The 242,942-nt window shown below is 37.4% G+C and overlaps 14 protein-coding genes and 4 long non-coding RNA genes across 28 annotated transcripts; 11 read left to right on the top strand and 7 right to left on the bottom strand.

The window, feature by feature from the left end:
• Nucleotides 1-662: 662 nt before the first annotated feature.
• On the bottom strand, nt 663-29,726 carry c3a.5 (complement C3a, tandem duplicate 5). Its single transcript, XM_039647111.2, has 41 exons — nt 28,961-29,726; nt 28,674-28,875; nt 28,428-28,596; nt 27,274-27,347; nt 27,088-27,176; nt 26,903-26,985; nt 26,720-26,807; nt 26,531-26,633; nt 23,964-24,084; nt 23,716-23,831; nt 23,456-23,602; nt 22,886-23,089; nt 21,838-22,029; nt 21,597-21,749; nt 21,396-21,525; nt 20,619-20,690; nt 20,289-20,486; nt 19,178-19,292; nt 18,474-18,565; nt 18,249-18,388; nt 17,308-17,520; nt 15,861-15,924; nt 15,680-15,766; nt 12,491-12,694; nt 12,329-12,404; nt 11,939-12,098; nt 11,681-11,776; nt 10,021-10,177; nt 9,134-9,297; nt 6,843-6,998; nt 6,611-6,670; nt 6,441-6,531; nt 6,310-6,358; nt 4,244-4,334; nt 3,993-4,082; nt 3,734-3,839; nt 1,887-1,976; nt 1,696-1,776; nt 1,445-1,528; nt 1,163-1,298; nt 663-1,010 (listed from the first exon to the last, which is right to left on the bottom strand). Exons 1-41 carry the CDS (start codon nt 29,089-29,091, stop codon nt 869-871), a joined length of 5,016 nt encoding a protein of 1,671 aa, XP_039503045.2. The 5' UTR covers nt 29,092-29,726; the 3' UTR covers nt 663-868.
• Nucleotides 29,727-33,121: 3,395 nt separating this feature from the next.
• LOC120459623 (complement C3) lies at nt 33,122-58,489 on the bottom strand. Its single transcript, XM_039647112.2, has 41 exons — nt 58,335-58,489; nt 58,054-58,249; nt 57,731-57,899; nt 55,807-55,880; nt 55,585-55,673; nt 54,735-54,817; nt 54,552-54,639; nt 51,638-51,740; nt 51,385-51,505; nt 51,195-51,310; nt 50,926-51,072; nt 50,642-50,845; nt 50,332-50,523; nt 50,105-50,257; nt 49,894-50,023; nt 49,690-49,761; nt 49,310-49,507; nt 48,917-49,019; nt 48,480-48,568; nt 48,241-48,380; nt 47,822-48,034; nt 47,642-47,702; nt 47,305-47,388; nt 45,289-45,492; nt 45,122-45,197; nt 44,824-44,983; nt 42,729-42,824; nt 42,474-42,630; nt 42,145-42,308; nt 41,911-42,069; nt 40,828-40,887; nt 40,655-40,745; nt 40,495-40,543; nt 39,992-40,082; nt 36,773-36,862; nt 36,369-36,474; nt 36,050-36,139; nt 35,718-35,798; nt 35,354-35,437; nt 35,092-35,227; nt 33,122-33,397 (listed from the first exon to the last, which is right to left on the bottom strand). The coding sequence occupies exons 1-41, from the start codon at nt 58,403-58,405 to the stop codon at nt 33,256-33,258; spliced, it is 4,932 nt and encodes a 1,643-aa protein (XP_039503046.2). The 5' UTR covers nt 58,406-58,489; the 3' UTR covers nt 33,122-33,255.
• Nucleotides 58,490-62,573: 4,084 nt separating this feature from the next.
• Nucleotides 62,574-64,294, top strand: LOC148978459 (uncharacterized). Its single transcript, XR_016168992.1, has 3 exons — nt 62,574-63,064; nt 63,985-64,022; nt 64,153-64,294. It is a non-coding gene; the product is annotated as an uncharacterized LOC148978459 (long non-coding RNA).
• Nucleotides 64,295-68,309: 4,015 nt separating this feature from the next.
• On the bottom strand, nt 68,310-88,524 carry dennd1c (DENN domain containing 1C). 3 transcript variants are annotated; one of them, XM_039647152.2, is made up of 23 exons: nt 88,117-88,524; nt 87,401-87,465; nt 87,055-87,098; nt 85,660-85,709; nt 85,450-85,569; nt 84,534-84,603; nt 84,047-84,127; nt 83,890-83,964; nt 83,586-83,639; nt 83,380-83,490; nt 81,142-81,242; nt 79,987-80,032; nt 79,792-79,893; nt 79,589-79,714; nt 79,407-79,508; nt 76,855-76,945; nt 76,728-76,768; nt 76,479-76,529; nt 75,874-75,921; nt 75,661-75,780; nt 71,586-71,668; nt 70,792-70,996; nt 68,310-69,283 (listed from the first exon to the last, which is right to left on the bottom strand). In XM_039647152.2, exons 1-23 carry the CDS (start codon nt 88,131-88,133, stop codon nt 68,582-68,584), a joined length of 2,505 nt encoding a protein of 834 aa, XP_039503086.2. In that variant the 5' UTR covers nt 88,134-88,524; the 3' UTR covers nt 68,310-68,581. The 3 variants fall into 3 exon arrangements, with proteins under 3 accessions (XP_039503086.2, XP_039503076.2, XP_039503098.2); XM_039647142.2 differs by having other exon boundaries at nt 68,310-69,286; nt 88,117-88,522; XM_039647164.2 differs by lacking the exon at nt 83,890-83,964 and having other exon boundaries at nt 68,310-69,286; nt 88,117-88,521.
• LOC120460413 (uncharacterized) lies at nt 69,224-70,950 on the top strand. The gene is made up of 2 exons (XR_005617948.2): nt 69,224-69,305; nt 70,725-70,950. It is a non-coding gene; the product is annotated as an uncharacterized LOC120460413 (long non-coding RNA).
• Nucleotides 88,525-91,304: 2,780 nt separating the features above from the next.
• Nucleotides 91,305-96,530, bottom strand: LOC120459965 (tubulin beta-4B chain). Its single transcript, XM_039647522.2, has 4 exons — nt 96,346-96,530; nt 95,187-95,295; nt 94,896-95,006; nt 91,305-92,808 (listed from the first exon to the last, which is right to left on the bottom strand). The coding sequence occupies exons 1-4, from the start codon at nt 96,400-96,402 to the stop codon at nt 91,751-91,753; spliced, it is 1,335 nt and encodes a 444-aa protein (XP_039503456.1). The 5' UTR covers nt 96,403-96,530; the 3' UTR covers nt 91,305-91,750.
• Nucleotides 96,531-101,804: 5,274 nt separating this feature from the next.
• On the top strand, nt 101,805-130,426 carry LOC148978458 (complement C3-like). Its single transcript, XM_089132671.1, has 41 exons — nt 101,805-101,914; nt 102,000-102,195; nt 102,299-102,467; nt 102,674-102,747; nt 104,418-104,506; nt 104,665-104,747; nt 105,610-105,697; nt 106,862-106,964; nt 107,056-107,176; nt 107,261-107,376; nt 108,782-108,928; nt 109,072-109,275; nt 109,417-109,608; nt 109,683-109,835; nt 109,917-110,046; nt 112,956-113,027; nt 113,186-113,383; nt 114,548-114,644; nt 114,790-114,878; nt 114,978-115,120; nt 117,202-117,408; nt 117,576-117,636; nt 117,741-117,824; nt 118,925-119,128; nt 119,213-119,288; nt 119,430-119,589; nt 120,308-120,403; nt 120,577-120,733; nt 121,177-121,340; nt 122,759-122,917; nt 123,093-123,152; nt 123,236-123,326; nt 124,273-124,318; nt 124,716-124,806; nt 124,956-125,045; nt 125,346-125,451; nt 126,112-126,201; nt 126,395-126,475; nt 127,493-127,576; nt 127,714-127,849; nt 129,754-130,426. The coding sequence occupies exons 1-41, from the start codon at nt 101,844-101,846 to the stop codon at nt 129,893-129,895; spliced, it is 4,920 nt and encodes a 1,639-aa protein (XP_088988797.1). The 5' UTR covers nt 101,805-101,843; the 3' UTR covers nt 129,896-130,426.
• A 757-nt stretch (nt 130,427-131,183) lies between these two features.
• Nucleotides 131,184-159,789, top strand: LOC148978457 (complement C3-like). 3 transcript variants are annotated; one of them, XM_089132665.1, is made up of 44 exons: nt 131,184-131,340; nt 131,430-131,625; nt 131,719-131,887; nt 132,040-132,113; nt 132,553-132,641; nt 133,525-133,607; nt 133,703-133,790; nt 134,660-134,762; nt 134,891-135,011; nt 135,086-135,201; nt 135,634-135,780; nt 135,922-136,125; nt 136,258-136,449; nt 136,524-136,676; nt 136,758-136,887; nt 137,134-137,181; nt 137,572-137,686; nt 137,865-137,953; nt 138,053-138,195; nt 138,383-138,595; nt 138,705-138,765; nt 139,184-139,267; nt 140,530-140,733; nt 140,870-140,945; nt 141,293-141,452; nt 141,977-142,072; nt 144,000-144,156; nt 147,160-147,323; nt 147,399-147,557; nt 147,771-147,830; nt 148,406-148,496; nt 148,572-148,620; nt 149,671-149,761; nt 151,630-151,719; nt 153,312-153,417; nt 153,549-153,638; nt 153,874-153,948; nt 154,031-154,114; nt 154,224-154,362; nt 154,994-155,072; nt 157,033-157,084; nt 157,178-157,261; nt 157,391-157,526; nt 159,592-159,789. In XM_089132665.1, the coding sequence occupies exons 1-44, from the start codon at nt 131,276-131,278 to the stop codon at nt 159,746-159,748; spliced, it is 5,082 nt and encodes a 1,693-aa protein (XP_088988791.1). In that variant the 5' UTR covers nt 131,184-131,275; the 3' UTR covers nt 159,749-159,789. The 3 variants fall into 3 exon arrangements, with proteins under 3 accessions (XP_088988791.1, XP_088988792.1, XP_088988793.1); XM_089132666.1 differs by lacking the exons at nt 154,994-155,072; nt 157,033-157,084; nt 157,178-157,261; nt 157,391-157,526; nt 159,592-159,789 and adding an exon at nt 154,442-154,490; XM_089132667.1 differs by lacking the exons at nt 154,031-154,114; nt 154,224-154,362; nt 154,994-155,072; ... (2 more) ...; nt 157,391-157,526; nt 159,592-159,789 and having other exon boundaries at nt 153,894-153,934.
• Nucleotides 159,790-163,153: 3,364 nt separating this feature from the next.
• LOC148978456 (GTPase IMAP family member 8) lies at nt 163,154-169,909 on the bottom strand. Its single transcript, XM_089132707.1, is given in 4 exon segments — nt 163,154-165,539; nt 165,541-165,694; nt 166,929-167,825; nt 169,785-169,909. Coding segments are annotated over 4 exon segments (1,959 nt in total). The 5' UTR covers nt 169,804-169,909; the 3' UTR covers nt 163,154-164,650.
• Nucleotides 169,910-170,185: 276 nt separating this feature from the next.
• cldn31 (claudin 31) lies at nt 170,186-172,383 on the top strand. 3 transcript variants are annotated; one of them, XM_039647898.2, is made up of 3 exons: nt 170,186-170,333; nt 170,750-170,848; nt 171,393-172,383. In XM_039647898.2, exon 3 carries the CDS (start codon nt 171,412-171,414, stop codon nt 172,063-172,065), a length of 654 nt encoding a protein of 217 aa, XP_039503832.2. In that variant the 5' UTR covers nt 170,186-170,333; nt 170,750-170,848; nt 171,393-171,411; the 3' UTR covers nt 172,066-172,383. The 3 variants fall into 3 exon arrangements, with proteins under 3 accessions (XP_039503832.2, XP_039503822.2, XP_088988914.1); XM_039647888.2 differs by having other exon boundaries at nt 170,187-170,333; nt 171,377-172,383; XM_089132788.1 differs by lacking the exon at nt 170,186-170,333 and having other exon boundaries at nt 170,415-170,848; nt 171,377-172,383.
• A 3,022-nt stretch (nt 172,384-175,405) lies between these two features.
• slc25a10b (solute carrier family 25 member 10b) lies at nt 175,406-193,211 on the top strand. The gene is made up of 11 exons (XM_039647735.2): nt 175,406-175,855; nt 180,235-180,354; nt 181,745-181,859; nt 184,733-184,781; nt 184,858-184,899; nt 184,986-185,029; nt 185,111-185,181; nt 188,226-188,318; nt 189,038-189,115; nt 190,740-190,796; nt 190,932-193,211. The coding sequence occupies exons 1-11, from the start codon at nt 175,766-175,768 to the stop codon at nt 191,031-191,033; spliced, it is 861 nt and encodes a 286-aa protein (XP_039503669.1). The 5' UTR covers nt 175,406-175,765; the 3' UTR covers nt 191,034-193,211.
• Nucleotides 193,212-194,591: 1,380 nt separating this feature from the next.
• On the top strand, nt 194,592-209,446 carry LOC120459747 (B-cell receptor CD22). The gene is made up of 13 exons (XM_089132645.1): nt 194,592-194,631; nt 197,541-197,885; nt 197,984-198,232; nt 198,327-198,569; nt 198,653-198,729; nt 205,995-206,385; nt 206,484-206,732; nt 207,173-207,430; nt 207,526-207,768; nt 207,852-207,942; nt 208,039-208,084; nt 208,198-208,269; nt 208,357-209,446. The coding sequence occupies exons 1-13, from the start codon at nt 194,592-194,594 to the stop codon at nt 208,414-208,416; spliced, it is 2,364 nt and encodes a 787-aa protein (XP_088988771.1). The 3' UTR covers nt 208,417-209,446.
• Nucleotides 198,826-199,923, top strand: LOC148978455 (uncharacterized). The gene is made up of 3 exons (XR_016168996.1): nt 198,826-198,882; nt 198,992-199,063; nt 199,151-199,923. It is a non-coding gene; the product is annotated as an uncharacterized LOC148978455 (long non-coding RNA).
• A 1,194-nt stretch (nt 209,447-210,640) lies between the features above and the next one.
• On the top strand, nt 210,641-216,767 carry LOC148978454 (uncharacterized). Its single transcript, XR_016169001.1, has 3 exons — nt 210,641-211,630; nt 211,765-211,849; nt 216,406-216,767. It is a non-coding gene; the product is annotated as an uncharacterized LOC148978454 (long non-coding RNA).
• Nucleotides 216,768-217,710: 943 nt separating this feature from the next.
• Nucleotides 217,711-221,911, top strand: LOC148978453 (uncharacterized). 3 transcript variants are annotated; one of them, XM_089132759.1, is made up of 5 exons: nt 217,711-217,921; nt 218,209-218,901; nt 218,981-219,090; nt 219,282-219,394; nt 219,536-219,857. In XM_089132759.1, exons 1-5 carry the CDS (start codon nt 217,816-217,818, stop codon nt 219,540-219,542), a joined length of 1,029 nt encoding a protein of 342 aa, XP_088988885.1. In that variant the 5' UTR covers nt 217,711-217,815; the 3' UTR covers nt 219,543-219,857. The 3 variants fall into 3 exon arrangements, with proteins under 3 accessions (XP_088988885.1, XP_088988882.1, XP_088988883.1); XM_089132756.1 differs by lacking the exon at nt 219,536-219,857 and adding an exon at nt 221,431-221,911 and having other exon boundaries at nt 217,712-217,921; XM_089132757.1 differs by lacking the exon at nt 219,536-219,857 and adding an exon at nt 221,446-221,911 and having other exon boundaries at nt 217,718-217,921.
• Nucleotides 221,912-222,374: 463 nt separating this feature from the next.
• On the bottom strand, nt 222,375-228,284 carry LOC120459949 (B-cell receptor CD22). Its single transcript, XM_089132755.1, has 8 exons — nt 228,184-228,284; nt 227,411-227,462; nt 224,020-224,361; nt 223,673-223,921; nt 223,341-223,583; nt 223,171-223,273; nt 223,048-223,093; nt 222,375-222,878 (listed from the first exon to the last, which is right to left on the bottom strand). The coding sequence occupies exons 1-8, from the start codon at nt 228,280-228,282 to the stop codon at nt 222,798-222,800; spliced, it is 1,215 nt and encodes a 404-aa protein (XP_088988881.1). The 5' UTR covers nt 228,283-228,284; the 3' UTR covers nt 222,375-222,797.
• LOC148978452 (uncharacterized) lies at nt 225,352-227,332 on the bottom strand. Its single transcript, XM_089132623.1, has 2 exons — nt 225,478-227,332; nt 225,352-225,387 (listed from the first exon to the last, which is right to left on the bottom strand). Exons 1-2 carry the CDS (start codon nt 226,873-226,875, stop codon nt 225,352-225,354), a joined length of 1,434 nt encoding a protein of 477 aa, XP_088988749.1. The 5' UTR covers nt 226,876-227,332.
• A 1,186-nt stretch (nt 228,285-229,470) lies between the features above and the next one.
• On the top strand, nt 229,471-231,550 carry LOC120459915 (CD209 antigen-like protein C). 3 transcript variants are annotated; one of them, XM_089132762.1, is made up of 6 exons: nt 229,471-229,579; nt 229,902-230,070; nt 230,617-230,672; nt 230,752-230,861; nt 231,128-231,228; nt 231,360-231,550. In XM_089132762.1, the coding sequence occupies exons 1-6, from the start codon at nt 229,471-229,473 to the stop codon at nt 231,493-231,495; spliced, it is 681 nt and encodes a 226-aa protein (XP_088988888.1). In that variant the 3' UTR covers nt 231,496-231,550. The 3 variants fall into 3 exon arrangements, with proteins under 3 accessions (XP_088988888.1, XP_088988887.1, XP_088988886.1); XM_089132761.1 differs by lacking the exon at nt 230,617-230,672 and having other exon boundaries at nt 229,902-230,121; nt 230,747-230,861; nt 231,360-231,542; XM_089132760.1 differs by having other exon boundaries at nt 229,902-230,672; nt 231,360-231,542.
• Nucleotides 231,551-242,942: the final 11,392 nt, after the last annotated feature.

Below are 242,942 nucleotides of genomic sequence, written 5' to 3'. Positions count from 1 at the left end.
TTAAAAATTAGTTGTGCAAAACCAAAACAGATTATGATGGATAAACTCTCTGTAAAATTATCTAGCAACAATTTAAACAAATGTTCTTTTTTAGGACTATAAATCCGTCAAATGAATGAAGGCAACTCCTGAGGAAAATGCTTTCAGATTTCCAAGGTAGGTCTAACGTAAGACCTAACGATCGTCTAGATTCTAGAACAACAAATCTAAAGAGTCAACTGCGTTTTATATTATGGTTGGCACTTACAGTTCAGGGAAGTTCCACTTAAAAAGACTACAATTTCATATTATAAGGTTATGTGCTACAAATAATAGATACTTATTGGTAAGTTTGCTTGAATGAGCAGTACAATTTCCTTCATGTTCTCTTTTCAGACTTTACTGCCCAAATCATTCAGACTTTCCCCCCAAATCCTCACTCTTTTCATGTTTGTTTTCAAACTATGCTATAAAATGTTGCCAAATTGTCTTATATTTTCACTTCTAATCTATATAAGTGATTTCTGAACAGGTATACAATATTGTCTGTCAAAAATGATGAAAATGAAATATCAATCACACAATTTCTTCCTTATAAAATTGACTTCGAATCTTTAGCAAGTTAAAAATGTTATTTCGACATCATCCGATTGGAAGTCTCAAAAAATGAAAAATAAATTCGGTTGTATATTTGCACATTTTATTTGAGAAATGGCTAAAAATGATTACATTTTAGTTTGATAGACATCATGTTGAGCTAATTTAATTAAGCATACTGTATTAAAAAAAGAGAGAAAAAAAGGCTGTAAATGCTTGTTAATCTGGGAATATACTAGAATTAAAAGCTTGTTAAGTTGATTAGTAAATTAATTTAAGCTCATAAAAATGCTTATGTGGAGCATCCAAATCGGGTGAGCTTGTCGGCGAGCGAGGTCAAGCCGATAAACTTTTCTCTATGTTCTGCCTTCTGGCCTTCCTTGTTTGTCGGCCAGTATTCAATCCAGGTGTCTTCACCCAAGTGGTACCTCAACCTGAGATGATTGAGAAGAGTGAGATCATTTTCATTAGACATAAGCCATAATAATATTTCTATTCAAAATGCATACATCATCGTCAAACATTTTAAAATTGAAGTATCAATCTCCACATAAACCAAATCGACATCATCCTCCAAATGTCATACTTTCCGCCAATCTTTGGAAGGGTTTTGGTTTGGCCCATGACCAGGTACGTCTTGCCCTTTTCAAATTTCAGAAAGTCTCTACAGTAAGGATGGCCCAAGAAAGACCTCATATTCCCTTCCGCATCTGAATCAGTGCCTGAAAACACACACACACACACACCTTTGAGGATGAAGCCAGTGCGATGGAGACTGTCTGACCTTCCATGATCAGAAGTCATGAAACACAGCTGACATCAGTTTTTCACTGACACAATAAATCAGAAAGAAACTGGTAAATCGTACCTTCCTTCAGCACTTGTTCAACCGTCATGTTATAGATGTCTGCATGCAGTGAGAAGCTCATTTCCAACAACCTGGTTTTATAAACTACAAGACAAACATTTGTAACATCATCATCATCTACAAAACAGCTTAATTGACAAGAACTGTAGGTCGTACTGGGACTATCAAGGAGATAAAACTGTCCTGAGAAGGAACGCTATTGTACTAGACATAATCAAACATTCTCTATTGCTAGTTTTCTGGATGTTTACCGTATTCCACTTCAGATTCACAGGCCTTTTTTTCACGATTGTCCTCATCGATGTGTTCATTCTTTTGCAAACTGCAGTTCTCTGTCAGGATATTTCATATGTTTACTACATTACGCTCTTTCTTTCTCATGGAGACTTCATGAAGTTTGTTGGATGTTCATCTTGCGTTTAACGAATCAAAGTGTACGTACCTTCCGCACACTGGCACAGCTCATCACTGCAGAGTCTGTTCAGTGCGCCGTCTCTCTTTTGAGGATGGTAGAACTTCACACAACGCTTATCTGTTCAAATATTAAAGTGCATTAAAGTTATAATAGAGTGCAGCATATCGAAGCTGTCGAACGGAAACATTTTATGTCCAAAACCATTACTTTAGGAAATAGAGAAAACATTTTTTTTTAAAATAATAATTAACCGCCACTTTGTCAAAAGTGGATATTGTTGTTTTAAATGTGGTCTGACACTTGCGTTATATTCATAACTTTTTACCAAAATCAAATGAAGCTCAAATGAAGTTACAAGGTTTTTGTCAATTTAACGGCAGGTAGTCTGCTAATCTGAGGCAGTAAGTGCATCGCATTATACGTTTTCATCGATTTTTTAATGTGGGAACTCAGTTTTTTCTGTCATTTGGCCAAAATCTCATGTTCTAAAAAATTGAGTGGTTCGCACAGGCTTTTTGAGGCACTATTGGGTATGACTCTACAACAAATGCTAGACTAATAATACCGTCGCATGCTATAGGAATTATCATACTAGTTAAAAAGAAATTAACACGACAGAAGAAGTGGGAAGTAGAAAATTTCCGATAGCATGTCAAGGCAGTATTAGATACTCTCCTCCGCTCCTCAAATACATTAAAAATATTGCCTTTATAGTGTTTCTTGTGTGAAGAAAATGCTGTACTTATTTAAACAACCAGTTATTTATTTATCCTTGCATTGCAAACAAGCAGAGACGGTCCAAACTGTGTGTGTATATTTAATCATAGCTGTCAACATTGAACATTGAAAATAAGGGAGATTTCCCGGAATCCATCGCCAAAATAAGGGATTTTTTTTTACATCATTAAGAGCATAAGAAACTAAAAAAAAAAAAAAACAGATATTGTATTCCTATGTTATGCTATGACCTCTGTAGTGGACACCAGGACTCGATTGTTAAAAAAAAAAGACATGAAAATATACACTCTAAAAAATGCTGGGTTGTTTTAACCCAATTTTGGGTCAAATATGGACAAACCCGAAATGTTGGGTTAAAAATGTAATGTAAAAATTTAACCCAACAGCTGGGTTAGTCCATATTTGACCCAAAGTTGGGTTAAAACAACCCAGCATTTTTTAGAGTGTATATAGGCAAAAATAATGGAATTTTTTTGACATAATATAAACATCGTTTTTTTGGTTGTTTTTTTTGCGCTGCATCCGAGTATGAACGACTTCAAGCCGAATAGGTCCGAGCTTGTACGTCTCACACAATCAGAGCGTAAAAATACGGGATATTTTACGGGAAAATACTAAAACGGGAAGACAGCGGGAACAGAGATAAAATACGTGAGAAACCCGGAAAATACGGGAGGGTTGACAGTTATGTATTTAATTGAATTGCAGCTTTTGAGATTTTACAATATGATTTATTATGATTTTTAAATGGTCTTAATTAGGGATGCAAACGGTTAATCGATTATCGATTAATTGTCGACAAGAATACATTCAATACAATGGCAGAACGGCAGTGAAATGCAACACTTCCGGTATTTTGCAGATGTGTTGACAAAGAATGCCGCCTATGAATTTCACTTCAGTTCTACTTTCTGAGTATGAATCGTAACCGTAAGCAGCAAAAGACACAAACTCAACTTTGACATGGTGATATTGTGAGACAGCTTTTCACCTCCATGAGAAACATCGTCACGTTTTAATATTGCGAGATCTCTTAACACATGATCTCATCACACCCCTAGTTAGATGGTTTTCTTTTCTAGTCCTCTTGGCACCGATGTGTGTTGGTATGCTTCATGTGTGTGACTGTAATGTACCTGGAGCGTTGTACTCGTATACAGTGACACCGGCGGGCTGCAGCATTCCCACTTCATTGAGCTTATGAATTCTGAAAACAATCCTTTCCTTTTGTTTATGAGAAATCTAAAATGACATTAAGTAAAACACTAAAATTAGAGCATTCATATGCCATACAGCAATTTACCAAATTGCTTACAGCAAAGGAGAAATAAATCAGTTGCAATCATAAAAGAGAGAAATGAAACTAATATATAGGAATAGTGGCATTGATTTTACCTTATCTATGTAGATGATAAGAGATCCTCGCTCTGAAAGCTCCTTGTTCAACTCAAAACTCTGAATGTACTTATCCTTACCAGAAGATAACTGGTGAAAAAATCATGAGGGGGGAAAAACGGCTGTGATATCAATGTCCTGGCATTATATGAATTTAATGGCACTTGTATTACTATGGAAGAATTCAATATGTTGGACTCGTAAATATTCGGAGCTTACAATTTTACAAATCAACTTTCACAATCAATTACCTTTGAAAGATCACGTTCATCCACTTTAAACCCTGTCAGCAGGCCGATGTCCAAAATAGACATGGTTGAGCTTCTTAACGGGTCCTTGAAACTGCAATGGAGACATTGATGACATTGTCAGTGTCACTTCCTCAAAATGATCACGTTAATCATCATTTAACATTGCTTCGCCCCATTTGCTAAACGTATTACAAGGTTATACAGATGACACAACATTCTTGATATATATATAAATCATCTAGACGTCTTTCCATACATTTCAGAAAAGAATAAGTCAAATAAAATGGGACCTGTAAATCTTGTTTAAAGTTAGAATCTAACACTATATTTAAGGGTCCAAATCTTATTAACGAGTTGCTCATTAGCATGCATATTATTAGGATATTAGCTGTTTTTAGTACTTATAAAAGCACACATGCCTTATTATGCACAACCATATTCCACCCAATACTTACACTTAACAACTACCTTAAGCCTTGTTCACACTACATGATTTTAAAACGTCGGGCTGAACTGTGCGGTTCACACTACACGACTTGCTCTCAGTGAAATCAGGAGTGTTCAAGTTGTTTAGCTGTTCACACAACACAACGTGATTGATCCTCAACAGGAGGTAACTCACTACACGAGCGGACAACGCACTACATAGAGATACAACCACGATCGGATGATAAGAGCAAATCATTTGTGACTCAATGAGAGCTGTTTCAGTACTATGGTACGGTCTAAATCCTGAAAATAATCAAATAAATAACGAGTTGACAACAACTTTGTCACCCAACGATTCTATATTGTCTACAAACCACGTTTTGTCACGAAAAAACACGCAAATAAATGAATAAATAAATATTGAGCCAATACCCAGCGCGTGCGCCAGTGCCCCAGAAGAGAACACAACATGTGAATATGGACGTCAGACAGAAACTAGTGCTGCACACTGTTTGCGCGACGATCTGCTCTGAGGAAAAAAAAGAAAAAAAAAAAAAAAAAGATTTACCTGGTGTCCTCAACCCATGCGTTGCTATGATTGGCTGCACTCATGACATCACTGAGTTTGAATCGCGATGGCTCTGGATATCTAGCAGGCTAGATATATTTCTGGGCTCGGCGAGGCGTCTGCGAGCGTTTTCGCTGCGTTGTTGGCTCTTTCATACTAACAGATTGGCAGGCGATGACACCCTGACCTGTCGGCGAGCTCAACGATTTGCAAATCGGGCAAAAATCGGGCTTAAAATTAGGGTTGGGTATCGTTTGAATTTGAACGATTCTGATTCCGATTCCTTGTTTCGATTCCGGTTCCTAACGATTCTCGATTCCGATTCTTTTAAGAGGCAGGGTCAAAAAAGTTTAGCTAACCTTGCTAACCAACGGCCTTTCTGAAGGAAATACTCCTTCTGTAAAAATACTCCTTTTGTCACAAATTTTGCATTTTGCCGAGATTTCGTTATTTTTTTAGAAAAGTGAAGCCACACTTTGGATCGCCGACGTAAGGTACTCATGTTCGACTCGCGTGGTTATGCCAACACTTCTGGTAGACGCTTCTTCGTTGGTGTTGTTCAGCGGTTTCTTCTTCCGCTCGGCAGACTGTGAATATCGAAACTAGGAATCGAAATTTTAACTTTTGAACGATTCCGGGAAAAACGAAAAGTTAGTCTCGGTTCCAATCGATACTCGATACTCGATTCTCGATACCCAACCCTACAACCCATGCGTTGCTATGATTGGCTGTACTCATGACATCACTGAGTTTGAGTCGCGCGATGGCTCTGGATATCTAGCAGGCTAGATATATTTCTGGGCTCGGCGAGGCGTCTGCGAGCATTTTGGCTGCGTTGTTGGCTCTTTCATACTAACAGATTGGCAGGCGGTCATCGTCCGCTAATCCCCCGCGATAACACCCTGACCTGTCGGCGAGCTCAACGATTTGCAAATCGGTCAAAAATCGTGCTTAAAATCCTGTAGTGTTAACTTGGCTTTACAAACTATTAAAGTAGGAGTTTATTGAGGCAAAGTGAATATGTATTACCCATATTAAACTGTTACCGTTAGAATAGTTGTATACTCACATGTATTCAATGGTGAGTTGATAACTTTCAATGGCTCCATCATAAGACACTACGTATAGAAAGAAAACATCATGATCCAACTTCATTTTACAACACAGGAGTTCAAAGTACGTTCTCGCGATGAATCCTACCGTCAAGCTGTTTTTCCATCTGCACACTTAGATCAAACACTTTACAGTCGCCGTCTTTCTCTTCAGGCAGAGCATAATACACAGAAAAGACCTGTGAGGAAAGTACATGAGCTTGTAACGCAGAACAACATGCGCGAGAATATTTCATGAGTGCGTTCGTGAACACTCACCGAGAGCATGGCCACCCCAGTCCCTTGAGCGGTGATTTTGAAGCTCTTCGTAATGTCAAACTGTGAAATTCAGTCCATAAAGTAGACAAAGACAACACACTTTTAGGTGAGTCAGTTAACACAAACTTATGTATGCATTTAAATTCTGTTTCTCAACAATACTATTGAAATTTGCAAACTGAGTGCTGTTTTAAGACCACGAACTCTGGTTCATACAGGCATATTTCCAGACCTTGTCTGTGCGTGCAAGATTTATGTTGGACCCTCTTATAGCGATCTTCTTTGTTCCTGATCTCTCCTGCACGGCGAGCTCCAGGTCCAGATTAATGTCTGCCTTCTTAACCTGAATGCGATACTCAGCCACAGCCTGGAACACCATGATCGTTGCCTAAACAAACAGGGAATTAGACTAGAGTCATTGAATCATTCATTCAAACTTTTTAGAATTAATTCAAATTAATTCAACATTTTAAATAGACTACAGCAAGTAACACATTTTTAATAACCTCTAGTTAATTACAGGTTATTTTTCGAGCCCGACCGGATAAAGTATTTTGAAGGCCGAAACCGATACAAATATTTTTTGGTTTTAAATTCCGATATATCGGCCGATATTTTTTTTTTTTCCGGAAACGCGCAACAAAACATTAACAGATTTCCCTAACATTAGTTATTTGTAGTTAATTATGAGTTTTAACTAAAATAATATGATAATGCATTTTAAAAAGAAACTTGTTTCTTTTATTGTCACAACAGAACAGACCAGGCTTTGTGGTTAGCTAGTCTATGATGAGCCATAATTTAGCAATGGATAACGTCATACTGCAAATTGTAAAACATACATTTTCAATATAACAGGCCGAGGAGAGATGATGCGTCTCATTGCTATAACTGTCACGCGCTATTAAAGAAATACTTCGGTCACATCGTCAAAAGTTAAAAGGACAGTCAGTCAACTACACTGTAACAACGTAACGTAACTATTACTAGCTAATTCCGCTTCACTCTCGGCTTATTTAACAGCAGCAAAACTGAACATGATAGTCACAAATGTTGTCATGCTTATTTGAGTTAAGAGAAGTGATGGGGATGATCTTTTAATTGTTATTCAAGCAATGTATGTCTCGTGACCAACTCAACGAGTGTTGCCAACAGGGACGGTGTAGAGCGCCCTCTGGTGGACAAACTATACAACACTCATGACATGGTTCAAGCGTGTTTCATCCATTTTTATTTTATTTTTGAAATATTCATTTATCAGCCATTATAACTGCCGATACCGATAGTTTGGAAAATGCCTAATATCGGCCGATAATATCAGCCTGCCGATATATCGGTCTGGCTCTAGTTATTTTGTTTAGTTGTCTGTTCAGAATAGTGATCTCAGTTTGAAACAAATAAATTGTGATTCTCAATTTATACAGAATTGTGCAGCTCTATGTTGTAGTTTTCAACTCCCATTACTTTACCCTCGGCTAAACTTTTGAAAAATATGTCAACATTAGCTGTTAATGTGGACACTTTTTGTTTCATCGGAAGGAAATCATTCTGGGTTGCATTTCCCGAAAGCATTGTTAGCCACTATGGTCGTAAGTTCCGTCGTTACCAATAGAGTTCAATGGAAATTGCGACCAACATGCGACCATAGTTGGCTAACGATGCTTTCTAGAAGCGCACCCCTGATTGATGAATCCGACTACAGTGTTCGTTCATAGTGACCATTGGGTTGATGTGTGCATTTATATGTCGCTAGCTTCTGTGTGTCATATGTCATTATGCCACTTCTACAACATTGCACATGCACAGATCTTTCCAGTTTCGTTTTTTAATCTGGTCAAGTGTTTGCATGCACAACGAATAGAATAGGTTTAAACCACTCCTTGCGATCGGATTTGGCCAATTTGTTCCATTCGACACAAACGGATTATTAGGGTCCATTTAAACACACTGATTTACTAACATCATTTGAAACATACATTATTTTCTGACACAAAACCTTTTTTCCCCATAATATCCAAGCTGTTCTCTTCCTAACAATAAAACTAAAGTCTTGCAATTCACACTCAGACATTGAAGACTTCTGGAGGATTTGCCAGTCAAAGACAAAGTAAAGATGTCCTCACGTGTTTGTAGATATAAGCCACTAAAGTGACGTTTTTTTTTGGTATATCGATATAATTAAGTTAGTATGCACTATTCCTTTAACTTAAATAACTCCTACACTCTCTGAAAAAAAAGGTACAAAAGCTGTCACTGTGGTTCTACCTTTGAATACTGTATGTACATTTTAGGTGCTAATATGTACCATTAAGGTACCAATATGCAGGTACAAAAGTATATCTTTTGCAAGGGTACAGCCCCAGTGACAGCTTTTGTACCTTTTTTTTTCTAAGAGTGTAGGTATGAACAAATGTGAACCAATCCAGACACAAGGAACAAAATGAGAAGGACAATGTCAGTTGTAATCTATATAAATCAGTTAGTCCACAAGACCATTCATTCGTTTGTGATCTGATGAAATACCTGCGTGGAGCCATAACCTCCGTAATTTGATTGTTGCTTTCCCAGCCAACGCACTGCCCGTCCGGCTCGCTCAAAATCCTTTGCCATCGTCAGGGCAAGAACCGCATAACCCGTGGCCTCCAGAGAGTGATAGTGCTGCCCAGGAACTTGCCAAAATATGGCATCTAAACAAATTGTGATATCAGAGACAGTTGATTATTGATAATATGCATCACAATACACATTTTATACAAAAGTGATAAAAAAAGTTTAATTTGTTGAGAAAAAATTGACACATACAACTCATATTTGAACAATTGCAAATTGCAATAAAAGTAATATATCAAAATGAATTTAAAATACCGGTAGACATTTTGTGACTTTCATAACTGCAATTCTTTCTATTTCCTATTTTGGATATTGAATGAGATCTTACTAGCAACTATAAATGATTACCATTATGTAAATACATGTTTCAGGCATTACTCAAATTTACACACGAATGGCAAGAAATTTACATTTTAAAAAGTTAAGTTACTGTTTTTATTTAAGTATAATTTAGTTACGGTTATAGTTTTGTATTAATAGTTTGAATAACTTCCATTTACTTTTTCATTTTTGTTAAAGGTTTTGTTGATGTTTTTGACATTTTTATTTTTAATTTGTATTTTTTTTATGCATTTTCATTTCAGTTTTAGTTTAAGTATTTAAGTAAATCAAATAAAACGAGAAGTGCTTCATTGGCAACTACCTGAATAAAAAAAAAAGTATTATAAATACAAATATTTTACTTCAGTAGTTCAATGAACAAATGTTTTTGTTTTTTTTATGTTTTTAGTTTTAGTTAACTATAATGACCCCAAATTAGAAAGCTTTTGCCATGGACACAGGACTGTAATGTCACTAACCTTGGTTTTGGGTGGAATGACTCATCAGGATGTTTTTATCGAGTTTTCCAGCTTGGGCCAAAGCGTAAGAAGTCATAGCGACAGCATAACCGCTGGTCAGACTGTGCACTCTCAGCGTCAGGTAATTAACGGCTCTGTTTATACTGCCCTGAAGACTCTGGAGAGAGAGAGAGACTCAATGAGACTCAGGGTGCTTTCACACTTGATTCAAATACTTGGTCAAAACCAGAGTTTGATGGACTGTTCACATTACATAATTTGGGTCCGAACCACAGTGTGTTTGCATCAAATCAGCAGCTGTTTACCCCTGTTGCTTGATAACGAACAACGCAGGAGAAGTGTTTTCTCACGCATACTTTTTTTACGTCCTAAATCAGTGTTTCCCAACCCTGCTCCTGAAGGACCCCCAACAACTGCACGTTTCCCTAATCAAACACACCTGATTCAACTCATCAGATCATTATCACATATAACCACATGAGTTGCTGACTTGAATCTGGTGTGTTTGATTAGGGAGACAAAGAAAACGTGCACTGTTGAGGGTCCTTCGGGCCCTTCATTTTCCTTTGAAAACGTATATTTTTCTCTCTGGTTTGGCCTTCCGTCCACACTGAGACAGTGTTTTAAGTCAATGAAAACGTAGCTTTTGGAAAAAGCGGATAAATTGGAAAACAGTGTTTTCGAGCTGTGAAGCCGGAGGTATTTGAAAACGATGACGCAAGTTTAGTCATGTGATCCATGTTGTACCAATAGATATTCATAAACCAGTATTGTGCCTGTTATGTGCTATTCACTTTTACGCTGTTGCTAAAATATGTTACTTTACAGTTCTGCAAAGGTAACAGTTCATGAAAAAGATAAGAGAGCAGTTGCGTTCAATACGGTGACTTAGTGCGACCTGGACGCAACAGTGATGGTGAGATATTTTGGTAAATAAATAAAATTATCCTGTTTGAAGAATTGCGCGAAAACTTTAATTATCTATTTTTCCATCTGCATCATCTTGTGAGCTTTTGTGAGGTTTCACGCAAGCGCATTAAAGTGAATTTAGAAGTTTCTCATCCACACTGAAACGCCTGAAAACGCTAGCCTAGCGCTAGTGGACTCTAAAAGTGCTAGTGTGAAAACACCCTCAGTGAGACTCATGTGACATATTTAGGGTTGGGTATCGTTTGAATTTGAACGATTCTGATTCCGATTCCGATTCCTTGTTTCGATTCCGGTTCCTAACGATTCTCGATTGCGATTCTTTTAAGAGGCAGGGTCAAAAAAGTTTAGCTAACCTTGCTAACCAACGGCCTTTCTGAAGGAAATACTCCTTCTGTAAAAATACTCCTTTTGTCACAAATTTTGCATTTTGCCGAGATTTCGTTATTTTTAGAAAAGTGAAGCCACACTTTGGATCGTCGACGTAAGCTACTCATGTTCGACTCGCGCGGTTATGCAAACACTTCCGGTAGACGCTTCTTCGTTGGTGTTGTTCAGCGGTTTCTTCTTCCACTCGCCGGACTGTGAATATCGAAACTAGGAATCGAAATTTTTACTTTTGAACGATTCCGGGAAAAGCGAAAAGTTAGTCTCGGTTCCAATCGATACTCGATTCTCGATACCCAACCCTAGACATATTGTAACACTGTTTGTTTCTAGGAATCACACTTACTTGAACAGATTTAGCACAGATCTTGTGGCCTTCTTGCATGGCAATTAGGACAAATGCAGTTAGAGAGGCATCGGCATCATTCCCCTGTACGTTACCCTGGAATTAACATAATAATATGTTAATGATATAATACGAATGTTGGGATCCTTCCGACGTTAGTTCTTATGGACTGGTGTTTACATTTATGGTCTCCGACTGTTGATGTTTGAAGAGGAATTCTTTGAATAAATAAATAAATCAATCACACATTTAACTTACAACCATCTCGCTGTGATACACAGGTGCGTCTTCTTTAAACGTGCCGTCTGGCTGCTGTTTGTTCACGGCCAGCCACTTGAGGGCGCTGCAGATCACATTCTCCTCAATGAGGACTAGATCGCTGGCCATCGCAAACACTTTCGCCACATATGCCGTCAGCCTGTAAATGGACACAAGATTAAGTATCCAAGAAACGCAATCATGATCTCACTATTTTTTCATAATTTATATTGCAACTTTTACAGTTATTGAACTGAATTGAATCAACACTGAACTGAAGTGACATAAATAATAACACTATTGTCTTCTTAGAGCTGCTTCACAGCTGAAATAAGTAGAAGACATTTTCAACACTGTTATTTTCAAAGTAATTTAGTAGCATTTTTTCACCATGTGCTACCCGGGCTGCTTTTCCAGGCAGAATAGGACCCATCAGATTTACGGAAGGTCAACTCCAGCTTATAACCTTTACAAGAACAAAAAAATGCATGAGATGGTGGCATGTGCTCGGCATCTTAACTCAATTTAGGGCACATTAATGTCGAGGCTGACCTGTGCTGATATGATTAATGGCGTCATTACGGCGGTTTATGCCAACTGCTTCCCACTGCTTGGTGCTGTCCAGATAATGAGTGGCAATGAGAGGTAGAGTCATGAAGATCATGGTCTGCTCTCCACATCCGTGGGGCTGGACGATGAGCTGACCCATAAAATGTCCACTGATGGCCTGCTCGACTGTGCGCGTTATCTCCTCACCTGCAAACATGGAGGTTAATTGCTGTGATTGGCTTTTGATCGCATATTGGCATGCATGAACTGACAGATCTATTGTTCTGATTTGAGCAATACAGACAGAATCCAGTTTAGAAAATAGAATCCACTATATAATGCAAAACGTCATGGATCAGGCATGCTTTCCGTATGGCGACGTGGTGGGTATTAAAGGGATAGTTCACCCAAAAAATGAAGTCATTAATTACTCAGCCCCATGCTGTTCCAACCCCGTAAGACCTTCATTCGTCTTGGAACACAAATGAAGATATTTTTGATTAAATCTGAGAGGTGGATCACTCCTACATAGGCTTCCTAAGGGATTGAAACTTGACGGCCCAGAAAGTCAATGAAGAAAATTTTCAAATATTCCATGTGACTACAGTGGCTCAAGTATAAGTTTATCAAGCGGCGAGAATACTTTTTGTGCGAAAAAACAAACAAAAATAACGACTACTCCATTTCTTCCTTGTAGGCCTGAGTAGGGCCCTATAAAATCCGTTTTATTTTTTCCCAAATTCCGTTTTTTCCGTTTTAAGTTTTGGGAATTCAGGTTTTTTTTACCCTTTACTGTCATTTAAGTTGTAACAAGAGCTTTTAATGTTGCTTTTAATGTTAATTATTAAAATGTACACAAATAAAATAGGCATTTACTCTTAAAATAACAAATACTGCATGATGCAACATAAGTGATTCAAGTAACAACAAAATATGGTTATGAGCTTTAAACTGTCCTGTAAAATAAATTATATTAGTTTATATAAGTTAAAATAAATATCACACTCTAGCTGCGTCGTAATGTGCATACTATCCATCCTAAATAGTATGTGACATTAGTAACTGTCAATACTATTTCGGGCATATAATATGCACATTAGGACGCAGCTTCCGTCTCTCGCTCGCACTGTCGAGCGCTCTCTCGGACACACTCGGTCTCTCTCGCGCGCACTGTTGAGCGTGCTGTCTCGTAGTCTCTCTCGCGCACTCTCAACTCGGAGACACACACTTGGTCTGACACCTCATAGACAGACGTGCACGGAGGGGACTTTGAGTGTGTGTGCGACGAGTTTCTTAACTTTTTCGCCAACGAAAGCAGAGCCGTGGAGAGCCACTCCGCCATGCTTTCAGTGGAAACGCGGCTATTGTTTTGATACCGTCATACCGAGCTGAAATGACGGGAGGGGTTGTGTCGCCCAGATTTGCTTCCCCGTTTCTCTGCATTTTCCCCAGACATACGTTCTTCTCCCACACAAAAACCGAATTTCATTCCAAATATGTAAAATTCCGCGTTAACACTAGATTCCGCGTTAATTGGCCAATTCCACGATTCCGTCCGCGATTCTGTGATCGCAGAAATTATAGGGCCCTACCTGAGACGAGAGTTCAAGAGATTTCCACGAAGCACGCACGAGAACTGAACTGGAGTAGAAGAAGATTGTTGTTCTCGCGCATGCGTCGTGGAAATCTCTTGAACTCTCATCTCAGGCCTACAAGGAAGAAAAGGAGTAGTCGAATAAAGTTGTTATTTTTGTTAGTTTTTTCGCACAAAAAGTATTCTCGTCGCTTGATAAACTTATACTTGAGCCACTGTAGTCACATGGAATATTTAAACATTTTCTTCACTGACTTTCTGGGCCGTCAAGTTTCGATCCCTTAGGCCGTGTGTCCACCAAAGCGTTTTTAGCCAGCTGAAAACGCTAGACGCTCTGCTGAAGACGCCGTGCTTTGGGCGCTTGAGAGTGTTTTGGCAGCGTTTTTTCCGTTGAAACGTTTCGTTGCTATGATACAGAATATCCGCAGCAGTTTGAATGTTGACAGTTGGTCGTGTGGTATTAGCCCCGCCCCTCCTCCACTGTGATTGGACGGCTGGGTAAAAAGTGACAGTGATGAGCGCTGCGTTTTATCCAAAGTTGAACATTTTTCAACTCCCAGCGACCAGTAAAAACGCCGGGCGCTCTGCGCTTCAGCGTGAAAAAAAAAATGCCTCGGTACGCTCATGGTGTTTAAAAAACGCGGCGCTCCCATTGAAAACAATTGAAAACATACGCCAGGCGCTTTGGTGGACACATGGCCTTAGGCAGCCTATGTAGCAGTGATCCACTTCTCAAATTTAATAAAAAATTTCTTCATTTGTGTTCCAAGACGAATGAAGGTCTTACGGGGTTGGTACAGCATGGGTGTGAGTAGTTAATGACTTAATTTTCATTTTTGGGTGAACTAACCCTTTAATGTTCCCATAGCAGCACAACGTAATGACGCACCGCCGAGTTCCACATCGCTGACACATACCAGCTAGCTGTATTCGTTTTACCGTAACTCTTCAACCGTTTGCCCATCAAAACCATTCAAATTGCCCCTGACAGTAGACAACATGCATTTTTCGGTAATATATACGGCTTATTACTGTAATTTCCTGCTTTTCGGCAGCAATGACGAGAACTTAGTGCGGCAGGTTAGAGTGTTTTGGATTGCATAAAATAATAAAAGAAACGAACAAATACATGGCGAAAGAAGTGGTAGACAGCAGGTTGATTTATTCTCGTTTTTTTTGTTTTTTTTTTGTTTATTTTAATTCTATTTACAAACTCGCCACACACAATAATGGTGAATAACTAAGTTTTTGAAAGCTAATCTTTTTCTGAAAAATGAAGATAGCACATTGTTTTAGAAATTTACTGTCAAAAAATCAAAATGTGAGAAAAACACATTTAGTTATTTCTTCTGCTGGACAAAAAAAGATATTTTGAAGAATGTCAGTATCCAGACTGTTGACTTCCATAGTAGAAAAAAAAAAAATGAAAAAAACTATTGAAGTCAATGAGGTACATCAACTGTTTGGTGACCGACATTGTTCAAAATATTTATGTTCAGCAAATGAAAGAAATCCAGAATTTTTTTAAGGAAAAAATAAAATGGATTTCACAGGTCCCTATAAACCTCAGAAGAATGAAATTGCAATGAGATTTTCACCTATCACTGTGATCAGTGTGGAAGCAGGTGTGTTGGGAACCTTTCGGCGTGGGATGTCACTCCTCAACGACACGACCTGCACGCTGCCTGTTCCGATCAAGAGGGAATAGGGAATGTTTGAAGAGGATTTCAACCATTATATTCATTGCATATCCAGCATGAATTTCTAAAGAACCTGCACCTGGGTGCTCGGAGGGGTTGATCTCCACAACTCGCTCTTCGACTTCGGTTAGCACACCTTCAGACTGAAAGAAAATCGGACGCAAATGCAATTTGGTGGACACATTGGACATCTTCAAATATAGCAATAAAGTGATTCCTGCACACAGCAAAATCCCCAGTGTAGTTAATAAGGGATAGTTCACTTTGAAATTAATTTTTGGTATGTTTTAGTTTACCTCAAGGGCATCCAAGATGTAGGTGTCTTTGTTTCCACAGTAGTTTCAATTTTGATATTTTTCACTCAAACCGTTCTTGTCTGTCAGTCATATAATGGAGGTCACCACCTCAAAGAGCATACACAAAGTCTGCTGTTGATCTGCGTCACACACATGACCAGCATCGGCCAATAGTGAGCCTACATGTGACGTTTAACTGACTAGAGGCCCAAAGAGAAGGAAATGAATAGTTGAAATAAAGTCGTTATTTATGTTTGTTTTCTCGTCACTTGATAAAGTTAAGATTGAGCCACTGTAGTCACTTGGACTATTTTAACGGTGTCTTTAATAACTTTTCGAGGCTGGCAAGTTTCAATCCCTCAAGAAGCCTATGGACTAGTATGGAGGAGTGATCCAGCTCTCAGATTTCATCAGAAATATCTTGGGCCCTGTTTACACGAGAACGCTCGCGGGTGAAAACGTAAAAATATTTTATCGGATGTGCCTTTCGTTTACACGGCGACAGCGTTTTTGAGGCTCAAAAACGCAAAAAAGTAAAAACCACCCTCCAGAGTGGAAATCTTAAAAACGCTTCACCGTCGCGTTCCCGTGTAAACGGTAAAAACGCAAAAGTCTGCTTGACAGTGAAGGTTGTACGCAGGCGCGTGGACTTGGTGTTGTTGTAGTATGCACTCCTAGCCGCCTGAAGTGCATACTACATTGAATTTCACACACTTTTGCGTCTCCATTTGCACGCAGATTTCCCACACAAAACGCTCGTCTAAACGCAGAATAAAAAAAAAGATGACGCAACGGCACTTTTGCGTTTTCTCTTCAGAATCGTTTCCGTGTAAACATAGCCTAAATTCGTGTTCCGAAGATGAACGAATGTCTTACGGGGTTGGAACAACATGAGGGTGAGTAAATACTGACAGTATTTTTATTTATTTTTTTGGGTGAACTATCCAAGAGCCCATATAAAGCAAATACTGATCACCACAATGGTGACTTAAAAATTAAGCTTTTCTCCTTCAGTGATTCTGCTTGTTAACATCAGGTGTCTTCAAAAAGGCTCAATCATCACTCAATTATTCACTTAATTATCTCATTAACTTTAACACTGCTTCAGTGTTCATTTAACACTCAGCTCAGAGTTTAAATAATTCACACTCATTGTTAATTTAACACTGGGGATTTTGCTGTGCAGAAGCCACAAGATCATTCCTCTAAATGTTGACATGGCAGACTCACCACCACTTTCAGATTCTTTCTAATTGCATCATTGCGATTGGAGCTGTACGCTTCGGCTTCGATCCATTGGTCATGGAGGTCCATGGGGATGATGATGAGAGGAACAGCTACGGAGGACATGCTGCCAACGGCAACTATAATCCTGTCTTTTTTTGGCTGTTTTTTTCTGGCACTGCTGCAAATACCCTCCGACGTTTTGAATTTGATATGCACCTGCAGAAATGAAGACAAACAGCCGTACAATTTAACCTTTTAAAGCCTGACATATAAACAATAGTAAGACAAACACCTCCATTTTATTAAGACGCCCAAACTGAGCAAAAATATGCTATCTGTAGCAGATGCTAATATTTATTTAGATAAAAGTTCTGATTGTAATGTATTTACAACAACAGTACAGCAGACCACTTACATAAAATGCATACATATCCGTCATCACTATATCTGCCAATAATGGCTTAGTAAGATAACATTCAAATGCTTAGGTTTATGATCAAAGCTCTGTAGTTTTAAAACAGAGTATAATGCAGTACAACAATTGAGAGATACAACAAAAAAATGTTCCTCAAAAGCCTGATGATCATATTTGACACTTTAAAAATGGAAAATCGAGTAAACCTAACTTTCATCAGTCCAGTGATTATCTTGAACAATATTGAAGTTATTCTTACTTTTTTTTTATAAACTTGATAAGTTTAGATTTCACAGCAAAAAGACACATGAATCACGAGTGGACTTTTGTGCATTTATAAAAGGCCTTTTACTTGCTAAAAAAAAGTCTAAACTATTAATCAGACGACAGAAGGAATGTACTGTAGTAGATAATGTGCAACAGGATTTTCAGCAAATTTTGATCCTGTTGATCATTTGAAGTCCTTAGAAATTTGTGTATCAAATATTAAACAAATATGAAAACAATGTGATCAGTAAACTGCACATACTTTAAGCTTCTGATTGCCGTAATTGTGAACAATAGCCTTTATTTCCAGTTGTTCATTCCGCACTGCTGAAAAAGGCATCCTGAGGTCGATGAAAAAATCCTTCTTAACGGTGATCTCATAAGGATTTGCCACACATATTCCTGCATTGAAAATGAGGGCGTGTTAGATTAACAGAATAGAGTGTGATAAACAGAATGATAAATGAACTAGAGCTGTGCTTCTTACCGAGGGTCTTGGACAGGCTGATGGCTGTGATCTGCCAGGTTGTGATGGAGTCTTTCAGGTATATTTCATTTCTTGAGACAGACGTTTTATCACTAGGTACAAATGAAGATTGTCTCATGGCCAGATCTTTTTAACATCTATCATGAGAATGTTTGTTTCATTCTGTTCTGATGTGGTTCTTCCCTTTGCTTGTTAGTTTCCACCTATTTCTGTTCCAGTTAATTATTTTACCCAGTTTCCCTTGTTCAGCGTTTGGTCTCGTTTCAGTTTGCATTGTTGATATCTACAGTACACTCTAAAAAATGCTGGGCTGTTTTAACCCAATTTTTGGTAAATAAGGACAAACCCAGCCATTGGGTTAAAATGCAATTTAAAAATGTAACCCAATGGCTGGGTTTGTCCATATTTTACCCAAAATTGGGTTAAAACAACCCAGCATTTTTTAGAGTGTAGCCCAAGCATGTTCTTGGTTTCGATTCATTACAGCCGGCAATTTGTTACATAGCCAATTTCTTCAGGATTTTGCAAACTAATCTCCTGCACTATTTACCTTAAAAGTTATAGCATATCAATAAAATTAAATGTTTGAAGCTTATTTTTTAAGACAACACAAATGTGTCCGACATGTCCCGTTCCCTTTCGGTCGGTCACGTGTGCATTGCGGTTCTCACGAAATGTTTTATTTAACTTAATCTTTCACTCACCACGACTGATTTGGAGGACACGGAGGTAGATCGATCTCCTCCCAGAGCCAGGTTTCAGGGAACTGTGTACGTACCAACACGTCATCTGGTTCATCATCAATATCATCGTCCTCACCTGAGCAAATAAACTAGTGTACACTTCCATTCAAAGTTTTAGGGCCAGTAAGATTTTTCTTTCTTAAATATGTTTACTCAGCAAAAATACATTGATTTGAAATAGAAATCTTGTGTAGCACTGCGAATGTCTTTATTGTACATTTTTAATCAATTTAATGTTTTGTTTTTTCATCCAAAACCTCTAAAGAAAAAAAAAAAGGATCACAGCTTCCACAAAAACATGAAGCAGAAGAGACTATATTTTAAAGGGATACTCCACTTTTTTCGGAAATAGGCTCATTTTACAACTCCCCCAGAGTTAAACAGTCGAGTTTTACCGTTTTCGAATCCATTCAGACGATTTTTATTTTTTTTATATTTAGAAGAATATGAGTAAACAGACAGTTTCTGGTCTCATTGACTTCCATAGTAGGAAAAAATATACTATGGAAGTCAATGAGACCAGAAACTGTCTGGTTACTCATATTCTTCTAAATATCAAAAAATCGTCTGAATACATTTGAAAACGGTAAAACTCAACCGTTTAACTCTGGGGGAGTTGTAAAATGAGCCTATTTCCAAAAAAAGTGGAGTATCCCTTTAAAAGTTTAGGATCAGTAAGATTGTTTAATTTTAGTATAGCATTACTTCAACTTTAAACTACATTTAAAAAAAGTTTTTGATGCAAGTCTAATATTGGAGAAATATAACTATAAATGCAATTCATCTAAAAATCACACTAATGATAAGTTTATTCTGGTGGGTTGTAATAAAATGAGAATTTGTGATTACAATATTGTCATAATATTGTTTGTTGATTACAAGCTATAATTAATCCCACATGCACTCAAACTTTACAACTGTTTCTACATATTATAATATGCTTAAATTGAATTTAGGACATAAAGCAAGAAAGTAGCATGTAAGAGTTATGCAGGTGGATAATTCCCCGGCTGAAATTACAGAATGATCGAGAGCTGTGAGAATGCATGTGCAAATGAGGCAAAAATCTCACTGCGGGACAGATACATCTCCTCCTCGCCGGAGTACGTGCTCCTGTGGTCTTTGATCATTTTGCAGCAGTGCAGGAAGGCCTGGACACATTCCTCTCCATCTAAGATGTACGTGGCTCGCCGTTCACACGAGTAGCCGAGTTTAGTCTCTTGCATGCCGTCCACGCAGCACTTCTTTAGTTCGCCAGAGTATATACCAGCTGAGAAAAAAATGTTAGTGTAGAAGAGATGGAGAAATTGTAAAATTGCAATTCTATTATTTATGGCTTTCTTCATTTTCAAACGTTGAACCGCAGAACGTTTATTTTGACTGAAATAAAACATTTCTTTACCCAAAGTAGTGGTGACCTGCAGAAGACTCTCGGCTCTCCGTTTTCTCTTAGGTGGGGCAGGGCACTCGTTATCTACAAGAACATGAAAGATTTCGGTAACACTTTACAATACGGGTGCACTAATGTGCATTAATTCATCCTTAACTAATGCACAGATAATATAGTTTATTAACTATTAACTAAGAGTGTAAATTCATGTGTTAATTACCACAATTAGTCAAAGCTATGCACTTCAACTTCCAGTTGTCTGCTTTAATTAATCATTAGCTAATGATTTGCAAAGGTATCATTATGTTATGACTTTACTTGTTGGGGCACATCATTATTAACTAGTCATTTAGTAATTGTAGTAATTTGCACATGAATTTGCACTAACAATGAAGTAATTAATCATGTATTAATGCATATTAGTGTACCTGTCATATTATCTGGAAGTTGAAATACAAGGCTTTGGCTCATTCTGGTAATTAACATATTAATTATCACTCTTAGTTAAAAAAAATAGTTATTATGGGATTATTCCACAATTACATATTTAATTCATAACAATTCATGTATGAACTTACAGACTCTTAATTAGTTCCTAATGTGGTAATCATTAATGAATAGCTTAAATAATCATTAGTTACACATTCATTCAGTATTATCTGTGCATTATTGAAGCATGAATTAATGCTTATTAGTGCACACACATTGTAAAGTGTTACCAAGATTTCTTTAGAAAAGCAAAAGAGTAAACAAAACAGTTCAATTCCAATTAAAGGAATCAATCAATACTTGTTCTGGTGTTGGTTCCTTCTGCAGTGTTGGACTCAAACATCAGACCTGCATCAGTGAAAACCCCCATACTGTCCCTTCCACTTCCTGCCGTACAGCCGGTGTCATGCTTCTCTATGATGTCCCAGATCTAAAAAAGGAAAGAGACTAGGTAATTTTAAGTCTGAAACTACTGAGGTTATTGTACATGAGGTTAATTACCTTAGTCTGAGTGAGTCTGTTCTTGTCATTAAGGACATAAACACCCTTATCCACAGCGACCAGCCCAACTTTAGCCCCTGGGTCTCCGGTTATTATCAAGCTGAGCTTATCTCCTGGGCCAAATTGCGCGTGGTCCTTTACCTCAACTTTGAGCTGGGATTAAAAACAGTAAAGAGATACTTAGAAATTTTGATGGAAATGGGATAACTTTTTCTTGGTCATGGTTTACCAGTTGACCCACCGTTCCCATGCACGTGTCCTTCACGTCGACCCAGACTGAATCAGACACCACCTCAGACGAGCCCACGTGATAATAAGCCACAAAGCGGAAGGACGGCACCATGTCTTTGGTTACAGGTAGAGACAGAGTCACCAGAGCTTGTCCTCTCCTCTTGAACCTGTCTGCTTTAACAATCTGACCTTTACTCAAGATCTGTGGGAATGAAGATGCATACAGCCAGCATAAATTATATTAATATATTATCATAAACACAATTTATTTGAAAAAAATCAGTGGCATTTGCCAGGTACAAAGACAATTTGTGGCCACATTAAATATGGCTAAACTAAACTATGGCTTTACTTTAAAGTTCACTTTTAGTTAGTGCCTTTAACTTAATTTATAAATGATTAAAACTGATAAATGGTTTGAACACATCCACAAGAGGAAGTGTTATTCAACTAAATATTTATTCCAGAAAAAAAGTTGTGAATTTTATAAAGTAGTGCCACTGCTAAGTCGCTTAGACTCCAGCATGGATGTAGGTTTTAAAGCTACACTGTGTAACTCTTTGAGTTTATTCTTAGCTAAAAACACTTAGTTCTTTCAAAAATATATGTGCTCATTAATGTATATTTACTTCGTTCAAGTAATAAAAATACTCTCGTGAGTGTATAATATGCCATTGACACTCACGGTCGGTCGCCATGTTGCCCCTCCATCTTGAAAGTACATTAGCCAAAGAGGGACATACCCGTTAATTCAAGCTTCGCCTTTGGCGTTTACGTTTGAGTTAACACTCATGGACGAGGTCGAACTGGAATCCATGTTAATCTTGGACTACATCGGCCACCGTAGACGTTAAAACGAAACCGGAATTGAGAGGAACAGAAACTAATATTCATTGGATGGTCATATATCTTTTCACTGCTAGATGGGGGTAAAAATCACACAGTGTAGATTTAAAGAAAAAATAATTTGCATAATAACTCAAAATATTTAACTGATATCAAACATCTAAGACGTACAAAGTAGTGTATGAGCACCAATTGCATCATGTGATCCTCACCAAATAGGTGAAATCCTGGTTTGTCACTCCGGGGCTGTTTCCCAGATTCAAATTAACTTTAATTTGATCACCGATCTGAAGCTCTGCAGCATCAATGCCGATGTGCAGGTAGTTCATGGAGCCGCCTTTGGGAATGTAGGGCATAGCCGTCATCTTTCTTGTTGCCTGCTGGTCGTTTTTTAATTGTGGATCGTTGGTCTTTGCCTGGAAATAAACCATTATTTTACCAGTTTGCGAAATTTCAAAAGTCAATAAGACTTTGAGATTTTTCACTCAAGCTCAGATCTTACCTACGCTATCTCACGACTAATTCGTACGAATTCATACGAGTGATTAAAAAGTGGCTAATTCGTACTAATTCATACGACCTCACTCGTACGAATTCATACGATTTGTCTGTTTAGGGGCGGGGTCAGGGGTAGTTTTTTTGTACGAATTCATACGAATTGGCCAATTCGTAAAATATCTATGATTTAGCTAAAATCGTACGAGTGAGGTCGTACGAATTGTTACGAATTAGCCACCTCGTAAAATTCGTACGAATTCTCGTGAGTTCGAGTTGGATCTTACAGTGATCTGCAGTGTAGAAGGTCCTCCTGGAGTGTTGACGGTAACCTTCGCAATGCCATTGGCTTTAGTTTTGCCTCTGACCGGTCCAGGATTGACTTCCACTTCCACTTTTTCAGCAGGCGTCTGGTCAGGATTTGTTACATAAACCTTAATAAGACATAAAAAGAAAAATTAAATAATAGCTTAATGTATCTTAGATCAGCGGAGAGGAGTATGATCCCGTTCTTAAATTTTTAGTCAGTTTTTTCATAGTTTTATACCGAGACGTCAAAGGACATCCCAGGTTTGAAGAATTGAGGTGTTCTTTTGAAGTAGATGGTGTACGGTGACGTCACGATCTGAATGCCTCTCCTGTGAGCTTCCACCATTTCACTGCCTGAAACACACACAGAGTCATATTTCGAGGTTAACAAGGCCAAAGTCACCTGTGCTGCTAGGATATAAAGACCTTGTAGCAACTCTCAGACAAAAACCCAAAGGTTTCCGCATCTTAGTTAAATTTTCTCACCAGTTTCTGTTAAAACACTGGCTGAAATGTAGAGTGACTTCCCAATTAGCTGTCGGAGATCTGGGAAGGTTTCCTTGACCATTCGTCCTGTCAGCTCTGCCTCTCCTTCTCCATCAAATATCTACAGAGTGACAAATAGTGAAATCAAGTAGTCTTTTACAATTTCATTTTTTTTTATATAAAATTATATTTTTATATAAGGTTTTTTAAAACTATTTTGCTGTAAAACGGTGGTTGCAAACCCTATTGCAATGACATTAAAAGGTATACTATTTTATAAAATTCGATTTAATTCTGTCACAGTCAGTTGTGGTCAAGAAGAGTTGTTGAGGCAGGATCTAATTGCAACAGTCACTTTTATTAACAATAGCACGATAACGCAGGAATAACGCAACCAACTAAATATCAGCATATGAAGGCTATTTATACACATTAAAGAGAGGGATAAAACATAGAACAGGTGAGATTCATCAATAAACAAATTAGGGATGGCGAAAACTAAAAAATTTCTTGACTGACCACCGAGCCTCATTAAACGGTTGAAACCGGTTAACCGATTAGTTTCAAATATGCTACGCTATTTGAAATAACAGCCATTTTGAGCCGCGCCTGCAATTTCGCAACTCCGCCCTTCCACTCGCGTCACTTTTTTTAAATCAGCGCGAAACATGAGTCCGGCAAACGCGTATGTATGTAATCGGAGGACAAATGGCTCCTTAGTTTAGAAATGGTTTGGGTACAAGGTGATCGCGTTGAAAATAAAGGCGTTAGTCTAGCGTTAGAAGCTCATTTGAAACATTGCCGTGGCTCATTTAAGAAAATGACAGCTCCGAAGAGATGCAGCTTTAGTTTGAGGTAACGTTAGTGCTAACAATAATAAAGAAAGATGATGATCACCATCACCTTATCTGACACCCAGCAATTTACATCTGAAATGGTCCCACACACTATTAAAGGATTAGTTCACTTTTGAAAAAACTTTTGCTGATGATTTACTCACCCCCATGTCATCCAAGATGTCCATGTCTTTCTTTCCTCAGTCGAAAAGAAATTAAGGTTTTTGATGAAAACATTCCAGGATTTTTCTCCTTATAATGGACTTCCATGGGAACCAGGTCTAACCGAGGTCCAAACGACAGTTAATAACAGTTTCAGATGCAGCTTCAAATGTCTTTAAACCACACCAGACGATGAATAAGGGTCTTATCATGCGAAACGATCGGTTATTTCAAAGCTTATTCCAAAAATGTAACTTTTCTAAGGACAAATGCTAGCCTTGTCATATACTGTGAGGCGCGTTTGCAACGTCACATAATACGTAATTACGTTCAAAAGGTCACGGGCGACGTATAGCCAGAAGTACAGAGTCAGTGTTTACAAGTTGAACGCATAGGTTGAACGTGCAAACCAACTCAAACGCCGTTTACAAAAAAGGAATTAAAAGGTAAAACAACGATGTCGGACGATTTTGATTCTGTAATTCCGGCTACGTCGCCCGTGACCTTTTGAACGTAATTACGTATTACGTGACGTTGCAAACGCGCCTCACAGTATATGACAAGGCTAGCATTTGTTCTTAGAAAAGTTACATTTTTGGAATAAGCTTTGAAATAAGCGATCGTTTCGCATGATAAGACCCTTATTCATCGTCTGGTGTCGTTTAAAGACATTTGAAGCTGCATCTGAAACTGTTATTAACTGTCGTTTGGAACGCGGTTGGACCTGGTTCCCATGGAAGTCCATTATAAGGAGAAAAATCCTGGAATGTTTTCATCAAAAACCTTAATTTCTTTTCGACTGAGGAAAGAAAGACATGGACATCTTGGATGACATGGGGGTGAGTAAATTATCAGCAAAAGTTTTTTTCAAAAGTGAACTAATCATTTAACGTCTGCCCTGGCTCTAACCTCAAGTGTTTTAGCCTGAAGCCTTTACTTTTCGCAAATCTTGTGAGCGCGCGAACCAAAAAACGCTGTGACCGCGCGCCAAATGTTTTTATTGGTTTATTAAGTACAAACAGGTGAGTTATGAAAAATTTTGTGTGACACTTCACAAAAAATATCTTAGAATGAGATGGTTAACTGTAGTAGTAGCGTTGAGTCCACTACAACAGCCTAATTTAGATATCACTTTTTTTTTTAACCGACTTCCGACAACTTTTATCGAATAATGTTGATACGGTCAACCTTCATCGGTTAGCATCCCTAAAACAAATCAGTAAACATAGCAACTAATCAACTGAGACATAAATTTACACAGGAAAAACTAGGAAGTACAAACTAAACAGGAACCTCACATGACATAAAAATGAAACTCTATTTTTCAAAATTACTATAAAAGATAAGTTTTTACTATTTAACAGTAGTACTCTAAGGTACTCTAAAACGTTAGGATTGCAATACGAATTGCACATGGTTGCTTAATATTTCTGCTAATAGAAAATGCATATTCATTCTGAAACTGCAACTACTGTGAACATAACTGTACAAGCGATGCCTTTTTGTCTCCAAATGAATGTGTTTGCGTTATGTGGGATTATAATATACAACTGTATAAATAGGACTCGCCTGAACCCTTTGCAGTGAGGCAGCGATGCTAATTTTCTTCTCGTTGTCTATCACACCAAACACCACAAAAGCACTTCCTCGAACCTTATTCCCAAACAGGTACCTAAAAAAACAAATATGATGTCAAAGTTACATTTGAGTACATCGCTTGTGATAAATCTTTAAACACAAACTACAACTGAGTCTTACTTAGCTGATATGCCTACTGTGAGAGAGCTCTCATTCACATAGAAGAAGGGTTTGCTTGGATTTAACGTCACTTCAAAGCTCGGCAACACTGCGAAAATAAAACAAAACTTCAGCGATTATTACATTTTTCACACAGCTTTAACAATAGAATAATTTGTCCTCTAGATAAGGCAGCGAACGTACCATATTCCAAAACTTCAAACTCAGTCGTGAAGTTCTTTTGTGGTGTGTTTGAGTATTTCGCGATCAACTTCCAAACCCCAGCACTTCATAACAACACAAGAGTCTTATCAACAGAGGCAGCCTGCACTATGATAATTGATAATTGATAATTCAATGATTGAACTTCACTAAATAGTGCAACAAACCTGGCAATTTCAGGCAAAGCAAAGTTTTCGGCCCTGATGCCTCCCCTCGGTAGGAATTTATCTCTGTCGAGTGTGATGCCTTGAGGATTCTTGTTAAAGAAGTGGAAGCAATGATAAACAATATAGCTGCTTGTTACCGTTCAGTTATTTCATCAATGCTTGTAAATTTAGGATTTAACCGAGTACCATGATATCGACTGAGACAGAAACTCCATCTAATGGATGTTGATCAGGAGTTAAGGAGAATACCCTGTAATTAACTGGAAAACAAATATTACTTCATTTACAAGCTTCATTTTATGTAAAATGTAATACATATATTAGGGCTGGGTATTGAGACAAATTTCACAATTCGATTCGATTTCGATTCACAAGCTTGCAATTCGATTCGATTTCGATTACGATTCGATTCGATATCGATTATTTTGGATATCAGTTACAATAAATGGCAATTTTTGTCAAGGGAATCAAATCTCTTAAATGCTGTAAACTATGGGGGATAAAAAAAACTTGCCATATTTATTCAAATATGCATTAAATATTGAAAAACACTAACGAGTGTGGACTAACGAGTTTATGTGGGTTTTCTGAGGTAAATATGACGATACATGACATTGATTACAAGCTGTTTAACTGACGTCTTTCCACGGTTGAAACGCAGATTGAGCGAATCAATGTGACATGATAGGGATTTCGATAAGTTGTACTCTATCTTTTAACACACTTTCAGATGCTCGTTCATGTTTATTTGGCGCTGTGACTGGTATTATTAACCCGGAAGAAAGATCAGCGCGGCTGCTTCTCTCGAGCTGCGCCAGAGCGATCTCACGCCACAGCGCCAAAACGCTATTTATGTTTTTGAATTTCTAAAGAAAATGGACGTAATTTGAAAATTGAGACTTTGTTTCATATCAATAGTAACAAAGGACAAAGATTATTGCGATTTGTTGGATGCGCACAGCCGCGATAAAATCTCTCATTCATTCAAATGAAACAGGATGACTAATCGATTCTTGATATTTAAGAATTGATATCGGTTTGTAAAAATGAGAATCGATTAATATCGAGAAATCGATATTTATTACCCAGCCCTAACATATATCTTTTAAAGACTGCATTTTAATATATCAAGTTCTCGACATCCTCTTTAAAATTAAAATGCAAGGCTGTGCCAAAGGACCGCCTTTTCTCTCGTCGTTATCATCATAGAAATAATAAAAACTTTTAGTAATGATTTATCAAAAAAACTTCCAATATCACAGACTAGATAGCAACAAAACATGATTTTTAAGATTCCTTAATTTGATAAGCCAATTGTGACCCATAAACTAAAGTTTTACCTGTGCTAGAAGGCGTGTAGATGGGCTTGTCTGTCTGTACAAATATATATCCAGTCTGGAATGAGACCATGACCACTTTCTCCAGGGTTTTGGTAGGAAACTGAGCTTCTAGATACACATACTGCTTCTCCAGAGGATCATCAGAGAAATAGTTCTGATCATCAGGGATCTGGAGAACAGAAAATCAGTCTGAATTAAATCTGATGATAAACTAATGAGAAGCACTGCATTGTATAGAGCTCTCACCTTTATATCTGTGAGAATCTGGTGATTGTTTACACCAGTCAGTGTCACTGTTTTGGACAGTATCTCCCTGTCTTTCTTTGGGTAGTTCTTCACTGAGATCCTCACGTTCAGGTTTCCACCAGACTCAGAGTAATCCTGAGCCTCCACAAACACGTTCTCTGAGGAACCCACTCTCAGCAAATTAGGAGCTGACAGAACAAACCTGAGGAAGTGAAAAATAAGATTTATATTTGTGTATCACAAGAAACAATCCTTTTTTTGGACGTTTCGAAAATGAATGTACTTACAGCGGGTCACATGATGTGGGCAAAGGGAAGCACAGCGCGATGGCAATCAGCGTCACTACATCCACATGCATCATCTTCACCTGCTCCTGTGTTTGTGACTTAAAGCGGAGCATTGTTTCGACTTTTATCATTAAGACATGTCCCTCCTCATTTCAAGATATCATCGTTGTCCTGTTGAGTAACTCGAAGTGGAGGAACTCAAGTATGAGCAAGCAGAAAAGCGGCTATGGGTACGTGTTTGTGTTGTGCAACTCTTTTCAAAAGAAAAGGTATCCGGTACATTGTTGATTGCTTAAAATTGTGTTCTCCACCCAGTTCCACAACACTCATCTTTAAACTAAGGGTGATGTGTCCTTAAACTAAAAGGCACAATATGTATTTTTTATTTTTTTGCAAAAATAGCTGTATCTGTGTCATATATTTCTTTAAGAAATGTACTTACATTATCCCGACAGTTTCCACCAACTGTCAAATGCGGAGAAATGTATTAATGTAATGTCTTTATTTCTGTTTTGTCGCCCGTCTATGGCGTCATATAACCTTTGACTCCTCCATTTTCTCTAACTTGCTGCGAAACCGCCAAAAACAAAGGGGGACACCCATAGATATCTATATAAAGGCTAGATATCTCGTCCACGCTGCTGGCCAATGGAGGTCGACGTCCGCACCTGGCGGCCATCTTGTAACAGGCAGCTCGCATGTACTATTTAAATAACCATAACTTGCTCAATTTTCTACCGATTTTCAAAGAGTTTGGATTGTTATAAACGTCAGAGATGTAGTTATGACACTGCATACTTATGAATAATAAGTGTATAAATACATAATCATCCAGATAATTATAGCCACGTTAATAACGTTTGTAAGAAACCAAACCGTTTGTAAATCAGTCAAGATTTCAACGAGATAAGAGTATTTGTGTTCGTGCTGCTGATCACTCATCTTACATCAGCTTGCCTGTGACAAGATGGCCGCCGGTGATGACGATAGAAACTCCGCTGTAACACATCTAGCCTTTATATACACTCACCGGCCACTTTATTAGGTACACCTGTCCAACTGCGCGTTAACACTTAATTTCTAAGCAGCCAATCACATGGCGGCAACTCAGTGCATTTAGGCATGTAGACATGGTCAAGACAATCTCCTGCAGTTCAAACCGAGCATCAGTATGGGGAAGAAAGGTGATTTGAGTGACTTTGAACGTGGCATGATTGTTGGTGCCAGAAGGGCTGGTCTGAGTATTTCAGAAACTGCTAATCTACTGGGATTTTCACGCACAACCATCTCTAGGGTTTACAGAGAATGGTCCAAAAAAGAAAAAACATCCAGTGAGCGGCAGTTCTGTGGGCGGAAATGCCTTGTTGATGCCAGAGGTCAGAGGAGAATGGCCAGACTGGTTCGAGCTGATAGAAGGGCAACAGTGACTCAAATAACCACCCGTTACAACCAAGGTGGGCAGAATAGCATCTCTGAACGCACAGTACGTCGAACTTTGAGGCAGATGGGCTACAGCAGCAGAAGACCACACCGGGTGCCACTCCTTTCAGCTAAGAACAGGAAACTGAGGCTACAATTTGCACAAGCTCATCGAAATTGGACAATAGAAGATTGGAAAAACGTTGCCTGGTCTGATGAGTCTCGATTTCTGCTGCGACATTCGGATGGTAGGGTCAGAATTTGGCGTCTACAACATGAAAGCATGGATCCATCCTGCCTTGTATCAACGGTTCAGGCTGGTGGTGGTGGTGTCATGGTGTGGGGAATATTTTCTTGGCACTCTTTGGGCCCCTTGGTACCAATTGAGCATCGTTGCAACTCCACAGCCTACCTGAGTATTGTTGCTGACCATGTCCATCCCTTTATGACCACAATGTACCCAACTTCTGATGGCTACTTTCAGCAGGATAATGCGCCATGTCATAAAGCTGGAATCATCTCAGACTGGTTTCTTGAACATGACAATGAGTTCGCTGTACTCAAATGGCCTCCACAGTCACCAGATCTCAATCCAATAGAGCATCTTTGGGATGTGGTGGAACGGGAGATTCGCATCATGGATGTGCAGCCGACAAATCTGCGGCAACTGTGTGATGCCATCATGTCAATATGGACCAAACTCCCTGAGGAATGCTTCCAGCACCTTGTTGAATCTATGCCACGAAGAATTGAGGCAGTTCTGAAGGCAAAAGGGGGTCCAACCCGTTACTAGCATGGGGTACCTAATAAAGTGGCCGGTGAGTGTAGATATCTATGGGGACACCGGACTATCGCCAATAAAAGCAAAGAAAATAACAAAGAAGAAAAAAGTAGTAGCTAGTATCATTTTGCAACTGCACCAAACTGGACCAAGACTATTATTTGTAATATGTGTCTGTATTATATAGTTATGGAGCATGATTACGCTTTGCCTGCTCGTTCTGCTGCTGGAGTCAGCTCAAAGCGCAGTCGTTAGGGTGACCAACGTGTCCTGACGTCCTGTTTTCACGTTCGATCCTGGCTGTTTTTTTATATAGTGATGAAAATGTCCTGGTTTTCAAAACAACTGCTGGCCGAGTGTCCTGGTTTTTGGTAATCGAAATATGGTCACCCTTGCAAACGTACGGCCATATGAAAACATATGACCCGAGAAGGGTTTGGGACAGGAGAAGAAGCATGACATGGGTAAACCGTGGGGTTGCATTTAAAAAATGGAGAGAGCTTCGTGACAAGCTAAATTACAGAGAGATGCCGATGTCGCTCACACGGCAAAATCCCCGTTAAATTATCACTTAAAAGTGTGAATTATATAAACCCTGAGCAGAGTGTTAAATGAACACTGAAGTAGTGTTAAAGTTAATGAGATAATTAAGTGAATAATTGAGTGGTGATTGAGCATTATTGAAGACACCTGATGATAACAAGCAGAATCTCTGAAGGAGAAAACTGGACTTTTAAGTCACCATTATGGAGATCAGTGTTTGCTTTAGTTGGGCTCTTGACCCTTAAATCATTAACTTAAGATTTTGTTTGGCTGCAGGACTTGAGTTATAACAGCCAGATGAACAAATAGAAAAGGTGATCTGATGGTGATAGTTGTGTTTATGATCATCAAATGAGATCAAACGTGCTTCCATTGCAATTAACATGAGTGCTGGAAATGTCTCGCTCCAAAGGAAAAAAGCCAAACCATCAGGTTGATTAAAGAGGTAGTCAAATGAAAAGCAAACAAACATTAAAATATCAATCAAGGAATGAATTGTTTGCTCTTGATATGTCATTGGAGAATGTCTAAAATGCATTTAACGTGCAACTACAAGTCACTAGTTTTTTCAACTGGCTTTTTGAATATTTTAATTTAAAATAAAGATGTTGACACAAACTTTTTGCAGGTTAGAATTTATTTCCTGATTTCTTCACCCATAAGTTATTTCTCAAAAGCATTGTGCCTTCACATGCAAGCTCATAGTAAAACTGAAATTAGAGGCCACAATTGCTCAATACAAAAATCATGCGATATAAGTTAATGTTACAAGAGCTCTCCAACATATGAGAGAAAAAGTAAAATTTTCGCTTGGTTGCCATGTAAAATGAAATTAGAAACGTCCATCTATCCAACAGTATTTAGCTTTTTTTTTTGTTTACTATGACATTTGTTTATTTAGATTCCAAAAGGAACAGTGTACATTGTACATTAATAAATATTCATGAATTTAAATGTTACCCGATTATCCTGAAGGCTAGTTTTCATTGGTAGTCCCTTTGCCAGATTTTATCAAGCATAAAAACTAAAGAAAAGACGAAAAAAGAGAGAAAAAAAAAACAAACGATCTTGGACTTAGAATATTATATGAAGCCTTTTATCTGTAAATGCATCATGAGAACTGGAAGCAAGTTTATGCTTTACTGTATTCAATGCCTTTATTGATTACCAAATCAATTTAAGCTCATGAAAACATTTAGATGGCGAGTTAGTGATGACAGCATAGAGATGTAATACAAATTACAGTGTATCAGTTTGAAACATCACTAATACATGTGGAATCTTATTTGTGTGTTAGTTCGCCTTTACAAGAGTTGCAAAGTGCACTAAAAAAGGCGTTCGTACTGTACAGTTGAAAGAGTTTCACTTGCTTATTTAGATTCCCTGACAATGAATAACTGGAGTCCAAAACAAACAACTTCTTTTCAGTTTTTATTCAGTCAGTATTTTCTTTATAAAATTACACGTATTTTGGACAAAACAATATTATGAAGATTTACTGCAAGTTTGCAAGATATTTTTAATTTTCTGTAATCAACAGAAGTTTATATAATTATGTAGCACATCCTTCTTTGTTGAGGCTATTCTCAAGTTCAGAGATGCCCGTGTACTGATCCCTGAATTCGGCAGTTTGGCTTTCCTTGTTTGTCGGCCAGTATTCAACCCAGGTGTGCTCTCCCAAGATGTACTGCAGACTAAAACAACAGCAAAGTGAAGACATATTGATCATTTCCAGTATAAGGGTCAATGACAAAGAAGGATGTACAAGGTGATAAAAAACATTGTATTAAATTGTGTCATGTAGCTTAATGCTAATTGTAGCTCTAATGCACCTCTTGCGCCACGAGCTATATCCATGGGCGTAGGAGCCATCTAAGTTTTGCCCCCCCCCCCCACTATTTCCCAATGTAGGATTTGTTTTGCATTGCCTGCCTATCTCTGCCAATTTTGGAGTCTCCCAATTAATCAATTCTGCAACTTTTAAATCCATAATTCAATTTTGAAAAACGGCCGGTATTCTTCAGCTGCTTATGTCGTCAGTCGACCATGACTCATGCGCATCTAGGTGACACGGATAATAGTACGCATCAATATGTTCCTGGGAGATCTGTAGTCTGTACAGATCTGAGAAGCGCGCAAAAGTTCCAGAAATGTACAAAGTGCCCTGGCCTTAAATGACAAGGTAAGGAAAATAAGACTAAACCAAAATTAAATAACCAAGACTTGGTTGGTATTTTTCTCAGGAGATGTTTTGAGCATTTTACTTCAGACACCGGATTATCAGCAAACTGCCAAGAGAACTGCTAGCTGGCTACTCAAAATAAACTAGCAATCTATTCAGTCAGCATATTTGTGTTTGATCTGTGTGAAAAGCTTGAAATATAATTGCAAGACCTACTTTTAGCTACCAAGCAAGCTTTCCACAAGGGATAGATTGATTTTATTTTATAGTTAATGGAAATCAAATCAACCATTTATTTGAGTTAATTAGTACATGACTGATTAACAGTAATGTAAATGCTAAATGCCCTAATACATGTTGATACTACAACAATGCAAAGTATATGCTTTTAACCTTGCAGTTTTTCACATATCAGCCTCAATTTCCCCATTTCTTTGCACAAAACTCTGTCATTTAATGGTTTATTTTTCAAAAAATTTCCCTGGAAATTTACGCCCCTGGATATATCTATTTAGTGATCTATTTTGTTAAAAGAAATCACATAAAGTCCCAAGAATACTTTTTTGTTTCTTTTCTAGAAAGACTTAAGAAAATGTAAAGTGGGATTAAGTATTATTGATGGACAAGCAATGGATGGACAATATATGCTAATGATGGCTGAATACAAACAAAAGAATAATGAAGAAAAAGTCTCATTCACAGCAGAAGTGTGAACGGTTCGTTGTGTGAAAACAATGCTCAATAGACTGCAAACGAGTGTTTAAAGGTCAATAAAATAATTAAGTAGCATATCATCAGCTTTCTCTAAAAACTCACGACATGGACTTACAATATTCTTCATAAAACGCAGAATTTTAGAAATATCATCCTCAGATTTAAACTGAAGCATGACTGCACTTGTGGCTTCACTTTAATTGTGTTTATACGCATAATTTTTATATATTTAAACGTAATATTCTTCAAATTCTTACGTTTGAGCTTATGTATCTCCATATTAACATCAGTTTAGGGGTTAATTCAGAAATTTTGTTAGTTATAGATGTGTATTCAAGCCATTTTTTTCCCTAAATTATACTTCTTAATGCATATTTTAAATAACAGAACAAAATTCTTCTCATCACTGAGTCAAAATCAAGCTTGTACAAACTTTAAATACATAAAGCTCAGGAAAATCCTGTTATTTACAGACACAGAGTGGACACTTACGTTCCTCCGAGCTTTGGCAGGTCAGTGGATTTGCCCATGATGAGGTACGACTTGCCTTCTTTCAATCCCAAATGATCTCTGCAACTGGGACGAGCCAAAAATGGTCTGACTCTCCCATCAACATCCTCATCAGTGCCTACAGGACAGAACAGTGTTTAGGACACACTTTCCCTGTAGTGCAAATCAGCCTCATGCTGAATATGCATTTGAGAGAATCAACAAGAATCGGACAAATTTCATGAGCGTGGAGGGACCGTTGTACCTTCTTTCAGCACTTGCTCCACCTTCAAGTGATAGATGTCAGAGTCCTGCGCCAGATCCATCCCCACCACTGAGACTTTATACACTGTCAGACATACATGTTTTATCGTTATCTACATGTAGAGCTGTAAGGCTTTTTAATCATGGTCCAAACAAAGAGGCATGAGCAATTTGTCGTTGAATTAGTTTTGTATTATTTAATGCTTAAACATTAAGTATAATATGCATTATATAACAGGATTTATACATCCATTCATTTTGAAAAGAAACAGGGTCAAGAACTTTATTTTTGCATTTCGTTGAAAAAAAGGAGCATTAAGCATTAGAACAACATGAGGTCGTGTAAATAATAAAAACACACTTACCATAATCCATGCCAGCTTCACAGGCTTTAATCAAGCGCTCCCCTTCCTGGACACCATTTTTCCTCTGGTAACTGCAGTTTTCTGAGTTAAGAGAAGTTAACAGTTCATACTGTTATTTTTCAAAGATTTTTTATTTTTCAAACTCTTTTTTCAAAGGTTAAATCTAGATGTAGAGGAGATGATTTCAGTCATAATTAAATGCCAGACTGTTTTTTTTCTGACACTTTGACTGGTATTACAAGTGGACGGTATGGATTAATAATAAAAAAACTACAATGCTAAAGGATATGGTCTTATTGTGTTGTTATGTGTGTGTGTGTGTGTGGTAATACCTTCAGCACACTGGCACATGTCATCCTTACACAGTCTGTATATAGCGCCATCTCCCCGGTTAGGGTGGAAGTACTTTGTACAGCGTGCATCTGGAAATGAAACATGTGACTTATTTCCTGGAAAATGTGTTATTGTTACAATATTTGCTGAGAAAAAACGTCCAAATGAAGATTATTCAAAGGCATTATTGATGACTAAATCAATGAATAGACTTTTTTTTAGGATATGGAACTGGGAAATAAATGGGCATGTTAATTTGAGAGCTCTATTTTAATTAAACAGAAGTGTGTGTGTGTGTGTGCGCAAAAAAAAACGTACTGGGCGAGTAATATTCATATATTGTGACAGCAGCAGGTTGAAGCAGACCCACATCAAGCATCTTGTGCATTCTGAAGGTGATTCTTTGTATTTCTTTACGCAAAACCTAATGATACAAAAACCAAAGCAAATGTATGATTACATATATTGTGCACTGAATGCAAATAGTTAAAAAAATATCCAATCGATAAATACATTTACACTGCAACTCTCATTTACAACATTCTCTTGTGCTTTAAAATATTGTGTGAAATATAAATTTTATGCTCACAAGTGAAATAATGAGCACTTTGGAACATCTGTCAGACAATCAGAATCAATAATTCAACAATTGATTATAGAAATATAAAGTCACATGGTTTTCAGGTCCCGCAATGATCAGGCAACAGAGTCTGCTGAAATACCTTGTCTAAGTAGAGGATGAGGGATCCTCGGTCAGACAGCTTTTTGTCCATCTCAAATTTCTGAATGTATCTCTCCTTCCCTGTGGACAACTGAAGACAAGAACATGAGAAAAAATTAGCAATACATGATATGATCATGATAATTGTCCTGTTTGTAGACGTTTATTAGTTTCCTTATCGATTAACATAAGCTACTAGAGCTGAGACGCTCGGGAGGTTTTTTTCTAGAATGAAGTCGTCTCGGGTTAGAAACGCTGCGTCGGAAATCGACACTTTGGGGAATGCCTTCGGCATGAGCGTCTGAAGTCAACCATTCAATCTTGATTGGCGTAGCCTAATCACGTCACTCGTGACGTCGCATGTGACGGCAACGCGGAAGCTATGTAAGGGTTAATGCCCGACGAGGTGTCCATTGTCAGGTTTTAATGGACGACGGCGAGGCGTAAACCGGCCGACGCGCAGCGGAGGACGGTTGCCTCCGCCGAAGTCCATGAAAACCTGACAATGGACACCTCGGAGGGCATTAACCCGCTTATACCATGGTCACTTGCCAAATAAAACATTAGTTTATATTTTAATTAGGCTAAATCTAGTTTTTACAAATAATAACTTGCCTTGCCTGCCTGACTGTTTATTTAGCAACCGGAGATATATATAGTCCGCTTAGCTCGTATCCCTTCAGGTTCACAAATGCATTTTTTTTTTCATGAAACACAAAGGTAGGTAGGCATAGTTTTTTTTTTTATTACTCATAAAACAATTAATCAAACAACAATAAAAAAAAACAATTAGCTCTGATCTCCAGCGATTTGCGCTTAACGTTATAGAGGGCAATAAATTAATCAGATCAAAGAGAGGGTAATTTGCCTCAGGCTCCTTAGGCTTGAAACGCTGTAACGTTCAGCCTTCTCCTGCCTTGGTTGTCTGGACAGCTGCGTAAAACTCCCGCAGGGTCTCATTCAGGGGTGCGTTTCCCGAAAGCATCGTTATCCAACTATGGTCGCAAGTTACGTCGTTACCAATAGAGTTCAATGGGGCAGAGCAGCAGCGGTGTAATTTTCTCCGTTTTATTTACATTTTTTCTTTCTTCAGCAGCATACCAGTCGTCAAAGTTGCCATATTCTCCATAAATGTTAAAAGAAATAGCACGAAGTCGCTCATTGTTGTATTAGGCTATATACGTTAGATGATAGAGCATGTGACTGCCTGTTGCTATGGTTACTCACAGCCGTTGTAGGCAGCGCATTTATTTATTAATTTCGAATGGTAAACAGGCATTTTCACCAGAACTACTTTACTAGGTGTCCTCTATCACTTTTTAACGGACACCCTGCAGCCAATCAGAATCGAGTATTCACCCAGACCATGGTATAAAAAAGGACGCCGGATCATAGTAGCGTCAGCTTCTGATTGGTTGAAGCAAGTCGTTCTCAAGAGCACGAACAGTGTGCCTGAGGGACGCAGCGTTTGAGGGTAACAGTCGAAACCCGAGGACGTTCTCAAAGCGTCGGAAATCGACACTTTGGGGAACGAGATGCCATACTGAGAGAATACGTCCTGGTGTGAAACATCCAGTATTGGGGAAGCTACTCTGAAACTGTAGTTTGACAAGCTACTCGTAAGTTAAAGTAGTTAAACTACAGTCAAGCTACTCTTTTAAAGTAGTTAGCTACACTACAAGTTACTATCAAAAAGTAGCTAGCTACATTGAAACTACTTTTGCTTTTTTGAACAACGTATATTATTAATAACTGAATAAGTGTCTGAGGACAGAAGGGGACAACAATATTCTTTTTTAATTTTTACAACATAACTTTATTGCATTGTTTCAAAAACATTAAAACAATGCAATAAAATTATGATTTCAAAAAGTATTGTTTTATTACACACAACACCCAAATATTTCAGAATGTTTGTCAAAAGTGCAAAATTGCAACAAATAGCCTACAACATTGCAAGAAAAATATATACATCAAACGTACTGTAAATTGCATGTAGAACATTTTCTCAAAAATACCGATTGAACTTCTGCCGTCACGTCTTGCTCCATTATCATGTGTGTGTCAACACACTTCTGTACGTCAGTTAACCGTTAGCCGCAAGATGCGTGATTAAACAACAGGTGGCGGTAATGGCAAAAAATGAGTTTGTAATCTAACAAGAAGAAGAATATCCGGTAACACTTTACAATACGTGTGCACTAATAAGCATTAATTCATGCTTCACTAATGCACAGATAATACTGAATTAATGTGTAACTACTGATTATTTAAGCTATTCATTAATGATTACCACATTAGGAACTAATTAAGAGTCTGTAAGGTTAATGTATTAGTTCATACATGAATTGTTATTTATTAAATATGTAATTGTGGATTAATTCCATAATAACTCATTTTTTTAACTAATAGCGTTAATTAATATGTTAATTACCAGAATGAGCCAAAGCCTTGTATTTCAACTTCCAGGTAATATGACAGGTACTAATATGCATTAATACATGATTAATTACTTCATTGTTAGTGCAAATTCATGTGCAAATTACTACAATTACTAAATGACTAGTTAATAATGATGTGCCCCATCAAGTAAAGTCATAGCATAATGATACCTTTGCAAATCATTAGCTAATGATTAATTAAAGCAGACAACTGGAAGTTGAAGTGCATAGCTTTGACTAATTGTGGTAATTAACACATTAATTTACACTATTAGTTAAGAAAATATGTTATTAAGGAATTAATACACAATGACACATTAAATTAATAGCAATTCATGTATTACTTAATCTATTAATCATATTGACTCTTTATTAGTTGCTGATGCAGTAATCTTCAATTAATGGTTTAGTTCTTCATGAGTTATACATTAACTCATGATTATCTGTGCATCAGTTAAGGATGAATTAATGCACATTAGTGCACCCGTATTGTAAAGTGTTACCGAATATCCTTGTATCGCGCTGATTCGCGCAGGCTCGACAAACACAATGTAGCATTTGCTCGCGCTACACTGCTACTTGCTGCGAAACGCAGTTAGCTACTGAAAAAAAGCTACACTGTTTAATAAGCAACTGAGCTACTGCCAAGCTACTGAAAAATGTAGTTAAGTTAGTAGCGTCGCTACTTGTAGTTAACTACTCCCCAACACTGGAAACATCTGGCACACTCGTGGACGATAGAAATGAGGCATCACTGCATCAGTATATCAGCACAATACCTCTTCAAGATCTCTGCTTTCCACTTTAAATCCCGTCGGTATGCCAATGTCCAGAATTGTCATGGTGGCATCTTTTTGATCACTTTTGTAGCTGTGAAAGACAGATCCAGAACAAATTTTATTAACAGGTTTTGTAGGTCTCCAGTTTTCCTCCTCCAACTGATTCGGCATTTAAGACTGCTTTCACACTACAGCTTTTTAGTCTGCTTGATGTCAGAATTATCATATTGTAGTAGTATAAAACAGAGCTGTGTGTCTCTGAATTATCTTTCTTTGAAGAACAAGTTGCATCTGCGTCAGAATGCAGTGAAGTTTGAGTCTCGGCTAGTGTAACGGTGGGAATCAGTTGTTAATCGTGTTCATGACGCAAATGTAACGTGGTTATGGGAAAAAGCAAACAAACCAAGTGTGAAAACAGCCTAAATGAGCACATGCCGATTAATTATAAATAAAAATGGTGTCTTGTCACATAAATAAACTTATTAGGAAATGTGTTCACATACAAGAAATCCATAGTGAGCTTGTAAGTTTCACTGGCTCCTTTTAGTTGTGCTAAAGGCAAAAAGTACATAATAATTAACATAAATATCCAACACACATGGCTATTTTGGAGATTTCACATTCTAAATGAATGGAAAGTGAATGAACCCTTGTTGATCTTACTTTCAGATAGTTTTTCCATTTTAACAGTCAGATCAAAAGATGTACAGTCAGACTTCTTCTCAGTAGGTCTGGCGTAGTACAGCGTCAGAACCTAAACGAGCAGCACGTCTCAGATTAGATGTTCAAACGCTTTAATCTTGCTGTTGACCGAATGAACGCTCATGAACACTCACTGAGAGAGTGGCTGTTCCAGTTCCTTTAGCCGTCACATTGAAGTCCTTGTTGATCTCCACCTGTTGAGTCGAACACAGACGCAACCGAGTCAGGAGAATAATCAAATCCATAATGAAATGGAGATATCTGAAGACCTTATTATAGAGGAGAGCCAGTGGGTGGAGCTTGACATCCAGCCCCCCCTCTCTGGACATAATGGGTGGAGCTTGAAAGTCCAGCCACACCCTAACTCCATTCTTACCCCATCCCTTAACCTGGAGCTGGACTTGGGGAAGCTCCACCCATTACGTAAAACTTAAAAAAAAAAGCCCGGGCTTTTATTTTCCCAAATCGCCGAACTGCACTGGCTTGTATTTGAGACAGGCATCTACATGAGACAGACCTTAAATTTGGTGTTGAGATCATTGAGTGTAGGCCTACCCAGACAGCAAACTGACATTGAATCAACGTGGAAACGACGTCTCTCATGACACTGAAACAACGTTGATTTGCTCATCGAATTAACGTTGAACCAACGTCAGACGCGGCATTCTTCAAAGCTAAATGAAAATCGAAAATTGGTTTGCTTTCATAACGTTGAAACAATGTTGATTTCAAGTTGATTTTCCGTTAGTTTTGAAAGAATGCCGCGACTGATTTTGTTCAACGTTAATTCGATGAGCAAAACAATGTCAGATCAATGTTGTTTCGATATCATGTTTCCACGCTGATTCAATGTCAGTTTGCTATCTGGGTAGAGATAACGATCCAGATAGCATAGGGTGAACTTGTAAGACTAGTCTCAGCAGTTTATGCAACTCGCCCCTGGCCTCTATTTGAGACCGGCCTTTATTTATCCAAACCTGTCGGCTCTCCAGGCATGTAAGAGGCGACTCAGCTATTATTTGAAGTTTTAGGGTATGTTGATAGTGGGCAAGCTGGACATCATTTGGCTCTGCCGTGAGCACCACTTGTTTTATTGACCGAACACAACGCTATTGACAACTAAATATGATAAATGACGAATAACAAAACTATGACAACAAAAACATCCAAGTGATATGAGCACACATTTTGAATAAGGTTGATGAGTTAATCCTCACCTTGTCTGATCGTGTAAGATGCACATTGTCCCTTTTAATAGTATATTTGACTGGTCTGCTTCTTCCTGCCACTGACAGCTCCACGTCCAGATTGAAGTTTTGTCGGTCCTTCACCTGTGTGCGATACTCTGCCACAGCCTGGAACACCATGATGGTCGACTGGAAAGGACAGAAAAGCATTCAAAGTTGCTGTTTGTCACAGTTTATCAGTCAGATGATGAGATGTAAGTGTACCTGTGTGGTGCCAGATCCTCCATAATGGGACTGTTGTGAACGCAGCCAGTAAACTGCTTCTCCTGCTTTATCAAACTCTTTGGCCTTCACGAGCGCCAGCACAGCATAGGCCGTCGCCTCCAGAGAGTGATGACGCTGTCCAGCGACAGTCCAATACCTACCGCCTGATTCAAACACAAAGCGGGAATAGAAACAGGATGTTCCACTACTGTTATTGACACCAACAAGCAGCAAAATGCGATCATTTTTCCATTATTTACACTTGGGTATGGGTTAGAATTATTCCATGTTGTATAAAGCAAAACACTTTTTGGTGACTTGTTACTGACTGTCTCCTTTGGTGGAATGTTTCATCAAGATATCTTTATTGACTTTTTCATCATTGGCCATGGCGTAGGACGTCATCGCAACAGCGTAAGGATTGATCAGTTGTGGAAGTCGACCTTCTAAGAATACAACAGCCTTCTTGATACTTTCATGCAGACTCTATAAAAGTTTGCGTAAGAGGTTAAACCCAAGAAAAAAACTGATAATTTATAAATTAATGTCTTTGATGAAGAGAACAGTGGAAGAGCTGTACTTACAGCAACTGGTCCAGCACAGATCCCTCTGGCCTCTTGCATGGCAATCACAACAAAAGCCGTCAGAGAGGCATCAGCATTGATACCGCGCACATCACCCTGGAATGAAGCACAAATATAAAGTATCACAATTTTTTTTCTAATTAAAAGGAAAATATATACATAACTTTCAACAACAACAAAAAAAAAATTATATATATATATATATATATATTTAAACGCTTGCAGTGTTTAAGTGCAAGAAGACATGTAAGAGAGCTCAATTCACTATATGAGAGGCAGCTTTTTGTGTGCGAGCTCTGGATGTGTAGCCTTAGCCCTGCCCAAAACATTTGAGGTCGGCAAGTTCGGTCTGGACTTGATCCGTTGTGGAGCAACTATGCCCGAACCAGAGTTGTTCAGACCAGCAATTATGTGTAACCCCTCCACCCGGGGCGGGCCTCGAACCCGGATCTCCGGCATGAGAGTCGGGCGCTCTAACAAGGAGGCTAAAGACTGCAGCCTCTAGAGTCTGTCGCTAGAGTGCCGATTGAGATCAGGGGAGTGAGGTTTACTTGCACAGCAACTACTAGCTGGCCTCCGTTACACTCAACCCCCTAAACCTCACTCTCATCCGGGTCACGGCACCAATGTAACCCCTCCACCCGGGTCCTACTCGACCTGCTCCGAGGGGGCCAAGAATCTGGGTCTCCGGCATGAGAGTCGGGCGCTCTAACAAGGAGGCTAAAGACTGCAGCCTCTAGAGTCTGTTGCTAGAGTGCCGATTGAGATCAGGGGAGTGAGGTTTACTTGCACAGCAACTACTAGCTGGCCTCCGTTACACTCAACCCCCTAAACCTCACTCTCATCCGGGTCACGGCACCAATGTAACCCCTCCACCCGGGTCCTACTCGACCTGCTCCGAGCGGGCCAAGAATCTGGGTCTCCCGCATGAGAGTCGGGCGCTCTATGAAGGAGGCTAAAGACTGCAGCCTCTAGAGTCTGTCGCTAGAGTGCCGATTGAGATCAGGGGAGTGAGGTTTACTTGCACAGCAACTACTAGTTGGCCTCCGTTACACTCAACCCCCTAAACCTCACTCTCATCCGGGTCACGGCACCAATGTAACCCCTCCACCCGGGTCCTACTCGACCTGCTCCGAGGGGGCCAAGAATCTGGGTCTCCCGCATGAGAGTCGGGCGCTCTATGAAGGAGGCTAAAGACTGCAGCCTCTAGAGTCTGTCGCTAGAGTGCCGATTGAGATCAGGGGAGTGAGGTTTACTTGCACAGCAACTACTAGTTGGCCTCCGTTACACTCAACCCCCTAAACCTCACTCTCATCCGGGTCACGGCACCAATGTAAACCCTCCACCCGGGTCCTACTCGACCTGCTCCGAGGGGGCCAAGAATCTGGGTCTCCGGCATGAGAGTCGGGCGCTCTAACAAGGAGGCTAAAGACTGCAGCCTCTAGCGTCTGTCGCTGCAGATCAGAGGAGTGAGGTTTACTGGCACAGCAACTACTAGCTGGCCTCCGTTACATATGCTTGAACCAGAGCTGTTCGGACCAATCAAATGGTCAGGGTGGGCTTTATACGATGCTGGACTGATGATCAACAGTAACGTAATCATTCACGTCACCATAGAGCGCTTGGGTTGAATTTGTTTAAAATAAAGGGCTGCCGCTGGAGAATAGAGATGTGTAGATTGCGTCTATTATAGAAGATATCAACAGCGCATTAATTTTAAAATAGGAGTAGAGAACCGTGATTTGTCGATCGGAAAGATGTTCTTGCCACCCTTCCTATGGGATTCAACATACTTTACTTACTCCTGACTAGTTGTAGGTTTATCCAATTGAGTGCAGAGGCATTTTCTTTCCTGGTTTGGCTGTAACACGCCCTATAATCATAGCCCAAGGAAGCATTATCAGACTCATATTCTGACTAGAAATGATGACGTCCGGCTACTGGATGTATCCAGCACAGAAAAAAAAAAAAAAAATGTGCAAGTTTGAGTTCTCTTTCGTGGTTTAAAACCACATTAAAACGCACACACAGAAATCGATTAGCGGAATCAACATTTTTAATTGCGCAAACCTAGTCTTAGTGACATTCAACTTACCACCATCTCTCCATGAATTACAGGTGAATCCTCTTTAAAGGAGCCGTCTGGCAGTTGTTTTTGGAGAACGAGCCACTTCAGGGCACTGCAGAGCACATTTTCCTCTATTGGAGCAAAGTTATTGGCCATAGCGAAGATTTTGGCCACATACGCCGTCAGCCTTTAATAGACAGAAACAAATGCAAATTAGTAACAAATAGTAGTCTGTTACTAATGATCATAAAATAATCAAATATGACAGGAGAAACTGGGCATGAAAATAGCTAAAAACAAATTAAATTGATTGAAATGAAAATACCATGTGCTGCTCGGCCTGTTTACCCACGCAGCGTAGGATCCATCTGATTTACGGTAAGCCAGCTGCCGTTGATAACCTTAAAGAAGAAATATTTTGTTGATTATTTTTTCTTTTCTTTTATTTTAAATCATCGTCAAATTCTTTTATATCTATTGTATCCTGCTGACCTGTTTTGATATGATTAATGGCTTCATTACGCTTGTCCATGCCAACAGTCTCCCACTGATTTGTGCTGTCCAGATAATGAGTGGCAATGAGAGGCAAAGTCATGTAGATCATGTTCTGCTCTCCACATCCATGGGGCTGGACAATAAGGCGACCCATGAAGTCTCCACTGATGGCCTGCTCAACTGTCTGAGAGATCTCTTCACCTGGAAGGTGGAAAGAGGGAAATTCTGTAATCTGGATAGTGCTCTGTATATAGTGGTTCCCTAATAGAGACCTCATACGATAAATTCTTCCACTGTTCAGTTTCCCTGTCAGTGTACCTAGTGTCTTCCCCTAGAAGGAGCAAGCTCCGTCACCACTCACTATGGAAGGTAGTCTTCTCCTTGGTGGAGCCCACCATAGAGACTTTTACCCATGTAGTACTCCCTGCTGGTGAGTCCATAGGATGTATTTCCACATCCCCTTTGGGTAGGATGGATTGTCAGTAGTGTTTGTTTCTTACTGTTTTCTTCTGAGACGCTATCTCAGCTCCTCAACTCAAACCTGTGTTTACTGCATGCCAATGGGCTTACAGTATATACCTGTATGTCCGGTGGTGTGCCCTGGCATGCAAGGAGGGGCAACCAAGAACGTTCCCTCCATCAGGGAGTGAGAGTTATTGTCATATTGATAGGATAGCATCTTGCAGTTGATGGAGATTTGTCGGATGCACATCCTGGGCACGAAGCTCCCGTTCCACCACATCCCAAAGATGCTCTATTGGGTTGAGATCTGGTGACTGTGGCGGCCATTTTAGTACAGTCAACTCATTGTCGTGTTCAAGAAACCAATTTGAAATGATTCCAGCTTTGTGACATGGTGCATTATCCTGCTGGAAGTAGCCATCAGAGGACGGGAACATGGTGGCCATAAAGGGATGGACATGGTCAGAAACAATGCTCAGGTAGGTTGTGGCATTTAAACGATGCCCAATTGGCACTAAGGGGCCTTAAGTGTGCCAAGAAAACATCCCCCACACCATTACACCACCACCACCAGCCTGCACAGTGGGAACAAGGCATGATGGATCCATGTTCTCATTCTGTTTACGCCAAATTCTGACTCTACCATCTGAATGCCTCAACAGAAATCGAGACTCATCAGACCAGGCAACATTTTTCCAGTCTTCAACCGTCCAATTTTGGTGAGCTCTTGCAAATTGTCTCCTCTTTAGTGGAGATGAGTGGTACCCGGTGGGGTCTTCTGCTGTTGTAGCCCATCCGCCTCAAGGTTGTGTGTGTTGTGCTTTGCTGCATACCTCGGTTGTAACGAGTGGTTATTTCAGTCAAAGTTGCTTTTCTATCAGCTTGAATCAGTCGGCCCATTCTCCTCTGACCTCTGGCATCAACAAGGCATTTTGGCCCACAGGACTGCCGCATACTGGTTATTTTTCCCTTTTCACACCATTCTTTGTAAACCCTAGGAATGGTTGTGTGTGAAAATCCCAGTAACTGAGCAGATTGTGTAATATTCAGACTCCAACAACCATGCCACGCTCAAAATTGCTTCACAGCAAAATCCCCAGTGTTAAATTAACACTCTCAGTGTTTATATGAGTCCACACTCAGAGTGTTGTAAGTAACACTGAAGCAGTTTTAAAATTGATGGGATAACTTGTGTTGCACCACTGCAGATTTTTGCGTGTTTTCATTGAATTTTAGTATAGCATGGAGATTGAAGATCAAATTACTGTTTTACGGAGACACATTTATGAATATATAACTTGCAAACTCAATTGGATGAGAAACATGTAGTGACAAAACCTTGATTACAATTATTACAAACCAGCCCCAGTCCTGCTCTAGACTAGAGTCTTCAAATAGGCTACGACGACATTTTTAGTGGACATGATGAACAATTAGAGAGATGTAACCAATTGATTGTAGATAAAGGCTTCATCTCGCTTTAAACAAAACATGCATAAAACGTTTAAGAAATAATCATAAAAACATTTATGAAAAAATATTTTCCCTTACCCTCAATCGAGATGAAGGTGTTGGCAGGGGTGCCTGGAACCCGATCCTCTGGTATTTCAGCTCTAATAACTATAGGTTTCTCCCCTTTTCCATTTAGGATGAGAAAAAGAAGAACAGGAAGACAAAAGAAGAGTAATAATAAGTTATCGGAGTAGTCAGATTTTGCATTGCTTTGATGAGTATTGAGCAAGAAGAGCAGTTGATTGTGATCTCGATTGGTAGGAACTATAATGATATTCGTAGATGTTTTTGTCTTGACTGGATAGAAGTAAACCGGCATTAATTCAATGATTTTATGATGAAGTATACAGTTTCCATGGTTCACAGTAAATCTTACCATCCTTAACAGGATTGAGCTCCACTTTTGGTCTAGGTAATGGAGTCAGCACACCCTCAGACTGAAAAAGAGAAGGAGAGTTAACTACCCATGGTGCTCTAGATAATCTATTCGAAATATGACAAACATCTCCTCTGGATCATTGCGTAACAAATTAAACAGAATTGCCATCAGACGTACCACCACCTTCAGGCTCTTTCTCACTCCATCAGTGTGGACAGAATCATATGCTGCAGCTTTCACCTCAATAGCATGATTTCCCAGCGTCATGGGAATAATCACATATGAAACCGCTTTGCTGGAGTCTTTGTCAATTTCTACTCTTGTTCTGTATTTGCCTTTCTTACTGGCAAAGCTGCAAACATCTTCTGTCTCCATAAACTCCAAACGCACCTGTGAAAACAGGAGACAAACAAAACCCTTCAATATCTTTAGACTTGGGATAGAAACTCCCTCTAAAGTTAATCAATTAAGAAAAGTGTGATAGACATTTCTGTTTTAGCAATGCTCAATGGAGCATTGGTCAAATGGTTGTTACAATGAACTTGGTTTTAATCTATACCATGAATCTAAATTTATTTTTTTAATTTCAAATCTACCTTCTGCCTTTTTGGTGTGTAGTTGTGAATAATGGCCTTGATTTCCAGTTGTTCACCGCGTACAGCTGAATAAGGGATCTTGAGGTCAATGAATAAGCTCTTGAAAACAATAATCTCCTCGGGTTCTGCCACACAGATGCCTTTGAGGAGGAACACAGACACACAGAAGGTTTTAAAGCAGCAGCTCCTGATGATGAGGAGGATGTTTTTCAGATCTTGCGTTTGCAGCTTCATCTTACCAAGTGTTGGTGACAGACTGACAGCCAAGATCTGCCAGGTAGTGATGGAGTCTTTCAGGTAGATCAGTTTATCTGCGATTGGCTCTTTACTGGGATATGAAAAAAAATACATTTAAAAAATAGAAATTTTCAAGAACTCTTCTAATGTTTGTTTGCCATTTAAATCTGTATCAAGCTAAAATGCTTCATAAGCTGGTCTGGTCTGAAACCTACACCATACTTGTTTTTTAGACATTCCCATTACTCATTTCCTATCAAAATTTATGAACGATTTCATGTTGTTGATGTCTAATCAGTTTTCTTGCATCTAAAATAAAACAATTATAATGGGATCAGTGCATAAAATGCATAATATCAAAGATAATTAAGAAAAAAATACATGCTCTTTGTTCTTGAATGAAACTTTAATTTACAGCTTTAGTCTAAAAGTCTCATACTTGTTAGGTAGATCAATCTCTTCCCAAAGCCAACTCTCAGGGAACTGAGTACGTGACACAATCTCTTCAGAGTCTGTATAATAGTCATCTTCATCATCATCACCTGTTGTAACAGATAAAAACAATAATATTTCAGATAATGATAATCAAATAAATGTCATCATTATTCTCTCTGATGACAATCCACAATTACCACTTTCCAAAGTACCCAAGATTCAAAATACCAGTATCAATCACTGCCATCAACTTTATTGAATAAAGCACTATTGACTTGACTTAAATGACCGTTGTGAGAGTTTCACCTACAGTTGAGAGAACATTGTGAAAACACTCTACAACCTTTACAATTTGAGATGGTAGAGCCATCTAGAAGCTTAAAGTATTACTACTTACTGCGAGCCAGAATCATCTCCTCCTCTTCTGTCTTCATGTTTTTGTGGGTTTTCATCTCATCGCAGCATTTCAGGAAGGCCTTTCTGCACTCTGGCCCGTCTACGATGTATGTGGCTCTTCGTTCACAGGTGTAGCCGAGCTTATTATCCCTCATCCCATCCAAGCAGCACTTCTTCAGTTCACCAGTGTATTGACCAGCTGAGAAGATAATGAACAATGAGTGAAGTAGGAGATCATGGAGAGAACTACTGGAGGGAAAGACAAAATTCTCTAACGGCTCTGGATCTTTAACACAGTGAAAAAAATGAAAAAGCCCAGAAGAACCTTTCTGATTTGAATGGAAAAAGTAAAATCTGGGTAAATTCCAGTTCCTCACTCACTCAGTGAACTAGTGACCTGCATGAGACTCTCAGCTCTTCGTTTTCTCTTTTCAGGGACGGGACAATCAGACACTAGAGGACGACACATTTGAATAAATTTGCATATTGTGAAATTATACATTGATATTCCAAAAAAACAAGGAGTCAGACAACTCTGATTTACAGTATAACATTCAACCTTTGGGAAACTCTAAAATGTTTTACTTATTCTGGTGTTGGTTCCTCCTGCAGTGCTGGACTCAAACACCAGACCTGCATCAGTGAAAACCCCCATACTCTCCTTTCCACCTCCTGCCGTACAGCCGGTGTCATGCTTCTCTATGACGTCCCAGATCTAGTGGTGCAAAAAGACACCAGTTACACACGGTTTAAGTCAGAAATGATTGTGTTATGACATCCGAAGAAGGTCCTTCACCTGAGTCTGAGTGAGTCTGTTCTTGTTAAGGACTTGCACAGCCTTGTCAACCACCACCAGCCCAACTCTAGCTCCAGGATCTCCAGTTATCTGCAGCTTGACCTCATCTCCTGTGCCATAGGTATTCATCTTGTTTTTCACCTGAAGCTTGAGCTGTTCAAACGAGAGACACTCAATCAGATCTAGTTGATTAGCACATCAACTCTTTCTTGTGATGGTTGACCCACCGTTCCCATGCACGTGTCCTTCACGTCGACCCAGACTGAATCAGACACCACCTCAGACGAGCCCACGTGATAATAAGCCACAAAGCGGAAGGACGGCACCATGTCTTTGGTTACAGGTAGAGACAGAGTCACCAGAGCTTGTCCTCTCCTCTTAAACCTGTCTGCTTGAACAATCTGACCTTTACTCAAGATCTGGAAATGAGGAAGAATTATGAACAGAATTTAAACATTCATATGGTTACAAACACAAGCTGTGGAAGAAGTAAAATATATTGATGTAATTGATGCATAGTTGAACCATACTCTTTACCATGTATGTGTAATCTTGATCTTTGACTCCTGGACTTTGTCCAGTGTTGAGATTGACTTTCATTTGATCACCGATCTGAAGCTCTGCAGAATCAATGCCGACGTGCAAGTAGTTTTTGGAGCCGCCTTTGGGAACGTAAGCGAGAGCCCTCATCTTCTTCACTGCCTGCTGTTCATCTCTTAATTGTGGATCTTTGGTCTTTGCCTGAAATAATTGAATAAATAAATTTCTGCTGATTCACAGCAACTACAAACAGCTTGTTCTACATTTATTCAATGCCTTACAGTGATTTCTAGCACGGAAACTCCTCCTGGCGTGTTGACGGTTACTTTAGCAATACCATTTGATTTTGTTTGACCTCTGACCCCTCCCGGATTGACATCCACTTCCACATTTTCAGCAGGCGTCTGGTCAGGATTTGTTACATAGACCTTTTATAAAACCAAGACCAAACAAGGAAATACATCAGCCATCATCTTGTCTGTTAATATATTGTTAAAATGGTTCCTCAGGTCCTGTAACCCTTCAGGCACATAAAGTCAGTATTTTATACCGAGATATCGAAGGGCATCCCAGGTTTGAAGAATTGAGGTGTTTTTTTGAAGTGGATGGTGTACGGTGACTTCACAATCTGAATTCCTCTCCTTTCTGCCTCCACCATTTCACTGCCTGAAACACACACACATATACAATCACACAAATGCATGTAAACAAACAGATGTACAGTATCTGTTGAGTCTTACCACTTTCTGTTAAAAGACTGACTGAAACATAGATTGATCGTCCAACCAGCTGGTTAATGTCTGGAAAGGTGTTGGTGATCATCTTCCTGGTCAGTTCTGCAACACCTTCTCCTTCCCTTATCTATTCATATATGAGAAGGACAATAACATCAGTCTACAAGACAAGGTAAAAGTGTATTTAATGTTTTAAGTTGTCTGTAGGTGAAGAGAGATGAGATTGATCCCAACTTGTAAACTGTTTAATTTTTCTCACCTCAGCTTTTTGCAGAGAGGCATCAATAGTTATTTTCTTCTCACCGTCCATCACACCAAACATCACAAACGCATTTCCGTGCACCTTCTGTCCGAACAGATACCTATTAAAGCATGTACAATTCCAGCTGTAAAAACGGATGGTGACGGCGACTGCTTGATCCACTTTCAAAACAATACATTTCAGTCATATTAAACAATACTGTATATACGAGTTGAATAAAAAGACAACAATGGTTATGGATTCTGGATAATATAGTATATAAGTGTATTCATAAATTAACATTACGCTAGATTAAAAAACGGTGTAAAAATATTAGTTTGTTAGTTCATAATACCTAATGCAATAATTATCTGAAATGTTACCACATATTTTAAAGTGCAGATCTACTGGGAAACAATATAAATACTACCAGTAAAAAAAATAGATGCCCTTTGGGAACTACGCAAAATACGTCTTCCCAGACGGCTACAGAGTCGGCCCACATCTGGACTGTGTGGACACTATGTTCCTGTCTGGGTTAGTTGCTTTGAAGTTATACTATCTCAAACACACTGGAATCACAGGACCAAGGTTTGGTTACTCATTGTACATTATTTATATAAATCAGAACATGTCAGATACTGCAGGCTTATCGAGTGGTGTTCCTCAGGGTTCTGTCCTGGGACCGATTCTTTTCCTTCTATACTCCCTCTAGGACAGTTTCAGGATGTCTCTTATCACTTGTATGCAGATGACATTTAGTTATACTGTTCCTTTAAGCCCACTGAGTTATTTAAAGGGTTAGTTCACCCAAAAATGAAAATTCTGTCAGTATTTACTCACCCTCATGTTGTTCCAACCCCGTAAGACCTTCGTTCATCTTCGCAACACAAATTAAGATATTTAAGATATTAAGATCGCTCCTGCATACTAGTCCATAGGCTTCTTCAGGGAATGACTCTTGCTGTCCTCGAAAAGTCATTAAAGACATCGTTAAAATAGTCCAAGTGACTACAGGGGCTCAATCTTAAGTTTATCAAATGACGAGAACACTTTTGTGCGCAAAAAAACAACGACTTTATTTCAACTATTCACTTCCTTCTCCATGGGCCTGTAGTCAGTTAACGTAGTGTGATTGCGTAGAGCTACGTCACACGTAGGCTCACTATTGGCCGACGCTGGTCATGTGTGTGTGATGCGTGTGACGTACAATAACAGAAGCTTACGCTATTAAACTAGTAACCTGACTCGCGCAGAGGGAGAAATAAACCAATAGTTGAAATAAAGTCGTTATTTTTGTTGCGCACAAAAGTGTTCTCGTCGTTTGATAAACTTAAGATTGAGCCCCTGTAGTCACTTGGACTATTTTAACGATGTCTTTAATGACTTTTTGGGGACAGCAAGAGCCAGTCCCTCAAGAAGCCTATGGACTGTATGCAGGAGCGATCTTAATATCTTAAATATCTTAATTTGTGTTCGGAACATGAACGAAGGTCTTACGGGGTTGAACAACATGAGGGTGAGTAAATACTGACAGAATTTTCATTTTTGGGTGAACTAACCCTTTAAACTGTCAACTGTCTGAGTAGGATCAAGCAGTTTTAATGTTGAACCAAGACTAAAACTTTAATTATTGCCCGTGAGCAGAGCATCCCCCAGATAAAGAAACACATTGGTGACTTGGGTTCGTCTGTTCAGCCCAGTCTCAGGAGCTTAGGTGTTGTTTTTGATGTCCATGTCTCTGGAGAAACACTCGAAACAACTTATTAAAAACCGTTTCTTTCAATTAAGGAACATTTCTAATTGTCAAAAGCCGAGTTGGAGATGCTCATTCTTGCTTTTATCTCGTCTCGCTTAGACTATTGTAACAGTCTTTTTATTTGCCTTAATAAGAAGGATCTTGGTCGTCTCCAGAGTGTTCAAAATTCTGCTGCTAGGCTTTTAACCCACACGAGTAATAACTCCAGTTTTAGCTTCACTTCATTGTTTACCAATGATATTTAGAATGGACTTCAACATTTTGGTTCCAACTTTTAGAGTTGTATACATCTCTGACCTGATACAGCTGCGTTCATCCTCACGTAGTCTGAGATCAACAGGCCAGAGACTATTAATTGCCCCACTTACACATTTTAAAAATTAGGGGGGACCGTTCATTTCAAGTTGTTGCACCCAGGTTGTGGAACGCTTTGCCTCCTTCCATACGCGGCTTGGATTGTGTGGAAAACCAGACTGATCTCATGAAGTAGCGTGTGTATGCCACGCCAATTCGTATTTCCATTTTTGGCGTGCTATCAAGACGCATAATCGCCTTTCAGCGTGTTTATGAACGCCGTTGACTTAACGTTATATAAATATATGACTTACCTCAACCCCGTCCCTAAACCTAACCGTCACTGGGGTTAATGGCATTTATGACTGTTCCCTTACCAAAAAGATATGACTTACCTCAACCCCATCCCTAAACTTAACCGTCACTGGGGTTAATGGCATTTATGACTGGAGATTTGACTGCGTGTTCAGACACGCGGAGTGACGCGGACGTTAATGGCGTAGACATATACGCATACACGCGGATAACAGAGATAACACGCCACCTGACTCGAAAGTGGCGTGTATGTTTACGCAAAAGTCATGATGTCATGTTGGGAAAACTCTGCTTTTTAAAGAGGCTTCTAACTAGACTGTAGGGTGGTTATGCTGTGTGTACGTATTGTTTAATTTGTGTATGTGATGTATTTATGAGAGTTGTAAATGCTTCCTTTTGTTGTGAAGCACTTTGTGATCTTTATCTGAGAAAAGTGCTATACAAATACATTTTACTTACTTTTACTGACATTTTCAGTTAACATACAAATCTATTTTAAATCAGTGTGTTCACACATTATAGATTTATTTTCAATATAGTGAAGCAGAACATATGTTGTCTTACTTGGCTTCAATGTCAACCGTCAGGCTCTCGTCAGCCACATAGAAGAATGATCTACTGGGTTTTAATTTCACTTCAAATGTTGGAAGCACTATAAACCAAACCAGAGAAAAGACAAATTAATAAATACATTATCGTAGTCATCACATTTTTACACAACATTCATATTTCTAACACCAATCTTACCGTATTCTTTGACCTCAAAGTCAGCAGTAAATTTTTTCTGAGGGGTGTTGGCGAACTGTGTGACAACCTTCCACATCCCAAGACTGAAAAATACATCCAGAAACACAAATATGTCTGATTTCATAACATCAAAAAATATTATAACAGACCATGAACAGGGTTTTGCTGTTTTTTTTTGTTGTTGTTTTTTTTGTTTTTTAATTATTATTATTGATAAGTACAAACCATAGACCAGGGTTCCTCAATTAAAAGTTATGTTTATTGTAAGCATGCACTGCAGTTTTGTCTGCTGCTTTAAATGCTTGAGGGTTTTAAAGCAGGGTGGACTCTGTTTGGCTGTCAACCAATCAGAATCAAGCATGTTTTTATAATCAATCTTTTAGTCAATGCAGTTTTCAGTTGATGAATGAACAGAACTTTATAGAGCGCCTCACATCAAACAATGTTTTTTTAAGGATGATATTAAAACAATAAAGACTGTTTTGGCACTCTTTAATGTGTAGATCACTGTTGCCTCAGATCAAGTGAAGCTTTCCGCTTTACTATTAGTTACGGCACGAATGAACATCAGAAGGTATGTCGAAAGATATCATTAAGGTAACATGTCTCATTTAATCCCTCGATCAGTGTTTCAACCACGGAAAGACGTCAATAAACCACTTCGAGAACATTAGACAGCGTGCAATTGAACAATGACGCTGTTTCAGAATTATCAGCGATATCACGCCAGCAACATGATTACAGTGATGTTACACTGAACGACACATTTGCCTTCAGCGCAGACCCTCATGTGGGCCGCCTATTGAGGAACCCTAGCATAGACGGATAAAATGTGACGGATAAAACACACCTGGCAACCTCAGGAATGGCGTATTTTCCGGACTTCATCCCTTTCACTGGATATATCTTCTCTGATGAAACTGTGATGCCTTGTGGATTCTTAAGAAATAGAAATCAGTATCAACACTGTGTTTACTGAGATCGTCAGTCACATGCTCATTACAGCTGATATGTCACAAATGAAAGAATATATGTATGTGTGCGTCACGTGTGAATCTATACAATTGTGTACCATGATCTCCACCGTGACTCCAGACTGACTCAGGGGTTTCAGGTTGGGTGTCAGAGAGAAAATCCTGTATTGAACTGAAAAGGAGATCAAAACAACAAAAAAAAATTAAATACTTTGTTTAAAAGTTTTAACTGTTTTTTTTTTTTTTTTTTTTTTTTTACATATTTGAGACGCTTGTCATTTAGTGTGTAAAAAAATGATACCATAAACATCTTTACTATGCATTATTATAGCAACACAAATGCAATCGGCTTGTAACGGCTGAATAAACGATAAAAAAATAACTTGTTAACGGCATAGCTTGTATTCTACAGAGGTGTATTGCATTCACTTGAAGAAAAAAAATCTACTCTGTTTTTCTGAATTAACGAGTTAATTTTTCATGAGAAAAAAAATTTGCTCTGTTTTTCTGAATTAATGAGTCAATTTTTCATGAGAAAAAAATATTTTGCTCTGTTTTTCTGAATTACCGAGTTAATTTTTCATGAGAAAAATTTTTTTTGCTCTGTTTTTCTGAATTAATGAGTTAATTTTTCATGAGAAAAAAATTTTTTGCTCTGTTTTTCTGAATTAATGAGTTAATTTTTCATGAGAAAAAAAATTTGCTCTGTTTTTCTGAATTAATGAGTTAATTTTTCATGAGAAAAAATTTTTTTGCTCTGTTTTTCTGAATTAATGAGTTAATTTTTTATGGAATTTTTTTTTTTTGCTCTGTTTTTCTGAATTAATGAATTAATTCAGAAAAACAGCAAAAATAAATTTTCTCATGAAAAATTAACTCATTAATTCAGAAAAACAGAGCAAAAAAAAAAATCCATAAAAAATTAACTCATTAATTCAGAAAAACAGAGCAAAAAAATTTTTTCTCATGAAAAATTAACTCATTAATTCAGAAAAACAGAGCAAAAACTTTTTTTCTCATGAAAAATTAACTCATTAATTCAGAAAAACAGAGCAAAAACTTTTTTTTCTCATGAAAAATTAACTCGTTAATTCAGAAAAACAGAGCAAAAACTTTTTTTTCTCATGAAAAATTAACTCATTAATTCAGAAAAACAGAGCAAAAAAATTTTTTCTCATGAAAAATTAACTCATTAATTCAGAAAAACAGAGCAAAAACTTTTTTTCTCATGAAAAATTAACTCGTTAATTCAGAAAAACAGAGCAAAAACTTTTTTTTCTCATGAAAAATTAACTCGTTAATTCAGAAAAACAGAGCAAAAAAATTTTTCTCATGAAAAATTAACTCATTAATTCAGAAAAACAGAGCAAATTTTTTTTTCTCATGAAAAATTAACTCGTTAATTCAGAAAAACAGAGTAGATTTTTTTTCTTCAAGTGAATGCAATACGCCTCCGTAGTATTCCAACATACAGTATATTACACATGCTTTTTTTTTATTTAGCTTGAGACGGCTTGAGGCTAAATGCAATTCATTATCACTTGTCTGTGACCTTTCCAAAAAGCAAATGCAGCCATTTCAGACCGTTTTCATCCTTTAACGTCATATAAAACGCTATATGCAAAAACGGCGCTATACTACGCACATGGCACCCGTTATCGTTAATATAACACGCGAACCCAAGACGTTATAAATCCTTTAGCGTGAATATGACACGCACACCCTACCCCACACCTAAACTTAGCCCTCACAGCGCGTGTTATATTAACGATAACGGGTGCCATGTGCGTAGTAGCGCCGTTTTTGCATATAGCGTTTTATATGACGTTAAAGGATGAGAATGCGTTGGCCATTTCGTGGAACAATCCAGAGGCCATTCACACTCCATCTGTCCTTCTTAATTGCCAGTCTATGTGCAAATCTACGCGATCTTTATGTTGTCATGCTGACGTAACAAATTTAAAGTTCGCATTTTGTGTTATTTCACTCTATATTTTCCGTGTTTTCAGCTCTGAATCGTACCTGTGCTGGCAGGCGTGTAGATGGGCTTGTCTGTCTGTACAAATATATATCCAGACTGGAATGAGACCAAGACCACTTTCTCCAGGGTTTTGGAAGGAAACTGAGCTTGTAGATACACATACTGCTTCTCCAGGGGATCATCAGAGAAAAAGTTCTGATCATCGGGGATCTGGAGAACAGAAAATTAATAAGTTCTTTGCCAATTTTGAAGAAAAAAAAGTAACAATTGAGTAACAAAATGAATTGTACAAGTGCAGATGATGGATTACACACTTACACAAGCAAAAAACAAAAACAAAACAAAAAGTCAAAAGTGACATCACCTTTATATCTGTAAGGATCTGGTAATTTTTGTCCCCAGTCAGGGTCACTGTTTTGGACAGTATCTCCCGGTCTTTCCTTGGGTGGTTCTTCACTACGATCTTTACATCAAGATTTCCTCCATTGTAATCCTGAGCCTCCACAAACACGTTCTCTGAGGAACCCACTCTCAGCAAATTAGGAGCTGACAGAACAAACCTGAGGAGATCAAATCACAGTGTGTGAAATCTTAAAAATTAGATTATTAATAACTCTATGAACAAACGGTGTGTTTAATACTCACAGCGGGTCACACAGTGAGAGCAGGGGTGAGGAGAGAAGAACAACAGTCAGACACAGCAGCTTCACCTCCATCGTGTCTATGTGTGTGTGCGTGAACAGCAGAAGTTCAGATTTATACCTGCCTCCGTAACCCTGCTCTCTCTTACTGACACCCCTCTTCCCATCATGCCTATTAGGCAACAGGTTCGGGAAGGGGAGGATCTTGGAAAGATTTCTTTTGCAGGATTTCCAAAATTACGAAAGAAGCGCCAATAATTCCACTTAAAATATTGTGTATGATGAAAAAACAAATTATTATGACGAAGCTGGGTCTCAATATCATGTGCGTTTGTCAGCGACCATTATTTATTTCTTAAATAATCCTCATTATGGTTGCAATTCATGAACCCTCTGAACTATAGGCACAACTGCCTCGCTTAAAGAAGATGCTTGGTAGATTGCATTCCAAAAGTCCCAAATGAAAATATTGTGTCAGCTGTACTGTATATGTGTTCATGAGTCTGAAATGCACATAGATGCAACAACAGTGAAAAACAGGCATGTTTCAGTGTGTTTGGTCTTTCCTTTTTTTCAAAGAGAGATGTGATCAAACTCTTAAAGAGTCCTCAGCAGTGCATTTCAGATTTCTCATAAATCAAACTTCATGTGTAAATACAACCTTTGGTAAATTGGCAGCTGCTCTATTGATCTTCCAAGGGTCGGGAGAACTATTGAACTGTATATTTTCATGAAAATGTGCTCAAGTTGATCTGGAATGAGGTTTGTTGACGAATGCGTTTTGCGCAACATTTAACTTGTACAACGCTGGCAGGAACAAAAGAGCTGGCGGGTGTAGAATGGATCCATGTGCAGGGCTTATTATTGCAAACGAACAAAACAAGGAACACAAAGCACCAGGGAACATGAGGATCAACAAAAACCCAGACCATTAACATGTACAACAACGAACAAGGTAACACAAGGGATATTTATACACAAGATAACAAGGGACAGGTGAAGGCGATTGGTTGCTATGGGAACAAACAAAGTCAGAACACAGGAACAATGCAGCTCCTATCCACAAGTTTCTGAGCGGCGCTCCTGTAAAAAATAAAGTGGGTGAAACTTCCGGTGACGCGGCGGAAGTAGCATTCCAATGGTATTTTGTGTGTTAGTTAGCGAAGAGGCTAGCTGTTTTTCTGAGAATTATTTTACTATTTAAAGACGCAAATCTTTATGAGAGATGTCGTTATGGAGCTCAGGGACAACATGTGCTGTTCGCGGTTATATGTATAACGGACTAAACTAATTCAGTGGCTTAAACGTGATTGTTTTGAACATAAGCTGAAAACGAAATCTGAGTGATCCTACCAACGACTGTAGTTTCCATCACCTCCCAAAGACGACGAATCTTCCTGTGTACATTTGTTTAAATTCTTAATATTCTACAAACTCTATCAGCATGTGATACTGTTCGCTACTGATGTTACACCTAAACTCACGATCAAAGCCTGAGTTGACAGAATACCAAATGTGCCAGTTAATGTATTCCAGTAGCACATTCATTTATAATTTTGAATAAACTCCAAAGCACAATGACTAAGTGTGTATTTTTTATTTTAATTGTTTGTCAGCTCTCACAACTGTCTGTCACCATGCCTTGATGAGTATTGATTATTAATGTTATTATAATACTCCCAATCAACTACTGCGGAGGGTAAAGGTACTGTTATTTCACCCTTTTTCATTTCGTTGAGGTTGTGTTCCCACATCGTTAGCTAGTTTGGATCACTATAACTTGAATGACTGTCAACTGTTGAATGAACGAGTGTTAAGCATGTCAGATCGCGCTTTGTTTACTTCCAACCGGAAGTCGCGCCCACTTTTGACGCAAGGCCTCATGGGGCGTAGGAAACTTGTGGATAGCAATGGATGAATGGATTTTTTTTCCTCAGGAAGACTACAATACAGTACACTGTCTGATGTGGCAAGTTTTATTTTTCGTTAATTTAGCAACTGTTTCGAGTAAATACCTGGGGTTGTGTTTGTTTTCTTCTAAACTGTGTAGAGCACGTTGTCCGGAAACTTCACGCCCATTACCTTAACAGGCGAAAGATGTGCTCCTGTCAAACGTAAATAATGGTGTCGATACTGCATATCAGTATGAGATCAGTATCGGACCCAGAAAGAAGCGATGATGACGAGAGTCAAGGTTTGGCATTGGTTTACATTCTTGATCAAATCGAAAAATTACGTCAAAATACATTTACAAAATTAGTGCATATGCAAATTCAGGTCCAAAATTTGTTTGTACGCATTTGTCGTAGACACGAACTAACTACGTGGCTATAAAGCCAGCGCTGGTATTTGATAAAACTAAAACATGACGTCTGAAATTATACATGCAAATACATTTAAAATGATTAAGTCTTACTTACTTACTGCCTCTGGTTTTAAAGTTGGAACTGCTTCATGTTTTAGGAACAGTTTCTTGTTGAATCCGGCATTGAATTCGTGGAGATTGTCTTCCGTAAGAGAGCTAAATTACGATCGTCATTTTCAGGAACATAAATTGTATCCATTGTTGACGAAGTACAGCGTCCGTGGGAAGCTCGAGCACGGAAGACCTGACAGCTGGTGAACACAACACACTCGACGAGCAGCAGAAATATGCACATGCCCTTTTTTTGCATATTCCGGAGGGAGGGTTGATGAAAATGAGTGGGTTAGTGACGTCTAAAACCCAGCTGTAGTCCCAATCCAGTCGTTTTTGTAGGCATTAAACTTCCTGATTTTTAAAAGACGATATCTCTACATTGAACAGCCACGGAAACCAGCCACAAACTGGAGAAAGAGCAGCTGGAGATCATCATACTGGTGAAGATATGCTTACCTTGCACCTGAAAAATCAATGGCCTTCACCTGGGACCTTGGATACCAATGCTGTTGCATTGGATAAGCTCCTGTGCAGGAAATGGGCGGGGCCATGGGAGGAGAAAAGCTTTCTGAACCCTCACAGTCTGGATGGAAAGGCAGGACTCACACACTGGCACAGACAAGAGAAAGAGGATAATCCATCTCTGAGGGGTTTGTGTGCTTGGTTAACCTCAGTGGCCAGTTACAAATCTCTGGCCAGTCTGAAATCCAGTCAGTATCTGGCCAGTCCAACAACAGACATGACCAGCCCAGGACTGACCCCGTCCTGAACACAGAGACAAGTCCATATACACTCACAGTCCTGTTTGAGATGGTGTGGGCTTCAAATTAAGTATAGAAGATTAGAAGAATTAAAATCTACCCATCTGCACCATTTTCAGAGCTTCTAAGACATTGGTGAAGATAAAAATTGAATTCAATTGAATTGTTTATTGATCCAACACTCAGCTATCTCATATTCATATAAGTGCTGTTCTTCCTGTGGTCAAAAATCACTATTACATATCAATTTTTTACAAAATAAACATACATTCATACAACAAACTAACCATAACCCATACAACAAACATCCATAAACAAAAACATTTAGTAGAAGATGAACTGAAAAATATTCCTTAATTTAAGTTGGTTAAGTTTTAAATCAACATCATGAACTAAGAACTATGAACAATGCTGTCCTAACTGCGCAGTTTCATTTTCAAACGTGAACATTTGGTCGATGAAGTCCATTAGTGAATGTTGAGCATAATGAATCACAATCTTGTGAATTTCAGCTATTTGTGGAATATCAAACTACCCAGTCCAAATGACTGCTGTTTTTTGCACAGGCCATAGAGAAAGCTTTTCCCGCTGTTTTATTTGTAGTCTCCTGTTCTTAATTTGTCCTCATTGACCCCAGCTAAACTCTGACCTTCAGTGGCCCTGTCCTGGAAAATAATAAGTTTATAAAAAAAAAAAACACACATTAAAGGACATCACAGCTACTATCCTAGCACAGATATTTAGGAGAGGACACGTGTCTGTGCCAAAACATTCCCTCTTCACTGATGTTCGACCGGCTTATTGAAGCATATTTTGAACTCTAAAAAACTGACAATTTGTGACACAGATCATACGCGAAACGCGAAAGCTAGACAAGTATTTTTTTTTAATGAAACCATTCATTTTTGGTAAACAGTTTTGAAATCCCAGACAGCAAACTGACATTGAATCAACGTTGAACCAACGTCAGACGCGGCATTCTTCAAAGCTAAATCAAAATCGAAAATTGGTTTGCTTTCATAACGTTGAAACAATGTTGATTTCAAGTTGATTTTCCGTTAGTTTTGAAAGAATGACGCGTCTGACGTTGGTTCAACGTTAATTCGATGAGCAAAACAATGTCAGATCAACGTTGTTTCTATGTCATATTTCCACGTTGATTCAATGTCAGTTTGCTATCTGGGATGGGATGTGGCGATGGCATAGTATTTTGATTTATCGATGTAATGACGAAAAAAGTCTGTTTATCTATTAGAGTTCGGCTACGTGACATTAAACTTGGCATTTTAAGGTAGAGTTTGTGTGAGCGCGCGCTTTGGAAATAAAAAAGTGGGCGTTGAGATAGTAGAGTGAGATTTACCTGAGTTTCGTGAGAGGAACAGAACAGGTACAGCGAGTTCACGCGCTTCCGGACGCACAGGTGAGAGAATCGCCGTCATGCGCGCGCGGATCAAACGAGGCTCTGTCGCGCTCTTCGCTTTCACGCTGAGGTCGTGGACGTTTTTGGATTAACGATAATAACATTAACAACAATTCCTCACGCCATTTTCTCAGGTGGGTTAAGTTTCTCTTTCAATCGGATGGTTAGTCCTCTTACTCGGTGTGTTTTGAGAACAGCTCGTCTAACCGGCTGGCTCCGACATTCCGTGACTGACAGTCATCATCACAGGGAAATAAAGCTCATTTATCATCAGCCCTGTGTCATTAAAAATACGCTTATCTGCAGGTAATAGTAATCCTTACACTTGAAATCTCTTTTTGATAAACTAAGTAATTTGTAAAGAGTATCAAATTACACTTTGATATTAAGGGAATTGTTTTGACGTGCGTAAATGATGCTAATGTGATAGTGAGGTAAACTAGTGTTTATACTTTAACTTTTAATGTAAAGCTGCCTTTAGTTTTGTTGGTGCCTGAGTATAAATCTGCTAGGATCACTTCATAAAGTCTTTTCATAGTTTTGATGACATTCTAAGATAAGAGTAACAAAAAAAACGAAGAAGCTATACAGGCTAATTGGTAGCTGGTAGTGACCAAAATGGTTGTATTGTGTGGTACTTTTCAAGCTGTGTTCATCCAAAACGTAAATTCTGTAATTTCACTCATCTTTGTGTCATTCCCAAACACAATAAACGAGGAATCGTTGCCTACTGGCAAAAATGATTGAGCTCTGAGGCTTTCATAAGGATGCAAAAATACCATAACATAAAACTAATTTGCCTTACTCCAAACCTTCTGAAGTCAAAGTTGGTTTTGTTTGAGCAACAGACAAAAGTTTGAGTCATTTACTAAAAGTCACATGGCTTTGGGATGCTGGGTTTTTGTGAACGTCCTTGTAATTGTAGGTCAGTGTTTTCCCAGACTAATAATTAACCTCGCCAGTCCACAGCCGAACAGTGGACCCTTTTTTACGCTATCTTCTCATCTGTTAATGTTTGAGTATTGATGTCACATCTCGCCTCTGTCCTCTACAGGTTCGAGTCTCCTTCCATAATGAGTCACTATTAACCAGGTACTTTGCCTCTCGCATGCAAACGGATGCTCACATCTCGTGTCATCTCTAAAACACACCCTTGGAACACAAAAAGTGCTATCTAAGTCTATAGATATTCTCAGTCTGTGTTTGTTTCTACATGTGCGAGTGTGGAGCATCATGAGTTCGGCGAGCGTGTCGGGCCTGTTCATGCCGGTGTTGTTCCTGCTGGTTTTGGCCGTGGTCCTGTTCTCATGCGTGCTTCGTAAAAGGAGGCAGGCGGAGGGATCGTACCAGCCCAGTGCAGAAGAGCAGAAACAAGCCAAGATCAACAGAGCCGAGAAACCCGGTCTCACTCTCCCACTGCCCAAAGAGGAGAGACTGATCTGAACACAACCCTCGAAAGATGCTCAAACCTAAACAGAGCTTCCACTGTAATGGACCAGACGCACATTTGTGGAGTCGGGGAACTTCTGAAATGGTGGTGGATATTTATTCAGTGTTTTTGACTGAGATGCGAGGATGCTTTCACTCCCTAATGCAATGTTGTAGTTGTTAAAGTATGCCTTCAAAGAGGTCGGGGTATCTGAAGACTAACCTAACCCTAAAGTAAAGATTTACCCAAAGTTAAGAAGTCAGATGATCTACATGGACGGCCAAACCAGTTTTTGTTTACTTTATTTGTCCTCGCTTTAAGTTTACACTCACTTGCATGTGAAGAAGACACCAGCTTTACCTCTAAAATAGATTAGCGTTACCGTATTTAAATGTCCACATGGGAATTTTGTTGCAGCTCTTTCAAATGTAGAGAGAAAACATGTATATTGCACTTTGCCAAATATTGTTTTGTGTTATGTCTGCATTTTTGTAATGTATCAATACGTTACAAAACGATGAAGATAATGTGTACATGTGGTTGATTCATTAAAATGCATCTTTGGGTTAATAACCTCATCCTTGATTCCTTTATTCAGAGCATGTTATTCAGAGCTCGAGATTAACTTTTTTACTTGGCATTGGTGCGCAACCTTAAAAAGTTGGGAGCGCCGCCAGCAAAAATGTAGGAGTACCCACCAAATTAATGTTTAGCTCTGCCAGTATAGCGGAACGACCTGGCGATTAAAGGCCTTCGTAATCAAACCTGATTTGTTTGCCACACACTTGCCCCTACATTTTTTTTGTGTGCTTTGCACTCTCTCCATGTTTAACCAAGCTCTCGCGCTTAAAATGTATTGATTCAGTTGCGAACGCTGTGTTACCTGCAAAACTCTGTCCCACAGGCTCTACAGTGAACCATAAGCATAGCGGAAATCTATGAAAGCTGTATATCAGCTGGTGGATCTACATTAAAGGTACAATATGCAGGATTTTTGCAGTAAAATATCCAAAAAGCACTTTTGTTTAGTTGATTACTTACTAGAACCAGACCGATATATCGGCAGACCGATATTATCGGCCGATATTAGGCATTTTCCAAACTATCGGTATCGGCAGTTATAATGGCCGATAAATGAATATTTCAAAAATAAAATAAAAATGGACGAAACACGCTTCAACCATGTCATGAGTGTTGTATAGTTTGTCCACCAGAGGGCGCTCTACACCGTTCCTGTTGGCAACACTCGTTGAGTTGGTCACGATACATACATTGCTTGAATAACAATTAAAAGAACATCCCCATCAGTTCTGTTAACTCAAATAAGCATGATAAAATGTGTGACTATCATGTCCAGTTTTGCTGATGTTAAATAAGCCGAGAGTGAAGCGGAATTAGCTAGTAATAGTTACGTTACGTTGTTACAGTGTAGTTGACTGACTGTCCTTTTAACTTTTGACGATGTGACCGAAGTATTTCTTTAATAGCGCGTGACAGTTATAATGAGACGAACCATCTCTCCTCGGCCTGTTATATTGAAAATGTATGTTTTACACTTTGCCATATGACGTTATCCATTGCTAAATTAGCTAACCACAAAGCTAGCTAACGCCACAATCTTCAGTCTGTTCTGTCGTGACAATAAAAGAAACACATTTCTTTTTAAAATGCATGATTTTATTTTAGTTAAAACTCATAAATGACTACACATAACTAATGTTAGGGAAATCTTTTAATGTTTTGTTGCGCGTTTCTGAAAGTAAAAATATTACTATTAAAAAAGTTAAAAAAAAATATCGGCCGATATATCGAAATATCAGATTTTAAACCCAAAAATATTTGTATCGGTATCGGCCTTCAAAATCCTTTATCGGCCGGGCTCTATTACTTATAATATCCCAAATGTTTCCAACTATTTGTAAATCGTGAGAACATTGCGATTTTAACGAAGGAAACGGGGCGTGTGAGCAGGGGTGAGGAGTCGCACGTCAATGACGTCATATCCGCGTTACCCCCGGTTTCCGCCAGGTTTGACCTCATACACAATGGTAACCATGGCGACAGACGTGGACAACTGGGTCGGTTATGCCCGTTATGCGCGCTCAACAGCGTGAGCATCACTTGCAGGGTTTTGTTCAAACATTATGGACCATGGCAAGAAGACTTTGAGACAAAAAGAGGACTAGAACGAAGATCAACATCAAGCTCCACGTCCGCGACTAACTTCCACTTTACAGTAGGGCTGTGTATTGGCAAGAATCTGGCGATACGATACGTATCACGATTCAATATATTGCAATATATTCTGATACTGTCCATAAGGTGATATATTGGGATTTTTAGGACTATAATTTTAGAAAAAAGTAATATTTAAAAAAAAACATGATGTGAATTAAAATCAAACAAGTTTACTGAAACAATTCAGTACTCAGAAAATCAAACTACCAGTTTGGGGTTGTGGTTCACAGGTTCATTACAAAAACTTTGGTTAAATGTGTTTTTAGAAGCTGGTCATAAACTTTAGGGGGTCGCACACTGGACAAGCGCAGCGCCACGCCATAGGAAAACTAGGTATCGCACACCGGACGCGCACTTTCTCATCAGTGTTTGGCCAGCAATATTGCTATGTTTAATGACATGAAATGAAGATAATGTCTGTTCTATGTTATGATTGTACTGTACAATTAAATACAATCGTTGCTGAGTCTGCATTCTGAAAACTTTACCTCAGAGCATCCGTTAACTGAATGAATTGAGAATCTCACCTGAAAAGCATACATTAGCAACGATTTGAGACAAAAATCATTTAAATTTTATATAAAACTATGTAAATGGCGCTCTGTGGCGCAGCACACTTCCAAACGTAATAGAGCGGGAGTCGGTCTTTACACGGGGTTCAGCCATAGCTATGTTGTTTCTAGCAAAACGTTAGGTTAGTGGTGCTTCAATGCAAAAAAAAAAATCGATACAGTATTGCAAAACAAAATATCGCGATACTCAAGTGTATCGATTTTTTTTCTTACACCCCTACTTGACAGAGTGTTGCACGTTACTTGAGCAAACAGGTGTGCGAATCAAAGTATATAAAACTAATCAATGTTATATAGTTCAACATGATAAAAATGTTAATCTAGCTTAGTCTCATACAGCCGACACGCAACATAACTAACAACATTCAACACACTCAAATGCCGTTTAGTGTGATATTGAAACTGTTAGAGCGAGTGTTTAATTCCTCTAATAAACTGACCTGTGTGAGTAGTTCAGCGTGTAGTTCGGTCCAATGAAATGTCCTTATTCCTTTATATCCGCGGGACTCGCGTTACGTGTGGCGCTGGTATACGTCTAGCAATCGCGCCCTGCTTCATACGACATTCATGTTAAAAACATTAATGTACTCACTCATCCATAAAAGATCCATCAACTTGACGACAAGATCCATGATTCCGCTTAATGCGGAATATACCTCATTAATATGCGCCTTTGTTATATTAAGAGGTTAGCGACCCCTGGTGGCGAAACAATCTTGCATATTGTACCTTTAACCACGCTTACAAAAGAAATCTGTCTCTCCTATTCACCCTTTTAAATTTAGCGCGGTAGTCATCTCCCTGTCACGTGACTACAGTGAAAGGGAGTGGGAGTGATTGACAGCTAATATTAACCAATCTAAAACCTGCTTTAAAGTTAAGAGGGTAAGGATGAAGTTTGATTGATGTAACGTTGGACAAAATGATGGTCTGGACATCGTGTATCAGCGCAACTTGCAAACTATTATTTGCACTCACACAAATGCTTACTAATATATTTTTGAGGTCGCAGATTAAATTTCAGGAGCATATGCGACTAAAATGGCCACAATTTCAAGCCTGGTCATTTGAGATGCCACGTGGAGCGTTTCTGTCACTGTTTGCTCTCTGATAAGCCTTTTATAAATGATTAAAGATATCTGGATGAAAGGGTTAGACTTGCTTTATTTATCAGAATTGATGACATTAGTTACTTTTTCAAAGTTAATAATTAAAAGTCTCTAAATTGACCCATTTTAATGTCTGTTTCTGGTCGATTCATGCGTTTACATTATTCCAAAGGAGGAAAAAGTCCTTCGCCAAAATGTAAAAACCCAGTGCATACGATCAATTTGATCTTGTTTGACTCAGACTGTCTTTTCATGTTGACTCGAGTATGTTTTTATAATCGTTTACTCTTGATTTATGATGCTCTAATGTTCGAATCTCTTCTTCAGCTCAGAGACCTTAACGGGAGCCGCCGGGTCTTCATCTTCTGGAGTCGATGTAACGGGTGATTTTGTACTTCGTTCATCACCTGTTTTTGACCCCACGTTGATTTTGAAGGTTCTGATGGGAGTTTTCGTGGAGATTTCCCTTCTTTGGGAAGCAGAAGACTCAGTCAAGGACTTAGACCGTAACAGAGCAATGGTAGACGAGACTTTCAGTGAAGAGACTTTCTCCTCTGGCTCTTCTTTGTCCATCTCTACGTTGAGGGCGATTCCTCCATTTGCAGGTCCATTTGACCCCGAGTCATTGGTCTCCTTGAGCTCTTTCTGATGTCCCTCTTCTTTGTCAGGTTGTGTCTCTGTTTTTTCTTCAACTATTGTCTCGGTATCCAAGCTTTCCTCCATTGTTCCATTCATTTGTCCATCTTTTTGCGAACATTGATCCTCTTGAGAAACCACTTCAGGAACCAGAGAAGCATCTTCTAAACTTAGTAGATCTGAACACAGACTTTCCCCTAACACCTTTGAGTCCTTCTCTAATACGTTACGCTCATTTTCCGGCCTGTCAATCATGGCTTCAGACTCCTCCCTCTCGCCGCCAGGCTCCTCCTCCTCCTCCCAGCTCATTAGACTTCCGCTGTTTCCAAAAGACTGGCTCAGACTCTCCTGACTTGGTGTGGTGTAACTCTTCTGAAAGAGAAATTAAATGGTAAGAGTGTGTGCTTTTCCACCGACAGGTTCCCGATGTAGAGCGTTCGACTATTTCAAGTTTTCAAGAAACAGCAGTCGGGTAACATATAATTTAATTTGAGAAGCATTTCTTGTTTGTGTTGTCTTCACGCTGCAAAGCCACGTTGGTTTACCCGTTCATCTTATGTTTTAAATGATTACTATGCATTTTAGTCGCTAAATATTTAACCCTTTATGGTATGGTGTAACCATATTGTTTTCCTTCACTTTTTTAACTTTCAGAAAAACTACAACATAATGCATTGTTGGAAATAAAGTAACCAGTAATATGCTGTTACTTTGAGATGAAATTAGCTATTGTGATTTTTACATTTATTAATTTATTTGAAAGTGTTTACCAAATAAATAAATAATTATATATATATATAATTATTTATTTATTTTCCTAAAAAAAATATAAATTTTATATATATATATACATTATTAGCTATTAAATTAGCTATTATGATTATTACATTTATTAATTTATTTATGTTTACCAAATAAATAAATATATATATATATATATATATATATATATATATAATTTAGGGCTGTGCAAAAGTTAATTGCGATTAATCGCATCCAAAATAAAAGTCTGCTTTACATAATATATTTGAGTGTGCTGTATATAATTATTTTGTATATATAAATACCTATGCATGCATGTATATATTTAAGAATTATTTGCGCTTAAATTCTGTATATATATATATATAAATACATAATCTATATTATATAAATATAAATATTTTATATAGGAATAACACATTTTCTTAAACATATACATGCATGTGTGTGTATTTATATATACAAAATAATTATATACAGCACACACAAATATACTATGTAAACACAGACTTTTATTTTGGATGCGATTAATCGCAATTAACTTTTGCACAGCCCTAATATAATTATTTATTTATTTTCCTAAAAAAAAATAGAAATTTTAGAGATATATATATATTATTTATTAATTTTTATTATATATATATATATATATATATAAATAAAGATAAATATTTATATAAATAAAGATAAATATATATATATATATATATATATATATATATATATATATATATATTTTTTTTTTTTTTTTTTTTTTAGGAACAAATGATGGTGGTCTACTCAATTTGAGTTTTTTTGGAGATCAAAGTCTGAAAATGCTTCAATTAAAACTAAAGAAATGTTAAATCAAGCAGAAATAAATAATAAAAAAAAAAGCCAAAACATTTTCCATTGTACGGTCATATGCTATATGACAACAATTCCCAAATTAATTTGCATATTTTGTTATTAGAGCTATTTTATTCCATAAATCCCCTAGGGAAAATATTCCACTGTCAGAGCATATGATGCATAACATTAGGGTTAAAAACTTTCTGACTGTCTATAGGACAGATGCCCCGTCCAGCACCGTTTACCGTGATTGTGTGAGACGAGTGAGAGGATCCAGGCCTTACGTGTGTGATGAAGTCGCTGCTGTCGGAGCTGAAGAGGTCGAGGCTGCGTGTGCCGTACAGTAAACCCGGCTCTCTGGAGCTCTGAGCGCTCAGGGTGTCGAAGATCTCCCCGAGCAGGTCCATCTCCTCCGGGTCAGCCAGGAGGGACAGCTCATCCTCGTCCTGTAAGTCGCTGGTGCCAGAACACTCAGCACTTTCTGTTACGCTGCAAAGGGAGAATTTTTTTTAAAGGGATAGTTCACCCAAAAATGAAGATTAGCCCCTGATTTACTCACCCCCAAGCCATCCTAGGTGTATATATCATTATTCTTTCAGACGAATACAATCAGAGATGTATTAAACATGTCCTGGCTCTTCCATGGATTATAATGGCAGTGAATGGTTGTTTCTGTTTTGAAGTGCATAAAAGTGCAACCCAAAGGCAGTGTCTGTGTACCGGTAGTTGCTAATGCAGTGATAGTTACATTAGGGTTTACACAAGGCCTTTATTAACCCCCCAGAGCCACGTGGAGCACTTTTATCATGGATAGATGCACTTAAAAGGCCTTTTAAGAAACTGAAAACACAAACAGCCATTCACTGTCATTATAAAGCTTAGAAGAGAACAGACATTTTTATATATATATATATATATATATATATATATATACTCTGATTGTATTCGTCTGAAAGAAGAATGCCATTTACACTAGGTTGACTTGAGGGTGAGTAAATCATGGGCTAATTTTGATTTGTTGGGTGAACTATCCCTTTGTACGTCAAAGCTTCCATGCATGTGTTTCCTCTCCTCTCACCTGTCCTCATAGTCGTCGTCCTCTGTGTGTTCCTCTGTGTCCTGCTTGCTGTGGTGTTTGCGAGCCGGCCGTCGAGGTCGAGACTGAAAAACAACAGGGAGGGAAAACAGTATATTAGACAGTAAAGTGCATGTGCTGTACTGTGGATGAACACAAGGTGGAGCCAAACTGCTGCCGTTTTCACACATTAAAGGACATTAGAAATGGATATTTCCCATGTTGGTGCCTTTGATGCAATAAAATATAAAAAAAATATAAATTGATTTTTATATAATATTATGGAAGCTTGTTTCCGCCACTGAATAAAAAAATAGAAAAAAATAATTGCGACTTTTTATCTCACAATTGCGAGATATTAAGTTAGAATTGTGAGAATTAAAGTCGCAATTCTGAGAAAAAAAGAGTTTTTATCTCACCATTGTGAGTTAGCTTACATCTCGCAATTCTGACTTTATAACACATAATTGCGAGTTTATATCTCAAAATTCAGACACTTAGAATTGTGAGATAGAAACTCGCAATTGCAAATTATCAAGCCAATTCTAAGAATAGTTTATATCTCGCATTTCTGACTTTATATCTTGCAATTCTGACTTTATATCTCGTAATTCTGACTTTATATCTCGTAATTCTGACTTTATATCTCGTAATTCTGACTTTATATCTCGTAATTCTGACTTTCTATCTCGCATTTCTGACTTTATATCTTGCAATTCTGACTTTATATCTCGCAATTCTGACTTTATATCTCGCAATTCTGACTTTATATCTCGTAATTCTGACTTTATATCTCGTAATTCTGACTTTCTATCTCGCATTTCTGACTTTCTATCTCGCATTTCTGACTTTATATCTTGCAATTCTGACTTTATATCTCGCAATTCTGACTTTATATCTCGCAATTCTGACTTTATATCTCGCATTTCTGACTTTATATCTCACAATTCTGACTTTATATCTCGTAATTCTGACTTTATATCTCGCATTTCTGACTTTATATCTTGCAATTCTGACTTTATATCTCGCAATTCTGACTTTATATCTCGTAATTCTGACTTTATATCTCGCATTTCTGACTTTATATCTTGCAATTCTGACTTTATATCTCGCAATTCTGACTTTATATCTCGTAATTCTGACTTTATATCTCGCATTTCTGACTTTATATCTTGCAATTCTGACTTTATATCTCGCAATTCTGACTTTATATCTCGCAATTCTGACTTTATATCTCGCATTTCTGACTTTATATCTCACAATTCTGACTTTATATCTCGTAATTCTGACTTTATATCTCGCATTTCTGACTTTATATCTTGCAATTCTGACTTTATATCTCGCAATTCTGACTTTATATCTCGTAATTCTGACTTTATATCTCGCATTTCTGACTTTATATCTTGCAATTCTGACTTTATATCTCGCAATTCTGACTTTATATCTCGTAATTCTGACTTTATATCTCGCATTTCTGACTTTATATCTTGCAATTCTGACTTTATATCTCGTAATTCTGACTTTATATCTCGTAATTCTGACTTTCTATCTCGCAATTCTGACTTTATATCTCGCAATTCTGACTTTATATCTCGCAATTCTGACTTTATATCTCGCAATTCTGACTTTATATCTCGCAATTCTGACTTTATATCTCGCAATTCTGACTTTCTATCTCGCATTTCTGACTTTATATCTCGCATTTCTGACTTTATATCTTGCAATTCTGACTTTATATCTCGCAATTCTGACTTTATATCTCGCAATTCTGACTTTATATCTCGCATTTCTGACTTTATATCTCACAATTCTGACTTTATATCTCGTAATTCTGACTTTATATCTCGCATTTCTGACTTTATATCTTGCAATTCTGACTTTATATCTCGCAATTCTGACTTTATATCTCGTAATTCTGACTTTATATCTCGCATTTCTGACTTTATATCTCGCAATTCTGACTTTATATCTCGCAATTCTGACTTTATATCTCGTAATTCTGACTTTATATCTCGCATTTCTGACTTTATATCTTGCAATTCTGACTTTATATCTCTCAATTCTGACTTTATATCTCGCAATTCTGACTTTCTATCTCGCATTTCTGACTTTATATCTCGCATTTCTGACTTTATATCTTGCAATTCTGACTTTATATCTCGCAATTCTGACTTTATATCTCGCAATTCTGACTTTATATCTCGCAATTCTGACTTTATATCTCGCAATTCTGACTTTCTATCTCGCATTTCTGACTTTATATCTCGCATTTCTGACTTTATATCTTGCAATTCTGACTTTATATCTCGCAATTCTGACTTTATATCTCGCAATTCTGACTTTATATCTCGCATTTCTGACTTTATATCTCACAATTCTGACTTTATATCTCGTAATTCTGACTTTATATCTCGCATTTCTGACTTTATATCTTGCAATTCTGACTTTATATCTCGCAATTCTGACTTTATATCTCGTAATTCTGACTTTATATCTCGCATTTCTGACTTTATATCTCGCAATTCTGACTTTATATCTCGCAATTCTGACTTTATATCTCGTAATTCTGACTTTATATCTCGCATTTCTGACTTTATATCTTGCAATTCTGACTTTATATCTCTCAATTCTGACTTTATATCTCGCAATTCTGACTTTATATCTCGCAATTCTGACTTTATATCTCGCAATTCTGACTTTATATCTCGCAATTCTGACTTTATATCTCGCAATTCTGACTTTATATCTCGCAATTCTGACTTTATATCTCGCAATTCTGACTTTATATCTCGCAATTCTGACTTTATATCTCGCAATTCTGACTTTATATCTCGCAATTCTGACTTTATATCTCGCAATTCTGACTTTATATCTCGCATTTCTGACTTTATATCTCGCATTTCTGACTTTATATCTCGCAATTCTGACTTTATATCTCGCAATTCTGACTTTATATCTCGCAATTCTGACTTTATATCTCGCAATTCTGACTTTATATCTCGCAATTCTGACTTTATATCTCGCAATTCTGACTTTCTATCTCGCAATTCTGACTTTATATCTCGCAATTCTGACTTTATATCTCGCAATTCTGACTTTATATCTCGCAATTCTGACTTTATATCTCGCAATTCTGACTTTATATCTCGCAATTCTGACTTTATATCTCGCAATTCTGACTTTATATCTCGTAATTCTGACTTTATATCTCGCAATTCTGACTTTATATCTCGCAATTCTGACTTTATATCTCGCAATTCTGACTTTCTATCTCGCAATTCTGACTTTCTATCTCGCAATTCTGACTTTATATCTCGCAATTCTGACTTTATATCTCGCAATTCTGACTTTATATCTCGCAATTCTGACTTTATATCTCGCAATTCTGACTTTATATCTCGCAATTCTGACTTTCTATCTCGCAATTCTGACTTTATATCTCGCAATTCTGACTTTATATCTCACAATTCTGACTTTATATCTCGCAATTCTGACTTTATATCTCGCAATTCTGACTTTATATCTCGCAATTCTGACTTTATATCTCGCAATTCTGACTTTATATCTCGCAATTCTGACTTTATATCTCGCAATTCTGACTTTATATCTCGTAATTCTGACTTTATATCTCGCAATTCTGACTTTATATCTCGCAATTCTGACTTTATATCTCGCAATTCTGACTTTATATCTCAATTCTGACTTTATATCTCGCAATTCTGACTTTATATCTCGCAATTCTGACTTTATATCTCGCAATTCTGACTTTATAACACGCAATTCTGACTTTATATCTCGCAATTCTGACTTTATATCTCCCAATTCTGACTTTATATCTCGCAATTCTGACTTTATATCTCGCAATTCTGACTTTATATCTCGCAATTCTGACTTTATATCACTCAATTCTGACTTCATATCTCACAATTCTGACTTTATATCTCACAATTGTGAGAAATAAAGTCAGAATTGTGAGATAAAAAGTCGCAATTACCTTTTTTATTTTTCATTAAGTGGCGGAAACAAGCTTCAATATAATATTAAAGTATGTAGGCGTGTGCTTTCAGGTGTCACTAACCCTGCCAAAGTGCTCTGTGATTGGTAGGCGGTTCTGAAGGCAATCTGATTGGATGAGGCGATACGTGTGCGTTCCACACACAGACCCGCCCCGCTGCAGCATGCTGGATTCTGTCTGATCCTGAGAGGGAAAATCCAAAGGCCCGTCGTAAACTAACTTGCTTATTTGGTGCACAAAGAAGAACCGCATGCAATTTACAGAATATGAACTCACCTTTGACGACAGGAGGTTTTTCAGCCCAAATTTGCTTTGATATTTGCTCTGAGTGAGACATATATGGAAACTTTATTGATCATGCACAACAGCACATTATAAATCAATATAATGGAAATATGAGTTGCATTACCCTTCAAAAGTTTGGAGTCAGTACATTTGATTTGTTTGAAAGAAATTATTTCATTCACCAAGGATGCATTAAATTGATTGAAAGTGACAGGACAGACATTTATAATGTTACAGAAGATTCCTGTATTAATTAAATAATCCTATATTAATTAAATAATCCTATTCATAAAATAATCCTCTATATCAGTTTCCACAAGAATATGCGGCACAACAGTAATACATGTTTCATGATCATCAAATTTCTAATGATGCTGAAAATGCAGCTTTGATCACAGGAATTAATTACAATTTAACATATATTCACATAGAAATACAGATATTTTATATTGTAATAATATTTCAGAATAATATGGTTTTTACTGCATTTTTCATCAAATAAATGAAGCTGTGGTGAGAATGAGACTTTCAAAAACATTACAAATCTTACCAACCCCAAACCTTTGTATAGTAGTGTGCATGCAGTATTTACTCACTGCTTTGTTCGCTGTAGACTTCCACGTCACGATCAAGGCTCCTCCCCCTTTCTGTAAAGAGAGATTTATTTATTTTATAAATCCAATTTTGTGTAAAAGCAGCTTTTGACAATTCATTCTTCTTGTACCATATCAGTATATTCTGTGCACACTGAAAACTCCCCGAGCATGCCTTGTACACACACTGCAGATCTAGTAAGAGTATGGTAGCCTCGTTAGTTTGATAGTTTCTGTTTGAGTAAAACGTACCTTTATATTCCCCACCCACTGCCGACGCAGTTTGGAGGCGCCTGAGGGGAATGGGGAGCAGATGGATGTTAAAACCAGCACTCAGATAATAAACGAGCCTGAATCTGTGATGGATGAACACACACACCTGACGAAGCTCCGCACAGAAGCACTTCTTCCTCAAACGCATCCTCCGGCTCTTTGCCCTGGTTCAGCATTTCCAGCCGGCCGTCAATAAACTGAGAACAGCATGAGATTATGATGGAAGATAATATGCAGTCGTGTCATTGGTTACACATTTTCAAAACTTGAAAGAAAGTGTGTTTGGATCGGTATAAGGGTGAGTAAATTATTCTTGGTTGATTTATTCCTTTTACTGCATTGTAATTGATATCTCCATACTTCCCGAGGTTTTTTTCCTCAGTTATGCTTTTTTAAAGATTCCTAATTTCCCTAAAAAGTCCCCAACAGTAGGTTTACATGCAACCATCTTAATTTATTTTATTTATTTTTTTTTTTTTAATTTTTCTTAACATATATTGCATCATCAGCACTTTTCTCACAATGTGTGAAAACATTTGATCAAGGATTCGGCCTTTCTAAACCCAATTACTGAGAGCCTGCTCTGATTGGTCAGACGGCCCAGTCTGTTGTGATTGGTCTACTCTGATTGGTCAGACGGCCCAGTCTGTTGTGATTGGTCTACTCTGCTCTGATTGGTCAGATGACCCAGTCTGTTGTGATTGGTCTACTCTGCTCTGATTGGTCAGATGGCCCAGTCTGTTGTGATTGGTCTACTCTGCTCTGATTGGTCAGATGGCCCAGTTTGTTGTGATTGGTCTACTCTGCTCTGATTGGTCAGATGGCCCAGTCTGTTGTGATTGGTCTACTCTGCTCTGATTGGTCAGATGGCCCAGGCTGTTGTGATTGGTCTACTCTGCTCTGATTGGTCAGCTGGCCCAGTCTGTTGTGATTGGTCTACTCTGCTCTGATTGGTCAGATGGCCCAGGCTGTTGTGATTGGTCTACTCTGCTCTGATTGGTCAGATGGCCCAGGCTGTTATGATTGGTCTACTCTGCTCTGATTGGTCAGATGGCCCAGGCTGTTGTGATTGGTCTACTCTGCTCTGATTGGTCAGATGGCCCAGGCTGTTGTGATTGGTCTACTCTGCTCTGATTGGTCAGCTGGCCCAGGCTGTTGTGATTGGTCTACTCTGCTCTGATTGGTCAGATGGTCCAGTCTGTTGTGATTGGTCTACTCTGCTCTGATTGGTCAGATGGCCCAGGCTGTTGTGATTGGTCTACTCTGCTCTGATTGGTCAGCTGGCCCAGTCTGTTATGATTGGTCTACTCTGCTCTGATTGGTCAGATGGTCCAGTCTGTTGTGATTGGTCTACTCTGCTCTGATTGGTCAGATGGCCCAGGCTGTTGTGATTGGTCTACTCTGCTCTGATTGGTCAGATGGCCCAGGCTGTTGTGATTGGTCTACTCTGCTCTGATTGGTCAGATGGCCCAGTCTGTTGTGATTGGTCTACTCTGCTCTGATTGGTCAGCTGGCCCAGGCTGTTGTGATTGGTCTACTCTGCTCTGATTGGTCAGATGGCCCAGTCTGTTATGATTGGTCTACTCTGCTCTGATTGGTCAGATGGCCCAGTCTGTTATGATTGGTCTACTCTGCTCTGATTGGTCAGATGGCCCAGGCTGTTGTGATTGGTCTACTCTGCTCTGATTGGTCAGATGGCCCAGGCTGTTGTGATTGGTCTACTCTGCTCTGATTGGTCAGCTGGCCCAGTCTGTTGTGATTGGTCTACTCTGCTCTGATTGGTCAGATGGCCCAGGCTGTTGTGATTGGTCTACTCTGCTCTGATTGGTCAGATGGCCCAGTCTGTTATGATTGGTCTACTCTGCTCTGATTGGTCAGATGGCCCAGTCTGTTATGATTGGTCTACTCTGCTCTGATTGGTCAGATGGTCCAGTCTGTTGTGATTGGTCTGCTCTGCTCTGATTGGTCAGATGGCCCAGTCTGTTATGATTGGTCTACTCTGCTCTGATTGGTCAGATGGCCCAGAGTGTTGTGATTGGTCTACTCTGCTCTGATTGGTCAGATGGCGCAGTCTGTTATGATTGGTCTACTCTGCTCTGATTGGTCAGATGGCCCAGTCTGTTGTGATTGGTCTACTCTGCTCTGATTGGTCAGATGGCGCAGTCTGTTATGATTGGTCTACTCTGCTCTGATTGGTCAGATGGCCCAGTCTGTTATGATTGGTCTACTCTGCTCTGATTGGTCAGATGGTCCAGTCTGTTGTGATTGGTCTACTCTGATTGGTCAGATGGCCCAGTCTGTTGTTATTGGTCTACTCTGATTGGTCAGATGGCCCAGTCTGTTATGATTGGTCTACTCTGCTCTGATTGGTCAGATGGTCCAGTCTGTTGTGATTGGTCTACTCTGATTGGTCAGATGGCCCAGTCTGTTGTGATTGGTCACCTTCGTTGATTCACCTTTTTGAAGTTTACATGGAGATGATGACGTTTTTCAGCTTGTAACCTATTTCAAAGTTTGCATCCTCGAGCCACCAAACACAGTTGTCGTGCAAATGAATGGCTGTAAAGTGTCTCTGTAATTTCACTGTAAAGTGGCCTAGAAACGATCTATATTGTTAAAAGTGCTATATAAATGGTGGATGTGTGAGTTTGCAGTTACCTCTTTGAAACACTGCAGGTGAACCGCGCTCTCCAAAAACTCCCGCATGCTTTGAGACTTATGACTCAGAAACGACTCGTTGCAGAACACAACCGGCCCTTCCTACAAAGTAAGAGGGAGGAACATTAAAGAGAGAGTTTATAAACCTGATGCTGATGTTCATGTACACGAGCGTCACTCACGTCCGTCGGCTGCAAGGCATCTCTGTATCCGCCGAACAGCAGAGCCTGCGCGCGGAGGAACGCGTGCGCGACCCCTGACCCCGCCGACGCCGCCTGTTTCTTCAGCCTGACCTTCAGTCCCGCCACCTGCAGAAACAGTGTTTGCCGTAAAGCTTCAGCCGCTGCGTGTCAGAGGCCCGCGAGGACCAGCAAACGAGTCTCACCACGTCGGCCGGGATCTTCTTCAGGTCCTCGTGGGGCGACTCCAGCGTGTTGGTGTCAACGTTTAGTATGACCACGTCCTCCAAAGCTCGACTCTTGACTCTCTGTCGCACCAAAACACACAGAAGGAACTGTAATGTGAGTGTTTATGGGACAGAAACTGTGAGAGAAGACGACGAATGAGGGAATCGTCGTACCTCCGCCAGGCTGGAGTGGATCCCAATGAGGTACGGCATCGGTGCGCTGGAAAACGAAGGTCAGGTGGGATGAGGTGGTGTTAATTCGCTATTTTACACTTAAAGCCCCATTTCTGATGCAATTAAATTTGGACATTGTTGAATTGTTTTCGCTGCAAAAGATGCTTTCGTCGCAAGTCAATTCAACAAAGTCTAGAGCCAGACCGATATATCGGCCGATATTAGGCATTTTCTAAAATATCGGTATCGGCAGTTATGATGGCCGATAAATGAATATTTAAAAAATACAATAAAAACGGACGAATCACGCTTCAATCATGCCATGAGTGTTGGAGTTGTATAGCTTGTCCACCAGAGGGCGCTCTACACCGTCCCTGTTGGCAACACTCGTGTATAACGCGCCACACATCCTGACATAGAGAAAAAGTATCAAACGTATTTTGTGCATAAAAGTTAGCTTTTCTTTTACACGTGTGTGAAATCCAACGACGCCAAGTGTGTGTTGCAGACCGTCGTTCTGTAACGGATTTAGATTAGAATCGCTAAATAGTCGCAGCGACTGATGATTGAAAATGGTTTGATGGAAAGAATTTAAAAAGTGCAGGTAAAGGGATCAGCAAGCTGACATTGTAATTATAAGGTAGCTTATAAGGCAAAGTAGGGACTAATTATTATTTTATTTATCAGAACTTTAATATATTTTGATGTTCCTCTGTTCTGTTGTGACAATAGAAACAAGTTTCTTCATTTTATTTTAGTTAAAACTCATAAATAACTACAAATAACTAATGTTAGGGAAATCTGTTAATGTTTTGTTGCGCGTTTCTGAAATAAAAAGTAGTAATAATATCGGCCGATATATCGGATTTTTAAACCAACAAATATTTGTATCGGTATCGGCCTTCAAAATCCTTTATCGGTCGGGCTCTAAAAGAGGCAGACGAAAACCCACGATAAAACCTGTTGGAAAGCATCTTTTGCAGCAAATTTTTGTGTGAGCTTATCAGTGAACACCCCAGACCACTCGGTGAGTTTCACGTCTTTGTAAACTAAAACCAGAAGAAACCGAAACCGGTTGAGAAACCGAAAATTCTCGGGACAGCAGCATTTGTCCAAATTTCAAAGTGTGTGTGTGTGTGTGTGTGAGTGTCATACCAGCAGTAGTCCAGCAGATGAGGTGGCAGCACTGGAATGAAGATGTGCTGCCAGTACATGGGGAAGAGCATCCCGTTACACGCGTGTACGCAGGCCGTGAGCTGAACACACACAACACTGAAGTTTTAATGTTTAATGAATGAAGTGTCCTGACTAGATCCAAGTGTCTAGCATCGAGTGACTTTTCATCATTTAATTAAATAAATAACATCCACAGTCAATCTGAAGATTATATATTAATTGATTTTTGGAATATAAATAGAAACAAAACAATATGACAAAAACTGAGATTGTGTGTGTGTAGAGAGATTCTTTGTGTCACGCCTGGTCAGGTGTTAAGGCGTTTTTGCACAAGGGTTTCTGATGAGCAACCAAGTCCATTTGCCCATTTTACAGTTTAGGGATGATGTTGAAAGCTGCACCAACATTAAAATCAGGCACACAGTTCGCAATTGCATGCGATTCCCAAATGGAAATCAAACAATCTGACATAATTTATGGAAGATGACTTTTATAGCATAATCATAATGCACTTGAAATAGTGGACAGGATGCATGGACTACTTTTGTTTATGTTTAGTTGTTATTTAAATCAGTTTGAGAAAAGTGTCGCATTAAAATTCTTCGTTCTGTGGAAAAACAGCATCCAGTAAACGAAAATGAGTTCTGGGAATGTTTCCAAAAGTGTTGTTTTTAAATTTCTCTCAATGTTAGTAACATCTACTGTAGTTTTTATTAAATGTTAAAAAAAAAAAAGAATGCGGTCATTCGAACGACGAGAACATTCCATTTTGGAAACATTATAGAAATGTTACTTTTGAATATTCTCAGAACAAAAACATAATGATATTAATAGAACTTTTTTCAGAAACATTCAAAAGTAACGTTTCTATAATGTTTTATAATCAAAACATCTAGTTTTTCATTATATGTTTAAAAAAAAAAGAATGTGGTCATTCGAACGACAAGAACATTCCATTTTGGAAACATTATAGAAACATTCTCAGAACAAAAACATTTATCGTGGATATTAATAGAACTTTTTCCTGAAACATTTTAGTTTGTTAAGTAAAAGTCCACTTGAAATAGTGGACAGGATGCATGGACTACTTTTGTTTATGTTTAGTTGTTATTTAAATTAGTTTGAGAAAAGAGTCGCAATAAAATTCTTTGAAATACTTCTTTTGCGTTCTGTGGAAAAACAGCATCCAGCAAACGAAAATGAGTTCTGTGAATGTTTCCTAAAGCGTTGTTTTTAATGTTCTCTCAATGTTAGTAACATCTAGTTTTTATTAAATGTTTAAAAAAAAAAAAAGAATGCAGTCATTCGAACGAAGAGAACATTCCATTTTGCAAACATTATTAGAAACGTTACTTTTGAAAATTCTCAGAACAAAAACATTTATCATGGATATTAATAGAACCTTTTCCTGAAACATTTTAGTTTGTTAAGTGTTTTTTTTTAAAATGCTCCATTATTTATTACTATGAATATCTATGATATTAATAGAACTTTTTTCAGAAACATTCAAAAGTAACGTTTCTATAATGTTTTATAATGAAAACAGTTTTTCATTATATATTTAAAAAAAAAAAGAATGTGGTCATTCGAACGACGAGAACATTCCATTTTGGAAACATTATAGAAACATTCTCAGAACAAAAACATTTATCATGGATATTAATAGAACTTTTTCCTGAAACATTTTAGTTTGTTAAGTGTATTTTTTTAAATGCTCCATTATTTATTACTATGAATATCTATGATAAACATTTTTGTGTCAATTTTGAATAAATGTACTATGACCATGTGTTACTGGAAAAGCGTTTGTTCATAACTTTAATAAAGCCTTCCCAGAATGAGCCAAAGTCACATGACCTTTTACTGTTAGCTGGGGATACGGGCTGGAACGACATGAGGGTGAAGGATGTTTTTCAGTGAACTATTCCTTTCATGCATTTTGGTATCCAAAGTGATTTACATGGCAGCATTCCCAGGGAACTGAACCCATGACCTTGAGTTGCGTCCCACAAACACTCTATGTACTTGTGCATTCATCCGTGTAATGTGTTATTTTTTCATCACATCGAAGTCTGATGCCAAAAAGGCATACAATAGTGCACAAGTACATGACTTGAGACGCACCTTTGGTGTTCTAGCGCCGTGCTCTTCTGTGTTCATGTTCGGTTTCAGTAGCCGAAGCGAATCAAGGCACTGAAGCGTCAGGGCTGAACTCACCGTGCTGAGCTTACTGCAGTAAATGAGGATGCGTCTCTCGAACAACATGCTGGCGTACAGCTGGAGGAGATTCCCCACGTCCACCGCCACCACCAGCTCCGTCAGGTTCCTCTGATACACACACACACACACGCTTATAAATCACCAGGCAGATCAAATCCTCAAATTATTGAAATCATAGAATAGAAACGATGGGGAAAACTCACACTCTCTGGTATTGAGGGCAAGGCTTTGGGATCCGGCGCGATAAAATACGGGATCTGAGGCAGAGGAACAATATTTCACAAAAGTGCATGGCCATCGAGTTAGTCTGCCTCAAGGGTTTTAGGTTAGATGAACAAAGGTTTTTGTGATTAATTTAGAGTTTTAGTTAAGCATTGGTCTGTTTTGTGGTTAGTTTCAGACGCCGGATTAGGTCAATCTCGTATTATGGCATGCATTAGGATTCATTAGACGCCGGAGTGAAGGTTTAGTCCGGTCGGCTCGTCGTACAGCGGGTCAGGGACTCACCCCCTCTGACTCCTCCCCTTTAGGGGCGTGTCCACAGATGCCAGGCATCTTGCTTCCGATCATTAGCTTTCCTCCCTCAGTGAAGAACAAACGACCCTGATTGTGATGTCACACGTGATGTCATAAACGGAACTTCCGGCAGCCAATCGGCACTTACCATCTGCAGCGTGATGGAGCCGTTGGCCGGCGGGACGGGGTGCTTGTAGAGGGCCGAGAGCAGATCTTTCATCTCGTTGGTCTGCCGGGGGGTGCACATCAACAAAACGGCTTTAGACACGTTAACGCTCAAGTTTCGAATCGTTTGGAAAAAAATATCCGTTGGCTGCATTTGAAAATACAGTAAAACGGTAATATTGTGAAATGTTATTACCATTTAAAATAACTTTAAATTAAAATCATTTTCCACAATTTTAAGAAGCAAAAACTGTTTTCAACTTTGATACCATTATTAAACATTTAAAATTAATAATAATTTAGCTTCAAAACAGGATATTATTGCAGAAGAACAGAGTAACGATGCTGAAAATAAATGACACTAACATTTATTCATAGAAAACAGTTGTGATAATTTAATAATATTACTAATTTACTGAAGAGACTTTATCAAGATCTTCTTTAACCAGATTTGTCCGTGTAAACCTCACCTGTCCTTTAGACGAGTAGTCCGCTAGGTTATTCAGAAGTTTGTAGAAGACCTCAAACCATGGCAAATAACTGAGAGAGAGAGAGAAATCGCACTGCTAAGGCTGTTTATGTACTTATTATGAGTTCAAACTAAGAACTTAAAGGAGTAGTTCACTTTTAAAAAAAAAATTGCTGATAATTTACTCGCCCCCATGTCATCCAAGATGTCCACGTCTTTCTTTCTTCAGTCGAAAAGAAATTAAGGTTTTTGATGAAAACATTCCAGGATTTTCTCCATATAATGGACTTCAATGGGGACCAAACAGTTCAAGATCCAAAAGACAGTTTCAGTGCAGCTTCAAAGGGCTTTAAACGATTCCAGACGATGAATAAGAGTCTTATCAAGCGAAACGATCGCTCATTTAATAAATAAATAACAAAGTTATTATAGTTTTATAGTTAACAAGTTTTATAAGCTCAAATGCTCGCCTTGATGCGCGTTCGTGACTCTCCTGTTCGAACTCGTTCATCAAAATGAACAAATCTTTTTTCGAGTCATGACTCAAAGGGTCCTAGATAAGACTCTTATTCATCGTCTGGAATCGTTTAAAGCCCTTTGAAGCTGCACTGAAACTCTCATTTGGACCTTGAACCGTTTGGACCCCATTGAAGTCCATTATATGGAGAAAATCCTGGAATGTTTTCATCAAAAACCTTAATTTCTTTTCCACTGAAGAAAGAAAGACGTGGACATCTTGGATGACACGGGGGTGAGTAAATTATCAGCAAAAAAGTCAGCAAAACTACTCCTTTAAAGCGGATCATAACTCTAACGTTCACCATTTATTGCAAATAAATGAATCTACCGAGACATGGATGTGTTTAGCAATGAGAATCAGACTGTTGAGCAGTGAAAGGGGTTGTTCTGTGTGAGACCTGAGGATGCAGAAGCAGGTCTGAGAGCTGGACGTGAGTCTGCAGAAGCCGAAGCGCTGACATCCCTCCAGATCCGTCAAGACGAATGCGAAGTGCTGCACGGCAACCGTGTCCTTCGCCCTGCCAATCGGACGGGGGGGGGATCAGTCAGCAAAGGTCAAAAGACTGGCGTGTGCATTACTATATTCAATAATAATGAGTGATTTTCACCTCTCTATGTCATAAGGGAAGCAGAAGCGAGGCAAGGACTGCAGAGACTCCTGTGTGAGAAGACGTATTATCATTCAATATTCAATATTGACATGCAGTGTGAGAGATTTCTGAATGGAGACTGCAGAGGTCATGTGTTTGCAGAGGACTTTGGCGGATCTGAGGACATTTTTAGACACAGACGGGGAGGCTAAATGTAAAATTACCCAGTAAGCCCGGTTTATTTTAGTTTTTTTTATCCATCTTAATTTTTTCTATTATTAGTATAATCTCTATTATACTAATGTTAATAGTCTTTAAAATACTTTTCAGTTTAGAAAGGCTAAAACAATGACTAAGTATATATTGTTATACTTTTAGTATTAGTAATTTATACTTAGTCATTGATTTAGCCTTTCTAAACTGAAAAGTATTTTATATATATATATATATATATATATATATATATATTGTAGCAGAGGTGAAAGTTTGTTATATTTATATATATATCTCTATTATATTAATGTTATATGTTAAGTCTTTAAATTACTTTTCACAGTTGTATACAGTTTAGAAAGGCTAAAACAATGACTAAGTATATATTGATATATATATATATATATATATATATATATATATATAGTAGCAGAGGTGAAAGTTTGTTACATTTTGAGAAACGAAAAAAGAAAAAAGTCATTAAAAAGTGGACTTGAACATGTAAGACTTACAAAAAAAATAAGACTTTGAACATGTTTTAAGAAGTAAATAGGATAAATCCTGAAATTTTATCAATTATAAAATTGATGATATAGTTGCACAATATATGATTCAATTGTATGTATCCATCCATGCATTTATTTACGTATTTTTATTTATTTATGCAGCATTTTTTTATTAATTCTGTTTTCTTTTGATTATTTTAATTTCTTCCATGTAAAGCACTTTGAATTGCCACTGTGTATGAAATGTGCTATATAAATAAACTTGCCTTGCCTATTCATATTTGCCCAATTCTTAAAACTTAGCTTTTATTTCAGTCATATTCACAGTGAGAGGTGCATTATTATTTATGCATTTATATTTTAGGCAGAGTTTTTTGTATGTAATATAATTTCCCTTTATTTAAAAACGTTGCTATTAAGTTATATTAATGTAAAATAAATAAATGAATAAAAACAACACTTTAGTTTAGGGTCCAATTCTCACTATTAACTAGTTCTCCATTATATGCATATTACTAGGCTGTTTATTAGTACTCATAAAGCACATATTAATACAACCATAATCCACATCCCTTGATCCCAATACTTAACAACTACCTTACAAACTATTAATAAGCAGTTAATAGTGAGGCTTGCATCCTAGATAAATAAATAAGAGCCAAAGGAGAGAACCACAGTGATCACGAGGACTAACCTCATCATTAAAGTCTTCAGGGAACTGAAACAGCACACCAGGATCTACTCAAACAGAAAGAAAACACACACACACACACACACACCAGTTAATTTCTCAACCTGAGGATGTGGTTAAAGTCAGTTATCCACAGAGTAACCAGACCTCATCTCTCTTTAATAACCCCATGAGCAGAGGACACACACTAACTAGTTCCCCTGCTTTTCTCTTTCTGATGAGAGCGTATCGGCCCGGGTGTGTGGTTTTTCTGGCTCGGTCATGTGACAGGAAGAGCCATTCTCAGAAAAGACAGGCTTCTGAGTGCATATGTGTGTGTTTATTGCATCAGTGTGTGTGTGATACCCACCTTTATCTCTGGCGATTGGACACGAGGCTTGAAAGCACCAGTAGAACGTCTTATCAGGGTTTTTTCTGAGGACAACAAGAAATAGTCATCATAACAAACCCACAGCAGAAAACATCACAGTCCTTAACTCGTCTCATCAACTCTTAATAAAGCTCGACGCGAGGAGCAGGATGTGGTCGACTGCTGAGTAGAAGCACATCGACAGAAAATACTTCTGACTGAGCATTTCAACCGGACTCGATTTATTACAAAATGAGCAGAGAATCGCTCCTGAGAGAATTTGAGAAATGTATGAACGACTTTTAATGGGAGATCAGCAACATTTGAGAAAAGCAATGTGACTTTCAACACCTGTGAGAAACTTCACTCGTCCACTGAAGAGTGCAAACACACCTACAGGTTTCCGACACCATGACACTTCAGCAACGGTGAAGAAAAGTGACGTACGTCATACAGAATTTGTATAATGTTGTCTAATGTTTGAGTGTGGCTTGAAGCAGGTTTGAGGTCACTGTGTGTTTTCTTTTCGTAAGGCAGCTTGAAATGGAGGATGGACATCATCTCAGAGGAAACCTGTCCAAACTCTCCATCCGCAGACCGGGTTTATTCACTGAATCGCGTCCGAGAACGACAGAGCGAGGAAGAGGAAGTAAGCAGGAGACCGCAATGTGAGTGAGAACAGAGAGAAATCGAGAGGCAAACGGAGACAATCTTACTTTATCCTGGAGCCCATGATGCTCTTGTGTGTCGGGGCCCATTCGGGGGGATCAGGGGCCGTCAGCAGACCAAACTCATCAGATCCTCAGTTCACATGCAGCAACACACACACACACACTCTTCTGCACACACACATCCTCACATCAAACAGCCAATTCCGCCGACTAGCAACTCAACTCAAGACAGCACTTCCTGATCTCTCTCTCTCTCTCTCTGTGTGTGTGTGTGTGTGTGAGTGAGAGACCTGTGATGTTTGCTGGCCTATTGACTATAATATCCACTTTATAATCCCATATTCTCAATAATAACTATATATTTGCCCTCTGGTAGATCGAGACTCATCTTTAGGTTGAATCACTGCAGAAAGCCATTCATTTTACTTAGACTAATAAGTGAGCATTTTGAAATAGTATATGTAACATTTTATGCACTTTTTTATGTTAAATGTTTTTTTTTTATGTTAAATCTGTTATACTTAATAAAAAGTACATAAATAAATTATTTATATATATATATATTAGGGCTGTCAAACAATTAATCACGATTAATCGCATTCAAAATAAAAAATGTGTTTACATAATATATGTGGGTGCATTGTGTATAATTATTTTGTATAAATACATATAAATACACACATGCATATTTAAGAAAAAAATATTATTTATATAAAATATTTATATATAATAAATTATATATAAATCTATATACAGTATACATGAAAATATTTCTTAAATATATACAATCATGTGTGTGTATTTTTATATATAAAATAATTATACACAGTGCACCCACATATATTATGTAAACACAAACTTTTAATTTGGGTGCGATTAATCGCTTGACAGCCCTAATATATATATATATGCCTCTTGTGAATGTGTGTTTATTCATATTGGATAAACTCACACTTACGTGATGGTTGAAAACACAAACACATGGAAGAGGAAATACAAGAATGGACTTCCTCTATTGTATCTCTACTGTTTTGCTCTCATCATTTCTCATGTTTGCTCTCTCTCTCTCTCTCTCTCTCTCTCTCTCTCTCTCTCTCTCTCTCTCTCTCTGTCTAACATATGGAAGGGCGATCAATATAGATGGGCTGAGCAGATAGGTAACTTTGTGTGTTTGTGTGCGAGTAAGTGTGTCTGTGTAAATAGGACACTCTTCTGACAGTTCATTTGACTAATATTATCATTGCATTGACAAACATCCGAGTTCTTGGTACCAGTTCATTTGTGCAAACTGGCTCCCTCTAGTGTTCAGTGGAGGAACATGACAACTCGCTTTTGGAAACCGTAAAGAACTGGCTATGATTGCAATAACTGGTTAATGTACCGGGCCCGAACCTAACCTTAACCCGTGTAGTTTAGCAGTAGCCTAGCTTTCTCAGGTAAGTACGCTGTAGGTGCACGTAAGTTATTGTAAAATAAAGTGAAACCGTAATATTCCTAATAGTGACTTTATTTATGTTTAGCTAGTTGCGACTCAATTCCTTGTGATTGCGATTTTTTTTTTTTACAATAGCCTTCCATGTGTTTTTTGTGGAAACCAGAAATCATTAAATCTAATCTAATATGCTGAAATAGGTCTTTTAACGCCATCTTGTCTCGTCTTTCAATTACAAATGAATTAGGTGAATGATAGGCTGTTTCCAATGTAAAACGGCTACATTTGACCAAAAATAAGTCGTATAGCTACTTTTACTCATACAGCAGAACTTTCTATCAATTAACTTTCTGTCATTTAACATTTCTGTCGCGAACAGTTAAATATTAAATGTTTAGCCGCTTCTTACCTCAGCTCGCACTCTTTGACCGTTAACTGATCGCGCTTAAAATTAAAATTCGCACATTTCAAACCTGCAACAAATGATATTTTCCCGCCTCTGGCATTTGACCTTTTAATTTTTTTTTTTTTTTACATTTTTTTATACTTATTTTCATTCTCAACCCCGTAATATGGACCAATTCCAATTGGTTTGAAAAAGGTTTTAGAATTATTTTGGACAAAACGTTTTTGCTCATGTGTCCCTCATAACAATTGGAAAAACTACAAAACATTTATGATAATGTTCTCATTTTGATGGGACTCTATAGTTAAAAATAGACAAACTGTGTTTTTGTAAAAAAGAAACATAAGATGTTTAACTAAACCACTATGGCCTTTAACATCAGGTGATGACCAGTAAGGAATGCCTTCATTTTTAATCTTCTTCCCTATTTTTTCCCTAAAATAATTGGCAAGTTGAGAACTCCGTGATTGAGGTAGAAGTCTGTAACTGGTTTAAAGGGAGACACTGCCTTCAATTTTATTTTTAATTTATTCTCTCTCATATTCTACCCTATTGTACCTATATTGTATTCTATTTATAACAAAATTAGTTATTAGAGTTGTCATGTCAGAATATCTGTACTGGGACCATGACCTTTTAAAAAAAAAATATATATATTATCAAAATATTTACAAATTAGTGAAAAAACCCAACCCTGAAACAATGAGAAATATACAGATAGCATAATATACAGGCTTTTTTTTTTTTTTTTTTGGCTCAAAATGGCCGCCCACTGCTCCTCATGTAGTTTAGGAGAGATCATTGATCATACATGGCATATGACTTATGGATTAAAATAACATTTTGAAAAATGCGGTTGACTTTTTAAACTCGACAGTACCCTTCCTATAATACACCTAAAAAATATTAAATGACTTACCATCTTTTGTGCCAGTGCCAAGAGCTGAATGATGTCATTTCTGGTAAACGTCACATGTTGATGGAGCCTAAATTATTGGCATGACAGAGGTTGAGTTTAGCCTGAGGGACATAACTTTATAGTCTGTTATTTATAAAATATCTTGGATTTTTTTTTTTTTTTTAGAAAATAACAAATAAATACAATATTGTCAAAAAATATAGACACTGTGCACATTTTCAATATTTTCTAAGTCCAAATGCAGTGAAGTGCCTCAAGGACATGTACAATAGAATAACATTATGATAAATTATTGAAATGCAATCATTTTTTACTCATACCAAATTAAGGAAAGCTTTTAACATTTGATGATTGTGAACCGCCTCTTTACAAATTCTGGGGGAATTAAATAAAACTAATTTACCTACTAATAAAATCATAATGACATTGGTACATTTATTTCAAGAACATTTGTTCTGTTAAGTCACACAGCACAATTTGTTTCAGTTTTGTCATGTCTTTATTCAGTGAATCCATGGTCATTTTAACAAAATGAGGAAAGGGCTAGAATCACAGAAGAGTTAGAATCACACAAGAATTTGAGTGGATTTCCTTTGCTTAACAAAACTGGACCGAGACATTTAATACTCAACATTATTGGATATCCGACTGGACTAACGCAGAGCTGGACGATGAATTTTCAATTTTGTTTGCAGAACTGCTTAAAAGATGAATTTAACTAATTTCATAATTGATGATCTTTAAAACGAAACTGAATCAACACCGAACCGACTCATCTGAGCTGAACAACAGCCGGAATGCATCATTTTATTTACCGTTTATTACTATAAAGCTGCTTTGAAAACGAACCGTATTGGATAAAGCGCTATATAAATAATATAAATAAAGGTGATGAGACTTGACTTGGCGGACAAGATGGCGATCAGGCGGCCTCTTCTTCACCCTCCTCCTCGAACTCTCCCTCCTCGGCAGTGGCTTCCTGGTACTGCTGGTACTCGGACACCAGGTCGTTCATGTTGCTCTCGGCCTCTGTGAACTCCATCTCGTCCATTCCCTCGCCGGTGTACCAGTGCAGGAAAGCCTTGCGGCGAAACATGGCAGTGAACTGCTCGGAAATGCGCTTAAACAGCTCCTGGATGGCAGTGCTGTTACCGATGAAGGTTCCCGACATCTTGAGCCCGCGTGGCGGGATGTCGCAAACCGCCGTCTTCACATTGTTTGGGATCCACTCCACAAAGTAGCTGCTGTTCTTGTTCTGGATGTTCAGCATCTGCTCGTCTACCTCCTTCATGGACATGCGTCCGCGGAAAACGACGGCCACGGTTAGGTAGCGTCCGTGGCGCGGGTCGCACGCTGCCATCATGTTCTTGGCGTCGAACATCTGCTGGGTGAGCTCGGGAACGGAGAGCGCGCGGTACTGCTGGCTCCCCCTGCTGGTGAGCGGAGCGAAGCCGGGCATGAAGAAGTGGAGGCGGGGGAAGGGCACCATGTTGACCGCCAGTTTACGAAGATCGGCGTTCAACTGTCCGGGGAACCTCAGGCAGGTGGTGACGCCGCTCATTGTGGCCGAGACGAGGTGGTTAAGATCGCCGTACGTGGGCGTGGTAAGTTTAAGCGTGCGGAAGCAGATGTCGTACAACGCTTCGTTGTCGATACAATAGGTCTCGTCTGTGTTCTCAACCAGCTGGTGGACGGACAGCGTGGCGTTGTAGGGCTCCACGACTGTGTCCGACACTTTGGGAGACGGCACCACGCTGAAGGTGTTCATGATGCGGTCGGGATACTCCTCGCGGATCTTGCTGATGAGAAGCGTTCCCATGCCGGAGCCGGTTCCTCCTCCGAGCGAGTGTGTGAGCTGGAAACCCTGCAGGCAGTCGCAGCTCTCAGCTTCCTTGCGAACCACGTCCATCACCGAGTCCACCAGTTCGGCGCCCTCCGTGTAATGACCCTTAGCCCAGTTATTACCCGCTCCGCTCTGACCTACAGTACGAGCAGGACACAAAATCCATTAGCGTTTTGAGATGCAAAGTTGTTAAATTGTTAGTTCACCTAAAAATGACAATTCGGTCTACTTTTACACACCCTTATGCTATTCCAAACCTATTAGCCTTTTATTAATTTTATATGATGCACAGATTGAAGATGCTTTTATTCACATGTAGATATTGATCAGCGAACATAAACAGAAGCTCAAACGAAGCGGCTTGAAGTGTGAAAAACACACCTCTTGCAGAAGCTCAAACGTAATGCGGAACACATGAGAATGAACCTCATACTTCCTGAAACTCAATCGGGATGCGCAACGAGAATAGATCCCATTGTTTTTTTCAGAAGCTCAAACGTGATGCGCAACACGCGAGAATGAACCTCATTGGTTCTTGCTGAACTCAAACGTGATGCGTAACGCGAGAATGAACCTCATTGGTTCTTGCTAAAGCTCAATCATGATATGTAACACAAGAAAGAACCTCATTGGTTCTTGCCGAACTCAAACGTGATGCGTGACACGCGAGAATTAACCTTACAAGTTCTTACTTAACTAAAAAGTGATGCGTAACCCGAAAATGAACCTCAATGGTTCTTGCTGAACTCAAACGTGATGCGTAACGCGAGAATGAACCTCATTGGTTCTTGCTGAACTCAAACGTGATGCGTAACACGAGAATGAACCTCATTGGTTCTTGCTGAACTCAAACGTGATGCGTAACAAGTGACAATGAACCTCATTGGTTCTTGCTAAAGCTCAATCATGATATGTAACACAAGAAAGAACCTCATTGGTTCTTGCCGAACTCAAACGTGATGCGTGACACGCGAGAATTAACCTTACAAGTTCTTACTTAACTAAAAAGTGATGCGTAACCCGAAAATGAACCTCAATGGTTCTTGCTGATCTCAAAAGTGATGCGTATTACGCGAGAATGAACCTCATTGGTCAAACGTGATGCGCAACACTGGGGAATGAACCTCATTGGTTCGTAACATGCGAGAATGAACCTCATTGGTTCCAAACGTGATGCATATTACGCGAGAATGAACCTCATTGGTTCTTGCTGAAATCAAACGTGATGCGCGACACGCAAGAATGAACCTCATTGGTTCTTGCTGAACTCAAACGTAATGCGTGACACGAGAGAATGAACCTCATTGGTTCTTGCTGAACTCAAACGTGATGCGCGACACGAGAGAATGAACCTCATTGGTTCTTGCTGAAATCAAACGTGATGCGCGACACGCAAGAATGAACCTCATTGGTTCTTGCTGAACTCAAACGTGATGCGCGACACGCAAGAATGAACCTCATTGGTTCTTGCTGAACTCAAACGTGATGTGCAACACGCGAGAATGAACCTCATTGGTTCTTGCTGAAATCAAACATGATGCGCGACACGCAAGAATGAACCTCATTGGTTCTTGCTGAAATCAAACGTGATGCGCGACACGCAAGAATGAACCTTATTGGTTCTTACTGATCTCAAACGTGATACGCAACACTGGGGAATGAACCTCATTGGTTCTTGCTGAACTCAAACAAGATGCGCAACACGCGAGAATGAACCTCATTGGTTCTTGATGAACTCAAATGTGATGCGCAACACAAGAATTAATTTCATTGGTTCTTTCAGAATCTCAAATGTGATGCGCAACACGTGAGAATGCACGTGAAGCAAACATGCTTGATCTTCTGTTTACCAGAACTGCTGAGTTTATCAATGTTGAAATATGTGAATAAAAGCCTAAATTCAATCATGCTAGTGAAATCCATACCGGTAGGAGCAGTGGAGAAAATGCTATAAACGGGTAATTTTGTAGTATCTTCATTCTAATGTTAAATTAGCCTGTTAGTAGGCACTAATTAGCATAATACAATAGAAATGTATAAACTATAATAGAAATAAGAAACTCAAATTAATCAAATACATATAAAAATAAACATTATCGTTTACAAGGCCATTAGTAGTATGTGATTTTTGTGTGTTGTTCCAAATCTGTATGATATTCTTTCTTGTGCAGAATGTTCAAGATGTTTGCATGCAAAGACATAAGAGCGTAGGGTGTTTACATACCAAAAACAAAGTTGTCAGGTCTGAATATCTGCCCAAAAGGCCCGGAGCGAACCGAGTCCATGGTTCCCGGCTCGAGATCCACAAGGATGGCACGAGGGACATACTTTCCCCCTGAGAAAACAGACAACCAAAGAATGCACCTCAATAAGGACACAAGTTGTTTGTAAGAAGAAGAAGAAATGGTTAATTGTAATAAAATAAAACATTTAGTATTAAGATGGGAGTGTTCTGTGATATTCAAGGGCCCTTAAATGGGTCAATCTAGGAATCAGACATTTGACATGTGCTTACCAGAGGCTTCGTTGTAGTAAACACTGATGCGGTCTAGCTGCAGGTCACTGTCTCCATGATAGCTGCCGGTGGGGTCAATGCCGTGTTCGTCACTGATCACCTCCCAGAACTGAGCCAAATAAAAAAAATGGAAGCCATGAAGAATTACTGAAGCCCAGGGATAATGGTCCCACTGGGAAGTGGTCTTAAAAATGACATCGCATGAGGTATCAAGTCAAAAGTTAAATAAATGCATGATTTATACAGCATGTCGGTTATACACATCCTCTTGAATATATGCAATATAATATTTGTCCAGTATAATTTTTTTTGCAATATCTGTTGTGAACACTAGAACCACACTACATTAGGATATGAGGCAGTATATGACTGACTAAACTGTTACAAATGCATAGAATTGATTATGATATTTGCTGGCCAAATCAATGGGTTTATAAGATTGAACATTATCTTTTAAATATTTGTTCATTCATTGTTTCGTTACATAATTGTTGTACTGTATAGTTCCTCTGTTGAGTTGACTGTAACGTTTCATTATTGAGCAATACGAGAGAAAACGCCCCATTGTGGTCAACGTTTTGAAATATGACTATAAAAAAATGACACTAATAAATATCCTGAGTATAGCCTGCACTCTTTAATATCGCATTTAGAGCTAATTTGACAGAAATGGGCTAATTTTACAGAAAAACAAGAACGAAGAGCATCCCCATCCCCCTCCGCCGTGAACATTGCCAGACGTCTAGCATCGCCTACTACGCCATTGAAATGTTACGTTACTGCATTGAAAGAAAACACGACGGAAAAAAGACACGGATATGTTCTATCAAACATGTCGTTATAATTAAAATGCTTATTAATCGTGTAATGTTTTGGATGACGATTGTGAGGCGAGTTAAAGCGCGAACCAGCCGCCACACCCCTCTCGCGCACCCGGCGAGACATACGCACCAAACAAATACGACACAACGAAAAACGCATCGATGGCTTTTATTGCAGACAATAAAAGCCATCGACTTCCGTAACCTTTAGAAAACTGCAACAAAGACTGTAAATGAAACGATTGATTAGTAGCAGCGCAAATCATTATATTTTGAAGATATGAAAGGGCCTATAAAACATAGAAGTGAATGAAAATGATTATTTTTTCGTGTTGTACCTTCGCTCCGATCTGATTCCCGCACTGGCCCGCCTGAAGATGCACTATTTCACGCATGTTGACTTGAAAGATGTGAAAATAATGTGTAAATCTGTTGAATCTCGATGGCCCGTTCTCACGCCCTCTTCGGATTATGTCTCACTCAGACTAGTGCGTAGTGCGCGCTCCCGTCAGCCTGAATCCAACCGGCAGTCCGTGTTGCCAGATTGGGTCGAATATATCCACCCTTAAATCTCAACAAAGCCCGCCCACTATACAAAAACCCGCCCAAATCATTAACTGCCAAAAACAATGCGATAGCATTTTATTGCCATGTCATTCAAGGTTGATTCTTTACAAAATAATGATGACAAGAATGGAAATAAACAAGCGAAACAGATAAACAGGGCAAATGCATTAGCAAATATGACTATATGTCTTTGTCTAAACGGCAATGAATCAAGGATTTAACAAATTAGGCTACTTAATCATTGGAAAAACAATTTTCAATGTCAGTAATAGTAAGAATAAGTCAATTTATATTAAAAAGTGCACATTATAAGTGAAAAAAATGCAATAAATAAATAAATAAAATAATGTGTCATTCAAATTGTACAATAATCCAATAATAATGCAATTAATTTTGTGTAGCACTTAAACATCGGACAGAACTAATTTCATGAAGTAGAACAAACTGCAGAACTTTGCACCATCAAAACTCGTGCTTGTAGCATATGCTATAATCCCATAATCAGTTTTGATTCTGATTGAATCATTCAATTGTGCTCTGATTTCAGATTATTACAAATATAATTTACAAAAGCCTTTGAGCCATCACCTCCCAAAGGTTTGTTTTGGGTTTCCTATTCTTATAGTACAATTTAGGCCTATGCCACTTGGTTGTGATTTCTTGAATATATGCTGGGCAACTACAAATCAAAAATCTGGTCCTTTATCAATCTAAAAACCCCGTCACTCATGAGAGACAAGTATCACCAATATCAAAGACGGCAAACTGATTGACAGGTCTCTCTTACCGGCCCAAACAGTTGTGTTAAGAAAAAAAAATGGACACTATTTTTCTGTGATAATTTCTTTATTGTACATGTGGTCGAACTTGAAACACATTAAAATAGCATTACTAAACAAAATCTAAGAATAAGAAAAAAAAATCTTTGGACAATGCCTTTTTTATGCTCCAATCCGAACAAAAGAAGCCCAATTGGGAGGATACCAGTCCAATCTGGCAACACTTGCAACAGTGCTGCATTATGACGTAATCATCTCCATGACAACAGAGCGGATAAGATGGTCCAGCATTCCCTCATCTTTCTCTAGAGAGGCTGTGTGTAGTCTTAGCTGAGTCATTCTCTGAGCCTTTTGTGTCACCGATAAAGAAAACAATCTTAATGCCTTAAAATATTGAACAATAGCGATTTGAAAGCTGTCTTAATCACAGATAACACCATATGAACTTATCAAGCTCAAGCATTGTATCAAGTTGATTAAAGAAAAATTATAATTTGAGCCATTTTACACTATCCCCCCCCCCCCCCCCCCCCCGCCCCCACTGTCCCACCTTTGAATCCCAATTTCATAATAAAATACAACACAGGCTACATGTATTGTGCAACGGAGAGTCGATTCGTAATGACGCAATCGTTAGCCTATTTTTTTTTTTTTTTAACAAAAAAATGCTTCTACAGGGCCATGACGTACGATACAAGGTAAAGGAGCCTTTTATACATTGTCTTGTTTCTTTAGAAATTATTAATGTTGTTTTTTAACTCTTATTAACATTAGGTGTCACCACTAATGGCCAATCATTACTTAAATAATCACTTATCTATCTCATTGACTTCAACACTGTTATTTTTAACGCCCTGTAGTTGGACCTATATGTAAACGTGTTCACTGTGGATCTCATTTGTATATCCCATTGCATTAAAATATTGTCCTTACCTTTATGTTAAAGGTGTTATATAATATGTGGATTCTGATTTCTCAGCTGTCAAATGTCTCTAACATTGACATTTCTTTTTTCTGTTTCATCATCCTCTGTCAAATTCAATGCATTCAGCAAATATTTAATACAATTTCTGGGCGGGCTTTCAGAAGAAGGTTTGTCACAAGAAGATTTATCAGAAGACTTTGTTCTTCAACATTTACTACAAGTTACGCCCCGTTCCAGTTATGCCCCTCTCTTGTGATTGGTTCACGCAGATATTCCGCTACTACGCCATAGCTTCGTGCAGTTCCTAGTTACCATCCAATAGCATGCAAGTAGTCTCTGCACTGGCTTTGCAGAAGCACTGCATTATTTAATAAAAGGCTTCAGTATTCGTAGAAAATGGGGTTTAAAGGACAAATTATGATTAGAATCAAACCTGAATAAGACGTTACAAAGAGATGAGAGACTTTACGAGTGAGTTTATAATTTATTTTAATCATCTGTTTTCCATATAATTATTCAAATTTAATCAAAAATGAACAGAAATGAACAGTTATATTACATATTGTGTACAAATCGTTAAGTTAACTGTAATGGTCCAAAGGTTCCAAGAAAGTTCTCTGGAGTTAAATATTAGTGAGGTGAAAGAGTTGTGTTTTGGGCGGTTTTCGTTCATCAAACACATTATTGCTAAAGCTCAAAAAGACTTTACTTCCTCAGGCAACGTAAAAAGTACCGGATCAAACATCAGCTCCTTTTTCTGTTCTACTCCTCTATCATCGAGTCCATCATCACATCATCAATCACAGTATGGTATGGTAGCACAGATAGCAAAACAAAGAAAAAACTACAGCAAATTGACGACAAAGCATCCAAGATCATTGGAAAAACACTGTCCTCAGTCGATTCCCTCTATACATGACGGCCAGATGAACAAATAGAAAAGGTGATCTGATGGCCTTGGCTATGTTATAACATAATCATTATTTCACAATCAGATGACCTGAATCACTGAACTCAAGTAACCTGATCTATGATTAGAATGTATATTGGTCATTAGAGAATCAAAGTGATTCAACTGTAAATTCCAGGTCATTCAATATAATCTAAATTATTTTTTAAAAGTTGTTCTGATAAAAAAAAAGAATGTTTCTTTTAGGCACACACAGACATATAGTTTCAATGTATGAATCTCAACAATGGTGACAAAACTAATATTGCAATTAGGAAAAGAAGATTCCTAAGACAATTCAGATCATTGTTTATTCATATCACAATATATAATGGGAGCTATGAATGAGTTTTGATTAGTTGCACCCAGAATGCACTGCATGTTGCAAAACTTTAAAAATTAAAGTTAAACATGTAAACTGCCCAACTAAACCAAACAATGATCTCCATAATGGTGACTAAAATAGATTTTTCTTCTTCAGTGAGAAGAAGCTTGTTGGCTGCTTGTTATCACTAGGGGCCTCATTTATAAAACTCTGCGTATGATTTGCGTCAGAATTGGCGTACGGACGTGCGTACGCACAGAAATATTCAGATTTATAACGCACATCCTACGCATTTTTCCCTTAATAAATCACAATCAATTCTAAATATAGCGCAGCTTTTGCGGATTCATGTCACGCCCATAGTTGCCCATAAATAGTCCGTGAAACGCCCACAAGTTAATATTCATCGATTGCGAAATCATGGCAAACACAGAGAGGGAATAAAAAAAACGTAACTTTACTCAATGTAAAGTAGAAATTATCGTTGGCGAAGTGGAAAAGAGGAGAAAAATGTTGTTTGGAGGGCACAGTGTGCATTACTAATGCCAAAAAGGTACATGAGTGGCAAAAGTTTGCAGACGCCGTAAATGCTTTAGCCTCACAACCTCGGACTGTGGCCGAAAAATAAAAATAGAAATGGTCGGACATCAACGTCGAGGCAAAAAAGTGTCTAGTCATTAATTCAATCAGAGAGGTCGCCAAGGAGTTGTGCGAAATCAAGACTGTCCTAACTGAAATAAACTGCACAATGAAGGAATTCTTGACTAAATAATATATTTTTTACACAAGATGATGCGTTCACTCCGAATCCTTCCATTTGCAACATCTTCTAAGTGCGCAAGATCAGCCATTACAATGCGTAATGACGCATTTTATTTCCATCCATTTAATTGCATCTGACAAACTACAGATGTCGGTTATAATCTACTTGGAAATGGGAAATAGTTCAGCGCAAATGTAATTTCTTGCAGCTTTCCGAATGGTTGAGACATACGTCATACGTTATTTTATCAAAAATAAAACAAACTAAAGGCATATGCATGAATACCATGATTCCGTAGCTGATGAAGACATTTTTTCTATGAAAACAACAATACATCTATCTATTTATCTATCTACATATATATCTCCTTAATTATCTATCTATCTGACTGACTATCTAATTGCATCTATATCTGCTCCGCCAGACGGACACATTGGCGAGAATATCACTTTTGTACATTATTCGTTCTGTTTACCATCTTATTTATAAGGATGAATTGTATAACATGCCAATATTATTGCAGAACATATTTCACCTTTCTTTTTGGAAATATGTGTTAATTTGCATTTCTGTTGCAGATCGATCAAACGGGTTTTCGTGTAGGCTATTAATTGCAAGACTTGCTTTGTGAAGTCTTCGTGTAATTTATGAGAGGCAGTATTGCCATTTATTTTACACAACCGTCTACAGTTTCAGTGTTTTTTCCAACTGCCGACAGTGTCGCCATTTCTCATTTTAATCGTTTTTGTGCGTACGCCTAGGTCAGAGCTTGCGTGAAGGACCGCACATTTTACCTTCGAGTTTGCTTTTTATAAAAACCGATTGCGTCGAGAGCGGCGTACACCGTCTTTTGTGCGTACGCAACGTTTATAAATGAGGCCCCAATAATGATCAATCATCATTCGATCAATAACTTAAATTGCATATTAAATTTAACGCTCTTGAATTTTACGTTCCCAGAACCAACACTCAAATTTTAACACTTTAACACTCTTGAGTTTTTGCTATGTAGTAACATTCAGGAAACTGGACATGTTTATTTTCTTGGAATGTTAGAAATTAACAGTCCTATCATGTTGAATTTTTCAATTAAAAAATACATTTTAAAGGACGTTTGAGGAACATTATACCTTTTAAAACACGTTCCTCCAACGTCAAGAAAACTGGACATTTTTCACGTTCCCAGAACTAACATAAAAACATTCTGATATCATTCCAATTTATAATAAAAAAATTGTAGATCTAGTAAGTGTTGAACAACACCCAAAGTCTTATGCTGTAAATATAATAAAAGATAAAAAAAGTTTAACTTCAGCAAAAGTCATGTATGAGGGTATATTAGGGTTTTGAAGGATACAATTATTGACTTCAGGGGGACTTTACGTTTCTTTGTGTGATTTCCAGTAAAACAAACTGCAAATAAAAAAAGTAAATAATAGATTGAGAAATAGCAGTTTGGACTGTGAGGGTGACGGAGGCGGGTATAAACTGAGCTGAGCAGGTTCATACACACACACACACAGACACGATGGAGATGAAGCTGCTGTGTCTGACTGTTGTTCTTCTCTCCTCACCCCTCCTCACACTGTGTGACCCGCTGTGAGTATTAAACACATCACCGTTTGTTCATAGAGTTACTAATAATCTGTTTTTAAGATTTCACACTGTGATTTGATCTCCTCAGATATGTTCTGTCAGCTCCTAATTTGCTGAGAGTGGGTTCCTCAGAGAACGTGTTTGTGGAGGCTCAGGATTACGATAAAGGAAACCTGAACGTGAGGATCTCAGTGAAGAACTTCCCAAAGAAAGACAGGGAGATACTGTCCAAAACAGTGACACTGACTGGAGTAAACAATTACCAGATCCTCACAGATATAAAGGTGATGCGACATATTTTGAGAACATTTTTGTTTGTAAATTGAAAAAAATGCTTTTTCCTTTATTAAAAATGTGCAAAGTACTAATTCATTTTCTGTTCTCTAGATCCCTGATGATCAGAACTATTTCTCTGCTGATCCTCTGGAGAAGCAGTATGTGTATCTACAAGCTCAGTTTCCATCTCACATTCTGGAGAAAGTGGTCATGGTCTCATTCCAGTCTGGATATATATTTGTACAGACAGACAAGCCCATCTACACGCCTGCTAGCACAGGTACCAATCAAAAAAATATATGACTAAAAACTAAATTTAGAGTGAATATGCGCAATGTGAACTTTAAACGTGGACTTTAAATCAGCGTGACATCTTTCTGTTTATTATTAAACTGAATGCTGCTTTTATCAGGGTTTGAAGCTACAGACAAACCAAACAAACAGAATGGACATTTTTCCTTTTTTGTGTTTTGACATCTTTTGCAGTTCAATACAGGATTTTTTCTCTGACGTCCAACCTGAAACCACTGAGTCACTCTGGAGTCACGGTGGAGATCATGGTATGCTGCTTTAGAAGAGCACAATGTTATCCCAGCAAAAAGGCTTTTGTTATAAGAACGTTATTTAAATATGCAGTGTTGGTTCTGGGAACGTGAAAAATGTCCTGGTTTTACTGACATTAGAGGAACATGTTTCAATGTTTCTTAAAAGTTCTTTCAACTTAATTTTGATTCAAAATTCGACATTCTAGGAACATTAATTTCTCACATTGGAAGAACATAAAAATATCCAGTTTCCTGAATGTTAATATAATGTTATTTAAAGGTAAGTGTGATCCTGAAACATTCTTTTAATTCATTTCATTCAAACCCCTGCTGTGAACAAGCACTGAAAGAGAAATAAGAAGAAAAACTACAACTTTATTCAGACACAGTCTTAGATGAATTGAAGATAGAAGACATTAAACCTCTCAAGATCTAATTAATCAACTCCGCAAACAGCATTACCAGCTTCACTTATTACTAACCGGACTGACTTTATTTCTGTCACGTCTACAGGTCTTATTGAGAAATGAAATATAAAGAGACATTTCTGCATTGATAAAGCAGATTGATATGTCTGTTTTTATAACAGAAAAAGAACTGGAATTAAAGTATAAATAAATAATTGATTTTACTGCATTTTGCTCACTTAAAGAATTTGAATGCAATTTAAGTAGAAAACCTATTTATTGGCTATAGAAAAAAATCAAGTGTCACACTGAAACAATTCTGTAAAATTAGCCAAAATTAATTAATATTTCAAATGACACACTTAGACATCAGCACTCGTCATAAAAATCTCAACAATGGTGACAAGAAAAACCATCTGCATAATTAATTCATGCTTCAGTGCATGCTGGGAGTAATGAATGTATTTTGTATCCTGAAGCATGTCACCATTGTTGTGTTTCATATACTGAATGTTCATGTCTGTGAGACTATAAATTACATAAAACATGGGTTGAATAGAAAGTTAAAAATTACAGGATTGAAAATACTCTTAAAAAATTTAGATACAGCATATGAAATACAATTTTTTACAAATATAATTTTCGCACATGTAATTGTTTTTATCAGTAATGTTTGATTCCTATAATCATCATCAGTTACATTAAAGCAGTCATTTGTCTGCTATTGAAATGCATATCAATTTGATTTGTCAATGCAGAAATGTTCTCCATAAACTTCTGAAATCTCAAATAAAATACCAGCTTTAAGAAAGTCAAGAGCCCAACTAAAGCAAACACTGATCTCTATGATGGTGGCCAAACAAAACAAAACATTTTCATCAAGACCAACATCTAAACCTCTGTTAATTCCCAAAAAGTTCTTCTGTAGACGTGAGAGAAATAAAGTCAGTCTGGTTAGTAATAAGTGAAGCTGGTAATGCTGTTTGTGGAGTTGTCCAAGAAATGTCCAAGAAAACTGGACATTTTTCACGTTCCCAGAACCAACACTTAATATTTTAGAGAACGTTCTTATGACAAAAGTCTGTTAGCTGGGATGACACACACACACACACACACACACACACACACACACACACACACACACACACACACACACACACACACACACACAATTTAGGGCTGAAATGAGAGTACATTTAAATATTTAGTAATTTGCATATATAAGTAATTTAGATCTCAGCAAACACAGTGTTAAAACTGATTTCTGTGTTTCTGAAGAATCCACAAGGCATTACAGTTTCATCAGAGAAGATATATCCAGTGAAAGGGATGAAGTCCGGAGTCTATGCCATTCCCGAGGTTGCCAGGTGTGTGAAAAGCTCACAAGACTGACCTGAGTGAACTGACAAAACTACATTTCATTGTCTATAGTGTCTAATAGTGTATACGAAAAAAATATTACCATTCATGATGTTATCGTCTGTTTAAATATGATAAAAATTGGACATGTTTGTATATGTTTCAGTCCTGGGATCTGGAAGGTTATCACTCGGTACACAAACACTCCTCAGAAGACGTTTACTGCTGACTTTGAGGTCAAAGAATATGGTAAGATGTGTGTCAACAAACTGTATGTTGTTTATGAATAAGAACTGAAAAGTATTTATTTGAAAACAAGACAGCTGATTGTGCTAAGGGGGTATAAGCTGATGTGGAGCCATTGGTTCTCATTGGATATGCGAGAATGAAACAACAAAATATTATTATTATTAATACTTCTTATTGGACCATTTATGTACAATTTAATTTAAATGTTAAAGGGTTAGTTCACCCAAAAATGAAAATTAAGTCATTAATTACTCACCCCCATGCTGTACCAACCCCGTAAGACCTTCGTTCGTCTTCGGAACACAAATGAAGATATTTTTGATTAAATTTGAGAGCTGTATAACTACCACATTGGCTCCTAAGGGACTGCCTCTTGATGGCCCAGAAAGTCAATGAAGAAAATGTTTAAATATCCCAAGTGACTACCGTGGCTCAACTATATGCTTATCAAACGACGAGAATACTTTTTGTGCAAAAAAACAAACAAAAATAACGAGTTTATTCGACTATTCCTTTTCTTCCTTATAGGCCAGAAACGAGACTTCCTTAGATTTCCACGACGCATGCGCGAGAATTGCGATCTCCTTACACTACTTCAGAGCTACTTCAGTTCAGTTCTCGCGCATGCGTCGTGGAAATCTAAGGAGCGGTCTGGGGCAAAAAAAGTTCCATGATAAAAGTTCCTGGGACAAATAGTTCCTGGTAATTGCGGTGGAAACGCGGCTATAAGCGTCGCTTCATTTTTTTTTTTTTTTCAATCATTTTAATTTATTAATAACCCTTAACCATGTGAGTGCCTTGGAAGTTTTGTTGTTTCAAAAATATTAATTCACTTGTGTCTTTTCTCTGGTTTGGTTTATAGTGCTTCCAACATTTGAAGTGAAATTAAAACCCAGTAGATCATTCTTCTATGTGGCTGACGAGAGCCTGACAGTCGACATTGAAGCCAAGTAAGACAACATATGTTCTGCTTCACTGTATTGAAAACTAGTGTGAGTAAACACTGATTTAAAATAGATTTGTTGGTAAATCTTTCAGGACCACTTCCATTAAAGGTATTTGACAATTAGCATACAGTTTGGATTAGCGGTATGGTTCTGTTCTGGGCGAGCCCAAACCGACATCATTGGGTTACACCAGCCAGGGGCGGAGTGACAATCGGGAGAGTCGGGAGTTTCCCCGGTGGGCTAGTAGTGTTTCGAGGCCGCGAGGGCCGGTCTGATAAAATGTATTTATTGCAATTTCGCCATGCGCACTTGGGACCCAAGTGAGGGGAAGAAACATTTTCTACTAAAAATGAAACATTTTTTACATTTTCGATAGTGGAGCGTATATTTGAACTAAGTGGCCGTCTTTTTAGCAAAAAAAAAATTAAAGAAAAGTGTGCACTTTGCTCACGTGATCAGCATTGTCTGGTGTTTTCTTGCTTGCAAGTGAAGAAATAATTCCTAAATTATAGTGCAATGTAGGGTAAAATACACTTTTGAAATATCCATTTTCATTTATATAGTACATTTATTGGCTATATGGATTTTACGTCATAGGATTAATTATATAAATCATTATTACATTATTATAATAATTGTTTGGCATCCTAAGACACCATTGATAATGTAATGTAGACTGAGACTCTCATAAAAGATGTTTGAGCCCTCATTATTGTCCTGGTACAAATCAATGCTTTTTTTTTGTTTTTTTGTTTTTTGTTCAACAAGCAGTTCATGGGTGGAAGGTCTTAATTTTGATCTCTCAAAGAGCATGAGATTGATGCATTTATCCTTAAAATGTACACAATTTGCTTGAGGGGAAGCATGCCCCCAACCCCCCGAGAGGCACAGAGGTCCACCCAACATAGTTTTACAAATTTCAAAGGAAAGAACGACCATGTTTGCCGGCGACGAGGGCCGGTAGGTTAATTTTTTGGTCCCACTCCGCCCCTGACACCAGCTAAAGTAATTTTATTATTCAGATCGAATTTAAATGGTTAAATGTCCCTTTTACCTCTTCTGTGGAACAGAAAATGTCCAAGCTAATCTATCTAATGAAAGTGGATGTGGATCAAGCACAGTTGCATTTAGCGTTCGGTTTAGCTGAAATTGTATATGCTTTAATAGGTATCTGTTCGGACAGAAGGTGGACGGAAATGCGTTTGTGATGTTTGGTGTGATAGACGGTGAGAGGAAAACAAGTATTGCTGCCTCTCTGCAAAGAGTTCAGGTAAGAGAGATTAAATCCTCTGTGATCTCATTTCTCCTCATCTAGAATTTACAAGAAGTTACATTTTTACTGCAACTTCTCATATGAATAGATAAGGGAAGGAGATGGTGTTGCAGAACTGACCAGGAAGATGATCACTAACACCTTTCCAGACATTAACCAGCTGGTTGGACGATCAATCTATGTTTCAGTCAGTCTTTTAACAGAAAGTGGTAAGACTCGACAGATACTGTACATCTGTATGTTTACATGCATTTGTGTGATTGTATATGTGTGTGTGTGTGTGTGTGTTTTAGGCAGTGAAATGGTGGAGGCAGAAAGGAGAGGAATTCAGATTGTGAAGTCACCGTACACCATCCACTTCAAAAAAACACCTCAATTCTTCAAACCTGGGATGCCCTTCAGTATCTCGGTAAAAAAAGTAGTTGGTTTTCATTTTACACATTTACCTCTGTAAATTACAATACAATTAACAGATTGACTATTCTGGGAAAGCACATCATTTCTGCTCTTTACACCAGCAATTGACTTTACGAACCATTAAGAGACTGTTGAGATAACATTCACACATGAGCACCAAAATGCTAAACAAGAATGCTGTAATTGAGTTATAACTGACAGAGGAAAAAAGAGAAAACTTAATCAATTACAGAGTTGATTAACAGCAAGTGACTTTCAGCATATACAATATATTCCTAACCATTTCTTTAAAAGTCGTAGAAGTCAAAAACTTGAAAAGGAATGTAGACACACTGTGATCAAAAATCAGTGTATGTATCTCAACAATGGTGACAATTATAAAGCGTGTTGCAGTGCATTCTGGGTGCCACCAATCAAAACTCATTCATCGCTCCTTCATACTGCGGTATGAATACATTTTTATCTGAATTGTCTTAGTTTTTTCCTTTCCCTAATTGAATATTCTATTTGTCACCGTTTTTGAGATTCATACACTGATTCTAGATTTATGTGTGCCTAAAAAGGCACCGGTATTTAAAAATACCGGGTTATTAAAAAAAAAAAAATTAAAATAAACCCTGTCCACATGAAAACGCAAAAACACACTATCAAGCGCTATCAAGAGCAAGTGGATCAGAAGCCTAAAAAAAGTTATTACTGGTTCCGGTAGGCGAATAACGCCACAGCGCTGGCACACACTCTGACCTTGCAGGGCAAAACCCCCGGTTTTGCCGTCTACACAACAACATTGTAACCAGCATTTCTGAAAATCCTCACACAAAAATGTTCGGTTTCAGTGTCCTGATACTGCGTTTCCGTGTTTACGAAAGACCGAACTGCGTGAAAAAAAGTCACGGTTATTAAAATGATCCGTGTTGTTGCTATCTTCGGGAGTCTGATTGGCTAATGTGGGCTTCAGCTTCTCGTTACACTGCCACCTACAGATTTGGCATGCTCTTGACAGCATTCACGGGTTTGTGTAAATGAACACTTTTCCGAAAACTGACAGGTGTGCACGATGTTAATTTTGAAAACGGAGAGGGTGAAATGTCCATTTATGAAAATAGCTGGGCACATGTAAACGTAGCCTTAGAAATAGTGATTTTCTCCTGAAAACAATTCTGCTTGTTAACGTCAGGTGTCTTCAATGATGGTCCATCATCACTCAATTAATCTATTTATTATCTCATTAACTTTAACACTGCTTCAGTGTGCATTTAAGACTCATATTTTAACATTTTAACACTCTTGAGTGTGTACTCATGCATCTAAACTCACAGAAAAGTGTTCATTTAAGACTGTAGTTTTTTGAAACTACAGAAGAATTGCATACATTTTTGCTCTGGGTTCTACAACAGGTTTACGTAACAAATCCTGACCAGACGCCTGCTGAGAATGTGGAAGTGGAGGTCAATCCTGGAGGGGTCAGAGGCAGAACTAGGGCCAATGGCATTGCAAAGATCGCTGTCAACGCTCCGGGAGGAGCTTCTACACTGCAGATCACTGTAAGACCTGCAAACTCAACTAATGTTCAGTCAGTTTCACTGGTGAACTAGTGGAGAATCAACATCTGTCAATTAACACATGTTGAACAAGCAATGGAGCATATACTACACAGCACATCAGAAAACAAATTGATTCTTTCCAGGCAACGACCAAAGATCCACAACTAACAGATAAACAGCAGGCAGTGAAGACGATGACGGCTCTCGCTTACATTCCCAAAGGCGGCTCCAAAAACTACCTACACGTCGGCATTGATTCTGCAGAGCTTGAGATCGGTGATCAAATGACAGTCAATCTCAACACTGGACAAAGTCCAGGAGTCAAAGATCAAGATTACACATACTTGGTAAAGATTATAGTTATTTCTTATTGAGCTGCACCACAAAAGTATCAATTTTATTTAGTGAATATCTGACAAACTTCCACAGCTTGTGTTTGTAACCATATCAATGTTTAAATTCTGTTCATAATACTTCCTCATTTCCAGATCTTGAGTAAAGGTCAGATTGTTCAAGCAGACAGGTTTAAGAGGAGAGGACAAGCTCTGGTGACTCTGTCTCTACCTGTAACCAAAGACATGGTGCCGTCCTTCCGCTTTGTGGCTTATTATCACGTGGGCCTGTCTGAGGTGGTGTCTGATTCAGTCTGGGTCGACGTGAAGGACACGTGCATGGGAACGGTGGGTCAACCATCACAAGAAAGAGTTGATGTGCTAATCAACTAGATCTGATTGAGTGTCTCTCGTTTTAACAGCTCAAGCTTCAGGTGAAAAACAAGATGAATACCTATGAACCAGGAGATGAGGTCAAGCTGCAGATAACTGGAGATCCTGGAGCTAGAGTTGGGCTGGTGGTGGTTGACAAGGCTGTGCAAGTCCTTAACAAGAACAGACTCACTCAGACTCAGGTGAAGGACCTTCTTCAGACGTCATGGCACAATCCATTCCGATTGAAACCACATGTAACTGGTGTCTTTTTGCACCTCTAGATCTGGGACGTCATAGAGAAGCATGACACCGGCTGCACGGCAGGAGGTGGAAGGGAGAGTATGGGGGTTTTCACTGATGCAGGTCTGGTGTTTGAGTCCAGCACTGCAAAAGGAACCAACACCAGAACAGGTTTTTTTTTTTTTTTTTTTTTAGTTAATGAAAATATTAACATATTAGCTTGATTCACTGAAAAATATTGATTTCTGAAGGTTAATTTTTGGGGTGCATCTCTGGTTGACAAGCAAGGGTACCAAAACGGAGTTTTGGGTGATGATTGGCGACAACACATTTTGACGCAAAACTTGAATTATTAAATTTTCTAAATGTTTACGTTTATTACATCACATTGTCATGATTTGTCAGGAATTGAAAATAGGGAAAACTGGGTCAAGTTGTCACCAGGTCAGTATCTACATTTACAGGCATTTTGCAGACATGAAGAATTTGGAAATTTAATGTCACTTGCCTCACTGTGAAGTAACACCAAAGCGGCCCTCGATCTGTCTGGAGGGAGGGAGCACGTACTCGTATAGGGTGAATTGAGGTAGGGAGGTGCAGTTCTAGTGACAGTCTTGAAAGTCAACATCAAAATTTTAAATATGATCCATCTAAATCACAGTGAGAGATTGCTCTTGTCAGCTGAAGAGTTTCAGCAACAGACTGCAGTGGATTTTGACACATGTGTAGATTTTAACATGGCACCCATAGTACAAAACTCATCCATGAAGCTTTTCGTTTGTCACCATTGTTGAGACTCATACGTCGATTCTTGATGTGTGTGTTTGACTAGTTTCTTCTGCTGTTCAAAACTTTCTCAAAACCTTTTCTTTTTTTAAAGAAACCATTCTGCACAGCATGATGTAGTTTCACAAGACCATTATAACTAACAGCACATTAATAACATGAATGCATACCATCCATATTCTCAAAAACTTGACCAAAACTGTTCTTGCTGATTATGACATCAAGAAACCTCTGATCATATTTTCTCTCATCATAACAGATGTATTTTATTAATTCACAGTTACAGCAGCCAGAGAAAATCTTTAAAGATTAAAGGGTCAAGAGCAAAAATAAGGAGCAGTTCTTCATGATTCTGGTGACTTCCAACATTCAATGAAATCTCAAACCTCTGTTAATTCTCAATAAGAGCTTGTCTATGTAGATTCATGAGCTCTAAAACATCCGAGTGTTCAAACAAACTCTTCATTTAACATCAATGGACTACATGAAAACAAGTTCAAGGAATAGTTCACTTTTTAAAAAAAAACTTTTGAGGATAATTTACTCACCCCCATGTCATCCAAGATGTCCATGTCTTTCTTTCTTCAGTCGATAAGAAATTAAGGTTCTTGATGAAAACATTCCAGGATTTTCTCCATATAATGAACTTTACTGGGTACCAGGCGGTTCAAGGTCCAAAAGACAGTTTCAGTGCAAACTGTTCAAAGGGCTTTAAACGATTCCAGACGATGAATAAGAGTCTTATCAAGTAAAACGATCACTCATTTAATAAATAAATAAATAGTTTAAGTTTCATAAGCTCAAATACTTGCCTTCTGTTCTGTGACTCCCCTGTTCAAACTCGTTTATCAAAATTAACAATTTTTTTTTCCAGTCAATTTGTTAATTTCGTTTGTTGAATGAACAAAAGGACTCGAAAAAAGATTTGTTCATTTTGATGAACGAGTTCGAACAGGAGAGTCACGAACGCGCATCACAGAACAGAGCAAGGTGACCATTTGATCTTGTAAAACTTAAACTTTTTTTTTTTAATGACCGATCCTTTCGCTTGATAAGACAATTATTGATCGTCTGGTGTCGTTTAAAGCCCTTTGAACAGTTTGCACTGAAACTGTCTTTTGGACCTTGAACCGTTTGGCACCCAGTAAAGTCCATTATATGGAGAAAAATCCTGGAATGTTTTTATCAAAAACCTTAATTTCTTTTCGACTGAAGAAAGAATGACACGGATATCTTGGATGACATGGGGGTGAGTAAATTATCAGCAAAAGTTTTTTTAGTTTTTTTTGAAGTGAACTACTCCTTTAACAATACGTGCCAGTGTTGTAAAAACTCTGGCAAATACACACACACCTCCTACAGTCACATGAGAAGAAACGGCACAGGTGGTGTGTTAAATCATACACAACGTATTGTCCCTGAGCGCGCACACACACACACACACACACTACATGTTAAATCTACACACAACATGTCATTTTTAACATCTCTTTTTACAGGTTGTGTTGTTTTCAACACATCATTTTATAAGAGCGCGCCAACACTCACAATCACTGTGAGTGGTATGCAGTGTTTGCTATTTTCTCAAACAAACAGGCCTGTGTAAATAAAAGTTATCCAATATTTAGTTAATTGCTACATTTTAATCTAAATCAAAGTGCAAAATCAGGTAACATTGATTAGATCAGTTAACTATTCTCTCTTCACAAACATTTCTTAAAAGAAGCATTATCAATCAGGGGTTGAAGCGTGAATAACTGAATAATGTTCAGTACAGTGAGTCTGTCCAGTCATTGAGCTTGAAACATTGTCTTATTATTTGTGTACACATGCATTCTGTACTCGACTATTGATTAAATGCTTAATAATTTTACACTTTATTTTTTTTTAATGACACTATTTTTGTGTTAAAATGACTTACACATTTATTGTGTTAAATTTGACACAACATGTGTAGTCCCTGAACACACTCACCACATGTGTTAAAATTCTAAACATGATGTGTTATTTTTAACACAGTGTCCAATTTTGTCAAGTAGTTCATTCTGTTAGAGAATAGGGGATGACTCTTTATATATGACCACTAAAGACAGCCAATATGGTTAATATTTAAAAAACAGCTCATTTTGCGATACCAGTACCTAGATATGTTTTTAAAACAGGTGAAAATTAAAAATCAATCAATCAACTCTATTTTTTGACCACTTTTTTGGGAATAATTTGAGTAGGGTTACTAAATAAAATTTGCTGCTAACCTTGCCAATTCATTTTTATTCAAATGTGTCGTCCTCTAGAGCCCGAGTGTCCCGCTACAGCAAAGAGAAAACGAAGAGCTGAGAGTCTCCTGCAGATCACCAGTACACTGGGTGAGGAACTGGAATGTACTTTTGCAATATAAATCAGAAAGGGATTTTCTTTTTTTTTCCTTTTTTTGTGCTCCCGAACCTTTCTCTTCACTGTTCATGTTTTAGGGAAATTTGTCTTTCCCCCCAGTAGTTTTCACCATTGTTCATTATCTTCTCAGCTGGTGAATACACTGGTGAACTGAAGAAGTGCTGCTTTGATGGGATGAGGGATAATAAGATCGGCTACACCTGTGAACGAAGAGCCACATACATCGTAGACGGGCCAGAGTGCAGAAAGGCCTTCCTGAAATGCTGCGAAGAGATGGAAACCCGCAAAAACATGAAGACAGAAGAGGAGGAGATGATTCTGGCTCGCAGTAAGTAGGGGGAGCGCGGGGCTAGTTGTAACACACTAGTTTTAAATACTTACACTCATGCTAGCATGACGAAACTTGGTGTATTTACGAGTTGCCATTTCAACACTATACATAGAAAAAATTGCGCCAAAATTCGGAAATCTTTGTAAGATATCGCTGAATATTTATTTAACCATAGCAAAAGAACATTTCTCACTTAAGTTAATTTTTCATCTCTATTTTTTGTGTTTATTTAAAATTAGACAAATCTGATAGTATTTTAATCTCCAATCTGTTGTTTAACAGTTGACATAGTCCTCAAGACACTAGCAGGGTTTAAACCCCAGTTGTGCAGGTGTACATTGTGCCTCTAGAAATATGCTATTATATTCTATACTTTCATGAATTCTATTGAGATAACATGAGAAACATGTAAAGAGTCAATGTTCAGAAATGATTCATTATTATTTTGTTTTGAACTATGCGGTATATCTTTGTTTTCCGGTGTGTTTGTTGTCAAACTCAAAAACGAGTTTATTTTTAATTATTAAAAATGACATGATTTTCTATGAAAAAGTTAATAATTGTATTTTATCAAGAATATATTTTGGTTTGACTTGTATATTTTTCTGATTAGATGAGATTGCATTTTAATATGTGATCCTCACATGTTAATGTACCCTACCTATGGGGCATGTTGTCACATTTCACTTTCATTCTTTCAGGGTATATCAATTAAAAAGTATACTGCATTATAAACAATGGGTGCTTCTCAATATCCCTCCTCATCTCCTTTCTCCTCCGTCCTCCATCCTATGACCCGGAAACCGATCGAGCTCAGCCATCTTGAAGGACATCTCAATTCTCTAATTGCACCGTGAGGAGTCGAGGAGGCTTCCTGAGGAGGACTCGTAAACGAGGATGCACAAATAATGAGAAGCACCCACAGTGTTAAAGTTAATGAGACCATTAAGTGAACAATTGACCATTTGTGGTGACACCTGATGATAATGAGCAGAATCATTGAAGGAAAGGGGAACAACTAAAGAGAAAAAAGGCAGAAAATTAAGAATTGGTAAAACAGTACAAATACAATAGGGTCCCTAAAACATTTTTACTTGACTATTTGATGTGTCATTTTGCTCTAAAAGGTGTATTCTGTCAAATTTGTCTCTGTACCATCAGGTGATCCTGAAGATGAAGATGACTATTATACAGACTCTGATGATATCGTGTCACGCACTCAGTTCCCTGAGAGTTGGCTTTGGGAAGAGATTGATCTGTGAGTTTTGCCGCGTTCACAACATAGAGACTCGTAGCAAATGATCTTATTCGACTTGAGCTGTTGGTGTGTGAGTGTGTAAGTGATAGTGTGAGTAACCAACCATTGAAAGAGTGCTTCAACAGTCTTCTTTCTCATATCCCAGTAAAGCGCCAGTCACAGATAAACTGATCTACCTGAAAGACTCCATCACTACCTGGCAGGTCTTGGCTGTCAGTCTGTCACCAACACTTGGTAAGATGAAGCTGCAAACGCAAGATCTGAAAAACATCCTCCTCATCATCAGGAGCTGCTGCTTTAAAACCTTCTGTGTGTCTGTGTTCCTCCTCAAAGGCATCTGTGTGGCAGAACCTGAGGAGATTATTGTTTCTAAACCCTTTTTCATTGACCTCAAGATCCCTTATTCAGCTGTGCGCGGTGAACAACTGGAAATCAAGGCCATTATTCACAACTACACACCAAGGACTCTCAAGAAGGTAGATTTGATATTAAAAATACATTCAGAATTTCTGTAATATAGTAAAACCATCGGCATCGTAATAACCTTTTCTGTTTGAGTCAAATCGTTTTTCTTGAAAAAATAATTTCAGGTTTTTGAGCTGCTTGTCAAGTCAAGTCAAGTCACCTTAATTTATATAGCGCTTTTTACAATACAGATTGTATTAAAGCAACTTCAGGTAACTTTGGGTGCACTAATGTGCATTAATTCATCCTTAACTAATGCACAGATAATCATGAGTTAATGTATAACTCATGAAGAACTAAACCATTAATTAATGATTACTGCATCAGCAACTATTAAAGAGTCAATATGATTAATAGATTAAGTAATACATGAATTGCTATTAATTCAATGTGTCATTGTGTATTAATTCCTTAATAACATATTTTATTAACTAATAGTGTAAATTAATGTGTTAATTGTCACAATTAGTCAAAGCTATGCACTTCAACTTCCAGTTGTCTGCTTTAATTAATCATTAGCTAATGATTTGCAAAGGTATCATTATGCTATGACTTTACTTGATGGGGCACATCATTATTAACTAGTCATTTAGTATTTGCAAATGAATTTGCACTAACAATGAAGTAATTAATCATGTATTAATGCATATTAGTGTACCTGTCATAGTACCTGGAAGTTGAAATACAAGGCTTTGGCTCATTCTGGTAATTAACACTATTAGTTAAAAAATGAGTTATTATGGAATTAATCCACAATTGCATATTTAATTAATAACAATTCATGTATGAACTAATACAGGCTCTTAATTAGTTTCTAATGTGGTAATCATTAATGAATAGCTTAAATAATCATTAGTTACACATTAATTCAGTATTATCTGTGCATTAGTTAAGCATGAATTAATGCTTATTAGTGCACACGTATTGTAAAGTGTTACCCAACTTCACAGTGATAACATGAAAATAATACAACACAGATCAATAATATTGTTGAATATTAAATGTCCCCAACGAAGCAAGACAAAAGCCAAGGCAACAGTGGCAAGGAAACAAAACTCCATCAGGTGATTGAATGGAGAAAAAAAAAAAACTCTTCTGGCCAACGAAGGAACAGTGATTATGAAACATTTTGAGAATTTGTCAATTTCATCTGTTTGGAAGTCGAAGTAATCACGCCGGTTTGGAGACGAGATATTGAGGATCAGGTCGTGTCGATGAGGCCGGTACTTAAGGATGGGTCCAGGCGCAGGGTCCCTCGGGATAAACAGAGAAACTGATATTAGCGTAGACGCCATCCTTCTTATGATGTACCAACATCAGGATTTACGGGATGTGGTCCCGGTTCCGGCTGATGTAGCCTAATTTTGAATTTAGGAAGTCTATAGTATGTTATGTGTATGCTAGGCCAAAGATATGTGTTTTTAGTCTAGATTTGAACTGTCTGCTTCCCGGACAATGTTAGGAAGATTGTTCCAGAGTTTTGGTGCAGTCGGTTTCGATATTCTAGGTATTATCAACTGGCCGGAGTTTTGAGATCGCATAATCGCATATAATGCCTTAAGAGCTCGATCAAGTATACTGCTGAGCTAAACCATTTAGTGCTTTATAAGTAATCAGCAATATTAAAAAAAATATACGATGTTTAATAGGCAGCCAATGCAGGGTTGACAGAACCGGGCTAATATGGTCATACTTCCTGGTTCTGGTAAGAACTGGAACGGCTGCGTTTTGGACTAGCTGAAGTTTGTTTATTAAGCGTGTGGGGCAACCACCCAGTAGAGCATTACAATAATCTAGCCTTGATGTCATGAACGCATGAACTAATTTTTCCGCATTTGTCAATGAGAGATCATATGACGTAATATAGATATATTTTTAAGATGGAAAAATGCGATTCTAAAGATACTAGACACGTGACTTTCAAATGAGAGATTAGTATCAAAGAGCACGCAGGTTCTTAACCTAATTAAGGTTCTTCAAAAATGTAATTTTTGGTTCTAATGCATTTATTTTAGAGGACATTTCTAATGCATTTATTTCAGAGGACATTTTATTTCACAAACAAATCTATTGAAGAGATTTGTTTTCACAGGTGCGTGTGGACTTTATGGAGACAGAAGATGTTTGCAGCTTTGCCAGTAAGAAAGGCAAATACACAACAAGAGTAAACATTGACAAAGACTCCAGCATAGCGGTTTCATATGTGATTATTCCCATGACGCTGGGAAATCATAATATTGAGGTGAAAGCTGCAGCACCTGGTCATGAGGATGGAGTGAGAAAGAGCCTGAAGGTGGTGGTACGTCTGATGGCATTCCTGTCAATTTTCAGCACTTCTGTTTCATTTGATTTGGTCAGTTGTAAATATAACGATTTATAGATATTTACCATATATATATATATATATATATATTTATATATATATAAATTACAACCCAGGTAGTTAATTTACTCACTCTCTTTCAGTCTGAGGGTGTGCTGACTTCACTACAAAGCAAAATTGTTGAACTCAATCCTGCTAAGAAAGGTGAGATTTCCTGCTCAAGACTCACCAAAACTGTACAACACGTGCTGCTCGGTTGACGCATGATTCTTCCTTCATCTTCCTGTTATTTATCCCAACTGAAACAGGGGAGAAACCTATAGTTATTAGAGCTGAAATACAAGCGGATCGGGTCCCAGACACCCCTGCCAACACCTTCATCTCAATTTCTGGTAAGGAAAAAGATGTTTTCTGGAATATGCTTGCTTATTTCTGTCATGTATAGTTGTGTGTTTTTTGTTCAAATGTTGTGGTACTTAGTGTTGGGGGCTGTTTTGTAAAAATTGTAGCCACCACTCTTTTTTTGGAACATTCATTTTGGTTTGGTTATGTCGTAGGGGAAAGGGTGCACCACGAAAGACTCAGTTAATTGGAACAAATATATATTGACTTAATTTGAGACTTAGCAGCTGACCGGGCCAAAATAACAAACCAAACTTTCTTATTTTAAAATCTCTTTCCTAACCCGAAAAGAAGAAAAAAAACAACATACAAACCTACCACCCTATTCAAAAACAGAGATCAAAACAATAAACGATAATGGCGGCAGACTCGCGTCTTTACCAAATATTCAGTAATTACAAAATAAAGCATTTAAAACCAGGCTAAAAAACTGAAAATCAATGGCAGAAAACAGCCAAAAGTGTCAAATACACCTTTATCACCAGGTAGCCATCATCACCTGATCTCATTTCACGTTAGCTTTCTTTGTTACAGCAAAAATGTTTGACAAACACAGTCACAGCAACCAGAAATGACTAGAAATGTAAAATAAGAGTTTAGAGCCCACACTGTAAAAAATATTTTCAAGATTTGTTATCACAACATATTTTCTTTTGTCAAATCAAGTTAATAATAATTTACTTAGTTTAGATAACTTATTATTTTGAGTTTCTGATGATTAAATTAATCTCCTTCATTGTATTAACTCACTTTTTACAGTTCAATCAACTTAAAATTTTAAGGCAATCAGGTTACTTGCTTTTTTAAGGTAAACCAACAATATTTTTTACAGTGTAGTAATCACAACATTTTTTCTTTTGTCAAATCAACTTAAATAATTTATTTAGTTCAGATAACATATAATTTTGAGTTTCTGATGATTAAATCATTCTCCTTCATTGTATTAACTCAGGTTAAGATGCCAGATGTGGGCCAGATCTGGGACGTCATAATGTTGCTATGTGGAATTGTGTTGAAAGTGTTCAGTTCATCGTAAAAGATCATTTAAAAGCTGATTTCTCAGCCTCGCTTTTCTCTTTCCTCCTTCCAGGAGAAGGTATCTCTCAGACAGTCGAGCAGGCCATCAGTGGAGACTTCATGGGTAGCCTTATTAAACAGCCCCGTGGATGTGGAGAGCAGAACATGGCCAGTATGACTCTACCTGTCATTGCCACTCATTATCTGGACAACACCAATCAGTGGGAGACTGTTGGCATAGGCCGCCGTAGTGAAGCCATTAATCATATCAGAACAGGTCAGCAGGATATAAAATAAGGAATAAAAGAAAGCCAATAATAAACATATAAATATAATTTCGTTATTTCATTTTTGTATTAAGGTTATCAACAGCAGCTGGTGTATCGTAAATCAGATGGATCCTACAATGCCTATGCTTCCTCGCTGAGCAGCACATGGTATTTTCATCTCAATCAATACATTTTTTTAGTTTTTATTTTCATGCCCACTTTCTCCTGTCATGTAATTATTTAATAACATTTAGATTAATAGCAACAAATTACTTGTTGTTTATTAGCTTTTGTTTCTGTTTGTTAAAGGCTCACAGCATATGTGGCTAAAGTCTTCGCCATAGCCAATAACTTCATTGTTATAGAGGAACATGTGCTCTGCGGCGCCCTCAAGTGGCTGGTTCTCCACAAACAGCTGCCAGACGGCTCCTTCAGAGAGGATTCACCTGTATTTTCGAGTGCGATGGCGGTAAGTTAAATGTGGCTATGACTGACTGTATTTGAACTCATCTGTGGAAGTGAAATTGCAGTGACCCAGTCTTTCCAGTCTTTCCAAATTCCAGTCTTGATTGTTGTTGCATCATGACACCACAGTCATGCAAAATCCCCAATGTCAAATTAACACAGAGTGTGAGTTATATAAACTCTGAGTAGAGTGTTAAATGAACACTGAAGTAGTGTTAAAGTTAATGAGATAATTAAGTGAATAATTGAGAGAGGATTGGGCATTATTGAAGACACCTGATGATAACAAGCAGAATCACTGAAGGAGAAAACTTGAATTGTAAGTCACCATTGTGGAGATCAGTGTTCAATGTTTATTTAAAACTCTCAGAACATTATTGTGTTAATTTAACACTGGAGAATTTGCGGCAGAAGTTACAAAGGGACGCAACACAGCCATGTTAGCTTCTGTTAGCCAGTGATCATCACACATTTGAGTTATATATATATATATATATATATATATATATATATATATATATATATATATAAATTGATAATAAATACAAATAATATGAAATATGAACCATAGAAGGAAACATACGTAATATCTATTCTTTCTATTTCCTGAATGGTTTCAGTTGTTGGCCACTTAGTAAAAGGGGCTAGATTTGCTGTTTTATTATAAAACGCATGTTTCTTTTTTGTAATATGTGTTTCTGTTTATGTGTGCTTTATTCCAGGGTGGCATAAAAGGCATGGATGCTGATGCCTCTCTGACGGCCTTTGTTGTGATTGCCATGCAAGAGGGCAGAGATATCTGTGCTAGATCAGTTGGTGTAAGTACAGCTCTTCCATGGTTTTGTTCATTAAAACATTAAATTCTAGATTAACAGTTGATTTATTTATTTATTTCTCTAACCTCTTCCACTTTTTGTTTACCAAAAACATTACAAATGAACACTTTTTCCTACTGTTCCTCTTGATTTAAACATCACACACACTTTTATAGAGTCTGGATGAAAGCATCAGGAAGGCTGTTGTATTCTTGGAACGTCGACTTCCACAACTGACTAATCCTTACGCTGTTGCGATGACGTCCTACGCCATGGCCAACGCTGGAAAACTCAAGAAAGATATCTTGATGAAACATTCCTTACAAGAAGAAGGTCAGTCACACCAACTTGTCATCATAATGTTATACCATGTTTCAAATTTTCTCAATATATTGCTCCTATACGACCCTCACTAAATTTCAAAGAACGTTTCCAACGTTGCTCCTGTACTATTGTTACTCTTTGTTTTATGGCCTACGCAATGAAGCCCTTAATCACTTTTAGCTAATTCAAAATTCTGCCGTCCATGCCCTAAAAAAATCAGTTTGCTCTGTTTGCTTGATCATGTGTTGTATACTGATCATATATCAGTATTTATGTTTTCTTTCAAGGTTATGTAGAGCATACTTGGGTTCTTGAAAGGTGCTTTATTAATAAAACGTAGTATTATTATTATACAAGCTTGATTGTCTGGATCAGCATATGTGATAGATTTTCCTTAATGCTCCGGCTTAATCTCCACACTTGTTTCTATTCCCGCTTTGTGTTTGAATCAGCCGGTAGGTTCTGGACTTTCTCTGGACAGCGTCATCACTCTCTGGAGGCGACGGCCTATGCTGTGCTGGCGCTCGTGAAGGACAAAGACTTTGATAAAGCAGGAGAGGCAGTGCACTGGCTGGGCAGACAACAGTCCCATTATGGTGGTTATGGAACCACACAGGTATACTAACATCTCATCATCTGACTATAGCTTGAGTTGACAATAGCAGTAGCCAATTGTAGTGCTTAATAAGACAACAGGAACATCTGTAAAAACTTGAAATTGAAATATTCTGACTGACTTAGTTAAGACTGCCCTTATTAAAATGACTACTTGACTATATGTCCGTCTGTCTCAGCAACACTGAGCTACTGGACCTGGTTGAGCACTATGACTGAATGCGGCAGCGGTATTCTTACAAACACATACAAATGGGGTTCTTGCAGCCTTACTGAGAACAGCGGCACAGCCCGTGTGTTTCGATAGAAAGGATATAATGAGGGTGGCAGTGTCTGCATTATATGCCGGTAGTGTGCGCAGCACTACAGTCTTGTACTGGGAGCGGTGGCTTTGTCAGTGTTCACCCAGCTAACAGAATTTTGTTATAAGAAAGTTCTCTAAATATTCAGTGTTGGTTCTGGGAATGTTAAAAATGTCCAGTTTTCTTGACGTTAGGGGAACGCGTTTTAAAAGGTAAAATGTTCCTCAAACGTTCTTTAAATGTAATTTTCAATTACATTTCGATTATAGTAATGTTGATTTCTAACATTCCAAGAACATTAAAATGTCCAGTTTCCTGAATGATGCTACACAGACTCAAGAGTTTTAAAATGTTTAAATTTGAGTGTTAAATGAACACTGAAGAGTGTTAAAGTTAATGTGCTATTTAAGTTAATGATTGAGCATTCTTGATGATAACAAGCAGAATCACTGAAGAAGAAAAATCTAATTTTAGTCACCATTATGAAGATCAGTGTTTGCTTTAGTTGGGCAGTTGACCTTTATATTTTCAACTTTAGATTTTGTTTGGCTGCTGTACATGAGTTATGACAGTCATATGAACAAGGAGAAAATGTGAACTGATGTTGTTGGTCGTGTTTTGACATAGTCATTATTTCACAATCATATGACCTGAGACACTGATCTCAAGTAGTGCTAATTGTATATTGTATATTGGTCATTACAGAATCAAAGTGATTCAACCATATAAAGACCAGGTTGTTCAATACGATCTAAATGATTTATTAAAAGTTGTTATGATTTTTTTTTAACTTCCTTTCAGGCACGCACATATAGACATATAGATTCAGTGTATGAATCTCAACAATGGTGACAAAATAATATTTTATTTGGAATATAAGATTCCTAAGACAATTCAGATCATAAGTTATTCAAACCGCAATGTATGATGGGAGCTATGAAAGAGTTCAATGCATTGACACCATTCTGACCAGCAGGCGTCGCTAGTGTGAGGAGTTTTGAGTGCTTTGAAAGAGCAAATAATTGATTCAAAGTTTCGGAAAGCTTTGTTTCTCCTACCATTACAATTCAGTCACAGTCCGGAGCTCTGTCTTTGAATGCTTTTCTGTGCTTTCCAGGCGACCGTCATGGTGTTCCAGGCCGTGGCAGAGTATCGCACACAGGTGAAGGACCGACAAAACTTCAATATGGACGTGGAGCTGTCAGTGGCAGGAAGAAGCAGACCTGTCAAATGGACCATTAAAAGAGACAATGTGCATCTTACACGATCAGACAAGGTGAAGAGTGTCAAATGGTTTCTGCTATTATTTTTCAATAGATTTTTGTTCTATATGGGATTTTTTGTTTGTTTATCATACATCATTTTTAATTGTTTTTTGGTCAATGAGACCTTCAGGTATCTCTACTATCATGGATTTGATTATTCTGATAATATCTGTGTTCACTCAACAGGTGGACATAAACAAAGACTTCAGTGTGACGGCTAGAGGAACTGGAACAGCCACTCTCTCAGTGAGTGTTCATGAGCGTTTATTCGGTCAACAGCAAGATTAAAGCGTTTGAACATCTAATCTGAGACGTGCTGCTCATTTCAGGTTATGACGCTGTACTACGCCAGACCTGCTGAGAAGAAGTCTGACTGTACATCCTTTGATCTGACTGTTAAAATGGAAAAAGACCCCGAAAGTAAGATCGAGTTTAAAAAGCAATTTTGCCCGCGGTCATCTGCGTGTGTAATGTCGGTTGCGTTTTAAACTTTTCGCGCCGCCAGGACCTTGTTTGATTTGATTTGATTTGATTTATTGGTTTATTTAAAAGGGGACAGTGCAATTTCACAAAACACATGAACAAATATGGTTAAAAAAGCCAGAATTAGCCAAAAGGCTATTTTTCATCTGTAGTCCCCTGATCCCCTGTTCCCACAATGCAACGCGTAATTCAAAATAAGGGTAAAAGACCTGTAAAAGACAAATACGGAAAAAATCCTTCAAATTTATATGGTACATTGTACCGTATTTTTACGGATTTACAGTGTACATTGATTTGCTCACCTGTTTGCTCAAGTAACATGCAACACTGGCGTCTGTCAAGTCGAAGTTAGTCGTGGACGTGGAGCTCTCGGCATCTCCAAAGATGTTGATCTTCGTTTAGTCCTCTTTTTGTCTCAAAGTCTTCTTGCCATGGTCCATAATGTTTGAACAAAACCCTGCTAGGGACGCTCACGCTGTTGTTGAGCTCGCATAACGGGCATAACCGACCCAGTTGTCCACGTCAGTCGCCATGGTTACTATTGCAGTACGAGGTCAAACCTGGCGGAAACCGGGGGTAACGCGACTCCTCACCCCCTGCTTACACGCCCCGTTTCCTTGGTTAATTTGCAATTTTCTCACGATTTACAAATAAACATTGGGGATATTGTAAGTAATCAAATAAAAAAATATGTATAACATTGGCCTAGTGGTTTTTGGATATTTTACTGCAAAAATCCTGCATATTGTACCTTTAACTAGTTCAAGTGTGAAAAGCTTTATTACTTTTTCATCTTAATTACTATAATTCTACTTTTATGTTCCCTTTAGAAGGGGAAGACCTGACCTGAACTAAAACCACCAACTCTTTTGTTTCCCTTTAGCAAAAAAAGGAGCACTTGAAAGTTACAACTTCAGAATGGATTTCTTGTACGTGAACAAACACTTATTTATTTTAATGTCAAGAAATCATTTTATTTGTAATTAAACAACATGTGCTCATTTAGGCTGTTTTCACACTTGGTTTGTTTAATTAAGTTCGATCCTGCCCCACATTTTTCCACATTTGCTGTATGTTTGCTTCATGAACATGAGTACTAGTGACAGTTACCAATGTGACTAGATCGAGTTTCACTGCATTCTGAGGATGTAACTTGCTCTTCAAATACAGTTTATTCAGAAACAAGCAGTTCTGTGTTATACAACAATATTGGAAATCTGACATCAAACGGATTCGGGTTTAAACCAAAATCTCTTGTGAAAGCAGCCTTTAACACAGCCTGAGTAACCTGCTAATAAAATCTGCTCTTTAACTCCATCTTTACAGCTACAAAAATGCTAAAACTGATGCCGCTATGACAATACTGGACATCAGCATACCGACAGGATTTGATGTTGAAGAAAATGATCTTAAAGAGGTATTATGATGATGAACTGATGCAGTGATGCCTCATATTTGTATATAGAAGAGGAATCTAACACACATCTGCAGATAGACCTTAAAAAATGTTAGTCCACTCTTAGTCATCATGTTAGTCAAGTTTTTTTCTCATTTTCTTTCCCTCAGTTGTCCTCGAGAAAGGACAGATACATTCAGAAATATGAAAAGAATAAAGTGCTGTCAGAACGAGGATCCCTCATCCTCTACTTGGATAAGGTATTTCAGCAGACCCATTTCACATGATAATTTATGTAAAGAAGATGTGCTTACTTGAATGTATAGATCGAACCTATGACTATACAAAATCAGCTATCCAAAACAGAATACTGTTGGAATACAGCTATACATAAAATGACTGCAAGAAAGAAAAAATAATCACAATTCAACTGCAAACATAATAATTAATCATTTTGACTGCAGTTTTTTTTTTTTTGCTTATTATTTGTTGCATGTCGAAATGTTAATGTGGGCAGTTTCACATTTAATATCATTAAATTGCTTTTATTTATTTATCAGGTTTCTCATAAGGAGATAGAAAGAATTGCCTTCAAAATGCACAAGATGTTTGATGTGGGTTTGCTTCAACCTGTTGCAGTCACAATATATGAATATTACTCACCAGGTGAGATATTAACACACACACACACACACACACACACACACACACACACACACACACACACACACACACACAAATAATGCATTGAAAACTGAACACATTTAGACAACCTGCTAAAAGAATTTTGTTATAAGACGTTCTCTAAATAATGTTCAGTGTCGGTTCTGGGAACGTGAAAAATGTTTTAAAAGGTATAATGTTCCTCAAACGTTCTTTAAACGTAATTATCAATTAAAAATTCAACATGATAGTAATGTTGATTTCTAACATTCCAAGAACATAAAAATGTCCAGTTTCCTGAATGATACTACATAGCAAAAACTCAAGAGTGTTAAAGTGTTAAAATTGAGTGTTAAATTAACACTGAAGAGTGCTAAAGTTAATGTGCTAAAGTTATTGATTGAGTGATGATTGAGCATTATTGAAGACACCTGATGATAACAAGCAGAATCACTGAAGAAGAAAAATCTAATTTTAGTCACCATTATGGAGATCAGTGTTTGGTTTAGTTGGGCAGTTCACCTTTACATGTTCAACTTTAGATTTGTTTGGCCGATGTACATGAGTTATGACAGCTAGATGACCAAAGAGAAAATGTGATCTCATGGTGTTGGTTATGTTTTAAAAAAACATTGTGTTTCTCTCTCTCTCTCTCTCTCTCAGATGCACGCTGTATGAAGTTCTACCACCCTGAAAGGGCAGATGGCGTTATATACAAACTGTGTAAGGAAGAGATGTGCACATGTGCAGAAGGTATTATCACACACAAATATTAATAAAACAAGGTGACCATATCATGAACTTTTTTAGTATTTGATTCGCTTACCTTCAGACTACTTGCAATTGTAAACATTTTTTTTATTCTTGCATGTGAACGAGGAAACAAAATCATTTATTTATGTGTGTTTGTGTGAGTACAAGTGTACATTAACTTCTCTGAATACAGAAAACTGCACTTTCCAGAAGAAAAACAAAGTTAAGGAAAATGATCGTAAGGATAAATCCTGTGAAGCTGGCATGGATTATGGTAGGTTAATTCATGGTCGTGATTGTTCCACTTTCATAAATCAAAAATTCATTATTTACACCCATGTACTGACAGCAAGTCTCCAAATATGCCAAAACCAAATACATGAACATATCCATTGCCATGCAAACTCTATTACCATACCAATCTTTCAGAAAGTTGTCATGATAGAATTCTAATTAATTACAAATATTTTGATTAGTTTTAGAACTGTACCAGAATTAACAATACAATTATTTAATCAGTTTGTTCATCGAACAGACAGCATAATCCGTTATCAATTCTAGGAAATAAATGATCTTCCTTGCTTTTCCCTATTGTGTACAGTACTAACAGGATTAGTATTATTTGAGACCAGGCAAGATAGGATTAGAAGTGAGACATACTTGAACATTAAGCATTTGGACTTTCACTTACTACAGATTTATAGCCAAGCTAATATGACATAGGGACATTTACAACAAAAGAGAATATACTATATATAGTCTGGACAGATTGATTGTGAAAATTATTCAATGTCCGTTTCTGTGTGCATTGCAAATTTGTCTCTGGTCTCTGGGCCAAATGTCAGGGGTGAATTTTCATTTTTGGGTGAACTAACCCAAAAACGATCAAGAATCAGTTGCACAACCAAAAAAATAAAAAATAAATAAATGACATTGTTGCACACTAAACAGTTCACCAAAACAGATGTGATGTGTGTTCATAGTGATCATTTCTGTTAAGCTCCAAAAATGGACTTGTTCATGTATTCATGTCTCCTGAAGTCAAATGACAGTTTTCGGAGAGCAACAGGCCCAAACTTTTAAATCACTGTAAATATTACCCTCAAGTGAGTAATAAAAGAAAAGAAAAGAAGAAAAAAAAAAGAAAATCAGAGGTCTGGGATAACATGATAATGCCCCTATTTGTGTGAACGATGTGTAAATAACTTTTTTAAAATGTCTGATTTCTGCCACTGACATCCATTCTATTCAGTTGCAATGCCAGTAACAATATAACATTTATGTTTGACAGTTTATAAAGTCTCAGTGGTGGGGATGAATCTGACACGGGACTCTGACATCTATGACTTGAAGGTGGATCAAGTGCTGAAAGAAGGTACAATGGTCCCTCCATGCTCATGAAATTTGTCCGATTCTTGTTAAATTGAGTTTTTTTCTCTCGAATACATATTCAGCATGAGGCTGATTTGCATTGCAGTGAACGTGTGTCCTAAACATTGTTCTGTCCTGTAGGCACTGATGAGGATGTTGAGGGGAGAGTCAGACCATTTTTGGCTCGTCCCAGTTGCAGAGATCATTTGGGATTGAAAGAAGGCAAGTCGTACCTCGTCATGGGCAAATCCACTGACCTGCCAAAGCTCGGAGGAACGTAAGTGTCCAGGATTTGGTTGAGCTTTATGTATTTAAAGTCTGCAGAATGTTGTTGACCTCTCAATGATGGGATAGTTTTTTTTTGCATTTTAAATAACCTAGAATTGACTTGAACAAAGTAAAATAAAGACATACAATTAACATTTTTTTCAACTTGGCTATTCTCCCGTCACATCTGTACACATAAAGAAGAGTCTCGGCTATTGAGTCTACATTGAGTGTGCACTGTAAAACAAAATCCTAATTTCACAGACAATAACATGTGATTTTTTGACGAACATTTTCTTACATTTTAAATTGTACTCAAAACACTGTAAAATTACAAATAATATCTGCTAAATAAAAATGCAGCTGATATTTTAGGTATTGTTACATTAAAGACAAATTCCAGTCATTCACATTTTTTTTTTTTACAGAAATTGATTGTATTTTTCATACAGTATTTTTCTGTTTTCTTAAATTACATAAAAAAGTATGTAAAATTACAAACAGAATCTATAATTAAATGGTAACAAAACAGTTAAATGATTACATGACTGGCATGGCAGCTCCAAAAAAAACTAACATTAAAGTAAAACGTCACAAATTAAATAAACCAAAAAAAAAACTGTTCTTTAAAGGTATTTCCTGCATTATTATGATCAAATACTTTCATTGTAAAAAAAAAGGGTCAAATGACTGGCAGTCATAAATGAAACCTATTCAGATGATTTGTTTTAACAGTTTAGTGGTTCTACAGCATTTGATAATCAGTATTTTTCTTATAATCTAAAACATTTAATGAAAATTGTTCTGATCAAATCACTTTCAAATGCATTTATTTAGAAACACGGACATCAATAATCAGCCTGTGAATCTCAACAATGGTGACAATAATAATCCTCGTTGTCACCAATCACAACTCATTAATGTCTCCCATCATGCATTGTGGTATGAATAAATTATGATCTGAATTGTCTATGTAATTTACTTTTCCTAATTGAATATTCTGCTTGTCACCATTGTTGAGATGCATTGACTGAATCTTGACGACTGTGTGTGCCTATAAGAAAGATTTTTTTTTAACTTTTAAGAAATCCATCATATAATATCTCAAATTCTGGATATTTATGCAGAATAACAGTGTTTTTCTGTAAAACATTGAAGAAAAATATCTGTAAAATGTTTTTTTGCGCTTAATTTAAATTAGGATATTTTACTTTGTTTTACGATATTTGCACCCTTTGATCGCAGTCATTTAAACCTTTTTTACGATTTTATTTTTTACAGTGTGTGTTAAAATCTACACAACATGTGTATTTTTTGCCATTTCTTTTTACAAGTTGTGTTGTTTTCAACACATCATTTTATAAGAGTGCACCAGTGTAAATAAAAGTTAATAATATGCAATATTTTGTCAGTTGCTACATGTCCAAAATTGGTTAACATTGACAAAATCGGTTACCTGTTCTCTCTTCATGAACATTTCTCAAAAGCAGCATTATCAATCAGGGATTGAAGTTATAACTGAATAATGTACAATACAGTGAGTCTGTCCAGTCATTGAGCTTGAAACATTGTCTTGTTCTTTGTGTGCACACGCATTCTGCACTCGACTATTGATTAAATGCTTAATAATTTTACTATTGCCCCTTTCGCTTTATTTGTTTTTAAATGACAGAATGTGTGTGTTAAAATGACTTACACAATTATTGTGTTAAATTTTACACATGTATAGTCCTTGAACACGAGATTCTACACATGATGTGTCATTTTTAACACATCTCTTTTTGCAGTGTACATTGTTAAAATAATTCTCCTTTCTATCTCCTTGGACATCCTTATTGTACATTGTCCCTTACAAAAAATGTAGTTAATTCAGTCATTTTGTCTGTTTTGACTTCACTTTTCTGTTGTTTGTAGTCTGCAGTACGTCTTTGGAGAGCACACTTGGGTAGAATACTGGCCGACAAGAGAGGAAAGCCAAATGGATGAATACAGGGATCGGTACATCGGCATCTCTTCGCTCCAGGATAGCCTCCGCAGGACGGGATGTGCTACATAATTCCATATATAAAAAAATGTGTTGATTACAGGATATTGAACAATCTCTTGCATACTCTTAATACATCTTAACTAATACTGCTTGAGATTTTGTTTAAAAAAAGAGAGTGAAAGAAAATAAAAAAATGGTGATTTTTAAAAAAATGTCAAGTTCAATTGAGAATACTGTCAAACTAATCCCTTACAATAATATATTGATAACTTTTTTCAATTCTGAATCACAAATTCAACATTATGATTTGTCTTGTGTGATATTTTAAAGCTGTATCTCATTTTAATAATCATAAAAAACTCTAAAGGAGAATTTCTGGATTTCTGAATGAACAGAATTGAATTAAATTGAATTAAATAAATGTATTATATGACATTTTCTTTGTGACAAGAGCTGATTGGGATGATATGAAAGAGATTGATATGTGAAGAATTTTCCTCTTTGTTCGAGAACATTTCCATTGATTGTCTTTCAATTGATTACGAAATTGTAACAATACATTTACCTGACATAATAAATTGTTATATTTGATTATTCTAACAGACTTTGACTTTATTTTCATTAGAGTTGTGAAAGGAACAGTGGAACATGAATAGTGAAATAGTGAAACATTCATGTATATTTAATGATGCACAGATATTAATTGAAAAACCTTTTCATTAATGGAGTTAATACATAAGATAAAATGTATTGCATTTACTTAAAAATGCCTCGTCAATGTGGTACTAATTTTACAGTATTTGGGAACTCAGATTGTGAACACACGAGTATCCTGGGAGCTCGTCTGTTATGAAAAAAGATGGTTTTGATAAAGTGATTTTTTGATAATCTGAAATAATTACAGACTAAATAACGTTACATCACATCATTGTTCTCTTTTCATTCTATTCGTAAATGCAAAATACTCCCTTGAGTAGGCTAATTTTGAGCTTTGACAGTAAATGTGCAATAACATTTTATTTGTTGTGGTAAGCTTGTAGCTAGATTAGGACTAAGGCATCGTGAAGGGACTGCCCCTTTAATCGTGAAAGTGGTCGTCTTTTCGAAGTGCCTTTCCTGGCCTCCCTCTCCTTCTTTTCATGACGTACCCAAATATTTTCAGCCAGTCTGTTTACTCCTAATTACTTTAGCAGGGCTGCGTTCATCCCCGACAAAACGTTGCACAACGTTTTGAACTCGAACGTGCCCCTGTTCTCGGAGCAGCCTGAGCTCTGATTGGTTCTATTCACTAGCTAGGGTGGGGCTTACGAATTTATTGCGTCTGACTGAACTGAAGTGATTAAAAAAAAACATTTTTAGGGAGGGGAGGGGGAGAAGATATTTAGAAAACTTGTTTAAATTGCATGTTTTTGTGGGTTTCATACCGGAAGAGACACACACAGAGACACGATGAAGCTGCTGTGTCTGACTGTTGTTCTTCTCTCCTCACCCCTCCTCTCACTGTGTGACCCGCTGTGAGTATTAAACACACCGTTTGCTCATAGAGTTAGGCTACTAATAATCTGTTTTTAAGATTTCACACACTGTGATTTGATCTCCTCAGGTTTGTTCTGTCAGCTCCTAATTTGCTGAGAGTGGGTTCCTCAGAGAACGTGTTTGTGGAGGCTCAGGATTACAATGGAGGAAACCTGAACGTGAGGATCTCAGTGAAGAACTTCCCAAAGAAAGACAGGGAGATACTGTCCAAAACAGTGACACTGACTGGAGTAAACAATTACCAGATTCTCACAGATATAAAGGTGATAGATCCATAAATACAGTGCAGTAATGTTTAATTCTGATTCATTTAATTATCAGATATAATTAAGGCTGAATGATCTTCTGTTCTCTAGATCCCTGATGATCAGAACTATTTCTCTGCTGATCCTCTGGAGAAGCAGTATGTGTTTCTGCGAGCTGATTTCCCATTTGAAACTCTGGAGAAAGTGGTCATGGTCTCATTCCAGTCTGGATATATATTTGTACAGACAGACAAGCCCATCTACACGCCTGCCAGCACAGGTACGATTATCCGATAAATACTTGAAAAAATAGAACACAGTTCATTTTAAACATGTTTATTATTAAACTGACTGCTGGATGTATTCAGGGTCTGCATCTGAGGAAAAAACAACTGAACTCAAATTTCAGTTTGGCTTTGATCTCTTTTGCAGTTCAATACAGGATTTTCTCTCTGACGCCAAACATGAAACCCCTGAGTCAGTCTGGAGTCACGGTGGAGATCATGGTACACCTTTTTATTAGTGCGCACACACACACACACACACACAAACACACACACACACACACACACACACACACACACACACACACACACTTTTACTTAGCTATATAAATGGGGACATTCCATAGACATAATGGTTTTTATGTTATCCCCTTACACGAATCCTACCTCTAAACCTCACATAACATAAAACACTTTCTGCATTTTTACTTAAAAAACAAAAAAAAAACTTTAATTACTTTATTTTTATACCAGATTTACAAAAAAGGATGTCCCTAAATAGAGTTTTTTTTTTGGAGATCTTGTCAGGTTTTGATCATTTCTGGGTACAAATTTGTCCCCAAAATACACACACACACTCTTGACATTTAGCTGTAATGAGCATGTGACTGACGATCTCAGCAAAAACACAGTGCTAATTCTGATTTCTGTGTTTCTGAAGAATCCACAAGGCATCACAGTTTTATCAGAGAAGATGTATCCAGTGAAAGGGATGAAGTCCGGAAGATACGCCATTCCTGAGGTTGCCAGGTGTGTGAAACGCTGACAGAACGGTGAACTTAAATTCAAGAGAAATCATTGAATCATTAAATGATCTATACACAGCTAATACTCAGATATGTGATTTGTGTTATTCATTTGATATATTCATTTGTTATATTCTATATATAGAATATATATATATTATATATATTCTATATAAATTTAAATAAGAATTATACAACAGATCAAATGAATATTGATCATATATATATATATATATATATATATATGATCAATATTCATTTGATCTGTTGTATAATTCTTATTTAAATTTTGTTAAAGTGTTTTGAACAGTGTTGGGTGTAATTTAATTACTTTTCCCTTGAAAATGTAAAGCAAGGGATTACTCTTAATTTATCTGTTATTTAATTACAGTTACTTCTGATGTAATTGAGGTAAATACTGTGTATAGATCAATCCGATCTCACAGCGATTCGTACGCATTTTATGAGGTGTCTAAATAGTACGACCGCACTCGTACAAATTCGTATGAATTATTGTAAAATATGTAAGAAAAAGTGTGAAATGTCATGAGATCAGACATAAAACAATAGTGGGTTTAACATCAAAATGTATTGTCTGATGCTAAAAACTATGTTTTTTATAATGTAACCTTCTGCACCATGCAATTTTATAGTATTTATTTGAAAGAATTAAAACAGATTCATGTCTGTCCTTGTATTATTCAGCTGGTTGAGATTGATATGGGATTTTGAAAGTAATTAGTAATTAAACGTAATTAATACTTTTTAGAGAGAGTAATTAGTACAGTAATCTAATTACACCGTTGAAGAGGTAATTAGTAACTAGTAATTAATTAGTTTTTTAGAGTAACTTACCCAACACTGGTTTTGAAATGTTTTTGTTTCAGTCTTGGGATGTGGAAGGTTGTCACTCGGTACACAAACACTCCTCAGAAGACGTTTACTGCTGACTTTGGGGTCAAAGAATATGGTAAGATGTGTGTCAACAAAATGTTGTATAAATGAGATTAAAAACTACAAGAATCAATTTATTTATTTGTTTCTTTTCTCTGGTTTGGTTTATAGTGCCTCCAACATTTGAAGTGAAATTACAACCCAGTAAGTCATTCTTCTATGTGGGCGACGAGAGCCTGACAGTCGACATTGAAGCCAAGTAAGACAACATATGTTCTGCTTCATTGTATTGGAAATGAATCTATAATGTGTGAACACACTGATTTAAAATAGATTTCTATATAAACTACAAAATGTTAAAGTAGCTAAATAATCAAATTCACAAATATTTTATCATTTAACCATTATAAAAAAATATATAGGCTACTGAGTTACTAAAACAATCTTTGTCAAAGAATACACTTGTTTGTTTACAGTTTGCACGTCTTGTTTCCATTTGTTTAATTTCAATATCTGAAGTGAATTATACGTTGTTGCTTTTACGGTTACAAAGCTGGAGCACTAAATGATATTCAGAGTCACATTACACACGTTTAACATTAAATAAAGCACATAAACAGTGCCTGAGATTATCGTTGCCACATTTTGTGTTTGTTGTTCTAGTGCGACGTTGCAGAAAAATAGAAACCGTTTATAAAATCGAATTGTCGCATGTCGCCGTTGCGGCTGGTTAGGACAAAAACTCAAAAACTAACATGGAAAATATGCCTAGTATTCAAAAAAAAAGTTTGAGACCACTACTTTAACCCAACAACAAAAGGAAAGGAAAATAATCGCTCATTGATCTTGACTAATAACTTTTGTAGTATTTTTAATTTGCCACTCTTTGACTTTGAAAACCTCTGGGTCACACTAGCAAACATATATTCTGCGTGTCAGAAGAGGACAAAGGCTCATTAATTGAATGAAAATTACACCTGTATGTCATTCAAAACATGCATGACTGTGGAAAAAGAAAAGAAGGTAGTTAGGCAAACATTCAAGCTGCTTTTTTTTCAATGTAATGAAAGTGGATGTGGATCAGGGACAGTTCAGTTTTTACAGCTGGAATTGTATATGCTTTAATAGGTATCTGTTCGGACAGAAGGTGGACGGAAATGCGTTTGTGATGTTTGGTGTGATGGACGGTGAGAGGAAAACAAGTATTGCTGCCTCTCTGCAAAGAGTTCAGGTAAGAGAAATTAAACAGTTTACAAGTTGGGATCAAAATTCTCTTCACCTACAGACGACTTAAAACATTAAATACACTTTTACCTTGTCTTGTAGACTGATGTTATTGTCTTTCTCATATATGAATAGATAAGGGAAGGAGATGGTGTTGCAGAACTGGCCAAGACGATGATCACTAACACCTTTCCAAACATTAACCAGCTGGTTGGACGATCGATCTATGTTTCAGTCAGTCTTTTAACAGAAAGTGGTAAGACTCAACAGATACTGTACATCTGTTTGTTTACATGCATTTGTGTGATTGTATATGTGTGTGTGTTTCAGGCAGTGAAATGGTGGAGGCAGAAAGGAGAGGCATTCAGATCGTGACGTCACCGTACACCATCCACTTCAAAAAAACACCTCAATTCTTCAAACCTGGGATGCCCTTCAGTGTCTCGGTATAAACATAGTCAATAACCATTATTCTCTTAAAAATACAAACATGTACATACATGTTGCTCACATATTATGGTTGCCCCTTTGTGCTCAATAGAGTGAATTTACACCTTTGTCATTTACATGTTTATAAATAACTGAAAAAAGCACAGATGTCAGGGCATGTCAAAACACCCCAAGGGTCCCGAAAACACCTTGGTCCCCAGAGGGTTAAAGTCTGCATGAAACGAAAGTTGCGATAGTCTTCTCTTTCCTTTTGTGGCATTTCTATTGTTAAATAAATAAATAAATAGTTATGTATACAGAAAAAAATAAATAATTTTGCCATATTGCCTATCTCTACTATTAAGTTGCAAACCTGAAAGGTTGCAGGAACTGAGGAACAATTTCTTAAATATATTATTTATTTATTTTTGCTCTGGGTTCTAAAACAGGTTTACGTAACAAATCCTGATCAGACGCCTGTTGAAATTGTGGAAGTGGAGGTCAATCCTGGAGGGGTCAGAGGTCAAACAACTGCCAGTGGCATTGCAAAGGTTACCGTCAACACTCTAGTAGGAGCTTCTACACTGCAGATCACTGTAAGACCTGCAAACTCAACTAATGTTCAGTCAGTTTCACTGGTGAACTAGTGGAGAATCAACATGTCAATTAACACGTGTTGAACAAGCAATGGAGCATATACTACACATCACATCAGAAAACAAATTGATTCTTTCCAGGCAAAGACCAAAGATCCACAATTAACAGATGAACAGCAGGCAGTGAAGACGATGACGGCTCTCGCTTACGTTCCCAAAGGCGGCTCCAACAACTACTTGCACATCGGCATTGATGCTGCAGAGCTTCAGATCGGTGATCAAATCACAGTCATTCTCAACACTGGACAAAGTCCAGGAGCCAAAGATCGAGATTACACATACATGGTAAAGAGTATGGTTATTTCTGATTGAGCTGCACAACAAGTTTATTTATTATGTCAATCTGATTAACTAAAAAAAGCTTGTGAAATCATATGCATGTCATAAATACTGTTAACTCATCTTCCTCATTTCCAGATCTTGAGTAAAGGTCAGATTGTTCAAGCAAACAGGTTCAAGAGGAGAGGACAATCTCTGGTGACTCTGTCTCTACCTGTAACCAAAGACATGGTGCCGTCCTTCCGCTTTGTTGCTTATTATCACGTGGGCTCGTCTGAGGTGGTGTCTGATTCAGTCTGGGTCGACGTGAAGGACACGTGCATGGGAACGGTGGGTCGACCATCACAAGAAAGAGTTGATGTGCTAATCAACTAGATCTGATTGAGTGTCTCTCGTTTTAACAGCTCAAGCTTCAGGTGAAAAACAAGATGAAAACCTATGAACCAGGATATGAGTTCAATCTGCAGATAACTGGAGATCCTGGAGCTAGAGTTGGGCTGGTGGTGGTTGACAAGGCTGTGCAAGTCCTTAACAAGAACAGACTCACTCAGACTCAGGTGAAGGACCTTCTTCAGACGTCATAACACAATCATTTCTGACTTAAACCGTGTGTAACTGGTGTCTTTTTGCACCTCTAGATCTGGGACGTCATAGAGAAGCATGACACCGGCTGTACGGCAGGAGGTGGAAAAGACAGTATGGGGGTTTTCACTGATGCAGGTCTGGTGTTTGAGTCCAGCACTGCAGGAGGAACCAACACCAGAACAAGTATATATGTATATTTGTAATTTCTTCAATTTTAATAAAAAATACCATTAGATTTGGTATACCATTATACCATAAAATTAAAATAATTTCCTACAGATTTGTCCCTGAATGTCTCGAATGTCTATGTTAATTTAAGTTTGTAAGGTCGGCGCTGGAATAGCACTGCACCAAGTTCAATTGTAGTGAATTCCCTCTCACACATTAGCGTGCCATATGCTAATTTTAATCTAGCGAAATTTCCTCTAGCGCCCGAGTGTCCCTTGTTGGTTTCAAAGAGAAGACGGAGATCACTGGGTGAGAATCTGCTCTTATGATTCAACTCTTTTAACATGTTTTTAAAGTTCATCTCTGCTGTTGTTTATCTATCATTGTGGCTTGAATGGACCCTGTATTGGAATAAAGTTAACATTCTCTTGAAGACTATCACAAAATGCTAGTAATAATCCATGATCTAGGATCTACAGAGCTTGTTTAGGGACATGGTGGGAAAAAATATGAGATGGACAAATATTATGACAACACTTTTGCATTCTCTCACAAATGTACAGCGTTCATTATTGCGGTTCCATTGGGGCTTGGACCCCTAATACATTTTTACTTGACTTAAAACTCGTTTACAAACGTGATTGTTTGTCCTTTTGCTGTATTAGATCTATTTTGTCACATTTGTATCTGTTACAACAGGTGATGATGATGAAGATTATGATGATGACTATTATACAGACTCTGATGATATCATGTCACTTTCTCAGTTTCATGAGAGTTGGCTTTGGGGAGAGATCGATCTGTGTGAGAATTGGTAAGTAAGAGACTTTTAGACTAAAGCTGTGAGTTTAGCCGCGTTCACACCATAGTGACTCGTAGTAAGTAGTCTACATTATCTCATTCGACGAGAGCTTTTGATGACACGTGTGTGTGTGAGAGAGAGAGTCTGATGAGTGCTTCAACAGTCTTCTTGTATTTTCTTCATATCCCAGTCCAGCACCAGTCACAGATAAACGGATCTACCTGAAAGGCTCCATCACTACCTGGCAGATCTTGGCTGTCAGTCTGTCACCAACACTTGGTAAGATGAAGCTGCAAACGCAAGATCTGAAAAACATCCTCCTCATCATCAGGAGCTGCTGCTTTAAAACCTTCTGTGTGTCTGTGTTCCTCCTCAAAGGCATCTGTGTGGCAGAACCTGAGGAGATTATTGTTTTCAAGAGCTTATTCATTGACCTCAAGATCCCTTATTCAGCTGTGCGTGGCGAACAACTGGAAATCAAGGCCATTATTCATAACTACACACCAGGGGCTCTCAAGAAGGTAGATCTGATGAGATTAAATGTATGGTATACATTAAAACCACGTTCATCATAATAACTATTTCTGCCGGAGTCAAATCATAGACATATCAGAAATATCTTCGGTCATCACACATTTCATATTCATTTGAAATACATTTACTTTGGAGGACATTTCCTCTAGATATTGAAGAGATTTGTTTTCACAGGTGCGTGTGGACTTTATGGAGACAGAAGGTGTTTGCAGCTTTGCCAGTAAGAAAGGCAAATACACAACAAGAGTAAACATTGACGAAAACTCCAGCAAAGCGGTTTCATATGTGATTATTCCCATGACGCTGGGAAATCATGATATTGAGGTGAAAGCTGCAGCATATGGTTTTGTCCACACTGATGGAGTGAGAAAGAGCCTGAAGGTGGTGGTACGTCTGATGGCATTTCTGTCATTGTGATTTGGTCATACATTAATATAATCATCAATATACGTTTGTCTTATTTGAATAGATAAACTCTCTTTTTTTTTCCCTTTAGTCTGAGGGTGTGCTGACTCCATTACACAGATCAATAGTGGAGCTCAATCCTGTTAAGTTTGGTGAGATTTACTGTGAACCATACAATTACATCACTGTGTTAAATATACTTCCATTATACAACATTATACATCATTATAGTTCGAGTTTAGCCTGGATGCCAGCCCGAACCCCGCCCAAAACATTTTTTGGTCGGGAAGTTCGGTCTGGACTCGATCCATTATGATCGGTTCAAAATTAGTCGGGCCAGTCAAATTGCCAGGGCGGGCTTTATACGATGATGGACAGACGATCTGCAGTTATGTTATCAAAGAGCGCTTGGGTTGAACTGGTTTCTCTCAAAGATGACTGCAGCTGGAGAATTGAGATGTATAGACTACACTTTTGTGGCTACTCTTACTCACCAAAAGTGTACAACATTTTACCAATTCATTACTCTTCCTCCATCTTCCTCTTTGTTTCTCATCCCAAATTGAACAGGGGAGAAACCTATAGTTATTAAAGCTGAAATACCACCGGATCGGGTTCCAGGCACCCCTGCCAACACCTACATTTCAATTACTGGTAAGGAAAAAATGTCTTCATGAATGTTTATGATTATTTCTTAAAGGTTGTATGCATGTTTTTGTTAAAAGAGAGATGAAACTATATATGCAATCATCTGATGGCATCCATCTGTTTCTACTACTCCAGGAGTTTTGTGGGAATATTTGAAGATTGTACCACAGTAATTAATGCTCGGGCTGGTTTGTAATAATTGCAACTGCGTTCGGTATGAGGATGCTGAGGATGTTTCTTTCAAGATTTTAAGAGCACTTGTAAATGAAAACCAATGAAATGGTGTAAATGAAACCAAGATGCATTGTGATCAAAACCACATTGTGGACAGCTGGTTTTATCCACACAAATATCCCATGAATTACAGTATTCCACTTGAAATCTATTGCTTGCCACAAATGCTCACTCAAGTGAAGATTCAATTTCTTAAAATCTTTCCATGTTTTTACGGTTATGGTAGAGCGCTATTACACATCTTCTGAAAGAGTAGAGAATGTCCTGATCGAAACACATTAGAGGAAGATGCAGAAACATGCGATATCATATGTAATCATATCCATATTTTGGCCGGAGAAAATAGGAGAAAATAGGAGCCTACAGGAGAAAAGAACCAGAGAAAATGTTAGTCTGGTCTTGGGATATCTCGTCTCCTTCTTTGTTGCGCTTATATCCTCTTCTCCTGATGGCTCTCAGGTGGCTCTCATTCCCTGACTCCGCCTCCTGGCAATTGGATCCACTCCATCTCCATGACAACGCTGACAAGTGCTCGGGGAGCTTGCCACAATATGTAAAATAACACGATCATCAACATTAAACAGCATATTAATCAAAATTGCCCAAAGTTACTGAATTAAACGAGTTTTAGGACTGTGATGCTTTGGGGGTGTTGATGGACTCGATCTACTCCATCTGTGATTTATCTTTCTGAATCTGATCTGGATGTAGTCTTGACAAAAATGTGATTTTTCTCAGCTTTTTGCTTAAAACGTGAATGCATGAAGCTAGAATAAAACGTTTCTTTTTAGTTTTTTAATCTGATTTGTTTAAAAGCAGAGGGTCTGTTCTTTCTTTTGATATATTGCATGTTCAGATATTCAAACACCAAAATATTCTGAGGGCCATGAAACTTTTGTGAAAATGATCAAAAACACTGGCAGGGAAAGAGTTAAACTTAAAGAATTTGAAACGGTCTAGATACAAAACCAAATAGTATTGAGAATTTTACAATTTTACAATTTTATTCTCAGCCTGCGTTGCTTCTTTTTCAGGTGAAGATATTTCTCAGACCATTGAGCGGGCCATCAGTGGAGACCTCATGGGGCCGTTTATTGTCCAGCCCAAAGGATCTGAAGAGGAGAACATGGCCAGTATGACTCTACCTGTCATTGCCACTCATTATCTGGACAACACCAATCAGTGGGACACTGTTGGCATGGACAAGCGTAATGAAGCCATTAATCATATCAAGACAGGTCAGCAGGACACAATAGATATAGGCCTAAAGAAAATGAAATAAATTCAAAAAGCACTCTCAAAGATGATCTTTTTAAAAATGTGGAAAATATATGTAATAAATACATATTCTATCTTTATCTTTTGTGTATTAAGGTTATCGACGGCAGCTGGCTTACCGTAAATCAGATGGATCCTACGCTGCCTGGACAAACAGGCCGAGCAGCACGTGGTAAAGTCATTTTTGTTTCGTTTAATGCCTGATATATGAGTGCAGAGGAGTTGAAGGATTTCTTTAACACTTCTCGGAGACAGGCTGTTGTTCCATCATGCTTCAAGACCACCACCATCATTCCTCTGTGCTCGTTCCACCAGACTCATGAACAGTTTTATTCACGAGGCCGTCAGTAGGCTGAACTCTCTTCCACCCCGCAATTTCGATTTCTTTTTTATGTGAAGAAATTGACAATAAAGTTGACCTTGACCTTGACCTTGTCTGACATATTTTGTTATTTAACACTGTTTTAAAACTTGCAATTCATTTGATTTATTAATTTCCTTCTGTTTTGTCTGTTAAAGGCTGACTGCATATGTGGCTAAAGTCTTCACCATGGCCAATGGATACGTAGCTCTGGAGGAACATGTGATCTGCAGTGCCCTCAAGTGGCTGGTTTTCCACAAACAACTGACGGACGGCTCCTTTAAAGAGGATTCAGCTGTACTTCATGGAGAGATGGTGGTAAGTTGAATGTGGCCGGTTTGTGCACCTGTATTCAGAAAGGAATAATTCACACTGCAGATGAAATGATCCAGAACCAGGTATATTTTCTCTGTGGTTGCTGTGGTTGTAAAAAAAATATGGACGTCATGTCCATGACATCACCCGTAGGTTTTTGAAGAACATTTTTAACAGAAAAAAATATGCAAAAATGCGGGACGTGGGGGGAGCTGAGGTGCCTGTTTGCTGAAACTAAGCCAGCCTAGCTCGACGTGATCGAGTTAGCTCAGACTAAGGAGCTTAATAATGCATGCTACTGGCACAGTGAATAAATAAAATAGATAATTTAAAAGATTTTTCATGAGGGGATGTGATCCCACTTATTTTCATATTTTCTGTTACTCACACACGCCAAATTCACACCAAGATTTTCCAGCAATGTTTATTATTGTACATTAATGTGCAAATTATAATTAAATGATTACAACGCACACATAATCCGATTGTTTTTGTGATTTAGTCTGTTTATGTGTGCTTTATTTCAGGGTGACGTACAGGGAAGAGATGCTGATGCCTCTCTGACGGCCTTTGTTGTGATTGCGATACAAGAGGGCAGAGATATCTGTGCCGGATCGGTTGCTGTAAGTGAATTTGTTTCACCTCCAGTGGCGGCTCATGGGTTTTAAACGAGAGCAAGCACATTAATGATCTGGGGATCCTCTCCCGAGTATTTCTTTATTATTAACTGCTTTAAAATCCCCTTTTGGATCACTTTTAGACATAAAATGTAAAAAACGAAAATAATATGCAGCAAGAAAATATACATATAATTTCATTCACCTATCACTTGAAGAAAAATCCATCATTTTGTCCTTTTAAATGTGCATTTAAAGGAGCAAGTTAAAGGGATACTCCACCCAAAAATAGAAATTCTGTCATCATTTACTCACCCTCAAGTATGAGTTTCTTTCTTCTGCTGAACACAAAGGAAGATATTTAAGAACGATTGGAACCAAACAGTTGTGGGGCACCATTGACTATATACTATGGAAGTCAATGGTGCCCCCCAACTGTTTGGTTCCAATCGTTCTTCAAAATATCTTCCTTTGTGTTTCCCCCTGAATGTAAACGCAACTAAACCTGGATGCCACTTCCTCTTTTAGTGCTTATAGGGCACCTATTATGGAATTTACCTTTCATGTAGTGTGTAGCATAGATTTAAGTGAACAAAAACATCCTGCAAAGTTTTATATATAAAAAAGTTCAACGTAAAAAAGTTATTGTCTCTCAAAAGTAAGAGTCGAATCTGAGTCGCATTAATGAATCGTTTTTCCAATGAGTTATTTTTTTTTTGACGTCAAGACGGAAAACGATCAAATTTGCCGTGCCCACTCATTGTGACACGAAGCAGAAACGAACTATATAAATATCCTATATTGGATATTATCATCCATCCGTGTAAATCGCGGCAGCATGCAGCTTCAGGTTGGTAGTCCAATGCATTGTTGTATCATTTATGGACCCTTGTGAAAAAGTTAATCTAAAGAAATGTTTTTGTGAAATCATACTGGTAACAACATAAATTAAAACTGCAAGCATCATTTAACGGGGTTCAAGCATTTAAGGCCATAAGGCAATTTAGTTTGAGTTTTATTTTAGGATTTATAGGCTTTTGAGTGTTTTTTGCCATACCCATTTTCTAAATGATCCTGTTATAGCTACCCAAAGGGTAAACTTTTTTGACAATTATTGATCTAGAGAGTCCACATAATTGTACTTGTAACCCCTACACCCGGGTCCTACTCGCCCCGCTCCGAGCGGGCCTCGAACCCGGTCTCTGGCGTGAGAGTCGGGCGTTTTAGCAAGGAGGCTAAAGACTGCAGCCTCTAGCGTCTGTCGCTAGAGCGCCTATTGAGATCGGGAAGTGAGGTTTACTCGCACAGCAACTACTAGCTGGCCTCCGTTACATACTGCACTGGATTGGTTATGATCCGGCAAAAAACCTAGGACTAGATTGCAAAAGTATGTTTTTAACATAATCACAAGTATTTAATGAACAAATTGATTGAAAGCAGTGGTTCTTGAGGCAAAGTTGTTCAGTATGAGGAGACCTATCAAATGATATGCATCACATGATTACAGAGTCGTAAAACTCGTTAAATGTAAAATGAGTCGAACATGGCCACCGAGTTTAATTCCGATCGTCCTCCGCTGACCTTATCTAATAGGTGCACAAACTTCATTGGGTGGTGGCGGCCATGTTTTTTGAGATACGCCAGTGTCCTCATAGACATACAAGGCACCTTGAACAAAGGTACTGCATACCAATTTCCAAGTCAATCGGACTAACGGTCAGACGGTCATAGGTCTTTTTATGTTCTTTTCATCTTATAGCGCCACCTAGTGGTCAATCTTCACGATTATTTTACTGTGACCTCAGATTGAACGGAGCACTTCGTGCTTGAACCCCTAATTAACCTTGAAGAGTTAAGCTAAACATTCTTAGATCTACATCATCCTACAACATACAGTACACCATAATTGGCTCTTTTACACACACTTTTATAGAGTCTGGATGAAAGTATCAAGAAGGCTGTTGCATTCTTAGAAGGTCGACTTCCACAACTGACCAATCCTTACGCTGTTGCGATGACGTCCTACGCCATGGCCAATTCAGAAAAACTCAATAAAGACATCTTGATGAGGCATTCCACACAAGGAGAAGGTCAGTCACACCAACACGTCAACAATTTGTTTTTCTTTTTCTTAATACAACATCCAACGATAAAACAAACCCAAGTGGAAGTTCTGAAATAATTATGTAAGTATTGGTTTGTAATAATAGCTGCGTCCCAGATAGCATCATTGTTTTGGCCCAGATCCGGCCCACATCTGGCACACATGGAAAGATGATCTGGCCCACATGCAGCGTGGAATGACGACACTTGGGTGGCCCACTCCTGGGAGTTTTTTACCATGCTGGTACCATTGTAGCAAGGTACTTTTGATTGTCACCATTGCTGAGATTCATACACTGATTGTTGATGTGTCTGTGTGTGTCATAGCTTTTTAATGTGCGTGTTTGTTAAAATCTTCTAACTGATTGTTATAATATTGCTGGATCTCATGCTGCAGTAACACAGGGTTTATGATATGAATATATTAATGGTACAATTAGTGATGGGAAGTTCGGTTCTCTTCCCTTTCAGACAGTTTGTTTCAATGAACCGGTTCACAAAAAAAACGTTCACCAGTTCTTTTACGTCCTCACATAATCAACTTAGAAATTAAATGAGCTGTTCCTGAAAATAATGTTTTAGTATAATAGTAAATGTTTAGTTTGACAGTTTTACAATCCAATCATTGTGTTTCCAATATTTTAAATAATGCAGTGATAAGACAGTTATTATGTGATAAACATGTTTCCAACATGTTTTATTTTGTTACACTTACTGATGTTCAACAAAATACGCAAGAAACATGCATTTCGTCCCTCCGACAAAATTGCATGCATGCTCAGCTCATCGGTTCTCAGTATGTTGAATGTGTTCAAAAGAAACAGTTCTCAGTTCTGTACTAGTCATCCGAGAACTGCTGTACCTGTACGTTCAGTAGTGGATGCATGCTCAGTATTAGATGCTCGTGCTCATGATTTCTCTCAGCACAATATGTACTCTGGCATATTGGTTTATTTTGAGTCGGAGGGACTGTCATGTCTGAAAGTGAGTAGGCTAACTTTAGTAACTTGTGGATCAGCGCTGACTCGAGACGCAAACTGTTTTGAACGATTCAGTCCGCTTTATTGTACTGGTTCGACCGGTCCACTAAAAAGAACCGATCCAAGAGAACGATTCGTTCACAAATAGAACACAATTATTAGTAGAACAATTGTTAGATTCAAAAGACATCAGTGAATCATGATTATTAAACTATCAGCATCTGATCTCGCTTCACTTAAGCTGCAAAGAAAGCTTTAAAGGTCCCCTGACATGGGGTTATTTTATTATTTTATAATGTTTCCTGGGTTGCCCTTATAATGTTAGTATGTTTTTTTAGATCAGAAATAGTCATAATTTATAAATAAAAGGCATTTTTCCTAGCCTGATTTTAGCCTCTGCTGTTTGAAGGGGCGTGTCTGCTGTGTGTAACCGGCCTCTGCTGTGATTGGCTGACATTGCTTGCATGTGAAATAGCTTCATATTACATGTGAAACTCTCTCGGATACTTTTACTACAGCTATTATACGTTTTTACTATTACAGATATCGAGATTACTGAATCGTGAGAAGTTTTTTTTTTAGATTCTCATCACATAAAATGTTGCTGTGATGAGCATTGAGCAGATGTCTGTCGATCGCGAGCATGAAGATCTTATTATATAACGCAGTTTCTGCACTCTCTGCTTTCACCAATGCAGACCCGATGATGTACATACAGTAAGAGCTTCGTTGTGCAGTGTAACGCAGTTTCTGTTCTCTCTAAAGCCCGAAACTCGTCCGCTCTCGTCGAGGTTAAAAGCTGCACTTGAACTCACAGAGAAAACTACCGGCGACTGTCAGCTATAATGTGCGTTCTGCGCCTGCGTTTAATGAGCCAACTGTCTATTTCTGCAGATATATTAGTCTATATTCGTCATTCAAAAGGGGAAAACCGACGCTGCCGGCTGCACATACACACAACGTAAACAGTTTTACCGTTTAGAATATCAATCCTGCTAAACACTTTCTTTTAATAAGATTACATTCATCCTACTTAAAGAAACGATGTGAAGTTGATATTTTAGAAATGGGGCTTGACTTGCTGATGCGTGTTCGTACTTCCTGTTCCTAGCTCGTTTTCTCATGGTCGGGCCAAATTCTCTGGGCAGGCAAAGCAGAGAAAGGGGAGTAACCTTTCCCCCGTATGACGTCATATAGGGGAGATTCTCGATCAGCGCGTCTGAGATGCAGACGGATGGTAAGAAAAGAGAAAAATAACCAAAGCTCGGTTTACACCGATTGAAAATTCTAGACACGAGGGGACCAAATACAGTCTAGGGGAACTCATATCAATGTTAAAAAACCTTTGAAAATGAAAATTTCATGTCAGGGGGCCTTTAACAAATACACTGTCACAACAGCCAATAAAGATGAAAGATGGAATAATGGAAACACTCATCACTGTTATGGTGACTTCAAATGAAACAGAGTTAAACCTCTGTTAATTCTCAATAAAATCTTCTGTAGAAGTCTGACAGACATAAAGTCAGTCTGGTTAGTAATAAGTGAAGCTGTTTAATCCTCGTCTGCTGAGATCTTCAGATTTAATGTCTTCTCTTCAGGTGATATCATCTAAGACCGTGTCTAAAGTCAGGTGTAGTTCTTGTGTTTCTGCTCGTCTCTTTTTCTGTTCTCTTCTTTCCTTCAGTGATTCTCAGGCGTATTAATGAAATGACTCCATATTTAATATACACAGATTTTGTGGCTCAGATAAAGTCCAGTTGTGGTTTATTTCTTTGCTCTTGGCTGACATGTGGCATTGCTATGGCCTGCTTGTGGCCCAGGAGTGGGCCACCCAAGAGCCGTCATTCCACGCTGCATGTGGACCAGATCATCTTTCCACGTGTGCCAGATCTGGGACGTCAAAATGTTGCTTTGTTGGGTGTTGGTGTCAAAAAAACAATAATGTATTGAATAGAGAGGCAACAGCAACATTGTCCTGTTTCTATTCCCGCTTTGTGTTTGAATCAGGCGGTAGGTTTTGGACTGTCGCTGGACAGCGTCATCACTCTCTGGAGGCGACGGCCTATGCTGTGCTGGCGCTCGTGAAGGCCAAAGAGTTTGATAAAGCAGGAGAAGCAGTTTACTGGCTGCGTTCACAACAGTCCCATTATGGAGGATCTGGCACCACACAGGTACACTTACATCTCATCATCTGACTGATAAACTGTGACAAAAAGCAACTTTGAATGCTTTTCTGTCCTTTCCAGTCGACCATCATGGTGTTCCAGGCTGTGGCAGAGTATCGCACACAGGTGAAGGACCGACAAAACTTCAATATGGACGTGCAGCTGTCAGTGGCAGGAAAAAGCAGACCAGTCAAATGGACCATTACAAGAGACAATGTGCATCTTACACGATCAGACAAGGTGAGGATAAAACCAATCGACCTGCTTCAAAATGTGCGTTGCTCATGTCAGTTTGATGTTTTTGTTTTATCATCGTAAGTGTGGAGTTTTGTTATTTGTCATCATATTTAATTATCTAAATCAAAAGTGATGTGTATGGTCAATCAAATTTTCAGGTTTCTCTTTTACATCGTGGATTTGATTAATCTGACAATATCTGCATTCACTCCACAGGTGGAGATCAACGAGGACTTCAATGTGACGGCTAGAGGAACTGGAACAGCCACTCTCTCAGTGAGTGTTCATGAGCGTTCATTCATTCAGTAGCAAGTTCAAGTTTACTTTATTTATATAGCACATTTAACACAGTCGCAGACTGACCAAATTGCTTCACAACAAAAGAAACAAAGGAAGAAAAAAGAATAACATAAAATAAAAATATCGAGTGAACACAGTCCACTCTCAAGCAGGCAGTGTCTGTTCCATCAGATTTCCAGAGAGCAATAAACAATCCTAAAATGCCTAATATGCCAGAGAAAACAAATGGGTTGAAAATGGACAAACTCGGAGCCAATCGAATTTCCACAGGCAGCTCATTCCAGAGGCGGGGACCGATTACTAAAAAGGCACGGTCACCTCTGCGTTTAAGTCTCGAATGTGGAATTAGAAGAAGATTCTGATCTCCAGATCGGGGATATACTGATGCAGCAGGTCAGAAAGGTAGCCAGGTGCTTGAAAGTGCAAAGATTTTAAAACAAATAGAAGAATTTAAAAATGAATTCTAAATTGCACTGGCAGCCAATGAAGGGTCTGAAGTAGCAAGATTAAAGCGTTTGAACATCTAATCTGAGACGTGCTGCTCGTTTCAGGTTTTGACGCTGTACTACGCCAGACCTGTTGAGAAGAAGTCTGACTGTACATCCTTTGATCTGACTGTTCAAATGGAAAAAGACAATGCAAGTTAGTACCCCCAAATATACCTTTTATGTGTTGAAACTTCTTTCCCTTTCTCAATTACTTATTTTTCTCTTTTAGAAAAACAAGAAGGAGCCATTGAATCGTACAAGTTCACTATGGACTTCATGTATGTGAACACATCTCCTAATTTTTATGCCAAGAAAACCTTTTTATTTGTAATTAATTAGCATGTGCTTATTTAGGCTGTTTTCACACTTGGCATGTTTACTTGGTCAGAGCTCGAGTTTAATCCTTAACTATCTTACAGACTTCCGTTTCTCCAGCGGAGACTCAAATTTCACTGTGTTCTGATGCAGAAGCAACTTGTTCTTCAAAGACACATAATTCAGAGACAAGCAGCTCTGTTTTATACTACAATAAAATAATTCTGACATCAAGTGGACTTTTGGTGGTTCACACCAAAAGCTCTAATGTGAAAGCAGTCTTAAACACAGAATCAGAGTTGTATAAAGTAGAAGTAGAAGTAGAGAAAAAGTAGAAGTCCTGCCATGTGTTTATTCCAGCCATGAACTGATTGACAGTTGATTTCAGCTGATTTCTGTCTCCTGACTGGACTTAGAATCAAACAAAATTATAGGACAATTCAGCATAACTTATTCATGTTGCAATGCATGCTGGGTGTTTTGTACTAGACTGGTACACAGCTTGTATTGCAGAAAAGTACTTTTGATTGTCACCATTGTTGGGATTCATACATTGATTGTTAATGACTGTGTGTGTCATCAGAAATGGACTGTTTTGCTGTTTTGTTAAGGTCTACTAACTTATTGTTGTAATATTGCTGGGTCTCGGGACAGTGCAGTAACATGTTTTGTGAAAATAAATTAATTTGACAAAATAATTATTAAATTAAATATAATTAAAAATAAAAATAAATAAATATCTAATTGAATCAGGCTATTTCATGATGATTACAAAATCATCACCATGTAACCAATCTCCTGGATTTGTTTATTAGCAGTTTTTCAGCCAGGAGACAGAAATCAGCTGAAATCAACTGTCAATCATTTCATGGCTGGAATAAACACATGGCAGGACTTCTACTTTCTCTCTACTTCTACTTCTACTATATACACGTCTGCACAGAATCAGTTGGAGGAAAACTTAGAACTATGAAACCTGTTAATAATATTTGCTCTTGATATGTCCTTCACAGCTATAAAAATGATAAAACCATTGCCACCATGACAATTCTGGACATTGGCATACCGACAGGATTTATTGTGGAAAACAAAGATCTTCAAGAGGTATTGTGCTGATTTTACCGTAAATAACACCGTTTTTTTTTTATAGTGCATTTATGCCTCATATTTGTTTAGCAATGAGCAGTGTTGGGGAGTAACATGTAACAGAGTTATGTGATTTAACAACAAAAAAAATGTAACTCTAATCAGTTAAAATTACTGAGAACTAGGGCTGTCAATGAATAATCTAAATTCAAATATATATTCAAATAGTTTTAAAAAACAGAACTTCGAAGGTGAAAATTAATATTTGAATGTGGAAAAACACGCCCGCGGTAGCAGAGACGCCGCGGCTGTCTGCTTTACAAGTGGCAAAATTCTGAAGCTTAAAATGTATAAAGCATTTTCCAGCTGCACAGATAGCACAATGAGTGTCTGGCTCATGCACTGGCTGTGCTGTGGCAATTGCACATCCAATGGCGTGGGCACCTCCAACATGTGCTCCAACAAGCTAGCATTACAAAAATCTATCAAAATCTAAAGCTAATGAATTAAGGGTCAAGAGCCCAACTAAAGCAAACACCGATCACCGTAATGGTGACTTAAAAATAGCCCTACCGGTTTTCTTCTTCAGTGACTCTGCTTGTTAACATCAGGTGTCTTCGATAATGCTCAATCATCACTCAATTATTCACTTAATTATCTCATTAAAGGAGAACTCCGGCGAACAATGAACCTTTGGTCTAATAAAACATCGGTACACAGTCAACCGTTCTCTGAGATTTGTTTTCATGATAATCGAATGTAAAGAGTTTTATCTCTAAAAACTGTTAAGCGTATAATGCTAGCCATGGGGGCATTGACTTAGTAAAGAGAAATCGCTAGTTTATACCACTAACAAGGCTCAAAATAGCCCCACGCTAACGCAGTAACTTAATGAGGCTCCATACATACAAAACGAAGCATTGAGAACTTTGTAAGTGTACAGACCGTTTAATAAGAAGATACTTTATGAAGACAGTTCACTTCGCGTATACAGACAGGAGCCATCTTAAAAAATAGTCTTGATAAGTCGATCCCCGAACGCCGTGCTGAGTGATCTGAACTGTATGAAGTTCAGCGAACTTCTGAACTGTATGAGCGGCGTTCGGGGATCGATTTTACGAGACTATTTCTCCTTTAACTTTTACACTGCTTCAGTGTTCATTTAACACTCTGCTCGGAGTTTATATAATTCACACTTTTAAGTGTTAATTTGATACTGGGGATTTTGCTGTGTATAGGATGTAGATTTTTACATAAATAAAGTAATTGAAATAATTACACTACTTATTACATTGTAAATAGAATAACTTTTTTATCTGTAACCTATTACATTTTCAAAGTTACCTTCGCAACACTGGCAATGAGTAAATGACTCCATTCATTCTGAACCTCACTAGCCCTGGGCAGGTCTACCTTTTTTATGTAACCAACAATAAAAAGTGCTTAAATTATTATTTTTTTAATTCAATCGGTTCACTCTGAGCAAAATCAGTATTTTAACGTTTTTGTTCATGCATTCCTTCTGTATTATTACCATTCCTTTTTTTGCCTGTACTTTATTCATAGGAGTAATAGGCTAATAATTATTTTTCTTTACTCAAACGTGAGTCTTCTGGTATTTGTCATCTTTGCTTTCAACCAGTTATATAAAAAAATAAATAAGGTTATGTAGACAATTACCCATTGCACTTTTAACACTGTTATTTTCATATTTTATTACTTTGAAGTTGCTTTGAAACAGTCTGTTTTGTATAAAGCCGCAATATAGAAATAAATGTGACTTCTACTTGACTGTGCATGTGGAGCATCTAACATATACAAACAGGTCATAAAGTATTTTGATCATATCATGTAATGATTTTTATTTCTCATTTTCATGCTCTCAGTTGTCCACAGGGAAGGAGAGATACATTCAGAAATATGAAAAGAATAAAGTGCTGTCAGAGCGAGGATCCCTCATCCTCTATTTAGATAAGGTATTTCAGCCACTGTTGCTAACAAATTTTTGGAAGAAGTTGCTAGAGGCAGGTCATTTGTTGCTAAAAGCTGTAAAAATATGTTGTCATTGTGTGATGACATCATTACATAATGATGTAAAACTGCATCATTATGTAGAATCGCTGTGTTCGAAATACTTCCCTAAAATAATTTATATATAGTGTGCAAAAAAGTAGTGTCAGAATTCATAGTATTCGAAAAACAGTAGAAGAAAAGGCCCTGGATTATGGTGGGCCGGAATGTCCAAAAATAGGACTATGACTAATGACTTCCTGGGAAGTCACTTCTGCATAGACACTAGCTACTGAAAATCCCCATTGATAGGCCGTCAGTGGATCTATATACTCACTCTCCTCAGCTGGCTACTCACTTTAATCAGTGAGCGACTCAGCTGTCGACTTAGTATCCTCACACAGCGAGCGACTCACTTTCCTCAACTGGAGACTCACTTTCCTCAGCGAGCGATTAACTCTCCTAAGCGAGAGACTCACTTTCCTCAGCGAGCGATTAACTCTCCCTGAAACCTGCGTATGTCACGAAGTGCGGAACATCCAATAGGAAAATTCAACTGCAGTAGCCACCGTTCAACCTGAAGAGGGCAGCACTAATACGTTTTATACTATATATTGTAGAAATAAAACACTTTATACAGAATTGTCAAAAAAGTTACTCGAATCAATAATTGGTATTAATAAAGATCCATTCTTACAGATCATTAACTAAAAAAAGTTGGTTTAGGGTTTACCCAGATAGCAAACTGACATCGAAACAACGTTGATCTGACATTGTTTTGCTCATCGAATTAACGTTGAACCAACGTCAGACGCGTCATTCTTTCAAAACTAACGGAAAATCAACGCGTTGTTTCAACGTTATGAAAGCAAACCAATTTTCGATTTTCATTTAGCTTTGAAGAATGCCGCGTCTGACGTTGGTTCAACGTTAATTCGATGAGCAAAATCAACGTTGTTTCAATTTCATGAGAGACGTTGTTTCCACGTTGATTCAATGTCAGTTTGCTGTCTGGGTAGTTACTCTTTAACTCTCCTAAGCGAGAGACGTCACCCATAGAAATAAAGCGGAGCGTGGCGCGACAGAAGTATCACACAGACAAGTGGATCCGCACCCTGAGGAAGTGAGTCGCTTGCTGCGTGAGGAGAAAAGTGAGTTTCCAGCTGAGAAAAGTGAGTCCCCACATTAGGAGAGTGAGTCGCTCGCTGAGAAAAGTGAGTTGCTATAGATCCACCGCCGGCCTATCAATGGGGATTCTCAGTTGCTAATAGTAAAGTGACTTCCCAGGAGAAGTCATCAGTCCTATTTTTACACTTTAGCATTTTTTATTTAAAGCTCATGAGAAAGTACATATGCAATGTACGTATAGCTTATGACTGTTATGAATTTACATTTTATTTTGTTTTCTGTCAACAATGCCACATGCAACTGTCTTTGCATTGTAAATACAGCTATTTATTTTTTATTTTATTCAAATTATTTGTTGCTTGGACATGCAGTTTCCAGTGTAAAATATCATATGTAATAATAAATATGCTTTGCTTTTTTGTATTATTAGGTTTTAGGTGTAGAAAAACAAACAATTTCTTTCAGAATGCACAAGATCCTTAATGTGGGTCTGCTTCAACCTGCCGCTGTCACAATATATGAATATTACTCACCAGGTGAGTTATTGTTGCACGTACATAAACACATAAACATACTTCTGCATAGTTAAACTGGTGCTCTCAAATGAACATGGTTATTATTGTTATTAATGCCACTCCTTTTTTTATTATAAACCTGTGTGTTTCAGATACTCGTTGTACAAAGTTCTACCACCCTTATAGGGCACATGGCGCTCTATACAGACTGTGCAAGGGAGATTGGTGCCAGTGTGCAGAAGGTATAGTATTAATTTATGTGTCTTTCAGCAGATACGTTCATTCAAAGCAACTAATAAATGAGAAACATCACACGCATTTCACCATTAAAGCCAAATAGTCTGTAATGAAACAGTTTAAACGGTCTTTTACATCATTAAAAATGCACATCTGCAGATGGGGAATTTTTTGGGGGTCTGTTATTATGAATGTATTTGTTTTTGAAGAAATATCACACAATCTAATCTCATAACACAGAAAACTGCCCTTTCCAAAAGTATCAGGTCAGAATGCAGTGTTTTAATGGAGCCCATGAATCCGGCATGGATTATGGTAAGCATGTTATTCTTCCTCAGTCATTGAGATCCACTCTCAGATCTGATGCTGATAACAATATAACTCATATCATTGACAGTTTATAAAGTTAAGGTATTGGATATGGATCTGGTACAGGACTCTGCCATCTACGACATGAAGGTGGAGCGAGCGCTGAAAGAAGGTGCGGTTCATTACTACCATATTATGTCCATCAACATATATTAAAATACATGTATTTAGAGCATGTAACTCTTGAACTGTGGCTGACGTTTGGATGTCCCGGTATGTAGGCACTGATGATAAAAAAGTTGAGGGGAAAGTAAGACCATTTTTGGCTCGTCCCGGTTTCAGAGAACATTTGAGATTGGAACAAGGCAAGTCGTACCTCATCATGGGCAAATCCACTGACCTGTCACGGGTAGGAGGAAGGTAAATGTTTTTACTTCTTACATGATTTAGCTTTTGCACAGACGGACACACTCCAGATAACAACATTGTTTCTGCCCAGATCTGGCCCACATCTGGCACATGTGGAAAGATGATCTGGTCCACATGCAGCGTGGAATGACGGCCCTTGGGTGGCCCACTCCTGTTCGCCAGATCTGGGCCACAAGCAGGCCATAGCAATGCCACATGTCAGCCAAGAGCAAAGAAATAAACCAGAACTGGACTTTATCTGAGCCACAAAATCTGTGTAAATTAAACATCCTTAATAAGTTTTATTTTTTTAATTAACATTAAAAACCTAGAGTCAAACTTCCCTACTAATATAACACTGATCACAATAATGGCAACCAAACATTTTCAATAAAGCCTCAACATCTAATCCTCAGTGAGGTTCTTTTTGAGAATTATCAATGAGAATTATCAAAATTTCCACATTTTTTAACATTTTTTACATGTGCAAAAGTTATGTTGATTCAATGCGCTTAACATTGACTCAATTACACTTATTTAACATGGTTCCGATGGTTGCTTGCTATAGTATTTCACCTGTGTATTTAATTTCCATTAATGGTTGATTATACCATGTTATGCATGTGTTTTCTGTTGTTTTAAGTCTTAAATACATCTTGGGAGAGCTGACCTGGATTGAATACTGGCCCACAAGAGAGGAAAGCCGAATTCCAGAATACTCGGTGCTGTTGACCATCATTACTGAACTATTCAGCAAATACCCTGGTGTTCAATAACTCTGTGTTCACAGGGGAACCACAAGTAGGGTGTTTAAGTAACACTGAAACAGTCTTCGATTTAATTAGATAAAATTAAGTGAATGAATGATGGGTTTTTGATTGTGGAAGACATCTGATGATATAGAGCAGAATCATGCTAAAACACAACCAACACTATCAGATCACACTTTTCTTTGTTCATTTGACTGTTACAAATCAATAACAGCAGACAAACTATATTTAATGTGAAAGTGTAAGGGTCAAGAGCCCAACTAAAGCAAACACTGATCTCCATAATGGTGACTTACAATTTTAGATTTTCTCCTTCAGTGATTCTCCTTGTGATCATCAGGTGTCTTCAATAATCCTCAATCATCACTAAATTAATCACTTAATTATCTCATTAACTTTAACCCCCTGAGCCCGACGGCGTCGTCGACGATGCCACACGTCACCTCCGATAAATGTTTACATAACTCGATGACAGATTTATCGATTTTCTTACCGTTTTTTCCAGCAGAAAGCTAACGAGCTAGCCATCACGGGGGTGTCTTTCGGGTCTTTCTAGCCTTTACAGAAGGTTTATCTATCCAGCCTGGAACTTGTGCTTCCTTTCAGAGGTTTTCAGCAATAAATCCAAACGCTTTATGTCAAACTTTGATAATCTTGAAGCCCATAATTCATAAATATTCGGTCATTTTTGCCGCTAGCTCGATGCTAGCGGACATCCTGGATATCACGTGATGTTTTCACGTGATGGTTTTTGACCAATTACAGGCTGATCCGTTGTAAACATTGGTGTGCGTCATTACGCATGAACCAAGCGCTGATATAGTGTAGAGAGATAGAGAGACTCACGGAGACGCGCGATTCACAGAGAAACACAGCGAAATGGACGTAAATAAAGCGCTGGTCTATTTTGGTGCATTGCAGGATGATGGATTTTCAGGAGAACAGAGCTTTTTGACAGATGAGGAACTAGATTACCAGGATAGACCCAGCTGAAGTGCCATTTATTTATTTACTGTAAAAAAGTATTATAGTAGTATAAATGTATTATAAAAGAATAAAAAGAACATAATAAATAAAAGAATAAATAAAATAGAAATGCAAAACCTGTGATGTGGCCCTCTGTGTGATTGCTGATAGGAACTGTTTTGAGGCTTGGCACCAGTGAATTTCATGAGGCCCCAAACGCCTGGACTTCTTTTGGAAAAATGTCAATAGTTTTTGTTCTGTACAAGTTATAATGTTTATTCCTGTGCTCCAGGACTCCAAAGACATGAACAAACTATTTTCCAGAGGAAAATTGCTTAGCTTTTATTTATTTGTGTGTGATTTCAATAAATAATTGAGTGATTCCATTTCCGATTTATTTTTTCATTTGTCTTTATGGTCCCATAACTTATTTTACATTCAGGTGACATCAATGTAACACAAATATGCTGAAAGTTCAATTTGTCCTGAAAAAAAAAGAGGTGTGTCAATTGTCTGTTCACCAAAGGGTTGATATTTTACAAGCTTTTTTAGTAAATGACACCAGACGGAAAATTTATTGTAAAAATACCCTTAGGTCTCAGAGGGTTAACACTCATATCTTCCATCTGAAAGCAGGTGAAGGTGATTTACTACTAATCAAGGAACCGGCTTTACTGAAGAGATGCGCTTAACAATGTCATGTGATATATATCACCCAGCCCATCTCAGAGTAGCACGTGTTGGTTATAAATTAATCACATAATTATCTCATTAACTTTACACTGCTTCAGTGTTACTTTTAACACCCTGCTAGTGGTTCCCGAGCAATGTTAATTCAACACAGAATTTACTGTATAAGCCTTTTAAATACATGTGTGCTACATAATTCTATATTGTAAGTATTTTTGATTACAGGAAATGTAACTTTATCTATTGCATTCATCAGGTCATAGAGTGGGAGCGTTTGCAAAGAGCCTGTGAAACTAGCACAGATTATGGTAAACGCATGTTCTCCATCCTCAGCCATTGACTCCCATTTCATTCAGTCTCACAGCTGATGCTGATAACAATATAACGTGTATGTCTGACAGTTTATAAAGTCTTGGTGGTGGGGATGGATCTGGCACAGGACTCTGACATCTATCACTTGAAGGTAGACCAGGTGGTAAAAGAAGGTATGTTTTATTATTCCTGTATGTCCATCAACTTATATTGAAATACATGTTTTTAGAGCATGTAACTCTTGAACTGTGGCTGGCATTTGGACATCCCTGTAGCATTGTTTTCATTGTTCTGTCCTGTAGGCACTGATGAGGATGTTGAGGGGAGAGTCAGACCGTTTTTGGCTCGTCCCAGTTGCAGAGATCATTTGGGATTGAAAGAAGGCAAGTCGTACCTCGTCATGGGCAAATCCAAAGACCTGCCAAAGCTCGGAGGAACGTAAGTGTACACTCTGTGTCTGTAAATAACAGGAGGAAGGTGAGTGTTTGTACTTCCTAAAAGATTTAGCTTTTGCACAGAAGGACATACAGCTGGGTAAATTTTGGATGGAACAATAAACATCAAAGTGTGTGACATTGGATGCATCCGAAACTCCATACTTCCCTACTATATAGTAGGGGAAAAAGCATTAGGAGAGCAAATAAATGTCAGAATCCTTAGTATTCATAAAAGCGTAGGTGTAGCGAGTAAAGACTGATTTCATTCACATGGAATTGCTGTATGAGAACTGAATCAAACTTGGATAAAATATCAAGAAATTTACATCAATGGCGCCACCAGGCCATTGGCCAGTATTAATTTTTGCAGCATCAGTTATGCATTTTATAAATAAGTCAAAAATATTCTTAAGTAAAAGAAGATGGGGAATTATGTGTCGTGACGTGCTTTTTAAGTGCCAAATGGTATACTGTTACAGCAGCTTTTTGATGTGTTTTTATGCCACGTTTTGACAGGCAGGGATGCAAACAGCGCGCTTTTCGGCACCTCCCGCTTTTTTCACGTCAGTTTGGGTGACAAAGTCATCTGAAGTCATTCCATAGCTTAATGTGAGGGACAGAAGTATATTTACATCATTCTCTGCGGCTGTCAATCATTCTCCATTCATATTCAAACAGCACGCGCGCCTCTTGGATGCACGGTAAAACTCTCTCCAATATGATATATTCACGTTATAAGTGCATGATCTGTAGATAAAAGGCTGTATATTCGCATAAAATTACTTCATTTTCTTGGAGTTTGTTGCTGTTTTTAAAACGACTCAGTACCGTGTGCTTGTTAGATCACACATATTCCAAGGACTATGAATCGGCATCAAACGCACAATAACTGTGAAACAAAGGAACAAATCGCACTAGGATTTGTGCGCTCGACATTTCTTCGATTTGTGACATGAGCTTTTAAATGCGCACTTGCTGCACATTGTGACTCCATGTTGCTTTGAGCACATCATTCTGCACCCGCGATGCGCATACACGCTGTGTGCTCTCTGTTTTTCATGTTATCATGGGTACTGAAGTTGCGCACTGAAATATATTATTTTGTTATACCTAGCCTGCTCAATACATTTTAAATAAGCATAATTTAATTGTATATTATTTCTTTGTAGTGTAGGCTATATATGCACTTCTGAATTCTTGACATTAATATATGAAGAGTTCAGATGCAAAAGCCTCTAAATGCCATTTGAAATTTTCTTCTTTAATGATGATTTTTATCAAACTTGTATATTTAAGTTCAGTAATTTCACTTAAATAACAATTAATAGGTAATTATCATTGCCATTTAAGTGAAGTCACTGAACTTAAATATACAAGCTTGATAAAAATGATCATTCTAGAAGAAAATTTCAAATGGCATTTAGAGGCTTTTGCATCTGAACTCTTCATATAAATATAAAATTGTGACATGATTGCCTGATTGAATTTTAAAAGAGAGCTAATAGTCATTTGTTTTTATTAACATATTTAGATTTTATAAAATTACTGTGCAGATTTTTTCAAGAATTACTTTTTGCTGCTGATTTATACACTCATTAAGTTTATTAAAAATTCATAATACATTTATGTAATATTTAAAGGTGTTAACTGTAATCTTACACTGCAAAATAATAACTTAAAAATTATTAAATTCATCACAATTATGTAAGTATCTGGAAATTTGCCGTGGGGCAAGGGCCCTTATATATACGTAGATCATATAATATATATCATTATATATAATATAATATATATTAGTAGGGCCCTACTAATATCATTATAGTAACATTAAATATTACACAATAAACCAAAGTATATCAGTAGGAGTTTCCTTAAGTCTTTCTGATAGTTTTCTACACAACAGTAGAATACAATTCTGATATTATGGTTTATAGTTTTGGTGTGCCACCCCAAGATTTTAACTGGCCCCATCTGGCCACCCCTATGAAAAATTTCTGGAGGCGCCACTGATTTACATCAGTGTCACATTTGTGTATTTAATGTAATTGTGTTTGTGTTGTTTTTAGTCTGCAGTACCTCTTGGGAGAGCACACCTGGGTTGAATACTGGCCGACAAAAGAAGAAAGCCAAATTAAAGAATGCAGGGAGCGGTACAACAGCATCGCTGAGCTCCAGAATAGCCTCCTTAGAGCCGGATGTGATACATGGTATAAATTGGGATAATCAGATTTTCATGTAGGAGTATGAACATGTGAGGCAGCGAAGTCCAGATAATATTGCACTTATTATTACCAGTTTGACTTTAATTCTGTTAGGGCTGCACGATTAATCGCAAGATATTGTTATGCGCATCTCTTCATTAAAGCCGGTTCCTTGATTAATAGTAAATCACCTTCACCTGCTTTCAAATGGACGATATGAGTGTTAAATTAACCCTCAAGAGTGTTAAAGTTAATGAGATAATTAAGTGATTAATTTAGTGATGATTGAGCATTATTGAAGACACCTGATGATAACAAGGAGAATCGCTGAAGGACAAAATCCTAAATTGTAAGCCACCGTTATGGAGATCAGTGTTTGCTTTAGTTGGGCTCTTGACCCTTATACTTCAAGTTTAAACTATGTTTGTCTGCTGTTATTGATTTGTAGCAATCAGATGAACATAGACAATTATGATCTAATAGTATTGATTATTTAATGACATAACCATGCTGTGATCTGAAAAATGAAATTCATTCAGCTGATCTGGTGAAACTTGCTAACAATTGCTTAGTGCTTCTACAGTATATGGTAAACAATTAACAAAAATTATTCTGGTCAAATCACTTTCATCTTTATGTAGAAACACAGACATCAATAATCAGCCTGTCTATCTCAACCGTGGTGATACAATTATAATCCTTGTTGCCACCAATCACAACTCAATAATGGCTCCCATCATGCATTGCGGTATGAATAAATTATGATTTGAATTGTCTATGTGATTTACTTTTCCTAATTGAATATTCGTCACCATTGTTGAGATGAATTGACTGAATCTTGATATGTTTGTGGGGCTAAAAGAAAGTCTTTTTTTTTTTTTTTACAACTTTTAAGAAATCCTTTATGTTACATCTCAAATTCTGGATATTTATGCAGAATCCCAGTTTTACTGTAGCCAACAGCATAAATCACAAACATAAATTTCAAATGATGAATGTCAGAATATAACCAACACCATTAGATGTTTTTTTTTTACTTTGTTCATCTGGCAGGTATATCTCAGATGCAACAGACAATTAATACATAAAGTTTATAATACAAAGGTCAAGAGCCCAACTAAAGCAAACACTCATCTCCATAATGGTGACCTGAAATTCTGCTTTTCTCCTTGTAATTCTGCTTTAGGTGTCTTCAATAATGCTCAATCATCACTCATTTAATCACTTAATTATCTCATTAACTTTAACACTCTTGAGTGTGGACTCATATACACTCCCAGGTGTGTTAGTTTAACACGGGAGATTTTGTCGTGACGAAGAGCCGTAGTTAACTGACAACCTGAGCCATTTTGCATTAAATATCGCTGGCGATACGTCCTCGATATTAACACGATTTGGCTCAGCTTGTCAGTGAACTACGGCTCTTTGTAGTAAATGCCGCTCCATCTGAAAGCAGGTGAAGGTGATTTACTACTAATCAAGGAACCGGCTTTACTGATTAGATGCGCATACAATATCGTGCGATTAATCGTGCAGCCCTACATCCATGGCTCACATCATGAATTGCAGCATGAATAAATTATGCAGTTGAATTGCCTTGTAATTGGCATTGTTTTTTTTTCTGTTTGATTTTACTTTGCTATTGTTTTCGTAGAACTTTAGTAGCTTGTTTTGTGATGTTCAGAGTTGATCTGTTTGTCACTAGTTAGATTATTGTCACCATTGTTGAGATTCATATGCTGATTCTAGATTTTTTTTGTGTGTCCAAACACAATAGCTCCTGTGCACAAAGTATTTTCAAAATTGTTAATAATACTGTTGGATCACAAACTGTAGAATCTCAGGGCTACATTCACCAATACCATAATGAGACATCAAGCACATAGTCAAATATTTCGGCTGAATCGCAATTCTCCGTCTTACCCCTTCCCCTTACCCCTTCCCCTTAGTTTTGCGCATTCACGTGAGAGGAAGGGCTATCCCAATTCTCATTTTGATCTAGGGGTAGGGGTAAGGTGAAGGGGTATATACCCCTTAAGACCAAGAATTTTCGCGAGCTTACTTGAAACCAAGGGGTAGGAAATGCACAAGTTTTTTCGCTTAAATGATTGATAAAAAAAATATGACCGTCTTGTTTTGTGCTCTACACAATTAGGTACATATATATTTGCAACTATGTTGTTTATTGAAAAGTTTTTAAAAAACGCTACTTTGCTACGCTAGGCTATGCTAACGTTACATTGCTGATTTGCACAATCAGTCCCACATTTCAAGATCACCCAAAATGTCCAGGATTCAGCTTTTGCTTTCTACAGTCGCCATTCATTATGTGTACATTATTTGACACAGACACGTACGTGATCAGCTTCTCAGATGATGCATTCAGCTTCACGGATCCCGACTGAGACGAAAACACGGGAATATTAGATCAACAATACATTCAGATTCACCGATTTAAATGAATGAATTCAGTCCGATTGAAACAACACCTTGTGCATGTAAACATAATGAATAGTGAAGACGGAAAGCAAAAGCCCAAGCCCGGACATTTTGACGCCATCTTGAAAGTTTCGAGAAGTTTGTGATCAACACTTGTTGCCCCGGGTGACACAGACAGACGCCAGTTAAGGACGATGCAAGATGACGTAACTGAGTGGTGTCTCATTTCATAGGGGTATGTTTGCACTAGCGTTTACCACTCGGTTTCGAGGGACAAGGGCTAGGGATAAGACGAAGGGGCAGGGGTAAGACAGAGAATTGGTATTCAACCTTAGACTCTAAACGTGAATTAGATCACTACATGACGATAATGTCAGTAACTAATGTGCTTTATAAATGCAATGTTGTAACCATCCAAGAAAAACTAACATTACAAATTAAAAGGGTTAAGAGCCTAACTAAAGCAAATACTGACCACCATAATGGTGACATGAAATGAAAAAATTCAGCAAACATTACCGTCTAAACTTCTGATGAATCTCAATAACTTTTGTAGATGTATGACAAATAATGTCAAACTGGTTAATATTAAGTGCAATAATGTGTAATGTCTCAAAGTCAGTTGAAATTCTTGTGTTTCTTTTTTTCTGTTCTTGTTTCTCTTTCCTTCAATGATTCTGCTTATTAACATTAGGTGTCACCACTAATGGCCAATCATCACTTAATTATGTAATTACCTTCAACACTGCTTCAGTGTTAATTTGAACACCCTGTATGTGGATACATGTACACCGAGGAGTGTTAATGTTTACACTGTATAAAAAACACACTACAGCAGCAAAATCCTCACAGTTATACATGTATACATATGAATAAAAAATGACAATGAAATACTGTTTGCTGGGAGTCATGAGTTTTATACTATGGTGGCTCCCAGCATGCATTTCAGTATGAAACATGTCAACATTTTTGAGATGCATATGCTGTTGAGATGCATGTATGTGTATTAAAAAACCCCACTGTATTTAAAACCATTTAAAATATATAATGTCTGATCTTTGCCAACAAAATATTGTTAGTGAAAATCTATTAGGTGAGATGAAGCCTCGTGAAGCATCGAAGGTTTTCAGCCAAGTGGTTCACAAAAGGGTTCATTTATTAAGGCTTCATTTGCTCAAATTCCCTCCTGGTGGCCAAAGAGTGTAAAACAAGTAGATACATACAGATGACCGGATGTGATCTGTCATAAATCGTGTTTTGCGACAGTTAAGGCTTAGAAAGAGTACGTGAGCGGAGTGGAGTGGGAGAGGAGCGAGGAGTGGAGCGGCATGATTTTGAATGGAATGCGGAGCGGATTTTTTAAAAGTCGGAGCGTTGTGGTTTTTACTCGCTCCGAGAGCGCTCCACCACCGCTCCATCACAAGGACAATTCATGCCAACGGCTCATTATAGAACTGCATTTTTTAGTAAGGATTCACACGTTAAACACATTACGTTATAGCATGATACAGATGGATCACTCAAATCAGAAAAAAATGTGAAGGTTGTGACGCCGATGGACATGAGTGCATGGTGTGGTGGACATCAAGCCTACTGATCTCATGAAAGTGCATATCTATAGCACAAATTTTATTTCTCTTCTTCTTTTATTTCTTATATAAAATAGACTATTATGAAATAGTCTAATCTTCCCAGTAAGCAAAATGATGTCCAAAAAACGTCTTTTCAACGTCTTGGTCACAAAAGGAGCCAGAATGAAAGTTTTTGGCCATTGTGGACATGTTTTCAACATATGGTCTCATTTAGACAATTTATACTGTTTCTCATCGTGTGAAAACTGTTTTATAATTGAACGTTGCATTACCATAGAAATGGTACTTATTTTATCAGTCATTATATTTCATAATTTATGATCAAAACCTTTTCTAATCTTGACAAAACTGATATTGTCAGAAAGGTCTGAGTCTCAAGGTTCCAAATTTTGTGTGATATTTGGACAGAAATGTATACATTTGTTAAGGCAGAATATATACAACTAAATTCAATGGAATTCAATGGCACCTGGCGGCTATTTTTGGTACTACGCCTAAACAAAATCTCATGGGAACTTCAATTTTTGTGATATCAACTTCACATTTGGAAACTTGATAAGATTTATGGCTTTGATTTTATAGAAATTTTAGAGTAAAAAATATTTTGTAAAATATATATTTTATATAAAATAAACATTTACATTTACTGTAAATTTAAACTTCCATAACTTTTTCATACTTTCATTTTTTGAAGTGTTTTCACTTCAGCAATATTCTGCTGAGTGTTTTCTTTAAAACAAGACCAAACTTGGGTATATTCCAAAGCATTCTTAAATTACAACCAGTTCGAATAGTGCATTTTAACCCCCATTCTCAAAAGGGGGGGGGGTAACAGCTAAGGGGTTAAAGTTAATTTAACTCTGGGGATTTTGCAATGAACAGTTTCTTTAAGTTTAACATGATTTCTTGCTTCCAAGTAAAGCAGCAGGTAGTGATGATCCAGTATGAACAGAGGCCAGAGCTGCATTTCCAGCAGCTATGACTCCTGCCATTAAAGCTTCAGATAGCGTGTCTCCTTTAGCGGCAGAGACCAGTACCGCTCGTCCAGCAGCTGCGGCTCCTGAGATTAAAGCTGGACTTATTGCTCCTCCAGCAGCTGCTGCTCCTGAGATAAAAGCTGGACTCAGTCCTCCTCCAGCAGCAGCTAATCCGGCACACACTACGGCTCCTGTTCCCACTAATGCCACTCCTTTAGCCTTACTCAACATCTTCATTCGTTCATCCTCCCTTATCTTTTCTTCTTCCTCTAACTTCCGTCTTCCATCTTCCTCTCTCTTCCTCTTCTCAACTTCCTCTATTTTCCTCTGAGCTTCCTGGTACATCTCATTTGTGTAATGCTCTCCTCCGTTCTCCATCACCATTCTCTCTATCTTCTCCAGCACTTCAGTGACCTGTGATCGATTCTCTTCATCTGTGTTATTGAACACATGATAACGGCCTTTACACTTTCTAACTAGCTCATTAATTTGCTTGTTTTTTCTCAGAAACTCCTCTATAGGTGTTTTTAGCTGATCTCCTCGAGTGAACAGAACGATGTTGTAATGTGAAGCTCCTTCCCCAAAGTTCTCCTGAATCCATTTCATTGTTTGTTTCTGTTCTTTTGTGAATCTGTCATCCAGTCTGATGACCAGCAGAAAGGCATGTGGACCAGGAGCAGACATGTAGACACACTTCACTATCTCGGTCATCACTTGATCTTCACTGAGGGAAGTATCATACAGTCCTGGAGTGTCGGTCACTGAGATGTTTCGAGCTTCTACCGTCTGCTGATGTTGTTGGCATCTCAGTCACAGATTCGGTAGAAAACTCTTCATTAAACTCTTTCTGTCCCAGGATGGTGTTTCCCGTCGCGCTCTTTCCAGCTCCAGTTTTACCAACCATCACGATCCTGAGATCTGTATGATTTCCAAGTTTCATGTTCTGTATGGACTTTGACACTGAGTTTTAAAGCAGACAAATAAGAGATTAAGTTTAATTAGTTTTTTTAAGAAACATGTCCCACTGAGCAAAGTGATGTCCAAAAGACGTCTTTTCAAAGTCTTTGTCGCACAAGTCAGACGTTGAAAAGACATCAACTGAGGGGCCGGAATGAAAGTTTTTATGACGTCTTTTTTTGACGTGTTCTGGACATCTGAAAAAGACATTCATGGATCCTTCATACAAGGTTAAAAACTAGTTCAAACGTGGCCATTTTCAACATTATTTATGGCCTCATTTAGACAATTTAAACTGTTTCTGGACCAAATAAACACTCTCAGTATGCATTAAAATTAAAACTCATGTTTATTTACATTGTTTAGATGTGGTTTAGATGGTGATATTTGTTTCATTTGAAGTCACCATTGTGGTGATCAGTGGTTGCTTTAGTTGGGCTCTTGGTCACAATCATTCATTCTTTAGCTTTTCTTTGGCTGTTGTAACTGTGTGTTTGAATAACACCATTGTTGCAGAGAAAGCCAAGAAAAATGTCTCTCATCAACTCCTTGATGATGTTGGTGATGATGATGATGAAATCAATATAAAGTGGGCATTTAAGTTGTGTTTAGACTTTTGTGTTTGTATCCGAGTTTATAACCACCAATCTTGTGGAACTGCATTAGTAGCATGGAAGTTGGACAAAAAGCAAATCAACACAATGTTTTGAGAAAATATACCATATAGTCACACAGACATCAATATTTTGCATATTATTCACAAAAATGGTGACGATAAATAAAAAAATGCTTCATGCTGCAATGCATGATGGGTAGCTTTCATAGTACAAAACATCCTTGATTTCCAGGCTTTTTCTCACCACAATGGTGACTTAAAATGAAACCAATATCACCATCTAAACAATGTAAATAAACATGAGTTTTAATTTAATGCATCCTGAGAGTGTTTATTTGGTCCAGAAACAGTATAAATTGTCTAAATGAGACCATAAATAATGTTGAAAATGGCCACGTTTGAACTAATTTTTAACCTTGTACGAAAGATCCATGAACGTCTTTTTCAGATGTCCAGAACACGTCAAAAAAAGACGTCATACAAACTTTCATTCTGGCCCCTCAGTGGACGTCTTTTTTTCAACGTCCGACTTGTGCGACATAGACTTTGAAAAGACGTCTTTTGCACATCATTTTGCGCAGTGAGGTCGTGATATTTTGGAAAAGTGTAATAAGTTCTCACCTGCTTGGGTTGGATGTTGTTTCTTCTGGTCACATTTTCCAATTCCGCTTGTTTTCCAATAATTTTCTGGGTTCTGGATGGTATTTGTTTCTCTTATATGTATAAAAGAGTTTCTCTGTGATTTTACTGATTGTTTTTCGTGTGTAACTCTGGAGAATCTGTCTTCATATAATTCAATTCTCTCAATTTCAGTTTTAGTCGTGCTCTTTTCCTTTACGCTGAGCACGTGAATCGTCTCCCGCACTATTTCTCTCTGCTCGACTTTTGTCTCTCGCACTTTCGTTTCTTTCTCTTGTTTGATCTTTTCTTTTCTGCTCTTTAGTGGAGTTCTTAAGTAAATGTAAATGTCATAATGGTGGCCATCATTCTGTTTGACCATTTCATCAATCTTCTCTAGAAGCTTTGAGATGTGAGTTGGAATGATCTCGGTTTTACTGTTAATCTCATGATATTTACCTCTGCAGTGATTAATGAGGTTCTGAAACTTTCTACTATCCACAACGAGCTTCCACTTTCTAAGAGTTATTTTTTCTCGTCCAATAAACAGAATCATTGTGAACTTCAAAGCTTGAGCTCCGAAGTTCTCCTGAATTTGCTCCACTAGGTTCCTCCGCTCCTCCTCAAAGTTTCCCAGGTTTACGACGAGCAGGAAGACATGAGGACCGGGATAACAGAGATACAGACTCTTCATCATTTCATTCTTCATCTGTTCATCCGTCAGTTGAGTGTTGAAGAATCCTGGAGTGTCGATGATGGAGATGTTTCTGTCTCTCTGTTTCTCACTCTCTCTGGTTTTGCTCTCTTTAAATGCCGCTCGACCCAGTATTGCATTTCCCGTTGAACTCTTTCCAGCTCCAGAAACTCCCAGTAACACAATCCTCAGATCATGTGCATCACCTGTCAAACAGTTAATATCATTAGCTGGAGCTCTAGATGCCTGGTTTTCATCCCCATGTATTTTTAGCTATTTCACCAGACCGATTTATTTATTCATGTGCTGAGATGTTCATTTTGTTATTGCCCAAAATGCATTTTATTGACGCTTTGAGCAAATGTGACACACAAGTGCTGAAAAATGAAGCCAAAATGTTTCGATCGCCCTAGGTGGCTGGATGCAGTATAGAGAGCCTAAGCCCCGCCCCTCCGCTTCCGGCTCATGGGACCTTATTTCGGAAAAAATATGAATAGTCAATGTCGAGAGACAACTTATCTTTTTATTCCGTCTGAACTGTGACCTCAATTACACATATGATGTTTGTCAACTTAAAAGATAATTCTGAAAGTCAAAAACATCGCAGTTTGTCATAAAACAGAAGAGTAACATTTAGTTTTATGTGAAAATCTCTCTATGAACTACATCTCTCGGGAAGCGAAACAACGAGTGGGATCCGCTGCTCGTGTGTGTGCAGTCTGGTACATGACGGCATAACGTTACGATTATAACGCAAGACTATAGAAACAATGACAGACAATAGCCTCAGTAAAGTTAGCCTCATTCATTGAGAGAAAATGTGCGCCTTTGGGGTTTGTAGTCTTATTTTCACAGTCTTATACCTCAACGGTTTCACATCAAACTGCGACTTTCTTTACTTTAAAATGTATCTTTTAAATTGACAAACATCATATGTGTAATTCATGGCATAATTCAAACCAGATCAAAATATTTGTTGTCTCTCGCCATTGACTACCATTCAATATTTTTCCGGAATAAGGAAATAAGGGAGGGACTTAGGCTCTCTATTAACCCTCTGGGCACATACTTTTACAAATGTGTATTTATCTTAAAACCTCGGGACTTGCCGTCTTCCTCAGATTCCGCTGAAAACAGTGATAACCCTATATATATACACACATATGATACAATAATAGCATTATTTATTATTTTAGCACTTTTATGATGGCAAACAGTAAACGATCTACGGTGGAACAGGCTCTGGAACAATTACTGGAGAGTGACAAGGAGAAAGGCCCAGACGTGGACGGCCCAGGAGGGACAGAGGAGGACAAGGGGTGCACGGCTCGGAGGAGGCGTCCCGTGTCGTCCAAAAACTCTGTGTGCTCAGAGACGGGAGACTCAGTTCTTTATGAGAATAAGGATTCCTGCTACCCTGCTACCAGCTCCTGGAAAGACCTGAGTCCCATCTCAAAGAATGATAAACTGAATCACATTACTCAAAGTGTTTCAACACCTCTAATGTTGTGGCCATCTGGTGGTCACACAGATGAACAGCACCTACACTTTCCGATTGACGTCATATTCCCTTTACTGCCACACTGTTGGGAGCATCACATGATCTGTATCATGATTACACTGTGGAAAGTTAATTCTCATTTTATTTTTTTATTCTCCAAGTTGCAGCAAATAGTTGTGCAGCCAACAATTACATTACTGTAAACACTGGAAATATCAACGGTGTCATACAAGTAACAATGCATGATTCATTTATATTCTGGTTATGTAACATTGTGAGAACTGACGTATAAATAAAAACATTGTGAATGATGCTAAAATAACTTTTTGAGCCGCTAACAGGTCGTGTCACATTCCTTAATTCATACTTGGCAAAGAAGACAGATGACATTACCTCACCATTAATTTGGTAACATCATCCTGTATTTTAATCATGATACTATGTACTTGTATACAAATATATTTTATAAAATTAATTAGTATAACTAAATAGATTAAATTTAAGGTTGTAACATGGCAACTAAATGCTAATGCAGGTTATCTTCACTATTTAATTTCTGATTTACTGTTTAATCCTACCGGCAACAAAAAGCTCAGTATATAATTAATTTCTCAGTATGGTGGTATTAAACTGTATAACATTAGATTATTTAACTTAGACTCACCTTTATATGTTAGTGACATTATGTCTTTCGCAGTTAGTGCTTGCCGTTCAAAGTCCCTGTGTGTTTGTGTGTGTGAGCCGGACCCAGGAAGTGTCTCTACACTGCCTCATATCATACTGTAAAAAAAACAAAACAAATCAAAACAAACACGTATGGCAGCGCCACACACTGGCTGAATTTTGACACCAAAGACAAATATTATGTTTTGGGCCGTGTGCTTGTCATATTAGTCATGGCAAGTACTCAAATGAATAGGTCTGAAATGTCAAAATAAAACAGTTTTAAATTGCCCGAACTCAGAGTACTCGCCCATTTTGCGAGATGTCCAGAAGCACTCCCTGTTTCAGTTTTTTAACACTACATAATGCTGGGATAAAATACAACCAACAGAACATATAAAACTGAATCAAAAAGTTAAACAAACATCTTTAAGAAGTTTTCTTTACATGTGAAACAAAGAAAACAGTTATAAACTGAAACAGGAAGTGTTTCTGGACCAGTGTTGTTTACATCGAAGTGAGGAGATGGGGTGAGGGATAACGAACGGAGGTAAACTTGCTGTATATACCGATTAACTTATTGATTGGGTTAATTAAGTGTGCTCCACTCGTGTCTAATTAGGTTTGAATATCTGAATGTGCTCCACATGTGTTTAATTAGGTTTGATTATCTGAACGTGCTCCTCCCGAACTTTAAAGAAAATAGTTAAATTTCTTCTTTCTATGACAATCTTCAATCTGCTAGTCTCGCATGACTCTATACTGCCACCTACTGTTCTGGTGTAAACAGAGAAACATATTTGTGTGTTTATTATTTGCCTTCTAATGAATACACAGTAAATGTATCTGTGGTGTGTGTTTGTTTGCATGACTGTAGCTCTTGTGTGTGTGTGTGGGCGCTGGCATAAGTGCATGCCCTATTTATGTGTGTGTTCACATAATGATGAGATGATGTCCGTCGCTCAGATGCTGATTTACTCCCACATGTGAAAACAAAGAGAGTGTTTCTACACACACAGATGAAAGTTTAACACCAGCTCGACACACAGACGCTCCTCGGACACTGTAAGTACTAAAGATTTTCCACTGAAATCATTCAGAATCATTTCTTTGAATGTATAGGCCCTACTTGTAATAGTTGTTTTTGTAATCAGAAGAGATTTTAGTAACATGAACTAACAATCAAAAATACGTCTAAACGTGTTTTTTTATATATCTTAGTTAATGTAAATTTCAACATTTACTAATGCACTATTCTCAAATCAAAAGTTGTAACGGTGTTAACATGCAAACATTAATAAATAATATATTTAGCTAATGTGCCCATTGCTAGTTAATGCATTAACTGAAACTAACTAATGGAACCTAATTGTACCAAAGTAGTACCAGTTTCTCGTCTTAACCGAAATTCAGAGCAAAAATGTTAGTGATTACATTGTTTGTAATACTGTATAAATGAATAAAGCATACTTTAATTCCATCTATAAAAAATTCAGTTTATTAAGTGTTATATTTATATATATATTATTAAGGGAGGCTCATAAAACTCTTTTCCAAACCTAGCGTATGTAAATAAATCTCCTGTATTTTTAGCTATTGTCTTTTACAGAGTGAATCAATCATCCGACATGGCGAACACGAGTCTTCAGGTGATGGGTCTGGTGCTGGGCATCGCGGGCTGGGGTTTCGGGGTCCTGGTTTGCGCCGCCCCCTGGTGGCGTGTGTCTGCGTTCGTGGGGGACGAGCTGGTGGTGTCGCAGGTGCTGTCGGAGGGGCTGTGGATGACGTGTCTGTCGGAGCGGGGCCGACTGCAGTGTAAAGTCTACGACTCGGGCCTCGCGCTCTCAGGCTCCGCCCAGATGTGCCGCGGCCTGTGCGTGTTGTCGCTGTTCCTGTGTCTGCTAGCGGTCCCGCTCAGCGTAACCGGGCTGAAGTGCACGCGGGGCCTCGGCGACGCTCACGAAGCCAAGGCTCGGATGGCGCAGGTCGGCGCGGTGCTTTTCCTCCTGGCTGCGTTTTTATTCCTAGTGCCGGTTTGCTGGACCGCGCACACCGTGATTCGGGATTTCTACGACCCGAGTGTCGCCGCACCGCTCAAACGTGAACTCGGACCTGCACTCTACCTGGGATGGGGCGTGACCGCACTGATGCTGGTGGGCGGGGCTGTGCTATATTTAGGCTCCGCCTCCCCTGGAGCGCCAGCCGTTCCTGTTTTTGGACAAGGAGGAAAAGCGAACCCTCCCTCCACTGCTGAGAGCAAACCGGAGAAAGTATTTGTGTAAAAGGCGACATCGTCGCATAAAAGGTTTAATCTTCAGAAGTTCATGTCATTAAAAAACTGAATGTGGTTATTATTCAAACCGGAGAAGTTCATTGTGTAAAAGGAGCAAAAAAAGACGTTAACGTAAGAAAACTGTCCCAATGGTCGCATGTAAGGTTTAATCGGTTACAGTTTATTTGGTAACGCTTTATTTTACGGTGTCATTTCTATAGTAATAACTATTAAAGGAGTAGTTCACTTTAAAAAAAAACAACTTTTGCTGATAATTTACTCACCCCCATGTCATCCAAGATGTCCATGTCTTTCTTTCTTCAGTCGAAAAGAAATTAAGGTTTTTGATTAAAACATTCCAGGACTTTTCTCCATATAATGGACTTCAATGGGAACCAAACGGTTCAAGGTCCAAATGAGAGTTTCAGTGCAAACTGTTCAAAGGGCTTTAAACGATTTCAGACGATGAATAAGGGTCTTATCAAGCCAAACGATTGATCATTTAATAAATAAATAACAAAGTCAATTCAAGTCAATTCATTCGTTTCATTTGTTGAATGAACAAAATGACTCGGAAAAAGATTAGTTCATTTTGATAAACGAGTTCGAACAGGAGAGTCAAGAACGCGCGTCGCCCGAAAACAGAGCAAGGCGAGCATTTGAGCTTATAAAACTTAAACTTTGTTATTTATTTTTTAAATGAGCGATCGTTTCGCTTGATAAGACTCTTATTCATCGTCTGGAATCGTTTAAAGCCCTTTGAACAGTTTGTAGTTTGCACTGAAACTGTCTTTTGGACCTTGAACCGTTTGGTCCCCATTGAAGTCCATTATATGGAGAAAATCCTGGAATGTTTTAATCAAAAACCTTAATTTCTTTTCGACTGAAGAAAGAAAGACGTGGACATCTTGGATGACATGGGGGCGAGTAAATTATCAGCAATTTTTTTTTTTTTTTAAAGTGAACTACTCCTTTAATAGTTATTACTATAGTAACTACATATAAAAATGACACCATAAAATAAAGTGTTACCATTTTATATTCAGGAATATCATAATTTACGCATTGTCATGTCATTCAAAAACTGTATGCGGTTATGGTTTTCTGTCGAAAATGGCGATTTTTGCATCAACTTTATGCAGGTCCTTTGATTTAACTCTTTATTATCCATTCTTATGGACTTTTTTTCTCCCAAAATGACGTTTTCGTTTTAACGACATTTTCATTTAGACGGTCCAATTAAGAAATCCGACTCTGTCCACTGAATATACATTTCAAATCACAATTCATAAAGCCTTTAGCAATAATGTTGATTATTCTAATTAATCTTTTAACTTCAGCTCTGTACTGTTTACTCTTTTTGTTGTTTTAGTCTCACATATATTTTTTTTTCCAATGCTAAGTATAATTAATGATTATATCTCATGTGATTTATTTATTTATTTGTCTAATAAACCTAATGTGATACTGACTATGTGCACATGTGTGTTGACAACATGCGTTGGCAGAAAATCACACAACACAATGGCAGAATACAGGACGGGACAATAAACACTGTGTTCACTGTGAGCCGATGATGTCATCGCAGTGGAGGACGTCTGGAATACGAGCTCGTGGTCTCGTGAACTCCTTCAGAAACAACACGAGAGGAGGAGGAATTCATAAACATCAGTCCTCCAGAGACACGAATCTCATTTCATTTATAGGCCCACTGTAGTGCCCTCAACATGGCCGTTATTTTGTTGTGTTAATGTAATTTCCCCTGAAACAGGAAGAAGGGGCGGGACTTATTGAGCAGCTCCTAGCCATTAGCATGAGCTGTTGAGCTCAGTAAAGCCGCTGTTTTCTCCGAATCTCTAACCTTTTCTCCTCATAATCTCATCTATATTACTTTAAAATAAATTCTGTGTTGAATTCAAATGGATCCGATATGTTTTCTGGTGTTATCCGCTCTGTGTGTCGTGTCTCTGGAGCTGCGGCGGTTCACGTAACGCTAACGTGAAACCGAACTTCATTCGCCCCAATGGAAAGCATATTTACACTGTCTGAATCGTTCCCTATCCCCTATATAGTGCACTATGGGCCATTCACCGTGTAGAAAATAGTAATGTGTGAACATCTGACTGATTTTAGCTGTAGGGGGCGGATTTATAGTGTAGGGGGGCGGAGCTTCCGATTCTGGAGCACACTAGCTTAGCACATTAGCTTGTTTCCACCACAGAATAAAACATTTTAAAAGATGATTGTGACTTTTTAATCTCACAGTGGTGTTTACATCTTACAATTCTGACTTTTTTTCTATGAATTTTGAGCTTTTAAATCATGTAATTCTGACTTTATATCTCGCAATTGTGCATTAAAAGACATAAACATGCAATTCTGAGGAAAAAAGACAGAATTGTGAGATAAGAAGGTGCAATTACCCTTTTTATTTTGTATTATGTGGCAGAAACAAGCTTAGAAAACCGCAGATAACAGGAAGAGTAACACATTAAATGCCAAAGAAACGTTTTGATTTCATGAGGACTTTAATGATGAGCTTTCAGCCACAGTAGTTGAAGTACTGCAAATGTCCACAAGATGACAGTCACGTGCAAGTACAAATCAACCTTACACTAATTTTTTTTCAACAGAAACAAACTATTATTTTTTCTATTCAGTATTTATTCCTAGTTTCTCGTTGTCTTTGATTTAGATTTTACCTTGACACAAGCACAAAAAGAGTATAAAGGTCTCAGTTAAATATTAATAATTATATTAAATTATTGACTAGTTTATGGATATCTCATATATTGTGTGCATGGTTTCGCCTCCTGAAAAGCAAAGCTTGGGTTTCTGATGGTAACAAATCCCTTAGGCAATAATAATAATAATGACAGATGATAAATATGGTATTAGGCCTACATAATGAATCTATATTTTATCTAGAGATAGTCATTGATTCAGACAGCCATTCACATCTCCAAAACAAATGTAGATTTTTTTTCTTGTTGCATTACAGTCACATATTGGTCTTTTATTTCAATGCTCAGTATAACTTAATGATAATATCTCATGTAATTTATGTATTGATGTTTATAGTTGAATTTATTTACTTTTATTTCATTTTTAGACAGACTATGGATATTATACAGTAGGCCTACATTCATTCAGTCAGTCAGTCATGTCTCCAGAACAAACGTTTAGCTACTGGCCAACTAAACATTTGACACCACAGTATTGTGCCAAATGCAGTATTGTGTCTCCACCCCCTCTAAAAGTTGCGTGTAAATGAGGAAGTGTCTCGTCTTAAAGTGACGGTGCAGTTAATCCCCAGTCCCTACGTCATTTCAGCGCGTACTGTCCCTTTAAGAGTCCAGCCCTCGTTCCCAAATGAACACCTAACACTCGGATGGATGTTTTTTTTATATCTCTTTTTGTGCGTTTGTAATGTGTGTGTGCCAGTAGGAGGTTCTGGCGCACCGGGAGGCCGTTCCAGATTCCTCGCGAGCAATTGGCTGCTCGTGAACTTTGCAACGCTTTGTTTGTCCGCGCGCCCCGGTCACGCACGCCACGCACTCGGCATGTCTCGAGCACATCGGAAACATCACCGTTCCGCTCTTGACCTCGCGGAAGATTAGCGAGATCATCCACGCACGCAGCAACGCGCAGCACAGGACGCGTCGCGTGCAACCACACCGAGAGAAGCGAAGCTAACGGGGACCGGAGAGATGGCGGAGAAACGCATGTCGCGCTGGTATTTCGGTGGGATCGCGTCGTGTGGAGCCGCTTGTTGCACGCACCCGCTGGACCTGATCAAGGTGAGTGTGTGTGTGTGTGTGTGTGTGCGCGCGCGCGCGCGCAGGTAGAATGACAGATTATCGGTCCAATTTTCACCCCCAGAGGAAGACAACAACGCTCGAGCACATGACCTGTGTGTGTGTGTGTGTGTGTGTGTGTGTGTGTGGCTTTGAATAGAAAACTGTGCATAGTTCCCCATTTTGATAATTGATATGATAGTTAAAGTTAAACATATCGACCGATAACACGAATCGTAAAATATTAAGCTATTTTAACTCTATTTTATCATAATTTTGCTGATCTGTTCTGAAATCTGCCAACATGTCATTTGAAGTCAGAAAAATCCGACAATATTTGGTCATTTTAAATACTTTTGTTCTAGATATGGACAGCCATGTTAAATTTTAATGTTTGTTTGTTTGTTTAGCCTAATTTGGATAATATTTGGCCATTTTAATTCTATGGGCACAATAAACTTGTAGCGTTTCAGATCCAAAAACAGCCTTTTTCCAATTGGACTGAACATTTTATATGCAATACATCATAATATTTGGTCACTTTATCAGTATAGTGCTTGTATAGCTTTCTCCAAATCTCCTGACAGCATTGTTCAGTTATGAATATTTCACGACTGTAATATTTAGCCATTTTAACAATCTCAGACTCAAAGTCGAATTGTAATTACATTTTACATCCAATAAATCTTATAATATCTGGCCATATTAACACCATTAAATGCTTATTTAGCACTAAAACGACCGAAAACCTAGATGTTTCATCTGATAAATCAGTTAATATTTGACCATTTTAATAACATATCAACATAATAATCCTTTAAATAATTTTGTCTTTACTAAATCTACTGACAACTTTGTCAAATTATATGTTTCCGGTCTAATTTTGTGTAAAATGATTGTTGGTTTGATTTATTATTATTTTATCACAGCAATTTTGTACTTTTTTAAAGTTTTAAAGGAAAAGCATTTAAATGAATTCTAGAAATATAATGAATAAATTGATCCTGCACTTCAGATGTTAAATGACAGGCAGATGTCAATAGCTCTGACTCTGATTTGGGATCAGTTTATTGGCCTCGTGCGATGTCATGTGTGACTAACCCAATAGAGTGTGTGTGTGTAATCACATTATAACAGTACGGAGGTCAGTGCGACTCCCAAACACTTCCTGACTGTTGAAGGACACAGCGGTGTTGTAGATGACACACACACACACACAGGTTTCTCTTGTTCTGTAGCCCACAGTAGTCGCCGGATCTTGTAATTGATGTGTTGATATAATAATAGAGTTGGATGTGTGTGTGTTAATTGTTTTCCACCTGCTCAGTGCGGATGAATGTCCTGCATGCTGGTTGGTATAGGCCAGTGGTGTTTCAGGATCAGCGCTCTGTGAGTAATGCTGCTGTGTGGGACAGGAAGTGTTCACTATCAGCATCAGTATACTAGTGTGTGTGTGTAAGAGAGAGAGAGAGTGAGCGAGCGAGCGAGCACCAGAGTGAGATTAAGAGTGTGAGAGAGAGAGCGAGAAGCGCAATAGTGAGTGTGTGTGTGTGTGTTCATTCATGCGTGCTTTTGTCCAGATTCCTCTGGAGTCGCACATGTGAGATCAACACATGTCTGCCATCTGTGTCCAGTTGAGTCCGGTTTGCTGGACTTTGATTATCTTGTCTTGCTTTGACCTTCAATGTGTGTGTGTGTGTGCTCCAGAAGAAGTTTTACTGTGTGTTTTTTTCATTTTTTCATTTATTCGGTTTGGTCATTTACAGATCATTCAATCAATCAATCAAATCATCAAAACATAAATACTATAGATGACCAGGTGCAGGCGGAAGCTAAAGCTTATTATGCCTGCCCTTAACTTTAGAATCAAATGTAACTCATTAATGACAACATCTGTTCATAAAATTAACATTAACACATTAGTGGACCATTGGCCACACCAGAAGCAAGCCTGTCTAATTCATTTTTATTCTATTGTATATTTTCCCAATGTTATTCTCTTGTAATTTTTTTTACAAGGCTTGTTTTAACTCATTACAGCAACTATTCCACAATTTAACTCCTTTATTTGATAAACAGTGTTCTCTTAATGTAGAATGTTCTTGTGGTTGGTTAAATATACATAATCCTCTAAGATCATTTACGTTCTCGCTGGGAAAATAATAATTGTAAACATTTAGGAGTTTTATTTTATTTGACTTGGTAAATAAATTTTAATGTGTACAAATCAACTAAATCATAAAACTTCAAAATTTTTGATTAATGAAACAGTAAATTACTTGGTGAATTGTAAGGTGCATAGTTAATTAATCTGATAACCTTCTTTTGTAATAAAAAAAATTGGATTGGTTATAGTTTTGTATGTATTTCCCCAAATTTCAATACCATATGTTAAGTATGGTGTGACAAGTGAACTATAAAGTAAATGTAATGCATTTTTACTCAAAATATACTGCAACTTGTACAAAATTGCAATCGTTTTTGATACTTTCTTCTGAACGTTAAAAATATGCGGTTTCCATGTCATTTTACAATCAATAATTACTCCAAGAAATTTTATATGATTTACTCTTTCTAATATATTTTCATTAATAGTAATCCTGATCTCATTATTTAACTCTTTATCACTAAATACCATGAATTTTGTTTTATTTAAATTTAGTGACAATTTATTCAAATCAAACCAATTCTTTAGTTTATACAATTCTTTCTCTACCACCAACACAAGCTCTGTAAGATTTGGGCCAGAACAATAAATTGTTGTATCATCCGCGAAAAGAATAAAATTTAAAACATCCGACACTTTGCATATATCGTTTATATATAAGAAAAATAACTTGGGGCTTTTTCATCAGAGAGTTTCACAAAGGAAAGTATCAGGTGGCTGGAAAGCACTGGCAATGAATGAATTGGAAGAAGGAGAGACAGTGTGTAGAGAGTGTATCAGATCTGCTGAGGCTCTCGTGTGTTTTACGAGATAACCGGCTGAGTGAGCTCAGATTGTCGGCTATTCACTAAAACCAAACAAAACCCACAGATAAGTGCAGCTTAACACACACACACACACACACACACACACACACTGGCTGAAGTTAAAAACAGTGTTCTGAGTTCAGAAGTGGTGCTTGACCCGGTTACCCTTCAGACTGCGTGTTTAAAGAGAGACAGCGAGACCCTCGTGAGTCCAATCTCAGCGCGACCTTTGACCTTTATAAATCATCTGCAAACGCTTTCGTTTGTTAACATTCATTAGTAAACTACATCAGTGAACATGAACTAACAATGAAAAACACTTATTGACATGTATTAGTAAATGATTAAAATCAGAAGCTGAATCTGATGATGTTGATGATGACACAGCTGTATTTTTAAGAACTGTGATTAATAAATACCATAACACATGAATTGCTCGTTGTTAATGTAAACTAATGGAGTCGTATAAGATTTGACCTAGAGCGAGACCGATATTATCGGCCGATATTAGGCGTTTTCCAAACTATCGGTATCGGCAGTTATAATGGCCGATAAATGAATATTTCAAAAATAAAATAAAAACGGACGAAACACGCTTGAACCATGTCATGAGTGTTGTATAGTTTGTCCACCAGAGGGCGCTCTACACCGTTCCTGTTGGCAACACTCGTTGAGTTGGTCACGATACACACATTGCTTGAATAACAATTAAGAGAACATCCGCATCAGTTCTCTTAACTCAAATAAGCGACAAAATTGTGACTATCATGTCCAGTTTCAAATAAATAAATAAAATATCGGCCGATATATCGGATTTTAAAACCCTAAAATATTTGTATCGGTATCGGAAAATATTCTTTATCGGTCGGGCTCTAGTTTCACCAATGGTCTGCGAATATGGTCAAAACTGAGGATACAAGTTGCAAACACATTTCTGTAAATCATCTTCTTGATATTGTAATATTTCCGCACTTTATTCGGTTTATGGCCGACCTGTTCAGTCTCGAGTTTATCAAACTGTGTACTATTAAAGCAGAACATCTTCTTTGAATTGAATGATATGTGAAAGTTAATGTTGGCCACTGTTCAAACCATCCTACAGTGCACTAGGGTGTGTGTTTAGGGTGTGTGAGAGAGGTTTTGTTACAACATGTTGCGTGCTGTGTGTGCAGATCTTTATAATGCTTGAATGAGAAAATTGTTGCACATTTTACACACTTGAGCTCGACTCTGTATAACATGAACTGTGTCTATTTGGATAGATAATATTTACTACACACACCCACCCACTATATATGTACTCACCTAGGGTATTAAAATGTGTTTGTATTGTGTGTGCTTTTTGTTTTGTATATTTTGTATCTGTGTCAGGCTCATGTGAAGGAAATGATGATGATGTCGTTGAACAGGTGCACCTGCAGACGCAGCAGGAGGTGAGGATGAGGATGGTTGGCATGGCGATGCACGTGGTGAAGAGCGACGGTGTGCTGGCGCTCTACAACGGCCTCAGCGCGTCCCTCTGCAGACAGGTCAGACCCCGTTCATATCCCGCGGGGGATTCTGGGAAAGCTGGACACTGGAATATTTCACACACACAGCCTTCGCCATCCAACGTAACGTGTGTTTTCCGTTAGAGAGATGTAACATCAAAGAGCTTGAGTCGTGAAGAAGCGAACACACGTGAATTCACTTCGTTTATTCAAAATACGTCTTGAATGCTGTAAAAAATGCTGTTTAACAGTTTCCGCGGAGTCTTAAAAAGTCTAAAATATCAAAATCACAATTTAAGGCCTTAAAAAGTCTTAAATTTGACAGATGAAAAATTGAGTTATGAACGTTGACACAGCAGAACAATAGTGAGGACGTTATCTTCACCACCATCATCATCATCATCAAACCGAAACTGAGTTATGAAGGTTCACCGTGACACTGCAGAAAGCCTGAACAATAGTGAGGAAGTCATCTTTAAATAAATGCCGTGTAATATTCCCCACAATGACACTTGACACATTTTTTTCAAACGAATAATAGTCTAAGTGTGTTTCAGATACAGATCTGGCGTCAGAGAATGTCTAATTGAAGAGAATTGGCACTGGCTGGTTATTTCCGGTTTCTGGACTGGCTGCAGTAACGCGTCTCTGTCCATGCGGGGGCGCTCGCGGTCGAGTGCAGAATGAATGGGAGTCAATGGGGTTTCACCCCAAAAAATCCACGTTTCTCAGGATGTAATTTTTTGTCAAGTAATTTGAAAGTTGAATTCAAAAGGGAGGGCTAAGATAATACACTCAGCTGAAAATTTCATTTTTAAGTTCACTTATCTGTTCAAAAAATCCGTTCAAAACTGTGATGACGTCACACAATAGCAGAATGCTAGCGTGCTCCGGCCAACAACAGCTTAACCTGTAAGACATCGAAAGGACATAAATACTCGTTCATTCAACTTTTGGACTATAATCTATATTGAACTTGCGGAATCAACAATAAAATCTATTTTGATTTAATGACAAGCAGGTGAGAGAGACACATTTAGCCGTTTAGCCCCATAGACTCCCATTCATTCTGCTCTCGCTCATGATCACCCCCAGTGGAATTCTAATGGAACTGCAACCAGGATGATACACAACGGGGCTAATAGGAAGTGCCAAGGCTCTCCGTTAGACGGGCTCTGGTGTCGTGGTGTGTGAAGGAGAACAATAGGTGTAAAACACACAAGATGTGTTTGCGAGAAGCATTAGCATTAAGCATCCTGTCGAGCAGTTCTGTGTGTGTGTCCATGAAACTGGAGAACTTCTGTTTACAGTGTGAAATCTCTCATGCTTAAGTGTTAGTGTTTACAGGCGAAACATGGTTAAGATCTTCTTACACAGAAGAGGATGAATTGATGTGTGTGTGTGTGTGTGTGTGTGTGTGTGTGTGCAGATGTCGTATTCTCTCACGCGGTTCGCCATCTACGAGACGGTGCGAGACATGATGGGCAGCGGCAGTCAGGGACCCATGCCCTTCTATCAGAAAGTCCTGCTGGGGGCATTTGGAGGTGAACACACACACACACACACACTACCTCACGATGAGACGCGCAGTGCAACACAGATCGTAAGATTTAGAGGAAGTACGTTAAGCTTTATTTATCTAGCAACCTTTTAAAACCGTCTTTACAAAGTACTTTACAGAAGAGAAATAAACACGCACACAATTAAGGCGAGACACGGCAGGCAAAAACATCGTTTTTTTTTGTTTGTTTTTTTTTTACTGGTCAGTTTTGAGATTTTGGGATCTTCAATAATATGTCTTTCAGACTTGTGGTGAAAAAAAGTCTGAAATACACATTTAGGTCTTAATTTTACTACACTTTGTCTGTTTGCGTCTGTAGATTTTTCATAAATTCGTAAAAATTTGTCGTTATAAATCGTTCTGCTGCTCAGCGACGCGATCTGCACCCTGTCATCACACACCACGTTTGAAAGCTCTCTTTCTCCTGTACAACGCTGTCGGATCCAAATATGGTCATTTCCTTTTTATCAGCAACCAATGAAAGTAAAAGGGGGGATTTAACTCTAAATGCGCGATCTCATTGGCTGATGCTAATCTTTAAAGCCAGTTTTCTCAAAATGACTTTTCTCTCATTCTCTAAGTCCGAAATCTCCACTTCAGTAGCACCGATATACACCAAACTTTCCAGTCTTGTACCTAGTTATATCATTAAGACATTCACAGAGGGATTTGTAAATACGTTATTCCTAGCCTGATTTATATAACAGTTTATTCCAAAAAAAACATGGCGAAAATCATTTTTTTTAAGGCTACTGACGGTATATTCTGATTTACAGGATAACAAAAGTAGATATACATAAATCCCTCCGAAAAAAGAATTTTGAACCTGGCTTTATCCAACACTCGGATTTCGTTTTTTTACAAATATATGCAAATTAGTGCATATTTAAGCCTCATTTGCATATTCAAACATTAAATTACAGAAAACTTGTAATATATTTTTTTCTCATCTTAATGTAGGGAATCAACTGGGAAAGTTTCATGGTAGGGCTGGGTAATAAATATCGATTTCTCGATATTAATCGATTCTCATTTTTACGAACCGATATCGATTCTTAAATCTCAAGAATCGATTAGTCATCCTGTTTCATTTGAATGAATGGATCATTGTATCGCGGCTGCGCAGGTTGTCCTTTGTTACTATTGATATGAAACAAAGTCTCAATTTTCAAATTACGTCCATTTTCTTTAGAAATTCAAAAATGTAAATAACATTTTGGCACATTTTGATCTCTCCTCCGGCTTAATAATACCAGTCACAGCGCGAAATAAACAAGAATGAGCATCTGAAAGTGTGTTAAAAGAGAGTACAACTTATCGAAATCCGTATCATGTCACATTGATTCAATATTGAATCGAATCGAAATCGAATCGAATTGCAAGCTTGTGAATCGAAATCGAATCGAATTGTGAAATTTATGTTAATACCCAGCCCTATTTCATGGTGATATCTGCTAGTTAAAAAAATTACCCTATTCACCTGTAGTGTCTCGCCTTAATAATGACGGTGATAAAATAAAATGAAACAATAAAACAATTTTAGCCGTGTTTGTTGGTCCACTGTAAGTTTGGAGCGATCTTACTGGAGTACTTTTACTCAATCAAATGGAAACTCTGGAGAGGTGTATTAGGGCATTTCCATGAACTAACCCGAGGATGTTGGACTCGGCTCGGAGGAAGTGAAGTGTGTAGACGTAACGGATGCCTGGTCAGGAGAGGGGAGGACGGCACGTACTGTGGAGATGATAATAAACAGAGGTCATGTCAATCATAAGTTCTTGGCCTGATTATTGGCTGTTCGTGGTCGAGAGTGAAGATAAGCGGCAATAGATGTTCGTCATCACTGATAACAAGGACCTCTGTTATCTGTGTTTGGCTGAAGTTCTGAGATGTTATGCTCTCTAATCTCTGCAGGACATTAAACGCCGCACACTTATTGAGAACACAAGATGTTCGGTCGCTGTACATTGTAGTTTATGTTGATTTTAGGAGGCAGTGCTTAGAAATGGAGGATAAGAGCTTGGCTGATGACCTTAACCTTCTTCCTACCCTCGCACTCGCGGGGCAAAATTACCTGAAGCCCCCCCCAAAAAAGAAAAATAAATAAATAAATAAAAAATAAAAAAATAAAAATAAATAAATAAATATATATATATATATATATATATATATATATATATATAATATATTTATTTTTATATTTATTTATTATTATATTTATTTATATATATATATATATATATATATATATAATTATTTTGTGTGATTTTTATTTTATTTTATGTGATTTTTTTTGATAATGCTTTTCTATTTTCTAATGCATTTTTTTTTTACCTTTTAAATTACTAGATTTGGTCAATAAATAAATTAATAATTTAAGTACATTCCTCACATTCTTTCAAGAATTTTAAATAACTCACAATTTTATGCCTAATCCTTTCAATTCAGCTCAGAATATCTTACAGTGGGTGTTTGTCGACCTCTTGTGGGATAATAATAATATAGCATGATATATCATGACTCTTGCCTCTAGATCTTTTCTTCAGTTTGCATTCAGATACACATGTAGACATTAAAGTTTAAACATTTTTAGTCTGTATTTTGAGCAATTTTAGGTTTTTCTATGTGTACTGAAGTATTCCTCGTGCTCAATTCATTCCTAAGGGGTCAAATAACTAATAAAAATGACAAATACTAAATTAAAATAGGTTTTTTTTGGTTTATTTTTTTTTACATATATTTAATTTTCTAATTAATATTTATTTCATTTCAAGTAACAAAAACATTTATTTTTAGTTAACGATCATAACCCTGATGCGTATATAAATCAGATAAACGGTGTGTGTTCCCCTGCAGGGTTCACCGGCGGCTTCATCGGGACTCCGGCAGACATGGTGAACGTTCGGTGTGTATCGTGCGGGGTGTGTTACGGGTGGGATGTTTGATTATTGGTGATTATTTCATGCTGTTTATGTCCTCAGGATGCAGAACGATGTGAAGCTTCCTGCAGAGCAGAGGAGAAAGTGAGTGTGTCTCCATCTAGAAACAGTGTTTACACACCCGATAATGTGATTTACTTTCAACATGTGTGTGTGTGTGTGTGTCGCAGCTATAAACACGCGCTGGACGGACTCTTCCGGGTCTGGCGGGAAGGTAAAGCACACTTCTGCATCTCTGACTGTCATTACCCTCTGTACATGTCTGAATGTGTCTCTCTAATCATGTTTCTCTCAGAGGGAACCAGGAAGCTGTTCTCAGGAGCCACTATGGCGTCCAGCAGAGGAGCTCTGGTCACCGTCGGACAGGTGAGGAAGCAGTGCATGATGGGAGCATATCAAATATCAAATCATATAATACATACTGTAGGATTGAGATTTACTCCTAAATAAGTGTATAATCCTCATCCTTCCCTCAGGTCAAAATCATAAAGTCAAAAATATGAAGATGTTAAAAAAAATCAGTTCAAAATCCCCTGACTTTTGCCTCATTTTTTTTTTTTTTGTAATGGATCGAGGAGTTTTGTGATTGAAATTTAAAAAAAGGGTCAAATCCTGCTGTCACGGGTCAATTTGACCCCCATAGGAATGAATGGAGGGCAAGGAATGCTTCAGTACACATAGAAAAAACAAAAAATGCTCAAAATTCAAACTAAAATTGCTAAAACTTTACCAAAAAATGATATTATAATGTCTACATGACATAGAAAAACCAAAAAATGCTCAAAATTCAAACTAAAATTGCTAAAACTTTACCAAAAAATGATATTATAATGTCTACATGACATAGAAAAACCTAAAAATGCTCAAAATTCCAACTAAAAATGCAAAACATTTACCAAAAAATGATATTATAATGTCTACATGACATAGAAAAACCTAAAAATGCTCAAAATTCAAACTAAAATTGCTAAAACTTTACCAAAAAATGATATTATAATGTCTACATGACATAGAAAAACCTAAAAATGCTCAAAATTCAAACTAAAATTGCTAAAACTTTACCAAAAAATGATATTATAATGTCCACATGACATAGAAAAACCTAAAAAAAACCTAAAAATTGTTAAAAATTCAAACTAAAATTGCTAAAACTTTACCAAAAAATGATATTATAATGTCTACATGACATAGAAAAACCTAAAAATGCTCAAAATTCAAACTAAAATTGCTAAAACTTTACCAAAAAATGATATTATAATGTCTACATGACATAGAAAAACCAAAAAATGCTCAAAATTCAAACTAAAATTGCTAAAACTTTACCAAAAAATGATATTATAATGTCTACATGACATAGAAAAACCTAAAAATGCTCAAAATTCCAACTAAAAATGCAAAACATTTACCAAAAAATGATATTATAATGTCTACATGACATAGAAAAACCTAAAAATGCTCAAAATTCAAACTAAAATTGCTAAAACTTTACCAAAAAATGATATTATAATGTCTACATGACATAGAAAAACCTAAAAATGCTCAAAATTCAAACTAAAATTGCTAAAACTTTACCAAAAAATGATATTATAATGTCCACATGACATAGAAAAACCTAAAAAAAACCTAAAAATGCTCAAAATTCAAACTAAAATTGCTAAAACTTTACCAAAAAATGATATTATAATGTCTACATGACATAGAAAAACCTAAAAATGCTCAAAATTCAAACTAAAATTGCTAAAACTTTACCAAAAAATGATATTATAATGTCCACATGACATAGAAAAACCTAAAAATGCTCAAAATTCCAACTAAAAATGCTAAAACTTTACCAAAAAATGATATTATAATGTCCACATGACATAGAAAAACCTAAAAAAAAAAGCTAAAAATGCTCAAAATTCCAACTAAAAATGCTAAAACTTTACCAAAAAATGATATTATAATGTCCACATGACATAGAAAAACCTAAAAAAAAACTAAAAATGCTCAAAATTCAAACTAAAATTGCTAAAACTTTACCAAAAAATGATATTATAATGTCCACATGACATAGAAAAACCTAAAAATGCTCAAAATTCCAACTAAAAATGCTAAAACTTTACCAAAAAATGATATTATAATGTCCACATGACATAGAAAAACCTAAAAAAAAAAGCTAAAAATGCTCAAAATTCCAACTAAAAATGCTAAAACTTTACCAAAAAATGATATTATAATGTCCACATGACATAGAAAAACCTAAAAAAAACCTAAAAATGCTCAAAATTCAAACTAAAATTGCTAAAACTTTACCAAAAAATGATATTATAATGTCTACATGACATAGAAAAACCTAAAAATGCTCAAAATTCAAACTAAAAATGCAAAACATTTACCAAAAAATGATATTATAATGTCTACATGACATAGAAAAACCTAAAAATGCTCAAAATTCAAACTAAAATTGCTAAAACTTTACCAAAAAATGATATTATAATGTCCACATGACATAGAAAAACCTAAAAATGCTCAAAATTCAAACTAAAAATGCTAAAACTTTACCAAAAAATGATATTATAATGTCCACATGACATAGAAAAACCTAAAAAAAAAAGCTAAAAATGCTCAAAATTCCAACTAAAAATGCTAAAACTTTACCAAAAAATGATATTATAATGTCCACATGACATAGAAAAACCTAAAAAAAACCTAAAAATGCTCAAAATTCAAACTAAAATTGCTAAAACTTTACCAAAAAATGATATTATAATGTCCATATGACATAGAAAAACCTAAAAATGCTCAAAATTCCAACTAAAAATGCTAAAACTTTACCAAAAAATGATATTATAATGTCCACATGACATAGAAAAACCTAAAAAAAAACTAAAAATGCTCAAAATTCAAACTAAAAATGCTAAAACTTGACAAAAAATGATATTATAATGTCTACATGATGTATCTGTATGCATACTAAGTGACTAAACGGCTCATTTGATCCATATAGATCTAGAGTCACATCTATTGGCAAGAGTCATGATATATTATAATTTTTCCACAAGAGGTCAGCGAATACACCCAATGCAAGATATTATGAGCTGAATTAAAAGGTTTAGGCATGAAATTGTGAGTTATTTAAAATTTAAGTTGAAAGAATGAATGTGAGGAATGTGCTTTAATGACTATTTATTTATTATTTGTTAGATCCAATCTAGAAATTCAAAGGTAAAATATAAAATAACAAAAAAAATCTCCCAAAAAAAAAATGTTGCTTTAATTATCAAAATGAAATAAAATAAGCTTTCTGGACAACAAAAATAAAAAAATAAATAAAAAGGGCTTCGGGTCATTTTGACCTGCGAGGGAAGAATGAGGACATGTAGCGGTCTATGATGCTGAACTTCTGTGTGTGTGTGTGTGTGTGTCAGCTGGCATGTTACGATCAGGCCAAGCAGCTGGTGTTGGGCACAGGACTCATGGGAGACAACATACTCACACACTTCCTGTCCAGCTTCATCGCTGTGAGTACTGGAGCCTCTGATTGGTCAATCATAGGGTATTTTTGATAACAGTATTAGTTATATTTACTTGTAGAAGTGTAATTGTTTTATTTTTAACTTTCCTCGCCATTGTTGGAAATTCCCGTGTTACCACTGTTATACGGTAGGGGGCGCTATTACACATCTTCTAAAAGAGTACTGAAGATCCTGATCAAAACACATGTGAAGAAGCAGAAACATGTGATCTCATATGCAAGCAGAGGAAAATGTCAAATAACACAATCATCAACATTAAACAGCATATAAATCAAAACGTCCTAATGTTACTGAACGAAACGTTGACCCAGGACGAGAATCAGATCTGGATGGATGCTGGCGGGGAAAGAGTTAATGATGAGACACTTTGACCATGTTTTGCTTTAGTGTGTGTTTTCTTTAATTGCTAATCCACATTTCTACACACACACTGAACAACATTCGCATTGCTAGGTCACCGTTTGAGCTAAACTGGTATTATCTAATAGTGTAGTTAACTTTATCAGCTGACAGATATTCAACATGTGTGAGAGTTTAACAGAGTTATTAAATCAGTCGATATTTCACTGGTTTTGTCTGTTCTTCTATGGCGAATAAACTGTGATAATGTTAGAAATGTTGAAGGTGTGTGTGATTAAATGTTGGTTTGACTGCACACACACACACACACACACACATAACTGTTTCCGTCATCTTTCTCTCAGGGAGGTTGTGCGACGTTCCTCTGCCAGCCGCTGGACGTCATAAAGACCAGATTAATGAACTCCAAAGGAGAATACAGAGTGAGTGTCTCTCTCTCAATCTCTCTCTCTCTCTAATAATTTGCTTTATTAGCATGACTGTGTAACACAATGTTGCCAAAGCATCAACATATTATATATAAATAATAAAACAAACAAGTAAAACATACGTATAAGGCCGTGTGTCCACCAAAGCGTTTTTAGCCTGCTGAAAAAAACGTTTTGGCGTTTTTTTTTTTTTTTCCGTTAGACTTTTGGTTGCTATGATACGGAATATCCGCGGCACAGTTTACTTGTAACTGATTTCACAGACAATTTGTTTCATACTAAAAAATATTTTTTCACACATGTTGTTGGGTTAGCTCTGCTGGTTGATGTCATTGTACAGTTTGAATCTTGTGGCAGTTGGTCGGTGTGGTTTAGCCCCGCCCCTCCACTGTGATTGGACGGCTGGGTAAAAAGTGACAGTGACGAGCGCTGCGTTTTATCCAAAGTTGAACATCTTTCAACTCTCGACAACCAGTAAAAAACGGATAGAAAACCGCTCAGCGCCTCGTTACGCTCATGGCGTTTAAAAAAACGCGGCGCTCCCATTGAAAACAATTGAAAACGTACGCTAGGTGCGTGGAAAAACGCTTTGGTGGACACGCGGACTTAATCATGTCGAATGTAGCATTGTAAATAAATCTATAAATAAATAAATACAGTGGGTCACTCTAGCGGATTAGCTGTCTCTGACGTTGTGAATAGCTAACACGTTTAGCCGCTAGCATAACTGTCGAGGACACGTTTTCAGTGTCGGTTCGCAGAATGATGGAATCAAGGTTTCAAATCTGGCCAGAAAAGTTTTATCCAAAAGTTGAACATCTTTCAACTCTCGGCGACCAGTAAAAAATGCCGTGCGCTCGGCACTTCAGCGTGAAAAAAACGCTCTGCGCCTCGTTACGCTCATGGCGTTTAAAAAACGCGGCGCTCCCATTGAAAACAATTGAAAACGTACGCCAGGCGCGTGGAAAAACGCTTTGGTGGACACACGGCCTTAATCATGTCAAATGTAGCATTGTAAATAAATCTATAAATAAATAAATACAGTGGGTCACTCTAGCGGATTAGCTGTCTCTGACGTTGTGAATAGCTAACACGTTTAGCCGCTAGCATAACTGTCGAGGACACGTTTTCAGTGTCCGTTCGCAGAATGATGGAATCAAGCTTTCAAATCTGGCCAGAAAAGTTTTATCCAAAAGTTGAACATCTTTCAACTCTCGGCGACCAGTAAAAAACGTTGTGCGCTCGGATAGAAAACCGCTCAGCGCCTCGTTACGCTCATGGCGTTTAAAAAACGCGGCGCTCCCATTGAAAACAATTGAAAACGTACGCCAGGCGCGAGGAAAAACGCTTTGGTGGACACACGGCCTTAATCATGTCAAATGTAGCATTGTAAATAAATCTATAAATAAATAAATACAGTGGGTCACTCTAGCAGATTAGCTGTCTCTGGCGTTGTGAATAGCTAACACGTTTAGCCGCTAGCATAACTGTCGAGGACACGTTTTTAGTGTCGGTTCACAGAATGATGGAATCAAGCTTTCAAATCTGGCCAGAAAAGTTTCTCTCATATTGTTATATTTACGTTTATCACTGATTCTTCATATTTGTTGTGTTTTAGGGTGTGGTGCACTGCCTTTCCGAAACCGCCAAACTGGGACCACTCGCCTTCTACAAGGTGCCAGTTTTGCTTTATTTGTGATCATGCTAGATTTGTCTAAATGTCATAATCGCGTGTTCGCTACTTCAATCCGCTCATTACATTATCACATCTTTAAAATGAATACGTTTCTCTCGTCCAATCGTAACGCAGGGTTTAGTTCCGGCCGGGATCCGCTTGATTCCTCACACCGTCCTGACGTTCGTCTTTCTGGAGCAGCTGAAGAAACACTTCGGCATCCTTGTGATCAGCTGAACTTTGACTTCTTGACCTCTTGACCTCTCCCTTTGTGGCTCACGGCTGTATGTTTTCTGGACAATCTCTCTCTTTCTCACACTGCTCCGTCACGATAAACGCCGAACGTAACGAAACACGGCTTCATTTCTCCGGGACGCCTGGGAAAACACGACTGGACTCTTCAGGGTGAGGTGTAGATCATAGAGGTTATCTATCAGGATAGATATGTTTGTAGTATACATGTATACATTTGATTATGAATAAATGATGATTCCAATTATTATTTTGTTTAAAAGCCGTTCATAAATCCTCATATTGCAGATGTTTTAAAGGAATAATTCACCCAAACATTCGCATAATTTACTCACCGGATGTTGTTCAAAACCTGATTTTGGTTTTACAGAACTGTTCCTTTAAGACACAAAACGGTCCATATTTATGGTTTTAAAGTGAATTGTGTTTTAATGATGCAAATACTGTATTTTCAAAGAAGAGTTTGATTGACAGATGTTAATTAGGGTTAAGCATGTTTTTTCTTTTATAAACGAAATATGCTGAGGAAGAAAACAAAATGACCGACTGATGGGGATCCAACGGCGTTTTGCATTGTGAACTTCTGTATTTGGTTCTATGATTTCATTTTTCATTATTTTTCTGTTCCGTTCATCTCTATTAATTCTACATCATTTGTGACAGAAATGAGATACTGTAATTCCTGCAAATGTGCTTTTTATGTTTCAAGGTAACGGGGGCATTTAGTGAATAGACTTATTACTAATTCAGTTTAACGCCGCCTTCACACTGGCAGTTGAAATCAGCTCCGATGCGGCTGCGAAACGACCGGAAGTCATTCATTTCCTATGGAGATTCGCAGACCGCATGCGAATGGGTCCGAAACGGGTCCGACCGAGTGCGGTGCGAAGAAAATCGTGTCCGTTGGTCATCCGGATGCGTTCAAAAATTTGAACTCTTGCGAAAAGCTACGGACGGTTCCTATCCGACAATTCCAGCGGAAGTTGAGCGTTGCTATGGTACTGATAAACAAACCTGAATTATTAACTTTTAATAAAATAAATATTGATTTTATAACGATAATTTGTGATGTCATTTTTTATTTTCATGACTTTCTAACGTTTATAAGGGCAGTTAATACAATTAAATTGAAGGTAGACATTGAACTATTGACCACTATATCACATTTTTTAGCCGACCTGACATGTCAACGTCCTCAGCAACTTTCCTCACGCAGCATAACCCTAATCAGAGAGATCATACAGAACTGACAGAATCAAACTTTAATCTCTCCGCCATTTTTGTTCTACCCGCGTCCGACGCTTTTCACTGTGTAGTACGACGTCCGTTGGGAACGTATTGCGTATTACGGAGCTGATTTCAACTGCCAGTGTGAAGGCAACATAACGGTTCGGTCCTAAATTTCTAGATTTATCTCGAACTAAGCATGTAACAACAAACGTTTATCACATATTTACTTAACGTTTAAACTTAATATTTTAGATTAAGTTGGGAAACTACCATATTGGTATAGGCATACAGACACTAAGAGTAAATCTGAACACTGGAGAAGCCTTATTTACCCGTGACCAGCAGATGGCGCTGTGTCATGCCGTGAATGTGTGTGTGCGCGTGTGTGAAGCGTTAAAGGGACGGTTCACCCAAAAATTAAAATTAGCCCATGATTTACTCGCCCTCAATCCATCCTAGGAGTACAGTAGATGACATGCTTCTTTCAGGCGAATGCGATCGGAGTTATATATCAAAATGTCCTGTGTTTTGAAGTTCATAAAAGTGCATCTATCCATCATAAAAGATTGTATGCACTTCAAAACAGAATCGGCCATACACTGCCATTATAAAGCTTGGAAGAGCCCGGACATTTTCCGTATAACTCCGATCGTATTCGTCTGAAAGAAGAGCGTCGCACTTGACGGTGAGTAAATCGTGGAGTAATCTTCATTTTTTGGGTGTACTGTCCCTTTAAGGGTTTGCAGGCAAGTTTGTGTTTACCTGGGTACGAATTTTTGTAATTTATGGTTTGGAAATGGAGGTGTTTGTTGCTTGAACAATGTAATTTAGCTGGAAAAAAAGTGAAATTATGATGATGAGAGATGAAAATGGTCTAAACTGAAATTTTGTCAAAGAAAAATGGTAATAAAAGTACTACTAACACCAAAAAAATGTGATTTGTTGTCTAAATCAGATGAAGATTAAAGAGTTAAATCACAGCTTCCTCGGAAATTTGGTGACTTTGTTGGTATTTGAACACCCCAAAAAATTGGGGACAGGATGTGAATAGTCTAAGTGGTTGTAAAAAAAAAATAGTCACACTTGGGGTGTTTGGGTCCAAATGGACCCGCATGCAAAATGAATGGGAAATTGGCAAAAATGTGAAAATACTGAGTTTTTTTTGTGCGTACAATCTACAAATCAGCCACGATCTTGAAAAAAAGCAAGACTGACTCGTGGCCTCAGATACTAACTTGAGTTATCTTGAGGCCACGAGACTGCTTGTTAACATCAGGTGTCTTCAATAATGCTCAATCATCACTCAATTATTATCTCATTAACTTTAACTCTGCTTCAGTGTTCATTTAACTCTCTGCTCAGAGTTTATATAATTCAGATTTAAAGTGTTATTTTAATACTGGGGATTTTGCTGTGTGCCATGTTTAAACTTTTCTTCCGCTGTTAGCACTGGTTGAAGTGTCATATCCTCATGTTAAATATAACGTGTTGACCACATAAAAACCCAACACTGGATTAATTTAGTTCATTTGTCACTGGCCATGAGTGTTGGTGAAACGGGTAAGAGCATCACTTACTAATCGATCTTTACATTCAAAAGTGCTTGTGTTAATGCAGTCAGTCATTCGGTTGCTGTAGATCTGATGAGCTTCAACACCATTAGTAACTAAAGAAAAACGGATGATTATTTCTATGGATGAAGCTCATATGACACATGATTCCTGACATGAGAAATATCTTTTTTTTAATCTAATCACCAGTTCATTTGATGTTGTAAATTAATAATCTTCAGATGTGCACAGATCTCATTAACACTGTTTAGAGTGAACATACAATGTTTATGATCATATTAGTGATGTTTAATGCTGTATTATAGATATATTTTGTGCTGATGATTATATTAATGCTGTATTATAGATATATTTAATGCTGATGATTATATTAATGCTGTATTATAGATATATTTTATGCTGATGATTATATTAATGCTGTATTATAGATATATTTTATGCTGATGATTATATTAATGCTGTATTATAGATATATTTTATGCTGATGATTATATTAATGCTGTATTATAGATATATTTTATGCTGATGATTATATTAATGCTGTATTATAGATATATTTTATGCTGATGATTATATTAATGCTGTATTATAGATATATTTTATGCTGATGATTATATTAATGCTGTATTATAGATATATTTTATGCTGATGATTATATTAATGCTGTATTATAGATATATTTTATGCTGATGATTATATTAATGCTGTATTATAGATATATTTTATGCTGATAAGGGTCAGAATGACTTCTCTTCCTCTGATCTTTCTGCTCATGATTCATGGTGAGTTTCTCTTATATTTCAACTTCTGAGGCGCTGAAGAAACTAGTTGCTTCTTTTTCCTTTTATTCTGATGTTTTTAGAGAAGTTTTTTTATAATTAATGAGCAGTTTTCTATGGTATGTTGATGTATTTTCTTTTGAAACAGGAAGTTTGGGCGAGGCATGTCAATGGGCTTGTCTATTTTATAAATATCCAGTACTTTTCAATTATGTCACAGTCTAGAACATGAATTGCTAATTTGCTACTTCAGTGTGGTTTAGGGGAGGCACTATCTCACTCATCAAAGCATTTGATTGGACAAAAATCGGTGTATCGCCATGCAGATCCTCCTTATTTTTGGCTTGTATTCTCAGAAGACAATATTGTTGAGGTTTATGTGTCAAAGGAATTTGTTAGAAGAAGATCTCAGAGCTGTAGAGCATTCATAGTGTTCATAGAGACCTGAACTAAAAGCCATTCAACTTTTATTAATATCACTGAAAAACAAGAACTACAACTAACCTTTAGTCACAGCCTTAGACTAAATCAGATGAAGATAAAAAGAAGACATTAAATCTGAAGATCTGAGCAGAGGAGGATTAAATGACTCCACAAACAGCATTACCAGCTTCACTTATTACTAACCAGACTGACTTTATTTCTGTCAGACTTCTACAGAAGTTTTTATTGAGAATTAACAGAGGTTTAGATGTTGATGGTTTAGTCACCATTTAAAAATCACCATCATGATGAACAGTGTTTCCTTTAGTTGGGCAATTTGACTGTTAACTACTTATGTGATTGTATGGTCTTTGTAACAGTGATTAGTAAAACACGTAATTTGATGTAAATAAAGCTAAAACCAAATATGTTCTGGAGATAAGCCTACAGTTTACAACATAATAAAGGACAAAATTCAATTTACCAAAATAAAATTACCAAAAGTTGTAATATGTTAATAGTTTTTTTAAATAAAATTCATTTTTGTTTATACATATTGGACATCAAGCTGATTAGTTTTATATATATATATATATATATATATATATAGGGAAAAGAATCTTTGGACAAAAACACAGACATCAAGACTCCACATATGAATCTCAACAATGGTGAAATGCTTTATGCCGTACCATAGTTTAAAACTCTTGGCCCCCAGCATGCATTGTAACAAGAAGCATGTCACCATTGTTGAGATTCATATGCTGATTCATGATGTCTGTTTGTTTCTAAAAAAAACGTAATGATTTTCAAAAACTGTCTGCAATGCATATAAAAATTCAGAATGTCTGTGTCAAGATAGGTGAAAGTTAATTATTAAAAAAATATTACAACTTTTGGTCAGGGATAAGATCAGAGAACCATTCTATTTTTTTATTATTATGAAGACTACTATACCTGAACACCTTTGTTCAATGTTTCCTTTGTAACAAACTATGCGCTTACATAAGAAATGTACAGTTCTAAGATAATGAAAATCATGCAGTTAACAAACCCATGCATTAATCTATGCAAAAACGTATGTTAAAGCAACGATTACATGTGGTTATCATAATGATTATATGGGAGATTTGGCAGTTGTGTGATGATTCAGAGTTGGCGTCATCTGAAGTCCTCGCAGGCGCCGACGTCATGTCTTCAAAGGTTATTCACAGGTCATCTAATATCTGTGAAAGACCTGGGACACAATCTTAACCAAATTTAAAACTGTGAGAAACCACAGACAGTCTAGTTTCCATTACCCTTCAAATTGTGCAAATCGAAATTGAAAATGTGTCCAATGGAAACATGTCCATTTTGCAAAAACACCCATTTATCGCAAAAAAACCTTTTACGCACACATGAGGTGTTTTTTTCAGGCAATTCAAAAAAGACATATTTCGCAAAACTGCAATGGAAACAGTTTTTGCTCGTTTACAGTCACCTGACATAGATGACGCGGTGTGTTTGGACAGAATATGAGACAGAGTTATTTATTAAATTCACGAATTACAGGAATACTGGATTCTAAACCTCAAAGAAACACCACAATCACAAGCTGAAATGAGGAGAAACAGCAGAAACTCTTCATATTAGCCGCTCAAAGTATAAGAGTCTTTCCTTGTCATCGATGCTTGGATAACACACACACACACACACACTCCTTCCATTAATAATAACAATGGCCAGTGGCTGGGATATGCATAAAACTACCAATGTCTGTCACCATGATGTTTGGAATGGCTTATCATGAGAGGAAAAAAAGGCGTTTTAGACGCATAACATCTATTAATGGAAGCGTTGTCATTTCGCAATAGTTTTTTGTCAACATTTAGAAAAAATCGCAAAAATCTTGTGCAAATCTGTAATGGAAACGTGCCTACAGACAATTCAGCATATAATCCTCCAAATGCAGATATTAGAAGCTTCGTCTGGACTGCGAGATCACACACCTCTCGGCTGTATGACATTTTCGCGTTAAGAAGACTTGTGAGATCAATCGTGACTTGATAAGAAAAAAGTTTTAGTTTTACAGGAAGAAAAACAAAGGACAAAGAGTGAACATGATTACAGCAAATTCCGAATGTCAGATTCAAAATATAGAATGTTTGATCTGTGGCAAGAGAATATTTTTAGCAAATATAATAAATTAACATCAAATAACATTTTTTTTTTTTTTTTTTTTTGAAAACTAGATCACCTGATTATTTTTGTGGAGTTGCTTAATCCTCTGCTGAGATTTTCACAGATTTAATGTCTTTTGTTTTGAGTGGATTTCATCTAAGACTGTGACTGAAGTCAGTTGTAGTTTTTGTGTTTCTCTCTTTTTTTTTTGGAGGACTAATGAGAAATAGTCCTCGAATATCTGTACGTAATTTATAGCAGTTTTCATGGTCTGTTGTAATTTATAAAACAACATTTTCATCTTCTGTATGAATGTTATGTTTCAGGAGTTTGTAGCCAGTGGGATTGGAGTGTGATTTACAGTCCTCCACACATCTGTGCACTAAAGGACTCAACAGTGATAATGAGATGCACTTATACATACCCTACTGGATATAAGATCGAGAAAGTGTTCTGGACCAAAACACTGGTAAAAGATGATGACGAGTTTCCAGATCTGTCTAATGATCCTGAATACAATCAGAGGCTTCAGTATCTGGGAGATAAACAGCAGAACTGCACCGTCAGACTGAGTCATGTGACACTGAAGGATTCACGCATGTACTTTTTCAGATTCACCACTGATCAAGACAAATGGATTGGTGCTCCAGGAGTGACTCTTACTGTCACAGGTGACTTTGATGAGGTTTATCTCTTCTTCTGTGCATTATGTTGAATAATAATCAGTGTGTGACAGCAGCACTAGATATAATGTGTGTGTTGTGTTCAGATCTTCAGGTGGAGTCTCCTGAGAGAGTGACAGAGGGAGATTCAGTCAGTCTGACATGTAAAAGCAGCTGCGCTCTGACTGACAGAGCAACATTCATCTGGTACAGAAACTCACTGAAGATATTAACTGAGAGTAAATTCAGTAACACACTCATCCTCAATCCAGTAAGAAGAGAGGATTCAGGCAGATATAGCTGTGCTGTAGACGGACACACACACGTCTCTCCTGATGTTCACCTCAATGTCATGTGTGAGTACAGATTCATGAGTTATTTAAAAAAAAAAAAAATTGGAGATTGAGTTTGAATGAGATGATTTGAGGTTTTCATTTTTGTCCTTTTTAGACCCACCAAAGAGCATCTCAGTGTCCATCAGTCCATCTGGTGTAATAGTGGAGGAAGATTCAGTGACTCTGAAGTGCATCAGTGACTCAAATCCTCCTGCTCTGAACTTCAGCTGGTTTAAGGAGAATGAAAGCTCAGCTGTTGGATCTGGACAGAGTTTCAGTGCACTACAGAGTGGACGCTTCTACTGTCAGGCTCACAATCAACATGGATCTCAGAGATCAGACGCTGTAACTGTCACAGGTGAAGCTTTTATTAACACACTCCTGTATCTTCACATCATTCATCAGTTTGGAGAGTTAATCATGATGATCTTCCTCTTTCAGTTCATCATGTTGCTGGTAGGAATGTGATTGTGATCATAGCGACATCTGGAGGAGTATTCATCATCATCATCATCCCGTTTAAAATGTGAATTAAATAATAAAGAGTATAAATATAATTTACTTAAAAATAATGCAGAAGGAAATGTCCATATTATAAATGAATTCTGTTTCATTTTTTTGACAGTACGAGAAAAATAATTAACAGACAATCTGCAGTACACAAAAGTGAGGTGAGCTGATCAAAGAACTACAGAATAAACTCTCTCTCTCTCTCTCTCTCTCTCTCTCTCTCTAATATATATATATAAATATAATATATTTCTCTCTGTTTCCCTATAGGACGATGATCCAGGCTCATATGCAGCTCTTGACCTCAAGACCAGATCATCTGACGTCTACGACACACTCGCAGTAAATTAAATATCAAAAACTTCAAGTACAAAAGAGTGTGTTCGTTTAAAACCCGGGTAATAAATAACCAATGTGTTTTTCCCATAGACTGTCCATCCCAGACCTGATGTTCATCAGTCAGACTCTTGTGAATATGAGAATCCATAAGCCAGAAATCCTCAGGTCTTCTCCATATCACCAATGAAGAAGAAAATGTCAATAGATTCAAGTTAGTGTAATCCTTCGAGGAATGAAAATTAATTTACTATATACAGTATGAATGATCAATATATTAAATGTTTTAACAGTAGATTTGAATAATATATTGTGCTAATATATTGCAGGACATTGAATAATAAATAACGAATTGCCGCTTTTCATATATTTAAAAATATGTGACATTTACTAATATATCGTAATGTTTGTAGTTTTATATTCAGCAACTTCATAATATATGCATATGTGGTCAGAAATGGTACTGCATGTTTAAATATTGCAGATATACTTTTTCAACTATTTATGTTAAATGTTTAATATTTTCAAGCTAATTAACGAAAATCACGCCTGCATGTACTAACTAACTAAAGTGTTTAGTCAATACACACTGTGCTGAGAAGCGCACAATTACTTCTAAAATACAGTCATTTCAGTATTGATGATAGTTGGCCAATGATCAACCGGACCACAAGCTCCATCACAAAAACTCAGACATACCAGAAAAACTTTTTAATTTAAAAATAATAGAACATTATATGACCCCAATTGAAACTGAAACTGTGTGACTGCACACATAAAACATAAACTTTGTACTTCGAAGACAATCTTTGTTGTAAATCTGTTTTGAGTTAAGTTGTTTTTCAAATAATCTGCGAGAGAGTCTGCGAGAGTCACTAGTCTGCGAGAGAGGAATGGAGACGGCAGATACACCGAGCAGGATAAGAGGACTCTACTCGAGCCATAGACATATACACTAGACCTCACCTTGGCTTCGGCAGTTCATTGGAACGAATGCGTCAATAGAGCCGCCATCTTGAAACAGGGGAGCCCCTCCACTTTAATGCATCAGACACAGGTCTAACGGAAATAAAATCACCATAAATCATCATGAATGCGATTTTTCTTGTTTTTTTGGTTTGTTCCAATGGTCAGACATGTATTTATCATTGATTCCAGAAAGAAAAAAAAATTTTTTTTTTTTTTAAAAACATTCTTCCTAGTTCAGATTTCATCCATGAACATCATACGCTGCACAAAAGTCCGCCACCATCAATGAATTCGACGTTAAGGCAGAGATAGCAGCGTTACCTAGCTACTTCCTATGACAAGACCCCTGTTCCAAGATGGCGGCGGTTTTGACGCATGCTTAGAACCCCAAGGTGAGGTCTAGTGTATATGTCTATGTACTCGAGCAACATGATGCTGCAGTCTCACTATTAGCAGGAGCATTAGCAGCGACGGCGGTCGGAGCAACAGTAGGAACAGCAATAGTGATGGGATCAGTCGCAGGAGCAGCGGTCGGAAGCAGGACTCGCAGCTTCAGTGGGAGCAGCTGGGAAAGCAACAGTAATGGGAGCAGCTGGAGGTGCGGCTCTGGCTCTGGCAACAGCAGTTAGTGCTGGAGTATATTGGTGGTACGCTAAATAATGAATATTGTAATTATTACCACAGTTTCGTAGCCTGACTTCGTCATACTCACATTCTTGTCGGAATATGAGTCTGAAACTGCCCCGTAGGGCTTTGATTATGAGGTGTGTCTTAACCCTCTGGGGTTGTTCGGCTCAAATGGACCCGAAAAATTTAATTTTTTATTTTTTTTTAAATCACAGCTTGCTCGGAAAGGTCCGAAATTTGGTGACTTTGTTGGTATTTGGTATTTGAACACCCCAAAAAATTGGGGACAGGATGTGAATAGTCTAAGTGGTTGTAAAAAAAATAGTCACACTTGGGGTGTTCGGGTCCAAATGGACCCGCATGCAAAATGAATGGGAAATTGGCAAAAATGTGAAAATAGTGAGTTTTTTTTGTGCGTACAATCTACAAATCAGCCACGATCTTGAAAAAAAGCACACAACAGTGAAGAGGTGAATCTATAAAACATCAAGAGTGCAAAACAGACACATCCAGACACACTTTTATACACAAACACACCAAAAAATTCAGATTATACATGTGTTTTGCATTTTTAAAATGCTCAGTTTGTCCACCAGATGGCATCCATCTCATTTTAAAAATTGCTTTTATGAGGCCTAGGCTTGACTCTAAAATGAAATACAGCTTTAAAAAAAAAAAAAAAAAAATTCTATTATGTTCAATGGGGGGAAATTTTGTCATAATTATGGCATCAATACTAATTATACATTTTTATTTTTATTTTTTAAATTTTTCTCAAAACACCAAAAAAGAAAAGAAAAAATATTATAAAAAACGAGTTAAATATGAATCCCGCCCTATGGGTCCATTTGGACCCGAACACCCCGAGTGTGACTCTGAAACGAACAATCCCAGAGGGTTAACCGAACCAGGAAAAAAAAAAAACTCTGCACTCAATTGGATAGTCGGTAGATCTACAACCAATCACAGCAACGCAGTAAGTCAGCTACTTTGCATACAGTTGTCAACTACAGAACGTAGCCTAACTTTATTTATGTTAGAAGTTAAATAACGATTGTTGCTTCTTTCACTTACTCCTCCATGAGTGCGACCAAAGGAGAAACCACAACGACCACAGGCTTTTCACTACGTCCCCTCTCTTAGCCAGCTAATAAAAGTTACACTTTTGCCGAATCATGTAGGAAGGACGGCAAAAATATCATTCCGATCGACAAATGCCTTGATTGCAGTTTTCTGTTTGTCTATTAAAATGAATGCGCTGTCGATTTATTTTACAAAAGGCGCGACAGCGGAATCTATACATCTCAATTCTCCAGCTGCAGTCAACTTTGACAAGCGCTCTTTGATAACGTGATGATTACGTCCCTGCAGATCATCTGTCCATCATCGTATAAAGCCCACTCTGGCAATTTGATTGGCCCGAAAATCTTTTGCCTGATCATAATTACTCCTCAATGGATCGAGTCCAGACCGAACTTCCCCACCAAAAAATGTTGTGGGCGGAGTTCGGGCTGGCATCCAGGCTAACAGTTTCATATTCCTTAGAAATGTTTTCCAGTGTTAAACAAAAGAGCCTTTAAATGAAAAAAGTTTTGATGTGTTAATTCCAGAACACAAGGCATTTTCTTTAATTATAATCATTGGTGTTTGAGGGCTCCCCTCCTGTGGCTGTTTATGGTACTGCAGACAGTGTATTTTGCCCCTATTCTCTTGCTGTAGTAGATTTGCTGCTGTTCGTTTTCTGGCGTTTCAGTTCATTAACAGATTAATTGTGATGATAATATGTTTTATTAATTCTCAGTTTCTTTTATTCATGCATTTGAACAAATATACAATGCTTTTAACACTTTAACACAGTTGTTGAGATTGTAATAAAATGTATTGAGGTTAGACCTACATGTACGTCACACGTGAACTTTATTTTGGTCATTGTGTCTATATCTTAAAGTTTCAATGTGTAAAATATTTTTGAGGATCTATTAACAGAAGTGCAATATGACATCCATAACTATGGGTTTCAGCGGTGTAATGTTTTTATTACAGTAGAATGATACTTTTATATCGACATAACCGCGGTCCGCCCCTTCTATGAGAGTCGACATATTGTGTCGTCATGTTTCTACAGTAGCCGAACGCAAACACACAGAGCACGCTTCATCACTACCTTGTAAGAGAAGCAGCAGAAAGCTGGAAGCTAGCCATAAACACCGTGAGTAGTGACTTTCCCCTTGTCAGTGGTGTAAAATATGTAGTTGGACAATGCAGCAATGCATGATGGGAGCCATGAATGAGTTTTGATTGGCGGCACCCTGAATGCACTGCAACATTCTTTATTATTGTCACCATTGTTGAGATTCATAGGCAAATTATTGATGTCTTTGTCTTAAAAAAAATTGAAGAGAAGTAAAAAAAAATTGTGTTGGAGAAACTTTTAAGAAATTAAATTGAATACATTGTATGCGTTATAAATACTATGCTGTGCAAGGTCACTGCTGCTATAATTAATAAAGTAAACCTAACTCAGAAATTAGGCTCTATATGAATTCAGTGATTCAGGTCAAATGAGTTGTGAGTTAATGATTGAAACACAACCATCAGACCACCTTGTCTATTTGTTCATCTGGCTGTTATAACTCATGTGGCCAAACATGATCTAAAGTTAAAGAATTAAGGGTCAAGAGCCCAACTAAAGCAAACACTGATCTCCATAATGGTGACTTAAAAGACACGTTTTTCTCCTTCAGTGATTCTGCTTGTTATCATCAGGTGTCTTCAATGATGCTCAATCATCACTCAATTATTCATTTAATTATCTCATTAACTTTAACACTGCTTTAATGTTCATTTAACACTCTGCTCAGAGTTTATATAATTCACACTTTGTGATAATTTAATTTCCTCTCTATATGATCATGTTGTGAGTGCCTGTGGCTGGATATTATGAGGAAGCTAAGCTAGCGTTTAAATCATGGGTGTTGGCTGGTAGACCAAGGCAAGGGCCGCTGTTTGAACAAAAGAAAAATGCTAATGCAGCATATAAACATGCTGTTAGATTTATTAATAAAAATGAGCAGGCTATGAGGGCAGAATCTATGGCCGAGGAAGGTAATGGATAACCACACTACTGAATTTTGGAAGGAGGTAAAGTGTCTTAACAAATGTAGTATACCACCACCCCTTGCACTGTAGATGGTGTATCAGGGGTTGAGAATATTGCAGAGATGTGGAGACAGCACTACATGACCTTGTTTAATTGTGTTAAAAGTGATATTTATATGTCTGACAATATTGAGTGTGCTGATTTTAAGGCAATTTTTTCACATGAGGTATCATGCACAATAAATAAGCAAGTGGGTTGGATCACATCACTGCCGAGCACATTACACTAGCCCCCTTACTTGGTATATGTTTTAATTCCTTTTTAATTCATGGCTTCCTTCCGGACTCAATGATATCTGTCTTGCTTGTGCCGGTGATCAAGGATAAGTCCGGTAAGGTTGGTTGCTCTGATAACTACAGACCAATAGCCCTTGCCAGTGTATTGTCTAAAGTTTTTGAAAGCATCCTGTTGAGCAGAATTGTGGACGTTATCCCATCTACTGACAATCAATTTGGTTTTAAACCAAATACCTGTTAATACAACCCGGTCTCATCCCAAGACGTCATATAACTGACGTTTTGGGACGTCTTTTGACCATACGTCAATATTCGCCTTTTTAGGGCCCCCTTAAACGTCAGTAGATGAGGTTATGGGATCCTAACTCTACCCCGGACCTAAACCTAACCCGTCACCTAACTGACGTTAAAGGTAAAGCGTCAGTTGTATGACGGCCCGGGATCGCCATCTACCGACGTTTAAGGGGGCCCTAAAAAGGCGGATATTGACGTATGGTCAAAATACGCCCCAAGACGTCAGTTATATGACTTTTTGGGATGAGACTGTGTTAGTTAATACCTATCAAGATAAGAACTCCTCAGTTTTAATGAGTTTTATTGATGCCTCAAAAGCTTTTGACCGTGTCAATCATTATAAGTTATTTGACAAAATGAGTAAGAGAGGTGTTTCTAAATGTATTGTGAGAATTCTGTCCTTCTGGTATGCCAACCAGTCGATGTTTATAAAATGGGGTCACTGTGTTTCTGCCCCTTTTGGGGTCAGGAACAGGGTCAGACAAGGTGGAATCCTCTCTTGTCTGAAATTGAAATGAAATTGAAATGAAATTTCATGTACAAATGTATATGTCGGTTGAATAACTCAGAGAATTATATAATTGTGGCTTTGACCAATATCAAATTTAGCACTACACGGTATGTGTCCAAGTTATGGAAGCATTGGTATAGTTGTCTTTATATATATATATATATATATATATATATATATATATATATATATTGTATTATATTGTGTGTACTGTCTTATTTGTCTGTCTTTTTTATTTGGACCGGTGAGAAAGTTTATTATTATTATTATTATTATTAATACTGGGGATTTTGCTGTGTGCCATGTTTAAACTTTTCTTCCGCTCTCAGCACTGGTTGAAGTGTCATATCCTCGAGTTAAATATAACGTGTATACCACATAAAAACCCAACACTGGATTAATTTAGTTCATTTGTCACTGGCCATGAGTGTTGGTGAAACGGGTAAGAGCATCACTTACTAATCGATCTTTACATTCAAAAGTGCTTGTGTTAATGCAGTCAGTCATTCGGTTGCTGTAGATCTGATGAGCTTCAACACCATTAGTAACTAAAGAAAAACGGATGATTATTTCTATGGATGAAGCTCATATGATTCCTGACATGAGAAATATCTTTTGTTCATATAATTACCAGTTCATTTACACAATCTGATGTTGTGAATTAATAATCTTCAGATGTGCAAAGATCTTATTAACACTAAGAGCTGTTTAGGGTGAACATACATTGTTTATGATCATATCAGTGATGTTTAATGCTGTATTATAGATATATTTATGCTGATAATGAGGGCCAGAATGACTTCTCTTCCTCTGATCTTTCTGCTCATGATTCGCGGTGAGTCTCTCTTATATTTCAACTTCTGAGGCGCTAAAGTAACTAGTTGCTTCTTGATTTTTCCTTTTATTCTGATGTTTTTAGTGAAGTTTTTTTATGATTAATGAGCAGTTTTCTGTGGTATGTGGATGTATTTTCTTTTGAAACAGGAAGTTTGGATGAGGCATGTCAGTGGGCTTGTCTATTCTATAAATATCCTGTAGTTTTCAATTACGTCTTTTTTTTTGGAGGACTAATGAGAAATAGTCCTCAGATATCTGTATGTAATTTACAGCAGTTTTCATGGTCTGTAGTAATTTATAAAACAACATTTTCATCGTCTGGATGATTTCTGTGTTTCAGGAGTTTGTAGTCAGTGGGGTGATTGGGGTGTGAGTTACAGTCCTACACACATCTGTGCACTAAAGGACTCAACAGTGATAATGAGATGCACTTATACATACCCTACTGGATATAAGATCAAGAAAGTGTTCTGGACCAAAACACTGGTAATGGATAATGAAGAGCTTCCAGATCTGTCTAATGACCCTGAATACCGTCAGAGGCTTCAGTATCTGGGAGATAAACAGCAGGACTGCACCGTCAGACTGAGTCATGTGACACTGGAGGATTCACACATGTACTATTTCAGATTCATCACTGATATAACAGATGGAAGATGGATTGGTGATCCAGGAGTGACTCTTACTGTCACAGGTGACTTTGATGAGGTTTATCTCTTCTTCTGTGCATTATGTTGAATAATAATCAGTGTGTGACAGCAGCACTAGATATAATGTGTGTGTTGTGTTCAGATCTTCAGGTGGAGTCTCCTGAGAGAGTGACAGAGGGAGATTCAGTCAGTCTGACATGTAAAAGCAGCTGCGCTCTGACTGACAGAGCAACATTCATCTGGTACAGAAACTCACTGAAGATATTAACTGAGAGTAAATTCAGTAACACACTCATCCTCAATCCAGTCAGAAGAGAGGATTCAGGCAGATATAGCTGTGCTGTAGACGGACACACACACGTCTCTCCTGATGTTCACCTCAATGTCATGTGTGAGTACAGATTCATGAGTTCTTTTTTAAATTAGGAGATTGTGTTTGAATTAGATGATTAAAGGTTGTTTGTTATTTTCCTTTTTAGATCCTCCTAGAAACGTCTCAGTGTCCATCAGTCCATCTGGTGTAATAGTGGAGGGAGATTCAGTGACTCTGAACTGCATCAGTGACTCAAACCCTCCTGCTGTGAACTTCATCTGGTTTAAAGGAGGAAAGTTTGTAGGATCTGGAAGAATCTTCAACATCTCAAAGATCAGATCTGATGACAGTGGAGAATACAAGTGCAAGTCCATCAATAAATATAGAGAGAAATACTCTGATACTGTGACTTTAAACGTCATGTGTGAGTTAATAATCATCTGCACATTGTTCAAAAACATAAAATTCATAATTTTCTAATATTTTTTGTGAATTTTCATTTTTTTTGTCTGTTTTAGACCCACCAAAGAGAGTCTCAGTGTCCATCAGTCCGTCTGGTGTAATAGTGGAGGGAGATTCAGTGACTCTGAACTGCATCAGTGACTCAAACCCTCCTGCTCTGAACTTCAGCTGGTTTAAAGGAGGAACGATTGTAGGATCTGGAAGAATCTTCAACATCTCAAAGATCAGATCTGATGACAGTGGAGAATACAAGTGCAAGTCCATCAATGAACATGGACAGAAATACTCTGATACTGTGACTTTAAACATCATGTGTGAGTTAATGATAATGATCTGCACATTGTTTAAAATGTCCAAACACATAATTTTGTAGTAGTTTTTGTGAATTTTAATTTTTTGTCTGTTTTAGATCCTCCCAGGAGCGTCTCAGTGTCCATCATTCAGTCTGGTCAGATCTGGGCAGGAGATTCAGTGACTCTGAAGTGCATCAGTGACTCAAACCCTCCTGCTGTGAACTTCAGCTGGTTTAAGGAGAATGAAAGCTCAGCTGTTGGATCTGGACAGAGTTTCAGTGCACTACAGAGTGGACGCTTCTACTGTCAGGCTCACAATCAACATGGATCTCAGAGATCAGACGCTGTAACTGTCACAGGTGAAGCTTTTATTAACACACTCCTGTATCTTCACATCATTCATCAGTTTGGAGAGTTAATCATGATGATCTTCCTCTTTCAGTTCATCATGTTGCTGGTAGGAATGTGATTGTGATCATAGCGGCTTCTGGAGGATTATTCATCATCATCATCTTCATCATCATCCTGTTAATGTAAATTTAATAATAAAGAGTATAAATATAATTTACTTAAAAATAATGCAGAAGGATATGTCCTTATTATATATGAATTCTGTTTCTTTTTGACAGTACGAGAAAAATAATTAACAGACAATCTGCAGTACACAAGTGTGAGGTGAGCTGATCAAGAACTACAGAATAAACTCTCTCTCTCTCTCTCTCTCTCTCTCTCTCTCTCTCTCTAATATATACAGTAAATATAATATATTTCTCTCTGTTTCCCTATAGGACGATGATCCAGGCTCATATGCAGCTCTTGACCTCAAGTCCAGATCATCTGACGTCTACGACACACTCGCAGTAAATTAAATATCAAAAACTTCACGTGTAAAATAGTGTGTTCATTCAAAACTCAGGTAATAAATAACCAATGTGTTTTTCCCATAGACTGTCCGTCCCAGACCTGATGTTCATCAGTCAGACTCTTCTGAATATGAGAATCCATAAGCCAGAAATCCTCAGGTCTTCTCCATATCACCATGGAAGTAAAATAATGTCAAATGTTTTTGAAACAAAAAGGATGTTGAATTGCACCAATTGAAAAAAAAAATGCATTGCGTTAACCATGCTTGCATTTTAATCCATTGTATTTTTAAGGCAAGCATTTTTGTATGGGCTGAAATTCAACATGGTTGAATATTTAAGCTGTGAATATTTCAATTAAAAACATTTCAAACACATTTTCATTATTAAAAATTCAATAATCCATATTCACCTTTAATATTTCATATTCACGCCTTCACAGCTAGGACGTCATTTGCTGAAATGGACAGAGCGATGAGTAGCAAAAAACATTTGACATTATTTTACTTCCATAGAAGAAAATGTCAATAGATTCAAGTTAGTGTAATCCTTCGAGGAATGAAAATTAATTTACTATATACAGTATGAATGATCAATATATTAAATGTTTTAACAGTAGATTTGAATAATATATTGTGCTAATAAATTGCATTGAATAATACATAAGGAATTGCCGCTTTTCATATGTTTAAAAATATGTGACATTTACTAATATATCGTAATGTTTGTAGTTTTATATTCAGCAATACACTTCATAATATATAGATGTTTATGTGGTCAGAAATGGTACTGCATGTTTAAAATATTGCTTTTATAACTATTTACATTAAAATGTTTCATATTTTCAAGGTAATTAACGAAAATCACCCCTGCATGTACTAAAGTATTTATCCAATACACTATCACTGTGCTGAGAAGCGCACAATTACTTCTAAATTACAGTCGTTTTAGTATTGATGATATTTGGCCAATCGATATTTGACCACAAGCTCAGACATACCAGAATAACTTTTTAATTTAAAAATAATTGGACATATGACCCCAGTTAAAACTGAAACTGTGTGAATGCACACATAAAACATAAACTTTGTACTTTGAAGACAATCTTTATTGTAAATCTGTTTTGAATTAAGTTTTTTTTCTTCAAATAAACGTTTCAGAGTCAGTGATGTTAGATTGTGCGTATGTATTTTTATTTAGGGTGACCAAATGTCCTGTTTTCACATCCGGTATGAACAGCCAATCGTTAGTAGGACTCCTACAGGTGTAAAACAACAAAAGAAGAAAAAAAAAGTGAAATACTGATTATGTTAAAATATAACTAACACCAACAAATCACCGTTTTCCATTTGGATCGGCGTTCGTAGATCGACTGGTAGAGTCTATTTTTCAAAGATGGCTTCTTCCTGTATTCGCGAAGTTGACTGTATGTATAAAATATCTTCTTATTAAACTGTATGGACACTGACAAAGTTCTCAATGCTTCGGTTTGAATGTAGGGACCCTTATTATTCTGTCATGTTACCGTGGGGCTGTTTTGAGCCTTTTTAGTGGTAATAACAAGCGATTTTTATTTATCATTACTCTATGCCCTATATACTAGCATTATAGTAGCGTTATCAGGCTAAACTGTTTTTAGAGATAAAACTATTTACATTCGGCAATCATGAAAACAAATCTCAGATAACGGTTGACTAGGTAACAATGTGTAATTAGACTAAAGGTTCATTTAGCGGTCTCCACGTTGACAGCATGTTGGATGGATCTGTGCAGCGCTGTTATGATACTAACCATTCAATACACAGACTGGTCCGCTGTCAATGTGTTTGCGAGAGAGAGAGAGAAAGAGAGAATATGTGCTGCACGCAACTCTGCAGTCAATTACAACTTTTCCCATCTTAAATTGTTAAAAACACGGAAATCAATATGTGGCGGTCAGCGCTGATAATGTGGTGGGCTGCCACTAATAAATGTATGGGAAACACTGTACCGGTTATCACTCAGATAAACACAGCTAGGCTATTTTAATACCACCGTCTCCCTCATAGGAATTCCTATGAGGGAGACGGTGGTATTAAAATAGCCTAGCTGTGTTAAACGTTTTTATTTTTTAAAAATTGCGTTTGCTCCCTAGGTCAGGTCGCACCCCACAGCTCAACAACCTGCTCATCACCTTAACTTTCACTGCATTTGTAGTCAATGCCATATTATCCAGTGAACACTAATAAAAGAACAGAACGGAAGTTAACTTTGGGCTAGCTCATCACCATGGCAACGCGTCTGATGAAAGCGTCTATAGAATAGACATCGTCCCAATTCGCTTACTTATACTACGCCCTAAAAGTATGTACTCTTTTTGTGAGTGTGTAGCAAAAAAAGTAGGCAAGCTTTGGGACATACTATCACGTCATCTTTAACGGACAGCTCTGTGCATCCTGGCACCGTAAACTGCCCTGTCAATCATATTGTCACAGTTAAAATCCTCCATTCTATCTAATTTTATTTCCTACCGTTTCGAAGAGCACGTTCATCTGCCAGTTGTGGGTCTTTCATGCTCTCCTCGTGTTTGCAATTTGAATATAATGATGCATTTAAAACGTAATGGCTTAACGTGTCTTTACAAAAGTTCACAATGCTGCTGCAAATGCAATATAATGTGGACAACATTGAATAAATTCATTCTCGCCAGGTTAGATACTGATAATTAATCACTCAAAGCTCTTTATCTAAACCTCTCTACACAACCGCGGGGACTCGCGCGTCCTCCGTATCGAGTACGTGTCTGTAGATTTTTAACACTTTTTACTCGTGTTTGTAGTTCTAACCGAATCCTCGTCCAACGCGCAATGGTTTGTGGGCAATATCAGCCGTTAGAGTGTGCATCGATCTACACTTCGGATTCTGAGCGGAAAAAGTAGACCATCCGGGTATCTTTGAAACACTCATTTCAACATACTACGATTTGGGACGTACTAATTCTATTTTCGAATACTATTTAGGACGGATAGTATGCGAATGGTTTCAAAGATCATTAATTTGACACTTAAATCACGTGACTTTGGCAGTTTGATACAGGCTCTGAATCACTTCTGAATCACTCACTGAATCATCAAATAATGATTCGTAAATGTTTCGAAGCGTGTTCGAAGCTTCGAAAGCCCTCTCATCACCAATGGAGACTCATCAGGGCACTTGTACTGTTACTGTAGCAGAATATGCAGAATATTGTTGTATATGGGGCACATATTGGTGACGCAACAATACCTCGTGCGATGTGCGAACAGCGCCATCTAGAGAAGCACATTTGCCGCTGACGGGGTCGGGTGTGCTCTCTCTCGCTCATCTGACGAACGTGCTGGTAAGAACATTTTGAAGTGTATTTGACTATGTAATCGACTTATTTCATGAGATAAACAATGTTTAAGTGAAATGAAAAGCTGTGATGTCATGAAATTGAATGTAGTTAATTGCTTGAGTGTTTTTGCTTACTAGCTTTCTCCGTGCTGTATGAGACTGAGGGGGAGAGACGTGTATCCCACGAAAAAAAGAGTATTAATTGTGCTCTGTATTTCTGCAGGTATGTTAAACTGTTTATTGTGTTTATTGTTGAGAAATGGGTACCACTTTACGGTAAGGGTACATGAATTATCATGAATTCATGTATAAATTAATGCATGAATTATGCATTCATTCATGCATTATTTCTCATGAATCATCAGGAACTAACACAAGTTCAACGTTTTTCATTCATGACTTCATGAATGAACAACACCTTAATTAAAACATTAACTAAGATGAGCACATCATCATGAATTATGATTTATTACACATAATCATGATATTTTCTTTGTTCTAAGTCTAGGTCAGTGACCTAGTCACCACTTTAGTTGAGGGGCCACACACATGATGAAGTCATTAATAGATTAATGCTTAGTTAATGATGACTATTGGACAGACACCATAATAGACCAATCACAGCTCATAGCACACAGATTCTGTTAATCAAATACAGAAGTCATCATTAACTAAGCATTATCTATCAATGACTTCATCATGTGTGTGGCCCCTCAACTAAAGTGGTGACTAGGTCACTGACCTAGACAAAGAACAAAGAAAACATCATGATTATGTGTAATAAATCATAATTCATGATGATGTGCTCATCTTAGTTAATGTTTTAATTAAGGTGTTGTTCATTCATGAAGTCATGAATGAAAAATGTTGAACTTCCTGATGATTCATGAGATATGAATGCATGAATGAATGCATAATTCATGCATTAACTCATACATGAATTCATGATAATTGATGTACCCGTACCGTAAAGTGTTACCGAGAAATGTTTGAAATGTGTTTGATATCAGGTTTAAATGTGTTTGATACATGCAAAAAAGTGAGGTCTGTATGCAAAAGTGATGTGATTCTGCAATTAATCCATCACATTAATAGAAAATAAACACAACCAGAGTAAAACTGCTACACTCAAAGTGGTTTCCCGGAGATGACGGGACAAAGTGCGTGAACTAGCTTCAACACTCATAATCAGAGATTTAACTTCAGATGAGATCAGAAAATCAGACAACTTCATGACGATTGCCACCAGTAAAAAACAATAATCATAATCATCTTCAGCTGCATCATCTGATCTTTGCTTCCTTTATCACAACAAAGAAACATGTTGCCACAACAGACAGTGAATTTGAACATTAAAACAGGAGCAAAGTGCTCAGCCAAAGGGAACACCTCAGCATAATGCATTAACATTGTTTAAAATGGTTGCTTGCTATCTGGAACCACAAATAAGAAATGTGTAACATTCTTCAAACGTATTTTTTTAATGTACATCAAAAACAGACCAGACAAATTCTAAATTGAAGTACGATTTCGTCATTGATGAGCAGAAAATACCTTGTATTTTAATTAAATAGCATATTGATGTTTTCAATTCTATGTCTATAAAAAAAAATTGGGAATGGTCATAGCACTTGCATATGTTACCATAAAGTTTCATTGCTTCTATTGTTTTGGATAAAAGTGTATGCTTATTGATTAAATGTAAAATGTATAAATATGCAAGTGGTGTTAAAAACACAATAGCTGTCAGTGATGTTAAAACAAAAATTTCCACCAGGTGATATTTTTTTTCTTCTTCATCTAATTAAATAATGAAAAATGTTGATTTGGCTATGCAATGTCACCTCAAAAACACATGATTTCAATGCCAATTTACTTTACAACATACACCTAAAAATCTTTAGTAAAAATGTTCATTGAGTTTAATGCCATCACACTGAAAAAAAATAATATGCTTTATCTAATCAATAAAATTGTGGCAACATATTACAAGCAATGTTATTAATTAAATTGTACAAATTAGAATTAATTAGAATATTAATTTGATTAACTATTACTCAATTCTAATTTGTTCAATTTAATAAATAATATTGCTTGTAATCTGTTGCCACAATTTTATTGATTAGATTTTATTGAAAGCATATTCATTTTTACAGTGCAGAATATATTACATATATTTACACTGTAATTTATATGGCTAATAAAATTGATAAGAAACACTGAATTATAATTTTTTTATTCAGCTTTCTGGAAATAAAACCCTTCCGTGCAATGTGATAGACAATAATGTGCCTTCTCACAAATGTCAAATATAAAACCATATTTTAGATCACTGGAGGCAGATAATGTGCTTGTATATGATATTATATCAGACATGTAATAAACTTAGTCAGTTATACTGCCCATAAGATATGTGATTGGAAACTGGGCCAATTTAGATAAAAATGTATATGTTAACCAAAAATCAAATCCCTTTATATTGAAATCAAAAATGAAACCAAAAACATTATCAATATGAAGCTTTGACTTTATGATTATTGGGTTGGTCACTCGGTGCATGGAGCCATGTGACCATTATCAATTGGCCTAAAGTTTGGGCATATATAAGGTTGTTGTCAACCTAAAGAACCTTTTACTTCAATGGCATTGACCACTCATACAGTAAATTGATTGAGAATATTTCCAGATCAGCTCACTGCTTCAAATTGTGAATTTGAACTTGGGAGTCATGGGTAGTGGGAAAAGCAGAGGATGTGAGAACTGCCAGGAGAACTGCAGCGATGGATGCGGTTGCGGATGTCACGAGAGCACCAGTGTGGATGTAGAAGAAGTGCTTGACAATGTTCACAATTGCTGTGAATGTTTGAAGTGTTTGAAATGTATCTTTGATAATCTGGGATTAAGCCCTAATTGCTGTTCAGAAATGTGAGTAACATTATCTTTATAATCACAATATTAATCACTGCTTCTTACAAAATGAAAATTTTCTTAAATTCCCTCCAGAGTGCGAAACCTTAATAAATGTTTATTAAAACTGAAAGCAATATCTGCGTATAATCATGAGTGAAGCTGACACCTTTAACAGGCAATAGTTAACAGTTACAGTAATATTAATGAGAAAATATATTCGAAAAGAAAAGAAAAAACCCTTTAAGAAGCATTACAACAGCAGCATGAATTGACTTAATTCCAAATTTAAAGTAGTACAACTCTAGATAGTCTATGTAATATCTGAGAGTGTCAGATATTCAGCATGATCATCTCAATTTGCTGCTATGACCTACGTCTACTACAGCAAAATCCCCAGTGTTAAATTAACACTGAGAGTATGGCTTGTATGCTGAAACGCGTCATAGTGTTTTTATAGTGTTGATTATGACCAAGCCATAGAAATAAAGACTTTTCAACTTTTCTAAAGAGAGTTCCTTGGATGTTCTTGTTGATTTATAGGCGATCTGATGGTGTTGGTTGTGTTTTTAATATAATCATTAATTGACCTGAATCGCTGAACTCATCAAGAGCATAAATTCTGAGTTAAATTTACCTTAAGAATTTTAGCAGCACAGTCATTTTAGAACATACCATTTTAAGCCTTTTCAATGAAATCCATCTGATCAAATAAAATAAATAAAAAAATCGAATTAGCGTATTAATCTCAGCAATGGTGACAAACAGATCACCTACTCTCTCAGAAAAAAAGGTACAAAAGCTGTCACTGGGGCGGTACCTTTTCAAAAGGTACACTTTTGTACCTAAAGGGTGCATATTGGTATCTTCATGTTACACTTTTGTACCTAAAGGGTGCATATTGGTACCTTCATGGTACATATTTGTACAATTATGGTACCAATATGTACCCTTTAGGTACAAAACTGTACCTTTTTGAAAAGGTACCGCCCCAGTGACAGCTTTTGTACCTTTTTTTTCTGACAGTATGAACAGGAGCTCATTATTTATTCATGCAGCAATGCATGATGTTAGCCATGAATGAGTTTTGATTGGTGGCACCCAGAATGCACTGCAACATGCTTTATAATTGTAACCATTGTTGAGATTCACAGGCTAATTATTGATATCTGTGTATCTTAAAAAGAATTTAAAGAAAAGTAAAAATTTGTGTAAGTGAAACTTTTTTGAAATTATTTTGCAATACACCGTTAACGTTAAAAATTGTATGCTACAAGGTCACTGCTGCTATAATTATTAAAGAAAACCTAATTCAGAAATTAGGCTCAATATGAATTCAGTGATTCAGGTCAAATGATTGTGAAATATTGATTATGTTCAAACACAACCAACACCATCAGATCACCTTTTCTATTTATTCATCTGGCTGTTATAACTCGCATACAACAGCCAAACAAAATCTAAAGTCAATAATTTAAGGGTCAAGAGCCCAACTAAAGCAAACACTGATCTCCATAATGGTGACTTAAAAATTCATTTTTTTTCTCCTTCAGAGATTCTGCTTGTTAACATCAGGTGTCTTCAATAATGCTCAATCATCACTTAATTATTCACTGAATTATCTCATTAACTTTGACACTGCTTTAATGTTCATTTAACACTCTGCTCAGAGTTTATATAATTCACACTTTTAAGTGTTATTTTAACTCTGGGGATTAGAGTTTGTACGGTACAAAAACTATTACCTATGGAGAGTCCCCACAAAGGTATACAGGCGTGTGTGTGTGTGTGTGTGTGTGTGTGTGTGTGTGTGTGTGTGTGTGTGTGTTTGAGGCATAACAAACGTTTAATATTGAATCTGTTGTTTTTCAGTGAAAATGAAACTGAAGAGTGAATGGAGTCCTGCAGATGAAGCAGTTGGGACGGATTACGGCACCAATGAAACATCATTCAGTTCCTAAAGAAAATGTAATCTGCACATATTTCCAACCATAATCTCAAAATAAACTAAATAAAACATGAATTCAAAGCAGAAATTCTTTAAAAGTATGAGTGAATGAGATGCATATATTGTGTATTACTGGGGCGTCAGTATGGAATTATTTTTGTGCCAATAAAAATTAATGTAACTTTTCAAGAAACTAATGAAAATATAAATTGAAACTGACTAAAATATCTTTGAAACTGAAAAAGAATGAACCGCAAGCAATTTTTTTTGACTTTTTTGTTTTTAATACACTACTTGTTTTGCTAACTATTCCTCATATTTCGTTTACTGATAGGGCTGGGCGATATATCGCTCAATATTGTTATGCGCATCTAATCAGTAAAGCCAGTTCCTTGATTAGTAGTAAATCACCTTCACCTGCTTTCAGATGGACGATATAAGTGTTAAATTAACACTCAAGTGTGTTAAAGTGAATGAGATATTCAATGAAATATAAAATGGTCACGCATATGGCTTTGGCTGGAGTGCATTTCTAGACTGCTACAGGGCCAGCTTCAATTTTATTTTCATGAAGATGTTTCATAAAAATAAATTTCTAATAACTTTACAAAACTTTGAAGCCATTTAAAAAAAAAAGTGTCATTATGACAATAATTAATTCTACATTTACAATAAACTACCAGGTGTAAGCTTTCAAAAGAGATCATACACTCTGAGAAGAAAAGGTTCTACATAGAACCTTAAAAGGTTCTAAAGCGCTACATATTTGGAACCCCTAAAATGCAATGAGTGTGAATGATCACAAAATTGAAGAAATGGGGGTTAAAAAAATGTAATTAATCAATATCACACGAAGAGTGCCATTTCAGTTTTTATCCTCCAAAAATCTGCATGATTAAAATGGGTTTAAACAGTTTAATGAACAATAATTTAATTACAACTACAAAATGTTGCGGAATAATGTAATATATGAATGAATAATAGCCTTTAAATAACCTTTGTGTCAAAAGTGTTCTTTCTTGTAATTATTGAACCTTTTTTAGCATAAAATGTCCTTTGGAGTTGAGTAAAAAACCCTATGCTACATATCTAGAACCCTTTTTTCTAAGAGTGTACTTGTGCTTTTAGTGCGACAGGTTCATGAACTGTATCTGTTTTGTCATTTCTGGGGATTTTTCAAAAGTGTGGTTGAAGCTTAACAGGTTAAGACCTCATTTTGCATGGTTTCCGCATAAATGGTCAGGTCACTACTGTTCAACGAACGACACTCATTCTAGAGACCAAAGCTCATCTGTGAACACACACTGCACTGTAACTGTAGGAAAGTGCACGTAATGGAATCAGACCTCTATGTCAATTTTCAAAGAAGAGATGCTGAGGATACAACTGGACCTCAAACACCAAATAACCACCAGGATGAAGGAAAAGCTCAAAAGTGCAGTAAGTACAAAGTTTATTCTGAAGAAGTGATGGTGGTGATAATGTTTGAGGAATTGAGAAAATGATTTCAATGATTGTTCTCCAAGTACAATACGTCAATGTTTGCATCAAATGAATTAAAACAGATTTTTTTTCATATTTTACCATATATTAATTTCTTATGATTGTCATTTATAAAAGAGGATTCAGAAGAAAACTCTATCGAATCTTGATTCCGGTTATATCTTTTACTATAGAGTGAACTGTTATTTACTGATATCTGTGTGTGTTTTGTCTCTGTTTTTCAGGAGGAAGCTGTTTGGTGTTGATGACAGTGTGTCTCGGGATCATTTGTGTTGTTCTGTTGGTCTTCATCACACTGTTCATCATCATCACAGCAGACAGAGACCTGTTAAAGAGTTACAAGAACACCGTTGAAGAGTTCAATCAGACTATCAACAGCTTACAGGACAATTACACCGATCTAATGACTGAAAAAGACCAACTGAAGAACAACTTCAACTCTTTGAGTCAGACGAAACTGGAACTGGAGACCAGAGTCAATGATCTCAGTGCTGAGAAAAGTCAGTTACAGAAAAGTTGTGATGCTTTGAATCAGACGAAACTGGAGTTAGAGACCAGAGTCAATGATCTCACTGCTGAGAAAAGTCAGTTACAGAAAAGTTTTGATGCTTTGAGTCAGACGAAACTGGAACTGGAGACCAGAGTCAATGATCTCACTGCTGAGAAAAGTCAATTACAGGGATGTTTTGAGTCTTTGAATCAGACGAAACTGGAGTTAGAGACAAGAATCAGTAATCTCAGTGCTGAGAAAAGTCAATTACAGGGATGTTTTGAGTCTTTGAATCAGACGAAACTTGAGTTAGAGACCAGAATCAGTAATCTCAGTGCTGAGAAAAGTCAATTACAGGGATGTTTTGAGTCTTTGAATCAGACGAAACTGGAGTTAGAGGTTGAACTAAGGAACTTATCTACACAAGGTTTGTACACATGTATGTATATGTTTTATTTGCACTTTACACCACAAATACTGACCAAAGTGTTTGTGTTTACTTAAAGGAAAGGACCGGTTTTTCATATCCAGTGAGAGGATGACCTGGTCTGAGAGCAGACAGTACTGCAGAGATCGAGGAGCTGATCTGGTCATTATCGACACTGAAGAGAAGCAGGTGAGATTGTGTGAGTGACTGTTTATTAATGAGAGGAATCACACTTATGGGCATTAATTTAAGACAGGGAACCTCAGCTTCCCCTATAATGTCAAAAAAATAATGGTAAAATATGTACTATTGTGTTAACATTTTAATGACTAAAAACGTGTTACTGAATCACACTTATTCCTGTTTTTATTCACACACAGAGCTTCATAACTTCATTATTCAAGGATGCGTGGTTCAGTGCGTGGATTGGTTTGTCAGACTCTGAGACTGAGGGGATCATGAAATGGGTGGATAATTCACATCTGAATCAAGGGTAAGTGATAAAACACTCACAGAGAAACACTTCGATGCATTTGTTTAATCCTTTCAATTCTCATTAAAAATATACATTAAATCTGAAGATCTCAGCAGAGGAAACAGGGGTTTACCATTTACCATTCTTTGTTTCTTTCAGCATTTGAAGGTATTTCTGCATTAATAAAGAATCAGTCCATTTCCTGATTTTCAACATAACATTAACCCTCCTATTATCCTTGGGGTCAATCTGACCCCATTCAATATTTAACATCTGTAAAAACACAATTTTATTTTTTATTTTGCGTCAAATTTAATGACTTTTCCTAATTTAATGGGGACAACTCTGTAAACATAAAATTAACCTGCTAATATTTTTTCAAAGTCCTGTACAAATTTTGTAACATCGGTGTTCCTTGGGATCAATTTGACCCCAGGCTCTTTTAGATGTATAATAAAACAGAAAAAATATTAAAATTTCACACACATTTGTTTTGGTTGTTATATTGAGGTCATTATAACTTGTTATAATTGGAATTTATAATGTTCATTGTAATTTTACATATTCAATATCATTTTCAAAAAAATGTCCCTCTGTTTTAGGACTCCAACCAAACATAACCATATATTGCGAGAACTACTAGTAGTTCACATGACATGTGACATAATTCTCAAGATAACTAATAATTCTTTCCCGTGCATTTGGGAGGGGAAAACATCATTTTTGTGAGAACTTTGATGTTTCCCGTGCCATGGAGGACGAGAAAACATTATTTTTGTGAGATTGACCCCAAACATAATTCGTGTTACTATCCTTGATAAAATCAATAGTTTTTCTTTCCAAATATTATAGATTACAAAAATCTATACTTAGAAATATTATAAAACAAATAAAACAGATATAAACACCAGATATATTTATACTTTTCCAATTTTAGGTCAAATCAGGAAGAATTTATGTTGATTTGTAAATTTGTCCATAGTCGTGCAATGGGTATTCTGGATGTATAAGGGGTTAGGTGGGGGGTGGTGGGTGGATGTCAACATAAAATGTTACTTCAGTAGTTAACAAAGACATAAATTAACTGAGACAAACCTTTGTAAAAAAAATATATATATATATATATTGTGGAGGTTCAAATTGCTGGGGTCAAATTGACCCCAGAGGGTAAAAAGTGTTATCAGGTTTGAGGGTAACAGGAGGGTTGAAGGCATCTTCATCTGAAGATATTTCGTCTCATGTTTTTATCGACACAGTAATTGAGTGTCTCTACAGGCTGATTCTACTGCCAGAATAAAAAACTAATACATTACAAATTAAACACAGCTATATTAATGTTCAAGAACCCAACTGCAGGAAACACTGATCAGCACAATGGTGACTTCAACTCTGTGTTCCTCTTTCCTTTAGTGAATTTAAACATTAACTCTGTTGAATCGGTCAAACTGTTAATGAAACACAGGGGATTTTACAGCGGCTGCCTTTAATCCAGAAAATATGTAAAGCACATCCAAAGAATGTTGTTTGAATAATGTTTTCTGCCAACATTATCAGAACATTCATCAAATACTAATGACAGTATGTTGTGATTACATGAACATTGTTTTGAAAGTGTTTGAAAATATTACATTTAACACATGAATAATGGGACAGCCAACAAAACGTTCCCATTTTTCAAGGATGTTATTTTAAAAGAGCAACACGACCTTATTCGTCTGAAGTTTGTCGTCATTCTAATGTTTAAAGGATGTTCCAAAAATAATGTTTTTTAAAAATATTTTCTCCCATTTAAAACATTTAAAAAATATATATACAAACAAACACATTGTTTTTTGTGCTAACCTTTTGAGAACATTACTAAATAACAGATAACGTTGAACAAACATATTACTGGAAGAATGATTGTTCATAACTTTGCCAGTACGTTAGCCGAGATTGTTCCCTGGTGATGCTGTGAATATTGTCGGCTCTTTTATGATGAATAGCTTGTTGTTTTCTGAATGCATAAAAACTTTCGTTGAACTGATCTGGGGTCCTGAATAACTGAAAATCAGACACACTTTATTAAGGTTTTGGTACCGAGGTGAGCCGAATAACTTTGGTGGAGATGAGGACTGTATTGAAGTGCATCCTGGAAGAGACCCTGTGAACAACTGGAATGATGCGCCATGCTATGCGAATATGAGATGTATTTGTGAGAAATAAGTTTCAGTCTTGTTGTGCTTTTTCTATGATTGATGGTCTATGAATCATTCTTATTGTGAATGTATAATTTCTGATTGCGGTTTCTGTATTTAAAAAAAACTGCCATCAGATATATAAATTTATTTTAGAAGAGAAATGTTTAATTGTCATTATTTTCTCATTGCTAAATTAAACTAAGAACATCCTGTTTCTCACGCTGTGAATGAGGGTGATCTGAGACACTAAACCTCATGACTATTATTCTGATATTGAGTGTCTGTAAAAAACTGCTTTTGAGTTGGTTTCACTCTGAATAAAATGGTTAAAAACCATTATTATTATTAGAGTAAACTGTATTTTTGTTTTTATTTCATATTTCATTCTTTTGTATCTGTTTATTATACCGCGTATGAAATAAGTATTGAACACACCACCATTTTCTCAGAAAATATATTTCCAAAGGTGCTCTTGACATTCAATTTTTACCAGATGTTGGTAAAAACAACCCAAAGCAACCAAAACAAAGAAGTTCAAAAATTAAGTAATGTGAAATAATGTGAAATGACACAGGGAAAAAGTATTGAACTCCCGAAGAAAGGGAGGTGCAAAAAAGGCATGGAAAGCCAAGACAACAGCTGAACACTATCAGTAATTAAAAAGCAATTCAGCCCTGTCCGTGCAAATTAATATCATCTGGTTCAGTCCCAAAGGGACTGTCTCATTGCCAATACATTTGAGAGATAATAACATTTTATTTTTTTTACATTAAACATTCATATATAAAACTTTGCAGGATGTTTTTGTTCACTAAGATCTATGTTACACACTACATGAGAGATAATTTTCAAATTTCCATAATCGGTGCCCTTTAATGTCCTCTAAATATTCTGGCCGATTTTTCTCCTTCTGAAGATCCTAAGTGAAGTCCCGATTACCTTGATGACAGATTATCAGATTTTCTCGTGGTGTGGGGCGTGTTAAATGTGACCGGATCGGCTCGGACGCCGATCGCAAATCGTAAATATTCAACACGTTGTGCGGGCAAAACTTGAAAACACATAAAAACTTAATTCAAATACTGATAAGTATATTTTTGCGTTCTAAGCTTGAGCCTAAAATACTGAAAAAGAGTATTATATATGTAAGATTACACAATTAAACATACATTACATAAGTCTATAGCACACAATAGCTCACAAAGGGTTAAAGGGAACAAATGAGGATCAGTCCCTGTCAATCATATGTGGCTCCGCCCACAGAGCTCAGGATTGGTTCTTAATACAAGAGCTGTATATTTGTCTTCATTGGGTTCAGAGATCTATTGGAGAGATAGAAGGATTTACATCAGAAAATAGAGAAGTCTATATAAGCTAAATTTATAGCACAATATTTATTTATTTATTTTAATCGACTCGTTTGAGTAACAGATGATCGATTGATTTTCTGCTTTTTTTTAAAAAAAGTAACGTCGTCTTTGGATGATTTACCTCTTTCACTGTGATATTTTCATTTTTAACACTCCTTCGTTTCTTTCTGAAAGAAAAAATGACAGAAATTAACAGCACATGGACGGCTATATTAATATTATCAAAGTTGTTTGTGGTTCTCACATTATAAACAGGATGACGATGATAAGGATGATGACGAGGATGAATATTGCTCCACATTCCACTGTGATCCCAAAAACTTGATGCCATCCGGATCTGTGATGGACTGAAAGATGGAAACTTTATCAGCTCGGATTAACAGTCCAGACTGAAGAAAGTTATATGGGGCTTACCTGTGACAGTTACAGCGTCTGATCTCTGAGATCCATGTTGATTGTGAGCCTGACAGTAGAAGCGTCCACTCTGTAGTGCACTGAAACTCTGTCCAGATCCAACAGCTGAGCTTTCATTCTCCTTAAACCACCTGAAGTTCACAGCAGGAGGGTTTGAGTCACTGATGCACTTCAGAGTCACTGAATCTCCCTCCACTATTACACCAGATGGACTGATGGACACTGAGACGCTCTTTGGTGGGTCTAAAAAGGAAAATAATAAACAACCTCAAATCATCTCATTCAAACACAATCTCCTAATTTAAAAAAAGAACAAATGAATCTGTACTCACACATGACATTGAGGAGAACATCAGGAGAGACGTGTGTGTGTCCGTCTACAGCACAGCTATATCTGCCTGAATCCTCTCTTCTGACTGGATTGAGGATGAGTGTGTTCCTGAATTTACTCTCAGTTAATATCTTCAGTGAGTTTCTGTACCAGATGAATGTTGCTCTGTCAGTCAGAGCGCAGCTGCTTTTACATGTCAGACTGACTGAATCTCCCTCTGTCACTCTCTCAGGAGACTCCACCTGAAGATCTGAACACAACACACACATTATATCTAGTGCTGCTGTCACACACTGATTATTATTCAACATAATGCACAGAAGAAGAGATAAACCTCATCAAAGTCACCTGTGACAGTAAGAGTCACTCCTGAATCACCAGTCCATTTGTCTTTATCAGTGGTGAATCTGAAATAGTACATGTGTGAATCCTTCAGTGTCACATGACTCAGTCTGACGGTGCAGTCCTGCTGTTTATCTCCCAGATACTGAAGCCTCTGACTGTATTCAGGGTCATTAGACAGATCTGGAAGCTCTTCATTATCCATTACCAGTGTTTTGGTCCAGAACACTTTCTCGATCTTATATCCAGTAGGGTATGTATAAGTGCAGTTCATTATCACTGTTGAGTCGTTTAGTGCACAGATGTGTGGAGGACTGTAACTCACACCCCAATCAACACTAGAAACCCCTGAAACACAGAAGTCATCCATGTTGTTTTATCAGTCACCCTGATTTTGTGGAAAAGGCGCTTTTATATACTATATAAACCCAAAATACTAAAATGAAAGTGAAATGAACATAAAATGAAGTGCAGTCAGAACTCAATATGAATTCTCCAGTGGTCAGAGCTGATGTACAGTTGAAGTATTACCCTTATAGTGTTAGAATCAGTATTTCATCACTCTGACCCCCTGAAACAGATTCATGATAAAGACATTAGCAGTCGCTTCTACAATTACTGCAATAAGTCTACTGACTAAAGTAAGAAGATGAGCGGAGGGTGATACATGATATTTGCCACGAGGCAAATTTCTCTACTGCATATGATAATCTGTAAGTACATCCTTACTGAACAAAAATATATTAATGTTTTATATATTATATGCCCAGTCAACACGTTGATCTCAGTGATCACAATGTGAGATCACAGTGAGCTAATAGTGTATCAGTGTATGTATGGATCTGTCATGAGTTGGAAGGATGAACCCAATTGCAGACAGCAAGTAACTCAAAATAAGGTTTTATTAATGACAAAAACAGAAAACAAAACCCACGATGGGGCAAAACAAGAACAGGTAGCAAACACTAAACTAAGACTCCGATAATAAACTCACAGACAAGACTAGATACACACTTCTTACAAGATGATCAACAGAGAACTTACAGCTAGACTCACACGAGGTTTGACAAGGTAAGGAAGACAATGTACCGACACAGGACAGCAAACACAAGAGGATTAAATAGGGAGAAACTAATGAGGGAAACAGCTGACACTAACAGGGCAATAATGACTAAACAAGGATAACAAGGGGGCGGGGTTATGAGACAAGACAACGCAAGCACACAGCCCAAACAAATGGCCATGTGCTTACACAGAAAACATGGTTCTGCCATGATCCTGCCACAAGACTAGGAAAAATAAGCGATGTGATGGCAGAATCATGACAGAACCCCCACCTTAAGGAGCGGCTACCAGACGCTCCTCAAATGGACACTAAGCACAAGACAAGACAGAACGAGACATAGACAAAAACCAACAGAACATAGCAAACATCAACATTGGCAAACATGAAAAAACTATAACCGGGTTCGGGTGACACAATAAAAATAACAAACACGGGAGGGGGGGCGGGGGAACAAAGGAGTTCATAGGAGGAGGTCCAGGGTGGATGGGTGGACTAGGGGTCTTGGGCTTACGGGACGAGGGCTGAGGGCGAGGAATCCGGGCAGACTTGGATGTGGACACATGAGGCACAGTCTTAGGGGAGACAGTCCGGGGTGATGTGGTGACAGGGGTGACCGGGGAAACGCACAGGGGCACAGAGGGTGAAGAAACAGGAAACCAGACCGGGGGAACAGCAGGGGACACATCAGGACACATGACTGGGGATGTTGCAGGTGACCGGGGAGTGTTGAAAGGCAATGCTGGGCTCTCGGATTCTGTTTCAGAACCAGCGCTCTCCATAGCAGACTCAGACACATCGTTCGCTGCAGTAGACTTGGTAATTGCCCTCTCTGCTGCTGGCTTGGGAGCAGTGCTCTCTACAGCTCTTGGCACAGGGTCTGGGGACAAGACAGGGACTTCCAAGATCTGGGCAAGACGAGACAGGTATTTGGACAGGGCTCTTGCAGCAATAACAATCGGTATCTCCTGATTAGCTGAAATAGAGCGAATAACAGCCTCAGCAGCAGAATCGACCGCCTCCCTCTCTGCAGCACTCACAACTGTAGACTCTGGGACGGCGCCTGCTGGAGCGGGCTCTGGGACGGCGCCTGCTGGAGCGGGCTCTGGGACGGCGCCTGCTGGAGCGGGCTCTGGGACGGCGCCTGCTGGAGGACAAGAGGCTCCCTTCTTCCTCCTCCTCTTCCTTCTGGGTCGTGGAGCTGAGTCCGTAGCCAGGCCAGAGAATGGTAAGGGGGGCAAAGAGGGAGACGAAGCAGGCGCTGGGAAGACCACCGCAGGCAAGGGGGACTCCGTGGAGGATGACTCCGACGCGGACTCCCACGACAAACGTCTTCCACGCTTTCCACGGGGGCTGACGAACACGGGTGGTGGTTTGGGAGTCAGGGTGGAAGAAGCTTGGTCCTCAAGTGTCACGACAGCTAACACGTGACCCTCGGGGATGATTGGAAGAGTGGCAGGAGGTGAAGATCCAGTGGAACCTAGCTGTTCCTTACGAGACAGGTAGTCCACCATGCTGCGAAATGGACGGCGGACCAAACTCTCTCGTTCAGCAAGGGGAGGGAGGACCTTGAGACCAGCGACGAGGTAGCGGTTGACCAGGGACTCTGGTAAGAGAAACCTTCTCTCCTCAATGACCTGGGCGTACCTCTTTAGGGTCAACTCACCCTGGGGAGGGAAAGGAAGCTTGCCATTGGCACTGTCGGCAATAGCTGAGCGCCACCACAGTTCCGGGTCAGAAGGCTGAAGGCAAGCGGACAAGGACTGCACGTCTGCTGGGTTCGATTTTGGTCGGTACATTCTGTCATGAGTTGGAAGGATGAACCCAATTGCAGACAGCAAGTAACTCAAAATAAGGTTTTATTAATGACAAAAACAGAAAACAAAACCCACGATGGGGCAAAACAAGAACAGGTAGCAAACACTAAACTAAGACTCCGATAATAAACTCACAGACAAGACTAGATACACACTTCTTACAAGATGATCAACAGAGAACTTACAGCTAGACTCACACGAGGTTTGACAAGGTAAGGAAGACAATGTACCGACACAGGACAGCAAACACAAGAGGATTAAATAGGGAGAAACTAATGAGGGAAACAGCTGACACTAACAGGGCAATAATGACTAAACAAGGATAACAAGGGGGCGGGGTTATGAGACAAGACAACGCAAGCACACAGCCCAAACAAATGGCCATGTGCTTACACAGAAAACATGGTTCTGCCATGATCCTGCCACAAGACTAGGAAAAATAAGCGATGTGATGGCAGAATCATGACAGGATCAGTGAATATAAAAGTGAAGTGTTGCTGTAACATCAGTCACTTACCGTGAATCATGATCAGAAATATCAGAGGAAGAGCCATTATGACTGTCATCACCTGCAACAACCAATAAACAATCAGATACATACCTGTAATGACTATGATGTAAACGTCTCTCCACATTACAGTTGTTTTGAATTTACAGTCGCTTTGGTACATTTCTCGAATCATCCTCAACATTTGCAAAACAGAAAGTGCATTTCTCAAAACAATCCGTACAAATAGCAAAACACCATCTATTACCTGCAAAAGCCAGTCTCTTGCTCAAAATCCTTAGTTCATGTTTTGATGATGATTATTGTAAATTGCAGGTCAAATTTTTTTTTATCTAGAAACGAGGACCCCCTCGAAAACGAGATGGCTCATCTCAAGGGGCTATTCCTCTTTAATAAAAATAAATGTCAATATATAAATGTCAATATAAATTAGTGTACATATGACAATCTCCTCCTCAGGAAAAACTGCATATTATGAGAACTTGTTCAACCATTTTTATGTAATGCCTAAATGTTGTAACAAACTTATTCTAAAAACTGACAAAGCAAAGAAAAAAAAAAAACTAAATAATGTAATAAAGGCACAAGCCAAGAAAAGCAGAGGCGTCGACCTGGAAAATCTGGAACAATTCGCGGCGAGAACAATTCAACACCATAACCCCCTAAACATAATTCAGTGACATCATCAGCCGCTTCTACAAATGAGTGAAGATTTACTGCACAAATAATAAAATCCACTGAGAACTATTTAAACAATATTACTTTGATATTAGCTGTGTTACCTTATCCATGTGTGTGTTCCTTCTGTTTTTTTTTTTTTTGTGAAACTGAAAGTAAAACAGAGCTGTGCAGGATTTCTGTTGAATAACAGGAAAAGACATCAGGAGTCTCTCTCTCTCTCTCTCTCTCTCTCTCTCTCTCTCTCTCTCTCTCTCTCTCTCTCTCTCTCTCTCTCTGAGAGAGAGAGAGAGAGAGAGTTACTTAGGGCATTATATAACTGATGACCTGTCTATAAAAGACAGAAAAAAGTGTGATTTGATAGTGTTGGTTATGTTTTGACATAATCATGATGTGATCTGAAAAATTAAACTTATTCAGATGATTTGGTTTAACTTGTTAGTGGTTCTACTGCATATGATAATCTGTATTTTTCTTGTCCAAAACATTTAATAAAATAATGTTCTGGTCAAATCACTAACAAATTCATTTATTTAGAAACACAGACATAAATAATCAGCCTGTGAATCTCAACAATGGTGACAATAATAATCCTCGTTGCCACCATTCACAACTCATTAATGTCTCCCATCATGCATTGCGGTATGAATACATTTTGATCCGAAATGTCTATGTAATTTACTTTTCCTAATTGAATATTCTGCTTGTCACCATTGTTGAGATGCATTGACTGAATCTTGAGGTCTGTGTGTGCCTAAAAGAGAGATTTAAAAAAAAACTTTTTATATTATATGGATATGTATGCAGAATCACAGTTATACTGTAACCAACAGCAAAAATCACAAACATAAAGTTCAAATGATGATTCTCATGATATAACTAACACCATTTGATCACTTGTTTTATTTGTTATTCTGGAAATTATAACTATAAAGAATCAACAGCCAAACAAAATCTAAAGTTAATAATATAAGGGTCAAGAGCCCAACTAAAGCAGACACTGATCTCCATAACGGTGGCTTACAATTTTAGATTTTCTCCTTCAGCGATTCTGCTTGTTATTATCAGGTGTCTTCAATAATGCTCAATCATCACTCAATTAATCACTTAATTATCTCATTAACTTTAACACTCTTGAGTGTTAATTTAACACTCATATCTGCATCATATCGTCCATTTGAAAGCATGTGAAGGTGATTTACTGCTAATGAGGGAATCGGCTTTACTGATTAGATGCGCATAACAATATTGTGCGATATATCGCCCAGCCCTACTATGCAGTGTGAAGTATAACCATTTCCTCTTTATGGTGAGCACTATTGCAAAAGCAGTAGTCATCATTCTGAGGACCACACCTCATCTGTGAAGACGTACTGTCCGACACGTGAATAATGGATGCAGAGGACATTTATCAAAATGTTGAACGCAGAGATATTGAGGACACATTTGGAGCTCCAACACAGAGTAAGGGCCAGGATGAAGGAAAAGATGAAAAGCACAGTAAGCAGAAAATTACTTGGTGTCAAAAATGGTGTTGTTTATGCTGACACGTACAATGGCATATTTTTCTTGGGAAAAAAAAAAACATTTGAAAGTGGTTATGCTTTAATATTTAATTTATTAACAGGGAATTATTATTAAAAAAATTTTCACTATGTTCTTATTTGGATATTTTACTGTGTAGCAATGTTTGTCTTTTAAAATAAACCTCTATCTGCATTATCTAAAGACAAGGGTCCTAAAAGGTTTGATTTGAAACGTATTTCTATATGGCGTGAATTGTCGTTAACTGATATCGGTGTGTTTTGTCTCTGTTTGTCAGAAGGAAGCAGGTGTTTGGTGTTGATGACAGTGTGTTTCGGGCTCATTTGTGTTCTTCTGCTGGTCTTCATCACACTGTACATCATCATCACAGCAGAGAGAGACCTGTTAAAGAACACCGTTGAAGAGTTCAATCACACTATCAACAGCTTACAGGACAATTACACTGATCTAATGACTGAAAAAGACCAACTGAAGAACAACTTCAACTCTTTGAGTCAGACGAAACTGGAGTTAGAGACCAGAGTCAATGATCTCACTGCTGAGAAAAGTCAATTAAAGGGAAGTTTTGATGCTTTGAATCAGAAGAAACTGAAGTTAGAGACCAGAGTCAATGATCTCACTGCCGAGAAAAGTCAATTAAAGGGAAGTTTTGATGCTTTGAATCAGAAGAAACTGGAGTTGGAGACCAGAGTCAATGATCTCACTGCTGAGAAAAGTCAATTAAAGGGAAGTTTTGATGCTTTGAATCAGAAGAAACTGGAGTTAGAGACCAGAGTCAATGATCTCACTGCTGAGAAAAGTCAATTAAAGGGAAGTTTTGATGCTTTGAATCAGAAGAAACTGGAGTTAGAGACCAGAGTCAATGATCTCACTGCTGAGAAAAGTCAATTAAAGGGAAGTTTTGATGCTTTGAATCAGAAGAAACTGGAGTTGGAGACCAGAGTCAATGATCTCACTGCTGAGAAAAGTCAATTAAAGGGAAGTTTTGATGCTTTGAATCAGAAGAAACTGGAGTTAGAGACTGAACTTAGGAAGTTGAAAGAACAAGGTCAGTACAAATGGATTCATATGTATATTTGCACTTTACAACATAATTAATATATACAATTGTTTATGTTTATTGAAAGGAAATGGCTGGTTTTTCATGTCCAGTGAGTTGAAGAGCTGGTCTGAGAGCAGACAGTACTGCAGAGATCGAGGAGCTGATCTGGTCATTGTCAACACTGTAGAGAAGCAGGTGAGATTAGAGGCAAATATATCTAGTTTACGGTAATTCCATTGTAAATGTACATACTTAAATATATTTTGTCATACGTACAAAGAAACAACAGTATGTTTTATGTTTTGACGCGGCTCGGAAAATAAATGCTACAATACGTCTCTCATGTTTTATTTATTCTTGCTGTTGAACATTTATTTTAATGCTGGTAATTGTCTTTATCTTAATAAAGATCTTAAATGTAATGATGATTCTCACTGTTTAATGTTTTTATTCACACACAGAGGTTCATATCTTCATTCAAGGAGAGTGTGTGGATTGGTTTGTCTGACATTGAGACTGAGGGGATCATGAAATGGGTGGATAATTCAACACTGAATCAAGGGTAAGTGATGAAACGCTCAGACAATCACTGTTTATTTTTGCATTAGTTTTTAGAAGCATATTTATTTGTATAGAATGAGTGAGTACATGCATTAAGAGCTCAGAAACTGAATTTGATTGGATTTCATTCAGGTTTTGGGAAAGTAATGAACCGAATAACGCGAATGGAAATGAGGATTGTATTGAACTGAATCCAGCAAAACTTGTCCTGAACAACTGGAATGACATCCCATGCTCCGCAATGAGAAAATGGATTTGTGAGAAATAACATCCATTGCTTTATCTTTATGATTGTGATCTTCAGAATGAGTTGTGTTTTTGAAATGCTGCAAATTCTATTCTTGTTAAATGTTGTGATATGAAACCACTTCTTGTTTAAAGACTCGAAGACAAAATTTAAAAAAAAAAACTCTCTGTATGATACTTCTGTGTTTGTGTACATTCTGAAGATCAGTATGAATAAATTATGATCTGAATTGTCTTAGAAATCTCATTTTCCTAATCGGAATATTATTTTTGTCACCATTGTTGAGATTCACACACTGAATCTACATGTCTGTGTGTGCCTGAAAAAAAATATTTTTTAATTTTATTTTATCAGAACAACTTTTAAGAAATAATTTACATTATATTGAACAACCTGGAATTTATATGGTTGAATCACTTTGATTCTCTAATGACCAATGTACATTCTAATCAGAGATCAGTGCTATTTGAGTTAAGTGTTTCAGGTCATATGGTTGTGAAATAATGATTATGTTATAACATAACCAACACCAACAGATCACCTTTTCTCTTTGTTCATCTGGCTGTCATAACTCATGTACAGTAGACAAACAAAATCTAAAGTTAACTATGTAAAGGTCAACTGCCCAACTAAAGCAAACACTGATCTCCATAATGGTGACTAAAATTTGAGTTTTCTTCTTTAGTGATTCCACAGATCCTGGTCTCTCCCAATAATAAGACCATCTCTGGTATAAAGCAGGCTTTAGTTGATCGTCAGCTCTGTTCGATCTGAAGCTGCTGTCCCGTATATAGTTCTGCAGTCAGACACATCTCGTCTCATCTGTGCTCGTTCAGTCCCTCAAACTGCCACCAGAGGTCACCATCTCCTGCGACTGACATCCACCTTGATGATCCTCACCTGGAAATCACTATCGTTCATCTTCACAATTATTCATCTTCAACTTACAGAGAAGGAAAAGATCATCAGTTTTCTTTAGTTAGTTTTAGTTCAGTAATGTTGTTCTCTTGTTCAGGGAGTGGACAGTGATATTTCCGTCGCTGGGTGTTTATTAATAAACAGTGTTAACCACACAAAGTCCTTCACTGTAGAGCTAAAGTGCGTGTGTTAAAACAGTCAGTCATTTGGTGCTGTTGATCTGATGAGCTTCAACACGGTAAGACAAACACACTCTTGATTAAATTAAACTGATGATTATTGCTCATAATACGTGTCTTTACATGAGAAATGTTAAGAATAGGGGGATTTACATAGTATACCGTTCACAAGTATATTCTGCTGCATTGACCAATTGACCTGTATTGATTTGCTCCAAAATACAGTAAAACAGTAATATTATGAAGTATTATAACAATTTAAAATAATAACACAATAAAATACAATTTATTTCAGTGATAAAATCTGACTTTTCACCATCATTACTCCAGTCCTCATCACATGATCCTTCAGAAATCATTCTAATAGAAATCAGAAATGTTTGTATAGCAACAGAACGGATGTGTATTTTTTTTTTTAATTTTCCCTTAAGTCCCCCTGCAGTCAATGTTGTTATTCCTTAAAACTAATCTTTGATAATCAAAGTAAAATACTGACACACTGTTTTGCATTCAGATGCGTTTTCTCTCTTTGGCCAGGTGAGGGAGCCACATCATCTGACAAATCTTGTAAAAACTTTCTAAGTGTCACCTCACTTCCTCTCACCATTGAGACACTGAACTAGTCTCTCTATCTCTTTAAAACATCAGCATGATTGAATATCTTCTCTGCCAAACAGCCATGTGTTTGAAATGCACGGTACAATGAAAAGATTTACAGTAAATTTAAATGTAAGCAGATTCCATCATTGCATTAATATGCAAAGTAACTCAGTTCATATCTTATCCCATCTTAAAGAGAGATCGCAGATCGCTTAATAAACAGCTCCTCATGTAGCACAGTGGCATCCTGAGCATTTTTACGTGCACCATGAGAACGCCAAAAACCACTGTTGAGATTTGAGGGTTGATGTGTGTTAAAGCTCCCGAGAAGCAGATATATCTGGGTTTTCACTCATCAGTTTGGTTCCCATAATCTGGACTCTCTTGAGGAGCCGAGAGGATGTGAGAACGCCTCGCAGAAACATACAGTCATATCTCTGATCAGATTTCTGTCTCTGGTTAATAAATCATAGAAAATAAGCAAACATTGGCACTCAACTTCTCCCGAATACACTGAATGTATCACAAATATTGCTTTAATTACAAAAATGCACATTGTTGAGTCCGTCCGGGCTTTCGCTCTTTTCTTTCATTCCCTTTAAAACTTTTTTGATTTTGTCACAAATTTATCTTGATAAATCCTCAGCTTATTTAAAAGAGAATCAGTATTCAGTATCACGATTGATGATGAACTTCACTGACACTGTCGGATGAAAACTACATTTGGATTGAATTGAGCTGAATACTGACACGTTTTCTGTCGAGCTGCTTCATTGCTGAAGTGATCTGTTTTTTAATTAATGAACTTTGACTCTGTGATTGTACTGAATCTTATCAATATTGAACTAACTTGAGCTGAATAATAATAACTATCTCATGCTGCTTACTGATGATATTGACGGTGTTTCCAGTTTATTAAGGTGAACCTGCTTGGAAACAAGCTATATAAAGTGCTATAAGAATAAATCACCTTCACCTTCAGTGCTTCTGCTTGTTATCATCAGGTGTCTTCAATAATACTCAATCATCACTCAATTATTCACTTAATTATCTGCTTCAGTGTTCATTTAACACTCTGCTCAGAGTTTATATAGGTTAATTCACCATCTCAGTGTTAATTTAACACTGGGGATTTTGCTGTGAAGCCTCCAGGTGCTGTTTTGTGACCATCAGATGTTTGTTTCTGGCATGAAGTGTTTGACTCTTCAGGATTCTTCATCATTGATTATTGAGGCTGGTTTTGTTCAGGACGCCCACCGAGAGCAACAACACTGATCTCTCTCTATTTATAGGCACTTTGACTTCCTGATGAACTTCATTATCTTCTAAATAATCCTCTTCAGCTTTAGAGAAGAGGTTTTGATGATGGTGCTCTGAGATACTGTGTGGGTCTTGCGTCCGATTTGTGAATGAAGTAATGCGTATTATACACATTCATATTTTTCCTCCGTCTTTTGTTGGACCCGAGGAGGATCTGAACAAAAGCTGAATGTTGCTTCTTCTCAAGGTTTTTACCCTCGTCAACATCTCAAGGTTGATTTCTCTATGCCTCATTCATCTTCGGTTTGATTGCTGACGGGTTTGTGAGACTGTAATTCATAAAGCTGCTTTGGAACAATATGCACGATGCTACAAAAATACATTTAAATGAAATTCAAGAATGAGAAGAAAAATAATAATTAAATTAATCTTGCTGACAGCAGATTTGTAAAGTCATGGGGTTTTTTTGTCGAAAAAGAAAATATCAATGTCATAATTTTTTCTTCAGGTTACACATTTTCCAACTAATTTGTTCATGGAGTTCTAGTTTTTAATAACAATGTTCTTCGAGTTAATCTGTCAGACTTCAGGTCGGGTCTTACGTTAATAACCCATACTGGCGTTTTAAGAGCTTTGATGTCAGACAGTTCATTCCTCGTCCTCTGTGACCTTTGCATGAAGTTTCTTTAGAGACGAGAGGAATGAGGCGGGTGTTGAGGATATTTACAGTTCATGACAGGAAAACTCCAGTGGCTTTTCAGATTTTAGTCAACTGCATGTTTCTTCATTGGTCAAGATGTTTTACCACCAAATAATTGGAGCACCAATCCAGGAAACATGCAATTAATATTCAATATATGTTCATCATTGGATAAAGATTTTGGCCAGCTATTAATATAGCATTGTTATGAGAAGTTTTGACAAAATGTTTAATCAGATTTTATTATATTTATTTATTATATTATATTTTTTATTAATATTTTTTTTATTAAATTATTATATTTTTTGTTTTCATTTTTTTTAGCAATTTTGTTATGTTTATGTCATTCTTAAATTAATATGTCTATGTTCTTTTAAGTTTTAGTTATGACCTTAAAGTAAGCTAAAATGAGAAATGTTGACTTGGCAGATGAAATGAAATAAGTATAAGTTACAAAATATGTTTTTTTATTTTTTATTTTAATGTTTATTTATTTAAATGAATGAAAATGTGTTTTATGGTTTTAGCTCAGGGTTATTATTTTAGTGCCATTTAGATACTATTATAGTTTTTATTAATATTTTTAGTTAGATGTTAATTTAATATTTAATATTTTCATTGTTAAGTTTATTAACGACTTGACTTTATTAGTTATTTTAGTAGGCCTACATCAAGTAAAACAAAATGAAAATGAGAAACGTTTCACTACTAACTGAAATAAAATGTTTGTTTTTTTATATAGTATTTCAGTTAAGGTTTATTAGTAAAAAAACAAAAAGAATATATATATATATATATATATATATATATATACATATATTTAGAAGTACAAATTAATTACGTATTAGTCGATATTTGTGTATAGAGGTTAGCTGAAGAGTTATGGTTCACATTGTAACTGATTAATTAGGCAAGCGTGGTTTTAATAATGTTTTTTGTGTTGGTGTGTCCAGAATCAGTGGAGGATTGTTGGATTTTTCATTAAAAGCGTATCAGAGAGTTTACACTGACCTTTCCACTCACATTCATCAGCTGGAGACCAACACGTCCCACTGAGAGACAAATGAAAGGAGCTCTAAAGAAACACAAGAGCACTGCATGTATGAACTTCCCAAATCTGAGTATTTCTTATGCATATATGTGTGTTTTGCAGATGCACACGTCATCAACATTAGAAGCCCGTCTGAGCTAATAAAGTTCGGTGAAAGAAGGAAGGACGCCCTGCTCTTCTGTTGCAGGCCGCAGAAAATAGATTCGGGAGAATCGTTCAATTTTTCACTAATGAAGTTTCATTATCAGCCCTTGAAGTCGGCCTCTGTTTCATTACCTCAATGAGAAGCGTGTGTGTGGCTTTGATAGATGTGACCGTTCTCTCTGTTCGACTGGGTCTTCTGTGCCAGACGTCAATGTGGGCACATAAACATCTTTGTAATGACTTTCTGTCCTATCACGCATGAATCTGAGGCCGGGCCGCTGACAGAACTGAAACTACACGTCTCCATTCAGTGTGTTATTGATCAGATGCATTTAAAACATCTCCAATGACCCTAATGAGCACTCGACCAGACGATCTGCTGAAGATTGTAATCGACACTATGATCTTAATGCCTCTCTTAGTTTAGTTGGCCCATTTTGTTTGGCTGCAGTACATGAGTTATAACAGCCAGATGAACAAATAGAAAAGGTGATCTGATACAACATAAACATTAGTTGGCCTATCTCACAGAGAGAAATTCTGAATTAAATTAACCTTATGGATTACAGTAGCTAGAGGATGCCATTTTTAACCTTTTCAATAAAAAGCAAATGATCAAATCAATTAAAAAAACATCTTAAAGTATTTCAGGTAGGCACATACTGACATCAAGAATTAGCATATGAATCTCAACAATGGTGACAAACAGATCACCTCTGAACATAATCTCATTATTTATTCATGCAGCAAGGCATGATGGGAGCCATTAATGAGTTTTGATTGGTGGCACCCAGAATGCACAGCAACATTCTTTATAATTGTCACCATTGTTGAGATTCATAGACTGATTCTTAATCTATGTGTGTTAAAAAAGTAATTATTTGGATTATATTGTAGAAGTTACAAATAACTTGCTTTTCAAGGAAATTGATGCTATAATTGCTTAAGTAAATTGAATTCAGAAATTGGCTTCTATATGAGTTCAGTGATTCAAATCAAATGATTATGAAATAAAGATCATAACACAACCAATACTATTAACCCTTAAATCATAAAATGGTTTACGTGGCAACATGCTTACTTAAGTGGTTTACCATGTAAACCATTTTAAAACGAAAAGAAAACTTTTTAAAAATGAACTCAACTTCATGTTGTTACAAACTTTCTTTCTACTGTGGAACATAAAAGATGGTCTTTTGAAAGCCCACGACGACAACATGGTGTCGATTACACAAGTACCAAATGCGGGCCGGCATAATCATATCAATTTAAGGTGGTAAAGCTGGTTTATTGCTGGTCTGAGATGGTCCAGACAATAAATGTCCAGCTTAGACTTCAAGAAATGTCAGATCAAACCAGTTTAAGGTCGAGATAGTTGCCCAGCTCAAACCAATTACCAGCTCCAACTGGGACCACAAATGACCTTCTGGATACGTTAAAGCAACTCAAGGACGCCTGCAAATGCGTCTTATGGAGAAATATGCTGCGTGCCACCAGGATGATAGATGTTAACCTGATTAGTGAGAGACATTAAGGAAAATGAGCTGTAATGAGAGAGCGATATGTGTAATGGATGGATGTACGAGCCGAAGTGATTCTGTGCACATTACATCACATCTGTGATCGGTCGCCCGCTGCGCACCCTGGCCGATCTCCACAGATGCTCCCGCAGGATTAGATTGCAGTCTTGTTACGCGTGGGAGGCTAATAAGTCACCTTCACCAGCGACCGGCGACATCCGAGCGCCAGAGAGAGGGAATCGAGGCTTTTGAGGCGTCGATGCCGTTTTTCTCTTCAGATGGCTGATGATTCATAAGACGTACTTGACGCATTTATTCTCCGATCCATCTTGAGTTTGTCAGTGTTTTGAAGAGGCCGGCAGTCTCTCTTCATCTTAAATCTCTGCACATGTGCTAAAAATGTGCTGTATGTAAATATGAAGCGTGCGGATGAGGTTTACGGCCCACAGACGTGCCCACACACATCCACATATAGAGATATGTTCAAAGTGTGAGTTATTAAACTACAACGATGGATGAAGGATGTGTTTGTGTTTCCGAAAAGCCTCGTATCGAGAGCTTTAATTACTGGGTCTGAGAGTAATTATAGCACTGCAATAACGGCCATAAGAGCTTTTAGGTCTGAATAAGTGTAATTCCCACTGATTATCTCATAATGCTCCAGTGCCAGCTCTTCAAGCGCTTGCGTCATTTATGTTTTATTCGTGCATTAATAGGTTTTTAATGCGCGTCTAGATGCTGCCATGAATGCTGATTGCGTTTATTTGATGCTGAAATCTATAAAATCGGCTATAATGTGAAAAAACAACATGAATCAAGGACTAGATCTTCTAGATGATTTATTTATTTATATTCACAGTCCCATAGGGTGTCTGTGTTCACAATATAAGTCTCTTTTATATCGTTATTTTTATCCTTTAATTGATTTTGTAGTTTTTATTACTCTTCTGGTGTATTGTTTCTTTTATTACTTCACCATGAAGTTGCTGAATTCATAATAGGTGTTGATTATGTAAATGTGATTCGGTTTCTGACATCATCATCATCGAGTTTTTCTTGTTTCTTTCCTGTTTCCATTGTGCATCAGACACTTTTATTTCAAAAGATCAAGGATAATTAGATTTAGTATGTTATGAAGTATACATTGAGTGTTTTTAAGCGCTGCTTGAGGCAATGCAGATTTATTATATGTGAAGAGGCTAACAACACACTGAAGGACGCTGTCGTCATGACAATCAAAAGGATTCATTTCTCTCTTCACTAAAGAAGATTTCTAAAATGCTGAGCTCCAAAAAGCATGATGCAAAAACTGTACAGAGACAACAGATTGTCCTGGACAACCTTAAAGGGATACTCCACCTTTTTTTGGAAATAGGCTCATTTTACCACTCCCCCAGAGTTAAACATTTGAGTTTTACCGTTTCCGAATGCATTCAGGCGATTTTCTGATATATAGAAGAATATCAGTAACCAGACAGTATCTGGTCTCATTGACTTCCATATAGGAAAAAATATATACTATGGAAGTCAATGAGACCAGAAACTGTCTGGTTACTGCTATTCTTCTAAATATATATATATATAAAAAAAATCGGCTGAATGGATTCGAAAACGGTAAAACCCAAATGTTTAACTCTGGGGGAGTGGTAAAATGAGCCTATTTCCAAAAAAGTGGAGTATCCCTTTTAAAAAAAGGACATTTTCGTACCTTTTTACCACAAAAAGATAAAACCTAGTAAGGTAGTAATGTATTGGTACTACAAATATGTCCTTTTTTAAAGGTTCTGCTCCAGGACAAGCTGTTGTACCTCTAAAGGTACAATTTTTTTTGTTCTCTGAGTATATTAGCAGGCTTCTGAAATCCTGTAATAGCTGTGCATGAGGAAAAGAAAAGTCATTCTTACTGATGTATGATGGCTTAAATGAGTAAATGTTCAGCCTTTTATGTATCCTTGTATAGAGTGCAATATGTCAGATGTTCATGCTCTGATCCGTCTTCAATGAAGCACGAAATGATAATATCACACTGTCATGAGGGCGGTTAAATGCTGTCAGCGTTTGTGGGTTTCCGCTTGTCTCGGGGAGTAATGGAGGTCCTGACGCGCGAGGAAGACACTCAAACACTGAAATTCGGTATCCTACATGATATTAAAATGTATAAAGTCTGTAAATGCACCATGTTGTGGTGTACACTGATATGCAAAAGATTGAGGTCAGTAATATTTTTTTAAATGTTTTTGAAAACTTTGTGTCCACTCGTGAAGGGTGAGGTTGCGTTGTTTCTGCACTGTTAACCCTTGTTGTAAAAAAGGCCAAATTCTGACAGTACCGTTTTCCAGTAAAACATATATTTTCAAGATTTGTTATCACAACATATTTTCTTTTGTCAAATCAACTTTACAATAATTTATTTAGTTGAGATAACTTATTATTTTGAGTTTCTGATGATTAAATTAATCTCCTTCATTGTATTAACTCACTTTTTCCAGTTCAATCAACTTAACATTTTAAGGCAACCCAGGTTACTTACTTTTTTAAGTTAAACCAACAATATTTTTTACAGTGTAGTAATCACAACATTTTTTTCTTTTGTCAAATCAACTTAACTAATTTATTTAGTTGAGATAACTTATTATTTTGAGTTTCTGATGGTTAAATTAATCTCCTTCATTGTATTAACTCACTTTTTCCAGTTCAATCAACTTAAAATTTTAAGTCAACCAGGTTACTTACTTTTTTAAGTTAAACCAACAATATTTTTTACAGTGTAGTAATCACAACATTTTTTTCTTTTGTCAAATCAACTTAACTAATTTATGTAGTTGAGATAACTTATTATTTTGAGTTTCTGATGATTAAATTAATCTCCTTCATTGTATTAACTCACTTTTTCCAGTTCAATGAACTTAAAATTTTAAGTCAACCAGGTTACTTACTTTTTTAAGTTAAACCAACAATATTTTTTACAGTGTAGTAATCACAACATTTTTTTCTTTTGTCAAATCAACTTAACTAATTTATTTAGTTGAGATAACTTATTATTTTGAGTTTCTGATGATTAAATTAATCTCCTTCATTGTATTAACTCACTTTTTCCAGTTCAATCAACTTAAAATTTTAAGGCAACCCAGGTTACTTACTTTTTTAAGTTAAACCATCAATATTTTTTTTTACAGTATAGCATCTGCACTCAGTCTCCTGTACTTACAAATACAGTAGGCGACTCTGGAGAGTGATGCATTGTGGGTGGATCTGATCTGGATTCACAGCACACGTGTTTCTCTGAACCCTCAGAGATCTTTAGATCAGAGCAGATCCAGCCTCTTAAGAGAACACACACACACACACACACACACACGTCGATTCTGCTGATTCAGCAAGCGTTCAGCCTCGCCGCCGAGAGAAACACACGCCGAGTCAGGACTAAACTGCAGGAAAACGGCGGATTTGCTGAACAAATGGAAAGAGGAGCGCGAGATGATGAAACGGCTCAATGAGTGTGTAGTTTCACGGACCTGTTTGTCTTCATCACATCCCCTTTTTCAGACAGATATGATTTCATTACACACACACTATACATGCAATATAAATCTGCCCTCAGAGGCTTTGCTTGGGGGTCTGCAGATGGAAATTAGCCTATAATCGGGCATATTTACATTTGTGGAAAATGCTCATTAATATGTATTGTCCCTTTTGTCTTTTTTCTACAAATAAAAATACGAAAGTAAAAAAAAAAAATAGTGACGCATGTTCAAATGTGTTTTAACGTGCTTTTAATGTGTTTGTTTTAGTTCCATTTCATATTTTAATTAAGAATACTTTAAAGAATACACATTAACAATTTATTCGCATAGCTCTAAAATAAGCAAAAACTGTTTTCACACTCAGTTGTGTTTCTCTTTTTCAGTTCTTGTTTCTCTGTCCTTCGGTGATTCTGCTCATCAGGTGTTCATCAGTGTCTCAATTCACTCACTTCTTTTCATTCAAGTGGACTATATTAGTGAACTAATGTAGGGAATAGTGAATGAGGTATAGGGTGTGATCATGAGTGTCGACTTTAAGCGCTGTTAAATTTCTGTTGGCTATTTTCTCGAAAACGACAAATATTACCCAGAATGCATTGTTTTGCATCCTCCAGGAAAATCTGCATTCTCAGAAGCTGAATGAACTGGAAGTAATATCAGTCGCGGCATGTAACGTCTCTTTTTTGATCGGACTTATGTGGTCATGTGACAACAGCGTGGCATTATATTGACAAATATGTATTGCATAATGGATACTGTATTTCATACGGTTTTATGCAGAATTGTGACTAAATCTGAAGAAACTGGGGCAGTTAAATGGCTTTAAAGAATATATTTACATGACGGCTTACAGTCCGTTCAAAGAGATTTGGGGAGGATTTTGAAGCCCAATGTGTGTGTGTGTGTGTGTGTGTGAGAGAGAGAGAGTGTGTCTTTAGTATCATGTGTCCTGGTTCTGTGAGATACTCTATACCCGAGTGACACAAAGCCTGGCCTGAACCCGAGAGCTGATGCTGGACTCACTCGTTAAATCTAACTATTTTCATGCCATCACCAAATATAGAAGCAGATATGAATAATATATTCACACAATATTATTTTCATATTGTCTAGAACGTCTTTATGTCAGCAGGAAGAAGTCATAATGAAAAATGCTGATAATTACGCTATGAGATATAATAGGCTTATACATTTGGTCCATGAAACTGTCATCTTTGTGCGATTCACCCAAAAATAGAAGCATAATGCTCCTTTTATTCAATTACAGAGATGTCCAGATCAAATGAAATGCTTTGGAAATATACATCTTTGTCACAATGAAGAAAATTATGTTTTACTTTGCAGTTTGTTATTCTCACTATTCTAAAAAGCGACTTTAAAGCAGCGCTCAGTAAGACTGGAAACTTCTTTGCTGTTTTCTCGCAGGTTTCTCTCTCGAGCTCCCCCTACAGTTTCGGAGTATATATATATGAGAAAACTGTCGTAAACTCGTTGTCAACTCCCCCTCCCATCTCGTTCAGGCAGGCCATGTGCATTTGTTTTCAGAGAAGCCGGCGAACAAACGGATTTTAT

This window comes from Pimephales promelas, chromosome 6 (assembly GCF_988280905.1).
Source record: "Pimephales promelas chromosome 6, fPimPro1.hap1.1, whole genome shotgun sequence".
In the NCBI taxonomy this organism is placed as follows: Eukaryota; Metazoa; Chordata; class Actinopteri; order Cypriniformes; family Leuciscidae; genus Pimephales; species Pimephales promelas.
Note: the sequence above shows the minus strand (reverse complement) of the source record. Positions and strands in the feature narration are given on the sequence as shown.

Excerpts from the sequence above, each read along its gene's own strand:
- c3a.5 (XM_039647111.2), bottom strand. The coding sequence starts at position 29,091 with ATGATAAAAGTCGAAACAATGCTCCGCTTTAAGTCACAAACACAGGAG. Across the intron at positions 26,986-27,087 it reads GCTTTGCCTGAAATTGCCAG|TGCTGGGGTTTGGAAGTTGA; the intron begins GTTTGTTGCACT and ends GTTGTTATGAAG. Across the intron at positions 12,099-12,328 it reads AGCAGCCCGGGTAGCACATG|GCTGACGGCATATGTGGCGA; the intron begins GTGAAAAAATGC and ends GTCCATTTACAG.
- LOC120459623 (XM_039647112.2), bottom strand. The coding sequence starts at position 58,405 with ATGGAGGTGAAGCTGCTGTGTCTGACTGTTGTTCTTCTCTCCTCACCC. Across the intron at positions 58,250-58,334 it reads CTCTCACTGTGTGACCCGCT|GTTTGTTCTGTCAGCTCCTA; the intron begins GTGAGTATTAAA and ends TGATCTCCTCAG. Across the intron at positions 55,674-55,806 it reads GAGTCACGGTGGAGATCATG|AATCCACAAGGCATCACAGT; the intron begins GTACACAATTGT and ends CTATTTCTTAAG.
- dennd1c (XM_039647142.2), bottom strand. Across the intron at positions 70,997-71,585 it reads GACGACGACTATGAGGACAG|CGTAACAGAAAGTGCTGAGT; the intron begins GTGAGAGGAGAG and ends CTCCCTTTGCAG. Across the intron at positions 69,287-70,791 it reads GCAGCGACTTCATCACACAC|AAGAGTTACACCACACCAAG; the intron begins GTAAGGCCTGGA and ends TTTCTCTTTCAG.
- LOC120459965 (XM_039647522.2), bottom strand. The coding sequence starts at position 96,402 with ATGCGTGAAATAGTGCATCTTCAGGCGGGCCAGTGCGGGAATCAGATC. Across the intron at positions 95,007-95,186 it reads TTACTACAACGAAGCCTCTG|GGGGAAAGTATGTCCCTCGT; the intron begins GTAAGCACATGT and ends CTGTTTTCTCAG. Across the intron at positions 92,809-94,895 it reads ACCTGACAACTTTGTTTTTG|GTCAGAGCGGAGCGGGTAAT; the intron begins GTATGTAAACAC and ends CTCGTACTGTAG.
- LOC148978458 (XM_089132671.1), top strand. The coding sequence starts at position 101,844 with ATGGAGATGAAGCTGCTGTGTCTGACTGTTGTTCTTCTCTCCTCACCC. Across the intron at positions 101,915-101,999 it reads CTCACACTGTGTGACCCGCT|ATATGTTCTGTCAGCTCCTA; the intron begins GTGAGTATTAAA and ends TGATCTCCTCAG. Across the intron at positions 113,028-113,185 it reads GCAGATCACCAGTACACTGG|CTGGTGAATACACTGGTGAA; the intron begins GTGAGGAACTGG and ends TTATCTTCTCAG.
- LOC148978457 (XM_089132665.1), top strand. The coding sequence starts at position 131,276 with ATGAAGCTGCTGTGTCTGACTGTTGTTCTTCTCTCCTCACCCCTCCTC. Across the intron at positions 140,734-140,869 it reads CATTAATCATATCAAGACAG|GTTATCGACGGCAGCTGGCT; the intron begins GTCAGCAGGACA and ends TTGTGTATTAAG. Across the intron at positions 142,073-143,999 it reads TCTGTGCCGGATCGGTTGCT|AGTCTGGATGAAAGTATCAA; the intron begins GTAAGTGAATTT and ends ACACTTTTATAG.
- cldn31 (XM_039647898.2), top strand. The coding sequence starts at position 171,412 with ATGGCGAACACGAGTCTTCAGGTGATGGGTCTGGTGCTGGGCATCGCG.
- slc25a10b (XM_039647735.2), top strand. The coding sequence starts at position 175,766 with ATGGCGGAGAAACGCATGTCGCGCTGGTATTTCGGTGGGATCGCGTCG. Across the intron at positions 175,856-180,234 it reads ACCCGCTGGACCTGATCAAG|GTGCACCTGCAGACGCAGCA; the intron begins GTGAGTGTGTGT and ends GTCGTTGAACAG. Across the intron at positions 184,900-184,985 it reads CCTGCAGAGCAGAGGAGAAA|CTATAAACACGCGCTGGACG; the intron begins GTGAGTGTGTCT and ends TGTGTGTCGCAG.
- LOC120459747 (XM_089132645.1), top strand. The coding sequence starts at position 194,592 with ATGACTTCTCTTCCTCTGATCTTTCTGCTCATGATTCATG. Across the intron at positions 194,632-197,540 it reads CTTTCTGCTCATGATTCATG|GAGTTTGTAGCCAGTGGGAT; the intron begins GTGAGTTTCTCT and ends GTTATGTTTCAG. Across the intron at positions 208,270-208,356 it reads ACGTCTACGACACACTCGCA|ACTGTCCGTCCCAGACCTGA; the intron begins GTAAATTAAATA and ends TTTTTCCCATAG.
- LOC148978453 (XM_089132756.1), top strand. The coding sequence starts at position 217,816 with ATGGAATCAGACCTCTATGTCAATTTTCAAAGAAGAGATGCTGAGGAT. Across the intron at positions 217,922-218,208 it reads AGGAAAAGCTCAAAAGTGCA|GAGGAAGCTGTTTGGTGTTG; the intron begins GTAAGTACAAAG and ends TCTGTTTTTCAG. Across the intron at positions 218,902-218,980 it reads AAGGAACTTATCTACACAAG|GAAAGGACCGGTTTTTCATA; the intron begins GTTTGTACACAT and ends GTTTACTTAAAG.
- LOC148978452 (XM_089132623.1), bottom strand. The coding sequence starts at position 226,875 with ATGTACCGACCAAAATCGAACCCAGCAGACGTGCAGTCCTTGTCCGCT. Across the intron at positions 225,388-225,477 it reads TATTGTGTCACCCGAACCCG|TGTCCATTTGAGGAGCGTCT; the intron begins GTTATAGTTTTT and ends TCTTGTGCTTAG.
- LOC120459949 (XM_089132755.1), bottom strand. The coding sequence starts at position 228,282 with ATGTCTTTTCCTGTTATTCAACAGAAATCCTGCACAGCTCTGTTTTAC. Across the intron at positions 223,922-224,019 it reads AGTGACTCTTACTGTCACAG|ATCTTCAGGTGGAGTCTCCT; the intron begins GTGACTTTGATG and ends TGTTGTGTTCAG. Across the intron at positions 223,274-223,340 it reads AGACGCTGTAACTGTCACAG|TCCATCACAGATCCGGATGG; the intron begins GTAAGCCCCATA and ends TCCATCTTTCAG.
- LOC120459915 (XM_089132760.1), top strand. The coding sequence starts at position 229,471 with ATGGATGCAGAGGACATTTATCAAAATGTTGAACGCAGAGATATTGAG. Across the intron at positions 229,580-229,901 it reads AGGAAAAGATGAAAAGCACA|AAGGAAGCAGGTGTTTGGTG; the intron begins GTAAGCAGAAAA and ends TCTGTTTGTCAG. Across the intron at positions 230,862-231,127 it reads TCAACACTGTAGAGAAGCAG|AGGTTCATATCTTCATTCAA; the intron begins GTGAGATTAGAG and ends ATTCACACACAG.